Below are 275,516 nucleotides of genomic sequence, written 5' to 3'. Positions count from 1 at the left end.
TCAAGCCAGGCTTACATTCCACTGCTTTTGTTTGCAATGCAAGCATCACATTTTGTGCATCATTTCTATGCCCTCTCTGCATTTTACCCAAGAGAAAATTTTTGCAACCCCCAAATGTCCAGCAGTTTTAAGATCATGACAACCTCAGAGCCTCTTTTTTTCAATATATCTGGTACAACCATTTGATGCCTGTATCTATCACATGCTGATTTCTCCCATCCCCTACACAATATTTCATCTTTAAAGGCCAAGTCTTCCCGCTGTGATCGGAAAGCTTTTACTGTGGTGTTATGAGGGGACGACATCCTAGGGTGGCTGCAATTGCCAGTTGATTTTTCAATCACACACTATCCTGATGTCAAGATCCTCTCGCTGGGAAGTTTTTAGATGCTCTGGGTCCATTCCTGCATTCCCATTGTTCCAGTGGATGAACCAAGAACATGGACACTTCTGCGAATCAGAGGAAGAGAGGAACACCCATCCCCTGATAAATTAAGTCATTGTTCTCCTGCTTGGGGCAGGGTTTGCAATTAGCCTTCCAACAAGGTATCAGCATTACTATGCTTGTGGTCAGGCCTGTGTGTGATTGCAAAATCATAGTACTGCAGCTTTTTCCAACCACCTAGCAGGCTGTCCCTCAGGATTCCTGTCTAAAGAGCTATTGCAGGGAAGCATGGTCTGTCCTGACCACAAACTTCCTCACATGCAGATAGCGATAAACATGTTCTATGGACTTAACCACGGCTAGGAGTTCCTTTTGGGAAGTGCAGTAATTTCTCTCAGGAGAACTTAAACTTTAATAAGATACCACTCGTTCAAGCCCTTCGTTATGTTATTTGAATATTGTCCCCAAACTGTAAGCACTAGCAGCTGTGTCCAATACAAAAGGGACACAGGAATTGTACAAAGGGAAGTGTGGTTGCTAAATGTGAACTGGTCAATCTGATAAATACTGGTATAGAAGGAAACTACAAGGGAAGGGAATGAAGGTGAGCTCCCAGAGTTTGTACTGGATTTGTTCCAGCACTTAAATGGGAAACAGAAGAACAGCTGAGCATCTATAAACTAGCTCATCACCAGTTCACGCTGGAAGGTGTCACTGGTATCTGGGTATGCCCACAACACAGGCCTGCGTAGGACCTCTGCCAGTTCAGGTGAGGTTTCTTCTTTCCTCTCCTCCTTGCTCTTAGCTGTGTCCTGGCCAGTTCAGATTGATGGCTTGTCAAGGGCTTGTACCAGGTCTGGGTAACTCAGTGTTCTCTGGGAGTACGTTCTGCAGCATTGTCAGTGTTGGGCTGCAGTTAAACCTCCTTCCTGTCCCTTCTCCCACCCATTCATTTGGCTTATCATGTTGAATTCATCCAAATAAGCTTCCCAGGAAGATTTTCCCTCAAATAAAATGATGCTTTTGCATCATTTGATCTGGGATAGGCCAGCCTCTCCTCTCTGGGCCTGTGTAGTTTACAAGCGGGATAGCAAACAGTTTTAAATGTCTGGTCTTACCCAAGTCCTCTGTCTGGATCAATTACTCATCCAGGCAGCTTCATTCCACTGTGGCCAGTGACCCTTTGATTTCCTTCTGGAGCTGAATTTTCAGTGCCTTTAGTCCTTGCTGCAACAATCTCCACTATTTTAGGGCAGAACTTCTGTTCTGTGGCAGTCAGATGGGAAGGCCCACTGCAACACACTCCCGCTGGGATGGTAAAACTGATTAATTGAGGTGCCCGCAGATCTGTCTTCTCGCTCTGTAGTCGCTGCTCTAGCGGGGATCTCACCTCAGCCTACAAGTCCCTCTGAGTCCTTTCTGGGAAACCTCCAGCTCTTGTTTCAGCTCTTGTCTTTATTCCTGCTGGCTGTTTCTGATTTCTACAAATACCTCCGTTGTTTGTTCCGTCTTGGTTCAACAGGAATACCAGCTCAGTTACTCTCCTTGGAAACTGGATCCTGCTGCTAACACTTGTGTTGCCCCTATTTGAACCGAGCAGCTAGTCAAAAAGATTTTTTCCACTCTATTGCAAGTTTAGACGTTTCCCTGCTGTTAGATAAAGGAAGGGGACACTAAAAGGAAAAGATTCTATCCTAAAAGGTGCATCTTAAAGAAAATCAATGTTTGTTGGGTAACAGGAAAGCTGGAAATTTTATTTGTGTATTCACAAGAGAGAGTGATTGGAACAAAAGTCAACGTGTATTTTTAGCCTCTCTTGTAAGTGTGTCACCTTTCAAAATCAAAGCATCAGTGCACTAGGGCTGAGGAACTTGGGGCAGGACACATTCTCTCAAGGGAAATGCCATGCCTCAGGTGGATTGGCTGAGACATGCAAGCCAGGGAGTGATGTTACAAGCGCAGGCCTCAGCAGACTTGTCTCCTCCCATCTGCAGATTTACTTCCTCATCTCAGCTCCAGACCCCCAGCCGGCCTCTTCCCTGGTTCTAATCTCCCATCAGACTCTTTACATACCTGTGAAATCAGCTGTATCTACCTGACTGGAAACAATTTAAAAACTGTCCAACCAGACAAAAATATAGACCATGTACAAGGCGGCTTGGGGTTCTTTCATCATTGGGTCTCCCTGGGCTAGAGCATACCTGGTTATGTCCAACGCTTAGACAGCCTTGCAGGAGAGAGTCAGACAGGAACTACTGACCAAACCATAATTGAACTATTAAATAACTTTTAATTCATTTGATTTCTTTTCAAAGTAATTTAAATCTAAGGCAGCTTGAGAGAACTTTTCTCAGTATCCAGTCTCATCTGTTTAATAATTAACATTTATTGGCTATTCTTCTCTGTGGTCTCTGTAATCTAAAGTGGCTCTTTCATTTGGAGAAATTACTGACTCGTGTTCTTGTAGGAAATAGGAACCTGTTTTCTAGGGACGCAGGGAAAGGGTCTTGGCTTTGCCATCGGTTCTCTGGCCTGGCTCCTAAAAGGTCATTGATTTCAATGAGCATTAGGTACCTAACTACCTTTGAGGATCTGAGCCTCTGTGTGAGCACGGCCAAGTCACTTACTGGCTTCCTCTCATCTGTAAAACTGGGATATATCTGTCCTTAGCTGGCTTGTCAGCTCGGAAGCTCTTCAGTACAGGGTCTGTCTCTTTCTCTATGTTTTGCACAATGCCTAGCACAATGGGCGTCTACTGTTACAGCCCCTTGGTGCTACTGTAATATAAATTGATTAATATTAAAGGCACAGAAAATGCTGTGATCTTCCTCAGCAGTGTTACAGAAGGTGGGTAGGTACCAGTGTGAGCAAAAGGGACGTGGAGCAAAGAAGACAGAAGAGGCTACTGTGAGCTAGGCTTTGTCTCCTTCATTTAACCCGCACGAATGTTAGATTCCCAAGCAAATGCATTCTACTACAGCCTGTGAAAGCAGGACAAAGCGCCTGTTAGAGCCCTGTTCAGACCCAAACACCAGCTGAAATGGCTCTGGCAGGGCCACTGCAGAATTAAATGAACTATTTTTCACTTACTTCTCATCACCTTGGTATTCCTAACAGCCTGCTGTATGAGCTGTTCTCATCTCTCTGTGGGATACAATTGACTAACCAGGGTTTGATAGGATGGGGCCTTGGTTGCTAACAGGACCATTTATCGCAGCCATTCTCTCCCCTTGTAGATGTCAACGCCTTCACTGTGGATCAGGATTTGTTTCCTTACAGGGCACAGACAGTGCCTGACTGATGGATGCGCAACTAATGCCCTAACCAATTAAACAGGCTTAGTTATTCATATTCCTCTGTTTCTGTGTCTGTGACAAGCAGACAGCCAATTGATTGGGCAAATTTTGTCTTACCCTGTCCTTCCCTCAGCTTCGTTCTTCCCCTGAGCAGTATCAAATCCCTGCTCTGCCGTACTGGTACAAGCAGAGATGGGAGGTTTCCTCCATGTGCCAAGCTTTCAGTTTCCTATTCATTCTGCCTCCTGCTGCACGACTCCCATCTATAAGACTAATTAAGCTATAGAGCTGGCTCTTCATGTTTTTTCCTTTCCCAGAAACACTGACGAACCAATATTCCTTCCATGCCCACTAGCGAGACAGCGCTGAGATGCCCCTGATAAAAAGGGGAAAAAGAAGCATATATTTCATTCAGTGACTCTTGCACTGGAGAGTTCCCCAAAGTCTGCTATGCAGAATATCGGTTATGCTGTAGCCCCTCGGTCCCCAGCTAACCCTCCCCCCAGCAACAATGCTAGTAAACAAGAACTTGGGGTCCTAAAAAACAAGCTGCTAGCACTTAAGGCTTGTCAACAGGGTGGGCTAATATGCTCTACGGGGTTGTGATTTCTAAAGCAGGCGAATGTGTTGCATGTTAATTGGTCTATGTTGACCCCAGCTGAACCCAGGGAAATGCAGAAAGAAAACAAACTGCACTCCTTGGGGAAAGCTAGATTAGTTTGGGATGCAGTTTGATACAGCATCTAGGGGCTTGAACTGGGAATTACAAGACATGTGTGTCCTGTTCTTGCCTCTGCCACTGACCTACTGTGTGACCTTGGGCAAGTCACTTCACTTCCATGTGCTTCCATGTTCAAGCCCATCTTTTCTCTGTCATTGTTATTTAAATTGCTAGCTCGTCAGGTCAAGGACTCTCTCTTACAATGGTCAGGATCCTGCTAAGACTTACACATGTGCTTACCTTTACACACTGCGAGTAGTCCCGTGGAAGTCCATGGCACTGCTACCTGTGTGTGCAGTACAGCTGGCCAGGACTCTTCCAACAGAATAACTTTCCAAAGGAAAATGCCCTTTTTTCAAAATTAGAAACGTTCACAGGAAAATTTCATTTTTGCAGAAGAATTTCAGTTTTCCATTGGGACTGTGCCATGGCCACCCACCCGAACGCTCCCGTCAATTCCATTTGCTGCTGCCAGGAGAAAGCAATTCTGACAAGAGCCTTCCAGGCAGGCGGTGGGAGAGCCACAGTGGGCCCTGGCTCACACTTGGCTACAGCCTAGTTGTCTGTCCAGTGGGGGGAGGGGGAGAAGACTGGAGGTGGAAAGCCTGGGTGCTCTGACTGACATCCACCAGGGAGGCCTGTGTGCAGGCAGAAAGCAGCACCGACAAGAGCCTTTCAGGAGGGGAGGCGCAGACCTGTCCTTTTGATTTCCCCAATCTGAAGGCACATTACAAAGGTGGGTAACTATTATTAACCTAATCTTCCAGATGGAGAATCTGAGCCCAAGACACATTAAATAATTTCCCCACATGGACACAGCAGGAGTTTGGCAGAGTTGAGCCCTGATCCCGAAAATACTTATGTATGAGCTGAATGGGACTACTCATGCAGTTAAAGCTTGGGGGCTCAGTCTGCCATTTCCCAGTCCTATCCTGTCATAGTATCTTTCCCCACTCTGAACCTTAGAGTCCAAAAGTTGGGGTACCAGCATGAATTCCTCTAAGCTTAATTACCAGCTTAGTACTTGTAGCGCTGCCACCAACCAGGAATTCCAGTGCCTGGTACACTCTGGTCCCCCCAAAACCTTCCCTGGGGACCCCCAAGACCTAGACCCCCTGGATCTTGACACAAGGAAAGTAAACCCCTTTCCTCACCGTTGCCTCTCCTAGGATTTCCCTCCCTGGGTTACCCTGGAAGATTACCGTGATTCAAACTCCTTGAATCTTAAAACAGGGAGGAATGTCCCTTCCCCCCCTACTTCTCCCTCACCCAGAGGCAATACAGATTCAAGCTTCGTGAATCTAAAACAAAGGGATTCTCCCTTTCCCCTCCCTTTCCCTTCCCTGTTAAGTACAGACTCAATTCCCTTGAGCCTCAACAAGGGGAAAAAATCAAACAGGTCTTAAACACAAAACTTTTAATAAAAAGAAAGAGAGTAAAAGTTATCTCTGCAATTTAGATGGTAAAAGTTACAGGGTCTGTCAGCTTATAAAAACTGGAGAAAAAAGCCTCCTCCAGCAGAAATACAATTTAAAATACTTCCAGCCAAATACACATTAAAACTCTACCAGCCAGATACACATTTGCAAATAAAGAAAACCAATTAAAAAGACTATAACTGCTTGTTCTTTAATACTCACTATTCTGAATATATAAGAGACTGTAGCAGAGAGATTGGCAAGAAACCTGGTTGCACGTCTAGTCCCTTCCAGGACCCAGAGAGAACAAAGCAAAACCCAAAAAACACAAACACAGGCTTCCCTCCATCGAGATTTGAAAGTATCTTGTTTCCTGATGGGTCCTCTGGTCAGGTGTTTGGTTCCCTGTTTGTTAACCCTTTACAGGTAAAAGAGACATTAACCCTTAACTGTCTGTTTATGACTGTAATAACTTAGTCCCAGATTTGGACCTTAGCGTCCAAAATATGGGGGTTAGCATGAAAACCTCCAAGCTTAGTTACCAGCTTGGACCTGGTACTTGCTGCCACCACCCAAAAAATTAGAGTGTTTTGGGGCACTCTGGTCCCCCTGAAAAACCTTCCCTGGGGACCCCAAGACCCAAATCCCTTGAGTCTCACAACAAAGGGAAATAATCCTTTTTCCCTTCCCCCCTCCAGGTGCTCCTGGAGAGATACACAGACACAAGCTCTGTGAATCCAAACAGAGTGACTCCCCCTCTCCGTTCCCAGTCCTGGAAACCAAAAGCACTTTCCTCTTCACCCAGAGGGAATGCAAAATCAGGCTAGCAAATCCAACACACACAGATCTCCCCCTGATTTCTTCCTCCCACCAATTCCCTGGTGAGTACAGACTCAATTTCCCTGAAATTTCCCAGTAAAGAAAACTCCAACAGGTCTTAAAAGAAAGCTTTATATAAAAAAGAAAGAAAAAATACATACAAATGGTCTCTCTGTATTAAGGTGACAAAATACAGGGTCAATTGCTTAAAAGAATATTGAATAAACAGCCTTATTCAAAAAGAATACAAATCAAAGCACTCCAGCACTTATATTCATGCAAATACCAAAGAAAAGAAACCATATAACTTACTATCTGATCTCTTTGTCCTTACACTTAGAAACAGAAGAGTAGAAAGCAGAAAACTACTTCTCCAAAGCTCAGAGAAAGCAGGCAGACAGAAAACAAAGACTCAGACACCAACTTCCCTCCACCCAGAGTTGAAAAAATCCGGTTTCCTGATTGGTCCTCTGGTCAGGTGCTTCAGGTGAAAGAGACATTAACCCTTAGCTATCTGTTTATGACAATGACATCTCCTCTATCAGCTAGTGAAAGCTACTTATGCTACCTTGTTAATTAAGTGCTCTGAACTCTGACTGAATAAAATATTCAGCCTTCATTGTGTGCATGGATTGGAGGGTGGCATGAGAGGCAGGCCTGTAGGAATATGTTACTCATTTGAGAAGGCACCACAGAATCTGGTAACATTTCAGAGATCCAATCATAGTGGAAATAGCTTATTAAAATGTTGCATGAGTACAAGGCATAACTTCTGGATGCCCTTCGCTCCCAGACCTTTCATCAAGTACAAAGGTTGTGCTACATTTCTCTCCAATTCTAGAAGAGTTTGCATATTTCTCAGTCCAGCTGTTAGTGTGTCCATATCACAGAAATCACCACCATCACTGGAAATATTAGATGTCTGGTTGGCAAGATCAGCAGGAAGTCCAAAGGCTGAATGGCCCTTGGAGACCAAACTCCGTTCATACTCCTGCTGGTAGTTCCCCCAAGTCAGTACTGACACACAGGTGGGACAGCATGGGGGAATCTTGTGTCATCTCACTCACGGGCTACCTGCTTTGTGGATTGCAAAAATGATTCGCACCAATTGTTGTTATGTTATTTTGCTCTAGATACCTCCCTGCCAGGGCTCTGTCTGCTAAACAACCATTTCACAGGAGCACCCAAACAGCAACAGGATGGGAATTAGGAGCAAGCCTTTCCTGACCAGGGTCAAATCTGAACTGATAACATAGTAATGAAGGGCCCTGCATCCATTAATAATTCTCTGAATTAGCCAATCCCCAAATGATCTATTCTATTTCCAAGGGAGATGTTGCCCATTCACCCTTGCCTCTCTGTGGCTTTGGCCATGCTGCACCAGATGTGCTTAGTCAAGAAATGATAGCGAGCAAGATAAAAATGTATTCTCTTGTCAAGAAACAAATCCTGTATAATAACCTTTTGGAAACTTCCCCTGGGGCCATTTTTTGTGGTCACACTTCTTGTCTCTCTCATTATGTCTCTGTGACCTATATTTATAAAGACAGGTAATCCAGGTTAAAGAGCTATAAGCCATTCAGTGTTTGTGTGATTTAAAACCTAAGAGACAGGTTCTGGGGCTGCTCCTTTTTTCGTCTGACTCACACTTCTCTTTTCAATGCCAATTTGCCAAAGTTCAGGGAAGACAATTTAATTTCCCCCCATGGCCACTCTTTTATTTGTTATAATGTATTTTGGTGGGTACTTTTCCTTCCACCAACCCACTTTTCTTCAGCCAGCTTTTGAGCCTGATCCCTCCCTGCGGTGCACCTGGTGTCCTCATTTACACCTGTGTACAGTGAGCACAAAGTGGATGGGAAGTGTTACCAAACCAGAACTCCACTCATACTGGTGGGAACATTTTACACCCACTTTGCACAGGTGCAAATGACACCACCAGGTACAAGGCAATGGAGAATAAGGTCCTTAGAACCTGAATATCTTGTTGGCTTCGCTGTGTTCTAGGGTAAGATATATGAAGAGATAGCTAGTTAAATCTCATACCATCCCTCTGATGAGCAAAACTATTACACTACAGAGGCTCCTCTAATCACTTAAGTTCTAATTTTCTCTGTTTAGGCCTGGGGTGTCTTTGAAGGGGAGATCTTCATAGAAAAGCCAGTGTGCTCTAAGAAGTTTTGTAAAACTCACTCATTGTGTTTTTCTTTTGGGGTTGGGGCTCAATTAGGGTGACCAGATGTCCCGATTTTATAGGGACAATCCCGATATTTGGGGCTTTTTCTTACATAGGCTTCTATTACCCCCCACCCCTTGTCCCGATTTTTCATACTTGCTATCTGGTCACCCTAGGCTCTATTGCTGCATCAGAAGGGTGTTGGAGGTGTTGATTTTGGATGAGATGTGAAAATGAGGTGATCCGGTTAATCAAAGATTCATCCCTCCTGCAGGCCATAGGATCTCATCTGCTAACTCTTGCATTAAGCTCATAAATTACGGTTAAATGAGAGCATGTCTTTTAGAAGGACATCCAGTATTATTTAAAGGCTCTGCAAGTAATGGAAAAAACAACCACATCCCTAGGTAAGCTGTTCCAGTGGTTAATTATTCTCGCTACTAAACATTTGTGCCTTACTTCCCATATGAATTATTTTAGCTTCAACTGCCAGCTGTTGGATCTTGTTATGCCTGTGTTGCTAGCAACATGATCCCTGAAGTATCAAATGTCCTCTGCCTATGTAGGTACTTTTAGAGCCAGGGCTCTGGTGTCCTAGCCAAATTCCATTTTGGCTACATAAAATATGTCCTGTAGTTTGATTTGGATATAGCGTTCTTCGTCTCCTAACCTAAATAGCTGTGTAGTGTTGCTGTGGGTAGACAGAAATCTGCTGTGTTCCACCCCAGTGATTATTGCATTTTCGTGGTGGGTGAAGCAGCCATTTGTGTGTCTATATAGTTTGTAAGGGTTTCTTTGATCCTTTTGGATGAAAAGAGATACATTAATGTACACGTTCACTGTTGTGCTCAGAAGGAGTGTAGAGTTCTTTCTGTCCACCTGCAGTCCATTCTGTGGTTGGTAGAGCATGTACTGCCAGAGGCTATAGCTTAATTTAGCTCAGCTACAGTGTCTTGTAATTAAGAAAGACCAAATCACCTCTGGTAATGGAAGGTTTTGAGCAGGAATTGATTTTTAGCAATAAGAGACTGTGAGATCCCTGGCCAACAAAATCAGTAATTAAAATGATTCTCTTTGTGCTAATCTCACTGCAATGGGATGTTGACCCCACACGTGCCCTGAAAAGGTTAACCAAGACAAAGGGGGGCTAATTAACCCAACAGGCTGCAGCTGAGAGGAATCAGGTGGCTCAGCAATCCCCTGATTGAATGAGGAAGCCCAGCTGAGGAGGAATGAGCTAGGCTGGGAGTATAAAGGCAGAAAATAGGCAGCAGAAGGGAGCTGCTAGGAAAATTGATAGTTATTTCCTTGGAGAAGGGAGATGTACTTGGCCTGGCAAACTGGGGGGGGGCGCTGCCAGGAAGGTAGGACAGGGCTTGGGGAAAGACAGTAAGGTCTAGAAGGGAACAGACCTTGACTGCTGACTAGAGGGTCCCTGAACTAGAACCCAAAGTAGAGACTGAGCCCAGGTTTCCCTGCAAGCCACTAGGGGAGTGGCATTACAAGGCGGTGAATGGGAAGACTACCCAGGAGTGCTGGTGAGGAAAGACTTTGATATTCCTGAAAGAGAAAATGTGTATAGTGAACTGGTCAGAGGATTGAGTCACGGAGAGGCAGCAGTAGCTTGAAGAGCAGGAGAGGGGCTGCAGACCCGGGGAGAGAGGCAGCGAGACAGCATGGAGCTTCAGGAAGGGGCATCGATCTGGTGCACTATTCCCCAGAAAAGCCAGCAGCGGCCCTGTCCTAGCTGCCACACTAGCTGTAAAAATATCTCTAAAAATGCCAATTCTTTTCTCTAAACGCTTGATTGTTTGCCCACACTGAGTAATTCACTTTTTTTCTTCACACCAAAGATCTCAATAATGGACTTTGTCACTTCTGTATTCTCCTTATTGTTCAATTTGCCCTGTGTAATAGAAAGGAATTTCAATTTTCCACAGAATTTAGCAGCGTTGTCGCCACAGTACGAACACAGCATCATCCCAGCTCTTCTCCCAAGGTATCTTCCTTTAGTGTATTAAAATGGTGAGGTATATGTGTGTGGGGATGTATGTGTGAGAGAGAGACAACCAAATAACTGTTTCTAAAGATTAGGTCTGGCAGATAGTTGGTCGGCATCTAAATAATGCCTGGCCATGCAGTAATTAGTTTTTTAGAGTGGCATTTCCCTCCTTTTCTGATCTTCTATTGTCAAACGTTTCCTTTTGTGTCCTGTATAAGAGCTGCCACGTTGGCCTAATATTCCGCTTATCGAACTCGTCTGCCTTTTTTCAATACTGCACCGCGCAAGTTAATGACTGTCAATAATACATAATCTGGGCTCAACAATGGCCGGTGCTAGCTGATTCAGAATGCATAAACACCTCCCAATAAAGCATCTTAGTGTTGTGCAGCACTACAGCAGGAAAACTTTCATTGTTTGTTTGTTTATATTATTGTAGTACCTAGCATCCTCTGTCATGGACCAGAACCCCACTGTGCTAGGCACTGTGCAAACAGAACAAAAAGATGGTTCCTGCTGCGAGCAGCTTACATTCTAGGTATAAGACAAGAGACAATAAATGGATACAGCTGGACGGGAGAGTGCAAGGAAACAATGCGATAGTATTGTGAGCATGATGGAAAGTGGTCTCTGCATGCCAGCAGCCTTGCTGTTAAGCCTTTTTTAGGTGTCCCAGACTCCCAGCAAAGCAGAGTTTTAAGGAGGTCTTTGATAGGGAACAATGAAGGGGCTTTGGGGATGTTTATGGGAGTTCCTTCCAAAGGGAAACTTGGGAGAAAGTATGATCCCCACCGGTGATCAACTTATTCGAAAGCATGAGGCTTGATTATCCTGGTGATTGTTATTGTATCTAATTTATTCTCAGGGGAATAATAGTACCTTTGGACTGAGGTCTTGTAATGTACTGGCTCTGTATGTGTGAGTGATGGATGCTGCCCTCTGGTGGAAAGCACTTTTAGCTCAAGCAATTCAGATCTCCTTTTGAACCAGAGAGGGTTCTAAAGCCAGCGCCCTGTGCGCGTGAGATTTCTATATAGTAGTAAAGTCTGTCTGCAACACATGGACTCATTCCAGTCTTCAGGCGCCTGGGTGAGCTGCTACGTACTGGTCAGACCTGCACTCTCCAACTCCCATAGGACTACTTGCCTCTCATGATTCTAATCTTTGGCGACTGCAGGGATGTCACTGATTTGATGTCACTGCTGGTGACACTTTATTTGCATCTATGCCTTATCCTCTGTTTAACATGGCTAAACGTACATGGTTAAAATGTGTGAACTGAAGGATGAGATGAACAGAGTAAACAGGAAACAAAGACCAGGGATGTTGGGGATATGTTACCTGACAAGTGGTATGAAGAACTCTAGGGCCTGATTTTCTTTCTTCTCTCTTGCACTGGAAAAACACTACTGATGTTAGTGGAGTTGCTCCTGATTTACATCAACGTAACTGAGGACTTTCTTCACTGCAGTGTTAGCTTGCAGAGTAACTCGAGTGTTGCCCCAACCTGACTCCTCCATCCACACACACATCTCTACCTTGAATTTATGCTCTTAAACTAAAATAGTCCAAATCATCAGGTGATATAGCCGCACTTATTTACACCAGCTGGGGATCTGGCCCAACATGTGCCTAATTCAGCTATTCTGTGAGCAGGTGCAATTTCATAGTCTTCACCACCTACACCAGAAAGTTTGCCCCCACTTATCTGTAATTTGCACTTGGGTTTGTATTTAAACACACTGGTATAACTCTCCACTGAGTCAAGAGGATCAGAATCTGGCCTAAAGCTCCAATACTTGATTCCTTTTGATCCATCAGTGTCTCCGTTCACTTTGGCTTAATTCTAAGGTGTTAAGTCTGGGGAAGCAAAGAAAGGATCTGCCCCAGCTGGAGTCTCAGGAATTCTGGGAGGGCAGCAAGCTCTATAAAGAGCCTCTGTTTCTGCGATATTAAATTCTTGACACTTCTCAGGCTGCCTCTCCTGAGTCATTTTGAAAGCTGATGGGAATTATTGATCCCATTTACACTCCAAGCGTTTTGACTGATTCTGCATTTAAAAACAGGAGTGTCCAGATGCAGAATTAAGGCGCAGCTCTTCCCATGGTCTGATACAAAAATGACCTATGGGTCTGACCTGTATTCTCTGAAAGTGGCTTCATACTTTCATGGGATTGCTGCCCCCTGCTAGGTCACTGGCTTGTAAATTACTGTGCCCCATCCATTAATCTGTAGTCTGCATCCTGTCCTTTCTTGTTCCCTAAACCCTCTTTCCTCCGGCACATGCATCCGTCTTCCTCCCTACTGCCTAACAGAACAAGTGCAGAAAATGTTCTGAAGGCCGGGAGGCAGGTAGCATGCTACACCATGCCAGACTCCTTGCTGGTGAGAGGATGAGCTGCCACTTGTGCTTCTAATTCTGGCAGGATGGTTTCTTCACGGAAGGGCAGGATTTCACCTTATGGTCTAAACTCAGCCCTGAAACAAACAATGTAAATCTGTTTCCAATGGGAATTGCACATGCTTAACCAGGGCTGAGTTTTGTCCTTTGTGTTCTGATCTTGTAGTTGTGCTACTAACTTGCTAGACAAAACAGCACCAGAAAGGTAGCTCAGTGTTCTAATCTACAGTACCATAGGTTGGTGTGTTGACCGGTTTGCTCTGGGTGCTGTCAGTGCAAACTTCCCTGGGAGCTGTGCTCCATAATGAGGCAAGTTTGTGTCATCCACAGGAAGGAAAGAAAAGAAAAGCAGATCTTAATTTCCCTTGTCACCTTCTTTGGTCTCTTCCAAGCCATGTTCTTTCTACCCAGGTGTTGTCTGGAGGGAGGTAGATATTTTTAAAGAAAAATTAATGTGTAAATATTAGTAGTTAAATGGAATTTTGTTTGAACTCTTTTGTTTTTTTTGAAAATGTATATAAGTGCACAGGCTGTTATGTCCAAGTGATCTACTGCGTTGCTTCTTATAACCCTTGATTTGCATCAGTTTGGTACAACAATATCTTGTCTGTTTCATTCCAGCTGATGTCCTGGCATATGCAAAGGATGTCTTCACTGTGTCCTTTACAACTGGGGGAGGGAGGACAACTAAATTGCAGTTTAGAGGGAGAATTTCATGCAGACCTCAAAAGCTTTGGTACCTACAAGTTCAGCTGCTTATCCACCCTCTTGAGTCTGCAGAATGGAGCAGGAAATTGGCATGCATTCTGTCATAAGACATCAGGTCTTCCTGCTTATGGCTGGGCTGATTGTTTGGTGGGAACAGCCTTTCCCTTAATATCCCAGTGCTTCTGATCCACACTTCAATCAGGAAGTGCAAATACATGTCAACCTCGCCCCCATGCCCCCCCCCCCCCCAAAAAAAAAACTACACATACACCACGAGTAAAACACACCTCTCCTCCAAAAAAGAACCAGTTTGTTTTAAAAACTCTAAAGTCTGAGGTTTTGGAGGGAGAAATTCTCATTGTAGCTAAACCAGCTCACCCAACCTTCATTGTTACAGACAGGTAGTCAAGAGTAATTGCATGAGATTAGAAGATAGTCCTTGGGTTCTTCCCCATTTTTGCTACTGACTTGTATAGCTTTGGGCAAATCCACTGAGCTGTTCAAAATTCTCCATTAATGTTGAGTGCCTCTATTTTTCAGTGTTCAACTGGAGAAACATGAGGCCTGATCTTTAGTGGCGCTGAGAACTCCCTATCAGTTGATGGGAATCACGCGTGCTTGTCTCTGAAATTCTGTTCTTTAGTTACCCTGTGCCTCCGTTTCCCCATCAATGAAAAGCAGGGAGGTTGGTCCCCGCAGTGTTCATGCAATATGAACGAAGGTGAAATTGCTATATAAGCAGGACTGGTGCAAGGAAGTTTTGCGGCCTAGGCAAAACTTCCACCTTGTGCCCCCCACCAAGCCCTGCAGCAGCTCCCCGCCCCACTTTCCGCCCTGAGGCACCCCTCCCACGGCAGCTCCCCCTCCCTGGAGCCATGCGGCACCTCCCCACCCCAGCTCACCTCTGCTCCGCCTCCTCCCCGAGGACTCGGCCCCTGCTCTAATTCTCCTCCCAGGCTTGCGGCGCAAAACAGCTGATTGGTACTGCAAGCCTGGGAGGAGGGAGAAGTGGAGCAGCGACTGTGCACTCGAGGAGGAACTCCGTTTAAAAAAAAAAAATTGGGGGCACCACTTTTTGGCGCCCCCAAATCTTGGTGCCTTAGGCAACCACCTAGTTCGCCTTAATGGTAGCACCAACACTGTATATAAGGGCCTAATGTAGTTTTTAGTTTGTACCAGCATGTGTGCTGTGAAATCGAGAGAGCTGGATTTCAAGTACTTCAGAGCTTGAGGGGGTTTAGATTTGGGATTTTTGTTTGACCTATGAGAGAGAGAGAGAGAGAGAGGCACTAGCAGGAAGATCTGCAGATTTGAATTCTGAACCTTCACTTCCTGGAATATCAGAAGGTGTTTGGATCCAGGACTTTCGTTCAACCCGGTAATAAACAAAACCAAAGCAATGGTGAAAAATATTTCACGCTTGTATAGTGCTTTCCATCCATTTATCTCCATGCTGAGAAGTGATATAATTTATCTTTTGGTAACACCACAAGTGAGTGGAAGAGCCAGGAATAGAACCTATGTCTCCAGAGTGCCAATGTGGTATGCAAGAAAGACAGGGAGGGTGAAGTAATAGTTCTTATTGGACCGACGTCTGTATGTGAAAGAGACGAGCTTTTGAGCTACACGGAGTTCTTCAGGTCGGGTGGGTGAAGTCTGTAATACCTTATCCACTGGCACACTTGGAACAAGATTGCTGGTGAACGACCAAATAGCACTTGGTCTGTGCCTGTTCTTCAAAGGCTTTCCCCCTCTTCAGCTGTGAAAGAGCCACACCACCCTCGTCTCTCTAGTAGGTGAAGCAGCCTACCCTGAAGGGTGTTGAAGGCAGCAGAATGAAGATAACTAGGCTGGTGTGATCACTGTGCTGCCTCCATGTGAGCACAAAACAGAGAGCAGCTGTAGGAATGGGAAAGGAGAGATTTCAAGACACTCGATTTTTTGCTGAGGGGGATCTTTTGTTGTGGGAGAACGAGCAAGTGGAAAGGCAGATTTTTTTTTTTCTGTCTAGATTTTTCACACACTCAGTCCAATCCCCCTTGCTCCCCCCCCCACGTACTACGTACTTAGAAGCCTTGTCTACACAAAGAAATCAAACTGTTACTGAAAATGGTGTCTCTTCTCTTCCCCCCTCACCCAGCCAATATTGAAAATGGATGTGTCTAGTCTACACACACTTAAACCACTGTCAGTATTGGTTCAAGACTATGCGTGCTGAAACCTCTTCAACAGTGCAGTTTCCTAGGGTGGACGGAGCTGGAGTTTCATTCATGTAAATCTTTGTCAGTTACACTTCATATTTCTGTTCTGTGGCTGTGCAATAGACACAACTGCTGGCAGGAATTTGATCACACAGCAGCATGCCTGCTGCCATGGGGAATGTGACAGCATTGACAGAGTGTCTCTTTCTGGTGGTGACTCCAGAATCCCCTGAAATACAGTATAAAGCCTAGTATCCAATTTCCCATGCTCTGTAATTCTGTATGTGTGCGTCAGTCAGAACTACTGTGTGTCATTATCTGACGATCTATCACATTAAAACATGGGGGAAGGAAAACCACCGTGGAAGGGAAAAGTAATGCTTTGTAGCCTTTGAAGCACATCTCGTTTAGTCTTGGCCTCTGAAACTTTCATTTAGTCTTGTACCCTCCCAAAAGATTCTGCCCATAGCCCAGCACTTCACTGTACTCGCAACAAGAGACTGAGGTTGGGGCTAGTGCAGGGGTTCTCAACCTTATTCTTTCTGCAGCCTTCCCCCCCCCACCCCCCCGGCCCATGCTGTAAAAACTCCATGGCCCACCTGTGTCACAACTGATTTTCTGCATGCCAAAGAAAAGCCAGGGCTGGCGTTCAGGGGCAGCAAAGAGAGAAATTACTTGGGGGGGGGGGGCATACCACACAGACCCTCATGAAGCTAAGCTGCTCAGGCTTAGGCTTCAGCCCTGTGCAGAGGAGTGTTGGCTTTCTGTCCTGGGCTCCAGTAAGTCCTGCTTGACGGACTCCCTGAAAACTGCTCGCAGCCCCCCAGGGGCATCGGACCCCTGGTTTAGAACCACTGGACTAGTGCAGACAAAGCAGCATATACCTCAACATGTGTTTAAATTGTCAAGTCCAAGCCTAATATTCCCTCTAGGCCAGGGGTGGGCAAACTTTTTGGCCTGAGGGCCACATCAGGGTGGGGAAATTGCATGCAGAGCCACGAACGTAGGGCTGGGGCAGGAGTTGGGGTGTGGGAGAGGGTACAGTGTGCAGGAAGGGGCTCAGGGCAAGGGGTTGGGGTATAGGAATGGTGCAGGGTGTACAAGGGGCTCAGGGCAGCGGGTTGGGGTGTGACAATGGGTTGTGGGGGCTCAAGGTGGGACTTGGGGAGTGACAGGGGGCTGGGGTGCAGGCTCTGGCCCAGTGCTGCTTACCTTGAGTGGCTCCGGGGTGGCAGCAGCACACAGCAGGGCTAAAGCTGGTGCCCTGGCCCTGGCCATGGCCCTGGCCATGTGCCACTCCCAGAAGCAGCTGGCACCACGTCCCTGCAGCCCCTGGGGGCGGGAGGGGCAGGGCAGAGGGCTCCGCGTGCTGCCTTCGCTTGCAAGTACCTCCCCAAAAGTTCCCACTGGCTGAGGTTCCCCATTCCAACCAATGGGAGCTGTGGGAGGTGGTGCCTGCAGGCAAGGGCAGCGCACAGAGCCCTCTGCCCTCTTCCCTTTCCCTCCCTTCCCCTCCCTCAGGAGCTGCAGGGACGTGGTACCAGCTACTTCTGGGAGCAGCGCGAGGCCAGGGCAGGCAGGGAGCCTGCCTTAGTCCCGCTGTGCCATGGGGATAGCAATCCCGCGGGCCAAATCCAAAGCCCTGACATGCCAGATCCGGCCCACTCCGATCTAGGCTTTAATCTTACTAGTTTAGCATGTATGAAAGGAGGGTGTCTGCCTACACTAGCCTTTTCAAATGTTAGTTAGCATATGTTGCCTGACGCCTAGCATCACACCTTTCGTTCTAGTCTGCCCTAGGAGGTTAGGGTTGAAGGAGGGAAGAGTCCAGGCTCTGTAATAGGAAAGTATCTTTTCTCCTCCTTCATGCCCATTATTAAGCAATAGACTTGCCCCCTCCAGGTGTGCTTTTGTCTGACTTCACAGCCTCCACAGGGCTGTGCCCTGTTGGCAGTAGGATGGGAGCCTCCCAAGAAATAATAAGGGTGATGCAGAAAGTACGACTCATCACTCAGAGCAAGCACTATGCCAGGAGTGGGCAAACTCTGGCCTGTCAGGACTTTGGATCTGGCCTGTGGGATTGCCACCCTCGTGGTGCAGGAGGGCTAAGGCAGACTCCCTGCCTGCTTTGGTCTGCACTGCTCCTGGAAGCAGCCAGCACTATGTCCCTGTGGCCCCTGAAGGGGTAGGGTGAGGGCACAGAGGGCTCGATGCACTGCCCTTGCCTGCACCCCCCGCAGCTCCCATTGGCTGGGAATGGGGAACTGCAGCCTATGGGAGCTTTGGGGGAGGTACCTGCAGGCAAGGGCAGTGCGTGCAGGCCTCTCCCCATCCCGAGGCTGCATGGATGTGGTGCCGGCTGTTTCCGGGAGCAGCTTGGGGGTCAGGGCAGGCAGGGAGCCTGTCTTAGCCCTGCTGCTCACCGCTGCCGCCCTGGAGCCACTCAAGGTAAGCGGTGCCAGGCTGGAGCCCACACTCCTCTTGTGCCCTGCACCCCAACCCCCTGCCCTGAGCCCCCTGCTACACATCGCACTCCCTCCCACACCCCTGCCCCAGCCCTACATTCATGGCCCTGCATGCAATTTCCCCACCCAGATGTGGCCCTCAGGCCAAAAAGTTTGCCCACCGCTGCACTATGCTCTTAGCTTTGAGAGACTGGCCCAAAGTTAATGCGAGTCTTTGAGCCAGTAATGAACTGATGTGCCAGTTGCTGTTAAGGGAATGATGCTGTTGGAGTTGCTGTCTTTAGGACAAGACTTAAAACTGAGATATGTGTCCTTATGCTCTTGTGACACTTTGCACACAGCATGTGTTCAGCGATGGAGTTCTGACGAAATGCCAAGTTACATTCTGCTTCCTAAACTTTTCCCTGCAATTTGTTGGACTGAGCACGCTTCGCTTGTAGCCTGAACCCACGGTCTTGTTTATTTTTTGCTGTTAAGCAGTTGCTGCAGTGTAGCACAGAGTGAGTTACTATCCATGCTGGATCTCCCACTAACTTCAATAGGAGAAGGATAAAGCTCCTGGAGACTTGGGATAAGCGCTGTCTAAATCGCTCTACATAAAAGAGATGCTTCAACAGGTCAGGGCTTCGCTGTGCTAATCGCTGTATGAACATCTAGTAAAGGACAGACCCTGCCCCAAAGAGTTCACAATTACGTAATGAGAAATCTAGTGTTTCCCCTCCTCTTCTGGACAGAACCAGATTTGCAATTGTCTTATGTCCTAGCAGCTGTAGGAAATTCTCCTTTTGTGCAAGAGGTAGGCAGGTGTGCTTTTGGGACTCAATCCTGCAAGATGCTGAGGACTCTCGCCCCAATTAGCAAAGCACGGGAGTGGTCCCACTGAAATCAGTGAGACCCCTTGTGCTTAAAGCTAGGCACGTGCTTTGCTGGGTCAGCACCAGAGTCCTTGCAGGAACATGCGCTTGAAGACTGATCAGAATTCTGTCCTTGCTGGTGCTGTGAATTTCCACATGCCAATGCCATGCAGCATAGTGATAAATGGGAAGCCCAAAGGGTATGTCTACCCTGTGGCTGGGAACAAGCCTCCAAGCCCAAGTAACCAGACTTGCACTAGAGGGGCTCAAGCTAATGTACTAAAAATAGCCACATGGACATTCTCCCTTGGGATCTGCAGTGTAAGAGGTTGGGTGGGCTTGAGAGGCCAAGGCAGAACGTCCACATTGCTCTTTCGAGCATACTAGCTGAAACCTCCCTAGTACAAGTCTGTCTTCCCACACTGGTAGGCAGAGGTGGCTCTAGGAATTTTGCCGCCCAAAGCACGGCAGGTAGGCTGCCTTCGGCGGCTTGCCTGCGGGAGGTCCGCCAGTCCCGCAGCTTCACCATACCCGCCACCGAATTGCTGCCGAATCCGCTTGGAGCTTTGGTGCCTGGAGCCATTGCTGCTGGTAGGCACTCTTCCAGCTGCAGTTTAGACACACCCTAAGTGCCTATGTATTTACTAAGTGTTAAGAAGATGCTGCAGTGGTGGTATTTACAAATCAACACCTGTGAAGGAAACCCCACCAGCTCAGCAGCTCATAGATTTCTCTTGTAACCCTTCAAACTTTTTTTTTTCTGTTATACATCAAACCAAACGAACAAAACCTTTTAAGATGTTTTGTTCTTAACCCCTCTCTTTGCACCTCTCCTGTAACTGGGGCCTACAGAGGGACTTGACAATGTGAGAATGAGCTTGCTGCAGTTGCGATTGCATAGAGGCAGAGGTTTGAGACCTCCACGTTTCATGGTGAAAACAACACTTATAAAATTAAACCGCGATTTCACACATCCTGATACTCTGTGAAAATGATTTGATGCCGTGTCTGGGGGACGGGAAGGATCTTGCTGAGATTTAGTTCCTTCTAATCATGTGTAGTGGGTTTTTATTTTATTTTATTTATTTTTTTTAAAGTGTATTCACTGCTCATGAAAGTTGCCAGGAGCCTGATGTCTCGATTCATCTGTGGAACAGGAACCGCAAGGACATGGCAGTGCAGGTTTCCCTGCTGCCCAGCCACTGGGCCGTCCCTTTCAGATGCAGAGGTATTCCTTTTCATGGAATTACTTGAAAAGTGAACAAGAAAAGGTTCAAATGTTGCTGAAATATCTTCACTTTATGCCAAGATCTGCATGCATGCAAACTACTGTGGAAATTGGACTCAGTGCCCCAGAGTATGCTTTGCTCCTTCCACAAAAGACCTGTTCAGTGTCTTGGTTATGCCAAGAGGGATAACCAGGGAAGAATGCTGGGTGTGGATCTGTCTGTGGGTTTCATATTGTGCTCATCAGTGACATCTGAATTGTAGCAAGCTGAGTGGAAGAAGCCTGAGGGACTCTGTGCAGAGCAGGGCAGGCAGAATGCCCCTGGAAGCACTGGGGGTGCACGCTGTGTAGCACTTATAGTTGCTGGAGAAAAATATAATATGCACTTCACGCAGTGCCTTCTGCCAGATGCTAGCAGGTACCTGGGGATGGGTCCTTGGCTTTGCCCCGCAGAGGCTGACTGGCAATGGACGTTGTGGAGAGCTGATGGCTGTTAGCCATTAGTCTCCCGTGCATTTGTGGAGTGACAGTAGCACTTTTCTGCCTGGATCTGCGGGAAAGGAAAGCTAGGCATGGGTAGAGGGAAGGAGGTTCCCTTTACCTTCTTTCTCTCCCAGTGGGAAGATGGCACAAAAAGGGAAAATATAAAACAAAGAGGCAGAAAAATGGATGTATACATAGGGGTCCAACCCTGCATTCAATTCACAAATCAAACTCCTACTGAAATCTTGTATCCTCAGTCAGATGACCACAGGGGCAATGCTGGGTGAATTAAGATGCAGGACTGAGCCCCAAACCAGTTGTGATAATACCCTGACAATATCCTGTTATATTCTGAACAGACCTTATGGAATTAAGATCAACTTTATGGAATTATTGAAAGAGGGTAATACTTCTGGGGTGGGTACATCAGATTAAAAATGTAATTGTGTATGTGGTGATGGCATTATATGTACCGTCTCTCGTAGGGAGCGGGGATGCTAGTGAACTTACTCAAGCCCTTTGAAGTCCCCCGGGAAGAGATGCATACACTAGTTCAAACTGGATTTTCCAGAGACCAACAGACAGACTTTTGTATAAAAGCTTGTGTTTTAAACTGACTCCGGGCCTTCTTCCTGATCCAGGAAATGGACAGGACTCCTGGTCCCTGGAGAGTCCCAGTCCTTAGGGGAGGATTCGAAAGACTTGGCCCGGGGTGGGGGTGGGGCATGGCAATGGGATATGGGAAACAGCACCAATGGGGTCCACACAGCTCCACAGATGTTCCTTGTACCTCACTTAGGGGTGGCTTTGGTGGCGGGGTAGCCAGCCACACAGATAGATGGAGGGTTAAGCAGCCCTCAGGGGGGCTGCACAAAACCCAACCAATGGGAGGAGGGCCTGTAAAGAGTCAATCAGGGCCATATAAGAAGGGCTGCTCAACAGAGCAGGGGCAGTCTCTCCCTGGAGTGCAAGGGAGAAGGACTGGCTGCCTTAGAGAAGTACCTTAGATAAAGCAGTGCTGGGCAGGGTCAATGGAGCAATAGGGAGCTCCAGCATGAGGAATGTCAGACTGAAGCCCCTGATACAAAGAGCTGGGAAGATGCTGAGGCTGCGGGGAAGTGGCTCAGGAAAATGGAGGAGTGGCCACTTGCTATAGGGTCCCTGGGTCAGGGCCCAGAGTAGCAGGTGGGCCCGGGCCCCTCCTCCTCCTTCCTCTACTTGCCACAGAGGGGGTTGGCCAGAATTCAAACTGCAGTTTGCCCCATGAGGTGAGGAGCTATACCAAAGGCTGCAGTAGGCCACAGCAGTAAGTGGATGGACTAGAGATAGCTGGTTCCCCAGAAAGCAGAAAGTGGAGTGGGGCACTGCCGGAAAGCCGTGCCTAGAAGAGGATGCAGGGGAGTGATGCAGGTCTTAGAGGTGGAACAGAAGTGATGGCAGTGAGACACCCCTAGAGGAAGGCACATTGGCAACCAAGACCTAATTCCCAGCACGGCCAGCGGGAGGTGTTGCGGTGCGGAGTCCCGCCCCATTACATAACCAGATGGGCTATTGAGCCTTCAGCCATGAGCACAGGAGGGTTCTGTCCCCTCTGCAAAGACCTCACCAGCAAACGCTGCGTGTTTGTTCAGGCTCAGTGCTCTGTCTAAGAGTGTGCTGGATGGAATAAAACCTCTCTGACCAAGCTTTCCGCTAACCACACAGGTTCTTAAATCCACTGGCATTTAACTGACTTGACTAGGGTTTCCCATCCCTTTCTTTTAAGAACATCAAGTTTCGCATTGCATGGTCATGGTGCTCCCTATATTAAGTTTGTTATTTGCTTTAATTCCAACCCTTGCAAAGGGCATGCAGATCCTGTGGAGATGGCACTTTATGATTGTGTGTGACAATAGTGAATATGTTGGGGGAGGGAAGTACCACTGGATTTTATTTGTAGGGGTCTGATGAGACTGACAGAACTCCCTGATTTTAATCAAATGTATCTTGAACTCTTTTTAGCTTCACCTCAGTATTGCATAGAGGTTTGGGGTTTGTACAAATGAAGAGGGGTTTCCTGAGCTGCCTCTGATTGGAGTATTGCATCGCCCTAGGAGGAAACCCGTCATTTCTGCATCAAGCCCTCCTTGGGTGGTACCTCCATTGGGTTCCCAGGAGCTGAAGGTTTTGAAGATCATGCCCCAAGTTTACATCTGTCAAGACGGTCACAGCAGTGCTTCTTCCTTGGCTCAAGTCACTGCTATAACTTCAGGTTTCAGAGTAGCAGCCGTGTTAGTCTGTATCCGCAAAAAGAACAGAAGTAATTGTGGCACCTTAGAGACTAACAAATTTATTTCAGCATGAGCTTTCGTGAGCTACAGCTCACTTCTTCAGATGCATAGAATGGAACACACAGACAGGAGATATTTATACATACAGAGAACATGAAAACGTGGTAGTAGCCATAGCAACTGTAAGAGACCAATCAATTGAGATGAGCTATCATCAGCAGGAGAAAAAAAAAACTTTAGAAGTGATAATTAAGATGACCCATAGAAGGTGTGAGGAGAACTTAACATAGGGAAATAGATTAAATTAGTGTAATGACCCAACCATTCCCAGTCTCTGTTTAAGCCTGAGTTAATTGTATCTAATTTTGGAGTCTGTTTTTGAAGTTTTTTTGTTGCAAAATTGCCACCTTCAAGTCTGTCACTGAGTGGTTAGAGAGGTTGAAGTGTTCTCCCACTGGTTTTTGAATATTATGATTCCTGATGTCAGATTTGTGTCCATTTATTCTCTTGCATAGAGACTGTCCAGTTTGGCCAATGTACATTGCAGATGGGCATTGCTGGCACATGATGGCACATATCATGTTGGTAGATGTGCAGGTGAAAGAGCCCCTGATGGCGTGGCTGATGTGATTAGGTCCTATGAAGGTGTCACTTGAATAGATATGTGGACAGAGCTGGCATCGGGCTTTGTTGCAAGGATAGGTTCCTGGGTTAGTGTTTATGTTGTATGGTGTGCGGTTGCTGGTGAATATTTGCTTCAGGTTGGAAGGCTGTCTATAAGCGAGGACTGGCCTGTCTCCCAAGATCTGTGAGAGTGAGGGATCACCTTTAAGGACAGGTTGTAGATCTTTGATGATGCGCTGGAGATGTTTTAGTTGGGGGCTGTAGGTGATGGCTAGTGGCGTTCTGTTATTTTCTTTGTTGGGCCTGTCCTGTAGTAGGTGGCTTCTGGGTACTGTAGCTCACGAAAGCTCATGCTGAAATAAATTTGTTAGTCTCTAAGGTGCCACAAGTACTCCTGTTCTTTTTGCTATAACTTCAACACCATGAACCGTATGTCTTATGAAACATACAACACATAGGTGAAAATGGGGAATTTTTCCCTCTGGAGTTTGTGTTCATGACCCTCTGGGAGTTCTAAATTGCTTGTTGTGGACTAGTCACAAAAGTGACATGTGCCCTTTTCAGTGGCAGACTGGTGAGCACTGGGGAGTGGGGAAAACGACCTAGCAGAGCAAATCTGCAAAATGATCTGCTGCCGCACAGCCCCATCTAACATTGAAATAAATACCTGGAAGCCATGCAAGGGTTAAATGTACGTGCCATTGCAGGGGACCCTCCCAATATCTGAACAGGATAGGCTTGTTAACCCAAGGTTTAAGGCAGCTAAGTGAAGTATTTTAGCTGTTCCTAGGTTAACTCCCCTATTGGCTCCAAAGCAGCGCTCCTGTTCAGAGTGTAACAGAGCCCCTCCAAGCCCATTGCTTTTAAGTGACACCTTCCCAGTGAGTGATAGCCAAGCACAAGTACTTGCAAAACAGATTTGAGGGTGTTTGATACAGAATGAGATAAACATTGGTTCTGGAAGTGAGGGCGCAGGAAAGGAAGCAGAGGAGGGAGAAGTGTTTTGGCTGGACAGTCTGAACATGGGGCTGGGTATCTGTTTTTTATTTTGTTCGTTCTTATTCAAAGCATTAACAGAAATGATGTAGCAAAGAATCCTGTGGCACCTTATAGACTAACAGACGTTTTGGAGCATGAGCTTTCGTGGGTGAATACCCACTTCCTCAGATGCAAGAAATGATGTAGCTGTTCTAGATAAATAGATGAGGAAAGGCCACCTAGGGTGTATGTCTCTTTCTTCTCTATAAGGAATTATCCTGCCCAAGAAGTCTTGACTATTCAGAAGATGGGACAATATTGGTGAGATGAATGGATGTAGTTTCTCATTTTATTTAAAGTGGGCAAATTTAGTCACGATACAAAAGTACTCATTGAAGTGATAGACAACAGCTGCTATTTTTTTTAACTCTAGTCGATCCTTTCGCAATTAAAAAAAAAAAAGCACTCTGCGCACCTGCCATGCAACTGTGTCTAGGCCAAATGGTTTGTGTGTAGCAGTCATTGATCTGTTGTATGCAAGTAGTGAATTGCTTGTTCTCAGGGTCATAATCTAAATGCTGCTCTAGGAGAGGCAGGCTATTAGGAGAGGTGACTAAATGGGAGAACACTCTTTAGTGGAGAGCCAATGTTTTATTTAATAAACCACAGTTCACTACCCTTGTTCACTGGAATCAGATCATGCATTCAGAATCACTTATTACAATCTATTTACTTACATTATCATTAGCCTTGCTCTTATCACTCTTTTGCATACGCTGTAAACTATTTGATCCAAAACATTTCACATATAAAAAGGACAGTCTAATCATAGAGAGATGGGAGAGCTAAGAACTAGCCCTCTGTCCTAGGGGCTAGGAGCAGAGCTGATGTACAGCTAATATAAGGGCTGTATGCTGACCAGACATCCTCTTAGGGCTGCTTCTGCTATCCTGAAGGCCATTCGATGCCATCAGAGTGAGAATCAGACCCAATAACAGAGAGTACAGTCCCTTTAAGTACTATGTGAACCCAGACAGTCAAGAAGGTCACATGAATCCTAGGGAAGGCGCTGTGGCCTGGGGAGAGTTTAGGATTGTGGTTTTGTTACTTTTATTACCCTGGAAGGGTAGACTTCTAAGTGTGACTGAAGGACTAAAATATCCGCAATAGGAGAGTAACTCTATGGAGAGACTTTGATTCAGCAAAACACTTAAGAACAGGCTTCAAAACAAAGCATCTGCTTAAATCCCATTGGGACTGTGCTTCATTGCTTTACTGAATCAGGGCTAGAGAGAGGTAAACTACTCCAACAGTAAGAGACAGACTATCTCCCAATGTGGAAAGTGAGGCACGCTTGCAGCCTGACGGCAAGAGGCACGGCACCCATCTAAAAGCCTATATTGTTCTAACTGCATATAATTAAATTAGCATTTTGCCTGTATTGAATGTTCTCTGTTATGTCTACAGGTGCATTATTCACCTCTTTCCCCCTAATTAACTGACCTACTCTTTGTAGGCCCATTTTCTCCACCCCATTGTTAATAAAATGGAATCAGTGTCTCTGGGAGGGAAGCTTAGATTGTATCTAATTGTTCAAGGGAAAGAGGCATGTCTAGCTGTCAGGTTTTGTCCCAGATTTCTAACGTAAGATATCCTGTTGGATAGGAGCTCCTTTGAACAGGTGTCTGCTGAAAAGTATTATGTTGACTTTAAGGGAGCAGTGAAATCTTGTTCCATATTTATCCAGCGTTTGTGATGCCCACACCAGCAAGGCCTATAATTGTTCTACCCCATAATATTCTGTAAGGTCTGGGGCTTCCATTTTGAAATCTCACATGCTTGAAGTTGTGACTACTCACCTGTTTAAAGTTAAGCATGTGCTTAAGAACTGGATTGGGCCATATGGGGATTCCATCCATTTCCTAAATGTGGTTTCCATCCCCATGCCATCCAGCAAGTTTGAAAAATAATTCCATCCAACCCTTTCAAATGCCTTCTCTTGATCGTGTGACAGCAACATGACCTGTGTAGTATTTGCCTGGGACAAATAGATGACATCTGCAAGTGTCAAAAGGTAATCTGCAGTCAACAATAATATTTGGGTCTCTCTTAATTAATAGTTGTAGCAGAATCTAGCCTATTAGCAAGCACCTTGGCAAGTACTTGCTACCTTCATGGAAGCTGGAAGGAGAAATCTAGGATGCTGGAGGGAAGAGTTTTTGGAGTAGGCATCAGGAAACCAGTCTGTGTGCATGTGGCTTCAATGCTAGCTGCTGTTGCAGCACTTCTGTAAATAGTGCTCTTAATGAAAAGCCAGTTTAGTTTTAGAAACATGGAGTCCTCTCAACGTATTGCTCAGCATATGGTACATGAAACAGACAATATCTTGGAATCAGTGTTTAAAAAGAAAATACCTCTGTTAGAGGCATAATCAGTTTTGCCTTGGCTGGGTTTCAAAATCAATGGGAGAAGGTCATATTTCATTGTGCTGTGGTGTGGTGTGTGTGTTTTCATTTATTTATTTATTTGTTGACTTTGAGATAAAAGTCTGGGAAATTATTTAAGAAAATTAAAAGCTTAGGAGTGAGATTCTTTCCTGGATCTTGGTAATATGTACATGAGAACCCATCAGACCCTGGAGACTTCCCTACAGGCTCTTAGTCTATTGTATTATTTTCTTATTGACAATATAAATCTCTTCTACACTGATGGCTCTTTTGAAACCTGCTTTTGGTCCTTAGTGAGAATAGGTAAATGAGTAGTTGCAATATACTATCATAATCTGGTTTTCATGTATCTGGATTTCACTGGAGGCATAAAAACTCACAATTTACATTTTGGGGTTGTAGCTGAGGTATGTTGTTTAGCAATCACTCTAAAATGTCATCAAAGGATTAGTTAAAGGAGTCTTCTCTTCTCCCAGAGAGGTTTTCCTTGCTACCCTCCCTAGTTGGCAACCAATATGTTGGGGAAAATCCTTTTATATGGAAATAAATTAAAAAATAAAATCCTATTCCACCCCATTCCAGTGTGTTGCCTTATCTGCCCTATCTCAGACCAGCTGACAGGCAGTACACTCCAACTCCTTACTCCTGTCATCCCATTCCTAGTGCTCTTTCTGCCCTTTGTTTGCTATAGCAATGTGTGTGCCAATACAGCTCCTAATAATCAAAGCGAAAATGGAAAGTTTGGAACAAATAGAATGTCACTGTCCTAGACACTTTCTCCCCAACAGCCAGCATCTTGTCTTTTCTACTTCCTGTCTCTACCCTCACTTCTATCTGTCACCATATGTGCTCTTTGAAAGACATCTGTTCCATTTACTGGTCCTCTGGGTCGTGACTTGTTGCTGCTTCAACAGAGACCTTCTGCTAGTCCTGTTTCTTTCCTCCTTGAAGCACAATTCCAGCTCCTCTAGGAACTGTTCATGCTCCGCTACTGTACTGTAGTACAGCAATGTCAATTGGATGCCCAGATGGGATTTTATATTGGCCTGGAACAGCATTTCAGGGATCCTGATGAGCTTTCCTTTCATTCTTAATGTAAGTGAAGACCTCTTGGAAACATAACCACACTTTATCCATATGCCTCCAGTGGGAAACTTGGTGCTCCAATGAGTCTCATTGAGGACCTGATCTCACATAAATTTAACTCTCTGCAGGACTGAGACCTAAGTGATTCTTGCCCTCATGGTAGTGCAGTTGTACAGCCTTATCCCTAGGGCAGGACCTGGCAGCTGCCTGTGGAAATATGCTCTGGTTATATACACAGGAGCTCCTTTCTCCTTCACCAAGGGTTCTCTTAGTAGTGTTTCCTTACATTTTTAGGGTTCCCTTTTATATTCCTCTGTTAGCGTGTTCCCACCCTTCTATTATTTTTTCTTTCCTTATTCTCCAGATCATCCATTTTTTAGCTCCAAATCAAGCTCTTTACCTTTCAAGTTCTTATGTATATCAGTTAGTGCATCTGCATATATTTGTTTCTGCCTGCCTTGACTTCAGGCACTCGATTAGCAAGTTCTTCTGTATTTCTCATTAATTCCCCTGAGCAGGTTTGCATCTCAGATCCCATTGATCTTGATTCAGACATTAATTGTCTGTCTGCCTTTGTGGCACCACACTCCTTGTCTTCCCCAATTGTACTTCATTTATGAGGGGCACGTTGGGCCTCCTCGGTGACTTGTACACAAAGGCTGTTTGGAGAGAGAGGCCCTCTTCACAAGCATATGTTTCAGGGTCTCATGTTTTTAAAATGGCATGTGTAAAGTACAGCAGAGTTCCAGTAAAGAGCAGTCCTTTTTGCGCCCCCCCCTTTCATCAGCTGAAGTTTGTCCAATAAAAGATATTCCCTTACCCACCTTGTGTCTCTAACAGCCTGGGGCTGCCATGGCCACTCTGCATGTATCCCCACGCCCTGAGTATTTGGAACAAAGTGAGTTATGAAACTGATCAGACAGAAGAGAGAGAAACGGGTTGAGGTGGGGGAATGGTAGACAAAAGCAGCCTCTCCTCTGGGCTCACTGCAACCCCACTGGTGGGATCTCCAGAGTGAGTGGGGAAGAAGAAGGAAGCAGTACCCTGTCTCTGCCTGTTTTGGGCTCCCAAAAGCTCACAAGTGGATCCTCTATTCGGTCATTTTAATAAACCTTAATACTTAGGCTGGCATCAGAAACTCTGGCATTGGGTACTGTGTAAGTGGCAGCTTTTTTCAGCAGTACATGCATCTGACCTAGCCACAGACATTCATGCCTTTGCCACATCCAGGCTGGGTTACTGCCATGCACTCTAGTTGGGGCTGCCAAGTTACTTGAAGACTACTCTGAAGCTACCATACAACTAATACAAAAGGTGGTCTGTCTGCTTAGTGGAGTAAGTTGATGTGAGCACGTTATTCCTGTGCTTTGTGAACTGCCTGAGTTCCTATGTGCTTCGAAGGGCAATGTAAGGTATCTATAATCTATACAGCCCCTCCTATGGTATGGGACCTAGCTACCTTAAAGACCACCTAGTCCACTGTGCACCATCACAACAGCTAAGATCAGCGGAGGCAGTCTTGTTTTCAGTCCCTAGATATGCCGTCTTGAAGGGTGGATGAAACACATGTTCAATGACGAGTCTCTGACTATGGAATATGCTCCATATAGCTCCCTACCAGACCCTGAGTTTGACTTTTGGTCCAGAAGTTCTCCTGGAGATCACTTGTACAGAGAGTTTTCCTGTGGCAGCTTGGGATAGCACAGAGAAGATGAAGTTTGGGGCATCAATTGTTTAAATTAACATGTTGCTCACTTTTATGTTATGTTCTCAGGGGCCAGTGTGTAGAGCCTTCAAAAATCATTAAATACATGTGACATGAACGCCCCCCCCCCACGGTAGAACTTAGCAATGTAGATATTGACCCCTAAATTAAATGCTAAAAGTGCAGCTCCACTCTGACTAGATACTGATGTTTTCTTCAACAGGTCTGCCCCCCTGTGTGTCATAGCCAGACTTGCTGGCTTTAGTAGTTCAAAGATTTTACTCCTGCTAGCCTTGCAGAGCCAGCCCAGCTCAGAGTGGGGGGACTGCATTCTCTTCTGCCTTCTGAATCATCCACAGAACTCCAGTTACAGGCCAAACCTGTGAATGAGGCTAATGGGGCTGCCCAGCTATCACTGGGATCATTAGCAAACGCCAGTGGGATTGCGCAGGGGACACCAGATACAATTTGCCCTGCAGCACTTTTATTGCTAGTGGTGGTCTGTGTGAAGAGCCCAGTCATGCTCTGAGCCTTGGCTGTGTTTGCAGAGCTAGCTGGTAGAGAAACCAGCATTTTCCTTGTAAACTGAGCTCATTTGCTCTGGAGTCACATTTTTGTTTTGTTTTGCAAAGTCAAACTGCACTTTTAGGGTTCTCCAGCTGAAATCCTACTAATAAATGCCACATTATCCAACCTCTTCGGATGCTGAAATGAAGAGATGCCTGATGAAAGCTGAATGATTAAGAAAAGCAGAGCTATAAGAAACACGTAGATAATGAAACCCAAATCCAGGTGATCCCAGGCCAGGTTTGAACGAAAATGGCTCACTCATCTAACTCCATTGGACACAAGTAACTCTCATTGACTTCTGTTACTTGTGGCCTGTATGGGGACAATAAGGTCTTCCGTTTTGTGCTGAGTGCTGAATGAATGGGAAAGAAGTGAGTAAAAGCAATGCATCTTTGAAACCGCTCTGAGGCAGATAGGGGAGCAACTGGCACCAGAAGAGAAAAGCAAAGGCCTGGGAGCTGGTACATTTCTGTGAGTGTGCTTAATGAGAGAATCCAGTTTAATCCTGCTGCCAGCTTGGCTACTTCAGCCAACGTCTGCTACAACACCTGGGTCATTTTAAGATTTGAGATGGAAATCGCATGAAATTCTTTAAAAAACAAAACAAAACACAGTAGAAGTGCAGGCTTGTATGGGTACAGAGAGAGACGGCGTAGGAAAGGGCCAGTTTCTATCTGGTCCCAGTGATTCTCCCAAACCATGGCGCTAATGGATTTGTGTGTCAGTAGGTGACATTGCCGTTACAGTGCCCTGGCAATGCTTTGGGAAAGCGAGCGTGTGCGTGTGTGTGTGAAAGAGAGAGATATCTTTGACAACACCATTTTCAGCCAAGTCCTAGTTCCAGAATCTCGAACTTGTGATGAAGTTAAAGGAAGGAAGAACTCATCTGGATTTTAAGATCATGGATTGTTTGTTGCATTGGCAGGTAGAAAAAAAGATCTCTTTATATGAAAAACTGAGTGCCAGCCCTGCAGGGCTTGCACACCACATATTACCAGTAAAATCAACGGGAGTTTTGGAGGTGGCTTCAGTTTTTGAGTACGCAAAGAACTGATGAGTGGGTGGGTCCTTGATGTGGAAGCACTGACAGAGAACTGAAGATGGGATCACCCAGGGTCCTGTTAATACTATTACCCCACATTGAGGGTCTGAAAGAGAATATTTTACAAAGGCTTTTGTTTTACCACACACACAATAAAAACAAATGATTATCGGCCTCAGTTGTCATGGTCCAATATGTGTGTGATCCGTCTATGAACATGAAGATAAATGTATGTTAGAAGTAGTCCAGCATTGGTATTCAATTGTCTTCTACTAGGTCTGTCAGGTAACACTAGAAAAATCCCCTGTGCTGAAGTCCAGTATGAAAAAGTGAAATTCAGGTCAGTACTGTGGGAATGTAAACTGCAGTCCAGTGTCTTTAATATACCTGAAACTAACCTACAGTAAGGTACATTTTTCACTGGCAGGTTTGGATATTGCTTGCCTGGGTTGGTACCTACCAAAAACATCTTAAGATTATTGAGAAATAAAATATTTAATGCACTCATGTTGTACTAATTTATTTCTTCCTGACTGAGGGACATGAGTTCATGCACATACAAAATGGGGAAAAAAGAGGGAAATGCCTGGGAGCATTTCTTACATGTATTAGGCACAATTTTGTGTATTGGGTTGTAGAGATGAGGTGAAACAAAACATGTGTGTATATTAAAGAGTTGTCTGTCTTAAATTATTATCAACCATAAATTTGGGTCTTGCTCCCAGGCCTTGTTCCTATCACCAAGCAGTTTGTACTATCACGCCTCAACTCTGGACCAGCTCTCACTGAGAATTAAACAAAAAATAATTGTTTCAAACCACCACAAAAAACCAAAAACAAATAAAAAAAAATTGTGGATTGGAAGAGCTTCTGCACCTGCCGTTAAGGGATGTAGCCTCTTAGCCCCAGGAACTGAAGATATTGGATTAAATCCTGCCCTGAGTTAGTGTGGTAAAATTCCAGAGTAAGTCCTTCAACCCCAATGGAAGTACGAGCATCAGCCCATGAGCCAGCACTAAGGGCAATCTGAGGAAAGGTGTGTTTGAGGAAAGGGTTTGGTCTGGTAAGATGAAGTAGCTGGCACCTAGGGTGACCAGACAGAAAATATGAAAAACTGGGACAGGGGGTGGGAGGTAATAGGAACCTATGTAAGAAAAAGACCCAAAAATTGGAACTGTCCCTATAAAATTGAGACATCTGGTCACCCTACTGGCACCAGAGTAAACCTCATAAGTCAGGCACAAGTCAAGAGGCAGTAGAAACCAGCACCATGAGAAAAATGTTGTGCTGAATACCACCACCATCTCCTGGCTATAGCTAGACCCCTAGAGCTGGTCAAATAGTAAAAACAAAGATCTGTTAACACTTTCCCACAAATAAAAGTGCAGTTTGAGGTGTGTGATGATTTGTGATCAAATGTTTGGACAGTTGCTGCCTAGCTGTAAAAATATTTGAATTCTGAATATTCATTGATCTGAGCAGGAATGGTTATTTGGAAGAAGATTTATACCTGAAGCTCATTATTGGTTGGTCTCTTGTTTAAATATTTGCTGTCCAATCAAGGGAGCTGAAACAATGCCATGTGACATGGTGATGACCTACACACCGTTAAGAGTAAACAGCTCACAGACAACCCAGGAACTAAAAATTATTCATCCAAATTATTACATGGTGAATTAACACATTACAAAATTTAGTCCCCTTTTTGTTAATGAATTCTTCATAAGCTGATCCTGATCTTTTGTTCTCCTCAGACAAACAAGTTTGGATATAATTTGCAGGAAATAATGCTGCCCACTTCTTGTTTACAATGTCACCTGAAAGTGATAATGGGTGTTTGCATGGCACTTTTGTAGCCAGCATCTCAAGATATTTATGTGCCAGATGCACTGAAGATTCATACGTCCCTTCTGCTTCAACCACCATTCCAGAAGACATGCGTCCATGCTAATGACAGGTTCTGCTTGAGAACAATCCAAAGCAGAGCGGACTGATGCATGTTCATTTTCATCATCATGAATCAGATGCCACCAGCAGAAGGTTGATTTTCTTTTTGGTGGTTTGGGTTCTGTAGTTTCTGCATTGGAATGTTGCTCTTTTAAGACATATGAAAGCATTCTCCATGCCTCGTCTCTCTCAGATTTTGGAAGCCACTTCAGATTCTTTAAGCTTGGATCGAGTGCTGTATCTGTCCTTAGAAATCTCATATTGGTACCTTTCTTGCATTTTGTGAAAGTGTTCTTAAAACAGACATGTGCTGGGTCATCATCTGACACTGCTATAACATGAAATATATGGCAGAATATGGGTAAAACAGAACAGGAGACATGCAATTCTCCCCCAAGGCGTTCAGTTACAAATTTAATTAATGCATTATTTTTTTAACAAGCATCATCAGCATGGAAGCCTATCCTCTGGAATGGTGGCCGAAGCATGAAGGGACATACAGGTGTTTAGCATATCTGGCATGTAAATACCTTGCAATGCCAGCTACAAAAGTGCCATGCAAATGCCTGTCCTCACTTCCAGGTGACACTGTAAATAAGAAGCAGTTAGCAGTATCTCCCATGAATGTAAATAGACTTGTTTGTCTTAGCAATTGGCTGAACAGGAAGTAGGACTGAGTGGACTTGTAGGCTCTAAAGTTTCACATTGTTTTTGTTTTTGAATGCAGTTATATAACAAAAAATCTACATTTGTAAGTTACACTTTCACGGTAAAGAGACTACACTTCGGTACTTGTATGAGGTGAATTGAAAAATACTATTTATTTTGTTTATCATTTTTACAGTGCAAATATTTGTAATAAAAATAATATAATGTGAGCACTGTATACTTTGTATTCTGTTTTGCAATAAAATCAATATATTTGAAAATGTAGAAAAACATCCAAAAATATTGAATAAATTTCAATTGGTATTCTATTGCTTAACAGTGCGATTAATTGCAATTAATTTTTTGAAGTTAATTATGTGAGTTAACTGCAATTAATCAACAGCCCTAATAACAAGCAACAATTCACAGGTAGAGTATAATATAACTAATGAAGCCTCACACCACCCCTGTATAAACGGTGGATGATTGTTTGTATGGCAATAGTGCTAAAGGATCGGGGCCCCATTCAGCTAAGAATCATACAAACACATAGTCTCTGTCCCACTGAGTTTACCCTCTTCATGGACAAGTCAGACACAGGGTAGGAAATAGGAGATATTTTTGTCCTTATGTTACAGATGGGGAACTGAGACATGAGAAATGGAGTGAGTAGGCCAAGGACACACACATGGGCACAGTTGGGATCAGAAATCAATACTTGTTGACTCCTGGTTCTGTGTCTTAACCACAAAAGCTGTTCTCCTCCTCCATCATACCTTACTTGGTGTCAGGGCTCAGGATTAATAGCAACACTGGTACCAATTCTGTTCTTACACAATGCAGGAATAGGTGTAATGACTGTCACATGACTGATAATGGCCACCGCCCAGGCACCACGTATCAGAAGAAACTGAATGAAACATGACCATGCACATAGCTGCCTGTGGCTTAGGCAAAGCATTCTAGCCTTCCCTGACATTCATAGATCTCAGGGAGTAATGCCATGCTGCTGGTTTTATGCACAGATATTGTTAATAATCGTTTTCCCTCTGTCAGGCATAAAGAACGGTAGAATGGTGAAAGCCTGATGTTAGCCAATAGTGCGGGGGGAGGCGGGGGCGCTGGCTTTTGTATTACTGGGGGGGCCTATGTTTGTATGTGGGCTACAATCCTGTGCACCTTCTCTGTTGTATGTGTGCCTGGTGTTGTGTAAATGAGAGCTGCTCCCAGATCCCTCTCTCCCTCTTATTGTCAGGTCTGCTCCAGTTACTCAGATGAGCTGCCTTGCCTGTGTCAGGAATGGCCCAGCTTATCTGTTGCACAGGTGGTTGTTACTTGTTCTGGGGTGAACCAGATGGCTAGTTTGTGGTGGGTTTCCTTTCTCGGGATAAACTTGGTGCTTGTCTGATTTTCTAAGGGCAATATTTTCTCTACATGCTTTAATGATAGCCTCTAGCAACCCCCTCTCTCTGCCCCATAGAGGCTACAGGCCACATCTGTACTGCTGACTCTGCAGCAGGGGTTGGGTTATTTGTGGAGAGCAGTGGTGGCTGACTTTGGGAGCTGCGTGTGCTTCACAAGCACTGTACATGTGTGATACTTTGCATTCTCCTTGTTTGGCTAGGCAGCCCTCTGCTATTCATTCATTCTTTCTGTAGGTACCTTTTTTCCTGACTTGCCTCTCCTTCCTTGCCTAGCTTCTCACCTCTCCGCATCCCTTTCCTGTCTTAACTTTCTCCATGTATATATCTGCTGCTCTGACAGGCCTGGGGTCAGAGCAGTGACATGGTTCTGGAACAGATTAAGAATGTTCCCTGTTCTACTTTGTGTTGCTAGTCTGCATAGTCACTTTTGACATGGGCAATTTGCGCTTGTGTAAGTGCTTAAGTCTTCAAACTAAAAGCTACTGCTTCAAAACACAGTACAAGTCGAATGATGAAAGAATATACCAGGGTGATGAGTTTACAACCGAGTAAAGACAGCTTCCCTTTATAAAACAGTACCTCATTCCACAGTAATGCTTGTTACTCTTTTTTTACACTGTAGAGTTTGAGGACTTTGCTCTACAATTCTTCATAATTCTTTCAGAGGTAGCCTATGCCAACAGGTTAATCTTCGGGGAGATACATTCACCCTTCCCTGCTGCGGCTGTGCCTCACAAATATAGAGGCAATTTTAGGCTGTGAAAAACATTGTGTCTGTACATAATTTTGTGTCTTACACAAAATGCAAAGCCATCATTCTGTTCTGTGGTTGTGAAACATGCCTAGCCCAGTCTGCTTTGGCCAAAGTCAAATACCAACATGTGAGGCAGCACATATTTTTAGCCTAAAAATTATTTGCCACCCCTCACGAGTTGTTTGACTTTGGTTAAAAAGATGACTGGGTGGATTCCGCAACCACAAAACAAAGCATGCAGTTTCAAATGACACAAAGCTAGGACTGACTCTGCCTATATAATTTTCTTGGCTATATTTAATCTCTCAGATGTGTTTGGCAGATACTTTAAATTTAAGATTTACAATCAATATCTTTTGATCTGAAGATGAGCTCCTGGTATCCCTCAGTCTTCTGACTGAAATATACAAGGTACAAAGTCAAGTCAATAAACTTAGAGGCTCCAGTGGTGATCTCTGTTCAATCAGCCTGTGTGAAATTAATAAAGCTGGTCTGTCTGTATTTATTTTGGACAGGGTTTGTCTGTGGGTTTATTGTGATTTTTTTTCTTTAAACAATCTGGAAACCTCCCCCGCCCCCAATTCAGAAGAATAAATATGCATGCCTTGTAATTCTGTTGCAGTTCTTGCGCCCAGCTGATAGGGTGACGTGCAGTTTGGAGGCTTGGAGATTGGCTTTTTGATTTGGCTTCTTACTGCAGTTGTGCAAACCTCGTTGTCTCTCAGAAGTCAGGCTCAGCGGCTTGCCTGGTGCTGTGATGCTGGAAAGCCTCAGCTGAGCCCCGATGGTGTGAGAGAGAAGGGGGAAGCCCGGCAGATTCGATTGCAATTGGGGCACAATCCAATTTTTCCTCTTCAATCTCCATTCATCCTCCTCTTCATTCTTCCCCTGCCCACATCTCCCCGCCCCAAACTATATTGCACATCCCAGGAGATCAAGGCTGGTGGATTTATCAACATTCAACCACCCCTCCCTGCCCCCCGCCCCCGATTTCCCGATGTACTTCCCCACTCACCCTGACAGCTGCAAAAGAGAGCAGAGGTTTTTTAGCAAGCGAGGCAAGTTGGACTGACATGCAAAGGAGGACCCCGCGCCCCTCCCCAGTCAGTGATTAACCAGCAGATGCAATGAGCTCTCTTTAAGAACCAGCAGGATCTGTACTGGGGAGCAACCTGCTCCCCCCCGGAAGTCAGAAAGGCAACCAGGAGGGGTAAGTAAGGGGGCTCTATCCCCGCACTGTAGGAAATGCAGGGCGTGTGGTTAAGTTTCCTGCTATGAAGCGGGTCCTGATTTATTGCATGCGAATTCCCACTGAGGTGTAGTGGGGTGGTGCGGGGGACAGGGGTCTCGCTGTAAGAGCATCCAGCAGAGAAGGGGTTTTAACACTGTAAACCCGGACAGATTTGTCACAATCGTGCCGTTTTCCTGCCCCCCTGTCTGTGTGTACACGTACAGCTGGAGATAAGCCGCCTGCTGCAGCTTCGCATCCCGGCGCGAGCAGCCTCTCTCTGCGCTTGGGCCATGCGAAGAAGCGGGGGGCGTTTTGCAAGGCAGGGGAGCTGCTGTTTCCATGCTCCGGGGTGCTCGGATAACGTGGCTCTGTTTCCCTCCCCTCTGTAATAATATGTTTCGGGGACCAGGAGCTTTCCGGGGGAGGGGGGATGGGTCCAATCTACAATAACAACAAGCCGGCGGCAGCTGAGAGGGAAAACGCTCAGCCCGAGGAGCAGTTGCAGACCCAATCCCGGGCTTCAAGGCGAACGTGCGGAGAGCCCGGCAGCTCCTATGCAAAAGCGAGCGGCGGAGGCTGTAGGGCAGAAGAGGCAGTTTCCAGTGTCCCCTCCCCGGGTTGGGGTGGGGAGAGGAGCGGAGCGGGCACGTTAGCCGGAGTAAATGCCTCTAATGCAGTGCTATAAATGTCTTGCTTTTCAGCGCCCGACTCGGGCTAGGGAAGCAATGCGAAGGGGCAGCGGGCAGTTTGCACAGCGGCTGAAATCGGCCAGGTGCAATTTCCCCTAGGACATAAAAAAGCTTGCAACAGCGTCGGTGAATCTCTCTGGCTGCAGGCGAGAGCGTTTTATTTTAGTTTATTCCTGGGAGGCGGGGTGGCACACGAAAAGCCCCCACAAGAATCGGGAGCAGGATTGTTATGATTCCTTCGAAGGGAAAGGAAGCCCTGGAAGCCCCCGGTGTGTCTGCCTGGCTGGCTCTCGGCGTGTGCGATTAATCTCGCACAGCTGTTGTGCTCCATCCACTTGTGCTGAGATCTTGTTTACCTCGGTTTTCAAATATAGCTACTGCGCCATGCTCTTCCCTAAATAGGGCAAGGGCAGTTTACTTTGTAGTAGGAGACAAGCTGGGATTTCTGCTCTTCGGAAGGGGGTTACCCTGCTGCCCTCATGGTTTCTTATGCCTTGATCTCCCTTCCCCAACAGGGAGCGGGGACCAGCCAAATACTGCCAAGCATAGGAAGACATAGGACTTTTTTCTGTACCCTTTTTAACAATGGTTTCTTCCAGCCCCCACAATCCTCTGAACACACACACACAATTTGACCTAAATGTTTAATAATATTATACTCCCCCTCCCTTCCTTTTTTATTTTATTTTTTTCCCCACCAATAAGTCTCCCCCTGGATCTGAAATCAAACACCTGTACATCAAAAAAAGTGACATGCACATTTTTCTCAAGCTGAACTGCAGTGTAGTAATGGGGTTCTTGGCTTGCTTGGGATATCCTGGGGGCTTGTTTTTAGGGTTAACCTCCCCAAATGTACTTAAAAAATTAAGGGGAGGTGGCGTGTGTGTGTGTATCCTATAATGGCCTTTTTGTTGGGAGTGTGAGAAGATACATTTCTATTCACATCATCCTCTCCTGATATCTATTAGGGGAAAGGACAATTTTGCTGAGCCATTTTTGATTCTAAGAGGAGGTCCTAAAAGACAGAGCAATGGGAGACTGTGGGCAACCTCTAGCCAACATCTCCCCATTCAAAAGCTTTCATCTGTTCAGCTCTTGCTGCCTGCTGTTGAAGCCAAGGGAGAGCAGGAGCTAGCTGTAGGGGATCATTACACCTCACAGGCCTTGTAGATAATTTGTAGGCTTGGTGCAATGGGGAAAGGAGAGGCAGCTTTCAAATGTGATGTTAACAATCAGAGCAAGTTTCTAACTTTTCCCCATCTGCAGCTGGTTTACAGGCATTTTATTTGCCTTTCGTGCAATTTTAGTAATGAAGGTAATTCGTGTTTGGTAACTCATGTGCTTGCATGTAAGCTTGGTGGTTGTCTGTGGCAATAATTTTTGTTCCCTGGGTAGAAGTAATGAGTTAGAAGGAGAGAGGGCATAAACCCTCTATTAAAGAATATATGGCTCAGGAAAGAGGAGGTGTTTATCTTATTAGAGCTGTGACATGGGAGCTGGGACTCCTGATTTCTCTTCTCCACTCTGCCACTAACTTGTAGTATGAGCTGGGGCAAGTCCCTCAACCTCCTTTTTTCTTAGTTTACCTATCTGGGTATAATAAATGGGTATAATATCTACTGCATGGAGATGGGAGTTGAGGCTTAGTTACCTGATATTTATAAAGCACTTCTGCTCCTCAGATAAAAGGTGAAATCTATCCAAACAGAAATATCTTAGTCTAATAACCCATAACCCCAATTAACATAGTTTCAAAATCAAAAACACCCAAACATGCTGTCCCAGACTTGGCACCAGCATGCATCACCAAGGGCTTGTGGTTAAGGTGCTGCAGTAGAACTTGGAAGACATGGGTTAACTCCTTGCCTCTGCCATAGGTTTAATGTTGGATCTTGTGCAAGTCACTTAATCTCTCTGCAGCTCAGTTCCCTATCTGCAAAACAGAGATAATGACATTTCCCTACCTCCCATCAAGTTTGCAAGGATAAATTCATTTAAAGCTGGTAAGGTTCTCAGATACTAGGATTAAGGGGGCCACATATCTATCAAGAAATGGGCATGCACAGCAGCACTTGCACTATTCAATATTCAGAATAAATAGCCCACTTATATGTAAAGCGACAACTTAGATTATGACAAGTAGTGGTCCCAATACTCCTATCCAGACTGGATAGTCCATTATGTTTTGGATCATGCAAACACTCTCCACTGTTCCAAACACCAATCTTCAGAATTACGCCACTAGGATATTACACTTGTATTCTAAGTATTGTGGAATCCTTGGGTCATGTGAACAGTATACCATATCCCAGATGCTTTTCTGTTGGTGCACTGAGCATGTGCAAGAGTGTGAGTTGCCCAGTACAATCTGTAGTCAAAATAATAGACTTGACTTGTTGAGGAATGCTATACGTGTCCCTTGCAGACAAGTGAATCGTTTGAAATGCTGCTCCTGAATTTTCTTATCTTTGTATTTCAAAGGTTGTGGAAAAAAACTGTAAGTATATGACAGGGATGGATTTGGCTGAGTATGTTTCTATTTTTTTTTTCTCTGAAACACAGGTATTGAAGCTGGATGGAGATGGTCTGAGAGTCTATGGCAAATCCTACTGCTGGTTAAAAGGTGGTTTGCTAAGGGATTTGACTAGGCCATTGACTTCTCTTGTGTTTTGATTTCCTGTGTATCCATACAATTGGACAGCTTCAGAAAGTCCTGGCTGAATAAGACATTCTCCCTTTCCAAGGATAGGAAGTGTTATAATTGAGTGTGTCAGCACTTTTTAGGGAAACCACATTAAAATGAATTCTTCCTCCATAACAATATTTTAAAACCAAGGTTTATAAATATAAATGGATTATCTGTTGTTCAGTCAAAATACAGCAATCCCCTCCATCCCAAAACATCCTGAATAACCAAGGAGCCTTTTTAAAAACATTTTTGCATGTTTGTACAATCAAAAATGGCTTTGCCTGCCAAATTTAATTTGTTTTTTCAATCAGGTGGTAATATGATCTAATTCTGTATTAAAAATAAATAAAGGAAATTAAATTACACAAAGAGGGGGAGGGGAAATCTCAGATGTTAAAGTGGAAAAACCTCTGAAGCCAGGAAATTCATAGTTGAGATACTCCGGCATCCAATCACCCCTCTGTGTCCAGGTAACTTCACAGTTGTTACTGTTTGTATATCATTTATATTACAGTAACTGCTAGAGGCATTAGCCAGGTTGGGTGCCCATGTTGCTAAGTGCTATACAAACATGTAGTCAATGACAATGTGCATCCTGAAGAGCTTCTGTATTTAATTCTGGATGTTGGGCAGGGGGCGGGGCAGGTGGTTGGAATTTAGTGGCCGGGATCAATGCTCTGAGATCGATCCACCAGCGGTCGGTTTAGTGGGTCTAGTGAAGACCTGCAAATTGACAGCAGATCGTTCTCCAGTCGACCCCTGTACTCTACGTCCGACAAGAAGAGTAAGGTAAGTTGATCGGAGAGTTTCTCCTGTCGACCCCCACGCAGTGTAGACCCCGCGGTAACTTGACCTAAGGTACGTCGACTCCAGCTACGTTATTAAGGGAGGTATTTGACCCTTTAGAGCTTCCTTACAATAGTTTTTGCTAACAAAAAAACCCCTAAACCCACCAACTAGCACTTGCCATACTAATGATAAAGATAGCTTTTTCTAGAGCTTCCATTTTCATTTACTGGCAGGTTATTTTAAGATAGCACAATGATCTCGTTCCATTTGTTACTGTGGCACTAGTACCCTGCCAGGAGGCATAGATCAGCATTCACATCACACTCTCTGTCAGTGCCGGGCCAGGAAAGCCAATGATCCGGCCAGTGGACCAAATTTGGTGATGAACCCTGGTCACGTGCCACCTGAGGCACATTGCGCATGTGCTAAGTGGAGGAGTACCCAGCCTCCTTTCATCTGAGCCACCCAGCTACAAGTACAGGCAGAGACATGGTGGTCAAACAGCAGTTAACAAGATTAATATCTTGTACATCTGAAGGGCTTTTTATCCAGAAAGGTTTTAAAGAGCTTTAAGGCTAGATCCACAAAAGGATTTAGGCTCTATGTCCAACGTTTAGGTGCCACTGAGATCCTCAAAACCCCTAATCAGTTGCCACCTAACACTCTAGGTTCCTAAAATCCCTTGGCATCCGAGTTTCTAACAGTGAGCATGAGTACAGCCACCTCAGTCGTGGCACTTGGGTACCCATCTCGTACCTAAACCCCAGCAGGATCCTCAAACTAGGCAACCCCCAACCCATGAGGCCTGATCCAGTAGGCAGTCTTAGAGTATGCCTAAACCCACACAAAATGGCCTGGCTGTGGTGGGATGAGAGGGTGGAGGCAGTAACAACCTCCTTTAGCCCAGTGGTTAGGGCACTCAACTGAGAGGTGGAAGACCTGCTTTCAGATCTCTGTTCCATGCATGTAGCGAGAGAGAGAGCATTGTAGCCGCGTCTCCCACATCAATGCTCGCTCTCTCTCCTCTGGATGTGTGGAGCAGAGATCTGAATGCGGGTCTTCCACCTCTCAGGTGAGTGCCCTAATTGCTGGGCTGTAGAGCTCACTCCTTGGCCCAATGCATATTTATTTATTTATACACGGTGGAACAGCTTTGGTGGGAAAGATGGAGATCTCATAGTCCAGAATATCGCATAGTCCTGTTACTAAAACACTCACATGAGAACTGAATGGGTTCCAATCCCTGCTCCACATCAGGCAGAGGGGAGAATTGGACCTGGGTCTCCCAAATCCTGGGTGAGTGCTCTAACTCTCTTCCATGCAAAATACTGCCTGACTCAACCCAAGCAAAGATAGATGCCTCCCTCCAGCCCAGATTTAGGTGCCTGACTCCCTGGGTGGTGGGCGGGAGGGCTTTACAACCTACCCCTTTTTCTTGGCATTTCCTACTAGCTAGCTTAGGCAAGTCCCCCACTTGGCATGCTGCCTTTTGTGGATCCCAAACGTCTTAGGCACCTAACTTTCCTAATGCATTGTATAGGGTGTTAGCTGTTGCATTGCCTAAGTCCCTTTTGTGGATCAAGCCCTTGGAAAGAATATACTCTTAGGAATCCCTTCAGTTTCCACATTGATAAGCAGCCACCTCTGGAGCATGACTTGGCAGCTGTTTAACAGCACAAAGCAATGCTCTACAGCTGTTTAGGTAGTAATGTAGAATACTGCTGTGACAGACTGACAATATCTTGTGATATACCGAAGAAACCTTACGGAATTTAGATAAGCTTTACTGAGTTCAGTTTACCCCTGTTGAATTAGGGTTAACACCTTTGGGGTACATTGTATTAAAAACACAGTTGTGTATTTGTTATTGTGTAATTCTGGTACCTTTTCTAGTAGGGAGGGGGGATGCTAATATACTACTTCTGTTCTCAACTGTTTGAAGACATCCCCCGCGGGAAGATATTCATACACCAGAGACATACAAACAAAGACTTCTGGGTTTTCTTCCTGACCCAGCATATGAACAGGGCTCTTGCTCCACAGAGTGCCTTGAATCCTTAGGGGCAGCCAGACAGTGGCGGCTGCTGGCTGAGGGCCTAGCTCTGAAGGTAGCAGCATAGAACTAAGAGTGACAATTGCATACCATACCATGGCATCCTTACTTCTGCGCTGTTGCTGGCAGAGGTGCTGCCTTCAGAAGTGAGTGGTTGGAGAGCGGCGGCTGCTGACTGGGAGCTCAGATCTGAAGGCAGCGCCGCCACCAGCAACAGTGAAGTAAGGGTGGCAATACTGCGACCTCCCTGCAATAACCTTGTGACCCCCCCCACACACACACACTCACTCCATTTTGGGTCAGGACCCGTACAATTACTCCACTATGAAATTTCAGTTTTAAATATCTGAAATAATGAAATGTATGATTTTTAAAATCCTATGACCGTGAAATTAACCAAAATGGACCATGAATTTGGTAGGGCCCTACTGAGACACATGCTAAGAAGTTTGTAGTTTCTTTTATTGTTTTAAATGTTTTTTCTCTGTAATGCTTTTTACCTTAAGAATACAATAGGCTGTAAGTGTGGCAACTTGCATATGTAGCAATTACACTGATATCTGTCTCTGAAGAGAAAACAAGCAGGAGTCCTAAGGTAACCTCTTTGTGCTGGGAATGACACAGTGAAGGCAGGGAACTATCCAACCTGGAAACACCCCAGTCAGAAGGGAGAGAGACTGGTGTCTTCACCCAAGAGAGGCCACAGCCGGGGAACTGAAAGCCAAGAGTGGTGGCCTTACAGACCACTGGGGAGGAGGGAAATCCAGGTGCAGTTGCCCTGAACTGTGACAACTTCATTAAACACAAGCTACAGAGAGAACTTAATGAGACAGATTGTAATAATCTCAGTCGGGAACTTTGGCTATAATGCTGAGATGAACAGCCCCTATTATTACTAAAATTATTATGGGGGGTCTCCTAAAAACCAGAAACCATTAGGTCTTTCCCCTTTTTGGAAAGGAGAGACCCTCCAGTAGCACAGTATCCCATAACATTGTACCAATTCCACACTGGATAAGTATTTATCCAGGGGGAAATGTGCCACCTACTAAATTACCAGCACCACTCCGTAAGCACTCTGTATTTCCATGCTGATCTTCCTTCCATGTTTGAGATCTAATAAAATCACAGTCTGTGGTTGTATGCCTGTGAGGTGAGCAGCAGAAACCACCAATTTGGTCAACTTAATGTATTCTCCGTACATACACACACATCATATATCATTTGAAAGCCTATTATGTCTACTTTAAGATGAGGATCTTTCAAGTGGTACCATAGAAACAGTGATAAACACTTACACCATCAATATGTTAAAATGACTTCTTTGAAATATTTGCATTCATTTGTTAGTTTAATGACTCTGTATTATTTTAAGACATCAAATTGGATTTCTTTGTGACCTCAAAAGAAGCAACAATCTAAAGGGTAAAACAAAATCTAATAATAAATTTGTGCATGTATCATTGAAATGTAATAGCACAGGTGACATTTCTAGTCAATATCATTCTCATCATCTTGTTCACCACTCTGATTTCTGTCGAGAGTGCGTGGGATACCACAGTCTTCATTGCCTTGGCATATACTCAGTTCTATGCAGGGAAGATTGTTCTCACTTCAGACTAAGTTGATTCTCCAGTGATCCCTAAAGGTGTAGGCACAAATACGGTCTTGTAGAAGCTCAAGTGCCATTGGGCTCTTGAAAAATACAGAAAATAGCTCATCATCCCCATTTTTCCATCCATGTTGCTTGCAAAGGTGATCCAATATTTAGTTAAGCTATGTGCGAAGAAATCCAAAGCTTTGTCAAAATGTTCTTTTGGCATGCTCTTCAAAACTGCCCTCACATGGTGGAAGTTTGGCCAGTGACTTGTCCTTTTTGATGGCTAGATTGAGGTTCAAGCAACCCCAGCATCTGTGGGTCATCTTTTCTGTCTCGCTCTGGTCATACAGCACTTCTACCAACTTCCTTTCTGCAGAAATTGTGGCTTCTCCATCCGTCTCTCCCAAATTGGCAAAATCTCTGAAGTGATAAATTCCCTTTGTTTTGACAACATTAAACACACATTTTTTCCCCCCAAAACCAAATAGGGGTGGCTCAGAGTCACATTCTGTTAATGCATGTACAGCAGGAAGTATGTTGCAGAAGTCAGGAGTGAGTGCATCACAAATTGCATGCACAGGTATGAAGCGATACTTGTCAGTTGGGCTGGTTATGGTGCCCATTTCTGTCTACATTTTATCTATGGATTCTATTTTTGGAAAGTTTTGAACAGCAAGGACTAAAACAGCTGTATCAGGAGACCTAATTACTAGGGTTATTTTGACACCCAGAGGCCCAAAAGCTATATTGGCACGTACAGCATGCAGAAGCATCCTTGTTTCCATAGGTGCCTCTCTACTAGGGGAATGCTTGACACCCCCACACTCTGCCCCAGGGTTGCCCCCACTCCACCCCTTCCCCCAAGGCCCCGCCTCTTTCCACCACTCACCCTGAGCACACCCTATCCCCACTTCTCCCCCTCCCTCCCAGTGCCTCCTGCATGCAGGGGAACAGCTGGGAGGGAGGGGGAGGAGTTGATCAGTGGGGCCACCTGTGGGTGGGAGATGCTTGGGGTGGGGGGGAGGAGCTTGGCTGCCAGTGGGTGCTTAGCACTCACTAATTTTTTTCCATGGGTTCTCCGGTCCTGGAACACCCATGGAGTTGGCAACTATGCTTGTGTCCCCTTCCTCTTGAGTACTATACAAGTTTAGGCTTCTTCAACCACCTGTAGTGGTAGTGGGCTTTGCTACTTCACTGTTGGAAAAGCATCCAGCAAGGAGTGTTTTTGTTTTGGGTGTGTGCCTACTCTCAAGAGCAGTTTGGACCATGTATTCACAGAGGAATTTTACACGTGGTGGCTTGTTAAATGCCACATTTGGAAACTTTTTTTCTTGGAGGCACAGGGTGTTCACCAATCATCTGATATTTCTTGCTTTCAACCTTAGATCCTGTTTGGTGTTGTCATTCTGCAGTTTTCAGAGGTACTGTTTGTTTGATTACAGAATTACTTTTGCCAAATTCCTTTAGGACCTTCCTCAAATTCTCAGCAGCCAGTTCATTGAATGTGTGGAGTTTGTCTCCAGCCATCATTTGTATGACAACCATGGCATCTCTGATGTACACTGTGCTTACTGTGTTGCATAGTGTGACCGAGTGCTGGCTAGGAAACCCTGAGCCACACCTCTGTCATGCCAGCTTCAATCAGGAAAGGGGAATTGGAGCTGGCTGAGTAAGCCCAGCCCTAAGTGGCAAATGGAACAGCTGCTGGCCTTGTTAGCCAGGAGCTACATAAAGGTTGGCAGGAAGGAAGCCAGGGGGAGGGGAAAGGGAGTTAAAGGCCACGCTCCCCTGCTGGCTGTAAGCCTGATGCTGTCTGTAGCTACAACAGTGGTGGGCAAACTTTTTGACCTGAGGGCCACATCGGGGTTGCAAAACTGTATGGAGGGCTGGGTAGGGAAGACTGTGCCTCCCCAAACAGCCTGGTCCTTGCCCCCTCCCACTTCCCATCCCCTCACTGCCCCCCTCAGAATACCCAACCCATCCAATCCCTCCTGCTCCTTGTCCCCAGACTGCCCCATCCCAGGACTCCCCCGGACCTCTCACCTTATCCAACCCCCCTTCTCCCTGTCCCCAGACTGCCCCATCCCAGGACTCCCCCGGACCTCTCACCTTATCCAACCCCCCTTCTCCCTGTCCCCAGACTGCCCCATCCCAGGACTCCTCCAGACCTCTCACCTTATCCAACCCCCCTTCTCCCTGTCCCCTGACTGCCCCGACCCCTATCCACACCCCTGCCCCCTGACAGGCCCCCGGGACTCCCATACTCCATCCAACCCCCGGTCCCCTGGCTGCTGGACTGCATGTAATGTGCTCTTCTTGCCTCTGAACTGAAAGGCGTGAACTTTGTCTTCAATACTTCTTGTAAGGCCATTTCTTTCTCTTAGCTTTTGCATATTCATAATATGAAGCTGTGTATTGTAATCTCTAACACTAATCTATGCATAAGGGTTACTGAATTTAAAAATCTAATTGCTAGAATATTTCAAAGGCTAGTATGGCATGCATAGGCAATTACAAATTAAAACCTTCTACCAGGCAGACTACAAACTACGTTATATGTACAAAACCTTTTAAACTGAGACGCATTATACAGTATTAGGAATTCCTGTATATTTATATCTATCCGCTGTGCAAAACTATGGGTATGCAATCTACAGCTGTACAACCTTCTGGGAGAGACTGATCTGGCCCACAACTCTCAACTGAAAATATAGAAAACTGTTATAATCCCTTGAGATACTTTGACAACTAACAGTTGAGAGGGGTAGCCGTGTTAGTCTGGATCTGTAAAAAGCAACAAAGAGTCCTGTGGCACCTTATAGACTAATACCAATACATCTGTTAGTCTATAAGGTGCCACAGGACTCTTTGCATATTCTTAGTTGTCAAAAGCAACAATGTGAAAACATTTCATCTTAGTATTATTTAAAGATGTTGATATTTACCATTTTTGTCATGAGCTAAATAGCTTCATCAGTTCTGGAAAAAAATAGTTCCCCATGCAAAACCCATACAAATCTTTTAATGCATTGTCATCTGGTAGCTTTGACCAATATGACACTTATACAGTGAAATTGCAAAAAAGGACACTTTCTTATTATGAGTACCATTGTTTCCCCTCACCTACAGGCTTATGGCACCAGTTGACAGCTGCACATCATACTTTTAGGTACATTTAGATGAGGTAAGCTTTTGAATGATATATGATTTGGGGGTACATTAAACTCCCAAAATATGTCCCTTTTTGGAGAATTGCCACTTGCCTATGTAGAGTAGATTTATAGGGTATGGGTAAAATGTACCCCGATGCAGCAGATCAGCACAAGGAGTGCTAAATCTTAAAAACAAGGCTGAAGTGGAATGTAAGGGGAACATACTCCTTGTACTGTCCCACTGCAAATGGGGAAGGTACGTTCCCAGACAAATTTAGTCACTGTCCTTAAAATTGTGTTTATAAAAAAAAAATTGAATGGGGGGAAATTTAGAGGATTACTGAAGATTTAAAAGGAACATTGAAAGGGCAAGATATGTTAAGGTAAGGTAAGACTTAAACAAAAACTTCCCCAAACCTCTGAGAAATATTGGAAAGTGTGAAAATGCAGTTAAGGTATCCCAAATAACTTTAACGCTCCCTTCCTATCCTCCCCGTAATCTGCACCCTTGAATATGGGTGAGTTTAAGGCCTCATCTAATCTTGGACACTGAGTTAATGGTGCCAGTGGGAGGTCAGTTTCCTATAGTAGATAGACTTTAAAGTCCTCCTTATGACAACTGCTAAGTTAGTTCTGCGGTAGGTGACTAGCTCAAGGGTGCAAGCAGATTACAAGGGTGCAGGGCAGCTCCTGGATTATTAAGGGCTTCAAAGGTTTGTAGCAAATAACTTCAACATTTTAAATATAATGCCTTCCCCAAAACACACGAAGGGATTGATCTTTGTGAAGGATAGGAGAATAAAACAAATGCAGAGTTTCTAGGCCAAGCCATCTTTGAGATATGATATGCCAAAAAGACTTAGATTTTCCAAAATGGGGTGAAAAAAAAATCACATTTTAATCTTACTGTCATAGGTCTGAAATTCCTTGTCTGACTCACCTCAAATGAGGCTCAACATGAACCTTGTTCATATCTAGTCTCTCCCACACCTTCCAACAGCACGGGATTGCTCCTTACATGTGTATCTCAAGTGCTTCAAATGGTTCACTCTTGACTTGCCCTGTTGCCCACCATAACTCAGTGTGCTTGGTCACCTTGGGTATGTATACACTGCAGTTAAATACCCGGGGCTGGCCTGTGAAGCTGTAAAATTGTGGTGTAGACATTCAGGCTTGGGCTGGAGCCTGAGCTCTGGGACCCTCTCCCCTTGCGAGGACCCAGAGCTTTCAACACCACAATTTTGCAGCCCGAGACCCGCAAACCTGCCAGCTAACACAGGCCAGCTGTAGGTGTTTGGAGGGGAATGTCTACACTGCAGTTAGACTGCTTCAAACCATTCCACTTGCGGTGACCCTGAAGGCTGTGCAGAAGCATCAACTGGTACAACACACAGCGGCGAATATCTGACAGTAGGTAACTGAGGAGAATGTTTCACATTTGTGCTCCGCCCCTCTTACAATTATTGATCTGCTTTAAAGACTTAGGGTCAAGTACCCTGCAGGTGTAAATGTAACACCACTGATTTAAATGGAGTTGTACCCATTTATGCCAGTGGAAAATTTGGCTCCTACTCATAACTCAAATGCTGGCATGTAGGATGAATATCGAGTGACCTCTGGACCTCACCTATTTCTCTTCACACTTGCTGAGAACACCACGATCAACAGGGATGTCACAGCTGTCAGAGTCCAGGACGAAGCACTGTACGGCTGGGAGTTGTGTGTTTTTGGTAGGGGTTGGGGTGTTGGATCGGGGCCTTGCTACCAGGGATCAGGCTGAATTCAAGTCTAGCCATCTTCAGAGCACAATGCAAGTTGTGGCTCTCCGGGCAATGCTCCTCTCTCAAGGAAGGAGGCTGGTGATATTGTGCCCAAAAGGGAAATGTCCAGTGGCCTGTTGATAGTGCTTTTATTTTTACTTTGATAATCTTCATGCAAGAATGATCCTTCAGAAACTTGGGTTCTGACAGACAAGGGCAGAGACTATAGCCCTAGTCAGACAGCACAGATGCTTGTACTAATGCTTGCAGTTGGCACCTGAGTGCTATGGCGATGGGCGCATTAGAAACTGGAAGATGAGTCTTCTTGTTCTCTTGTAAATTACTCTCACTCTCCAGGCATCTTTTTTCCTTGCGTTAAACGTGAAGGATAGTTTCAGGCTCGCTATTTCTCATTATGTTCTCTTTTTTCTATCTTAAATAATCCATCTAGCCAAACCCAACCTGACTGATGCTGCCCTCACTGTGACACTGAGCACACAACATGCTGCATGAAAATCTGGCTTTGTGGGTGAATGCAGTTTGAGCAGTGACCCTCCTAGCATCCCTGCTAAAAATAAAACTCTTCCCTTCTAGCAGTATTGGGGTTGCTTTTAATAGGTAGCCAGTCTCACCGCAGGGCTTAACTTCTGAGAATGCTGGGAGCTGGCTCATCTTTGGGAAGCTGCACTGCGGTAATGAGGGTGAGGATGTTCATCTGCAGCAGGTGCACCTCAGTTGCTCCCTAAAAACTGCCAGATCGCCCAGTTACATGATAGGTAATGTTCTGCATTTCGTAGCCTTTGTGCAGCATACATCTGTGTTTCTCTAACCACCCAGCCTCCTCGATACTCCTTCATCCAGCTCTATCTTCCCAGTTACATAAACCTCATGGTACCCTTGATTGTTGCCTCAACAAGCAACTCAACCTTCTGCCAGCTGCCTCCTCCCTTTAACAGCCTCCACACAGCGTTCCAAATCAGTGCCCCTCTCGGCTGCTGGTTAGCTGTCCCTCTCAAAGGAAAATAGATATTGCTATGCTAGATCACACCAATGGCTGGACACTGTTCAGAACTAGATGCTTCATTATAGGAGCCTTTACATCTTCCTCTAAGCTGCAGTAAAATTCCTATAGCTGCAGATATTTGTTCATAACCCAAGGAAGCTAGTGGTTGGCTTATGTTCTGGAGAGTGGGGGTTGATACATCATATTTGTATTATCCTAGCTAGGGAAACTGTGGATAGTTTTAATATTCAGATACATATTGAACCCTTTTTTGAATCCCACCAAGCTCTTTGTCTTCATTTATATTGTGGCAATGAATTACACAGGCTTTATGCTATTTTGTTTTTAATTCAGCCACTTCCAGGATCCCAGATAAAAAGCCCAGAGCCTACGTGCTTCTCCATTCTGTTTCCCTTGGACAAATCTTGATACCAGTCCCAACTCTCAGCACCTCCATCTACAAATCCTACCTTTTCAGGAGTCCTCCACCTGGATATTATGCTGTAATTTAGGCTTAAAGTGAATTATGAATAAGGCTATGATTTTATCATGAGTATTTTTAGTAAAAATCAGGGACAGGTCACGGGCAAAAAACAAACAAACAAACAAACAAAAACTCACAGAAGCCGTGACCTGTCCCTGACTTTTACTAAAAACATCCCTAACAAAATGGGCTATGTGGCGACCCTTCAGAAAGGTACGCTCCAGCAGCTCTGCCTTGCTATTTTCTGAGCCACCCCATTTGCATGCCCAGTTCAGCAGGTGAAGCCCTGTGTCTGGGGGCACCACAGCTACGAAGAGGGCATGACGTTTGGGGGAGAAGCTGAGCTAGCACAGTCTGTCATTGCCCGTCCACCCAAAAGTCAGGGCCCATCCAAATTTCCACTCCTAGCCACACCACTGCAATGAAGCTAGGGGAGTCTCTGAATTCTTCTTTGAGTAAACCTGGGACAGAGGCTAGACCCACGTCGGGCAGTCCTCGATTCCCCACTGGCCTCGAGGCCTCTGGCTCAACTTGATGGAGTAGCCTGTCCCATTTGGAGCAGGCCTCCCCGAATGTCTGGATGCCCTCCACACTGGAGGCACTGCAGGCGGCCTGGGATATTATGTCCATGCTGGTACCAGGAGCATCGCTGATGTCAGCCCCGTGCTCCAGAGGCAAGTCACTGCTGGGATCTCCACAGTCGCCTTCGGCTCGGTACGGTCTCGGTCGAGGGAACATTCCCGACGCCATTCGCCACCCAGCAACCGTTCAGGGCGATGTCCACATTGATTGCCCTTGGCGCCAACCAAGCTGTCTGGTTGGGTTCTGTCTGACTGAGACTCTCGGCACCACTCTGCCTCAAGGACTGAGGCAGATGTCGCCAAATGTTCTTGTCTCAGAAGGGCTATTGCAGCCAGTCATGGCACAAACGTCTACATCGTTCTCGTTCAGTGTCCTGCTTCAGGACCCCACCACAGCACCACTTCCGCAGCCCTGGGCGTCGATCACCGGTGTCTCGCTGTCGTGGGTCTGCCTTCCGGAGCCGATTGAGGAGCAGCTATTACTGACGGTACTGGTCCTCCACATTAGGATTGTGGTCCCATGGTTGGCATCACTCCTGGTGCCGCCACTCCTCCCGGTCCAGGGACAGCAGCAGGTCGTATGTCAGCCTAGCCTCCCTTCGTAGTTGTCCATCAATGGGTCAGGCCAGCCAGGCCGAACAGCCGGCTCCACTGGTGCTACAGCAGGTGCAGTGGCACTGGGCCCCATGGCTGGCCCAGTGGTACCAATGGGCACTGTGGCCACCGACGCAGTCCCGAGTGGGGGCTTGCTTGGTGGCCAGAGCCTCAGAAGGACCTTTCGCCTCCCTCTGCAGACCTCTGAGGAAGGAGTTAGTGAGATGTACATCCTCAGCACTGTGCCCGGAAACCGACCAGGTGGTGGACTCTCTCGTGCAGGGCACACCCAAAGTACCACGCTGGCCTCCTCACCCTCCCCGGATGAGGTGATTACAGCCCCTTCCTCCTGCAGGAGGACTTTAGGGCCCACCAAGAACTCTTAAAAAGGGTGGCATCAAACCTCCACCTCCAAGCAGAGGATATGGAGGAGCCCTTGGACTCCCTGTTTAATGTGCTGTTTTCTTTGGCACCAGGTAGAGTGGCCTTGCCTCTCCACGAAGGGGTGGCGAAACTTTCAAATGCCCTGTGGCAAACCCTGGCCTCATTGGCCCCCATCTCTAAGAGAGTGGAATGCAAGTATTTTGTACCCACCAAGGGGCATGAATACTTATACACCCACCCTGCTCCTAACTCCCTGGTGGTCGAGTGGGTCAACCACAGGGAATGGCAGGGCCAGCCAGCCTCTACCCCGAAAAATAAAAATTCAAGGAGGCTGGACTCTTTTGGAAGGAAAATGTATTTGTTCTCGAGCTTCCAATTATGGATGGTGAACCACCAGGCTCTCCTGGGCCAGTATGAGTTCAATCAGTTGGGCTCCCTGCCCAAGTTTGAGGACTCCCTCCAGCTGTGTGACAGGAAGGAGTTCAAAGCGATGGTGGAACAGGGTACAGTGGCTGCCAGGGCAACTCTGCAGGCAGCCTCAGATGCAGCGGACTCGGTTGCATGGTCCATGGCCTCTGTGGTGTCCATGAGAAGGTCATCATGGCTCCTGCCCTCTGGGCTGTTCTGCAGGGAGGTCTGCACCTCGCTGGACCTTTCATTTGATGGCAAAGCTCTGTTTGCGGAACAAACGGATACAAAGCTGCATGGCCTGAAAGACTCCCGCACGACTCTCCAGACTTTGGGTCTCCATGTTCTGGCTCCGTCTAAACCCAAGTTCAAGCTGCAGCAGACTCCCACTCAGGCCACCCACCCAAAATATGAGACCACTTATAAGAAGTTGCAGGATTATAAGAGGCACCCACAGAGGCAGTCTCCACCTGCCCCCCAGCCTGGGTCCTCCAAGGGCAAGCAAGTGGGGGGAAAAGACGGTTTTGACGGAATGCCCAGGGGCACCCTGCCAGTTCTCATCAGGGATCCACCCTCAATAAAGCTTCCCTTCCCCAATCAATTGTATGCTTTCCTCCCGGAGTGGTCGTGGCTGACCGAGGACGGATGAGTCCTCAACACCAACTCCCAGGGCTACACCCTCCAGTTTACTTCCTCCACTCCCATCCCTCCTGGGGGACTCCTCGCACGAGGCTCTGCTCGAACAGGAGGTGGGGCGGCTCCTGGGCCTAGGAGTAGTGGAAGCAGTACCCAGGGAGTTCAAGGGCAAGGGGTACTACTCCCCCTATTTCCTTATCCTGAAGGCCAAAGGGGGGCTCAGGCCCATCTTGGACCTGCGAGTCCTGAACCAGTACATGGTGAAGCTCAAGTTCCGCATGGTCTCCCTGGCCTCCATCATCCCCTCCCTGGGGACTGGTACACCGCCCTTGATCTGCAGGACGTGTACTTCCACGTTCATATATTGGAGGGGCAGGAACACTACCAATTTATGGTTCTCCCGTTTGGCCTGTCCACTGCCCCCAGGGTATTCACGAATGTATGTTGGTGGTGGCGGCCTTATCTTCCCCTATCTGGACGACTGGTTGGTCAAGGGCAGCTCCCAGTTGCAGGTGCGGGATCACATGGCGCTCCTTCTCATAGACTCATAGACTCTAGGACTGGAAGGGACCTCAAGAGATCATCGAGTCCAGTCCCCTGCCCTCATGGCAGGACCAAATACTGTCTAGACCATCCCTAATAGACATTTATCTAACCTACTCTTAAATATCTCCAGAGGTGGAGATTCCACAACTTCCCTAGGCAATCTATTCCAGTGTTTAACTACCCTGACAGTTAGGAACTTTTTCCTAATGTCCAATCTAAATCTCCCTTGCTGCAGTTTAAGCCCATTGCTTCTTGTTCTATCATTGGAGGCTAAGGTGAACAAGTTTTCTCCCTCCTCCTGATGACACCCTTTTAGATACCTGAAAACTGCTATCATGTCCCCTCTCAGTCTTCTCTTTTCCAAACTAAACAATCCCAATTCCTTCAGCCTTCCTTCATAGGTCATGTTTTCAAGACCTTTAATCATTCTTGTTGCTCTTCTCTGGACCCTCTCCAATTTCTCCACATCTTTCTTGAAATGCGGTGCCCAGAACTGGACACAATACTCCAGTTGAGGCCTAACCAGCGCAGAGTAAAGCGGAAGAATGACTTCTCGTGTCTTGTTTACAACACACCTGTTAATGCATCCCAGAATCATGTTTGCTTTTTTTGCAACAGTATCACACTGTTGACTCATATTAAGCTTGTGGTCCACTATGACCCCTAGATCTCTTTCTGCCATACTCCTTCCTAGACAGTCTCTTCCTATTCTGTATGTGTGAAACTGATTGTTCCTTCCTAGGTGAAGCACTTTGCATTTATCTTTATTGAACTTCATCCTGTTTACCTCAGACCATTTCTCCAATTTGTCCAGATCATTTTGAATTTTGACCCTGTCCTCCAAAGCAGTTGCAATCCCTCCCAGTTTGGTATCGTCCGCAAACTTAATAAGCGTACTTTCTATGCCAACATCTAAATCGTTGATGAAGATATTGGACAGAACTGGTCCCAAAACAGACCCCTGCAGAACCCCACTTGTTATACCTTTCCAGCAGGATTGGGAGCCATTAACAACTACTCTCTGAGTACGGTTATCCAGCCAGTTATGCACCCACCTTATAGTAACCCCATCTAAATTGTACTTTCCTAGCTTATCTATAAGAATATCATGCAAGACTGTATCAAATGCCTTACTAAAGTCTAGATATATCACATCCACCGCTTCTCCCTTATCCACAAGGCTCGTTATCCTATCAAAGAACGCTATCAGATTAGTTTGACACGATTTGTTCTTTACAAATCCATGCTGGCTATTCCCTATCACCTTACCACCTTCCAAGTGTTTGCAGATGATTTCTTTGATTACCTGCTCCATTATCTTCCCTGGCACAGAAGTTAAACTAACTGGTCTGTAGTTTCCTGGGTTGTTTTTATTTCCCTTTTTATAGATGGGCACTATATTTGCCCCCTTCCAGTCTTCTCGAATCTCCCCCGTTTCCCATGATTTCCCAAAGATAATAGCTAGAGGCTCAGATACCTCTTCTATTAACTCCTTGAGTATTCTAGGATGCATTTCATCAGGCCCTGGTGACTTGCAGGCATCTAACTTTTCTAAGTGATTTTTTACTTGCTCTTTCCTTATTTTCTCTTCTAAACCTACCCTCTTCCCGTAAGCATTCACTATACTAGACATTCCTTCGGACTTCTCAGTGAAGACCGAAACAAAGAAGTCATTAAGCATCTCTGCCATTTCCAAGTCTCCCGTTACTGTTTCCCCCTCCTCATTGAGCAGTGGGCCTACCCTGTCCTTAGTCTTCCCCTTGCTTCTAATGTATTGATAAAAAGTCTTCTTGTTTCCCTTTATTCCCATAGCTAGTTTGAGTTCATTTTGTGCCTTTGCTTTTCTAATCTTGCCTCTGCATTCCTGTGTTATTTGCCTATATTCATCCTTCGTGATCTGACCTAGTTTCCATTTTTTATATGATGCCTTTTTCTTTTGTAGGTCACGCAAGATCTCAAGGGTAAGCCAAGGTGGTCTTTTGCCACATTTTCTATCTTTCCTAACCATTGGAATAACTTGCTTTTGGGCCCTTAATAGCGTCCCTTTGAAAAACTGCCAGATTTCCTCAGTTGTTTTTCCCCTCAGTCTTAATTCCCATGGGACCTTGCCTATCAGCTCTCTGAGCTTACCAAAATCCGCCTTCCTGAAATCCATTGTCTCTATTCTGCTATACTCCCTTCTACCCTTCCTTAGAATTGCAAATTCTATGATTTCATGATCACTTTCACCCAAGCTTCCTTCTACTTTCAAATTCCCAACAAGTTCCTCCCTATTTGTTAAAATCAAGTCTAGAACAGCTTCCCCCCTAGTAGCTTTTTCAACTTTCTGAAATAGAAAGTTGTCTGCAATGCAGTCCAGGAACTTATTGGATAGTCTGTGCCCTGCAGTGTTATTTTCCCAACATATATCTGGATAGTTGAAGTCCCCCATCGCCACCAAATCTTGGGCTTTGGATGATTTTGTTAGTTGTTTGAAAAAAGCCTCATCCACCTCTTCCGCCTGATTAGGTGGCCTGTAGTAGACTCCCAGCACGACATCACCTGTGTTTTTACCCCTTTTAGCCTAACCCAGAGACTCTCCACCCTTCCGTCTCCTATATCCATCTCCACCTCAGTCCAAGTGTGTTCATTTTTAATATATAAGGCAACACCTCCTCCCTTTTTCCCCTGTCTATCCTTCCTGAGCAAACTATACCCATCCACACCAACATTCCAGTCATGTGTATTATCCCACCAAGTTTCCGTAATGCCAATAATGTCATAGTTGTATTTATTTATTAGCACTTCCAGTTCTTCCTGCTTATTACCCATACTTCTTGCATTTGTATAAAGGCATCTAAGATACTGGTTTGATCTTGCCTCCCAGCTTTGCCCTGACCCTCCTTCCTCTCTGCCATTATAGCCCGTGCTCCCTCCTGTTTCCAACCCATCTCCCAGGTCTTGTTCCCCACTTACCTGTGGGCTTTGCTCACCTGTCCCCGTCGAACCTAGTTTAAAGCCCTCCTTACTAGGTTAGCCAGTCTGTCCATGTGCACCACTCTGGGCCTGTTGGTAAACAACACCAAGTCCACATTAGTTCTGGTTCAGTGGATAGAGTTTATTGGGGCAGTCTTGGATGCCTTGTCGGCCAGAGCTTCCCTTCCACTGGACAGATTCGAGACCCTGAAAGGGCTTATTGACACGGTCATAAAGTTTCTGGTGACAACAGCCAGAGCGTGCCTCCAGCTCTTGGGTCACATGGTGGCGTGCAAGTATGTGGTCTGTCATGCCAGACTCAGGATGAGGCCCCACCAGCTCTGGTTGGCCTCAGAGTTCTTCCAGGCCAGGGACAGAATCACCTCCCTATGATGGTGGTGCTCCCGGAGAAACATGCTCCAAGTTCAGGGGCAGGGTCCCGTTGCTGGAGCTGGTGTCCACTACGTCGGACCTGGGATGGGGGGCCTATGTGGGGATCGTTCAGACCCAAGGTCTGTGGTCGTCTCAGGATCCGACCCTCTACATAAACGTCAAGGAGCTCAGGGCAGTACAGCTGGCGTCCATGGCCTTCTGTTCGCACCTGGAGGGCCGGGTGGTCAGGGTCCTCACGCACAACATGGTCTTGATGTTGTACATCAACAGGCAAGGCGGGGTCCGATCCTTCGCTGTGAAGCCCTCAGACTGGGGGATTTTTATATAGCCCACGACATCTGCCTACAGGCCTTCCATCTGCTGTCTCCATGCAGGTTAGCGATAGGCACACCCCAACCCCCGAGTCCTACGAGTGTCCCTCCTGGAGTGCCCAGGCCCTGCTTCACTGAACACTCACAGAACTCTCTGGGTCTCTACTCCCAAAAGCATAGTACACACCAGCTTACTAGTTTCACATCAGAATCACTGCTCTGCTTATTACACAGCATTTAGATGTGTTTATAGTGAAAACAAGAGTGTTTATTATCAAAGAACAGAGATTTAAATGATAGCAAGAATGAATATTGGAAACAAATGGTTATATATATATTAAAACAAAATCATCCCATGCTTCCTAGAGTCTAAACTAACAAGACGTTCCCCTGTTTCCTACAACGTATCTTACCCCACTTCCTTTCCCCAGCATTTTCAACCAGGATAGCTGACACCCTCCTTTCATAAGATCAAGCCTACAGGCAGCCTGTTTTCCTAGATTGAAGGATGCCTGGAGTACCTCCATGCCCCTAGTTATACCCCAGAAGTTCATTGTTTTTACTCATAAACGTGATAACCTCTCCTGTTTTTGTGTTTTCTTGCAGCACTTGCAATCTACTCATTAGCATTTGATTCAATATGCAAATAGACATCTATTGTACAATACGCAACCAGAGAGATAAGTAGCTTCCACTTCCTATCTGGACACATCTGCCTCAATGCACGCAACCTTTGTGTGACCTGCCTTTGACTACTGGGCCTTAGGAACGTAGTTATACGTAACTCCTTACACATTATCTGCCCAGACATTTTGCAATGAATGTAGTGACTAGTGTGAGGCATGCTTTGAGAGACCTTACATGACCCCTTTTGGTGAACTTACGGGAACCGTATGTAGTCCTGTGCCCTCTGTCAGTGAGCATCAACGGGTCCTGGGGTAACGGCAAGGAAGCGTCCAGGCCTTTTGTACTGGGAGATGGGGCTGCTGTTGTGGATGATTGAGGGTTTTCTGTATTTGTCCCGTTCAGTGCAGTCTTCTCTCATGATTCAGCCACTTCACATATCCAAGCAAATCTGGGGCTATTGAATTGAGATCCCCTTGCCCTTGCCAGTATGGAGTGGCATGTGATAGGGAAATTGGCTGGGGTAGGGAAAGGAATGGTAAGGATGGAAGAAGTGTGTGTGTGTGTGTGTGTGTGTGTGTGTGTGTGAGAGAGAGAGAATGAATTATGAAGGGGAGGTGGATGGAGGTTTCCTATTGAGCAATAGATGAAATTAAACGTTGTCAAGACTTAGAGCCTGATCTTCCGCTAATATAACTTGCTGTAACTTTATTGGCCCTAAGAGTCACCCCTATTTCCCATTGCATTCTGCAGCCGAACTTGAGGAGACAGCTAGGCTCTCGTGCCTCTCCAGGCCCGAAAGAGGTTTCTTATTGTATGGCCTCCGCACAAGGAGGCATTTTGGCAGAGGAAGGAGGGGGAAGAGACTGAGTGGTGTTTTTGAATATACTAATAATTCTTTACACCTCTGTAGGAGAGCGAGAACACCATTTTTATGATGGACTTTGTTAGGTGACTTAGAAATACGATATAGAACACCTTGCTCCTGAGGCTCTCCACATGCTTTACAAACATTTTGAGTTAAACTTCACAGCCCCCTGTGAGATAGGTCAGTATTATCCCTGAGTTGCAGATGGAAGAATTGAGGCACAGAAGTTAAGGTGTACATTTTCAAAGTGCAGGGGTGGGTGAGCTAATTTTAGAAACTTGGATCCATAGTTGGGGATGTGAATAGGAGGTCTGATTTTGGAATCCTTTGAAAATCAGGTCTTTTTTTAGGCAGCTGAGTTTGAAATCTTTGGCCTAAGCGACTTACCCAAGGTTTCACAGATTTCCTTTCTTCTGGAGAAGGAGGTAGTAGGATTTCACCAGAAGGCTGAAGTTGCTGGGGGAAATCATGTCAGATAGAGCCTGATTTTCAAAGGTACTTATATACCTATAGATGGATGTAGGCAACTAATGGGAAATTATTTCAATGGCAGGTTAGGTGCTTTTGAAAATTCCGCTAGATGCCTAACTGTATCTTCAGGTTTCTAAAGACCTTTGAAAATCTGGCCTATAGTGCTTCCCTTGGTGAGTTGAGAGACAGATTGAGGTTGTGAATTATCTGGAGGATGAAGGAAGTAATAGTAATGCTGCAAAGGGAAAAGCAGAAGGAAAAACATGTATGGAGATATTTACCCTGGTTGCCAACCATAGTGTAGGTTGTTTGCCCTTGACAAGACAGAGGGACAGCTGACCGGGAAGAAACCAAGGACAGACAATAACCCAGACCTGCAGTCTAAAGACAAACATCAAAAGAAAGAAGCAAGTGATCCTGTCTGATGAGACCCTATTGAAAAACAAATCCTAGCCTATCTATAACACAGCCAAAGAGAACAGAATGGCACTGCTTTTTGCATCCTATGAGAGATGTGACCAAAAAAATAGGAGGGTTGGGGGGGAGGGGAATCAAAGGCCTGAACAATGCTTCCACTTACTGTAATCACTGTAACAGCTGAGCTTCCACTTATTGTAGTCCATGTGATTGCTGCAATTACCGTATGATAAATCTGACTTCAATCTCTAGTAGATAATAGAGCTTATGTTAAGAGAGAGTCTGCAAACAACTAGTACATAAATGAACAAAGAACAGTAAGCAGCCTGGCCTTGTGAAGAATTAATCATGCTCAATTTAAAAAAACCTGAATTGCAAAATTAGCAGCTGAATAAAATTCAGTAGCTGTGACATCTGAACCTCAGTAAAGTACTGTATGCAAAGGGTAATGATAAAGGCTGCGTATTGAGCTTGGAGGTGCTGGTGTGGTGGAGTTTATGGATTGGTGTGAGAAAAACCAGTTTTAACATCTGTTTTAATGATCTGGAAGAGGGGCTAAACCAGCTAATTAAATTTGCAGATAATAGTAAACTAGGCGGTGGAGCTATGTGGATAACTGATCTTTCGGTTTGGTGGCCAAACCGAAAAATAAAGTAATAATAATTGGGGGTTGATCTGAAACCATTTTTTATTTTATTTTATTCATTAATACATTAATTTTGGTATACCGAAAACGTGGAAAAGTCATTTCATGTCAAATGAGATGTTTTCTTTGACCTGAAATGAATCTTTTAATTTTTGAGGGGTTTTCCTCCCTTAAAAATTTAATAAAATTGAATAAAAAGTCATTTGGGTAGAAAAGTTGAAATGTTTCATTTTGAAAATGTCCAAATGAAATGTTTGGACTTCTTCAGAATTTTGGGAGTGTGTTTTGTTTTTTTTTTCTTTCTTGAGGAAACAATTCAGCGAATTTGATACAGATTCACAAAATGTTTCATTTGACCTGGATCTGTATTTTTGGGAGGATGTGAGTGTGTTACAATTCTCAGTTTGAGAGTGTGACTCTCCAGTTTAAGCTGTAGAGACCCATGTTTTTAGCTAGGGCGTTCCCTCATTCAGTCCCTGGCATGTTGGCCAAGATGACAGTCTTCCATCACCCAAGCACCAGAGAAGATAGGCATGCAGTGGGGACAAAAATCTCTTAAATATCAACAATAAAATGAGATTGTCTGGAAAATTGCAGTTCAGTGTGTTTGGGACATCATCATAACCACCAAATCACCACCAAACCCAAATATACAGGACAGAGAGGAGGAGGAAGCAGGAAAGCAATAATGGCAAAATAGACTGTGGGATAACAGTGAATAGCAATTTTGACCTGAGCTTCAGAATGGTATGGCTCCAAAAAAAGCCAACGTATAGGTGACATCATTGTCATGGAACTGGGAAATGATGCTCCCTTTTTGAGGATCTGGTTCTGCACTACTAACATTGAGGGAGATTTGTCGCTGATGTCATAGGGAACAGGATCTGAGATGCTGGGCACTTGAATAATAGTAAGGTTATGACCAATTAGAAATGAGAGATCAAGACAAATGATTAAATGGCCGACTGGGGTAATTTATGAAGGAAAAATGAAAATAGGTGTGGTCTTGCCAAAGGATAACTGTGGAGGAAACAGCTGTTTACAAGTAGATGAAATATGTAAATTTCAAGAAGGGAGGACTGTTGAGTGTACCAAGACATGTATGAGACCTAGTAGCATGAATTTTCTTAATTTCTTCCTAAATATAAGGAAAGGGTCCCAAACCTGTGAGTTAATTAAATCATGTGATAGGGACCCAAGGAAGTAGTGCAAGTTCCATTCCTTGAGTAACTTAAAATTGGACTGGACAAAGTACTTGAAAATACCTTATGTTTAGGGAATGATGATTGAAGAGACTTCTTCCATCTCTGATTTCAGTACTTCAGAAATCCCTGCTAATTGGGCTTAGCCAGAACCTTTGTTAACCATTTCAGTGACTTCTTGTTTAGACAATTCTTAAAGCTCTTCAATTTACAGTAAGACTAAAATGCTATCCTTTTTTGTTGGCAGCAGTAGAATATTTCCAAAGATCAACCTTCTCACTCTTCCATTTCCTGTTTTCAGTCTCTTTCCATCACCCTATTCTTCCTACCATTGAGGTGCCACTTCTCTCTCCCCACAATCCAGGAAAATAGAGCAGTATGAGAAGTGGAATTTCTGTCCTGAGGAAAATTTCACATTTCTGGAGAAAAAAATTGTTTTGAATGGGAATGAAAAGTCAAAATTTGCCATGATGCAGAATTTTTCAAAAAAAATTTTTTTTTGAAGAACCAAAATGGAATTTCCTAGCTGCTCCCTGCCAGCCCAGACAGCTTCTTGGCTACGTGGCCAGTCTGGGGAGGTTGGCAGCTTGTCCACCCATGATTTGGGCTGGCAGGGAGCCAGCCCACCCAGGAAGCTGTCTGCCCAGATAACTGGTGTCGCTAGGCAGATTGCTCGCCAGGCAGCCAGGGAGCTGAGGAAAATGGGGGAAGTGTGGGAGCCTGGCAGGTGGGCAGCAGAGGTGTTGTGGATCTTGGGGTGAGGGTGGGTGCAGGCAATCAGGAAGCCTGGAGAGCCAGGCAGGGTGGTATGAAACCAAGCTGACAAGCCAGCCAGGTTTCATGTTTGCATAGAATGTTTAAGTTCCATAGAATCAGCATTTTCTAATGGAAGATTGTTCTGGTAGAAGACATTTGACATGATCTGCATCTGAAGAAGGGTGATGATCTTCTTGCACCCTACAGAGTGTGTTTCCAACTGGGGCTCATGTCTCTTGTCTGGGTGGAATAGGACTAGGTGGACTTTCAGAGAGCATCAGTTTTTAGCAAGATCCAGAGTAGGGTTTGGTCCAGGAGGCCTGATGATTTATAGATTAAAACAACAAAACTCTGAGTGCAATTACAATATCCACTGTCAATGGTTGTAAAGAGAGAGTGACCGCAACAGATGGGAATGAAGGTTAGGGGAGAGGAAGAGACAAGAGACCAGTTTATAGTGGCTCCAAGTTTTTTGCTGCCGCAAGCAGAAAAATTTTCCCTTGGCCCCCCCCCGCCCCCCCCATTCCAGCCTCTCCCCAAATCCCCGGCTCTGCCTCCTCCCCGGGGCTCACTGCATCTCCCCTCTTACTTCTCCCTCCCTCCCAGGCAAGTCTGGGAGGGATAGGGAGAAGCGGAGCGGTGGCGCGCGCGGGGGAGGAGGTGGAATTGAGCTGGGAGGGAGCAGCTCCTCTGGCCCCCCTCGGGTTACTTCCTGTGGCCCTCCCTTCACCCCCCATTGGTGCAGCTCGACTCTGCTCCCCTGAGCGCACCGCCGCCGCTCTGCTTCTCCCCGCTCCCTCCCAGGCTTGCCGCAAAACAGCTGATTCGCGCAGCAAGCCTGAGAGGGAGGGAGGAGAAGCGGAGCGACGGTGTGCTCGGGGAAGCAGGCAGCAGTGGAGCGGAGGTGAGCTGGGGGGGAGTGGTTCCTCTGCCCCCCCAGGGTTCCTTCCTGCGGCCCTCCCTGCACCCCCCACCACGGCAGCTCACCTCCGCTCAGGGTTGTTCCTTGGAAAGTGCTGCCCCAAGCACATGCCTGGAGCGCTAGTGCCTAGAGGTGGCCCTGGATATGACCCTATCTTCACTGAAGCCAAGACAATGGACTACTCTGATTTACACCACTGAGAATTTGACCCACACAAGTCAAATTCTGGAGTGTTGTAAGGAAGACATGTGAAGTAATTCTTCCTTTCACTCTATGCTGATATGGCCTCAGCTGGAGTATTGTGTCCAGTTCTGGGCGCTACATTTCAGGAAGGATGTGAACAAATTGGAGAGAGTCCAGAGAAGAGGGACAAACATGATTAAAGGTCCAGAAAACATGACCTCTGAGGAAAGATTGAAAAAACTGTGTTTGTTTAGTCTGGAGAAGAGAAGACTGGGGCAACATAACAGTTTTCAAGTACATAAAAGGTTGTTACAAGGAAGAGGGAGCAAAATTGTTCTCCTCAACCTCCTGAAGATAGGACAAGAAGCAATGGACTTAAATTGCAGCAAGAGTGGTTTAGTTGGGACATTAGGAAAAAATTCCTAACTGTCAGGGTGATTAAGCATTGGAATAAATTGCCTAGGGAGGTTGTGGAATCTCCAACATTAGAGATTTTTAAGAACAGGTTGGACAAACACCTGTCAGGGATGATCTAGTTATTACATAGTCCTGCCTCAGTCCGGGGACTGGGCTATATGACCTCTCGAGGTCCCTTCCAGTCCTGCACTTCTAAAATTGAGATGCACTTCTAGAATTCTAAAAAGAATGCACTTGTCCCCTCAATCCTGGCAATTTAGACTGTCAAAGTAGTGTTTGCAGGCACAGTCAGGTACGTAGACATGAAAAAGGCTTCATTTGTGCTTACAAATAACTGTAGGTGCGGTAACAAGGACAAGTGTTTGAGAATCTGACTCCTGTAATGGAGCCTTCCAAACTTGTAACAAAGGCTGGAAATTCATAGCAATCACTTTGTCACCCATATGTGCTATTGTAGTTAAACCACTAAAAATGAACATCAAGCTTTAATTTCCTTAACTCAATAAGTATATTCAACCTGCCTACTCAGCTGTGAGTATTGTAGTTTTCATATTCTAACACCACCTACCATGGCTCAGTGGCAGAGTGGCTTGCCCCATGGGCTGAGAAGCCTGGGGTTAAGTCTACCCTGATTACTGGATAAATCGCACCTGAGAGGAATCTGCCATTCCTGTATGTGTAACCCTTCTGCCCCTCTAGTTGGCAGCAACAAGGGCCGGGTTCAGTATCCAGGGGTTCCGTTTCAGTAACACAATGCATAACCGGCCCGAGCCCCCACCCAGTGACCTGGGACACTCACATACCACACCTCCCTGGGCGCCTCTAGGAGGCAATACTTCCCCTCTCGCAAGCACGGAGTCTGAGTGTAGCAAAATCTTTTTTAATGAAGGAATCAATGCGGCATCCCATTGGAGAAACACCACAAACAGGGTTATAACACAAACCATAAACAAAAACCCACCTCCAAGTACGTTTGGCACTGTCCTTTTTCCGCTTAGGGTTTTAAGTCCAATCACCCCAAAGTCCAACAACCCAAAAGTCTCTGGTCAATGCCACCCCAGAGTTCGAGTGTCTATCTGTAGAGGTCCCTCCCCCCCGCCTGGGTAGAAAGGGGCACCTTACGTGGTCCAGGGCCAACTGCCCTGCCTCTCCGTGGGTTCTGCTTCCGCCTTCTCCACGAACTGCTCCGCTTTACCAGCTGCTCCACTCTGCTCCTCCAGCCGTCCTCAGGAACTGCTCCGCTCCACCAGCTGCTCTGCAAAACTGCTCGGCTCCACTCACTCTGTGGGCCGCTCCACCCGTCCCACAGCTACTCCGCTCTGCCAGCCGCTCTGCTGCCACCAGCTGTCCCGTGATCCGCTCCAGCCGTCCCCGCAACTGCTCCACTCCGCCAGCTGCTCTGTTCCACAGCATATCTTCAGGCTCCCCCACTAGTTAGCACAGTACTCAGTGCTCTCAGCTCAGTCATTTCAGCTTTTTTGTGATTTCAACTCTTAGTGATCTCAGCTCTTAGTGGGGGAGCCCCAGTGCTAGTGCACCATTAGCCCAAAGTGCGTTCAGCTCAGTAACCTGTATTTAGATTCTTGAGGGAATAAAAAGAATCAACTCTGACATTCCACAGTGGAGAGAGGAGGGGGTGCAACTGGTGCTTCTGGCTCCACAAGGAGACTGCACCACCAGGCACAGATACCTGTCCCCAACCTCTCTACTTCACTGGGTTTTGGAACCCATGTCCCATGTCTAGCCAGTACCACCCAACTGAGGGTGAGCAATTTGTCACCAAGCAGTCCCACAGCTTGGCAGTCTGGGATAGGGTGGGCGTGCCTATGCAAATACACTCTCTCACATTCTTTCCACCAGATGTCAGGGTAGACCTTATCCTGACTCTGCTTACATCCTCCCCCCAGCCAAGAATTTGTCGTCCCGACAAATCACATTCCCTACTACACCAACTTATTGGTCCCCTCCAAAAGGCATTAGATAGCCCACTTTAGCTTTCACAAACCTGTGTGCTAAATGTATAGGCTCCTCACTAATCACCCCAGGTGCATCGTAAGTTAACCGTTTCACTGGTCTTATTACCCTGTCTCGCCTATTGAGAATCTCTGTTGCTATGGTAGAGGGGACATCCTCTTGAGTGATGGATGGGGAGGTTTCCTGTGAGTTCCCCTCGGGTACTGGCATAGGCCCCTGCATTTCTAGTTCTAACAGTGGAGGGTCGCAGGTGCTCTGGACATCCTCCATCTGTATGTCACCACTGTCCAATAGTCTGTGTAAGTCATTACACGGGGGTCCCACCAGTGGCTCAGGGATGTCAGGAATGGGCCTAAATACTTCTGCCATAGGGTTTAGGGCGGAAGAGGATGTGCTCTCTTCTGATTCAGCGGATCGAGACTGACATCTTGTCTTCATCCCAGGATACACCATGGTTGTGTCTTCCTCCTCAGACTCACTCTCAGATGTGCTGAGTAGGGGTAGGTTAGCTGCAGGGAGCCGGCTGTCCACGTTGGAAGGCGGCTTTGGCACAGCACCTTTGTTCTGCCCAGTTGCCCGGTTGTGGCCAATCTCATAAGGGCTGCCTACCAATTCCCCCACAGGGAGCAAAAGGTTTCTGTGCACGGTCTTGGTCTGCCCTGTACCCTCTTCAGGTTTGATCTTATAAACCGGCAGGTCTCCTAGCTTTTCCATCACTAGGTAAGGTATTGCCTTCCACCTGTCAGCTATCTTGTGTTTGCCAGCAATACCCAAATTTCGCAGTAGGACTCTGTCCCCTGGCTGGAGCTCTTGCAGACGTACCCTAGCATCATATCGATGTTTGTTGCGGCCTGCATTCTTCTGAGCTGCAGATGTAGCTAAGTGATAAGCATCCCGCAGCTTTTCTCGTAGTCGGGATAGATATTGCTGGTGAGTGTCATAGCTATCTCCATCCTCGGATACACCAAAGCACAGGTCTATGGGTAATCTTGGTTCTCGCCCAAACATTAAGAGATATGGGGTGACTCCCGTAGCGTCGTTCTTTGTGGCGTTGTAGGCGTGCACTAGAAATGCGACATGTTGGCTCCAGGTTGCCTTCTGCTCTGGCCGCAAAGTCCCTAACATATCTAACAGGGTTCGGTTGAACCTCTCTGGCTGCGGATCACCCTGTGGGTGATAAGGCGTTGTCCTTGACTTTTTAATTCCTGCTATCCTCAGCACCTCCTTCAGAAGGTGACTCTCAAAGTCTCGTCCCTGATCCGAGTGTATCCGGGCTGGGAATCCATAAACTGAGAAATATTTTTCCCACAGTACTCGAGCGACGGTAGTGGCCTTCTGATCACGTGTGGGGTATGCCTGCGCATATCGCGTATAATGGTCGGTCACTACTAGAATGTTCCCAATATTCCTCTTGTCCACTTCTAAGGACAAGAAATCAATGCAAACCAGCTCCAGAGGTTTGTTGCTGGTGATGTTCTTCAGATATGCGGCCCTTATGGGCAGAGTTTTCCTTTGAACACGTCGAGCACAGGTATCACATTTTCTGCGAACATCTTCGGCCATCCGAGGCCAATAGAACCTACTACGGATAAGCTCCAGGGTCCTCTCCATCCCTAAATGTCCAAAATCATCATGCAGGGCCCTCATGGCCAGGGCTCTGTACTCTTTTGGCAGCACTAGTTGATTCCGTTGCTTTGTAGAGGGTCTGTGGTCACGCGGTGTAGCACTCCCTGAATCAGTTTGTTTGGTCCATTCTCTCAATAGTAGTTTACCCTCTGGGGTAGGTGGGACAACCTCAGCTGGGCCTCGCCCCTCTCTTTTGGCAAGTAGTGTATCACAAATGTCAATATCTTGCAGCTGGGCTTCCTGCCAGTCAGTCGCATTGAGCATGGGCAAGGGAGATTGGTCCAAAGCAATATAGTTCACTGAAGCAGAAGGCACGCATTCAGGGGGCAGGCCCAAAGCTTCAGCAACACATCCATGAAGGCTCTCAGGGGCCTCTGGCTCTCGGCGACTCACACTGCAGATAGCTCTCACGCCATCCGTGGGTATCACAGCAACGTCAGGTGCCTGCGGACGTCTGGACAAGGCATCTGCATCTACATTGCTCCTCCCTGATCGGTATTGAATGCTGAACTCATAGCTAGCCAAGGCAGCCACCCATCTCTGGCCTGTAGCATCCAATTTAGCACTTGTTAACACATAGGTCAGTGGGTTGTTGTCTGTCCACACCTGGAACTGAGCACCGTACAAGTAGTCTCGAAATTTCTCAGTGATGGCCCATTTCAAGGCCAAGAACTCCAGCTTGTGGATGGGGTAGCGAGTTTCACTGTCAGACAGTCCTCGGCTGGCAAAGGCTACCGGTTTGCGTTTGCCTTCCACTTCCTGATACAGTACTGCTCCCAGACCCTCCAAACTGGCATCAGTATGCAGGATAAACGGTTTGCTTGGGTCAGCAAAGACTAGGATGGGAGCATGAGTTAAGCGAGTAATGATTTCCCGAAAAGCTCTCTCACATCTTTCATCCCACCGCTGCCCAAATGGTTCGAAGGGGCCATAGTGTCTCTGCAAAGGAGTCTTTGGAGGCCTTCGCTTATTCTGGGTCTTAGATTTGTTCTTGTTGGACTGGTATCCCCTGGTAAGATCATTCAGAGGTTTTACAATCGTAGCCTAGTTCTTCACAAATCTGCGGTAGTAGCCACTAAATCCAAGAAACGTCTTGAGTTCTCTGTAGTTAATGGGACGTGGCCAGGTAGTGAGTGCTTCTATTTTATCGGGGTCAGTACTCACACCCTCTTGGGACACGATGTGACCTACATACTTCACTGAGGTTTGGCAGAACATGGCATTTATCAATTGAAAGCTTCAAACCGTATGCCTCCAGCCTATCGAGCACTTTAAGAAGTCTTTCTTCATGTTCCTCCAGGGTTCTTCCAAACACAATCAGGTCATCCAAGTAAACTAACACCTGCAGTAAATTCATGTCTCCCACGACTTTTTCCATAAGACGTTGAAATGTGGCAGGTGCTCCAGAAATCCCTTGGGGCATGCGTTCGAACTGATAAAACCCTAATGGGCAGATGAAGGCTGTCTTCTCCTTATCTTCTTCACCCAGAGGGATCTGGTAGTATCCACTCCGAAGATCCAACACAGAGAACCACTGACTACCCAGCAAACAGTCCAAGGCATCTTGTACTCGAGGCATGGTGTACTGATCAACTGTAGTGCGCCTGTTTAGGGTGCGGTAGTCAATACACATCCGGATTTTTCCACTCTTCTTACGAACAACCACAATGGGTGAGGCATAGGGGCTTCGTGACTCTGTGATGATACCATTCGCGATCAGCTCTTGAAGATGATTGCGCACGTCTTCCATCTCAGAGAGGGCAATCCTCCTAGACCTCTCCCTGAAGGGTCGGGGATCTTGTAGCCTGATATGGTGTTCCACTCCCTTTGCACATCCCACATCCCACTCATGTAGTGAGAACACCTTGGATCTCTCGCAAAGCTTCTTCCTCAGGCGATCCTTCCACTCCTCAGACAGCGGTGAGTCCCCGAAGTCAAACTTCGCAGGATCTATCATTGGAACTTCAGCTTCATACTGGGGTCTCACAACGCTTTCAGGCTCAAAAATGTCTGCAATCTTCTGCCCTGGTTTTACAAACACATCACGGCGTGTTTCATTAGCAACCAGTATCGTCACCTCCTCCTGGGCTTCAGCAGGTAGGGTTATGACTCCGCTGAGAACCAGCACTCCTTCTGGGAGCCCTCCCTTGGTTGGCTGCTCTACCACAGCTAATGTTCCCTTACTGCCTTTTAGGCAGGTACTCCTGACAATCACCTCCTTTTCTGACATGGCAGGCACCACTAAAGGGACCGGGCCCGCATACCTCAGTGCTCCGACTGGCAAATCAGGCATCACTTTTCTCGTGTCCTCAATTTTTCTGTAAGCCTCGGCACAGTGTGTGTGTATCACCAAGGTATTCAGATATTGGTCTCCTGCTTGCTGTCTGCAGTAATCGGCCAGTATCCTAAAGAGGCTGGAGTTGGTCCCTATTAGCACAGACACATCAGAGGCTCCTTTGGGGTCAGGGCATATTAAAGCAGCAGTGTCCACCTCCTGTCTTACCCCAGCAATCTCTTCTGGGAATTCCAGGTGTACTATGACATAGCCCTGATAAGGGTATTCATCCATGCTGAGGCCACACAGACCAATGCCAGTCAGTGGCTGTATGGGCAGGTGCCTAAGCATCTGTTGGTAGAATGACTGAAATATAATAGTCACTTGAGATCCAGTGTCAAGCACGGCTTTACATTCCGCCCCTTCAATCCTCACCATGACCTCTGCTCGAGGCCCTATCAGTCCTGCAGGGATCCCAGCTGGTTGGTCTCTTCTGGGGGAATCTTCAAATCCTCTAGGCCTAGGGGGTCTCCGTCCCCGGACCTTCTGGCAGCTACTGGATCTCTCCCAACTGATCCTCAGCTTTTCATACACTAAAGAGGGGTTCTCTTCCTTATGGCAGTTAGCAGCACTGTGCCCATCCTGACCACACCGGTAGCAAAAGAAGTGTCCTTTCTCCATTCGGCGAGGTGGGACGGTGACTCTAGATACTGACTTCTCTAACATCACAGTCTGAGGCTCCTTATTTCTGGAAGTCTTAGCTCGGTCAATGATGCTTTGCAGCTCAGCTATCCGTTCTGTCAGGACCTGCATTTGTTGGGCAAGTTCCTCTGTGGTGCTCACCATCAGTACACTGGCCATTGGCGGTGGCGTCGTACTGGCTGGTTCCAATGTTTGGGCTTCCCAACACTCGCTGGTTTCCTGCCTTTCTTCTTCTTCCCTGACCTCCTTTATCAGCTGGGAGTAACTTGGGGGATGTTCCTGCCGTTCTCTTAGTCGGAGATGAAGTAGGATTGGGTTCCGATACTGAGTCCCTCTTACAACTTGAGCCAATCTGGTCTGATCCATCTGCTCAGCAGTCACTGCTCCCCTCATAACAGCTCTCTGAAGTAGTCTCTCCAGCCTCTGTATATAGGCTGAAATTTTCTCACCCCTTTGCTGTCGGGAATTAATGAATTTACAGTAACTGTCCTCAGGGCCCTCTACGCTCCCAAAGGTATTATCAAGAGCCTCTAGGCAGTCCTTCACACTGACCTCAGGGTCAGTGAGCTTCAGGGTGCGAATTACATCTAATGCTGGGCCACTAAGGCTCTCTATTAGACATCGTCGCTTTTCTACATCGGGTACGGCCCACTCCCGCAGCATTTCAGTAGTATGCTCCGACCAGAGTTCAAACTCCTCTTCCCCATCAAATAACCTTAACTTACGACAAGAGTTTGACGTAGCATAGGCCAACACAATCTTTTCCAATATATGCCCCAGTGCTTTTGCCCAATCATAGGCTGAGTCTGCCACCCCTGAGCTAGAGGCTGCAGGACTGGGGCCCAACAAACCCGACATATTAGCCATTATACAAACAGTAGTTTCCTCAAAATATAAACATAATTATTTCCCAATACAGTGGAACACTCAACAAGTGCTTGCGAGGGGTACTGACCCAGGGATCCCGGACGAGCCCCCACCCAGTGACCTGGGACACTCACATACCACACCTCCCTGGGCGCCTCTAGGAGGCAATACTTCCCCTCTCGCAAGCACGGAGTCTGAGTGTAGCAAAATCTTTTTTAATAAAGGAAGGAATCAATGCGGCATCCCATTGGAGAAACACCACAAACAGGGTTATAACACAAACCATAAACAAAAACCCACCTCCAAGTACGTTTGGCACTGTCCTTTTTCCGCTTAGGGTTTTAAGTCCAATCACCCCAAAGTCCAACAACCCAAAAGTCTCTGGTCAATGCCACCCCAGAGTTCGAGTGTCTATCTGTAGAGGTCCCTCCCCCCAGCCTGGGTAGAAAGGGGCACCTTACGTGGTCCAGGGCCAACTGCCCTGCCTCTCCGTGGGTTCTGCTTCCGCCTTCTCCACGAACTGCTCCGCTTTACCAGCTGCTCCACTCTGCTCCTCCAGCCGTCCTCAGGAACTGCTCCGCTCCACCAGCTGCTCTGCAAAACTGCTCGGCTCCACTCACTCTGTGGGCCGCTCCACCCGTCCCACAGCTACTCCGCTCTGCCAGCCGCTCTGCTGCCACCAGCTGTCCCGTGATCCGCTCCAGCCGTCCCCGCAACTGCTCCACTCCGCCAGCTGCTCTGTTCCACAGCATATCTTCAGGCTCCCCCACTAGTTAGCACAGTACTCAGTGCTCTCAGCTCAGTCATTTCAGCTTTTTTGTGATTTCAACTCTTAGTGATCTCAGCTCTTAGTGGGGGAGCCCCAGTGCTAGTGCACCATTAGCCCAAAGTGCGTTCAGCTCAGTAACCTGTATTTAGATTCTTGAGGGAATAAAAAGAATCAACTCTGACATTCCACAGTGGAGAGAGGAGGGGGTGCAACTGGTGCTTCTGGCTCCACAAGGAGACTGCACCACCAGGCACAGATACCTGTCCCCAGCCTCTCTACTTCACTGGGTTTTGGAACCCATGTCCCATGTCTAGCCAGTACCACCCAACTGAGGGTGAGCAATTTGTCACCAAGCAGTCCCACAGCTTGGCAGTCTGGGATAGGGTGGGCGTGCCTATGCAAATACACTCTCTCACATTCTTTCCACCAGATGTCAGGGTAGAGCTTATCCTGACTCTGCTTACATATGAAAGGAGCAGGAAGTTGCACTGAAGGAGGGAAGCTCAGGAGATTGCAGCAATGTCTGTAAACACTGTAGGGAGCAAAGTGGCTCCTGCAGGGCCCTGAGTCAATGCGGGGGTAGGGGACTGAAGAAGCAGGAGAGAGTGGGAGAAAGCTCCTCAGGCAGGGAGGCCTGAGGGAGAGTCTGTCTGAGCAGGAGAGAGACTATAAAGATCAAGTAGGATGAAGACTGCAAGTTTGTGTTTTGGATGAATCAAGAGAGCAACATTGGTTTTGAGGCCTAGAAGGCCAGTATGTACCTGAAGACTAACTGAATAGGCCCCTTTTGGGGGCTGTTTGAACCACCTTTGAAGTGTAAGATCTTAAAGGGCCCTCAGGAGGGGAGAACAAAGGCAGGATGCTGTAGAGTGACCTCTGGCTACAAGGGGTGCTTGGGAGGTGGCTGCCCATTTTACACAGGCTTTGAACCTAGGGCATCCATCACCCCCACATAGAGCTGTCCCACTTGAGCCAAGAGAGTAAATCTGTTTGCTGGTGGTAATAGTAAGTTGTTATCCCCTATGTGAAATAGCCCTTAAAAGGGGATGCAAAACACACTTTGTAAGTATAATATAACCAAAAAAATAAATAAATCCAGAAACAATAAATGCATATTGGACCCAAATAATGTTGCTTTTCAGGGGTTAGAGTGACCCTAAATAATTTATAAATCTAAATATAAAGTTTTGTTGTTTCAACACTTAAAACAATATATTTGTGAAGCAATACAATGAGGAGAGTAGCATTTCTGCTATCTCTTCTACTGAGCACTATCAAAAGCATTCTGAAGTATCTGCAAGAGTTAAAATACAGACATGCAGAAGTCTCTAAAGAGAGCACACACACTTTCTTGGCATAGTATGGGTTGTAATGTAAATATTACTCTTCTAAAGGACATGGCTGAGCCCTGCAACCACAGAATCACAGATGTTCCTCTAATTCCTGCATCCTTGTTCTTTAAATATTTATACAGGTCATATAAACCATTCCTCCCTCAGATGTGCAATTCCTATTAATGGATCTTCCCTGTAAGGGGGGAGAGGGTGTGCCTGCATTTTTTCAGGTGGCCTCCTGTGTTGTTGCGGGATGGGCTCACTCCAACTTGACAGTTTTCTTCTCTCCAGTGAGCATCTTACCCATAGCCCACTTTGGAAGCTGCTCTGTTTGTTCCCTGGTTTTATAGGGGCTGGACAATTTCTCCCCACCCCCACATCTTCCTGCTGCTCTCTTGGAAGCTGGACCTGCTCTGGTAGCCAGCAGGATCGTCCGGAATTCTTCCCTCGCCAAGGTCTAAGGGGACCTAATATCAGCGAAGAGTCTAACATTCTCTCTTGGCTTGGGCCATCATGAAGCCTGATGGTGGCCTCCTCCAGCAACCGCTTCTCTTTGTTCCACTGCCGTGCTTTGTGCCCAGGGGGGAGAAAGCCCAGGAAGGCTGTTCTCTCTACCACAGCCTGGAGGAGGATCAGGAAATACTGGGCTGCTGCTGCTCCCTTTTCAGCTTGGAAAGCAATGAACTACAATCCCCTATCATGGGGTGTGGGGGATGGAACGTCAAGTACATGGAATGCAGAGTACATGGACATCACAACACAGAAGAAATGGCTGTGGGTCTGAGTGCCCAGGGGTATTCTGGGAGTGCTTCAGGCTGCATGTGGGCTTGGACTCTGTGCCAGTTCATCCTCTCCGGGTGTGTAAAGTGTCTGAGCATAGAATATACTCCTAACACTTCGCAGCATTTTTCTTGACAAGTATTAGGCCCCAGTTCTCACGTTCACTAAGATCCCTTATAGTACTGGAGCAATGGTAAGGGGTCATAGTGGAAACAAGATTCAGGCCCATGAACATTAAAGAATTGGCCACAGTCATAAAAACAGAACAACCCCTCATGTCATAATTTTTGTGCATGATCTTACTTTTGAAGGAAAGGGAGGTGGTATTAACACACATTCGGGAGGGTTATTTTTGTAGACGACTAAAGGTGTTGCTATATAAAGCCCTGGTTTCTGGCACATTTACTGTGGAACACAAAGCAATGACAAGCAACGGCCACCTACTGTTTCCCGCTGTGACTTTCCTCAGGAGCCAAACTAAGGGGGGATATGGTGGGGGACTAATAATGAAATTTGAAGGTTTTCTTGCTGTAGGTTGCTGATTCAAATACAGCCTAGGAAGGTAGGGAGCAAAATCCATGACATTTCATGGCTGGGTGGCCTATTTGAAATGCGCTGGTAGATCTCAGTCTAGTTCCCAGTAGACCTGTGTCCACCACCACCTTTGTCATTAAGACCTGGTCTATGTTTAAAAAATTGGCACTGGTGCAACAATATGTACTTACTCTGGTCCAACTTTTCTAACCTGGACAAGCCTTAGCTGGCACTCTTGTTGATTGCTCTAGTGGTGAGGCCTAGGATCAAATAGCCTTTGGGTAGAGCTGGTTGAAAATGTATTTTATTTTGAATGAAAAACTTTGGATATTTTGTTTCTTTCTACACTTTTTTTTTGTAGAATTTTGAGGGGTTTGTGGAAAAAATTGAAGATTTGGGGTGTTGAAAATTGAATTATTTAGTTTGTTTTTTGATGAAAATCTGAAAAACTTAAGTAAAACCAGATTTTCTCTGGAAAATTTCTGGTTAGTCAAAAATCCATTTTTTTTTTCATGAGGACAAAAAGATTTGATAACAAATTTGACCGGCTCTGTTACTGAGACCAAACTTACTCCTGCCCTGAAGGGGCGAGAGGTGGGGTAATGTGGCGGAAACTTGCACTGCAGCAGCCTGTACTGTAGCTGTTCTGTTGCTAAACATGGGACTTCAGTCTGGCATCTGTCACCAATGCGAAATTCTGAACATAATTGAAATATCCCAACATGTATGTACAATAGAAAGGGCCTCCTTGCAAATCTGGCATGTGAGTGTGGATTCATATGGATCTGAATGTTCTCAGTTGCTTTGTTTTTTGTGGGGGAGGAGGTGTCACATTCATCTTGCTGTGATTTAGGTTCTAAGCCCAGACAAAACTCCCACTGTGAAGTTCATTGTGATGAGTGAGTAAGGACTCTAGGACGACTCGTTATTTGTAGCTCTCCTGTTCAAGGAGGTAAAGTGAACATGCAGCCTCCTTGTGAAAAGCAATAGTTCGGCGTTGAAAGTGCATTATCTAAGCAGGAGGTGAAGGGCACCACAGTTCCCTGCTGGAGTACATGTTATCTGGGTGTACTAGCTTCAGGAGATTCCTTCTTTCCCCACCCCCAGCTCCATTCAGCAAAGGGCCCTGTAGAGTCCCTTCAAATTTACACTTGCTTTTGTTAGCAGAGCTGTCCCACAGCATGAATGAGAGAGAATGACTTTATCTTTCGTTTGAGTAGAGCAACCTGGCTGTGGCTGTGTTAGCATGTGGAGAGCAACCAGCCCTTTACCTGCTGTCTTCAGGCAGAAAAAGCTGATTTGCTTTTTTTGTTTGGCAGATGCCTGCATGGATCTAGTTAGTGGTTGGCAGTCTTTCACAGGGAAACAAGTGTGAAGCAAGTTAGATAGTGCGGGAGAAAAAGCTCTCATGCAAGTAATTTTTTTACACTCGGGTAGGGCATCTGTGCCAGGAGTATATTTTTCTGGGCATAGCTGCATGAGTTTTGCTACACCAGTGGGAGAAAAAACCTAAGGTAGACAAGCCCTGAGTCTTCTCAAATTTCACTACTGTAATAACAGAAATACCTACTGTTTAGTCCCCCTAGTTAATTTCCTGTCCCAGGTTTAAAGTGACAAGATCTTTGAGGCACTATCCCTGCTATAGTTTGGGCTTTTGTCCAAAAATATTTTCCAAGAACTGGTCTTGAAAACATTTGTTGGTAAGAGTTGTCAGCTACTGCAGAATGGGGAATTTTCCCCCACATTCTCCCCTTACCCCGACCATAATAGCTGAAAACCATTCTAGAGTCTTGATATTGAATGCTAGCCATTGAGCTCATCCATTTATATTGCAGCTTCCGGCTTTCTTTCCTCTATGATTTTTTTTTATTCTGCTCTGTGGTGGACACTTAACCTGGTATCTCTTTCCCTACAGCCGTTGAGTTGTGTGCATGTTATGTCTGATGTTATAAAGGTAAAGGATATCAACAGGGAGATATTAACAATCCGTTGTTACACTGGCATTTGATACTATACAATAAATCAATTCTTAAACAATTACGTGTTCTGAGCAGTGCAGTTAGTGCTATTAACACTTCAGACCCAGATTTTCAAACTACATGTGAAAATCTATGTGTGTAATCATGTAATTTGCAGTACAATCATGGTAATTGCACATGTAAATTAAAGCTCACGTATCAGAGTTACTTTTATGTATAATGTCCACATACTTTTAGCAAGAGAGCTGATCTGTGTGAAAGTGTCCCTCTTACTTAGTGTACTCCCTTATTTTCAGCTGTTCTCAGTGCATTTACAACCTGCATTTCATTGAAAACATGGCTGTTTGGAGAGCAGGGGCGGCTCTAGACGTTTCGCTGCCCCAAGCATGGCGGCATGCCGCGAGGGGTGCTCTGCCAGTCGCTGGTCCCGCGGCTCTGATGGACCTCCTGCAGGCGTGCCTGCGGAGGGTCCGCTGGTCCTGTGGCTTTGGTGGACCTCCTTCCCGCAGGCTTCCCTGCGGATGGTCCGCTGGTCCCGCTGCTCCACCGAAGCTGCGGGACCAGTGGACCCTCCGCAGGCACGCCTGCGGGAGGTCCACCGGAGCCGCGGGACCAGCGGAACCTCCACAGGCATGCTGCCGAAGGCTCCCTGCCTGCCACCCTCCCGGCGACTGGCAGAGTGCCCTCCGTGGCATGCCGCCCCAAGCACGCGCTTGACGTGCTGGGGCCTGGAGCCGCTCCTGTTGGAGAGTCTGGCTCTGCACAGCGTCCATGCAGCTCATCTTTCCTTTTCATTCTGCTATTTAACAATGACTAGGAAAATTCAACTGCTTTGCTGCCTCTAATCCCCAGTTCAGAACCTGAGACAGATTCAGAGGATGAACTCCACCTTATGCTACTGCTGAGAAGTTGCAGTCACAAATCTGTTTTCCATTGTCTTTCTCTGGGGGCCTGGAGAACGATCTCTTATCAGGGATTGAGTTTAAAGGGATACAGTCACAACAGTGACTTTTAGGGGTGGATGAACTGACAGACTTTGGGTATATCTACACTATGAAATTAGGTTGATTTAATATGTCGATTTTTTTTTTTTTAGAAATTGATTTGATACAGTCGATTGTGTGTGTCCCCACTTACAACCATTAAGTTGGCGGCGTGCGTCCACAGTACCAAGGCTAGCATCAGCTTCCGGAGCGTTGCACTGTGGTAGCTATCCCACAGTCCCTGCCGTTTCCGCTGCCCATTGGAATTCTGGGTTGAGCTCCCAATGCCTGATGGGGCAAAAACATTGTTGCGGGTGGTTCTGGGTACATGTCGTCAGGCCCCTCCCCCATGAAAGCAATGGCAAAAAATTGTTTCTCGCCTTTTTTTCCTGGGTTACCCATGCAGACAACATACCATGGCAAGCATAGAGCCCGCTCAGCTCACTATCACCAAACGTCTCCTGGGTGCTGCTGGCAGACGCAGTACTGCAGTGCTATGCAGCAGCAGCTCCTTGCCTTTGCAACTTAGCGAAGACCATTAGCAGCGTATTGTACCGTCTGCTGCTGTCTCCTGGTTCCTATTGGCCGGCCTCGGTGAGGTCAGTCGGGGGCTCTTGGACAGACGTGGGTGCTCCTGGCTGGCCTTGATGAGGTCAGTTGGGGGTGCCTGGACCTAAATGGGAGTGACTCTAGGTCATTCCCTTCCTTAAGTTTCCTCTAATGGAGATTCAGTCCTGCCTGGCATATCAGGCAAGCCTACCAAAGAACCAGAGAGGCAAACGAGTGCTCTGGGTCAGAGCCCCAGACATGCCGCTTCTATGATGAGCTGCATGCCAGTCTAGGGAGTGCCGCTACAACTACCCCACCTCTTTGCTTTCGTTTTCCCCCCACCCCTCCTGGGCTATCTTGGCAGTTATCCCCCCATTTGTGTGATGAATTAATAAAGAATGCATGAATTTGAAACAACAATGACTTTATCGCCTCTACAAGCGGAGATCAAAGCGGGGAGGGGAGGGCGGTTGGCTTACAGGGAAATAGAGTGAACCACCATTCTGCACTTGCTCAGCCTATAGTTGAACTGCTCCTTACTACTGTCCAGGCATCATGAGCCATGGGAGCAAGGGGTAGGCTGGGATAGGTGTGACCGCACGGTGCTGCCAACTGGGAGAGCCGCCTGAGGCAGAAGCCTCCAGCTGGCATGATATTCCAGGCAGGACTGAATCTCCATGAGATGAAACTTAAAGAAGAGAATGACTTGGGCTACGTCTTCACTACCCGCCGTATTGGCGGGTAGCAATCGATTGCTCGAGGATCAATATATCACGTCTCATTTAGACGTGATATATCGATCCCCGAACGCGTTTATATTGATTCTGGAACTCCACCAACCCGGACGGAGTTGCGGAGTCGACATGGTGAGCCGCGGACATCGATCCCGCCCCGTGAGGATGGTGAGTAATTCGATCTTAGATACTTCGACTTCAGCTACATTATTCACGTAGTTGAAGTTGCATATCTCAGATCGATTTTTCCCCCATAGTGTAGACCAGCCCCTGGAGTCATTCCCATTTTTTTCCAGGCGCTACCGACCGACCTCACTGAGGCTAGTCAGGGGGCACCCATGTCTGCCCAGGAGCCCCTGACTGACCTCACCAAGGTTGGCGAGGAACACTTATGGGACGATGATGATGGCTAGCAGTCATATTGTACCGTCTGCCATCCACAGGGCAAGGCAAGGGGATGCTGCTGTGTAGCACTGCAGTACTGCATCAGCTAGCAGCACCCAGGAGAGATACAATGATAGTGAGATGAGTGGGCTCCATGCTTGCCGTGGTATGTTGTTTGCATGGGTAGCTCAGGAAAAAAGGCGAGAAACGATTTTTTGCTGTTGCTTTCACAGGGAGGGGGCTGATGGCATGTAACCAGAACCCCCCGCAACAATGTTTTTGCACCATCAGGCATTGGAAGTGCAACCCAGAATTCCAGTGGGTGGCGGAGACTGTGGGAAAAGTACAGTAAGCCAACCTGTAAGCCATGTCATCAGTTTATAGATTCATAGATTCTAGGGTCAGAAGGGACCAATGTGATCATCTAGTCCGACCCCCTGCACACAGCAGGCCACAGAACCCTACCCATCCACTTCTATAACAAACCCCTAACCTATGCCTGAGTTATTGAAGTCTTCAAATTGTGGTTTGAAGACCTCAAGCTGCAGAGAATCCACCAGCAAGTGACCCATGCCCCACGCTGCAGGGGAAAGCGAAAAACCGCCAGCGCCTCTGCCAATCTGCCCTGGAGGAAAATTCCCTCCCGACCCCAAATATGGCGATCAGCTAAGCCCTGAGCATGTGGGCAAGACTCACCAGCCAGCACTCAGAAAAGAATTCTCTGCAGTAACTCAAATCCCATCCCATCCAACATCCCATCACCAACCACTGGGCATACCTATCTGGCGATAATCAAAGATCAATTGCCAAAATTAGGCTCTCCCATCATACCATCCCTTCCATAAACTTATCAAGCTTAATCTTAAAGTCAGATATGTCTTTTGCCCCCACTACTCCCCTTTGGAAGGCTGTTCCAGAACTTCACTCCTCTAAAGGTTAGAAACCTTCGTCTAATTTCAAGTCTAAACTTCCTAGTGTCCAGTTTATACCCATTCGTTCTTGTGTCTACATTGGTACTAAGCTTAAATAATTCCTCTCCCTCCCTAATATTAATCTCTCTGATATATTTATAAAGAGCAAGCATATCCCCCTTCAGCCTTCTTTTGGCTAGACTAAACAAGCCAAGCTCTTTGAGTCTCCTTTCATATGACAGGTTTTCCATTCCTCGGATCATCCTAGTAGCCCGTCTCTGAACCTGTTCCAGTTTGAATTCATCCTTCTTAAACATGGGAGACCAGAACTACACACAGTATTCCAGGTGGGGTCTCACCAGCTCCTTATATAACAGTACTAACACCTCCTTATCTTTGCTGGAAATACCTCGCCTGATGCATCCTAAAACCGCATTAGCTTTTTTAACGGCCATATCACATTGGCGGCTCATAGTCATCCTGCGATCTACCAATACCCCAAGGTCCTTCTCCTCCTCTGTTGCTTCCAACTGATGCGTTCCCAATCTATATCTAAAGTTCTTATTATTAATCCCTAAATGCATGACCTTGCACTTTTACTATTAAATTTCATCCTATTACTATTACTCCAGTTTACAAGGTCGTCCAGAACTTCCTGTATGATATCCTGGTCCTTCTCCGTGTTAGCAATACCCCTCAGCTTTGTGTCATCCGCGAACTTTATTAGCACATTTCCGCTTTTTATGCCAAGGTCAGTAATAAAAAGGTTAAATAAGATTCGTCCCAGAACCGATCCTTGAGGAACTCCACTAGTAACCTCCTTCCAGCCTGACAGTTCACCTTCAGTACGACCCCTTGTAGTCTCCCCTTTAACCAGTTCCTTATCCACCTTTCAATTCTCATATTGATCCCCATCTTTTCCAATTTGACTAATAATTCCGCATGTGGTACTGTGTCAAATGCCTTACTGAAATCGAGGTAAATTAGGTCTACCGCATTTCCTTTGTCTAAATAGTCTGTCACCTTCTCAAAGAAGGAGATCAGGTTGATTTGACACGATCTACCTTTAGTAAAACCATGTTGTACTTTGTCCCAATTACCATTGACCTCAATATCCTTAACTACTTTCTCCTTCAAATTTTTTTCCAAGACCTTGCATGCTACAGATGTCAAACTAACAGGCCTATAGTTACTCGGATCACTCTTTCTCCCTTTCTTAAGGATAGGAACTACGTTAGCAATTCTCCAGTCGTATGGTACAAACTCTGAGTTTACTGATTGATTAAAAATTCTCGCTAACGGGCTTGCAATTTCATGCGCCAGTTCCTTTAATATTCTCGGATGAAGATTGTCCGGGCCCTCTGATTTTGTCCATTAAGCTGTTCAAGTATGGCTTCTACCTCAGATGTGGTAATATCCACCTCCATATCCCCATTCCCGTTTGTCATCCTTCCATTACCCCCAAGCTCCCCATTAGCCTTATTAAAGACTGAGGCAAAGTACTTATTTAGATATTGGGCCATGCCTAGGTTATCCTTAACCTCCTTTCCATCCTCAGTGTGTAGCAGTCCCACTTCTTCTTTCTTCGTTTTCTTCTTATTTATATGGCTATAGAACTTTTTACTATTAGTTTTAATTCCCTTTGCAAGGTTCAACTCTACTTGGCTTTTAGCCTTTCTCACTTTATCCCTACATGTTCTGACCTCACTAAGATAGCTTTCCTTGCTAATCCCACCCTTCTTCCACTCCTTGTAGGCTTTCTGCTTTTTCTTAATCACCTCTCTGAGATGCTTGCTCATCCAGCTTGGTCTACAACTCCTGCCTATGGTTTTTTCCCCTTTCTTGGGATGCAGGCTTCCGATAGTTTCTGCAGCTGCGACTTAAAGTAATTCCAGGCCTCTTCTGCATTTAGATCCACAAGTTCTTCAGTCCAATCCACTTCCCTAACTAATTTCCTTAATTCTTTAAAGTTAGCCCTTTTGAAATCAAAAACCCTAGTCCCAGATCTATTTTTGTTTATCCTTCCATCTAGTTTGAACTGAATTAGCTCATGATCACTCGAACCAAGGTTGTCCCCTACATCCATTTCTTCTCCTCACTGCTCACCAAAACAAAATCTAAAATGGCATCCTTTCTTGTCGATTCTTCAACTACTTGGTGAAGGAATCCATCAGCTATCACATCCAGAAAAATCTGAGCCCTACTATTCTTGCTAGCACTTGTACTCCAGTCTATATCTGGGAAGTTAAAGTCTCCCATGATCACACATTTCCCATTAGTGTTTACTTCCTTAAAAACATTAAAGAGGTCTCTATCCATATCCAAATCAGATCCCGGCGGTCTGTAGCACACCCCAAGCAGTATCTCAGAGGAGGCTCTAGTAGCTTTCTTTCCCAGTGTGATTTTTGCCCAGACAGACTCTGTCTTGTCCATTCCATCACTTCTTATTTCTTTACAGTTAACCTCCTCATTGAGGTACAATGCTACTCTACCACCTTTGCCTTTATTTCTATCTTTCCTAAACAGCACATAGCCTTCAATACCTGACTCCAGTCATGACTACTATTCCACCACGTTTCCGTTATCCCTATAATATCTGGTTTCACTTCCTGCACCAGTAGCTGTAGTTCCTCCATTTTGTTCCCTAGGCTCCTTGCATTAGTGTACAGACATCTTAATTTTTGCCGTTTGGCTTCACTCACATTCTGTACCCTGTTAGGCACAGACATTCTACCACCACCATCACCTGTTAGTCTGTTATCTACACTACCCTTCCTCCTTATGCCAATTCTTCTGTCCACGGCTGTATCCCCTCTTACTTTGTTTACTTCCCTCTCAAGGTTAAATTCCGGCGTGGAGATCTCCCGAACATCTCCCAACCATCTCCCCCAAATTTCTAGTTTAAAGCTCTCTTAATCAGGTCGGCGAGCCTCCATCTTAGAAGTCTATTTCCCTCCTTGCTCAGGTGAAGTCCATCCCGAGAGAACGGTCTTCTCTCCGTAAATGCTGCCCAATGGCTGTACATCCCAAAGCCCTCCTTATAGCACCACTGCCTGAGCCATCTGTTGATCACCATAATCTTGTCACACCTTTGTCGCCCTTCTCTAGGAACTGGCAGAATCCCACTGAAGATCACCTGAGCCTCGATTTCCTTAAGCGTCTTCCCCAGTCTGGCATAGTCTTCCTTGATACGTTCCAGAGAGTATCTAGCCGTATCATTCGTTCCCACATGAAGGACAATCAACGGATTCTTCCCCACTCCCGCTAGTATCTTTTTCAGCCTCAGGTCCACATCCTGTATCTTAGCACCCGGCATACAGCACACCTTTCTGTTCTCCCGATCAGCTCTAGTCACAGACCTGTCTATTCTTCTCAATAAGGAGTCTCCAATCACGTAGACATGCCTTTTCCTGGTGACAGTGCGCTTCTCCGGTCTATCTCCCGCACCCACCGGCTGCAAGTCCTCTCGATTCCTATTCCCCCTAGCAATCCTCCTGGGGCTCATATTTGGTGTTGCCTCCATTGACTCCTCCCCTCCTCTCGCAGGACTATCAGCTCTTCTCTTTTTTCCTTGCCCTCTCTCCTTCAGCGACCACCTGCTGTGCCCCTTCTTCATTTTCCAACTCTGCAACCCTGTTCCTGAGTTCTATTTCTCCTTCACTGGCCCGTCTTTTCCTCTGCCTGGTTCTCTTAGTCACATGCTTCCACCGTCCACTTTCCTCCCCCAGCAGTCTCTCCTCTGAATTCTTTGGTCCTGCTTCCATCTGCACATCTGAGCTTATCCCTTCAGCCCCCTTGTGTCTGTGCTCCATCATCTGCTCAAACCCCCTTCTGAACTCAACCAGAGTTTCCACCTGCATCTCCAGTCCTCGGATCTTTTCTTCCATCAGCTCTATCAGGCGGCACTTCATGCAGACAAAGCTCTTTTCAGGTGCCCCCTCCAGGATCATGTACATGCCGCAGCTTCCATATCCAGTCATCTTCATTGTGTCTTTCACTGCTGCCTCTGTATCAGTCATGGCCTTCACACCTGACGCCTGGTAGTCAACCCAACACAAGCCCCCAGCAGGCACCAGACCACCACCGTATCCCTTGACTTGCTTGTCGGTTCCTCTGTCTTAGTCTCCCCTGCAACCTCCCCCTGGAAACACAATACAATCTACAAACTACAAACTACACAATACAATCTACAAACTACAAAAACCTGCTCCTCCAACAGAACTCCCACTGGAACTCCCCTGTTTACAGCTCTGTTTGCTGGCTCCTGTGCTGCTGCAGCTGTCTGTGAGAGCAACGGCTGAGAATCGTTTCGGGCCTTTTTTCTGTGCAGACGCCGTACCATGGCAAACATGGAGCCTGTTCAGATTGCCGCAGCAGTTACGAGCACTGTAAACTCCACATGCATTATCCTGCAGTGTATGCAGCTCCAGAACCTGTAAAAGCAGGCGAGGAGATGATGGCAGCGAGGTGACGAGAGAGATGAAGACATAGACACAGACTTCTCTCAAAGCACAGGCCCGAGCAATTTGGCCATCCTGGTGGCAATGAGGCAGGCTCATGCCATGGAACGCCAGTTCTGGGCCTGGGAAACAAGCACAGACTGGTGGGACCGCATAGTGTTGGAGGTCTGGGACGATTCCCAGTGACTGCGAAACTTTTGCATATGGAATGGCACTTTCATGGAACTTTGTGACTTGCTTTTCCCTGCCATGAAGCGCAAGAATACTAAGCCCTCACAGTTCACAAGTGAGTTGCGATAGCCCTCTGGAAGCTTGCAACGCCAGACAGCTACCGGTCAGTCGTGAATCAATTCGGAATGGGCAAATCTAGTGGTGGGGGCTGCTGTGACCCAAGTAGCCAACACAATCAGTGAGCTGCTGCTATCAAGGGTAGTGACTTTGGAAAATGTGCAGGTCATAGTGGATGGCTTTGCTGAAATGGGATTCCCTAACTCTTGGGGGGCGATAGACAGAACGCATATCCCTATCATGGGACCGGACCAAGGCAGCCAGTACATAAACCAAAAGGGGTACTTTTCAGTGGTGCTGCAAGCACTGATGGGTCACAAGGGACGTTTCACCAACATCAACGTGGGATGGCTGGGAAAGATACATGATGCTCACATCATCAGGAACTTTGGTCTGTTTGAACAGCTGGAGAAAGGACTTACTTTCCAGACCAGAAAATAACCACTGAGGATATTGAAATGCCTATAGTTATCCTTGGGGACCCAGCCTACCGCTTAATGCCATGGCTCATGAAGCCATATACATGCACACTGGACAGTTGTCAGGAGCTGTTCAACTATAGGCTGAGCAAGTGCAGAATGGTGGTAGAATGTGCCTTTGGATGTTTAAAAGCGCACTGGCGCAGTTTACTGACTGGATTAGACCTCAGTAAAACCAATATTCCCATCGTTATTACTGCTTGCTGTGTGCTCCACAATATCTGTGAGAGTAAGGGGGAGAGGTTTATGGCATTGTGGGAGATTGGCGCAGCCAGACAGCAGGGCAAGTAGAAGAGCGCAGCAGGGCATGCTGCGCATCAGAGAAGCTTTGAAAACCAGTTTCATGACTGGCCAGGCTATGGCCTGAAAGTTCTGTTTGTTTCTCCTTGATGAAAATTCACCCCCTTGGTTCACTCTACTTTCCTGTAAGCCAATTGCCCTCCCCTTTCCTCCCCCCTTTGATCACCGCTTGCAGAGGCAATAAAGTCATTGCTGTTTCTTAATTTGTCACATAAATGGGGGGATAACTGCCAAGGTAGCCCAGGTAGGGTGGGGGAGGAGGGAAGCACCAGGTGGGATGGTGGAGGAGGGAAGGACAAGGCCACACTGCACTTCAAAACTTATTTATTGAATGCCATCTTTCTGTTGCTTGGGCAGTCCTCTTGGGTGGAGCGGTTGGGTGCCCGGAGGTCCCCTGACTGTGTTCTTGGGCGTCTGGGTGAGGAGGCTATGGAACTTGGGGAGGAGGGCGGTTGGTTACATAGGGGCTGCAGTGGTGGTCTGTGCTCCTGCTGCATGTCCTGCACCTCAACAATACGCCAGAGAATATCAGTTTGATCCTCCAGTAACCTGAGCATTGCTTCCTGCCTCCTTTCATCACGCTGATGCTACCTATCATGATCCCACCACCTTTCCTCTTGCTCCCGCCACCTGTCCTCTTGAGCGTCCCTCCTGTCCTTGAGTTCATTTTGTGCTTTCTTGCACTCTGACATTATCTGCCTCCACACATTCTGCTGGGCTCTTTCAGTGTGGGAGGACTGCATGAGCTCAGAGAATATTTCATCACGAGTGCGCTTATTTCGACTTCTAATCTTCACTAGCCTCTGGGATGGAGATGATGTGGGGAGTGTTGAAACATTTGCAGCTGCAGGAGGAAAAAAAAGGGAGAGTAGTATTTAAAAAGACACATTTTAGAGAACAAGGGGTAGACTCAAGGTGAACCAAGCTGTTAACATTACATAGCACATGTGCTTTCTTTGCAAGGTCACATTTTGCCTCTTATATTGAGGGCCTGCTGGTTTGGTGTGAGAGATCACACACGCAGGGCCAGCCAGCAACAGAATTTGGCTTGCAGGCAGACATGGTAAGCCACAGTCTTTTCGCTTCTTTAATCTGCATAACATCTGGGAATGGTTTCAAACAGCAGCACCCTCATGTCCATGCCAAGCACCCATTGGATTGGCTATTTAGAAGGAGGGGTTGTGGTTTTCAGGTTGATGTGCAGCAAAAACCCAACTCCCCCCTCCCCCCCGCCAGACACACACACCCTATTCTCTGGGATGATCGCTTCACCCCTCCCCCCCAACCATGTGGTGCACAGGGGGGATGATTTCTGTTCAGCCACAGGCAAACAGCCCAGCAGGAACGGCCACCTCTGAATGTTCCCTTAATAAAATTCCCCTATTTCAACCAGGTGACCATGAATGATATCACTCTCCTGAGGATATCACAGAGAAATAAAGAACAGATGTTGCTTGAATGCCAGCAAACACCGGGACCGTACGCTGCCATGCTTTGTTATGCAATGATTTCAGACTACGTGCTCCTGGCCTGGCGTGGTAATGGAGGGCAGAATAAGTCTGCCTTCCCCAGAAACCTTTTGCAAAGACTTTGGTAGTACATCCAGGAGAGCTTCATTGAGATGTCTGTGATGGGTTAGATCACAGAAACCCCCCTGGGAGCTGCCAACTGATGTGCCAAGACTACCTCTGCTCCTCTTTTCCCTGCCAGCTCAGGACTCCAGTACCTGTTTTGCTGAGCCAGACACGCCTGTCTGCTCCAACAAAGCCCCCGAGTCTGAATTACTTGCCCCAAAACTGCAGGTTTACCTGAAAGCACCTCACAGAAGTGTGCTTGTCTTTGGCACTCAGCTGGCCAACTCCCAATGGGCTCTAAACACAAATAAATACGTTTTACCCTGCATAAAGCTTATGCAGGGTAAACTCATAAATTGTTCGCCCTCTATAACACTGATAGAGAGAGATGCACAGTTGTTTGCTCCCCCAGGTATACTCTGAGTTAAGTAATAAGTAAAAAGTGATTTTATTAAATATAGAAAGTAGGATTTAAGTGGTTGTAAGCAGTAACAGACAGAACAAAGTAAGTCACCAAGCAAAATAAAATAAAATGCGCAAATCTATGTCTAATCAAACTGAATATAGATAAGATTCTCACCAGTTCCAGAATGCTCCCTTTTGCAGGCTAATCTCCTTTTAGCCTGGGTCCAGCAATCACTCTTACCCCCTGTAGTTACTGTCCTTTGTTCCAGTTTCGTTCAAGTATCCTTGGGGGTGGAGAGGCTCCCTCCTTAGCCAGCTGAAGACAAAGTGGAGGGGTCTCCCCAGGGTTTAAATAGACTTTCTCTTCTAGGTAGACATACCTTCCTCCCCCTGTGTAGAATCTAGTCACAAAATGGAGATTCGGAATCACATAGGCAAGTCACATGCCCATGCATGACTCAGGACTTGCATGTAGCAGCCATTACCCACATGCTACTTTGAACGTCCTCAAGTAGACTTCTTATGTGGATTGGAGTCTTCCAAGCTCTTTTGTCTGTTAAGTGCTTCCTGATTAAGCACTTAACTTGCACATTCCTTTCCCAAGAAGTGACCAAATGTTCTAACTAAGGCCATGTCTACATCTAAAATTTTGCAGCGCTGGTTGTTACAGCTGTATTAGTACAGCTGTATAGGGCCAGTGCTGCAGAGTGGCCACACTTACAGCAACCAGCGCTGCAAGTGGTGTTAGATGTGGCCACACTGCAGCGCTGTTGGGCGGCTTCAAGGGGGGTTCGGGGAACGCGAGAGCAAACCGGGAAAGGAGACCAGCTTCGCCGCGGTTTGCTCTCGCGTTCCCCGAACCACCCTGCAAACCGCAGGGAAGGAGACCTGCTTGCTCGGGGGTTCGGGGAACGAGAGAGCAAACCGGGAAAGGAGACCAGCTTCGCCGCGGTTTGCTCTCGCGTTCCCCGAACCCCCCTGCAAACCGCAGGGAAGGAGACCTGCTTGCTCGGGGGTTCGGGGAACGCGAGAGCAAACCGGGAAAGGAGACCAGCTTCGCCGCGGTTTGCTCTCGCGTTCCCCGAACCACCCTGCAAACCGCAGGGAAGGAGACCTGCTTGTTCGGGGAACGCGAGAGCAAACCGCGGCGAAGCTGGTCTCCTTTCCCGGTTTGCTCTCGCGTTCCCCGAACCCCCGAGCAAGCAGGTCTCCTTCCCTGCGGTTTTCAGGGTGGTTCGGGGAACGCGAGAGCAAACCGCGGCGAAGCTGGTCTCCTTTCCCGGTTTGCTCTCGCGTTCCCCGAACCACCCTGAAAACCGCAGGGAAGGAGACCTGCTTGCTCGGGGTTTGGGGAACGCGAGAGCAAGCCAGGGAAGGAGACCAGCTTGATTACCAGAGGCTTCCTCAGGTATGCTGGGATACCTGCTTATTCCACGGAGGTCAAGAAAAGCGCTGGTAAGTGTCTATACTTGATTACCAGCGCTGGATCACCAGCGCTGGATCCTTTACACCCGAGACAAAACGGGAGTACGGCCAGCGCTGCAAACAGGGAGTTGCAGCGCTGGTGGTGCCCTGCAGATGTGTACACCTCCTAAGTTGCAGCGCTGTAACTCCCTCACCAGCGCTGCAACTTTCTGATGTAGACAAGCCCTAAGGCTAGTTAGAAATCAAGCAAGTGTACAGCCAACATTCATAACTTTGAACACACAAATGGTACCTGCATATAACTAGGATGAACATAACCAGTAGATCTTTACATAGATATGTTACATGGCATATGTAGCAAAACCCTATTCCAGTAATATCATACATACATCTATAAGCACCCCACATAAAGCCTTATAGGGTGCACTGTCACAATGTCCCTGTAAGATTTACACTGCATCCCCATACATATTAATAGACTTTTCCAGTAGCTGTACTGGTCATGAATGCATCCCAAGTCTTCAGGGCAAATTAATCATTAAACATGCTTGCTTTTAAACCATGTACAATATTTACAAAGGTACACTCACCAGAGGTTCCTTCTCTGCCTTCCAGGTCCAGGAGCCCACCTTGGGTGGGTTGGGAGGGTACTGGCTCCAGGGTGATAAACAGTTCCTGTCTGTTGGGGAAAACGGTTTCTCTGCTTGCTTGCTGTGCACTATCTTCAACCGCCTCCTCCTCCTCATCTTCCTCGTCCCCAAAATCCGCATCCCTGTTGTGTGAGAATCCATTGACAGAGTCCACGCACGGGGCTGGGGTAGTTGTATGGGCACTCCCTAGAGTGGCATACAGCTCATCATAGAAGCAGCATGTCTGGGGCTCTGACTCGGAGTGGCCATTTGCCTCTCTGGTTTTTTGGTAGGCTTGCCTCAGCTCCTTAAGTTTCACGTGGCACTGCTGCGGGTCCCTGTTATAGCCTCTGTCCTTCATGCCCTTGGAGATTTTTTTCAAATGTTTTGGCATTTCATCTTTTAGCATGGATTCATCTCCCCATACAGCGATCAGATCCAGTACCTCCCGTTCAGTCCAAGCTGGAGCTGTTTTGTGATTCTGGGACTCCATGGTCACCTCTGCAGATGAGCTCTGCATGATCACCTGTGCTGATCAGCTTGCCACTCTGGCCAAAAAGGAAGTGAAATTTTCCTGACTACCTGGCCAGTGCATCTGAGTTAAGAGTGCTGTCCAGATTAGTCACAGTGGAGCACTCTGGCATAGCTCCTGGAGGCCAATACTGTCGAATTGTGTCTACACTACCCCAAATTCGACCCAGGAGGGTCAATTTCAGCTCGAATCCCCTCATCAGGGAGAAGTACAGAAATCGATTTTAAGAGCCCTTTAAGTCAACAAAAATGGCTTTGTTGTGTGGACGGTGCAGGGTTAAATCGATCTAATGCTGCTAAATTTGACCTAAACTCGTATTGTAGAGCAGGACTTAGACTGAAGTCCTCTGTCCACAGAACAGAAACACCACCAGTGCAAGCTTCCTCTCACTGTCCTCCTGACATGCCCTAACACTGACCCACAGAAATCATCTCTCTAGGAGAAAGCAGGAGTTCAGATTTCACAAACCATTCAGTCCTTGAGCTTTCTGTTAAGAGTACCACATGTGGCAAAGTACCTTCTTCTCTTCAGCAGGCTCAGTCCTTTTTAGCCTCAGAGACACAGGCTTGGGCGAGGCAAATCCTTATAGGTAGCACAGGGTCTGTCTATTCCTTTCCTCAGTCAGTCCCTTGTGCTTGTTTTCCTTTTCTTCTGGGGAGGGAGTGCAGCCTTCCTTCCTGGAAGGGTTTGGTGTCTTGCTGCACCTAGTCTACTGGCAGCTTCCTTACTTCTCTCTCCTCCTCTCCCTCTCCCCCTCCCCCACCTTCCACACAAGGGAGGGTTTAAAAAGGTCTCAAGCAGTTGGAGCCAGCTGAACCTAATTAGTTCCCTGGCAACCCCTTTTCCAGTTGAACCTTATTTTCCCGTGGTTCTCTCTCCTCAGTGGATAGGGAGAGGCCTTTTAACCCCCTCGGACTAATTACTCCCCACCCCTTGTAGCTGTTTGTCCTGGGTTTACCACACACACAATGGGCCAATTGTGGTTTTGTGCAGTAGGAACTGGTCTGAGACAAACACTCCATGTCACCTGGGCAGCTGTCAGATGGCACCAACTTTTGGTTACTTTCAAACAAGATGGAATGTAAACTAGCCATGATAAAAGATTTTAATAGTCCGCAGGGGCGGCTCCAGGCACCTGCGCACCAAGCATGTGCCTGAGGCAGCAAGCTGCGGGGCTGTGTGTGTGTGCGTGTGTGTGTGTGTGTGTGCGCACGCCGTTGGTTGCTGTGAGGGTGGCAGTCAGGTCTGCCGGTCCCGCGACTTCGACGGCAATTCAGCGGCGGGTACGCCGAAGGCACGGGACCGGCGGACCTCCCACAGGCATGTCACCGAATCCGCATTACCAGCGGACCTCCCGCAGGCGTGCCGCCGAAGGCTGCCTGACTGCTGTGCTTGGGGCGGCAAAATACATAGAGCTGCCTTGATAGTCCATTATCAGTTCCCCAAGCCACCCAGTTCTTCAGAGATCATATTCTTTACAAATGCTCGCCTCTGTTACTTGTCACCCTCTTGATGATTTAAAATTCAATTTTAAATCATTTGGACTCACCATTTATGCAGATTGTTACTCTTTATATCGCTTGAACAGTGATTTCAATGGAGTTATATTGATTTATTCCTGCTGACGATTTGGCCCAATGAGTGTTTGTGCATTCCTGCATAATTTAGAAATGGCAGAAACTGACTCACTGAAATTTCCCAAGTGGCTAGCTCTGATTTAGGCTTATGTTCCAGGGCACTTAGCAAAACAAAGGCCAGTTTCTGATACCCTTACTCATAGCAAGTAGTATCGTATTCTCCAATTAGTCCTATTGAAATCAGTAGGGTTACTCAAGGAGTAATTACTCGGTGTGATTGAGAGGATCAGAATCTGGTCTTAAATAAACACTCTTAAATAATGGAACTGTAATTTTTTGGATTTCCATATGTCTGGTACAAAAGTTTAGAGTTACAGTATTATCTGAGATAATGGAATTGAGAAATACAGATAATCATTATGAGATACTGTAGAGCGGATGTGGTTTTGCACTTCTGTTTCACCATGGAGTTCAAAACAGTAGCTGTGTCAATTTTTTTTACTATGTCAGGATGATGCTACATAGTGAAATCATAGAGTAGTGTTTACTCTTTTTTCTTTTACTTAAACAGCAAAAAGCCAAGGAAAATAAATACTAGGGAGTATTTATGTTACTGTAACAGTGATGAACTGGGAAAGTGTCTGTATTATTTCTTATTAATGTTGTGCATGGCTTGGTTTCCCAGTTCAGTTGTGCATGGCTGAATGCACAGAGTTAAATCAAAGGAGGCTGTAAAGGGGCTCTTAGGGGACCCAGCAGGAAAGGTAAAACAATGACAAGGATCAGAGAGCCTTTCAAGTACCCAGCTTCAAGAGAGTGAATATAGCAATGGCTGGGTCATCAACTGGGGAAGGCAGGGGAGAACATTACCTAGTTAGATCCATCCAAACTAGTGTGTTTTACTTTTCCCAAACTTAGGATCAAGAGAGACCCTGGCTCTGCTCAAGTTCACGTGCTAAAAATAGCAGTGTGGCTGCAGCAACATGGCTGGTGGCTCAGGATAACTACCCAAGTACAAACTTGCCCAAGCCTTTGGATCCCATACACAGACGGCTATTCTGAGCTGTGTTGTGATAATTGGGCCTATACATTTACCCTTATTGTGAACTCAATGTAAAAAGTGAATGAAAGTTCATGAAATGTTATAGGTTATTGTGACAACAAATGTTGATAGGGGAAACGTGCAAAAAGGAAGTCAGATTGAATTAGTCCAAATAAAGGCCCACTGACGTAACTCAGGGACTGCGTGAAAATCATGCCTGGTAAACAAGAGAAGTGTGGGACTGGAAATCAATGAAGGTGTGTTGGAAATTAGCCCTAATTGGTGGACAAAACAATGAGGGGATGGGTTATTCCACCCATCGCTCCCTTTTGGGATCCTCGAAAAGAAACTTTAGGGGGAAAAACTAGCTACCATAATGTTGGCTGACTAAAAGATGAGAGAGGGAAGGAGTGAGTTTCACCATCATGCTGCCACCCCCACGATCTCCTGGGATCCTAGAATCCAGCGTGACCTCCCTGTGCCTTTTTTGTCCTAATCCTGAGAGACATCCTGCCAGATCGGGCCAGAGAGATTGGGACCCAAATGACACTGGCTTCAGCTAAATCCCGAATACCACCTGGGCTTTGAGACTGTCTCTTCCCCCTTTCCTCCCTTATTTCCTATTTCTTCTCTTGCCTAGCTCTCTTCTTTTTCCTTCTGTAGTGTCTGGATTAGTCAGCCAAGACTGCATATTTTGCAAAACTGCTATAAGCTTGTGACAAGAAAGGCAGCTAAATGCACTCTGGGCCAGTGGGAGCCGCGATTGGCCGGACCTGCGGACAGGGCAGGTAAACACACTGGCCCGGCCTGCCAGGGGCTTTCCCTACAGAAGCGACAACTCCTGTTTGAGAAACCCTGCCATATACCAAATCCCAAACCTTGTTTAAAACTGTTTTAATATTGGATAGTTCCAGGGTTTTGTTAAGAACACCTTTGACTCTTTGGGTGCATCTATTCCATCTGTCTTAATACAACAGCTCCCACTCATGCTGCCATGGCCACACAGCTATTTTTAGTGCATCTGCTTGAGCAAAGTTAGTGCATGTCTGTCTGCCCGGGCTGGGAAGCACGCTCCCAGCTACTGTGGAGAGGTGTCCTCAGAGACAGAGGGAGAATGCTGCAAGCAATGTAGTCTTCTCCCAACTCAGAGATGGGGAATAAGCCAGACTCACCTGAACTACTGATAGAGAGACAAAGTGTAGGTAAGGAAATGTGCCTGTAGGTCTCTTTAGTTTAAATTCACTTCTCTAAGCACAACATGCCTTATGGGCACAATAAATCCTGCTTGGTTTTGAAGAAGCTAAATCTGACTCATTGCAAATGTGTACTGACACAGGCTCCTAGAGAAACCCTGGCAAAGTCTAGCCCAGTTGGACCCTGTGAATTAGTCACAGTTGGTACCCAGAGGGCTGTAACTCAGAGACCCAGGCGGACAGTGGTTGGATCAGGAAATTCCACCCCATAAAGAAGTGGAGGCCTGGGCCTGCCATATGAAAGCGATGTACTTGGGGGACTGGTAGAGGGTCTCAGCCAAGGCAGTTTGGCCAGGAACTGTGAGAGTAATATATAAGGATTGCAGTTTACAAGTGAAGGTTTTCTTTGTAACAGAGTATTCTGTTCTATTTGTGACAATGTAATGTTATTTGTATTTGCTTTAATATACAACTGGCCAAATTCTGCTCTCAGAGAAGCACAGGCAACTCAGTGATTTCAATTTGAGTTGCCTAGATGTATCTGAGGGCAAAATTGGATCTTGCATAAGCAACTCAGGTGACTTATGGTTGCAGAGAGAATGTTAACTTTTGTATTTCCTGACTTATGAATGTTTAATATTTATGTTAATGTTTTATTAATATAAGGTTTTAAAAATATAGTAAATGTATCGTGTTGCAAAGCACTTTTGCTCTGGTTCCCAGAGGGCTACGGAGAATGCTGTATTGTGGTTTGAAGACTGTTTAACTTAAAACTGTTATGTTATTGAAAGTGTATTAAGATCTCATCTTGCAGTCCCCATGCAGACAAAATTCCTTTGGATCTCACTGGGGAATTTTGTCTTTTTCAGGATGGCAGGACTGGGTCACTTGTTACACTGTCTTTGAAAATGATTTTGACTTCTGCTTAATGTGAACAGGGCTCATTGCAACAGTTAGTGAAAAAAGGGCAGAAATATGTTGCCGAGCTTGTGTTTTTATTCTGGAACCAGAGGCTAGGTTTGGACATCCAAAAGTGTAAATAGAAGCTACCAACAAAAGAGGTTGCTTTAGAAATCTTATTCAGTTAGTTTGAGGAAGAATCAGTATATTGATCCATTATTAAATATTTTTTTAAAATATTGGTTGGCAAAGTCTCAGAATGGTGTTAATTACAGAAGAAGGTCAGACCACAGAGGGGGAATCTGGGGGTAGCAGTGATTGATTCGAGGGAAGGAAGTGTCATTGCTAATACAGTGTATGTATGATACTCTGACTTACTTAGGCACCTAAGTCACTTTAGAAAATGCAGTGTAGTTGTAGCTGTGTTGGTCTCAGCATATTAAAGAGACGAGGTGGGTAAGGTGATATATTTTATTGGATCAACTTCTGTTGGTGAGAGAGGGCTTGTCTCTCTCACCATCAGAAGTTGGACCGGTAAAAGGTATTACTTCACCCACCTTGTGACTTCTTCTGAAAATGGGATGAGGGATGAACTGCAATAGAAGCCATTAGAGCTACATAAGGTAGATAAATAGAACCATAGGGGGGTATGGCTGGAATGGACCTTGAAAGGGCATCTAGTCCAGCTTCCTGGGCTGAGGTAGGACCAAGTAAATCTGACCATTCCTAGCAGATACTGACACTTCCTATCTCATTAGACAGGGTCCCATTGAGACATCTTGACAAAGCAGCATGGGGAGCGGGCATGGTTACTGCCTGTACTGTGCCTGTTCAATGGATACTTTCATCTCTGAGTCTATCAATCAGGCACCATATACCAGCCACATGTTAAAAAGAGAAACAAAGATAAGGCTTTAGAGAGAGCAAGTTGGGGAGAATCTGTCACTTTTGTATTAATCTGGGTAGCATCAAAGAGGTGTTTATTTCTTTCCATCTTTTTTCCATACTAAGGGGGTGTGATATGGATTTGTGGTTCTGTGCATAATCAGTTCTCTGCTCTCCGCTGAGCTTTGTCAAGGATGTCTTTGTTCATTTGCAGTCTTTGTTCATTCTTTCCTTCCTATTTTGCTTGTCGCTCTAGATTCTTATCTAGATGTTAAAAACATTTTTGTAGATTCAGAGAGATTGTGCCTGCTTTTGGAAAGAAGTGAGTGACACAACAAGATGATGGTGATAAAATAGCCATTTGCAATGCATTTGTTCACTCCAGTAACATTAAAGTGCTGCCTGGAATAGACACAGTGTTCTCTAGCCGCTCGAGGAACTTGTGGTTGGGTTTTAATGCCTTTAAAAATCTGCCCTTGAGTGACTTGGGAATACAAGTCCCATTGAAAATCAGTGGAGATTGAAAGTCCAATGGACATGTGTTTCTAAGACTCTTAGGTGCTTTTGAAAATCCTACTGTTAAGATTGAGATTCCATGTGAAACTGTGTTCAGATTCACAGGGCCCGTAGTAGATAAACTAACCATGTTACCCAAATGCCTCAGAAAGCATACTGTGACTGAAAGAGAACAGCCTGTTTTATGGCAGTGTGTACTGTTTAAACCGAGTTGTTAACAAATAGAAAGTCTACTAGCATATAATGCAATGAGTAGCAAAATACTGTAGGTGGGCCTGGTATGTGATGTACCTAATTCTTGCGCCTGGTTATGTTTCCTGGTTAGTTTAGGGAGGAGGCAATTTTTACTTTATACAGAACTTTAAAATAGATACACACACACCTATCGATCAATCGATTGATTGGAATGTCACTGTGTACTTGAATTTTGCTGCTGTATATGGGTTCATTAGTGTAGCTCTTTCCGGCTCTGGTATTATCAAGCCTTTCAGCAGAGCATTACCAAGTTCTTGTTTTTTGTTTTGTTTTTCTAAATTTTGGTGTGAATTTAGTGGTACTGAAGAGTGGCACACTGATGGCCCTGGAGAGTGGAGTCATCTATGCACAGCTTAGGTACATCATGGCAGTAGTAGTAGTAGTGACAATTGTGTACCACAGTCCCCTGACAACGTCTACCCCCTGACTTAGAGGCACCTCTTCTCGCGGAAGAGAGAATGTTCATCTCAGTGGCCCACTCAGGGGCTGTCTACTGAAATTCTCAACAAGATTGCTAATTGTGGTAGGAGTTTGGTCATGCGAACACCTCACCTAGTTTGCTGGCCTCAGTCCCGCTTACTGATTTCATATATAGGCTACTCAACAGCATTAAATAGTGCGAATTGTGTCCCCACTAATCCCCTGAGCCACTTCATCCCATTTAAGTAAGGGGGGGGAAGGAGACCTGAAGTAGGTAACTTCTTTGTTCCTTGCACCACCCTGATCCAACTCCAGTTTATTTTATTATAAGTTCATCTGACATGGACCTCCATTGAGCTATTGGGAGACTTGTAACTGGGTATTTGGTCCCTAAATTAAACAAATTGTTGGTCAAGAATTGGGTTAAAATAAATAATTTCCCTCTCGGTTACTTGCTTATCAGTTCTTCTGTCTGTTCAGCATCTGACCTTCAAAGATAGCATTGCTCTTTGTGATTTTACATTTGAAGAGTCTCTACTACTGGTGAATACCTTTTTTCTAAGTGTTGGAGAGACAACCCACGTATTTCTACTACAACTCCTCAGCAGTGAGGTATTAAAGTGCGTATATGAGAACATCACATCTTGTTTGCCTCTGTCTCATGCTTCCCCCCATTTCTGTTTTGTTCCTTTCAGATACTTGGCGTTTTCAGAAGACTGTTGCATCTACACAGTGGAAGTCAAATTTTGTGTATGGCGTGGTTAAGGTTGCAGCCTCTCACCTCAGCCTTCCTCCACTTTCTGCTGGTTACCTTTGTGCTGTTTTTGCATGGTTTGCAGGTGGACGCTGGCATAACGGGAGAGTCTCTAAGTACAGCACAAAACAGCTCGTGCTCAGGATCTTCCGATTGCAAAGAGGGTGTTATCTTGCCAATATGGTATCCAGAAAACCCATCCCTCGGAGACAAAATTGCCAGGGTTATTGTTTATTTTGTGGCACTTATCTACATGTTCCTTGGAGTCTCCATCATTGCAGATCGTTTCATGGCATCGATTGAGGTCATTACATCACAAGAAAAAGAGATTACAGTGAAGAAACCAAATGGGGAGACCACCACGACTACCATTCGGGTTTGGAATGAAACTGTTTCCAACCTGACCCTGATGGCTCTAGGTTCTTCTGCTCCTGAGATTCTTCTGTCATTGATAGAGGTATGTGGCCATGGATTCATAGCCGGAGACCTGGGGCCCTCTACCATTGTTGGCAGTGCGGCTTTCAACATGTTTATCATCATAGCTATCTGTGTTTATGTGATCCCAGATGGGGAAACCAGAAAGATAAAACACCTGAGGGTGTTCTTTGTCACATCTGCATGGAGCATCTTTGCTTATATCTGGTTGTACATGATCCTTGCCGTCTTCTCTCCAGGCGTGGTGCAGGTCTGGGAAGGCTTGCTCACTCTGTTCTTCTTCCCTCTTTGTGTCGTCCTGGCTTGGGTGGCAGATAGAAGGCTGCTTTTCTATAAGTACATGCACAAAAAGTATCGTACTGACAAGAACAGAGGCATTATCATTGAAACAGAAGGTGAACACCCTAAGGGAATAGAAATGGATGGCAAGATGATGAACTCCCACTTTCTGGATGGAAATTTAGTAACTATGGATGGGAAAGAGGTGGATGAATCTCGCAAAGAAATGATCCGGATCCTCAAGGATCTGAAGCAAAAGCACCCAGAAAAGGACTTGGATCAGCTGGTAGAAATGGCCAACTACTATGCTTTATCTCACCAGCAAAAGAGCAGAGCCTTTTACCGCATCCAAGCTACCAGAATGATGACTGGAGCTGGCAACATTCTGAAAAAGCATGCGGCTGAACAAGCCAAGAAAAGCACCAGCTTGCATGAGGTGCAGGCAGATGAACCTGAGGAATTCATCTCCAAAGTTTATTTTGATCCTTGCTCCTACCAATGTCTTGAGAACTGTGGCGCTGTCCTCCTGACGGTGGTGCGGAAAGGGGGCGACATGTCCAAGACCCTCTATGTGGACTACAAAACGGAAGATGGCTCTGCCAATGCTGGTGCTGACTACGAGTTCACAGAGGGAACTGTGGTCTTGAAGTCAGGGGAGACCCAGAAGGAGTTCTCTGTGGGGATCATCGATGATGACATCTTTGAGGAAGACGAGCATTTCTTCGTGCGGCTTAGTAACCTCCGTGTGGTTGAGACTGAGGAACCTGCTGAGCTCAACAATTTACCATACCCAAAGGCCATACTGACTTCTCCTTGCGTGGCCACAGTGACTATCTTGGATGATGACCATGCAGGCATCTTCACATTTGAGTGTGATGTGATGCATGTCAGTGAGAGCATTGGTGTGATGGAAGTCAAAGTCCTTAGGACATCAGGTGCTCGAGGTACAGTCATAGTCCCATTTAGGACAGTAGAAGGGACAGCAAAAGGAGGTGGAGAGGATTTTGAAGATGCTTATGGGGAGCTGGAGTTCAAGAATGATGAAACGGTGTAAGTACCCCTTAATTTCTTTTACCTGTACTAGTTAATGTGGTTAACTCCAAGTTTGCCTCCATCACAGGTGAATGCAGACAACAGATAATGAGCTACTTTCTCCAGCTCTCCTTCAATTTCCATACTTACCTCTTCCAGGCAAGAACCCTACAGCAGGATCTAAGAGGGTAAAACCTCTTGTCCCTTTCCTCCGAGGAATTACAAAATGGGGCTTAGAAATCTCATCAGTTAGAAGACCTATAGTCCTCAGAATCATTGACTCAAACCAGTGAATTGAACTTGGAGATGGTACTTAGACATTTTCACAGTCCTTTAATTTTGAGAGTAGCAGGTATGATCATGAGTAGAAGACAAAAGGCATGTTGAGGCCCAGTCTTTCAGACCTTAGTTAAATTAATAGTCCCATTTACTCACTGCCAACATAAATGGCCAGATTTTCAATGGTTGCTAAATAGGGTGGGATTTTCAGAAAGGCTCAGCACTGGCCAAACTCTGCTCCTGTTGACTTCAGGGGGAGCAGAGAGAGAGAGATCGAGAGCAGCTGCGAGCACTTTTGAAAATCCCACCCGGAAGAGCTAAGGGAACATTGAGAACAATGAGAACTGTTGGGAGCTCTGAGCTCTTTTGAAAATCAGGTTCTAGGTGATGTGAGTAATAGCTTCAGGATCAGGCCCTTGGTCACTAAACTGAACCTCTCTTATATAGATATTTCTTCCCTTAATCCCCTCTCCCATCTTTTTTTTTCTTCCCTCAGCAGACAGCAAATTAAGATTTGAATTTCCCCATCCAATAGAAGTGTTAGTTATGAGAAAAGACAGAGGGGAGAGGAAAAAAATCCTCTACATAGGTTTTTAATTGACTCTTGACTATGCTAATTTGGGATATTAAAAGACCTTCTGTAGATTTGGTTTTCAATCAAATCAGTCGCCTCCAGGTAAATATAAGCCACTTAGCTAACAAGGGCTCTTCCCCTCTCTCGAACTACAGATGTACATGGTCTGCCTGTGCTGCTTGTACAACCAGGTGTTTCGTGTGGTAGTTGAATCCACAGGATTGGCAGATAAGCACACCCTGTTGCTGGCTCGTTTAATAAGCAATAATTCCAGTCTGTGTGCCCCTGCAGCCTCTGCCTAGAGCTGCTTGAGCTAGGCAATACTCTACCCCCAGGCCTTTCTTTCCATGGATCTTAGCATAGACATTAGGGAGTGGGCTAAATTTTTGGCTTTTGAGTAGCCTTCTGTGTGATCATCTCTGAGTAAGCTGTTCTTTCCTTTGAGTTTATTTACTAGTGGTTTTCCCCTTAAAAATACTGCAGTATTCTACAGTAATGATCCAAAACGCTGCAACTCAGTGCTTCCCTGCGGCTCCATGACCTAGTGTTTTCATACAAAACAAGACACAAGCACTCCTCCAGCCTAGGGAGGGAAAGGATTGATGGCCTCTAATGGTGTGAACCAGCCCTGTTAATTCAGCTCTTTCATTATGAACAAACATAACTGATGCGAGAGTAGTGAGTAATAAAGACCAGAGACATAACAATGTCTAACTGCTTTAACTACCTTCCATTAACATTAGTGGAGGATGAGGAAAAATTGCTTAGTAGAGGGAGGTGGTTTATGGACATGATGCTAACATTCCCTAATGCTGAGTGGTTAGGTGTCTCTTGTTAAAACCTAATCATTTGAGAAATCAAAAAAAGAATTGTGCTGACTTGCAACTGGCAGCAGAGAAAGGAAATTACTGTACCAAGCTGTCATATATAATACACATGTAGATGCTGGTACACTGAACTACAGAGTAGGGATGCCTGAATTCTGACATCTTCCCATAGTCTGCACCTACCTGTCATGTTTTTTTTTTTAATTCAATTGTTGTCCACAACCCTAGTATTTGATTGCACATGCATGTTCTCCCTTGATAGATGAACAGAAGTTGCTGGTTGGCTGAGATCACTAACAGTAAAAGTAGGCTTGGAAGGATTAGATTTGTGGTAGTAAATGTCAATTTCTTGACACATGATGTTGACGATTTGTGTTTCAATGGTTAACAAGCTTTAACTTTTTTTTTAAATCTCAACATCTATTGTCATTAAATAGTCTGATTGTCCCCCCTCTGCATAATTTCCTGCAACTGTGGAAAATTTATATTGATAACAATAGAAAAAATACTTAAAAATAAGCCTCAACATGAGATGTCAAAATTATGAAAATAGACACATTGAACTGTGCCAAGCCTGAATAAAAGATTGAAGGTGATCAGCTTTGTCCTCAACTTGCTGCTCCAGGGAGAAGGCGGCCATGGGTCACAATGCCAAATTCTGTTAGTACAACTGGTCTGCAGGCTGCACTTTCTGGACAAAGTAGACCAAGGTCTCATCTACTCAGTTAAAATCTGTTGTGCTGGGGGACCCACCTACAACATAGTTTAATTCTAATTATGTGGGGCACAATGATGTTTTAAATGGGTTCTCCAATATGGTAGATGTTACTGGGGTAGTTGGAGCCTAACAGGCTGGATTATTGACAGAACTAATTTAAACACTGTAATATTCCCAACAGCCCCTCCTCTATTACTGACGCTTTTTTAATTTACAAAGTAGGGGAGCATTTTAAGGTCCTGGTCATGCTACTACTAAACTGCTTTAAGCTAAACCATGTTCAGCAGAACCATGTTTGAGCCTGTTCTCCAAGATGGAGTCAAATGCACTAGCACATAGTAAGTGCTGCCAGTTACAACTCTTCTCTCTGACACAGTCAAATCACAGTTCCATTTTTGGAATGTAGGTAGAACACACTCAAACAACACTAGGTTCCCATCTGTGCTTTAAAATGGAATTGTGTTGCGGGACAAATATATTGTAACTGAGCCACTTTACCCTTCAGAACTGATATTAGCTAGTCACGGGTGAACCTCAAAACATCTGATGTTTGAGTTTGAACAAACATCTGTAATTCCAGATGTTTGTTCAGACATTAGACAAATTCTGACCTGCTGTAAGCCACTGAAATCAAAGGAGCTGCACTTGCATACACCATGGCTGCATTTAGCCCTGAGGGAAGACTTGGTACTGAGATTCCTGTTTCCCACTGGCCAGGAAGTGCAGTGAGCACAGCTTTTTGCTGCCATTCTGCAAGCATTTGGCTCAGAGACTCAGCTGGAAATAGCAAGTGCAGAAACATGAATGGTTGTGTCTTTCCTAAAGGGAAAAAATAATTTTGGGCAGATGTTTGGGGTAGAAAGCAGCCAACGTGGAGAATTCAGATCCACGTTTGACCTTTTGTAAAGATCAGCATTGCTCAGATCCCAGGTTTTTGTATGGGCTCATCTCTAGTTTAGGGAGTTGTGTGATTATTTTATCTGAAACGCTTCACTCATCCTAAATGTTAAAGTGCGGTGGAGGTGGGGTGATGTGTTTTATCACCACAAAGTTGTATGAAAACACTGGGTCAATAAATTATTTCCCTTCACACACTATGGATTCACTACCTGATTCCTCACCTTCTCTCGTCACCCCTTCATTCTCTTTGCAGTACCTTTGTTAAAGGGGTCTTTTGCTCATAGGTGGGAAGAGCGAAAACACACACATGCCTCATTTCTGCAAACACTTAGAGTATATGTACACTGCAATAAAACACCCATGGCTGGCGCATGTCAGCTGACTCAGGCTCACAGGGCTTGGACTGTGGGGCTGTTAAATTGCAGGCTCGAGCCGAGGCTCTGGGACCCCATGAGGGGAGAGGGTCCCAGAATCCGGGCTCTAGCCCCAAAATCTACACTGCAATATTATAGCCCCACAGCTTGAATCTCGCGAGCCTGAGTCAGCTGACACAGGCCAGACAAGGGTGTTTTATTGCAGTGTAGACATATCTGTAAGCATGTGCTTAACTTGACTATCATGAGTAGTTCCATTGGGACCACGCAAGGTAGCCAAGTTAAGCATGTGGGTAAGTGTTTGTGGAAGTGGGGTTAAAGAGATTTCCAGGCCCTCTGACTAAGTAGATTGATGTAACTTACAAGCAAAGGAGCTGGAGGAGGGTGAGAGCTTCAATTTAGGCCCTCTTCTGGCTCTTGGTGGGTTAGTTCCTGTTTTAGACTCCATTATATGTTGGCAGAGTGGATGTAAGCAGTTCTAAGGGAGTTTAACTGCATGTAAAAGTGTCTACATTAATGTGAGGGGCTCCAAATTCCACATCACCTCTGTATTGAATAACACTATTTTCTACAAAATTCTTAAAGCCAATGGCTGGAGATGATTCCCCAAATGTTTTCCCTTGTCCCACTTTTTTTGAGGGAATTTCACTTCAATTTAAAAAGATAAAATAAACCATCTCTGCTTTAAAAAAAAAAAAAGTGGATGTCCCCAGGGAATGAGGGATTAAAAATAGCTGAGCTGATGCATAAAATAAAGTGTGAGAGGGAGATGGATCCTGCCACAGGGTCTTGCTTATTGCTTCTGTGATTCTCTCAAGGCTGATATGGTCAAAGTTTCCTTGCCTGTATATTGGGTGGGAGCGGGGAGCAAGCTGACTTCTCTTGAGGTGTGAAACCTCAATAATGCTGTTGTTGTTATCCAGTCCTTTTCGTGTGTGTGTGTGTGTGTGTGTGTGTGTGTGTGTGTGTGTGTGCGCGCACTTAAAACTCTGTACTTTACTATCTAATGAGAAAAGTGAATACTCACGCAAGCTTCAGACTCCTGGTGTTTTAACATTTTAAAAAATAAAATGATACATTTGTTACTTCCAAATGCGAACTTCGAACACAGACACTTCTGAGGGTGTCTTGCCATTTTACATTTTAAACAGCTGAAATGAGAACGGTCATCTCTAATCTAGTGATACTCAGACTGAGGCACGTGAGCCGCAAGTGGCTCTTTAATGTCTCCCTTGCAGCTCTTTGCAGCACGTGGTATTAAAACACTGTGTGAGTTAATGATTAACCAATTGTAATGGATAAAAGAATAATACTTGGTCAGTTCATTTTGCTGTGAGAATAATATAATATAGTAGATGAAACAATGAATTCACACTACTCTGGCTCTTGGGCAATGTTGATCACTAATTTGGCTCACTGAGGTCTGAGTGTCACTGCTCTAATCTGTTAAAAGGATACTGTCAACTATATAAGGCCCAAAACTTAGGTTTTATAAAAGGTTTTAAAAAACAAACAAAAGCCCTAAGAATCAGTGGTAAAGAACAATGGTGTTTTTTAAAATATTTTCGCTTTGCATAATAGTGTTAATTAGTAACGCAGGGAAGGAATCTGTATAATGCAATTCCAGGATCGTCACTCTGAAGCCTAGGATGTCAGAGTCAGTGTGGAGCAAAGGAAACAGCTGGAAGCATGGCTGAGAGCTTTTTGTTCAGCAGATCACTAGGTGTAATCATCACTGGGATTTGTAGTCTGTTGCTATCCAACTCTTAAGTTCTCAGCATTTTGAATTTATGACTTACACCCTGTGCGATGTGCAGGAAGGCAGGTATCTGTGCCATGCCAAGAGTCCTAGACAATTATGATATTAGAGGCAGTTCAGCCAATCACTACCCTTCTTTTACGGCTAATATTTATGCAACAGTTTCCTTTGTTGTGAGAGGGAGACTGCATGGATAGTGGATTACTTGGTCTAATTGCCACCTGCACAAATAAACACAAATCTCCCAGACCTTCTCTCAGACACACATCTCCCAACACAACCCCACTGACACAAATCAACACAACCACCCACATGATAATACAGCCAGCACACACAATAATCCCAAACACAGCACACACCTTTCATTTACCACCAGCGCAAATTCATACAACTCTCTCAGCACTGCACAAATCCACACAACCAGGACACGCAACACCCCCAAGCATCACTCGGGCATTTGGCTTTTTTTATAAATATGGCTACGAATTACACCCATGTGACAGCACAGGCTTTCAGTTACTAGTAATACCTTAATTTATAATTATATTGACTGTGTTCTCAGTGGTGGCAGATGAAAGAGCAAGAAGCAATGATCTCAAGTTGCAGTGGGGGAGGTCTACGTTGGATATTAGGAAAAACTATTTCACTGAGAGGGAGGAGAAGCACTGGAATGGGTTACCTAGGGAGGTGGTGGAATCTCCATCCGTAGAGGTTTTTATGGCCCAGCTTGACAAAGCTTGGCTGGGATGATTTAGTTGGGGTTGGTCCTGCTTTGAGCAGGGGGTTGGACTAGATGACTTCCTGAGGTCTCCTCCAACCCTAATGTTCTATGATTCTAGAGTAATAGATCTGTTTGAGCTTGTCCTCATCACTGGTATGAGAGATGTTTTTGGGATCCACAGTGGTGCATGGTTGGAGATTCATTTTTGTTGGGGACAGGGAGGATTATGTCTCCCCCACCCAGTAGCGTAGCTTTTTGCCACAATTCCAAAGTTTTGTAAGCAATGTTTTATGAATCAGAAAGGGTATTAGGTATCAGTAGAAGCTGTAATGTTAAACTGGTAGCAAATGGCTTGCTAACCCTCTTGGCAAAACAAGCAGCACTGAGATTTTGGATGAAATGTGTGTAGTAACATGTGGCCACTTCTATGGATGGCTTTTATGCAAAGCTTGCAATAAAGGCATAAGTAGCGAAGAGCCTGAAAGGATCTACTTCCTCCTGTTCCTCCATTAATGAAAACATTTCTAGAGACAAACTTATTAAGACTGAGCTCTCGGAAATGTTTATTGCCTGTGGCCTAAACAACACTTCCTTCAATATTTTTGGAGATATGTATTTTTGAAGCACTGAATAAGTGTAGTTACTAAGGAGCAGGGGCTATTTGTAAGATACATGTGACCCATCTCATCCACTTCTCCGCAGAGATTTTTGAGTATGAGTTGCACTGCCACCCAGCTTCTGTGCGTGCGACTGTGGCTGCCCTGTTGAACCACTACACGTGTGGTATGTAAGCTCTGTGGTGCGGGGACTGTGTTCTCGTGGTGTGTGCATCCAGCACTATGTGGCTGGGTAGCACTAAGTGCTGCCACAATACAAATAATAAATTCCCCTTTATTTGGGCTTTGAAAATCATCTCCTTGCCAGCTAAAGCAATTACACAGAATACGGGGGAAAGTTCAGAAGATGGGGCCCAGGGTGGGTGGTGGAAGGAAGTGACCAGCTATTAGCTGTTTGGAAAAGACCATTGTGAAGCTTGATGTAGCCACTTGTGCGTCTTTTCTAGACTTCACTGTTGCAGGAAACAGTGCCTTTTTCAGTTTGACAACCCAGATGAGAATGTTTGATGATCTGGAGATTCAGCAGTTGTCTAGTTGGGAGGCTCTTCCTATGCTGGCTCTTCCTCTTCCATAACTCAAGACCATGATGAGCCAGTTGAGACTTGATGGGCGTCTTCCTGCCCGTTAGATCATTGGTTGTGGGTAGTGGTCATTACCTCCAGTTTTACAACAGTCATTGCAGTTTGGGGTTTTATGCTCCCCATTTTAATTTTAATCACGTGAATTGGAGGTGTGACATGCTCAATATTAATTCAGAGACCTATGTTGGCTAATTGTCAGGTGGGGCAATCTCAAACTAATTGCATAGATTTTTTTCAAGACCCGAAGGAACCATTATGATCTTATCTGAACTGTGCATACCAGGCCGTAGAATCTCCCTCCATAATTCCTGGAGTGGGTTTAATTTGTGGCTGAAGTAGAGCCTCTTTTTCAAATAAAGGTGGAGATATCTGTTAGTGACTCCAAGTGATGGAGAATTTACCATCTCTCTTGGTTAATTTGTTCAAGGGTTAGTTGCTCTCCCTGTTAGAACTCGTACTTCTCCTTTGCACAGCTCTCTCGTTATCTATTATGTACTTCTAGTTTATCCCTTAGGATGACAATATTTCCCAAAGGAAAAATGGGACACAGGATTGGGCTAATCCAAGGCCCCCTCCTTCATGTGGGGCTGGCCGAGCTGCTCTCCCAAACCGCCCTCCTCGCTCAGGGATGCCCCGAGCCACTCTCCTGACCTGCCCCCCCCCCGGGGCTGGCCGAACTGCTCTCCCAAGCCCCCTACCCCATGCAGGGCTGGGGCTGGTGTCGCTGCTTGTCTGAGTCCTGCCTGCCCCCCCCCCCGCTCCCCCGCATGGGGTGGGCATTGCTACATGCCCCCCAGAACATTACTCTGCACCCTATTTTTTTTAGCAAAGGTGGGCATTTGTTCCATTTGCTCTTGCCAACTTGATCAGTTGGCAAGAACAAACAGGACAAATGCCCACTTTTTCCAAAATAAAGTCGGGATGGCCAGGATAGGGCTTAAAAAGGGACTGTCCCAGCCAAAATGGGATGTATGGTCACCCTATTATCCCTCCAATCTCTTCCTCTTACCCTCCCCCATCAGCATGCAAGCTCAGTCCTGCCTTCTCACCCTTCTCCTCTAGTAAAAGAGAGGTGACATCTGATTGGTGCTGATCCCTGGTGCTGTCTCTGACCCTGATTAAGAAGCAGTAGTACCAGCTCTGCTCTCTGGCTCCACCCCCTGGACACTGTGCTCCCACATAATTCTCTTAAAGAAGAGGTTGCCAAGTTTGATCATTTCTGAAAGAGGAAGACGCCAGCACATCTGCTCCCTAGCTTTAGTAAGCCCACTTGCCTGTCCAAATTCCTGCTCACTCCATGCAATACATTTTTTCCCAAGCCTGGATTTAGTGATCTGTGTTGGTGATCTCCCAGCGTATCACTAGTGTGAAAGATGTTATGCCCAGTTCTCACTCTGAAATTCCCTCATGTAGTACTGTTAAGACTGCTCATTCCTACCTTAACTCAAGCTGTGTACATTTATTACATTCCACTGAGATTTCTGGTGAGGATTAGGATGAGATATTGGTGGGGGGTGTCCGAGGAGTGTATAAAATCAGCCAGCAGAAATGTGAGATGGAGACCATCATGTGAACAAGAGAAGCACTGAGCTGACCTTTATCCTCTCATAGTTTTGGTGACAGGCATTGAGTAGAGATACATGCCACCTGTCCATGAGGACAAATGACATCCTGTCTGGGGCTATGATTTGTTGCCCATCAAAAGCATTTGGCTGTATTATGTGACTGCAGCAAACAAGGGGGCGTTTCAAACCCCAGTTTGTCAGTCTTTAGTCAATTTCAAATTAGGGAGGCATAAATGTGGGCCTGATCCTGAGAGAGGTAAACTCTCTCGACTAGCAGTGAAGTCAGTGGGAGTACAAAGTGTGCAGCACCCTGCAGGATCAGGCCTTAGATGGGGAACAGATGAGAATGTTTCACAGGGGCATGTGGATTCATAATTCTAGAGAGAGCAGTGGGAACTTGCCCATGCCAAGAACTGCAGCCCCAAAGTGGATTAATAAAGTTAATCCCAATTCAGGTCAAAAACTAATTTACTGTGGGTTGGGTTCAGTTCAATTCAATCTGATTACCTGAAGTGTCTTAATGAAATGTGAGTGCTAGTGATATAATCCGACCCTGTGAGTTTTGAAAAGTTGGCAGACATGCGCTTTGCACACATGCCTTCAAAGGCTTATTTACAGACTCTGTCCTTTTGTTCTCCCTGCACACACTTCTACGAGGAGGAAGGGAATGTGCTCCTAGATTTGTATTATTTGGTAGTGCCTGTCACTGTCTAGGGCACCTGCACCTGTATTCCCCTCTAGGGTCCAGCAAGGGCACTCACTCACCCTCAGGCTTCCAGCTTCCCAAGCGTGGCCTTTCTTGGCTGGAGACCCACGTCTCTCTCCCTTCTGGCTGGGATATCTCCAGGCTGCACAGTCCCCTCATTTCACTGTGTTGTTCTCAGCAAGAGACTCTCCTTAAACAGGCTGGCTTATGTTCCCTTCAGAGACTAATAACAGAGTAATCACCCACTATTATAAGGTACCACACAATACTTCCTATGCAAGCCCATCATAAGGTAAAAGCACTACAGAGAAAACATATGAAAACCAATAAAACAACCTACACGCATTCTAATAAGCTTACCTAAAAATCACTCCAACCCTAACATGGGCTGTGGCTGGAGCAGTCCTTTAGAACCCCACGAAAGGGATTTCTTTGTGGTTTCAAGTTCATCAAAGCTTCGGCTCAGACCAAGCACACTCATGACATGCTTAGTCTACCCTTTATGCAGTTCAGGGGTCTTTGAGCTGACGTTTTCAGAGCAGGTAATGAGCAGACAATGGTTTTCTCTTCCCAGAGTGTAGCTTCTAAAGGATGGACCTAAAGTGGGTCATTTACATTCCCCTCACCCCTCAGGTATTTCCTAGGAAATCCACTTTATGCGCATTGTTCCAAAAAGTCCTTTGAAGTGTTTCCAATCTTTCTGAATTGCATTAATCCTGTCTTCTGGCTCAAGAAGTTCCATACAAATCCATAACAGAACATAAACATTTGCATTTTTCAGACAGTAGACCCCAAAGGTATTAAACCTAATTCATGAACGTTAAACTTTATTGAATTAACTTAATCTTAATTTCATAACGTTTGTCCAGGATATTGCAAGGTATTTTCAGTCTGTCCCAGTGTCAGGAACTGGCTAGCTTGGGTGATTTGTAATAAGACCTGACATTCAAATTTGATTCTGGATTTCTTGAGATAGCTGTGGATCCCTGGGGAAAGAAACATGGAGTTGAAAGAATTTGATTTGCACAGAGAATCCCCAATAACCCACCTCCTCAACCCATATGATCTGGAGAGACTCTGTGACTCTCCCTAGATAGAAGGAAGGTGAAGAGATGCCAGGAAGATACCATTGTACCAGAAAGAATTCATTATTATATAGCACTGATAATTGGCATAGCCTCAGAACATACAGAAACACATGGCCAATGGCAGGACTGTAGAGAAAGAGAAACACAATGGGCCAAATTCATCCTTTGTTGAGCTCCAGCGAAGTCAACGGTTTTACACCTAGGAAGAACCTGGGCCAGTGATTTATAGGTGTCTAAGAGATGGATCCTGACTCATGTGACCATTCTGAACCCTCCCCCATGGTCTGACTTCTTGGATCTCAGAGCTTATTGCCTGTTTTTTGCAACTGAGGCTCAAATGCAGTCAGACCTGGCTGGCTGTTCTGGATTCTAGACCCCATGGCTGGGTCTGGCTGGAACATGAATTGGAGTTTGGCACTAGGATTTCCTGTTTCCTGCCTTGGTTCATAGGCTTGTTCTCCCTAGACTAAGGGTATGGCGACACTTGAAACTTCAAAGCGCTGCCGCGGCAGCGCTTTGAAGTGCGAGTGTGGTCGCAGCACCAGCGCTGGGAGAGAGCTCTCTCAGCGCTGCACGTACTCCACATCCTGATGGAGTTTAGCTTGCGGCGCTGGGAGCCGCGCTCCCAGTGCTGCGGCACTGTTTACACTGGCGCTTTGCAGCTCTGTATCTTCCAGCACTCAGGGGGGTGTTTTTTTCACACCCCTGAGCGAGAAAGTTGCAGCGCTGTAAAGCGCCAGTGTAGCCAAGGCCCAAGTACCCATTCCTCTTTCCCTCTTGCCAGTTACCGGCTATCTGTACCTACCCCGTCTTGATCTCCTCCATCTCAAGTCATATTGCAGATACTTCACCCTTGCTACATTTTCTCTTTCGTTTGTCTAGTCTTGCATTCAGCTGCCTTGGTCTAGCTGTGTTCCCTGTGTTCCTCGGCCACCTGCTTTGCTTCTGTGCCCAGCTGTTTCCCCGGGAGGCGGGGGGAAGAAGCGAGTAAAGAGAGCAAAATTAAGTCATCCTCTCTCAGGACCGAAAACCTCTGACCACTCACTCCCACAGCTTGTCCCTGCAATCACAAATAATTTCACACTATCCACTCAAGTTGTGACCAAAGTGTTGGCAATAATTTTAACTTCTATAGCTCCTTATGAATGTTAGTGAGTTTAGGATGGGCCATTCCTGGTTACTGAGGGAGCCTGGAGCCTATGCAAGTAAAGGCTGAGGATCCAGCCTCCTGATATCTACCTTACATTGAGTATTTTCTCAATCCAATGAGTGTTAGACATGCAGGAGGAAGCAGCTTTTATCCCCTCTCTCTTTTCCCCTCCCGTCTCCAAGTGCAGTGTCCAAGACAGAAGCTTGCTGTGCTTTCACTTGGGATCCTTTCCAACGAGCCCCTCCCTGGACACTTTATTCAGAGATTTATTTTCTTTGTGCATGTGTGTAAATGTATGTTATGGAAACCAGTCACTGTAGAGCTTATCTTTTTGCCTCTACCTTTTTGCTTTCAATGAGAGAAACAAAAACATTCTCATGCCCATACAAATCATAAAAATGCCTTGCCTTGTATTTGTATTCCCTTTTACCGTATGATAAATATGCAAATATTTAACTTGGAGATTCTGCTAAATTAGTCTGTGCTTTATATGCCTTCCCTCCTGAATTAGAGGATTAGGGTCAATCTGCAAGTCTTTCTCCTCTGCCTCATCTAATTGCTCATGTTGCTCTGACGCTCCCATCTCCTCCTCCGGTAGTCAAGACACACCTGGAGAGCAGTGGCAGAATGCAGTGTACCAGGAATAATTTACTGACCTTACAAGGCCAGTTTTGTACTGAGTAGTTTTCCAAGACTTCAAAATGCATTTTTAAGATGCCCCGTGTCTTTTGGGGCATTAACTTAGAGAGCCTTATGGACTCATATTTTTTCTCCATTGGAGTGTGGGGTGTAGAGCATGAGTCATCTTGCAATTTTTCAAGGATAATGTGCTGTCAGCTGAAAATGGAGTGGATAAAGTTGGGGATGTACTCTTTCCAAACCTACAGACTAACAGAGGATGAAATATCCTGTAAGATATAACTGCTTACCCATGAGCAAACCTCCCTGAATTTGATCAGCTTCGGATTGTTGGGTCAGTGAACAGTGTCTGAATATGTAACAGAGTGGGGTATGTTAGGATCCTAGCTACCTCTGACATTATGGGTGCAGCACCATTGAAGTCAATGCAGTTGTGTGTGTTTGTCTCAGAGGTGACTTTGTACAGGTGCTACATGTGTAAGGAGTTCTGCATCTCATTTCATTCCATGCATATGAGAATTATAAGGCGTCATGTGGCCTGATGGAATGGTGTTAGAAGGGGAAGAGGATGCAGTCAGTGGATCTCAGAACTGAGGGAGGTTTTACTAGGTCATGAGACTTCATGATATGCAGCTGGTGCTGTCTTTCCCCTAAGGAAACTAATACATAGGCTAAGAACCTGCGTATCCCATCTTTTGTGTGGCGCACAGCAGCAGGAAAAGGCATAACAGGTGCAACATTTGCCCCAGTTGACAGCAAGTTGTGCACAACAGTAACGGCTCATGCAAGGAAGAGAACAGAGATTGCTACTTAAATGAACCCCTGGAAGTGCACAATGCCCCAAAGGGGCCAAATAGTGGGGGAAGAGGTGGGGCCATTGTCCTCCCCCTGCCCTGTCGTCTAGGCAAGCTTGGAGAGCTGATTTCCCAGGACCAACAGTGTAAATTGCTTGGAATAACTTATAGATAAGAGAGAGCAAATGGACTCAAAATCTAGTACAAAGAGAGATGACAAAATTTAGGAGTCTAAATACGCATTTAGGAATATAACTTTGGGTAGCCAGGTTTGAACATTCAGGTCCCAGAACATACATTTATATTCAGTTAATCTGCCACAGGATCATTCCCACCACCTCTGGGCCATGACATGGCAACTGTTTAGTAATGTACAGCAGCACTCCATGGTTTTTCAGGATAGGAAGTGCCGGCCAATACCATATCCAGTTGAAGCCACAGGGGAAATATCAGGTAGATGGAATGTAATTACCTAAACTGGAATTTGGCCAAGAGACTGGAATTGATGTCTTGATGTCTTTACCATGGGTGGTTAGGACCTCTGTTCTACAGCTAGCTGAAAGAAGGCCCCTGCAGCAACACTGTTTAACTTCCTGACACCATGCTGGGGAGTCAGATCAGTATTGACTCAGAGAGGAGAGAACCCAGCTCTCCTTTGCCCAACAGGCTGCTCTATTGTACAGACTTTGGGATTGCAAGAGGTGGGGACACAGTGGGGTTCAACTAAAGAAATTGGAACAATAAAACAAAAATCTTCTTAAAAAGACAGAGGCCCTCAAACTATTTTTTTGGTTTGTTTTAACAAACTAGTTCATAAAGTAGCAATACGCTCCTTGGAGGGTACTTCTAAATGAATTAGAGGGTGGCTCTGTTTTGTTCCAGGCAGCGAGAGAACTGCTCAGCTTCCTTTAACCGCTGCCCGGAATGCTTGTGAGACACCCTCTAATTCAATTAGAAGTACCCTCCAGGGAGCATATAATTATATCATATCTGTGAAACGTAATGACAACCCCCTCATATCACATGGTGAGCAACTCTATACTGCTGCCCAGAACCTTTCACCGGTAAGAACTAATCTGCTTAGCACAGATTGAACTTGGCGGTGTACAGCATTTACTCAAATGCTTCTGAAAGGAATCCCTGCCAGCAGAATAAACCAGTTAAAAGCACACATTTACCACACACCAGGGCCTGCACCTCCATCTTCTCAGCCCTCAGTGCCCTCCCTGACCATCTTGGTCATTTGGAGCCTCCCTTGAAAGGCTGGGATTTTAAAGGAGACAGCTGAGCGTCTCTTTAGCCCTTTAGACTATGTTGGATAACTAACCTAAAATCAGTGTGCTGGGTGGATGGGATTTTATAATGGGCAAAATTCCCTTCTTCCCTCCTCTTGGATGGTATGTCATAAAGTTTCTAGACAGGTCATACACTTTGTATGAGAGAGAAGTAATAGCTCTCATCCCCATGGATGTGCAGCTACTTCTGGTGTGAAATGCAGCATCTGTTTAACAAGCACTCAGTGACATAATAAACTCTTCAGGACTGGAACGGAAGGATACTGTAGTGTACTGATGTTTGAATTGGATATCAGAATTTCATTTAGTTAGAACATGATTATCCAGCAGGAAATGTCGGGTGTGTTTGAATCTGAGAGCATGAGCGTGCATTGGCAAACTTGCATCCTCTAGGCCTTATCTGCTCCAGCAAATAATGTTGTTCAAGAAATTAGATGAATGGGTTGCCTGTCAGATCTCATTGGAAGAGGTACCTCGTGTCAGAAGAACTGCCCTCTTCCCAGTGACGGACAACACTGAAGCTGACTGGTAATAAGTTGATTAGACTCATTATTGTGAAAAGCAAAGCAGGGGCGGAGTGAAAGGGGAAGGTGCTCGTTGCCTCCTAAAGAAATCCTCTTGGAAGGAGAGGAATTTCCCCCACAACAGTGGAACTCGATTGGGAAAATGGTCTTACCAACTTCCGACAGCATTGTGGTCAAAATGAGCCTGGATTAAATCATCCCCCTTAGTCTGAATGAGTTTGAAAGATGCATTTGCTCATCTGAATTGCCCCCTTTCTCTCTTTTAACTATGCTGTCTGAAATGCCTGTCTCCAAAGGATCTTTCACTCCAAAGGAATAACGAAACCAATACTTGTCACCAGCTTGTAGTTAATGCTAATGCTTTAACATTACTGGCTGTCAGTCTTAAAACTGTCCTTTACGGCCTCAAATCCCTTAGCTCTGAGTGAGTTGGATGCCTCTCGAATGCTAAATAAAAGTAGCAAGGAAGATAAGGAGCAGCTCTCTGAGAAAAGACTGAGAAAACAAGGCCTGTTCCCACCGGAAGGCAGAGGAACTGATCTGAATCCCTGTGTAAATCTTTTACCGGAAGAACAGTGGGGGCTGAGTCAATTGAGATGGATGGGGAGCAAGTGCGTTTAGGCAAGCTCTTCTCAAGAGATTATTACATGAGGAAGCACTAACTAGCAGGGCCATTGGGTTGAAATGTGTAGCTATTCAAGAGGGATCTTGGGTGTGTTTCTAAGCACGCTGAAGAATGAGGGAAGGGAATCAGGAAAATTGTAATGCAAAAAGACATGGATGAGAGCGACTTGCCTGGAGCCTCTTTGGCCTCTGTTAGTAGGATAGGATAAGGTTAGAAGACAGTTAACACCTTTGATCAGGCATGACCTGAAAGTCGATTGAGGTGCAGGGTCACACCCCACTGGTTTTGGGGAGGGAATCGTATATAATTTGACATGAGCTGGGTTCTGTCTGGAGCCTAGGCAGCCTTCCCATTTCCTGCTGGTGCCTCTGTTCTGATGACAGCCCTCCCCACCAACTCTATGGCAGCTCTCAGACCCCTCTACCCACCTCCTTCTTTTATCCCCCAAACTCTGCCCACACACAGCTCAGTTCAGACAGGAAACTGTGTCCTTCAACCAGCACTGCCCCAGAGCTGTGCATTGTATGAAGAGAAAGGAAGCGAAGGGGTGGCATGAAGGGAGGACACTCCTCCTGTACTCAGCAGTCCCTGTTCACTCCCTCAGCAACCAAACCAAGTCATGCTCTTTTATTTGCTATGACCCAAATGCCACAAGTCCTAAGGATATCTGGATTATCTGGGTTGCAGCAAAATATCCCCAGGAGATTAGTTCCTGTGTGGATGAAGGGTAAGCGCCACTGAACTAGATGCCGTGAGCCCTCAAGTGTCATGTCATTACTAAGGCACATGAGAGTCTTTTGAGTAAAACTATTTGTGAATATTGCAGGCGCTTTCCTTGTTTGTGTGAGGGATTTCCTTTTCAATATACTTTTGCAGCATGTTGCAAGGGTCACTCACATTTGCCCCCACTATATCACGGTGGGTTTACTGTCAACAAAATGACCCCAAAAGTTCAACAAAGCAGCAGCTAGGAGTTTCTGAAAAGCTGCATCAGGCAGCCACTCCCCAAACAGCCCTTTACCAAGTGACTTGTCCATTGGTTGCTCTTACAATTTTTAATTCTAAGAGCAACTGATGCCATCTGAATTTTTCCTTTGTAATTGGACAGTGACAGTCCCAGTGTAGCCTAATTTTCCATACATTATGTGTAGGGAACACCTCGGGAATAGTGAGGGTCTGTTATTTAGTTACCCCAAGCAGTTTCGTGCAATAAAAAATATCTTGTATTTGCACAACACCTTTCATACTGAAGAATCCCAAAGCACTCTACAAATTGTAGAAACGGAACATTTAATTCACCACTCAAATGCAGCTGCCTCTAGGCATCAGCTGTTTAACAGCAAATATCACTTTCGGACAGGAGGTGAAGGAGAATGCCAATTGAAATTTCTGGGGGAATTTAGGAAGGCTGGATGTAAGGCCAGAACTGAAATTTGGACAGAACACAAGGATTAATACTCTGACCCATGCAAGTAATGCAATAAGATCTTTAATGACAGCAGATGAGCGGGACCTCAGTTTTACTTCTCATCTGAAAGATGCCATCTGCGGCAACACAGTGCCCCCTAACGCCACCCTGGAGCACTGTCTCAATCACAACTGACAGTGAAGAGTGACCCCCATTGAATCCCTGGCACCACTGCCTGCAGACTCCTGGGATGTCCTGTATAGTTGCTAAGTAGGTAGAGCCTTTGACAAGTGAGGATTGCAGCTGCCATTGGTACCACTGCAAATACAAACGGGAAGCCGTGTGCTTATTTTCCATTTGGAGTTGCCACAAAGGAGGGGAGCTTGAGAAACCACAAGGTTAAAATTGCAAGAATAAAGGAGTAGCTAGATCTCCTAATCCCCCTCCAGCTGAGTCAGCATGCTAGGAAAGAGCAACTCATTCTCCAGGGAAAGGGCCCAGCCTTGGAATAAGAGGAATGGTGAGCATAAATCCCATGGTGTTTTTAAGGACCCAGATACCTGTTCAGTATTAGGGTGCCTGTACTTGATTGCCTGAGCATATAAACAGTCACCAGTACGATTTGAGGTTAAGGCCTCAGCAGGTGAATGGAGTTTGTGGCTGGTGTTTGGCTGAAAATCATTTCCTCTCTCCAGGAGAATTAACCTCGTAGAGCTGGTATGGCATCTTCTCTGTATGTATAGATATACTCTTCTTATATGTTCCATTCTATGCATCCGATTAAGTGGGCTGTAGCCCACGAAAGCTTATGCTCAAATACATTTGTTAGTCTCTAAGGTGCCACAAGTACTCCTGTTCTTTTTCCAGGAGAATATATTTCCCTGGATCTAAACCCCTGGAGAGTGGGTAAGAATCTGTTCTCCTGGTGGACAGGGTGCAATAAACATTGCTGGGATGCTATATCAGCTTATAGCAGCCAAGTTCAAGCTCTGCTTGTTAGGAGGTCCCCGTAGATCCAAGCTTGTTCATTTGAATCTCTGTATGGCTGCAGCCTGTAGTTCATCCCCATGGTGGCCAATTGGGAGCTCAACAGGTGTCAATAATGTGAGTGGTTTAGAGAGAGAAACAGGGCAGTATGTTGTTTAAAAATCAGACTGAGTCAGGATAGCCAGGATATGGCTAGAGCTAAGATTCAGGGGCTTGAAAATGCCAGCGTGTGTCATCAGCAAAAGCGCAACTGTTGTTGAAATCAAGACTTACCTTTTTACGCAACCTGTGATTAACATCAAAAATTTGTGACAAAGCATCTCCAGGGGTGGCCAATCTAAAACAACCCCAGACGGTCTTCAGTCATTGCAGACACACGGAGCAATGTAAATCCTTCTTGAAGGCAGGGATCTTTTCTAGGCTTAACATTTTAGTATAGCACTGCTACCTCATGCCACCTCTGAGTTCCCACAGTGCACTGGGGCCCGCCCTCTCTGAGCAGATGATGTAGATCTAAATGTCAGTTATTGCTTCAAGGCTGCTTCAGGGATGTGGTTACGTACCAGAGCCCTGCTGTTTAAAGCATTAACCTCTTGCTAACCCCTTTGCGGCTGTGGAGATATTTATCCACCTCTTCTTTCTCTGTTTGCCACAACAGGCATAGCTTTTCCTTCTCTTGCACTGTCTCTCAAACACATGACCGTATGCTGTGTACACCAGAAGGAGGATAATACCATCACTGCGCCCTGCCAGTTATTGTTCTTGCATCTTTTCCTGCAAATATTTTTGTGATGGGAGAGGACCCTCTCTAGGGATGAGAGAGAACTCCAGCCAATATGGCCCATTCAGCCCTTGGGCTTTTTTTGCTCAGGGGACACCTGTGATGGTGGTTTTGTGAGACGTTGACAACTGTCTCTTAGGAACGGTGCTATGACCCCCAACTTATTTTCCAGACGCCACTGAACAGCCTGTCAATGGTAACAACTTTTGGTCACCTGGACTTGCACTAAATTTACCCTGGAAACCTAGAGGGGCAGGCACAATCTCAAAAGGTACTGAATTGGAATTTTTATGCCACCATGTATATTTTGTAAATGATCATGACTCTGAAACAGTGTTTCGGTGCTGCCAGGTCTCATGATTTCACTGCAAGTAACCGATTTTTGGTCCTACTAGAGCCAGTCTTGTAATGATATGAGAGGGTCCAGCTTTCACCCAAATTTCAGCTTTGCCTTTTGAGGAACAGCAGCTGATAGGAGGTAGGCAAAGGTCTCTCCCTTCCCCTCAGATAACAACAGGATTTTTCAAGTAGGGAAGGGGGAGAGGAAGCAGGTGACGTCAACCATTCCCACAAGAGAGGAGGGGAATGATGAGGGAACAAAAAGAGCTGAGCAGCTCAGGGCAACTCTTCTCCTGTCTTCTCCCTCCCCTCCTGTGAAAAATAGGTTGGCCCTCCGCTCCTCCATTGTCCAGTCTCCATCCCTAAAACGCCAGGCCTGTGAATAAGGAAGGGGATGAAAAAGCCCTTGGAGCTGACCTCCTCCCCAGGCCTGGGAAAGGGCAGACGGGAACCCTGTTGCAGCTGTCCCATCAGGCCTATGGGGCAGAACTGATGTGGGGTGTGAGGAGGTGCCTAGTGAATTGCTGGGCTGGGAGATGGGCAGATGTGGGGCTGGGTGTGCGGACACACAATGAATTAACTAGAACGTTGGGCTTTGGGGAGAAAGGTGAGAGCTCTCAGTGAGAGCTGCTTGTAGCTCTGGTCGAAATCACCTCATTGTGTACATTTGGGAGAGCTGGCAACACTATAACTGCCACATACACACTGGGTGTGGGCAGAGGCCAAAGACAGGCCAAAGAACCCCAGTGCAATCTTTGCAAAATCCCATGATTTTTGGGCCTATCTCATTAATTTTTTGGGTTAGACTCATGATTTTTGAACTTGTTATGTTGGCAATTGCTGATTTTTTTTTATTTGTTGAGTTTTGGAAACGAACAGTTAAAGGATCCTGCCACTTTCCCATTGCCTTCTAATTCTTCACTCACTATCACCCTACTTAATTTAAACCTCTCACCCAACTGTAATTTAGACTCGTAGACTCATAGACTTTAAGGTCAGAAGGGACCATTATGATCATCTAGTCTGACCTCCTACACAATGCAGGCCACAGAATCTCACCCACCCACTCCTGTAACAAACCCCTAACCTATGTCTGAGTTGTTGAAGTCCTCAAATTGTGGTTTGAAGACCTCAAGCTGCAGAGAATCCTCCAGCAAGTGACCCGTGCCCCATGCTGCAGAGGAAGGTAAAAAACCTCCAGGGCCTCTGCCCTGGAGGAAAATTCCTTCCTGACCCCAAATATGGTGATCAGTTAAACCCTGAGCATGTGGGCAAGACTCACTAGCCAGCACCCAGGAAAGAATTCTCTATAGTAACTCAGATCCCACCCCATCTAACATCCCATCACAGACCACTGGACATACTTACCTGCTGATAATCAAAGGTCAATTGCCAAATTAATTGCCAAAATTAGGTTATCCCATCATACCATGCCCTCCATAAACTTATCAAGTTTAGTCTTGAAGCCAGATATGTCTTTTGCCCCCACTACTCCCCTTGGAACGTGTTCCAGAACTTCACTCCTCTAATGGTTAGAAACCTTCGTCAAGTCTAAACTTCCTAGTGTCCAGTTTATATCCATTTGTTCTTGTGTCCACATTGGTACTAAGCTTAAATAATTCCTCTCCCGCTCTAATATTTATCCCTCTGATATATTTATAAAGAGCAATCATATCCCCCCTCAACCTTCTTTTGGTTAGGCTAAACAAGCCAAGCTCTTTGAGTCTTCTTTCATAAGACAGGTTTTCCATTCCTCAGATCATCCATTCTCTGTACCTGTTCCAGTTTGAATTCATCCTTCTTAAACGTGGGAGACCAGAATTGCACACATTATTTCAGATGAGGTCTCACCAATGCCTTCTATAATGGTACTAACACCTCCTTCTCTTTGCCGGAAATACCTTGCCTGATGCATCCTAAAACCGCATTAGCTTTTTTAATGGACATATCACATTGGCGGCTCATAGTCATCCTGTGATCAACCAAAACTCCGAGGTCCTTCTCCTCCTTTGTTATTTCCAACTGACATGTCCCCAATTTATAACTGAAATTCTTGTTATTAATCCCTAAATGCATGACTTTTCACTATTAAATTTCATCCTATTACTACTACTCCAGTTTACAAAGTCATCCAGATCTTCCTGTAGGATATCCCGGTCCTTCTCTGTGTTAGCAACACCTCCCAGCTTTGTGTCCTCCGCAAACTTTATTAGCACATTCCCACTTTTTGTGCCAAGGTCAGTAATAAAAAGATTAAATAAGATTGGTCCCAAAACTGATCCCTGAGGAACTCCACTAGTAACTTCCTTCCAGCCTGACAGTTCACCTTTCAGTGCGACCTGTTGTAGTCTCCCCTTTAACCAGTTCCTTATCCACCTTTCAATTTTCATATTGATCCCCATCTTTTCCAATTTAACTAATAATTCCCCATGTGGAACCGTATCAAATGCCTTACTGAAATTGAGGTAAATTAGATGCACTGCATTTCCTTTGACTAAAAAATCTGTTACCTTCTCAAAGAAGATCAGGTTGGTTTGGCACGATCTACCTTTTGTAAAACCATGTTGTATTTTGTCCCAATTACCATTGACCTCAGTGTCCTTAACTACTTTCTCCTTCAATTTTTTTTCCAAGACTTTACATACTACAGATGTCAAACTAACAGGCCTATAGTTACTCGAATCACCTTTTTTCCCTTTCTTAAAAATAGGAGCTATGTTAGCTATTCTCCAGTCATACGGTACAACCCCTGAGTTTACTGATTCATTAAAAATTCTTGCTAATTTGGTCCCTTTCTTTTATTCTGTAATGGAAATATGGTCTCTGATGTACACCGTTCATTTTATATACTATTTATTGAATGTGTAGTAAAGATTCTGAAGGGAATATAGCCCCAGGGGCAGTTATGTCAGAATTGTGCACGTTTTCTCATTGTCGAAAGTGCTGATGGAATCAAGGAATATTTTTTTTGAATGACTGATAGGTTTGATGTTTACGAAGTTTGATTGCAGGAGGTTTTATGTTAGTATTGTGTATTGGAAATGGATCATTGACTGGGGAATGGTATTTTATAATGTGCCAGTAACCTGTTACTTTGATCTTTGCATGTTGTTTGCAATTTTTAAGTGGGTGACATTAAGGTACGTGGGATGATCATGAGCACTGAAGGGTTATATGGCAGTTTGCAATTGGCTGGATCTCTTAATGGTTCCCTCTTTAGTTGTTCAAGAGCTTGATGCACGTCAACCTCTGGAGAGTGCCAGCAGTGGAGGAAGGGCAGCAAAGAAATTCAAAATGATTGTAATCATAATAAATGACAATATATAATGAAAAAAGCCACACTTTCTCAGATCTCAGTAAAATTTGGGTCAAATCTTTGGCAGGGATCATGCAATATCTGAAGTGGATCTCCCAACTTAGTGCTTGGTTGAACCAGGGGCCTGAGCCAAAGCCTATTGACTTCAATGGAAAGACTCCCACAAATACAGCTGGTTGGAAAAATTCCAGTGAAACATTTTTTTTGTCAGTATTTGCTAATTTGTTTTTAAAAAAAAAAGTCCTATGGAGATTGCTCAATTTTGACTAAGGCTTGTTGGATACCTGCTTGATTTCCCGCCAGCTTGCCCGGGCTTCCAGGCGCCGCAGCTCTAGGGCATGGTGAGATGTGTGAGAACTGGGGATACCAGAGTTTCCAGGATCCCTGGCTCTGGGACAGCCCCAAAGCCAGGGCCTTATTTCTTCACAGAGAGGTTTAAATGTTTTGGTTTTCACTCTGAATGAGAACAAAACCAGTCTGGAAATATTGAAATCCTCTGCAAAAAAGAATTACTTTTCTCCACACGGCTGTGCCTATTGACGTTTTTTGGTTCAGACCCAAAAAGAGAGCAGGTGGAATACGTTGTGAGGACACCACTTTTTGTGATCTTTCTTAATAGAATATGAAATCAATTTGAACCATCCGGGGGCTTTAGACCCCCTGAGCTTGATATCGGACACATGTGCTGTCATCTAGTAATTTGGGGAGCACATAAGGAACTAGAGGGAATGTGTACTGAGCAATCAGCTATGTTTAGGGTCCTTTCTTGCACTCAAGTAATTTCAATGACAGCGGTATTAGGGTTATACTCAAAGGGTCTATCTTATTGGCTTTCGTTGCTGGTCCATATGGGGACCAAGAAGCTGTACTCGAAAACTTCTACCTCCTGGCTATATGCTTCAGTAGCAAAAGAGTTAAACATCAGTGATCAGTCCCAGAGATGAGACATGGGAGATTAGATCTGGGTTCCCATTCTGCTGCTGCACCGATAATGGGATCTTATCAGGCTGCCACTTTTACTTTTATTACTGAGGCTTGGGACTGCAGAAACTGAAAGGTAGATATGGGAAGTGACTATTGATTGGCAATCAGAAGAGGCTGAGGCTCTTTCATCAGCTATGTGGAAGTGCAGTGCATGCTAATAGCAATAGGCAAATCCCAGTGGTGCCAGTGTGGGTGCTGGGAATTATTGTGGCTGTACGCTCGGATGCCAGAAGTGATCACACTTGAAATTAGTGCCCTTGGCATTACCACCGTGTAAAATGGGGCCTCATGTGACAGAACCGCCAACTGTCCAATCTAAGGCTGGCAGCAACCAAGTGAGGGATGACAGAGGGCAAGAGACGGTGGAACAGTGTGTGCGGCTGCATTATGTTCCCCTAAATAGCAATTCTCTAATTTGGGGTGCTCTGAACAGTGTTGACTTGTGTGTTTGTGACTAAGCTGGGGACACATCTGTCAGTGAGCTGGGGCTATGCCTGAAGTCTCCAGGTGCTCAAAAGGGGCCACACTGATTTGCCCCAATTCTCTTTTCTTTTCCTCTCTGCCTTCTTTGTGTTCCCTCCCATTTGGACGGCTCCTTCCTCCTGTTGTCCTTAGATACCTCATCATTTCTTGCTTCAGCTGCACGTGTACGCCTCCAGTCTCACTATTGCTTCCTTTGTTTTGGAAGATAAGGCTCACGGGAGGGGGTAGGGTTGCGGAGTGAAGCAAAGAGGGAGTTTCTCTTTCCCATTTATCTCACTGAGGGTACATGATGAAAAGGGGCCAGTGACCAGGGCTTTGGATGCTCTGGGTGGCATGGGCAAAACATGGTGTCAGCACTAGTAGCCAAAGGAAGAGTGAGATTTAACATTCCAGAATTTTAAAAAGGGCAGTTAACCTCGTTAATCAGTAATCAGAAGGAACTTCTTGCTCGATCATTGAAATGCTTACTTAGCAAGGTTTCTTTAAGGGACATGTCATTCTATTACTAATGTATAAATAAGGGGAAAAAGCTTGAGACAGGGGGATTCATTTGGGGGACTCTTCAGGACTGGTCTCTCCCTCTGGATGCATCTTGTGTTCCCTACCGGCAGATGGGCTGCCACTGTGCTACTCGAGAGCCACACTGCACTTTGATAAATATTGAGGGTTGGGGGTGTGTTATTAATCTTGTTGCACACGTGTGAAAGTGCTTGAGACTAGTAAAGTTTAACTTTAAGTGAAAGCACTCTTGTGTTGTCCTGTTTGTGCCAGCCATCTATCGGTCGGACAGCCGTGTCTCCCCTAATTCATTTACTGACACCACTTCACCAAGAGCAAAAGTTACCAAGAGCTTTGGGTTGAAAGAACCCTGGGTAACAGCAGAGCCCAGCAGAGACCTGGTTACATAACTGAGACTGAAACGCACAATCTCTGATGCTTGTTTCCTTTTAAAAATAGCCCCAGATTTTAATTTTTAAACTGAAGTGCTGCTGCAGGAGTGATGTTACCAAGGTGGCACAGTGACTTGGCTCCTTCCATTTGCTATGGCTTACTGATTTTTAAACAATGACTTGTATGAAGAGCCAAAGCAATTCTGAAAAAAAATTGAATCTGGCATGAAAATAGGCTGCCCAGTGATAACGTAATGGTAGAGTTTAAGGCCTCTGTCTTGTATTTGGATTCCCTAGCGCAGACCCCTGCACCCATGCAATGAGGCATTGACTTCAGTGATGCTCCACTCAGACACAGGCATCTCCCTGAGCAGAATTTACAGCAGGATCGGAGGGTAAGTAAAGATGGAACAGATTTTTCTCCATGTACTAAATTGTAGCATATCTGGAATTTTTTAAGTGTACCTGTGTATTTTAGTACACATTGGGGATCTTTTTAATTTTTAAAGGGCACTATCAGGTTATGAATCTAGATGGTGTATTTTTTTACATGAAATGTTTAGACAAATATCCTTACCTGTATTATAAATTACACCTTAGATAATTAACCTTGTGGGGTGGGAGGAGAGCACAGGGTTGGGGGAATCTTGGGGAGAGGAGAAGGCGGGGTGTTTTGGGGAGAGGGAGGAGAAACCAGAGATCAGAAACTTGTGGAGGGGGGCTGCCTGGATAGAGGGAGATGTTAAGAGCTTTATTGGTGGTGGGGGTGTAGAAGGGAATTTATACTGCTGGGATTGTTAGGAGGGCTTTGTGGCACTGTGAGAAGGACCTGTGGTTCCCCTCTTTCTGATGAAGACACCCTACTGAGCACGGCCTACAAGAACTGTTCTTGGGGGAAGTGATGGTTCATTTATCTTTTTCTTGATAATTAAAGATCAATTAAGAGCTGTCCCTAGAGACTGACTTGAGCAGAATCCCCTGTGCTTTCTTCAGGGTGGAGACTTCTTCCGTGGGCGTTTGTCCCTGCTGGAGCAGGGATCCCACTTTTGCTTTAAAGTATGGTTATAGTCAGGAGAGTGCCGGTGTACACATGGATCCCATTTTATCCCACAGTTCTGCTCTCTGGTGCCCTGATCATCTCATGTGGAAAGGAGCCTAGGCAGGGACCTACAAATGCTTGGAGGATCCCCTCATGTAGTTCCTTGTGAATTCTCCCACCAGCAGGTGGGGGTACCCCACTGTCCTATACCCAGAGAAGAAGCGGAGGGTTCACCCATCATAATCTGGCCTTTCCCTGTAATCTCAGTGGTTTCCTCAATATCCACGCAGAAGTTGTCTGCCTCTTGCTTCTGACAAAGTGGGTATTCACCCACGAAAGCTTATGCTCCAATACATCTGTTAGTCTGTAAGGTGCCACAGGACTCTTTGTCGCTTTTTGCAGATCCAGACTAACACGGCTACCCCTCTGATACTTGCCTTTTCCAGGTTTCCCTGGCCTCCTTTATTGTGCTGGTTGCAAAGCTCATTTGGATTGGCAGGTAGGGCTCTACAGTGCAAAGGGGGCTAGGCAATTGTTCACACAGTTTGAAGCTGCGTGAATTTCAGTGTTGATTCTCTGTCAGGTTGGTGTGAGTATGATGCACATTTCTCTCCCATCTCCTCCACCAGCTATACTGAGCTCAGAGACCACGGGCAAGGGGAGGGGGGATACAATACTATGGAGATAGTTGATCTCTCTCCCCCACTCCACACCAATTTCTGAATTGAGAAGGGGAGAGCCATATAAAATCTCCAGTGCATGGTTTGTGTCTGTTCTTCTCTGCCCGCTTTACCAACATGTGTAAGCTTCTACACAAGCTGTACAGCTTCAGCAGAATGAGCTGGAGTCTTTTCTGATATGTGCATCAACAACAGAATTGTCCTGTAATTTCCGATTGCAGAATCTTTATTAGTGGGGATAGGGTAAGAAGCGGAAGGAGGCTTGTTTGACTCTCTCATCCCAGGCTCAGTTTGCTGCGCTGGCAGTTTAAAAAAAAATCTTTTGACTTGTAAACTGAGCATATTTCATACGGAAGCCATTGAGAGAAGACAAATTACAGAGCCCCTCTTCGGACTATAACCACACCTTACAGAGCTAAATCTGTTTTCCTCAAATATTCAAGGCATCCAATTTGCAAAACCAAGCAGTCATTCAAGAGACCACTAGTCTTCTTGGAGTAAAACACTCCTTACTGGTAGCATTTGCAAGGTCGCCCTTGTCCTACTCTTCCTACCCCTCCCCAAACTGACATCCTGGGGACCATCTGCAGTCTATTTCCCCTTGCCAGCGAGTGACAGGAAAGGTGCAATGAAAGGATGAGATGCATTCATGACTCATGGCAGCAGACCCTGCTTGAATTATTGCCTGTTGCGTGGGGAGCAGAGGTTTGCTTTTGAGATGCTGGATCCTAAGTCATCCCTCTTTTGCTTTTAAAGGTGAACAGAATAGCTTTCAAAGAAAGGGAAAGAAATTAACCAATTATTTAGGAGCTCACATCGGCACCAGACAATATTTGTTGTCTTAAAACACACAGATGCGTTTAAAATCAGAATAGAAACATAGTTCCTCCTTTACTTCTTCACTACCAATGCCTGAGTTCAGGTTTCTGCTATCCCCTAGCTATAGCTACCACCTAAATCAATATAAAGAGTAATTGCTACATTCTAGTGCTTTTTGTCTCAAAGCGCATCATTCTATACATAGGGATTCCTTTCCCTGCTCTTGAGATGCATCTTCCTGTGGGGTGAAATCTTACAGCTTTAATACAAGACTCAATTGGGTTGCCAGCTTTGGTTGGATGTATTCCTGGAGGTTTCATCACACAACATAATCTTTAATTAAAGATTCATCTTGAATTCCTGGAGACTCCAGGACAATTCTGGAGGGCTGGCAGCCCTAATACCCAACTATATAGGGAGGAAGTATAGAATATCTTTTTTTCCTCATTGAAATTGCTGAGGAACTTTAAAAAGATGGAGTGTAACTGCTCACATTGGAATTTGGCCAGGACATCCAACTTAACACTCCTACCCATGGAAAAAGTGCTACTGGGGACTTTAATATATGAAGCCAGGATCTTGGTTTTAAGTTTCACTCAGCACCGCTAGAGCCACAGTGCTCCCTAGTGCCATGGTGAGGCATTGATTCGGTACTGAGAGAGAAGAACACCATTTTGCTGAAGTGCCAGCACTGAAGCTTGGAGTACTTCTGTGTTCTGTAGAAGTCACTTATCACAGTCACAAACTGACCTGACCCTGCTTTGATTAGAGTTGGGGCGATCGCAGCCCTAGGGTCTATGTGTGAAGGAATGTAGTTTGCCTGGGGATGGGACTTGTGGGAAATAAAACTGGATGAGTCAGAACATGGGAAAGTAAAGTGGAACAGATGAAACACAGGGGGCCACGTCCTCAGCGCATGTAAATTGGCACAGCCCCTTGACTTCTTTGGGGTACAGTGATTTATGTGAGCTGGGGGGTCTGATTCCCAGTCTTTTATAATATATAATTTGTGCTTATATAACACCTTCTCAGTCCCCTTTACAAACATTTACTTAGCGTCCCAGCACCTCATTTCACAGGTGAGATGAGAACCAGTGGTTTTGTATCTTGCCCAAGATCACACAGCAAGTCTGTGCAGATTGGAATCCAAGTCTCCAGACTGTCAGTTCTTTGCCTTGCTACAAGACCATCCATTCTTCCTTTTAAAGGGCCTGTTTTTTTCACCATAAACTATTTCTTTTCCTTCTAAAACCCCAGCTGTGACAAAGGCATCACATTTGATAACCTGTCTGCCCAGGAAGAAGGCTACTGGGTGACAATGGTACCCTGCTGGCTGCTGTGGGGCTAGGATCTTGAACAGGGAAAGTATGAGTTCCATACTGAATTTCAGAGTCCGATTGTGTAGCATCAGTGATTGGCTGGCTGGAATCACCACCCGTGCAACTAGGAGTCGGTTTTCCACACACGCAAGAGAGAGTCCATTCAGAGCGTGTTGGTGTTTATGGTGGTTTGGGGTGAGCAAGGCTGCTGGAATCTGGCCCTGAATGTTGCCTTGCCTACACTAATGCTGTGGAGGAGATTGTGCCCATTAGGCTGCTGCCTTCTAACCAGAAAATGTGATTTGGGCATCACAGCCCTCCACAATGCCTCATTAACTAATGCTACTTAAAAATCATAAACTAGAGAAGGCAGGATGTTTTGGTTTTATTCACGATCCCTTTACCTCTTGTGATATGAGTTCCAGTTTCATTTAAGACACAAATAAAAGATTTGTACAAAAGAATCCTCATAATCCCTATCTACCAACAGTGCAGTACCCCCCCCCCCATACATGGTGCCAGGTATCTTCACAGGAGATATTCAGGTCTGGAAAAGCAGAGAGTATTGTAGGTGAGGATTAAGGTGCATTGGCAAAGGGTGGGTGGGGTTGCAGGACGGCATAACAGATGTAGTCAATCAATGCACCTCAGCCCTGGCAGGTGTAAGGACCTAGAACTGGAGTGCTAGAACTGTGTCTCAGCTTCCCTGTTCCCTATATCATTTCCCTTTCCCATATCATTTCCCTTCCCCGTTCTATTGTTCTTCTACCCAAGGCTTTACAAATTCAAAAACAGAAGAAATTCCCCTCCTGATTTTATTTTCCCTTCCCTTTTTTCTGCAAGGCGTTGTTACACGTGAGTAGATCTAGGCAGATACATTCAGAGGAATAGAATTCATCTGTCACTATAGTCACGTCCAGTGGGGCTGCTGTTTGTATGGTCTGCCCCTGAAAGCCTGCACAGGCTTTATTAAAGCACAGCCTGGTTAGGAGACACCCCTCCCCCTCCCCATCTTTCTTTTTATTGCTGTAATAAATCCCACACAATCTCTGTACCAGGAGGGGGAAGGGGGAGATTTCCTGTCTAGTGCATTCCAGGGTTTTATTGACTGTCCAAAGTGGCAGTAAATCTGAAGCAGCAGGTGAATCCAGCAGTGGTGAGCAGAGCACGAAGTGTTGTTGCCGTGGCAGGTGAAGATAGATTGGAATTGCTCGCTAGCACCATGAGAGGTTTCAAGGTTTCATTCTATTTTCCTAGTGGCTCTTGCGGAACCAGAAAGTGAGCTATTGTTACCTTAACTTTACCTTTTTTAAAAAAATTTCTGGTTGCTTCCCCCATTCTTTTCAGCACATGCAATGTTTAAATCTCCCTCCCTTATTAGCACTGCATATAAATCACCTGTCACCACAACAACTTTCCACCAGCTGAAGGCATAATTTGTAGGCTTTATCCAAGTACTTTGAGTAATGCTCTGTAGATCTGCCAGCAGGGTGTACTGCAAGAACGGGTCTACTTACGCCTTCCTGAAGCTGAGGGTGGGACACAAGCTTGTCCCACACTGGGCTGGTTTTGCTCCACAGCTCTGCTAGTAGAGGAAACTCTGAGAAAAGAGTGGCTCACATTCTTTGCCCAGCCGAGAGGATGGGTGATAGTCTTATCCAGGATGCAGGTCAGTGTGCCTTTGTAGATCTGCCATCATTCTGGGACCTATGTAAATTCACTGTCTGAAAATCTACACTGAAATCTTCTAAACTGTGCCAGTAAGAGAAGCTAAATGTCTGTGGCTTGTGCCGGGTTTCTAGCCCTTTGCTTAATTTAGGCCAATTAATAAGATTTTCTGTATGGTCCAAACTCCATCTCCAGCCCAAAAGCAGGCATCATTTTCTTTTCTATGTTTGCTTTTAGTCTTACTAGTTTCTCTTCTCCATTTCAAGCTGGTGTTTGCAACAGAACCACTGGCATGACATTTTTATAACCCCTTTCAGACAGAAGGATTTTACAGTGCTTATCAATCTAATCTTCCCAGCTCTAAAATGTAGCAATACAAAAGGTGGAACATAGTGGCTCCTTAACCAGGCCCAGCAATATACAGTCCTTCAGGACAGGAAGTGAAGAAGATTCCTGCATCTGATTAAATTGCGGGGGAGAATTGGCAAGCCGAATGGAATTGCCAACACTGACAGTAGGAATCTTTTTTTTATCAACTTCCATGGGCTTTGTATCATAAGGTTTTATCCTATATCCTCCCCCACTACACTGGTGTTGGTCCTGAATGAGCACCAGCAGCTTCCAATAGTTCACCACCCCAGACACCAGCACTGCCTGACCCAGCATGGGGGATATTGTTTGTTTGTTTCCCTCGTTAGGCACCAACCTGTTTTCTAACTGGGACGTGGCTATGCAGGAGAATAGATTTCCTTCCCAGGCCCCACTGCTGCAGTAATTGCAGTTGTCTGATGCTCTGGGGCAAGAAGACAATGAGAATCCTCTTGGTAAATTTACTGACGGGTGGCTTTCTCCTGAAGGAAGAAGGATGATAGCTTATTAGCTGGGGTGTGTTCTCCACTGCTGACACAAGTGTGGTCTTGTACATCTCTGTATGGCGTGAATATTACTTGGTTTCCCAGCTCATCTAAGAAGTATCTGGACTCCAGCTTCCTATTAAAACAGTGCTGAGATTTGCTCTGTCATGACATGCTACACCCCAGCATAAATATCGTGTGGTCACCTGGGGAAAGGAGCGTATTATGTTACCTTCCTTATCATGGTATTTACAAAGCTCTCAAGATGGTGAGAGACAGCAAATGGGTTAATGTCAACGGTGCTCCCTAGGCCTCTGTGAAAAGGTTCACTGGCTAACATGCCCAGTGATGACCTTGATGGGGACTGACAGGGCATAGTTTCTTTTGGTCATCTCCTCCAGGTTCCCCCTTTGCTAATCACAGAAATGCATGTTGGCTTCTGGTATGAACCGCTAGTTCTGATAGCTTGCACCTCTGTGAGGTCGAGGAAGGTCTTCTGTGGTTCGTTGGTCCTGTTTGGTGGGTTTGGATATGTCAGAGGCAGAGCCAGCTTTACCCTTTTCCTCCTCCTCAGTTGCTTCATAACATACTGTACCACGCTAGTATGGACAGAGGTTGTGCTTCAGTGAGTAGCTAATGCAAACCCTTCCTGAAGTGCAATACCTGCTCTCCCAATTCTCATGTCTCCCTGACCCTGTCCAGTCCCCACAGCTTTGGCCTTGCCCCCAGTCCCTATCCTCTTAGCAACTGCTTGCTCGCTCTGATTCTGTCTCTGTCTGCATCTCACCTATGCTCTTCTATGTGTTTGGAGTTTTTTAAATGAGCTTGGAGTAGGAGTCTCAGGTGTTAGTAGCTTAATTTTTGTCTCCTGGCTTAACTGTGCCCCTGGTCTCTGGGAACTTTTGAAGATGCATTTTGGACACCCAGACCCTTAACCAGGTCCTGGCCCCATCCTCATAGATCCATGCACAGAGTGCCTGGGGCCCTTGGGATATGACCAAACTCCCTTTCTGAAAATCCCCAAGTGCCCCAAATTGCACTGAGTTCCAGTTAGAGCAAGCAACATGCCACTTGTGCCAACACAGGCTTTAGAAAAATTTGGCCAGAATTTCTTAAATCTCACAGCTAGAGAATTTCTTTTATATCCCAAAGTCACCCAAGTCAGGTGGTGAGGTGTGGGGTATCTGTCTGCGGGCTGTGCCGACCCCAAAGCCTAGCTCTGATATTGCAATGCATTAACAATCAGTTGGATCAAGAGACAGTGAACCAGCCTGTGGAAGTTTAAAGAGGGTGTGTGTGTATGCTGCTAGGCAAGGAGTCAGGGGAGAACAGATTTTGTTTTCCAAACTGCATGGGGTCAGATCAGTCCTGGGATCCACACCAGTGATCCAGAGCCACCCTGCAGGAATAGAATTGTGCAAGTGGATGAGAAGGGGAAAATTTATGAATTGATAAAGTGAATGGGTGGCAGGTAACAGAGGCAGGGCAGCGAACCACTGACAGATGGGGCTCTTACTGGGGAGGCCAGGCATGCTATGACTCCTTATTTGGTAAATGCTTCTCCTTCACTGCACAAGCCATTTGCTCTCTTTTGCTGTGAACATTAGGACCAGACATTTCTATGAATAAGAATAGCATCTGCAGTTACATTAGCTAGGATTAAAAATCACCAGGGCTATGAATCCTCAGGCTTCAGGACATGAACTGATCAGCAACTTGAGTCAGGAAGAAATCTGTCCCCTGGGACAGATAACACAGTTAAGTACATTATGGGTAAGTTTACATCTTCCTCTGAGCTATCTAGAATTAGCTACTATCAGAGATAGGCCACATGGGTCATTCGTTCAATGCAGCAAATCTTATGCTATATTTTAATGTTCCTATGTGTCAACCCTCCATTTTCTAGGGCTTAAGACTTCTAGATTATTTTTTCTTTTGGGAAAGCAGTCATAATAGCAGGAGCTGCAAGTTTAGAGGTACACCTCTACCTCAATATAACACTGTCCTCGGGAGCCAAAAAATCTTACCGCATTATAGGTGAAACTGCGTTATATTGAACTTGATTTGATCCACCAGAGCGCGCAGCCCCACCTCCCAGAGCACTGCTTTACCGTGTTATATCTGAATTCGTGTTATATCAGGTCACGTTATATCCAGGTAAAGGTGTAGATTGAATAGTCAAAGTACCTTTTTTCCATACCCTGTTGCAGGTTTCCAGATGATACTGCTAGGAACATTAGGAAATGCCACATTGCATCAGACCAATGGTCCATCTGGTCCAGGATCCTGTCTCCTAGTGACAGCACCAGATGTTTTAGAGGAAGGTGCAAGAGCAGATGTGGGATAATCTGCCCCCTGTGAAAGTCTCATCGTAACCCCTCAGAGTTAGATTAGTGTGTAAGCCTTGAAACATGACGTTTTATATTACTTACGTATTTTTTTAACAAGCATTCAATATTCTGGATATCATTGTTATTCATGTAAATGTCCTTCCCCAGTTTGAATTTTGCTAAGCTTTTTGCTACAATGGCATCCTGTGGCAATGAGTTCTACAGTCTAGTTGTACATTTAATGAAAAAGTATTTCCAGTCATCATTTTAAAATTACCTCCTTACAGTGTCATTCAATGTCCCCTTCTCATGTCCCTTGTGAGAGAGAAAGAGCAGAAGTTCATGATCTACTTTTTCTAAACCAGTCATAATTTTATATACTTTTTACATGGCTTTCCTATTTAACCCCTCTCTAAGTTAAACAATCCCAATCTTTTCAACCTGTCTTCATATGAGAAGTTTCCTATTCCCTTAATGATTCGGGCTTCCCTTCTCTAACCATCTGTATCTGGAGAGCACTGAATCTTTTCTTTTGTTAATACTTTTAACAGTGAATGCAGTGCTGGAGTGACAACACTGCAGATTGAAGTCCTGTGTTTAGCCACAGGACAAGTACAGCTCTGGCAGCAGCAGTGCCCAAAACTGCCCCCGACTCCCACCCCAGTGTGCCTCAGTCTTAACCAGGGATGGGGATGTAGTTCAGTTTCCATGACTCATTCAATCTGTGGTCTTACTCTCTCCCTGCAGACTTCCAGCAAGGGGGGCATTTAGGGCCAGTTGTGCTGTTATTTTTGTGCTGAGGACCCTATTCATTAGAAACTGAATTGGGCTGTCATCCATTAGAGAGCAACATTTGGTCTCTACCACCTTGGGGATGGATTTGAACCAGTAACCTCAAGATGAAAGTGTCTATAATCTCCTAACAATCCTCCACATTATTAAATCCCTAAAAATATTTCTGACTTTATTTAGCCTGTCTCTGCTTTTCAACATTTGCAGTATTTGATGGCTGCATGTAATTTAAAGGACAGAATAGTTCTGACCCTTGTTAGTCCTATAATGGCCATGACAATAGATGCACCAACCAGAAAGAAATATGGGTGTAATGGGACTGCAACTGTTTAACCGCAGAGTTGTAAGCTGTATTTATGGGGAATGGTCTTTACACCTTTCCCCACTTCCTTTGCATACCTGTGCCAGGACGAGGCACAATCTGGCCTTTCTCAAGGTCACATAATAATTCAGTGACAGATTTCCTGACTCCCAACAGTTTTCTGCTCCATCCCCTAGATCCTTTCCTTACCTGCCAGCAGCATGGGTTAACTTATAAAAGGAACAGCATGCAGCATGGTACGTTGGCTGGAAACATCAAGGGGAATTTGATGGAAAAGTGATTTCAGTGCCCTGTGGAAAGTGCATACAGAGCTATATTTGGCCTTTTTAGGTTTCATCTTCAAGGTAGCTTGAAATTCAACCTTTCATTCCAGTCCAAAATATCTCCACTGGCCTGATGAGTTTCCTGCCCTCTTTTTCTCCCATTCCCTCCCCCTCCCCCTGCCATTGCTTTTTGTGTAGAATGGTTTTTCATATGAGACTTCTACTGTGGCTAGCACCCTCAATAAACACTGACGTGTCATGCAGAGCTGAGCTGTCAGGGCTCTGGGATGGGTGTCCCCCTCTTCCCTGTGATGAGCTGTGGCACTACCACCACTGCTTCCCAGGCCTCCACTCAATGCTTTCATTAGCATGTCACTGTGAATGTGTTGGGGACCAGGGAACAGAAACCAGGGGATAGCAGTGTTCCAAGGGGAGGATCCCAATGAGATCCAAACCCCAAATAAATCAATTTTACTCTGTATGAAGCTCATAGAGGGTAAAATCATAAATTGTCCACCCTCTATAACAGTGATAGAGAGAGATGCACAGCTCTTTGCTCCCTCAGGTATTAATCACTTACTCTGGGTTAATTAACAAAAGTGATTTTATTAAGTATAAAAAGTAGGATTTAAGTGGTTTCAAGTAATAACATATAGAACAAAGTAAGTCACCAAGCAAAATAAAGCAAAACCACGCAAGTCTAAGCTCAATACATTAAGACACTGATTACATATAAATCTCACCCTCAGGGTATGTCTACACTACAGGATTATTCCGATTTTACATAAACCGGTTTTGTAAAACAGATTATATAAAGTCGAGTGCACGCAGCCACACTAAGCACATTAATTTGGTGGTGTGCGTCCATGTACTGAGGCTAGCGTCGAATTCTGGAGCATTGCATTGTGGGTAGCTATCCCATAGCTATCCCATAGTTCCCGCAGTCTCCCCTGCCCATTGGAATTCTGGGTTGAGATCCCAATGCATGATGGTGCAAAAACAGTGTCGCAGGTGATTCTGGGTAAATGTCGTTACTCAAACCTTCCTCCATGAAAGCAATGGCAGACAATCATTTCGTGCCCTTTTTCCCTGGATTGCCCTGGCAGATGCCATAGCATGGCAACCATGGAGCCTGTTTTGCCTTTTGTCACTATCACCATATGTGTACTGAATGCTGCTGACAGAGGTGGTACTGCAGTGCTACACAGCAGCATTCATTTGCCTTTGCAAGGTAGCAGAGATGGTTACCATCCCTGTTGCACTGTCTGCCATTGTAAATTGGCGATGAGATGACAGTTATCAATCATTTTGTACCGTTTGCAATTGGAAAGTGGCGATGATGGTTATCAATCATTTTGTACCGTCTGCTGCTGTCATGGATGCTCCTGGCTGGCCTTGCTGAAGTCGGCCGGGGGCGCATGGACAAAAATGAGAATGACTCTTCTTTATGTTTTGTCTAAAAATAGAGTCAGTCCTGCCTAGAATATGGGGCAAGTCTACTAGAGAGCCAGAGAGCACAGCTGCTCTGGGTCAGAGCCCCAGAGATCCCACAGAAATGATGAACTGTATGCCATTCTAGGTGGTGTCCTTGCAACAACTCCACCCATTGCTTCCCTCCTCCCACACCCCTCCTGAGCTACTGTGGCAGTGTCCCCGCCATTTGTGTGATGAAGTAATAAAGAATTCAGGAATAAGAAACACTGACTTTTGAGCGAGATAAAGTGAGGGGGAGGCAGCCTCCAGCTGCTATGATAGTCCAGGCAGGACATTAAAGAGTGTGGGGGAGAGGAATGCAGCCTCCCACTGCTATGATAGTCCAGGGAGTACAGAATCTTTTCTTTAGACATGAAGGGGGCGGGGGGTTGATGGAGCTCAGACTCCAGCTGCTATGATGAGGACAGTTACCCAGCATTTTGTACCATCTGCCAGGAATGACAGGGAGTCATTCCCATTTTTACCCAGGCGCCCCCAGCCAACCTCACCTAGGCCAGCCAGGAGCACTCATGGGATGATGACGAGGATGGCTATCAGTCATTTTGTACTGTACTGTCTGCCACCAGGGAAGGGAGGGGAGAGGATGTTGCTGTTTAGCTCTGCAGGACCCCGTGTACCAGCAGCATCCAGTAGACATATGGTGACATTGAAAAGTGGCGAGAAATGATTTTTTTCCCTTTTCTTTAGTGGGGGAAGGGCGTAAATTGATGATATATTCCCTGAACTACTGGCAACAATGTTTTTGACCCTTCAGCCATTGGGAGCTCAGCCAAGAATGCAAATGCTTTTCGGAGCGTGCAGGAACTGTGGGATAGCTGGAGTCATCAGTCCCGCCCCCCACTCACTCCATGAGCGTCCATTTGATTCTTTGGCTTTCCGTTACGCTTGTCACGCAGCACTGTGCTGAGTCCCTACCATGGCCTCTGTCTATCATAGCCTGGAGGTTTTTTCAAATACTTTGTCATTTCGTCTTGTGTACCAGAGCGCTGATAGAACAGATTTTTCTCCCCATACAGCGATCAGATCCAGTATCTCCCGTATGGTCCATGCTGGAGCTCTTTTTGGTTTTGGGACTGCATCGCCACCCGTGCTGATCAGAGCTCCACGCTGGGCAAACAGGAAATGAAATTCAAAAGTTTGCGGTGCTTTTCCTGTCTACCTAGCCAGTGCATTCGAGTTCAGATCACTTTCCAGAGCGGTCACAGTGGTGCATTGTGGGATATTGCCCAGAGGCCAATACCGTCGATTTGCAGCCACACTAACCCTAATCCAACATGGCAATGCTGATTTCAGCGCTACTCCTCTCATCGGGGAGGAGTACAGAAACCGGTTTAAAGAGCCCTTTATATCGATATAAAGGGCCTTGTTGTGTGGATGAGTGCAGGGTTAAATCGATTTAACGCTGCTAAATTCGGTTTAAACGCATAGTGTAGACCAGGCCTCAGAGATGTTCCAATAAGCTTCTTTCACAGACTAGACTTCTTCCTAGTCTGGGCTCAATCCTTTCCCCAGATACAGTCCTTGGTAGTTCCAACAGACATCTTAGGTGGAAAACAGGGGCTTTCTCATGACTGCCTCCTTTGTTCTCTTCCACCCCCTTTTATAGCTTTGGCACAAGGTGGGAATCTTTTGTCTCTCTGCATCCCCACTCCTCCTTCTAAATGCAAAAATACCAGATTTAAGATGGATTCCAGTATCATGTGACTTGGTCACATGTGACTGTAAAACCTCATTCTTCATTACTCATGGGCTGTCCCACACATACACAGGAAGGCTTGCAGGTAAATAAACTATTTACACCCAATTGTCCTAGTCAGTGGCCACCGTCAAGATTCTAAACCACCATTAGTGGCCCACACTTTGCATAATTACAATAGGACTAGAGTGTTATACTTCATATTTCTAGTTTCAGATTCAAGAATGAAACATTCATAGAAATAGGATGAATATATTCAGTAGGTTATTACCTGTGAAATGATACCTTACAAGAGACCTTTTGCATAAGGTATATTCCAGTTATGTCATATTAACATTCATAAGCATGTTTTCATAAAGTTTATAGAGTGCAACGTCACAGCATGGGCTTAAATTGCAGCAAGGCGGTTTAGGCTGGACATTAGGAAAAGCTTCCTAACTGTCAGGATGGTTAAGCACTGAAATAAATTGCCTAGGGAGGTTGTAGAATCTCCATCACTGGAGATTTTTGAGAGCAGGTTAGACAAACACCTGTCAGGAATAGTCTAGATCAGTGGTTCTCAAACTTTTGTACTGGTGACCCCTTTCACATAGCAAGTCTCTGAGTGCGACCCCCATTATAAATAAAAATCTCTTGTTTATATATTTAACACCATTATAAATGCTGGAGGCAAAGTGGGGTTTGGATGGAGGCTGACAGCTCACGACCTCCATGAAATAACCTTGCAACCCCCTGAGAGGTCCCAACCCCCAATTTGAGAACCCCTGGTCTAGATCAATGGTTCTTAACCTGTTTATCATTGTGGGCAGCAGGTTGAGAACCATAGTGCCCCCCCTTCAAAACCCACCACAGTTTCCTATAACCAGCATTCCCCATTCAGAGACTCCTCCACATGGGGCTGGGTGGCTGGACCCTGCACCACACCCACAGGGCCGGGCAGTTGAGACCTGGACCCTGAGTCCTGCGGCGCAGGCCCCTAAAACATGGGGGTGCTGCAGCACCCCCGCGAACCCCTAGTTCTCAGCACTCCCACCATCTTACTGCTCAGAGCGCTTCCTCTCCCCATAAACCTGCCCAGAGGTCCACTCTCCCATACCCTGCCCCACTGCGGCACTCACCATCCCCCTGCTGGCAGGAGCACTTCAGCAGGCTGCCAGATGCTGTCTCCCCCTCAGCCAGGCCCACCCCCTTTCAGATCAGAGGGGCAAATTTTGAATTGTTTTTAGCACACAGTTGGGCCGCAGCTGTGTGCTAATTGGGCAGCATGCAGGCCGTGGGTTGAGAACCACTGGTCTAGATAATACTTCGTCCTTCCATGAGTGCAAGGGACTGGACTAGATGACCTCTTGAGGTTCCTTCCAGTCCTACGATTCTATGGTTCTGTGCAAGTATTGCCTTCTTCCCTCCCCCACCCCTCTCCCCGCACCATCCCCATTAATTCCTATGGAATAAAGTCACACCTGGATACGACGAGGGAGCTGAAAACTGAATGAGGAATTGTTTTTAAAATCTTACTTAGCAGCAATCACATTGAATGAAATATTTACCTGTGCCCCACACTAGGGCCAGCTGGTACAGTGGGCATTTGAAAGAGGAGAGCTGGAAAACTGGCCAATGTGTGGAGCACAGAGGGCTGGGCATTCAATAAGCAGCAGAGAGCTACAAGGGAACTGCTGAGAAATCAGCTGATTGAGAAGGGAGATAGAATGTTGTGGGCCTTATAGGTTTATAGGCCGAATATTCTTTGTAGCCATGTGATGCCATTGCCTATATTTGATAAGCTCTCCAGGATGTTTGCTAGCTTTTTACATGGACACTGACTTTTTGATATAAGTGGATCCCCTAGATTTAGCCTTTTCATTTTTAGCAAACAATCTCCACAAGTTTATACCATTTCACATGTTCAAATTGTCCTTCTCACCTGTCTGTCTCGCAATAGCCTTGCTAGCTTTAATACTTTGCTTATCTAGGTGTGGTTTATATTCATGTGTTGCCTGAATTGATACAACATGGGTTCTTTGAACAGAATATCAGTCTGATCTGGGTTCTGAAGACAGAAAGGTTATCAAGGGGGCTGATTGGCTCTTGGTGAGAAGAGTTCAATTAACATTTCTAAAGAGCTTGGAGGTAGTCTTGACATTAATCAGTATTTCACATCCAGAAACCTCAGCTCAGACACTGGCTGGATAAGAATGAAGTGAATTTGAGGGCATCTCCTCTTAGTCTCCAAAAGATAGTTGTCCATATTACGTAGACCACCACACCGCTCTGTACAGTTTGCAGTCTGTGGGAACTGGCAAGGGGTGGGTGTTGCAGGGTGGGACAGAAGAATTTCCTACAGGGCTGGGAACAGGAGAGTAATGGATGCTGTAGATCAGGGCTGAAATGCACTTGCAGTCCTGTGTAGGGGAGTCCGGGGTGGAGTAGCAGGGAGGGTTGCACATCAGGGTTGAAGCATTTTGGTAGAGCTGTGAGAGGCTCCACGTAAAACTCTGCTTCATCCGTTCAGGACAACTATCATTGCTGCATCGCTGGCTGGTATCTGCTTATAGCTGCATGTCTCTGCTTCTCAATTCCCTCCTGTGCTGTGGCAGCAGCTCCAAGACTCTTGTGCCTGGAATACAAAGATCTGATAAGCTCTGGTGGCTTGTGGCTGTGCAGCTTCCCAGTCCTCTCCTCTTCCCCCACGCATAGGCCTTCTCTTCCCCCACCCCACACATGCTACAGGCAAATGGAAAAGACCAGTCAGCTAAAAACTGTATTACTGCTGCTGTTTCTGTGCTTCCAAACATGGAATCCCCCCACAACCCAGCCTCCCCCGGCCCTTCCTATAAGTTTCACCTACCCAGAGTCCGGAGCTTGGGATATACAAGTGTTTTGTTCAGGAACAGAGGGTTAGCGTATAAAAATACATTAGTGCATTGATCTACCAGCTGCCTCTCCCCCCTCGCCCCTTGCTGCCTCCAGTCTGATGGCATCATTTTATTTCTGACTGCAGCCTAATTAAGGCAAGATTAGAACTTAAAGTGCTGTGTGCCTGCTGAAAACAGCAACTGGGCTGCAGACTCCCACACAACCCATAGGGATGGGAGACACTTGTGTGCGTGTGCCGGGGGGGAGGGAGGAGGGGAGAGCAACAAGGGGCTCAGACAAGCTTTCTTTAAAATTCCACTCAATGTGAGGTAGTGGACAGCAAGATGGTGCTGCAAGGATGGAGGAATCCAGAGCCTTCAGTCGTCCCCATTTTGCTTGACAACACTCTGTTGTTCTTATCCCGAATGCACCCAGTGATCTGCACATCGGCTGCCCTCTAGTCTTCAGCGTTATGGGGATGGAGGTCAGGGAATAGATGTGAGAATGTGCCCAGAGCTCATTCTGCAGGAGACACAGAAATACAGAGTTGGGTCCCTTTTGAAGGGTACTACCAAGAGTTTATACTAAGGGGTGTGTGTGTGTGTGTGTGTGTGTGTGTGTGTGTGTGTGTGTGTGTGTGTGTGTGTGTGTGTGTGTGTGTGTGTGTGTGTGTGTGTGTGTAAGAAAATTAAATTGGGGTGGGATTTGTACCACCTCGGTTTATGGATTTCACCCCTTCATGGAGGGTAAGGGCAGTTGCTTCCCTAACATCTTCCCTTAGACCCTCTATAGATCCTTCTGCAGCCATGTTCTGTAGGGTGTCGTCTTACTGAGCCTTTGTAACTGACTGATAGATATTTGCCTGAAACACCCCACCTTGCTGGCAGGTATCAATCCTGCTGGGAAAGAGTTAGGTGGGGTCTGTTGTTTCGCTGAGGAGATGCCCAGTTAATCCATTGGGGTATAAAGGAGATGAGAGTGGCTGGATAGGGCAGAGAGGTCTAGAGTTTGTGTTCTGCAACCCTGAAATAGGAAATAGGAGCAGCCAGGCCTGGGGAGAATGCTTGATCTGAACTTTGTTATTAAACTGTTACTTTCTTTGTTAATAAACCCAGTCCCAGGGAGAGGGTGAGTTTTGACTCACTATACGAGCTTTGTTTGAGAGCAAGTTGAGAGATGCTCCTGCACACACTCTCCTGCCCTATTCCCATGGAATTACTGTGGTTGGGCCCCAAACTGGACAATGTACAAATCAACACACCCTAGGGAACAATCCTGCACTAGTCCCCTGTGGAGACCCTTGATGATACATTACAAACAAGAGAAAGATGGAGGAAACTGTAGGTCTACTACTTAATGGGGAAGGATAGCTAATAATGGACAGCACCAAGAAATCTGAGGTGTTAAATGCCCATTTTACTTCAGTCTGCACTAAAAACATTAATTCGAACGGATGCTAAACACAATTAACAACAAGGTACACAAGCCAGGATAGGAAAAGAACAGGTTAAGACTATTTAAATAAGCTAGATGTATTCAAATTGGCAGGGCCTGATGAAACTCACTGAAGTATATGGAAGGATCTGGTTCATAGAATCATAGACTTTAAAGTCAGAAGGGATCATTATGATCATCTAGTCTGACCTCCTGCACAATGCAGGCCACAGAATCTCACCTACCCACTCCTGTATCAAACCTGTGTCTGAGCCACTGAAGTCCTCAAATCATGGTTTAAAGACTTCAAGGTGCAGAGAACCTTCCAGCAAGCTGAAGTGGCCTCGGAACCATTAGCAATTGTCTTTGAGATCTCATGGAAGACGGATGGGCTCTTAAAGGAGGGGAGAAAGGTACTATATTTGCCCATCTTTAAAAAAGGGAACAAAGAGAATCCTGGGAATTATACACCAGTTAGTCAAACTTTGATATTTGGAAATATACTGGAGAAAATTATTAAACAATACTCGAGCTTTAGTAGGCTAGGCACTCACTCTTCCACAGCTCATCACCCCCTAGCTTTAGGCAGGTTAAGGTCTATCCTACAGGAAAGAGGATTCTATCCCCAGCAGATGACTCTGGTGGGGGGATCTCTGCCAGCACCCACATCAGCAAAGCCATAATGAGCCATTCAGAGTCCTTTGTTGGTAAGGTGTTGGCAGGGGTGCCCCAGAGCAGCAGATTTCAGAGGTAACCACTGATTATGATGAATGAGGCAATTCACACTTCTCAGAGCTAGTGTTTCAGATTGTGTGCAGTCTTGGGATGGTATTGCATTGGTTACATTTGGTTCACATTTTCTAGGCTGTCTTTACATCCAGAAGAACTAGAAATGTAATCTTTCATAAATGAAAGCAGAGATTCCAAAATCATCATGTGACTCGAGGAGCCAGAGCCCTAGGCATGTGCCTATTGTGCCTGTGCCTCAATCTAGCTCTGACTCACTATGACATCAGACAGATCCAGATTCTGTGAGATATCAGTGATAGTTTTCATCTGGCAAATATAATGACAGGGAAACCAGCTGGAGTGGAATCCTGTAGAGAGATTATATTGATCTCCTGGCAAACAGGTTAGTGGGGAAAAGAGTCAAGGTGCCCATTGACATTCCCAGAGACCAAAATCCTTTTAGCTACAAAGCTGATACAGCAAAGGCAGAAAAAATATCAGCTTGTCCGCACTTCCCGATTAATGTGACTCAATGCAGACCTCATGGGACCATCTGTAGGGAAAAGAGGGGAGTTCTATGATCAGTTAAATCCCTGACCTCTTTGCTGATTCTTTCAGCAATGGGGCAGGCTATTTGTTTCCTTTGTAATATTCTTTCAGGTTAGAGAAGAGAGAGGGCTTCAATATAGTGAGTCCAAAGGAAACTGTTTAATTTTGCCTAGCACAGCATAAGACCTTAATGTTGCCCTCTTAACTCTTGGATTCCCTGTGGTTGCATGGGGTCTCCATAAATCCCAAAGCTGAATTAAGCTGTCATGGAACGCAATTCAGATGCCTATGCATTGGGTGGCCTGCTTCCTGGACTTTGCTCGCTTGTTTGGGACTGAGATGCAAAAGATTGCTGGCCACACCCATGTCAGTGGCACAGGATCCTGATGTAGCATGTATGTACAACAGCTGGAAGTGGTTTGGGAAACCTCCTTTCAGTAGTGGAATCTGTATTTCCTCTCTCTCTTCCAATTTACACTCAAATGCAATGCGATGACTTTAAATCAGTCATCTAGTGGAATAGAATCATAGGACTGAAAGGGACCTCGAGAGGTCATCTAGTCCAGTACCCTGCACTCATGGCAGGACTAAGTATTATCTAGACCATCTCTGACAGGTGTTTGTTCTAAGCTGCTCTTAAAAAGCTCCAATGATGGAGATTCCACAACTTCCTTAGGCATTTTATTCCAGTGCTTAACCACCTGGACAGGATGTTTTTCTTAATCCTAATGTTTTCCCACCTAAACCACCCTTGCTGCAATTTAAGTCCATTGCTTCTTGTCCTATCCTCAGAGGTTAAGGAGAACAATTTTACTTTCTCTTTCTTGTAACAACCTTTTCTGTACTTGAAAACTGTTATCATGTTCCCCCAGTCTTCTCTTCTCCAAACTAAACAAACCCACTTTTTTCAATCTCCATAAATCTGCATAGGTCATGTTTTCTAGACCTTTAGTCATTTTTGTTGCTCTTCTCTGAACTTTCTCCAATTTGTCCAACTTTTTCCTGAAATATGGCACCCAGAACTGGACACACTACTGTAGTTAAGTCCTAATCAGCATGGAGTAGAGTGAAAGAATTAAGTCTCATGTCTTGCTTACAACACTCCTGCTGATACATCCCAGGTTGATGTTTCTTTTTTTTGCAACAGCAATACACTATTCACTCATATCTAGCTTATGATCCACTATGACCCCAAGATCCCTTTCTGCAGTACTCCTTCCTAGGCAGTCATTTCTCATTTTGTATGTGTGCAACTGATTGTTCCTTCCTAAGTAGAGTACTTTGCATTTGTCCTTACTGAATTTCATCCTATTTACTTCAGACCATTTCTCCCGCTTGTCCAGATCATTTTGAAATTTAATCCTGTCCTGCAAAGCACTTGCAACCCCTCCAAGCTTGGTATCATCCGCAAACTTTATAAGTGTTCTCTGTATGCCATTATCTACATCACTGATGAAATTAAGCATAGGGGCTGTCTGTATTCCCTGATGTCATTACATGCCCCTTCTGGGCAATGCGGACCCCCTCAGAGATGACACAGCTCATGTTTTGCAAAGAGCCCTCATTATTGTGGTTCAAGGAGGGCAGGACTTCCATCTGCTGGATGCCAGATTAGAGCTGTACATCAGGCTCCTGATGGGGAGTTGGGGACATATGATCTTCCAGGAGTGAAAAAATAGTCAAGTAGGAAAGATGTGATGAGGAGGAATTGCCATTCAAAAAGATTTTCTGAGGCTGCTGAGCTAGCCTGAATGTTCTTTGTAGAGTCACAGAGGGTCAGAGGAGACTCGCTTTCTGAAGCAGCTTCACCTCCCACTTCCCGCTGCATGACTGAAGAGAAATTCATTAATGTTTGTGTGGGGCTCAGATGCTATGGTCATGAGAACTGTGTAAGTGGGTGGATAACTGGGGTAATAGCTTAGTCAGCTTTCACCCTACAGATCTTCAAAGATCTAAATGCTAGGGCTCCTGTGTGTAATTTATGTTGAAAATGCTACTGGATTTAATAAAATAATCTGCAAGTTTCAGCTCTCATTGACCCATTACAAATTATTGGTCTGCTCCCACTCCCAGTGAAGTTAATGGGAGTATTGGCATTGATTTTAGTGGGAGATGTATTGGACTCTGAGTCTGGTGGCCTAATCTTAAGAGTTTCTGGTAGATTCTTATCCATGTCCCAAAACCGCTGTACACTCTGGCACAATTTGGAGAGTGCTCAGCTGAGGGTGTTGTAACTCAAGACTGAGGTGCATTGGCCTGACTGAGGACTGGAATAGCAGGGAGAACTGAGGGTCAGGATTGAGGGGCTTTGGCAGAACTGAGTATGAGAAGATTGTCAAGAGCCTTCCCCCACTCTCTGCCCAGGTGTGGTCAGTGCAATTAAAATAACTGCCAAATCTTCCTGAATTACATAATTGTATAACTTTGGTAATGTTTTCCCTCAATATCTATGCAATATATCTGTGTTAGTCAAAGATTAAACTTGATGGACAATGACTGTGGAAAAATTACACATTGGATACTTTAAGAAAGAACAATCCTTTATTATTGCAACAGTCTAGATTTTCCAACCCTCTTAGCAACAGAGCATTTGTAGAGTTGTGTTTCACAAGGTTCCTTGTCGCTGGAGTTCTTCACTCCTGTTTCCCCATCTGCAGAGCATCAAAGAAAACAACTTTTGAATTGTTCCGCTATTAGCCAGATGCTTTCATTCCAAAAGCTGAATCCTTTCAGCCAGAAGGCTTTGTTTTATTTTTCACAGAACTATTTCTTTTAACATCCTGAATCCTTCAGAGTGGAGTTGCCACCAATATGGGTTTTACCTGGACAGTCCAGTTTTTGGCTTCTGTGTCCAGGTGCCATAGGGTTGCCAGGTGCCTGATTTTCAGGGACCTGGCATCCCTAAATGGCACCCAAACCAAAAGTCCAGTTACCACAGGGTGGAAGAAGGCACTGGGTCATTAATCTGCTGCAACTCCTGCTCAGCTGGGGCCGTCTCCTACCTGAAGGCAGGCTCCTTGAGATGATCCAGTGAGCAACCAGGGGAGCAGGGAGAGGAGAGAGTAATGGGGGCAGGGTCTTGGTGGAAGAGGCAGGGCGGGGCCTTGGGGGAAGAGGCGGGGCAGGGGCGGAGCCTCAGGTCTCCTGTTATCAGCAATCAGAAAGGTGGCAACCCCTTCTCAGTGTGATGAAGGAAGCAGTGGCTGATGTCTCTAGTTTAGCCTTTCAAGCAGAGCCGTCCTCCTTGCCTCCTCAGACCCGCTCATTCCACCTGAGTTCTGCCTTTCCATACCTCTGGCTTGTTCAGTGTCCCACCGCCCCCCTTCTTGCGCCGGAGTTTACTATAGAAACAGCAGCCTATGTTTTCTGGTCTGAAAGTATGGTGTGTTCCCTTTGGTCACAATTCCAATAACTTTGCAGGTGTGCTGATGGGGGTTGTAGTGGTGAGACCAGAATAATACTCTTCTTGGCATTTCCCTGACTACACTGAGATGTCTGGGTACAATCCCCTCTATTTCCCCAGCTACATGTAGGGCACATAACAAGAGGGGTCTGGGCTACAGTCCCTTCTTTCACTGTGGGAGAAGAAAGAGGTATCTTTGAACTCTTCTGATCTCTGGGTGCTTGGGGGTCCCTTTTTTTCCTAGTCACTTTTCTTCTCAAGTTTATTTTAACGAATACTTAGTTCTGAACCTGCCATTAAAGCTAATGCTATAGGCCTAGTGATGTTATTGTAGGTTTCTAGGACCAAATTCTGCCCTCGCTTGCATGAGTGTGAAGGCAGAATTTGGTCTAAGCTGTATATATTTGCAGGTTAATGGGAGAGAGCTGTCCTTGAACATTAGATGCTTTAGGTTGTTCCAGCCAGAGGCGAAGAAAACTCAAAAGAAAAACAAAGGACAGCTGTAGGGGTTTCTTTTTCCCTTTCCAACACACTCTAAGTCAGCTCTTGGCTTTGTAGTGAGAAGCCCTTATAGACACTTTGACAATAACCCCTCCTCCTCCAACCCAACCATCAAGCCCTCTTTCAGCAAGTGACTGCAGATGACCCTGTTTGGCTTGGCATGGATGAATCACCATGTGCGTATGTCAAGCTGAAAGAAACAACCGCCCCTTCCCCCCCACTGCTCTCTGCTGCCAAAGAGTCTTTAGAAACATTCCTCTCTTGCCAGTGTGCTCGTAGGTCTTCCTCTTGGAGTCCTTGCTTGATATTATCTTTCTCCAGTGCAGCTGTGGCTCCCACCCTAACTGTAGAGTGTCTGGGTGAAAACAAAGGTTCCATTTTTTTAATAAAGGAAATAATATTTTACATGTACATGAAGATGCAAGTGCTCAATGATTTGAGTGCTGGCAGTATAGGCAAACGGAAGGAGACTGGTTAACTCAGGGAATTAGTAAAGACTTTTCCCCTTGCTGTGGCTAGGTTGTTTGTGGGTGAACATAATGAACCTCTGATAATAGTCCAATGGCTTGTATGAAACAATTTGGTAGCTCTCAGTCCCATTCTTCCTGGGCACATATTCACGTCTCAAAAACCACTGGCATAACTGACACTGGCCCAACCAAGAAGCCAGGGATTGAATGGGTGTGAAAACCGGTCTTCCCTTTCACCTGGGTGGGGGGAGGGGTTGGTCCTTGCAGACGAGCATAGGGACTCACTGGCAGAGCAGAGGATGAGCAATTCACACTCAGTGATATGCTGCCACAATTTTAACGTGAGCCTGAGCCTCCCTCAGAAATGTTCTGCCTTGGCTGGTGAAATGTGTGATGTTCTTTGGAGAAAATACCCTCTGTCCCTGCTTTATTCCCACCCCCCCCCCCCGAGAATAACAAATCATCAATTCCACACTCCCGCCAAGCCCATCAAAAAATTCTATCAGTCCTCCCACCTCCTCTCCTTTATTCATTTCCCGGCCCTATGTCCCACAATAGTCAATCCTTCCCCCTCCACTACTTTGAGTTTAGGGTTGCCAACTTTCTACTCACACAAAACCGAACTCCCTTGCCCTGCCCATCATCTGAGGCCCCACTCATGCCCCTCCCCTTATCTGAGGCCCCGCCTCAGCTCACTCCATTCCTGCCCCTCTATCACTTGCTCTCCCCACTCTCACTCACTCGCTCATTTTCACCGGGCTAGCTCGGGGGGCTGGGGTGTGGGAGGAGGTGTGGGCTCTGGCTGGGGGTGCGGGCTCCGGAGTGGGACCAGAATTGAGGAGTGTGGGAGGGGGCTTCAGGCTGAGGCAGTGGGTTGGGATGCGAGAGAGGGTGAGGGCTCCAGATGGAGGGTGTGCGCTGTGGGGTGGGGCCAAGGATGAGGGGTTTGGGGTGCAGGAAGAGGCTCCAGGTTGGGAGGTGGAGCCAAGGGGTTCAGAATATGGGTGGGGGCTCCGCGCTGAGGCAGGGGGTACAGGCTCTGGGCTGGGGATGCGGGTTCCAGGGTGGGGCCAGAAATGAGGGGTTCAGGGTGCAGGAGGGGGCTCCGGACTGGGGCAGGGGGTTGCAGTGCAGGGAGGCTGGGGGCTCTGGCTGGGGGTGCGGGCTCTGATATGGGGTCAGGGAGGAGGGATTTGGGGTGAAGGTATGTACTCCGGGCTGGTACCGAGGGGTTTGGAGTGTGGGAGGGGGCTCTGGGCTAGGGCATGGGGTTGGGGTGTGGTGGGGGTGTGAGGGCTGTGGCTGGGGTGCAGAGTCTGGGGTGGGGAACCTTTTCTTCTGTCACAGACCATTAACCCACAGAAAAAAATCAGTCGTGGGCCATTCAGCTGCCCCGGGAGACACAGAGGCTCAGGGCTTCCCCCGCAGCAGGATGAGCTGGTGCAGTGGCTCCAGCCCCACGGGAAGGAGAAGGTGTGGACGCTCAGGGCTTCCTCCACAGTGGGACGAGCCGGTGCAGTAAAACAGCTCTCTGCACCATCCCGAAACTTACCTGCCCCCTTCCCACCATGATCACACCACCCTACACTGAGCTTTGGGTTTAGGGAGAGGGTCAGTGAGACACTTGTATGTTGTACAGCTCACACGTCACTGACTCAGTTTACATTGAACATCTGTTGAGATGCAGGGCAGAAGGGAAGTGTTTAGGTTTCCCACTCGCTCATCACCAGACTTCTGCTGCAGAAATGGAGATTGTTGCTTTGAACTTGAAGCTGTCTGTTTATACTGGATTATGTTTTTCCAGGCTTTTTTTTCACAGCGAAAAGCACTAGGAAGTTACTTTCTTTTAAAATATGAGGAGGAAGATTCTCCATGGGGCCCAAAAGCATGATTTATGTGAGTTCCCCCTCAGCTCCTATCTCAGATCATCTGTGGTGGCACTGCCTCCCACGCCCCCGTTCAGCTAACGTTAAAGTCACAGAAATGACTACAGAAAAGCTAGAAACTAGTGTTGGCTAGTAGAGCAGGGAATGGAAGCCAGGACTCCTGGGCTTTCTTACCACCTTTTCAGTGGGTTGCCAAGTGTCTTTAGGTAGGACATTTAACTTTTCTGTGCCTCAGTTTCCCCATGTGTTAAATGGGAATAAATCCCACCTCATGGAGCTGTTGTAAAGCTTAATTAACATTTAGAAAGTGCTTTGAGATCCTTTCATGCAAGATGCTATTTAAATGCATGTCATTATTAATTAATACAAGACTGCTTTAAAAAAAATAAGATAAAATGGCAGTGCTCTCTTTTTTTTTTATTTGTCAGCAGTGTTACCTTATTTAGTTTGAGCATGGCCGCTGCTTTCGAAACATCCTTCAGGATCCCAGAATTATGATGTTTTCATTTTCACATTCCACGCACAGGCTAACACTTCACAGATGCTATGTCTTCCCGAACACATTTCAGGACATTCTAACCTGCCTCAAACCTGGCCTGCAGGACCATATCTCTGTCCAAAACTGGGCTTGTCCCTTGAAAATCAGGGACGAGTGTTAGAAATCCTACATCACGAGGGTTGCCTTAGTGCTGCGATTTGTCCTACAGTCAGAGTGCGTGTGAGAGGGTGCAGTGAATGGGAAAACACATGTGTGGGTATGTGTTTGAGATTCCTGCTTATGATACCCAGAATGTAGGACAAGCTGACTGCATGTGTCCAAGCCCTGAGGGGGCTGTAGTATGTAATATAACTCCAACGAACCTCAGATGCTCAGGATGAGCGTTGCCCAACTGTGGAAAAGATGTAATGCGCTGAGTAAATGCAATCAAATTGTCAGTTAGTGGCTGGCCCTCTGAAGATGAAGGCCCTTCCTACAATTGATAGCTAATACGGATTCTCATTTAGCCCAAGAAGCAACGCCTGCTGATTCTGGAGCCTAGGGTCTTGGGTTCTGCATCACATGATTGCATGACACACTGTATTGTCTCTTTCACATATGTGCTTGTGGGCATTAGAGAGGAAGGCTGGGGTGTGTGGAGAAGATCAAAGGAAGACTCCAAGTCTTTTTCCTATCCTAAAGTACACATTTACAGTGCTTGAGGAGGGATTGTACTATCAGGGTCACATTCTGAAAGTGTAGGCATGATCAGAAGGGTGAGCTCCAGAAGGAGGAAGCTAACGAGAGACTTGGCAAGAAGTTTTTTTCCCCCAGTCATTCAGGCACCAGGGGCTTGGATAAGCTTGGGATAAGCACTGAAACTGTTAGACCAGAATTCTTAAACCTGTAGCTATTGTTGCTGACTTGCTAGCCCAGATCTTCAGAGAGAACCCCAATTTGTGCAGCATGTGACAATGTTCGCAACATAGTGACACTGCACTGCGACATACTGACCAATAGATATCATAACTAGGGATGATGGAACTAAAACCCCAAAGCCAGACGTCCCTGAGTTTTGGGCACATGTAGATCTGGAACTGAGCATCATGGCTGATCTCTCATGCTGTAGTAGTGAACCAGAACTCGGGATCCAGACTCCTTTGAGCTTTGGATAAGTTTGGACCTAGATCTAAAATTTGCACTTCTGGCCTATCTTTGCAAAGCTACAATGTCCTGATGACGACGTCCTAGAGGACAAACTGTTCAAAGTGGCAACCCTCTTCTGTCAGCTTCCTAGGCAGGAAAGAGGTGGCCAAGGGGATTAAGGAGGTTTATTATTTCTGCTTCTGTTATAAAGCAAACCCAGGATGCTGCACGTCAAAATAGAAACATTTGTGTGGGAGGTTTGGTTTAGCTATTTGTGATCTGATTTTTTTTTTAAATTAGGGGGAGAGAGGGGAAAAAACCTGAATACATACAGCAATTTATTGACCAGGTATCCTCGCTGAGAGGTGGTGGAGTGAATTCCCTGCATAGCTGAAGCCCTTGCAGTTCACAGCCTTCTTTCACCTCTTCCTTTGTCTGGACTCCTGGGCCAGGTGACATTACAGCAAGGCTTTTTCTTCTTTTTTTCCCCATCCTTCCTTTTTATGTTAATTGGATGTTCTCCAGAGGTGAGATAGAATTACTTCTCTGTGCCCCTCCAGAGCATGTGCCAGACCTTTCCTTCTAGCCTGGCTCTGAGACTGCTGGGAAAACAGTCTCTGTCTGTTAGGTCTTGGTCATTTCCCATCTTTCCCAGCAGGGACACTGCAGGGATTGCTGACTGAACTATAATTATACCATAATTACAACCAAGGCAGGGGAACCTAGTTACAACCTGTTTGTCTCCTGATTTAGTTACAGCTTGCTTCCAGTGTGTAATCTGTAAGGAACCTTCAAGGTTTTTTGTAACCAGGGGTGGTTCCAGGCACCAGCACACCAAGCGCGTGTCTGGGGCAGCAAGCCACGGGGGGCGGCCTGCCGATCGCTGAGAGGGCGGCAAACAGGGAGCCTTCGGTGGCATGCCTGGGGGAGGTCCACCGGTCCCACGGTTTCAGCGGCAGGTACGCCGAAGGCGTGGGACCGGCGGATGTCCTGCAGGCGCGCCACCAAATCCGCGTTACCAACAGGCCTCCCGCAGGCATGCCGCCAAAAGCCTGACTGCCGTGCCTGGGGTGGCAAAATATATAGAGCCACCCCTGTTCGTAACTGGGCTACAACCCTGGATATATCCCAGGGTTTAGAATGGTTACGGCACAGAGTCACTTTCTCATTGACAGACAAAGTGAAACCATGCTGCAATCAAGCTCTTGATCTGATTGTAACTGTCAAGGCTGATTCCCCTGAGTGCATAAGGTGGGGGCCCAGAAGGACTCTAAAAATTAATACTGGCCACTCCAGGCTGGTATTAAACTCCCAAGGTTACAGCTTTTATCTGACCTTAGATTGGTAGATGCTGCCACCACCCAAGTGCAGAATCCCTTTGAGAGCCCAGGAAGGCGCACTTGATAATTCCTTCCTGTGGGGTACCCTCAAGCCCTTTCACCCCGCCCCTCCAGGGAAGAGCTGAGAAAGGGGAAGGAAATCAGTTGTTGCCACCAGCTAATCAAACAACGTGTGCACAAACCTTTTAGGACACAGAAATTCACTCCTGTTCTTAAAAAAGTTAAATTTTATTAGAAAGAAAAAAAAGAAAAATACATCTGGAAACTCAGGCTACTGCTAGATTTTAAAAGAGTAACTACAAGGATTATGCATCAAGATAGCTCTCTTGATGTTCCACTTAAAGGTTACAAGCAAAACAAAAGCCCTTGGTGGTAGCACAGAAGAGTTCATAAGCCATAAAGAAATAAAAATAAATAAACCTATTCGCGTCTTCCTAGATATTTCCTGATCTATTTACATATTTGAGGTTTCAAATGAGTAGTTTCTAGGTACGATACGGAGGATTTTTCATACTTGGCCCCAAGCTTCTTACAGCATAACTGCTGCCCTGTCTGCCTCTCCCCGGGAGAACAACAACAGACTGACAAAAGGGGAGTTGTTTTTCAATTTTAAAAAGTTCTAGCCTTCCCATTGGCTCTTTTGGCCAGATGCCCACTCACTTCCTTTTACCTATGCATAGCAGTGAGACTTTTTAACCCTTTACAGGTAGAGCAATTAAAGAACAGCTAAGAAGAGGGGTTTTATAGCTACTGGCTGACTGGGTGTCCATAAAAAGGAGCTACCCCCCGCCCTTCATTTATCATAGTAACTGAAGCATATTTGAGCCCTTGCCAACTCCCCTCTACCCCCATCGCTGCATGGCTGCAAACTGGCCAGGACTGGGCCCCTGGGCTCTCCCTAGCAATGGTGTTCCTCCTCTGTTCTGCAGTCTGTCTATTTGCTCAGGTCTCAGAACAGGCAGACACAGTTTGTTGAGAACTAGAGTGACCAGACAGCAAATGTGAATAATTGGGACAGGGGGTGGGGGATAATAGGAGCCTACATAAGAAAAAGACCTAAAAGTCGGGACTGTCCCTATAAAATCGGGACATCTGGTCACCCTAGTTGACAACAGAGCAGCGCTGAGCTCCCTGATGCCCTGTTCAAGCCTCTGTTGCTTAGGCCATCAGGCTCACCCATCCCTGAAAGGGGCCTGCCCCTTACCTGAAAGCAGAAACTCTTGACCTATCTGCCTTCTCCTTCCCTTCTTCTCCGCACCCAGGTCTCTTGGGACAGTATGAGAATGAGAGTAAAGATTCTGCTGCTGCGTATGCTTCACCTTCTTGCTGAGGAGCAATATATTGCACCCATAAATGCAAAATATGATTACTGGAAGTGGGTATAATATAGGTTTGCATGTAATCTAGCAGAGGTGCTAGCATAGGCGTACGTGAGATCTCATGTCTTCTGGTAGGGATGTTGTTAAGTGTATGTATAATTATTATTAAGCTGCATTAGTGTACATTACTGTGTACACCTACACATTTATTATTTCTGTTGTAGGAATACAGAACCTGTTATTACAAAGTATGCACCAGAGGGGTTTGTGGGCATACGTGTAGATGATTGCATTTCTGAGCTGCCAAAGGTGTGCACACACACACTTCTGGGAGGCTGCATATGTCCATAGTGTGCACATCTTGCACTCTCCTCTGGTCACGCTTCTCTTAGGTAAACTTGTAGGAATTTTTTGGATGTCATCTTAGCCGTTGATACTGAGCTGGACTGAAACTATCCTGTGGCACCTAGTCATCCTACCACAGCATCAGCTTCTATGTAGAAATTAGGCACTTGAATCTTCCACTGGAGAATACAAGTAACTCCTGTTGTAGTTACTCTTCTCCTGCGTTTCGCTCATCTTATTCCTCCCTTTAGCCTTGCAGTTTAATATGTGGTTTAGTATTTAGTGGGAGAGATTGTGTAATGAATTCACCTAGCAGCAGTTACCAAAGAGAATCACAAGAGCAGATTAAATGCCATGCCACTGACAGATTGGATTTCAGGAGTAAGAGCCCAATACTTCATGGTATTGGGAGGCCTATATTGATTGCTATCATACAAAGTGAGGCTCCAGAAGTCAATCAAAGATTTAAACTCAGTCTCTATCTTATTTTAATGTGAGTCAAATTTTGGGGGCAGGAAGTTCAGGTGGGGCATGGGAAGTGCAGGCCAACATCAGTAGTGGGGATAGAGTTTAAATTCTCCCTTTTCAAAAAGTACAGGCCTCTACACATGAAGTAAGAGAATCTTCATTAGAAGTCAGCAGTATATGGCCAATGACACACATCTGAGCAGTTGTGAGTCTATCTAATAGAGGCCACATTATTACAATTCATACTAGCTGGTACTTTACTTCAGAAAATAGGAAGACTTTCTGGCCATCTTGCTGACATTAAGGCAACATTCTGTGATCTTAGTAACATCAGCTTGAAAGGAGGCTTTGGCTGTGGCCAAAGACATGGGACACACTCATAGCAAAAGAAGGTAACAAGGTTGTGGGCCATACAGGTGAAGCTCAAAGGGTATGATTCAGATAAGTATCCAGAACGCAGGTGTTTATCTGAATTCATTCAAACCTCCTTATGTGCAATAAAACTGAGCTGGGAATCTTACTAGAAGAGGCCAAGTATTTCCAGTCCTTCGCGGTTCAGGTGTCTATAATGTACTATGAAAACAATCGTTGTCGTCTTAGGCAACCTCTCTTCTCAGCCTCTCTGTGTCCAGCCCTGGATGAAATCTGGAAGTGCAGAGACAAGTGAAACATTAAAAAGTTAATGAAATTCTTACCAAATTTAAAAAAATGGGGTTCAGTTCAGGAAGATACAGACAAAGGTTCGTGGAGAAGGTTTTTTTAAATAATAGCGCTCCATACCTCTCTAGCATCTATCAAGAACCTCAAAGCATATTACAAACATTAATGAATTAAATCTCACAGCCACTCTGTGAGCCAGAGAGGTATTATTTCCATTTCACAAATTGGGAAACCGAGGTACAGAGAGGTTAAGAGACTGACCCATCATCAGACAAGTAGTCAGTAGCAGAGCCAGAAGTAGACCTGCAGTGTCCTTCATAATATAGGAGAGATCGCAATCATCCCTCTAGTGAACACAAAGGCGATTCTGTACTGAGAATGCAAGGTGCCTGTGAACATTAACTCCCCATTGTTACACAATTGACTGAGGGTCACAACTTGTGTTACACAGAGGGTATAAATCCTGGCCCAATGAAGCAATCCTAAATGGATTGTTGACTACACTACAAAACCTGCCTGATTCTGAGCCCCTTGCTCTAATCACTAAATACTTCCTTAACCAAACTGGGTTGCCCCATCCCTAGTTGTCAAGCTGCAAATGAAGAAGTTCCAAGTGAGTGTGGGAGTATTTCCATGCTACAGAGGTTGTCAGGGCTGCTGACTCACTGTACCTGCTAGAGGCAATGTGCTGTGATACTTAATATGGAGCGGGAGGGAGAATGAACATTGAAAACATTGGCTGAGAGAGAAGGTCACCCAATGCCTCAAGTAACCAAATCAAAGTATCCGGAATTTTCACTTCTGTCACTTCCCCTAATGGAAAAACACCTGCTCCTTATATATGACACCTAAATGGGGCACATTCTAAGCTGACTTGACTTCATTCATCTGTATGATATAAAACTAAATGTATCACAATGCTGATTCCAAAATCACTTATAACCATTAGCTTGTTTGATTCCATACACCGAAAGCTAGCTGAAATCACATCAGCCCAGTCTGGTACGTGTTTAGCTACATTTCAGGTGTATGTAAACTATAATCAAGTATTTGGTTGTTTGCTACATGTGGGGTGAAACCCTTCATCTCAAGTAAGAACTTCACAAACTCTCACCCCACCCTCAAGCAGAACCTTTTGAGGAGGTTCCAAAATCTTTTATTTTAATGTTTGTTTTCAGTTTCTCTCCACACTGCCTCTGCACTTTCAGTTGGGACCAAAAATGCCAACGTACCATTACACAGTCTGTGCAGGAGAGAGAGCTTTCTCAGGGCTGATCTGGATTGGGGAACGACCTCCCCCAGGAACTAAGGACCATCAGAAGCCCTCATGGCCTTCCACTCCAAGGGCAAGGGGCATTTCTTCAGCCTGCCTTCTCTAACATAAACAGAGAACAGGCAAATACAATGAAAAATCAAAACCCTACCAAAGCAAAATATTACAGGCTAACAGATGTTAGTCACGTTGCTTAATGAACTACTAGAAGATGCTCAGATATTCAGTGTGGAGGGCAGTGTAAGAACCTGAATAGGGCAGAACAGACAAAGCTGTTCACATAGAATTTCTGTCCCTGAGCCAAAGCGTTATTACAGAAACACTGCAAAGAGACCCTGTTCTCACAAGAATTTCACTCCAGTTTTTCCAAACGAGGGGATTTTGAACAGCACATCAGTTAGATGCCTAACACCAACTGAAAGTTAATGAGACTTGGACACCTAATTCCTCTTTTGTGCCTTTGAAAATCCACCTTTGAAGACTTTTGGGGGCTTAGCTGAATTGAGTCTCCAAAGATTTTGACATTCCCCCATTATCAGTCTCAAAGATATTCAAATTGCTTTTTCACTTTTGGATTCCTCTCCTCTTGCAATCTCTTATTCCTGATCCTGCCCCTTCCCTGAGGCAGCTACAATATAGTGCTTAATGAAAATGAAGTATTAGGACAATATTAAGGAGAATTTGAAAGTTGGCTCCTATCAATGGGCTGGGTATGGCTGCTTGGTTATGACTCTGTGCTTCATCTTGTGTCTGGTTACTTTACTACCCCTCTGTGTAGGACTTTAGGATCACTTCCAAATCTTTTCTCAGTGTTTGCAGCTCTTACAGGTCTAATCTGTTCATTGCACTTCGCAATTTAGTTCTGTCTTCCATTGTACACCTCCCATTTTAGTTTTGTCCACAAATTTGATTATGGCTGAAGATACAGGAAAAAAAACAAAACTACTCATCAAAGAGAACCATGAAACAGCCATGCATGGTGCAAATACAAGCGTCAGTGTTCCTTAGCTTAGTTGGTCAAAAAAGTCTCAGGAAACCTGAAAGTATCAGACTAAGCTACAGAAGAAAGCAAGATGTGTCACTGCTTGAAAACTGGCAGATTCTTCCCCATCGTGACAGAAGTAGCTCTGTGAACCACATGGAATGACTCTGAAGGCCAGCAGTATGCCACAGACCAAAATTTAAGAGCCACTGCCTGCCATATGGGTTTTTAATAACACAGTCTTCATACTCTTTAAATCACTGAATTATTTAGCATCCTTTTACCACTCAGTATTGGCCATTCCAGTTGAGGATCTCAGGAGAGTAGGACTTGAGTTCACTCTGAAAGGTTTTTTTTTAATCTTCATAATGAGCAGTCCGTATTTTCCTTTTAGGAGGAGGGATTCAAAGTCACCCCACTTAACCTGCTAATAAAACTCCAGTTGCTAGTTTAATCAGTCTGAGAACAGCTGATCATCTATCTCCTTTTCCCTGTGGGACAGTTATTGAATCAGGTTGGAAGGGGAGGAGGCAAGAACAAGGCCTGCCACATCATGTGCTTACCAAAGAGGGCCTATTTCAGTATCCCATTGGTACATAAGGTGAAAGGACTCAGTGGGTCATTAGAATATAGGAGGAAGAAGGAACAATTGTAGGGGGTGAGCCTAAAATGGAACCAGGCTCTGAAGAGAAGGAGATGGGGTTGGTTAAGTTCATAGAGCCTTGTGTAAGAATCTCACTTGGTGCTTAGAGACATTACTCATGTCATCTGCCTGATTCTTGCAGCTCTTTGAATGACACTCAAGGACAGCATCAGATTCCACTTGCTGTGCTTGCATTAGTCAATTCACAGCAGACTAGGCATACATGTCAATGCTAGGCTGCCTCCTGTACAGGTACCATCTTACTGAGTGCTCATGATAAGGAATGTGAAGGGAGCTCTGGTATTCCAAGGTGAAGAGCTACTCTCCATTGCATCTGTCTCTTTCCTACCTTCAGGCTATTCACTCCTCCCAGAGGGGTGCGAGTAAAGGGCCTATCTACCTCAGAAGATGGTTCCTTTTTATATTGCACTGACTTGATTCTCACACACATCATGGGGGTAGTGGAGGGAAGGTTGTTGGGTGCTGAGATTTTGAGGGTGGAGGAAACCTAGGGGATGGAATTTTTTTTTTCATGTATTTAATCAAATATCATTAGCCCTTTGGAGTATTTATAATTTAGCACAGAATGTAGCCTATTGCTGGCTGTTTTTACTGATTCTGACATGAAGGAATTGGGGATTTTCATTCTGGTCATTAGCAGACATATGCACCCACACCACAAAACCAGCAACCATCCGGTTTGGCAAAACTGCCAGTCACTGTTCAGGAGATGTTCCCACAGGAATAGCAGCAGTGTGGCAGGACTGAAGTGCGTTGGCAGGACTGGGGATAGGAGTTGGGTCCCAGGACTAGAATAATAGCGACATGTTGCAGATCAAGAATGCAGTGCATTGACGAGGCCTGTGCTTTCTGCAGCTTCTGACTGGCTCTGATGAGCTCTGTTTCCCTGTTTTGCTCATTGGTATGAAAGTATGCCAGCCCAGCACCCTGTATTGGCTTACCCAGAATACTGAGTCTGCTTATGTATGTTTACTCACGTCCTTGTGGGCACAAAATCCCCATGGCACTAGGTCTCTTCCCTTTGCTTTTTTCCTTCCCAGAATATTTCTGCTGATCAGTAAGCAGTGGTGTCCAGCTTGTGGCCTTGAGTCTCTGGAGTCGGGGAACAGTGTTAAGAAGAAAATTGGTATTTGATTATGAATTGAAAATGTGCTTCCTGAGCAGCACCTTGTGATTTTTCAATGACAGCCCAATTATGATTTTTAATATTCGTATTTATTTATTTATTTATTTGTATTGCTGCAGAGCCTAGGAACTCTAGTCGTGGACCAGGACCCTGTTGTGCCAGGCGCTGTACAAATACAGAGCAAAAAGATAATCACTGCCCCAAAGAGCTTGCAGTCTAAGGGTACGTCTACACTACGGGATTATTCCGATTTTACATAAACCGGTTTTATAAAACAGACTGTATAAAGTCGAGTGCACGCGGCCACACTGAGCACATTAATTCGGCGGTGTGCGTCCATGGTCCGAGGCTAGCGTCGATTTCCGGAGCGTTGCACTGTGGGTAGCTATTCTGTAGCTATCCCATAGTTCCGGCAGTCTCCCCTGCCCCTTAGAATTCTGGGTTGAGAGCCCAGAGGCTGATGGTGCAAAAATCATTGTTGCGGGTGGTTCTGGGTAAATGTCGTCAGTTATTCCTTCCTCTGGGAAAGCAACGGCAGACAATCATTTCGTGCCCTTTTTCCCTGGATTGCCCTGGCAGACGCCATAGCACGGCAACCATGGAGCCCGTTCAGCATTTTTTTTTTACAGTCACCGTATGTGTACTGGATGCCGCAGACAGAGGCGATACTCCAGCGCTACACAGCAGCATTCATTTGCTTTTGCATGATAGCAGAGACGGTTATCAGTCGTTCTGTACCGTCTGCTGCCTGTGTAAATTGGCAATGAGATGACGGTTATCTGTCCTTCTGTGCTGTCTGCTGCTATCATGGGTGCCCCTGGCTGAGATTGGCCAGGGGCGCAAAGGCAAAACTGGGAATGACTCCCCGAGTCAATCCCTCCTTTATGGTTTCTAAAAATAGAGTCAGTCCTGCCTAGAATATGGGGCAAGTGTACTAGAGAACCAGTGTATCAAAGAGCACAGCTGCTCCGTGTCAGGTCCCGCAGAAATGATGAGCTACATGCCATTCACGGGGGGTGCCTCTGCAACAACCCCACCTGTTGCTTCCCTCCTCCCTCAACCTTCCTGGGCTACCGTGGCAGTGTCCCCCCCAATAGGTGTCATGAAGTTATAAAGAATGCAGGAATAAAAAACAATGACTTGTTAGTGAGATAAAATGAGGGGGAGGAGCCTCCCGGTGCTATGACAGTCCAGGCAGGACATTAAGTGGTGTGGGGAAGAGGAGCCCAGCATGTTGCTGCTATGATAGTCCAGGCAGGACAGAATCTTTTCTTTACACAGGAAAGGGAGGGGGCTGATGGAGCTCAGCCCCCAGTTGCTATGATGAGGATGGTTACCAGCCGTTCTGTACCATCTACTGGGAATGACTGAGAATCATTCCTATTTTCACCGAGGCGCCCCCGACCAGCCTCAGCTGAAGCCAGCCAGGAGCACTCACGAGTTGATAAGAAGGATGGTTACCAGTCCTATTGCACCGTCTGCCACTGGGCAGGGGAGAGGAGTGGATACTGCTCTTCACTGCTGCAGCATCGCGTCTACCAGCAGCATTCAGTAGACATAGGGTGACATTGAAAGAAGTCAAGAAACTATTTCTTTCCCTTTTCTTTCACGTGGGGTGGGGGGAGTAAATTGACGATTTATTCCCTGAACCACGCCGGACAATGCGTTTGAACCTACAGGCATTGGGAGCTCAGCCAAGAATGCAAATACTTTTCAGAGACTGCTGGGGACTGTGGGACAGCTGGAGTTCTCAGTAGCCCCTCCCTCCCTCCATGAGCGTCCATTTGAGTCTCTGGCTTCCCGTTACGCTTGTCACGCAGCACTGTGTAGCCTGGACATTTTTTTTTCAAACACTTTGGCATTTCGTCTTCTGTAACGGAGCTTTGATAGAACAGATTTGTTTCCCCATACAGCAATCAGATCCAGTATCTCCCGTACGGTCCATGCTGGAGCTCTTTTTGAATTTGGGACTGCATTGCCACCCATGTTGATCAGAGCTCCACGCTGGGCAAACAGGAAATGAAAATCAAAATTTCGCGGGGCTTTTCCTGTTTACCTGTCCACTGCATCCGAGTTCAGATTGCTGTCCAGAGCGGTCACAGTGCTGCACTGTGGGATACAGCCCGGAGGCCAATACCGTCGATTTGCAGCCACACTAACCCTAATCCGATATGGTAATACTGATTTTAGCGCTACTCCTCTCGTCGGGGAGGAGTACAGAAATCGGTTTAAAGAGCCCTTTATATCGATATAAAGGGCCTTGTAGTGTGGACGGGTGCAGCGTTAAATCGGTTTAACTCTGCTAAAATCGGTTTAAACGTGTAGTGTAGACCAAGCCTAAGTAGTAACAAGAGATGACAGAGGGACACAGGTGGAGGATGTACAAGGAAATTGTGAGGCAGCATTGGTCAATATGATGAGACTCTCCCACCTTTCAGGGTTCCAGAGCCCAGGCTTCAGGCTGAGCCCAGAAGTCTACACAGCAATGGAACATCCCCTCAGCCTGAGCCCCACGAGCCTGAGTCTGCTGATACTGGCCAGTCACAGGTGTCTACATATCGTCAGAGGCTGCTGTTCCTTCCCTTCTGCAGCTACTCAACAGTTCCCATGCTGGCCAGCTGCTGCATCACAGGGCAGGAAGATGAGAGAAGTTCTGATTTTGTCTCTTGCCTGTTTCCCTACTGGGCTGTGGGAAATCCAGGGAGAACAGGATAGCAACTCAGGGTCTGCCTCTTCTAGAGCCTAAGGGGTGCTTAGCAATGGATGGCTCCCCTCCCCAACATTGGCACTCAGGAAGGGTGAGTGGAGAAGATGCTGAGAACCAAGCACAAAATATGGATCCCTGATTTTCTGCCATAGCCCAGGTTAAAGCAGGCTGGAGCTGCTATAAGTTGTGCCAGCTGGCAACCATCCCCTAGGGACCATATGCCAGCTGGGGATAGCTGGAATGCAGTGTACTCCAGCCAGTTCCCCTCTTCCAGGGGTACAGCAGAGGTGGCACTGTAGCCAATTATGCACAAGGAAGTCTGCAGCAGGGAACTTGTAGGTGGTTTCTGCTCCTTGCTTACAAAGGGGTTGGAACAGGGCAGAGAATCTGATCCAGTGCATTCATTGTAGTCCCTTCACCTCCTTGAAATAATATGTTTGGCCCTCAGGCTGATAAGGTTGGACATCACTGCTGTAAAGTCTCTCCAGGCACAAGAAATAGTTTGCAGTCCACTGTCTGTAGGAGCTATGGCCAAGACTCTCAAACATGGGTGCCTAGAGTTGTGCACATAAATGTCTTGATTTTCAGAAGTCAATAGGAGCTGCAGGTGCTCAGCACTCTGGGGAAAAAATATCAAGCCACTATTTAAGTTCCTAACTTAGGCACCCAAGTTTGTAAATGTTGGCTCTGTGTGTCCATATGTGTATCTCTGCACGTATATTGATCTGTCTCAAGAATGAAATTAAAAAGAAGTGGCAGGCTGGTAGAGACCTATACAAATGTCAGCCATTCAGAAGAGTGCTGTCTCTGCTGTAACATTTGAAATACCACATGTGATATGGGAGAGGCGTGGGGAGCTAGAGAGAGATGGTATCAGATAGAGTAGTAAATTGAGACCCACAGCCTGCAATAGACCCTGGCAACCTGTTACTCCAGGAACGATAGCAGAGGAGAAAGTGGATTGACCTTGCTGCAAACAAAAATTAATTTTAAAGGCTGAGAACGTCTGCAGACATATCTATTTGAACAGTGCCATATCTGAGATTTTTCCATTTAGGGATCACAGTTTTACAAGGTGGGGTTCTTTCATTATTGCATGCTCAGCCTCTTCAGAATTAATCATCTGAAAGGTTTTTCTTTGTTTTAACATGGAGGAAAGGTGCATTTAGATTACTAGGATTAATGCTCTAGCCATAGACCCTCCTGATTTAAAATCCTCATTCAGTCTCCAAACAGATCTTTGCTCCTTACCTAATGGAGACTTCTATACGCCACAAAGCTGTCTCCTAGGGTGGCAATATTGGCAGTCTCTTCCTTGGAAAGATGCAGGGTTCAGATGACAGAATATTTCTTGCAGGCCAGAAATGAATGGCATTGCTGAAGGGGAGAGCTGAAGATGGTTCTAGCTGAGATGTAGCCAGTCAGGATTGAGGTGCATTAGCGGAGCTGTGTGGTGACGTGAGGGCTGGGACAGCAGTGTGTGATTCAGGCCAGGAGACATTGTTGACCAGTCTGTGGTGGAAGCTTGCTCTGTGTCTTGCTCTATGAAATGCAGCACAGTTTCTTTTAAATAAAGTGCAGCAATTTTGTCATTTATAATAATCTTTCACCTTCTGCTCCCTTCATCAACTGCTGCAGCAGCAGCCCATTAGGAGGATGTAAGTGTGCTCAGATACTTTGTAGATGATACACCAGACTCCCTGGTTAATTAAAAAGTCCAACCACCTCTCTCCACTTTCTGGTGTGCTGTGTTTTCTTCAAGCTTAAAAGAACAAAGCAAATACAAAGCAAAACCTTAAGACTCCCTACAGACTGCTTTCTACTTTGGGTCCCCAGCCCACTGCTTTTTTGGTAGTTTTTAATAACAGTAAATTATAAAGATAAAAACATAAACAGTCCCCAAACATAGCAGATTCTCCAGAGTAGAGGCCTTGCTTTGAACTCACCGTCTACACTGAGGGAAGCCCTGCAAGTTTTATATTTCCAAACTGGCAGATTAAGAATGCCCACTGCCAGACAAACTCAGTATGGAAGGGGCAGGAGGGCAGGATTCGGAGCTGCTTGGTGAGACACTAAGCTGTCAGAACTATCTGCCTCGCTGGAAGGAAAGAGAGAGAACCTGTCTGGCTGAACCCTCTTGAAAAAGCTTCTAGAGCTGCAGATATTCCCCTTCTAGATGGTTCTCTTATTTGTTTGTATTTTGAAGCACCATTTTTAGCGAGGCTGCAAAAGCCACCAAACAAAAGTTTGGAGGTTTGAGACTATTTATCCGGTGTGCTGGTTTTCATGTGCCCTCTACTCCCACTCTTGAACGTATAGCATGTAGCTCCACATAGAAGCCTCTGTAATGGCATTTGCGTAATACGGCTCCAGTTCTTACTGCATAATCAGTATTTTGTCATTTCCAAACAGACTAGATATTTCCTATGGTCCTGGAGGAGTCATCTAGTCTCTTGCTCCTTTAAAGTGTATGGAAAACTAAGTATTCCCTACAAGAACTAGAAGCCACCCTTGCTCTTAGTATTAAGTAAAATCCTGAGGTGGTTTTTTAGCTTGGTCCTTTCCTCAAAGTCTCTTTGTTTTCGATAAGGACTGATAGATACTCAGTTAGGACCTCAGAATTTGGCCCATTATTATTTGGTTCCTTCCTCCCCCTTCAAATACTTGTACATCATTTGCTTATCGCGTTTTCTCCCACCCCATGTATCATTGTTTATCCAAGTTATATGTAATGTGTGTTGCATGGTACCTTAATTCTGTAACTATAGAAGTTATTATCTCATTGCCTATGAAAATAGAAAAAGATGGAGTCCTTGTGGGCTGGGCTAGGGAACAAGAATAGAAATACATTATGGCAATAGATACTTTAACTTGCACCTGTTCTGACTGGTCTCAAGACAGAACTGCTTGAAAGCTACTGAGAAGGGTGCTAGTTCCTAGAATCCGGTGCAGCTGCCTATTTGTTCTCTATCACTTCTTGTGATACCTTCTATGTGTTAAAGGAATTAAGTTATTTATGGGCCTGTCAGTGGTTCCCATCACTGCAATATCTGAGTACCTCGCAAATATTAATGAATTTAGACTCTGCACACTGCTTTGAGGCAGAGCAGGAGGAAAGTGAGGTACATAGAGGGGAAGTCTGTGGTAGAGCCAGAATGAGAACCTGGGTCTGATGACTTCTAGTGCTGTGCTTCCTCCCATTAGAAAATCTAAGTTAAAGAACCCCAAGTGGGTGCTTTGGGAGTACACACTCCGCATATTCAGTCTTTGTTTCATGTACTGCATGCTGGGTAATAACATGAGGTCTCCAAGTTTCTAAAACTTAACTGTTTACAGAAATACGGTAGTTGCAGCTAGCATTCAGGCCAGGCGCATACAGTCTGAGGCCTGGTCTACATTAAAAATTCACACCCCTGAGCACCATAGCTATGCTGGCCTAACTCCTGGTGTTGATGTGGCTAAGTTGATTAAAAAAAAATGCTTCCATCAATCTAGCTACCACCAGTCGTGGAGGTGGATTACCTACAGTGCTGGAAAAATTCCTTCAGTTGCTGTAGGAAGTGTCTACACTATAGCTACAGTCCTGTAGCTGTGCTGCAGTAGTGCCTGTAGTATAGACATGGTCTAACTTCCTGGTGCCTTCTCCAAATGTTTGCCTTCTGCAACCTGTGCTCCTCCCTACAAATTCCGGGCAGGTTGCTACAGTCTTTACATCTTTCCTGAAATGCTTTGGGAACCCTCATGATTGGGAATTTTGGGAATTATAAGTGCCCAGATTTCCTCATTCCATACTCTGGTTTGTATGCTCCCAGTTGGCTCGATGCAGGCTATCCTGATTCTCTAAGATCCTACTATGTGAGCCTCCAGTGAAAGGGATAGCCATCCAGCGTGTTTGGCTGGCTGTCTAGATGCACAACCTCAGTGTTTATATATTTATTTTAGTACTAAGTATGATGATGCATTTGGGCTTGGAATCATATAATTGTACAGTATAAGATGGTACACAGACTTATTTCAAGTCAAAGTTATTTTTAATGGAATTGCCAAAAGGAGAAGAGAAAAATCTCCACTAAATTTAACCTTAGTATTTCAGACTAAAATTTCCTGGGCAAACATTAGTATATGAAACTGACCGAATATGTTGTCACCTTGCCATAAAGAAGATATTTGCTAACCTAATGGGGGAGTCAGTGGGCCAGCTTTATAGAATCATAGTGGTAACATGCAGTGGTCCTGGAGTAGTAATTCAGACATTCTGGGCACTGGGAGTTTGAAGCTATTGGTGAATAATAATGGTGAGCAGGGCCGGCTTTAGGAAGTGTGAGGCCCAGTTTGAACAGTTTCGACGAGGATCCCAGCAGAGATGACTTAAAAAAAAATGTAAAAGAACACATGGGGCTTGTACTCACCGGGCTGTGCTCCGAGTCTTCAGCGGCGGGTCCTTCCCTCACTCCAGGTCTTTGGCGGCAGGTCCTTCAATGCTGCCGAAGTGCCGCTGAAGACCCAGAGCAAGCAAAGGACCCGCCGCCGAAGACCCGGAGTGCGTGAAGGAGCCATCGCTGAAGTGCTGCTGAAGACCCGGAGCGCCGCCAGGTGAGTAAAAATTAAAAAGGCGCCTCTAGGCAGGGAAGGGATTCTCACTGGGCGCGGGGCCCGATTCAGGGGAATTGGTGGAATAGGCCTAAAGCCGGCCCTCATGGTGAGGCTGCAGCAGATGAGAAGTAAGATCCCGTTGAACTTTTCACAAGCATAGCAGAGTTAGCCAATTGTAGTGGCCAAATTCCTGCATAGATAAATATAGGTTTTGTCCCTAAATTCCCCCAACAGTGTCAGTGCCTCACTTTGTGGCTTCACTTGTGGTGTAGTGCTGCTGTGTGCTGTTAAATAGATGTTACACTTCACTCCAGAAGTGGATGCATTTCAGTTGTAGTTGAAGTGATTGTTTCATATGTAGCTTGTAAAGTGTGCTGGGTTATGTTGCATAGGCTGTTTGGAGTACAGTGTGGTGGCCTAAGCTGAAGAGAAGTAGCTGATGGAAATTGTCTCATAGTTTAGGCTAAACTAACATATCTAAGGGTAAACTGTCTTGATAGGAAGGGTTTTCACGCCAACAGGAAATGTCCCATTAAAATAAAGTGGATCTCTCTGTAAATTAGTACGTGCCATTGAGCAGACCTCTCACACCAGAAGGGCATCCAATTGCGAGTGCAATAGCTAGGAGAAATATGAAGCCGAGTGTTTTTTGCATCCTGAAACATGAGAGGGTGTGGTTTGAGAACAGGGCTCAATGCCTGGCTCTGCCAGTGAGTTGTTACGCAAGTAACTTAGGTCAACATTTTAGGGCTTCAGTCTTGGGGTTCTCAATTGAGACATCCTCTGTTGGATTTTCAGTGGCTCCAGTTACCCACAGTTCTCACTGATCTCAACTGGCCTTAAATCACTCTGTGCTTCCATGTTCTCCATCTGTGAAATAGAAATGGTAATAGTGACCTACCTGCCAGGGCTATTTGAGGCTTAATTAATTGATGTTTGTTGAGCACTTTTAGGTTCTTGGATGGGAAGTGCTGTGCAAGTACTTGGTTTTATATTATCCCACAAATACAATAAGAAGTAACCCCCATGCTGTGTCTCAGATTGCTTCTGTACATTAATATCTAGCACATGCTTACTTCGTGCAACCCATTCCAAAATGGGAATTTGGCTGGGACATCTGAGTTAATGCCCTTGCTCTTGTAAAAAGTGCCGTGGGATGTTTAATGAGAACAAGCAGTCGCTGCATCAATTCTGAATCTCTTCTGAAATCCAGCACCTCCAGAAGCAAAATGCCCCCTCATGTCATGCTGAAGCATTGGCTTGTTTTTACTTTCAGGGAAGGGCACCACCTGTCAAATCTCCAGTCCCACTTCCTGTAGTGACCTTAATTTGCCTTGGAGAGCTCCCATCTCAATACTGACCAGGTCTGACACTGCTTAGCTTGTGAGTTCTGACAACTGCTTACTTTTATTGGAAGAGATTTTTATAATATTGGCACACTGAAACCAGCTCCCTGATTTATCCTTGTTTTAACCATTTTTGTGTGTGACTGAGTTTAATTAAGATTGACTAGTAAATATTTATCCTTATGCTGAAAAAAGACCAAGGTTTGCCTTTTAACGAAACCTGCACAGTTTGGGTATTTAGCTGCAGCTGGCTGGATAGATGAAAAAGTATATTAAAAAAATCCCAACACAAGTTTTCTGCTGCGCATTTTTTGTGCAAATCCCTCTTTGGCCAAGGGCCATCCCGCCTTTGCTTCCCACAAACAAACTCTCCCTCCCCCTTTTGTGGCAAAGTGAAGCTCGTTACCATGGAAGCCTCATTAAATTTGCATCTTGCTCAGCCTGGGCTGCATCACGGCAGCAAGTTGTATTTTTGGCCTGTGGTGGTTACATAATGAGAGAGGGAGAACAGGGAGGTTCCAGCGGGAATGTTGCCTTTATGTAGCCCTCTGTGGCTGACACTTGGCTACCTCTGTTGAACTGGAAGCCTGTGGAACTCCGGCAGCAGAGAGATCCATAGCTGTCCCCATCACATGTCACCAGCTGGGTTATTGTGAGTCTCCATGCTTTTCCTTTCCATGAGCTCAGCCAGCCTGGCAGTAGATGTCACTTAATCCAGGAGAGATGATTGACGACTACCAGCCTGTGTTGCATGCCAGAACTTTGAAGCATTGTATTGCTAGAGCGAGGCCAAGCCTGGAGTATCAGGTCTTGTCTTTCAGAAGGGGAGAGCATAGGACCATGAGTGCCTCCCACATGAGTGATTTCTCATTGCCCCATCCGTCTCTTTCAGAGATTTCAATTTCTGGGACAGGAGATGGGGAAGCAAGGGGAAGTGAATTCTCATGCATTGATGTGCTTCAACCTGTGTGCTGCTTTCACCCACCACATTTCCTCACGGTTGGCTGATATTGTAGCAGTGCCCATCTGGCAATGCTGGGTGTGCCATTCAGTTGTGAACATGAACCTCCTGAATGCCATGCCTGGAGGTCCCGGGGCTTGAGCCTGTGCAGTGTCTCCAGGAGAGCAGCACAGAAGGTACAGCTCAAGGGAGAGTTGGGCAGAAAAGGTGACTTTATGCCCACCTATGTGCCTTCCAAGTTCTAGGCTGCCCCAGGGATAGTTCTTGGAAGAACTTAGAGCAGCCATCAGCCCATCCAAGGCTGCCTGTAGGTTGCTCTGCAGCAGACTCTGTGACACCATGTGCTACTGGCCTGCTCCCACTCCCAACCTTGCCCTGACACACACCCTGTGCTGGAACTTGCAGATGGGGCAGCGTAAGTCCACTTATGGTGGATCAAGGGAATTCTCCCAGGCCAGTTCCAGCTGCTGTGTGGTCCATATACGTTTCCAGAAGTGAATATAGGGGCTAGAGAGAGAATTTTTTTCTTTAAGGCAAGTTTGATATTTTCTATGGTGGAGCTGTGCTGCATATGCCCATGAGATCAAAACAGCACCAGTTTCAAACAAGCGCCCTTTGCGATTAAAAAATAATCCAACCTCATGATTCAGAACATAAGATGACCAGCTGGGAAGTCAGGAAGGAATTCCTCCCAGCCGCAGTACTGTGACGAGCTTTGGCAAACACAGCCCTGCAGAGTTATCCAGACACATTGTGGGGCATTTTGACTTCATTTGAAGTACCTGGCCTTGGCCACGCTCAGAAGAAGGAGCTTATACTACATAGTGTAAGGAATAGGGTGACAAACGCTATGGGCCAAATTAATTTCTGCTGTAATTCCACTGAGTTTAGTTGCCTGGAGTTATTCCATTGGCACCAGGGATGAATTTCAGCCTTGGTACCTGCTTTAAGGACAAAAGGCATTGAAGGATCTAAAGCGTGTGCCTGTTGTGAAAAGAGAAGGTACAAGAGCAGTGAGGGATGTTTGTGAATTGTCACTCAGTGATTCTAGATCAAATTTGTTCTGCTTACAAATAGAAAGATGGTGTTTAATATCTGCCAGCCCTTCAAACATGGCCTGGGTCCGAATGTCAAGATGGGCGCTTTCCTTCTCCTCACCAGTGATAAAGATTCTGCAGGCCAAATTCTATCCCTAGTTACACCTGTGCAATACATTAGCCTTCAGTGGGACTGTACATGTGTCTCTGCGGGCCTCGTGTAAGCCTGCAGGAGTTTTATTACTTGTGTTGATGTGTGAGAAGGAACTAACTCAGCTTGACTCTAAACCAATAACTCTTTCCTTTAGTAAAAGCCATCTCTGTGTTCGTAAACTGAAAAAATCTGATCTGCAGTCACTAGGATACAATAAACACAGAACCCCAGGATGCCATTCTTTACAGTTAGCATGTCAGACCAGAGCCACATTTTAAGCTGCTTGAGGTATTAGAGACATTTGAATGTTGTTGTTTTCTAAGGGGATGATTATATCATTAGCTGTTGTTTCAGAGCAGGGATCGGCAACCTTTCAGAAGTGGTGTGCCGAGTCTTCACTTATTCACGTTATTCACTCTAATTTAAGGTTTCCCGTGCCAGTAATACATTTTAGCGTTTTTAGAAGGTCTCTTTCTATAAGTCTGTAATATAGAACTAAACTATTGTTTTATGTAAAGTAAATAAAGTTTTTAAAATTTTTAAGAAGCATCATTTAAAATTAAATTAAAATGCAGAGCCCCCCGGATGGGTGGCCAGGACCCGGCAGTGTGAGTGCCACTGAAAATCAGCTCGCATGCCACCTTTGGTACACATGCCATAGTTTGCCTACCCCTGTTTCAGAGACACAATCCTCTCATCTCCAGTCTTGGTATTATTTGTAATTTTCTAGTGTATGCTAGAAATGTAGTGGCTCCCGTGCTCCAAATGTCCCTGAGAGAGCCAAACTTCGCAGCTGCAGCCTATCTGTGCAGTAGGCCAAATGAGAATTCTAGGTCCAAACTTTGGATTTGTGTCCTTTCCAGGTTCAATCTTTGCAGTGCAGGTCTGTCTCAGCATTAGAGCGGTGTGAAATCCAGAGGTTTCGGTTTGCAGGAGGTCACAGGATCCTCCTCGTGTTTGCAGTCTTTGTGGGGGTTGCAGCTCATCCCCAGTTTTGGTTTGAATTTTGCATACAAAGACACTCTGTGAAACTATGCCCAAAGCAGCCGATCTGCCCTAGTTTTGCATCAGAACTACACAAATATGCAAGTCTTACAATTTTCTTCTCAAGCTATGCAACTCAGCTCAGATTCTCTCAGGAGCATCTGTACTCCTTTCACTGAGTCTGGGCCAAGTCCCAGCTTTGGAACAAAAACCAAAAGCTAGAAAACTTCTTCAAGTTTTGGACTATGTTTTAAACAGCTCTAGTCTATGCTTGATGGGGCAATTGTGGCCTAGTGGATTGAGTATGGGGCTGGGAATCGGAAGATTTAGAGCTCTGTTCATCATTTCCCTACAGCCTCTGTACACCAGCTGGGCAGGGTTGCAGGACAGAAATAGGCTTCTACACGCAGGCACAGAGCCAGCCCTGCACTGCTGCTACAGCAGCTCCAGATGCAACGGATGTTCCAGTGTAGGCTGGAAACGGGGTGGGTGGAGGATGGAGGGGACAAATAGGAGGTTGTGTGGCTGGGGCGTTCATTTGCCCTGCTGTTTTGTGCCAAGCAAATTCCTGTGTGGCCAGCTGACCATAGGGTCGGTCAAACTGGTCCTCCAGCTGCTGTGTAAGGGAGGTCCAAGAAGCCTCCCCCTATCCCTAACCTGATGCATGTGCAGGGATGAATCTGACCGTTGAATTTTATTCCTGACTGACACTGACACTAGATGGAACATTATGCATGTCAATTATACCCTCTGTGCCTCAGTTTCCCAATCTGAAAACAGGAATAACATCACATTTTAGAAAGTGATTTGAGATCCTCAGGTGAAAAGCACTATTGAAATGCAAAAATAACGAAAGATCAAAATCAGTTGCTTTTTTTAAAGGTACAGAACATGTATTTTTTAGCATTAGTTATGGTCATATGTCTTTTCAAGATGGCTAAACAAATAGCTGGGGGGACAGACGGGCAGAAGGGATGGGAGACAGAAAGAATCAGAAAAACAGAGCAGCCAGGTGATAAACAAAGACAGACAGACACTCTGGTAAACAGACAGACAGAGCGGAAGGTTCCCATTCATGACAGTCTTCCCAATGTACGTATAGCACAATTTCCATGGAAGAGCTGTGACGCTCACTTGAGGGCACATGTGAACCGAACTGGAAGAGAGCTGAGGCTGGAATAGGGAGGGAGCGAAGCTCAAGCGCCAATGCCATTTCAACCTAATTACACTCAAGCTGGACAGAAAAGCCAGTTCAGAGTTTGCACAGAGGAAACACATACAATCCTCCTCCAGTCTGACACCACTGTTTTCCTGCACTCGGACAGATCTCAGTTCTTGCCTCCCTTGGGATGTTCCATAGCTCTGGGATCTTGATTCATAAGGAACCCTCTAAGTCAAAGTAGGGGAAAGCACTCTTAGAACGGTCAAGGGTTTTTATTCTTAACGTACACGGGCAGGGCAGGGCTTGGGAGCCGATAAAGCCAGAGCTATTTAGAGCAGCAATCCTGTGCTGACATTAAGGGGATCCGTTGTCAAAGTGTGGCATGAGGTTTTAGCCTGTGTTGCTCTCCCTAAAGCCAATGAGAGCCATGTAACTAAAACCTAGTGGGTTGTTTGATGAAGCTGGGGTGAATGGTGCTTCAGTCACATATTGTCATGTTTTATTCCAAGAAGGTGTCTGACTTCCAAAGTGCTCCTACCAGGAGGTTAGGGATACAAGGCGTTCATCTTTAGAGGCCTGTGCCTCTGTGGCTTAGTTCTTTCTGTACTCATGTACGCCAGTGCATGGTGAACATAAAACACTCCCATTCGGACTGGGCAGCATTTTACACTCGCCCTGCACTGGTGTAAGCAGTTGCAGAAGGGACAGAGCAACAGTGAATGGGGCCCTGTGTGAGCAGCTTGAATTCAGCAGAGGTCAGTAGTTAGCACAAGCGTTTGTTATCTGCTGGCTGTTTGCTGACCTATGTGAAATGAATTGGAGATATCAGTCCAGCTCCTAATGGAACAGCATCTATTTAGAAAATAGTCATCTGTCCACACCACAAATGCAGAGTAATTAAAAGATTCTCCTGAGTTGTAGGATGGTTGTGTGCCTTACAGGTGAAAGAAATAGTGGGGGAAGGGACTCATGTGACTGTGTCTTGTTACTATGTACTAGTTTAATAACGAAACACTATCTGTCTTGCTTCTGGATGGGGCAAACCCATGCACACACAGCCCTCCTGTTCGCTGTGTACTAACTCTCACCCTCCCCCACTCCCTCGCCCCCTTTTGGCGGTCTTAGCCAAAGACAAGGACTGAATGGTCCTTGGAGACTGAACTCCCATCTCTCCTTCAGTGGCAGCTAATGTATAGCTCCTATTATTTGTTACTTCCCATAAGCTTTGACATGCCGTGAAATCAGAATGGGGGGTGGGGGAGAATGACACTGGGGGTAGAGTGACAAGATTTGTGAATTTAAAAGCTGTGACACCTTCCTTACAATTGTCCAGGGGGTGAGGGAGTTGAATTGAGAGGGTCTTGACAGCCTGAAAGGGGGAATCGGATGGAGTCACATATTTGGATGGGTATAGAGTAAGTGGCTAGAGAGGGTGGGAGAGGACAGGTATGGGCATTTGTCACCAGGTAGTGAGGAATGACGATGACTGGATCTGGTGCAAGTGTTACTGGGGAGTGATGGGTATGGATGTAGTCAATAAGGTCAGTAAGGGTTGAAATGGGCATGGACTGAGAATACATTTCAGCCAGAGAGGGAGAGGTTGTGGATGGGATTGAGTCTGGGGCACAGAATGGGGCTCATTTCTTTCTCTCCTTTTCCCCAACCTTCCTCCCTCCCCCGGTCATTCAGTCTCCCATTTTTAAGCACCTCATTACCCATTATGGTTTTCATCTGTCTCTCTGCCGGCCTTTTGAAGCTGCTCATGCTACTTCATGCAGCAGGAGGTGCAACTTCAAAAGACTAATGGAAGGAGCAGGCTGTAAACTGGGGCCCAGGGCCAGAACTGAGGTAGCTAGACTCTGAATCACCACTAAGGTAGGGCAAGGAGCAGGCGCCAGCAAGGAGTGGCAGTAGGAAAGGATGAAAGAGGAAGAGGAGATGAGGAGCAGGGGTAGGAGTGTGTGGGGGGGAGGTGTTGGTGGAAGGAGTCCCCAGTTTCTAACTGCCAGAGCCACAGGCTCTCTCTGAGAATCTGGCTGGACTCCTGCCTCAGACGCCACCAGCAGGAGCAATCAGGGCCGCCCAGAGGATTCAGGAGGCCTGAGGTCTTCAGTGGCGGAGGGCCCCCGCCATCGAATTGCCGCCGAAGACCCGGCACTTCGACGGCAGGTCCCGGGGCGGAAGGACCCCCCACCGCAGGTCTTTGGGGCACTTCAGCGGCGGGTCCCAGAGCAGATCCACCGCCGAAGACCTGGAGCAGAAGAAGTTCTGGGGGCTTGGGCCCCGTGAGAGTTTTCCGGGGCCCCCAGAGTGAGTGAAGGACTCCGCTCCAGGGCCCCTGAAAAACTCTCATGGGGGCCCCTGCTGGGCCCAGGGCAAATTGCCCCATTTGCCCCCCCCTCCTTTCCCCCCAGGCAGCCCTGGGAGCAATTCTGCAAATGGAATTTAACTGACAGTTATGTTGCTGATACCTAAGACAGAATAGACTCCTGTAGCTATATTGGCTCTGTAGGGCTAATGGGAGCAAAACCATGTATGAGCTAGTATGACTCAGAGAAGACCAAGGAGAAGTTCTGTTGAGTAAGAAGGGCCTGTTTATACATACTTACTTTTCTGACTGTAACTGCATTTTAAAAGCTGTGTCCCTTCTGCCAATCAAGGACCCTGGGATGATTTGAGGCTAAATGTGACTTGGATTGATCAGAAACGTGGGTTGCCAAAAATACTCTCTAGGGAGAGAGAATTCCACATGTGAAGGCAGGAATGGGAGGAAGAGGTATAAAGAAAAATTACAAGAGCAAGATAGGAGGAGGCTTCTTGGGGAAAAATATGTTTTGGTGGATGAGAGTGGTGGTTCACTGGATCTGTTTAATTCTCCATAGTAGAGCCCAGATGAGCATGCTGGTTTTGGTATGCAGTCTTTGCTCCCTTTTGTATGTCCTTTGGAGGATGGCACTCGAAACAATGAAGGGTAGAGACAGTGTGTTATGTACAGTAGGCATGGTGGAGCTCCGAACAGAACTGGGAGGAGTTGTGACACAGCAGCTCCCACATTACACTGGCTGGCACCTGAACTTCTGCTTTGTTTTTTCTAGTTCTGACTTCCTTTCTGCTAACAGGAAGCTGTTCTAAAGCTGTCTCAGCCAGGACAGGAGCCAGTTAGGAGAATCAGAAACCATTACAGGAGGCCATCTTTTCTCACTAATTTCTTTTTCCTGTTTTCCATCCAAGTTAATACCCACAGGACCAGTTCAAATCTGAGTCCCTGCCAAGAAGGTACTTCATTTGGATCATGGCCATACAGAAGCCCTGTGCTGACTCAGTCTGTGCTTGATCTTATGAGAAATTATTCTCCTGAGATTTTCAGAAGACTTTTCCCCTTTAGCCCTGTTTCCCATTCCTCAAGCCCTTGGCTGATTGGAGGTGGATAATATGGAGTCTTCTTCCTTAAGAACTTCATAAAGTAATTTCCACTTCCTTTCTTCCTGGCTGAACAGCCGAAACAGAGTCAATATGAGCTTGCAATGCAATATGAAGGTAATATTAGCCAATATGATTTAGGGCTGAATGCATAGAAACATCTGGGCCGTGCAGAGAGGTAATCGGTAATCTCTCTCTCATGCTACTGTGTCTGGCATTCTGAGTTTATTTCTGGGCACCTCAATAACAGAAATGTTTACAACAACTGAAGGGATTTCAAAGAACAACAATCAAATGACAAAGAGGCTGAAAAGACTAATTTATGTGGAAAGATGAAAATAAGTAATGCATAGTTTGGCTGAGCAGCAACTAGGGATGCCAGACAGATAGCCCTCTACAAAGGTGTGAAGGGTGTAAACATCGAGGAGAGGAAGGGATATTTTAGGGTGGTCCAGGGTGGCAGTAGTAGGAGTAATGAGATAGCCTAAATACTCTATCAGGAAATTCTTCCTGGCAGTGAGTTCTGTTAGACTGTAGAATAGTCTTGCAATGGAAGTGGCAGAAGCCCTATTGTTTGGGTCACTTAAAAGTAGTCTAGACAAAGCATTGAACAATGCACTCTAGAACAGGGGTCCCAAACTTTTTTCCCTGAGGCACCGTGGGCCACTATTAACACTTCTTGAGGAAAAATATTAATTTTAATTATTACATACATATAAACTATATCACCGTAAATAAACAATGTGCATGTTTCCTTTTCATTTTAATGTAAACAATTGCAATGATAGAAATCTCTAGCAATATGCACTCAAAGAAATGCTTCAGGATCTTTGAAACCAAACAATTTTAGTAAAACTACACTTTAAAAAAAATGTTGAAAGCAAAATGTGGTGTTCAGATAGAGAAAACACAACGTATAAAACTGAACAATAAGCAACACAACAATGTTAACAAAATTGTTAAACATGTTGTTATTGATTTTAAAACAAAATAGTTATCCAACTTTGAACTCTCTATGGTGGTTTCTATTTTATTAGTGTAAAATCTAAATTTCTGTGTTGTGTAAGTAAAGACCCAACTTTACTTTTTGCTAATTAGTAAAGAATCAAATATTGTAAATAAAAATATAAAATAACAGTTATAATATAACACATATTTTCTTACCACTTTCTGTATTTTTTTGGCTGGCTTATTTTGTGTAGCTGTAGATGGTCTGGGACTTTCATTATTTTCTCCACCAGTGCACCCTTCTCATTTCTGAAAAATAAATCAATCCATGTAGGATTGAAATACTGCTTGCCGTTTTTTACAGTTGTAAATGGTGGACTGTGTGTGTTGCTAGGTTACCTTGCAGTGCAACGCACTGTTGTACTCGCGAGAATTAAACTTGACATATTGCACCTTGGTTTTTAAATAAATAAGTAAATTATTTTCCCCTATACTCTTACTCTGTCCAACATATACACCTCAAAACATGACATTTATATAGTTTTTATTTGATTACACAATTCACATTGAGTTAAAAATTTACTAAGAGCTTGACTGGAGAATGCAGTTGCGCCGGGAGACCACCCAGAAGCACATTGTGGCCCACCTTTGGGCTGTGGCCCACCCTTTGGGAACCCCTGCTCTAGGGAACAAGCCAGCAGTGGCAAAGGGGGTGAACTAGGTGACCAAATGGGTCTTTTCCATCTCCAGCCTCTCTGATTCTATCATTCAAAGGAAGTAAAAACCTCCAGGGCTAGAGACTATTGTGAAGATCATGGCTCTCCTCATTCTTAACCTTCCTCTCTCCCTTCATCCTCGACCTCATGTCCTCACCAACATCTCCATAGCAACACTGTGTTGCTAAAGAATAGAGAAGACATCTAAATATAGCTTCCAAATCTCCATGCCTACAGCTAAAAGCACTAGACTGCTAATGCAAGACAGTAGAGAATGCACAACGGACAGGAGCTGAGAATGATTCAGTGGGATTGCCAGGCGGGGCCCTGAAGTCATTTCCAGTCTAATGCCTGCTTGATATGCATGCAGGGCACCCAAAAGCATTTTGAGGCAGTTCACTCCTCCATCTAAATTCCTGGGGATTTCCAGTCATTCAGCCTACTGGATTTCTGGGTACATGTTTTACAGAAAACAAAACCACCTCCAGTGCTTCATCAGGCTATCAAAATCCATTATGGGTTTTGACATCGCAGCTTCTTGCAATAATACATAAAACGTAAGTGGAACAGGAGAAATTAGAGGTTATGAAAGTCCTAAACAAGGAATCAGGGTTGATGTCTTTTTCCTTTTTTCTTATATTCTGAACGGGCTAAGGGCAATTCCAGTGTGGTTGTTTTTTAAAACTGGACCTTTATAAAAGAAAACAATGTTTGTGCAATGATGCAAACATTCTGGAGAGACTGGTATAGAGCCTTTCACTTCCTGGCCACTCGGTCAAACTAAACTCTGGTAGGTATTGACAAAATTTTGTTTGTTTTGTGAGCTCTGTAAAATGAGTCAATAGTCTCGGTCTAATTCTGAGGTGTCAGGTACTCGCATTGGGAACTAGCTGCAAACTCAACAGAGAGCTCAAAGTATGAATGAGCCATGAAGACCAAACTTCCTTCTCACTCCTAGAAGTGGCCCCTACTGGTCATTGTTGAAGCAAGTTGATGGCTCAGTGTAAAAAAACCCTGCACTGCAGCTGTCCATGCTGTCATCTGTCCTATGCGTAAATACAAGACTTCAGTCTCCAGAGCTGATGGGCTGGAACTTTCACAAACATTTAAATGGATTTTTGAATGGGGAGTTTCAGCAAAGTTTACACACAGGACTGGAAAGGTTCATAGTGACAACTGGATTTAAAAAAAGAGAGCCAGGGAAAAAATGTTGAAAGTGGCTAGTATAATACCAGCCAGCTTACATGTCCCCTCTCAGCCAATCAGAATGAAGGATTCTGCTGAAGGAGAGGGATATCAAGAAGAATTGTTCTGCTCTCTTTTGCAGAAGTTTTTAAGCCTAATCACTGTGTCTTTCATGGTAAAGAATCATCAGTATTAGACAGTTTTATCATGTTTGAAAAATTGAAATATAGAGTGCTTTGGAAAAATATTTATTTGGCAGAACCTGGGTAATTCTACTAAGCTCATAGAGCATTTTCTTGTGCTTTCCCATCATGTCCTTTGTAGCCCTGCCAAGCTCTCTGTGTTGAGTGGGTGACAGCTGCCATTTAATAGCTTGGCTGCTGACTCGTGTAGTTGACATGTGGGGGTATGCTGCATCTCTAGTGTTGTCCTAAGTACTATATGGGCGACTGAAGGTTACCTTTAAAAATTCTCAGGAAGACTAAAAGGAGTTAAAAGGCTCACCTGCCTGTCTAGTAACATAAGGGGTCTGATTTTTCTTTGCCAGTCACTTTCTATAGTCATTTACATATTTGCAAAGTGTGCGTGAAATGATACTGTGCTGAATTGGTGAGGATTCACCCTCACTTTGCCCAGGTGTAAATGTTAGTCCAGGGTGCAAGGGCCCACATGTAGGCTGCCTCCCAAATTAACATGAGAGTATGCAATCTCTTCACAGAGTGCACCAGAACTGGGAATATGAAGCTGACTATAAATGGAAAGTGAAACTGACCAGTTTAGTTTCACAGTCCAAACTGAGTGAAGGGCAAAAGTTTAACAGATACTGTCTGTGGTGAAAAATAAATTAAGATCATTACAGCTCTTTTACTGTTACTATTCTAAGGGATGATAACACAAGGATAAATCTTTTTAAAAAAAAATATGGCTTTGGTCTTGACTGTGTCCCTTTTTAATTACCAAATGCCAACTGCTAAAGCATTTCCCCATAGTTCTAATTGAAACACAGGCCATTTACTAATTAGCCAAGATTACAAGGGGAATACACACAAGCAAATTGCTTTTTCTGTCAATATTTCTTTCTTCCTCCTACTGAGACCTGGTACAATATGAGCAATCTCTTCCCGCCCAACCAGGTTAGATGGCAAGGTTCTCTACTCCCTAAGGCAGGGAGCCACGCACAGATCAGAGGGGTGGAGGGGCAACATAGGATTACAAGCAGGGCTGCCTGTTTTCAACCCATGACGCAGCAGCCTTGTGCAGGGCTGGCTTTAGGAAGCGCGGGGCCCAATTTGAACAGTTTCAATGGGGCCCCGACAGGAATGACAAAAAAAAAACAACACGTGGGGCTTGTACTCACTGGGCGGTGCTCTGTTCTTCGGTGGCACTTCGGCGGCAGATCCTTCACTCACTTCAGGTCTTCGGTGGCACTGAAGGACCCGTCGTCGAAGTGCTGCTGAAGACCTGGGGTGCCGCCGGGTGAGTAAAAATTAAAAAGGCGCCTCTAGCCAGGGAAGGGATTCTCACTGGGCGCGGGGCCTGATTCGGGGAATTGGGGGAATAGGCCTAAAGCCGGCCCTGGCCTTGTGTGAGGGCAGTGTACAATGGGAAAGTAGGCAACTTCCTCAGCATATATCAGAGCGGTAGCCATGTTAGTCTGGATCTGTAAAAGCAGCAAAGAATCCTGTGGCACCTTATAGACTAACAGACGTATTGGAGCATGAGCTTTCGTGGGTGAATACCCACTTCATTGGATGCATCCGACGAAGTGCGTATTCATCAGCATATACCGTCTCACTCTGTATAACCATCTGCTTCAGAGAGACTGATGCATGAGCTTCTCTGACCCCCACTCAGTGTAAGGAGAGGGGGCAGATTCTGTGTGGTGTGGTGCAGCCCAGGAGAAGGTTGGTGAAAAGCTACCTTTACACTTCCCAGATTCTGGGTTTCTCCGGGTTTCACCTGCACTGCCGAATGCTCTGGCCAATTCCCCAAGAGCCTCCCCGCCTTCCCCCCCCCACCCCGCTTCTCTATGTTGTTGCTTACAAAGGGGCAGCAATGTAGGGTGCCTATGCCTCTCCTGCTCTAGGGACTCTTTCACCTCCTTGAAGACCCCCTTTATGCATCCAAAATGGCATAAAGGGGTGTTAGTGTGGGAGAGAATGTGCCCCAGATGTAAGCGGGGGAATGGTCCGCTGTTGTGGGGAACTTTCCTGGCTTATGCACTACCCCTGTGAAGTGGGCTGGTGAAAGGATCTGCGTCCTTGCTCCCACTTCCTTTACCCAGAGACCTCCCTGCTCTCAAGGCCTCCCCTTCCACTCTCCTATCTGGCAGAGTCCTCGCAGCCCCAACAAGGCTAGGCCCAGGATTCCTGGGGAGCTCGACCCCCAACCCTGCTGTGGTCACCTAGGACAAGAGCTAGGGTGTCCCCCCTCTGGGGTACTCTCTCTGCACTGGGCACCTCCCTGACCACAGATCATTTCATACAATTTAAAGCAAATACAAATTGTTTAATTAACAATTAATTAAAAAAATAATAAGGAAAAATGGGAAAGGTTAAAGGAAAACACATCACCTTGCTCTGTGGCAGGGAACATTACAAACAGTGTCTGTGGACATCAGGGCACTTCATAGTCTGTCCCCAGTCCCCTTCTCAGGCCCTGGCTGTGCTGCAGAGATGCTGCGGGTTGGACACTTGCAATGGTGGTGGCCACACACCTCTGGGCTTTGGGTGGTGGGACCTTTCTTCCCAGTGTCAGCCCCCCGTCGGGTTAAGAGCCCCCTCCCAGTCTGGCCTGCAAGGACCCTTGGCTGGGGGTGTCTTTCTGCTCTGGGCCCTTTGCCCAAGGTCCCCCCTTGGCTGGCCCCAGTTGCTCACCACACCTGGCTCTGTGGCTGAAGCTCTGCTCCCAGCACAGGATCTACTCTCCCTGGGCTCTGTGGCTGGCTCTGTGGCTGCAGCTCTGCTCCCAGCACTGGATCTGCTCTCTCTGGGCTGTGTCTCTGGCTCTGTGGCTGCAGCTCTGCTCCCAGCACTGGATCTGCTCTCCCTGAGCTGTCTCTGGCCCCGCTGGATCTGGCACAGCTCTGCTCCCCAGCTCAGCTTGGGCCCTTGCTTTCCCCTTAGTTCGGCCCCACTCTGTCTGACCCAGGCAATTCCAGCTCACATGGAGGACAGGGCCCCCATGGCCTCCTGACTCCTTGATTAGCCTGCCTGCCCTGTCAATCAGGCTCAGAGGCTGAGGCTGACCTGGAGCATTGGCCTCTCCCCAGTCTCTTAGTGCTAGCCAACCAAAACACCCAGGGCCGGCTCTAGGCACCAGCGCTTCAAGCATGTGCTTGGGGTGACACTTTCCAAGGAGCGGCACTCCGGCTTCTTTTTTTTTTTTGCTTGGGGCGCAAAAAGCCAGGAGCCGGCCCTGAGCAGAGATGAGCTGCAGCAGTGGAGGGTGTGGGGAGGGCCACAGGAAGTAACCCTGGGGAGGCAGAGGAACCGCTCCCCACCCAGCTCACCTCTGCTCCACTGCCACCTACTCCCCGGAGCACACCGCCGCTCTGCTTCTCCCCCCTCCCTCTCAGGCTTGCCGCGCGAATCAGCTGTTTTGTGGCAAGCCTGGGAGGGAGAGGGGAGAAGCAGAGCAGCGCAGCACTCTCAGGGGAGCAGGTGGAGCAGAGGTGAGCTGCGGCGAGGGGGGGCGCGGGGAGAGCCGCAGGAAGTAACCCTGGGGGGGCCAGAGGAACCGCTTCCCCCCAAGCTCACCTCCGCCTCCCCCTCGCGAGTGTGCCACCTTTTCACTTCTCCCCCCTCCCTCCCAAGCAAGCCTGAGAGGGAGGGATAGGAGGGGAAATGGGGCATGCCGGGAGGAGGAGGCAGGCCCGGGGATTTGGGGGAAGGGGTTGGAATGAGGTGGGGAAGGGGTGGAGTTGGGGCGGGGCTAGGGGGTGCGGGAATTTTTTTTTTGCTTGGGGCAGCAAAAAACTTGGAGCCGGCCCTGAAAACACCCTCACTGAATGTTAGTAAGGGGGCAACAGTCCCCTTACATAGAGATACTCAGAGCTCCTTTTAAAGCAGGGGCCAGGGTGACAAACCAGTAGGAAAAGACGGTTACTCACCTTTGTAACTGTTGTTCTTCGAGATGTGTTGCTCATATCCATTCCAGTTAGGTGTACGCGCCGCGCGTGCACATTCGTCGGAAAACTTTTACCCTAGCAACTCAGTGGGCCGGCAGGTCGCCCCCTAGAGTGGCGCCACCATGGCGCTCGATATATACCTCTGCCGGCCCACCCGCTCCTCAGTTCCTTCTTGCCGGCTACTCCGACAGTGGGGAAGGAGGGCGGGTGTGGAATGGATATGAGCAACACATCTCGAAGAACAACAGTTACAAAGGTGAGTAACCGTCTTTTCTTCTTCGAGTGATTGCTCATATCCATTCCAGTTAGGTGAATCCCAAGCCTTACGTAGGCGGTGGGGTCGGAGTGAAATGCGGCAGAATGAAAACTGCCGAGTCAGAGGCCACAGCCTCTCTTGACTGTTGAACCAGGGCATACTGCGAAGCAAAGGTATGGACCGAGGACCAATGGAGCTTCGCGACAGATCTCGTGGGTAGGTACACGAGCCAGCAAGGCGGCAGACGAAGCCTGAGCCCTGGTAGAATGCATGGTGATGTGGCTTGGTGAAATATGAGCCAAATCATAACAAGTGGGGATGTCCGCCATCACCCAAGATGAGATCCTCTGAGAGGAAAACAAGCAAGCCCTTCCTTTGGCCCGCTACCGCGACAGAGCCGGGGCACCTTAGGAGATGGGTCTGTCAGCACAATATAAATGCGAGCCCTCCACAGATGCCCAAGGAGTGCAATGGTTATGCCCATTGCGTTGAGTTGTGGGTAACGTGAAAGGCCGAAACCCCTTAGGGAGGAGACGTAACAGCTACGAGGAAAGTTGTCGTGCAGGACAGGCATAGCAGAGGGCCAGTCGTGAACGGCTCGACTGAGGGAGACATAAGTCTGGTTAAAACGAGGCTGAGCTCCCAGGTCGGGGCTGGGCGGTGCACCCGAGGGTGCGAGCGCTCCAAGCCCTTGAGGGACCTCGAACCCATAGATCGTGAGAACAGGGAACGGCCACCTTAGCCTGCTGGGAGGTAGAGAGGCTGCTAAGTGTATCCTCAGCAATGATACCGTCAGGCCCTGCCGCTGAAGGCCAGAGGCAGGCCAAATAGAGGGGATCGAGACCTCAGCAGGAGCAAGATCGAGCGTATTGCAGCCGTAGAAGAAACACTTCCACCTGGCCCTGACCGTTGACCAGGTGGAAGGCTGCCCGTCACCCCGACTCAGGTACGCAGCAGCCACACCGTGAGGTAAACCAGCTGCAGGACCGAGCGACAAAGCCCGTTGTCGCCCTGAGTGATGAGGTCTGGGTGGGGTGGAAGGGTAATTAGGTCTGTTACTGACAGGCCGAGCAACATGGTAAATCAGTGCTGCCTGGACCACTCTGGAGTGATCATGACGATGCACGCTCTGCCCCTGCGGAGCTTGAGCAGGACCTAGCGGACCAGTGGGAACAGTGGGAAGGCATAATGCAATTGGCCTCTCCACGGCATCAGGAATGCGTCCAAGATCGATCCTGCGGAGAGACCTCGGAAGGAGCAGAACATCTGACATTTCCTGCTCTCGCAGTGAGCGAACAGGTCTGTGTGAGGAAACATCTCAACTTCCGGAAAGCCGAACGCCTCACATGGGGCAGAGTGATCGCTCTTAAGACCAGAAAGACTTGCTGAGGCAAAGCGTTAAGACGTTCCGAACGCCTGGGAGAAAGGACGTCGCCAGCTCCATCGAATGGGCCATGCAAAAGACCCGGAAATGGATGGCCTCCTGACAAAAAAGGGGGGGGGGCAATGTCCCTCCCCGGATACTCATGAAGCACATGGCCGTTGTGTTGGCCGTAAACACCGAGATACAACGGCCTCGCAGCTGCCGCCGGAACCCCTGGCACGCCAGGCGGACTACTCTCATTTTTGGGGCATTGATGTGGAATGCCAGCTCCCAAGAAGACCAAAGGCCTTAAGCCCGGGGGTGACCATGAGCACTCGAGCAGAGAGATGACGCGTCCGTCGTCCGGGCAGTGAGGGCTGGGGCGGATGAAACCGCATCCCTGCCCACATCAGGGAGGGAGGTAGCCACCACTCTAGGGAGTCTATGGTGTTCGAGGGAACGGTGACCACCATGACCATTGGCTCCCTGTCCGGGCGGTACGCCGAGGTGGGCCGGACTTGGCGAGGACGGAGGCGGAACGTGGCGTGTTTGGATACAAACTTGCGGGCAACCATGGACCCAGGAGACTGAGACAAGAACAAGTCGAGGTCGTTGGGAAAGCCCTTCGACCTCCTATGATTGTTGCCATCGCCTAAAACCGCAGGTGTGATAAGCAGGCTCCAGCTGGGTAGGAGACCAGGATAGCCCCTTGGAAGCCCAACCTCTGCGTGGGAACCAGAGTGGATTGCTCTATAGGAACCATCAGGCCTTGGCCTGTGAATAAGACCGTGACGATGTCCACGCACTGAGCGGTTTGTGTCTCAGAGTCTCCTCGGATAAGCGAATCGATGGTAGGCGGCGACTATGGCCGTAAGCCAGGAGAGTGACCGTTGGCTATAAAGCGGAGGTACCTCCTGTGCGGAGGGAAGATGGCGTCACGAAAGTACGCGTCCCTCATATCCAGGGCGGCATAGTAGCCCCCAGGAGGTAAGGATGGAATAATGGTTCCCAGGGATACCATGCAGAACTTCAACCTCATTCTAAACCGGTTGAGTCCGTGCAGGACCAGGAAGGTCTGACCTGTGCCCGCGTGGGGGACTAGGGCATAACGGGAGTAAAACCCCTCGCCCCTTTCGCCCGCCGAAGGGGGACAGGGCTGGAGCAAATTAAAGGTGATACACTGTCCCCAGGTACACCTTGGAAGGTTCGTCTCCGGTCCCAGTGGTAATTACGAGGGACCTTGACCTTGGCTCTTTAGGGGGCCTGACGTTCGTCCGCGACCACCTTGGCCTTGCCGTTAGCCAAAGTTCTGCCTCTGGCTAGGCACAGAGTATGGCGGCTGGGGCCAGAAAGGCCTGCGTTTAATCGCCGGCGTATGCATGCTTAGAGAGCGCATTAGGAGCCCATTGACCACCAGGCTTCGCAGCCTGGGGCTGTCCCTGCCACGACGAGGCCTTTACCAACAAAGGGTAAATCCTGAATGGCAAACTGCAGCTCCCGTCGGAGGTTTGAAACCTGAAGCCATGCACCTCATGGCGACGCCCAAGGCCAGAGTCCTGGCCGCAGTGTCTGCTGCGTCCAACGAGGCCTGGAGGGACGCTCCGGGAACCTCCTTTCCTCTGTCCTCCGAGACGGCAGCGGACTCCTGGCGGGAGGTCTGAAGGAAAAACTCCTTCACCCCGGTGCTATAAGTATTGCAGCTAAGCAAGGCTTGTTGCTTTGCTACCTAGAACTGTAGGGCCTCTGCAGAGTACCCTGGCGGCCAAGCAAGCCCATGCGCCAAGCCTCTTTCGGCATTGGGGCGGGCGCCCGCTGGCCATCATGTCAGGATCATGGTCCCGAGCATAGAATCTGCGCATATGGAATGACACAGATGCGTGTGCGGACTGCCACGGAGGTACTAAAGAAGGCACAGGCAGAGTCTCTGACTCACTCGGACCTTGCCCAACTCGGCACCGGGGACCGGCACCGGGAGGCGTACCGGTACCTGGAACGAGATCCAGACCCGCAACCAGAACGGTGCCGGGAGGTCAACCGAGATCTCGAGGCTCGGGGAGAGACTACAGGAGTCAAGGTATCCGCCGCGGCGCCGGGAGTCGGAACGGTGCCGACAGCGGGTCGGCGAACGGAATACCGGGCGGTGCAGCGAGTGTGACCAGTACCGATGAGGAAACAGCATCGGGACTGCCGATGGTGCCGGGCGTGTCGACAGAACCTGGAGTGCCTGCGGGACCGTAATCATGAACGGTGCCGCTCTGCTGTGCTGACAGAGGACGGTCACCTGAAGAGACTGTATCAGGCAGCATCGACTCTGTCATGGCAATGAAATTCCTCGCCGTCGGTAACGTCTCCGGCGTGGAGGGAACAGCAGGCTCAACCACAGCGCATAGTGGGGAGCTGTCAGGCATCGGATTCGACGGCCCTTGTGGGACCGGGGTTGACGGTACCGAGGTTCGGTGCCGGGCGATCCGAGTTAGATAAGCTGGCTGGCTGCGGTGCCGTCGGCACGGAAGCAGCAGGAGCAATAAGCTCAACCACGGCGCGTGCCGGGGAGCCGACAGGCACCGGATTCGATAGCCCTTGTGGGACCGGAATCGACGGTGCCGACATTGTCGGTGCCTCAGAGGCGTCGGTGCTGGGCAATCCGACCGAGACTAGCCCTCTGGCTGCGATGCAGGTTGCACGGAAGCAGGAGCAGGGCTCTCAACCACGGCGCGTGCCGGGGAGCCCTCAGGCCCTGGATCCTAACGGCCCTCGTGGGACCGGGACCGACGGTGCCGACGTCATCGGTGCCGCAGCAGACGTCGGTGCCTGGCGATTCGACTCAGAGGAGCCCTCTGGCTGCGGTGCCGTTGGCACGGAAGCAGCATGAGCAGTAACTCAACCACGGCGCGTGCCGGGGAGCCGTCAGGCACCGGATCCTAACGGCCCTCGTAGGACCGGGATCGGCGGTGCCGACGTCATCGGTGCCGCAGCAGGCGTCGGTGCCGGGCAATCTGACTCAGACGAGCTCTCTGGCTGCGGTGCCGCTGGCACGGAAGCAGCAGGAGCAGTAGCTCAACCACGGCGCGTGCCGGGGAGCCGTCAGGCACCGGATTCTACGGCCCTTACGGGACCGGGATTGACGGTGCCGACGTCGTCGATGCCTCAGCAGGTGTCGGTGCCGGGCGATCCGACCTAGACGGGCTCACTGGCTGCAGTGCCGCTGGCACGGAAGCAGCAGGAGCAGTAGCTCAACCACGGCGCGTGCCGGGGAGCCGTCAGGCACCGGATTCTACGGCCCTTACGGGACCGGGATCGACGGTGCCGACGTCGTCGATGCCTCCGCAGGTGTTGGTGCCGGGCGATCCGACCTAGACGGGCTCACTGGCTGCAGTGCCGCTGGCACGGAAGCAGCAGGAGCAGGAGCTCAACCACGGCACGTGCCGGGGAGCCGTCAGGCACCGGATTCCACGGCCCTCGTGGGACCGGGATCGACGGTGCCGACGTCATCGGTGCCGGGTGATCCGTCTTAGATGAGCTCTCTGGCTGCGGTGCCGTTGGCACGGAAGCAGCAGGAGCAGTAAGCTCTACCACGGCGCGTGCCGGGGAGCTGCCAGGCACCGGATTCCGTGGCCCTGGGGGACTGGAAACGACGGTGTCGACGTCATCGGTGCCTCTGCAGGTGTCGGTGCCAGGTAATCCAACTTAGACGAGCTCCCTGGCTGCGATGCAGATGGCACGGAAGCAGCAGGAGCAGGGGGTCTCAACCACGGCGCGTGCCGGGGAGCCATCAGACACCAGCAGGAATCGTAGGCTCTCTCGACCTCGGAAGAAGGGAGCGGTGCCGAGCCGATATCGGTGCCGGCGACGGCCGGTGCCGAAAGGCCTTGGTAGTATCGGCGGGGTCCGGTGCCAAGGAGGCGCTACTGCCCGCCGCTTGATCATCGCTCGGCGCCCCAGGTGGAGGGGTAAGTGAAAATCCCACACCGTTTTGTTCTCGGTTTAAAAGCCTTGCAAATGGGGCACTTAGCTGTCAAGTGTGATTCCCTGAGGCACTTGAAACAGGAGTCGTGTGGATCTCCCTTCGGCCGCGGCTTCTGGCACGCCGGCCCATTCGAAAAACCGGTGAGCCCCGCATGGGCTCCGGGACCGGGTTCATGGAAGGGGCTACTTCCCGAACCCCGCTAACTAAACTAACCATGTTAGCAAAGAAAACGTATAACTATACAAATATATAAATAAAAGGGTTATAACTGCGTAACTATATACGAGAAATACGAGTAGCTAGGGAAGTGGAGGTCAGCTAAGCCGCGCTCCACTGTTCCAACGACCGACACGGGCGGTAAGAAGGAACTGAGGAGCAGGCGGGCCGGCAGAGGTATATATCGAGCGCCATGGTGGCGCCACTCTAGGGGGCGACCTGCCGGCCCACTGAGTTGCTAGGGTAAAAGTTTTCCGACGAATGTGCACGCGCGGCGCGTACACCTAACTGGAATGGATATGAGCAATCACTCGAAGAAGAACAATAGTGACTACAGCAGATGGCACATGCTGGATGCGCGGGGGAAATGGGCACTGCACTAGAAATAAACTCTGCGCTCAGTGACAAATCCTCTTTAACTCCCTAGTAGGAAGCAGAAAGAGCCCACTGCATGTCCTTCATCATGGCTCAGATGTGCTCTATTCCTTTTCCTCACTGCAGTTGTAATAATACTTTGTGCTTCCATAGCAACTTTCATCCAAGGATCTCAAAATGCTTTGCTAATAGTATCTGGGTCTCACAGCTCCTTTGGCAAGGCAATAAGCAGAGATGGGAATATAATAAATAGAGGTATCCTGACTCCCATTCCTGTGCTTTAGCTACTGGACCATGCTTCCTCTCCTATGCAAGGCATACTACAGTAGGGCCCAATGAAAAGGGCTGTAGATGAAGGGTACTGAGGTAATATGATGCAGGACAAGAGCCAACAAATAGGGAGAAGCCAAGGTTTGAAAGCCCTTAAGATGAGGACAAGGAGCTTGAACATGGTATAATGGAAAATGAGGAATGAGTGGAGGGATTCAAATAGAATGGAGACATAGAGTGATGGTAAGAAAGATGATCTTAGCAGCTGAGTTTTGTTTGGACAAGAGAAGCTGATGTGGGCTCCAGGGAGGCCAGAGGGGCTGTTACAGCAATCAAGATGGGAGAAGATGAGGACCTGGGCAGAGGGAAAAGGTTGAATTTTGGAAATGCTACAGAGGCTGAAGGGGCAGAATTTGGACACAGCCTGAATATGTGAATCAAGGGAAGAGTCAAAGATAACACCCAATAACAGGCCTGAGTGACCGGAGGACGGTATTGTCAAGAGTGACAGAATGGTGGGAGCAGAGAGGATTTGGAAGGGAAGATAAGCAGGGACCATGGAGGCAGGAACCAATGGATGCAGCATGTGCCTTGCTATTCCAGAGCTGCCGGGGACCAGTTCAGCCCTTAGCGTAGGCTGCGGCTGCCTTTTGTTGAACCCTGTAGGCCTATGGCAGCTGAGGAATAGCCAGCAGCATGCCTGTAATTAGAAGCAAACAAGCCAGTAGTGAGAGGTGTCAAGGGAGAAGGGTTGAGAATGGACAAGGGGAATGCAATGGGATGGTTTGGCACATGGGAGTATGGTTGAGTGGAAATGTATACAATATAATTCCAGTTATCTGAATTCCTTTTATCCAAAAATCCTAATTATCTGAATCTATAGCACGCCCCCAGGTAGCCCTATGTTAGTTAAGATAAACGTCCGTTTATCCAAACACCCAGTTATCCCAAAGTTTCAGATGACCACCCCCCGCCCCCCCCGGCCATTCAGATAAATGGGAGTATATTGTATTCGGAGTTGGATGAGCTTGGGGCAAGTCATCTGGAAGGTGGGTGGGTGGGAATAGATGTGGGGCATTGTTAACTACTGGGTGGGAGTAGAAGGGAAGTGAATTTGAGACAAATGACACGTGAAGGTGAGAAGAGAATGAGAATAGGGTACCTATCACAGGGTGAGTGAGCGAGTATGAATTTTGGGCATGCATCATGGCTAGAAGTAGAAATTCTTTGCTAGCTCAGGTGGTAGAAGCTCTGGTCTTAGAGCAGGAGGACTGAGCTCTATCTGCAGTGCCCTACTAAAGTTTGGAAAGCCATAGTATGATAACCACCTAGATGCCAAGGGAGCTACTTAGAAAACATGGTGATGGCACTACATTCCTGGGATTGTGTTGTGTTACTTGATGCCTAAGGATGAAAAACTCCAGTGATGATGACTTGTTATTAAAGATTCCATGGTACTTTTCAGAAGGTGAGGGGTGTTACCCCTGGTGCCCTGGCCTCATTCCATACTGAGTAATTGCATTCTCCCTACCTGCTGAAATGCCCCCCCCCAGTCACCATTTCAATTAGATGCATTGTTCTTCACTTCCTGACTTACACAATTTTGTTGAGCTCAGTTTTATTTCCCATCCAAAAATCACACAGACGCATCCTCTTAGCCTCCACAGCAATAATTCCTACAAATGAGAGTCTCAGCAGAGACACAGATACTCAGTATTTTCTAGCACATTAATCAAATAACCATCCAGTTGTTTCCTTATGTGTTTGAAGCGGAGGCACTGTCAAATAAAATGATTTTATAGATTACTCTCTCCATTTGTCAGATGGAGAATTTAGCAACGTCGTGAACATAAAGTCTTTTAGGAGAAGATCAATGTCTATTCATTTCATCTTCTGTTGCTTACTCCAGAAAGTCTCAAGCAATGTTAAGTTGCTCCTAAGTGGAGCTTGCCCTCCCTTTGGAGTTCTGAAACCAGTGATTATTATTAAGCATATATTTAAAGTAGGAGTGTCTAAACAGTGCCTTCTAAGAGCTACATTGGCAAGTGCCAGAGCCCAATTTATGTTCGATAAAATAGAGGAGGTAGCAGATGCCCTTATTGTCCATGTGGATGTGGGACCCATGACAACTACAGATTCCAGCTTGCCATGCTGCATCCTGAGCCGATCGGTGTGGATTGAACTTCCCTACAAAAAGCTGCCCCAGATTTGAAATTACAGATTGAACAATCTGCATGTGTGGCTTTTAGAGAAGAGATTTGTCTATACTGTATATTTAAAAGATTAAAACTCTTTTAGGGGTAAAAAGGCTACCTGGCTAGAAAAGCTCCCCATGTCTAAGCTGAAATGCTGCAGCAGCCATGCCCTTTCAAATTCTGCATGGGCATGCGGCCTCTCTTCCCTCAGTCATTCAAGGGCAGGCTGCTTGGCAGTGGAGTGCTTGGAATCTTACCTGAAGCTTCTTGTAAATGTGAAACGTATTGGGTCAGCTGTGATCTGGGCTGGAAATCTCACAAGAACAAGGGATCTCTGGGGAGATTGACGATGCTTCCTGTCGGGGCAGAAATAGCTCTGTCACTCTTTTTTTGGTACTTGTGCCCCCAGGCCCAGTCTGAACCCAGGCAGGAGTGGTTAACTAAACTTTTCTAGCCTAAAAACATGCAGAGCCTAATTGAGACTGAGAGGAACTCCACTGAAGACTGAATTAAAAAGCTGCTTACACCATGTCTGATTTTGGCCCTTGAAGATTCAAGTTCATTTGAGTCTGTGTGAAGGTTTGTGTGGGTTCTCGGTTTTGAAGACCAGTTCATCAGTCCCTGATGCCTGTCATGGTATTTAAAGGAGGCTTTTGATTGCTAGGACAGACTTTTGGATAGCTGTTGTCATTCTCAGCTGCCCAGCTCTCAGAGGTACATCTTGTCCATAACAGAGCAGTCACATAGAGGGAGAAAGGACAGGAAGTATCTCCTTCCTGTCACCTAGTGCAGCTGAATCAAAGGTTTGTGAGAGAAAGCTGCCCAGTTGATCCAGGTGCTCTTCAACTCTCATTCTTTCCGTGAAGGTGAATGCATTGTTGGGCCTGTTACAATGAAAACCCCCGTGTGCCTCAGGCTGCCTCGATTAATTTCAAGAGACTGTCACAGTATTCTCACAGCAAATGTTCCTGAGCCTCCCTCTCTTGCTTGCTCTCTTCCTGTCAGTGTCCTCTTGTCACACCTCTCACATGAACATGAAGTTTTCCCAGAGTGGTGTTATGCTCCAGTCTCTCTCCCCATCCCTCTTCCTGGTTCTCCATGCTCTACTAGAAAGTAGCTGTCAGGCCAGCTGCAGCTAACATGCATGTGACAATATTGCAATATGCATTTTGGCCTTAAGAAAATTAACCAGAGCACAGTGTGTGTCTACAGTTCAATTTGCTTTCATTGAGTTTGAAAGGTACCCCGGAAATGGAAGTTTTTCGTAGTTACAGAATATATAGCCTGGGTAGTGGCAGTGCAACACTGCCCTGCCAATGCAATTCAACCCAGACCTGGGATAATCACCCTCCTAGAGTGAGAAATCATTTCAGCCTCTGTATAGTCAACCTTTCTGCTGAAGTAGTCAGAAAGGGTTCCAGTTTACCCACAAGGAAGCAGACTGATGCATTTCATGTAGCTGCTGAGCAGCCGTCAGATAGTAATAGCTTTGTGAGTACTAAGATGAAATATTATATAATACATAACCTATCCCCAAAGCCATCCTTTCCCCTGAACATTGACCCTCCCTGCATTTTCAAAGAAGCTGCCCCTGAAAACCTATCATTCTTATCCCTTATGTTCTGCTTCACTCCCCTCTTCCTTGGACATCAAGTAACAAGATTGTAAAAACATTCTTGGACCCCGAGCAATACTTGAAGAAGATAGGTTGGCTCAGTGAGAGTAATCCACTAGCCCTGCACCTTCTGAGACCTCCAGAGTGGGTCACAAGTGAAATCATTATGGGGATAGGGGTATGTCTCAGCTGAGTCTCCAGGGGCAGATTCAGCTTTGATGTAAGTGGATTAACTGAAGTTAATTGAGTTGTATCTGCTTACACCATGAGGTGAATTTGGCCAAATCTATGTATGTCACAAAATTACTGTACTATGCAAAGTAATGTGTCTGTGCTCTGCTGTGCTACTCGCTCCTCTAATCTGAAAGGTTTTGGTCTTTTCATTTTTCTCCAGTACATCCATTCAGGTGGAATAGGTATACACGAGTCTCTTGCTATAAGGCACAAGGTAAAACATTTCCATCTGATTTCATGTCTGTGGTAAGAGGTAGGCACCACTGTGTGTGCTTTGCCCTGATGTCTTTTCACTCTCTCGCCAGAAATCAACTGATGATTTGCTTTCTTTATTGAGATACCAAAACGGTGCCAGTCTTGGCTTCACCTTTGCCTTTTACTGGGTGGGCACAGACAGGGTGTGCCCTGTGGTTAATAGCAAGGCCTTCAGCCTATCAGCCACATACAGTCAGATTCTTGTGTGACTCACCCAGTCTCCTGGAGACTTTAGGGATATGAATGGCCTGACAGAGAGGAAGCACTCTAATGTCCAAGCTCTCCAAGTCATGTTTGGAGTGTAAGTGTCATATCAAAGCCTTGAGAATAGGAATCAGTTTTCCTTGGGATAATAACACTGCCCTTAGTCTTTTGTTTAAGAGCCAGGAGAAAGGGTTTCTTTTCTCAGAACAGCTTGTAGCAAAGGGGAAACCATCATTCTGCTGGATTTGTTACAAAATTCAAAGCTCTTGAAAAAAGGCAGTTTGAAGCTTGAGGGTTCAGTAACAATCCAATCTGTAGCCAAGTTGAGTTGATCTAGGAATTCAGAGGATTTGCTCTCTTGGTTACGTTGCTTCAGAGATTTTACTGACTTTCCTGAAGCCAATTGTTGCCTCGGAGTTAAATTTTAATGTTGGGAAAAACTTGAAAATCTGTCTTCAAGATCAATCAAAGCGTTCTTCATACTTTCACTTGGCATTTTTACTTCATTATATTTCTTTTTTAGCCAAGTTTTTTTTCTTCCTCACAGCCAGCTTCAGTCTCAGTGAAGTCCTAATGATTGCTACATTGCTAATATCACAATCATTTCCATAAGAGCTCATACATTAGAGTATCAATATTTTATATGCATCCTGGAGATCTAATCCTCTATCCAGAGAACAGGTTCAGCCCAGATAGCAACAGTCTAACCTTTCCACACACCCTGCCTCATGCCCTGTGTGTCTCAGCCCAGGCACAGAAGGACACACCATTAGGAAGAAGAAGTTGCTTAGTTTCCATGGTCTGTTGAATTCTGGGTGCTCTTTTTAAGCCGTCCAACATGGGTGTGGGTTGTGATTTTGTCATACATCTCCACCAGATTGATTTCGTGTGGGCCATTGAACAGATGTCAAATGGTGGTAACTTTTGATCACTGCTGATCTTGGCTGGATTTGAATGAGCAACATTAAAGATGATTATTTCCCTGCAGGATGACTCAGAAGCAGAAGCTGGGTTATGAGGGAAATGGTTGTTATTTGCAAACATATAACCTATATCATGTTCAGCTTGCCTGCTTGCATATTTCTGTGTGCAGGGACCATTTCAGCAGCTCTGATCCAATTTGAACTAGCGCAGTGTCATTCAAGGTGCTTTTTTTCCTGTAGATGCTAGTCAAGAATAGGGGGTCATCATAGTTTGGGTTTTCATTTAAAAACCAAAAGATGCAATCCCCTTACAGCATGTGACTCAATAAATTTGTAGTATGCAAACCAGCTAAAATCAGCTGTATTATATGACTGACTGAGTTCCCTCTGATGCTGTACTACCACTCTCAGAGAGCGAGCTATAGGAAAGGACAGCAGCAGAAGCAAGACAGGGCTTGGGAGAGTGGGAACAGAGAGAGAAAGAGAGCAGCCTGCAACAGGGATACCATACCAGTTAGTCTTCAATAATTAGAAAACAGGAACGCACATAAGCACAAGGTAAAAAATGATGACCAGGGCAGGCAATGCCAGGGACCCTGACTCTGCAGCCACAAAGTTACTCCTGTCTAGTGAAAGGAGTAAAGCCTAGGACGGGATCATGTAGCTAAGGGCCTCATTAGCTTGCTGGGGATTGCACTTAGAGTTTCATCCATTTCTTAAGACACAATTGTTCTCTGCCCACATCCTATCCCTTTATTGCCTTGTGCACTGCTGAGTAAAGGAGCCAGCATACAAGAGACTTGAGATTATAACCATTCATGCTGGTGAACTGCATGTAACCTATAACCTTGTTTGTACCCATTCTTAGCCTACACTCACACTTGAGCCAGAATGCATCATGGAATCACAGGGTTAGAAGGGACCGCAAGGGTCATCTAGTTTAACCCCTTGCCAAGATGCAGGATTTGTTGTGTCTAAACCATCCAAAACAGATGGCTATCCAGCCTCCTTTTGAAAACCTCCAGCGAAGGAGCTTCCATAACCGCCCTATACAGTCTGTTCCATTATCCTGCTGTTCATACAGTTAGGGCGTTTTTCCTGAGATTTAATCTAAATCTCCTGTGCTGTAGTTTGAACCCATTGCCTCTTCTCCCGCCTTCTGTGGCAAGAGAGAACAACTTTTTAAGGCAGCCTTTCAAGTATTTGAAGACCGCTAACATGTCTCCCCTCAATCTTCTCTTTTCCAAACTAAACATACCCCGTTCCTTCAGCCTTTGCTCAGTTTACTTGCATTCTGTCCCTTTGATCATCTTTGTCACTTGCCTCTGGATCCTTTCCAGTTTCATTACATCCTTTCTATACATTGGTGACCAAAACTGGAGACAGTACTCCAGATGATATATAAACAGTGTCAAGTAGAGTGGTACTGTAATTTCCCTTGACTTGAATGCTGTGCCTCTGTTAATGCAACCTAAAATTGCATTTGCTTTTTTGCAACAGCATCATTCTTGCAGCTCCTGTGTATATGTATGTGTTTGTCTGCACACATTAGTGTGAGTGTGTGCACACACACATACACACTCATCATATGGCTAATAATTACAAGAATGTAAAGGCTACAAAAAGAAGCACCCCAAACCATGAAATGCTAAACTAATGTTTTCTGTATGGAATTCTATAGGTGGTGGGTTTTGGTGGATATTTTTTACAGAAAATCTATAAAGAAATCCCTTCCTCTGGAATTATATGATAGACAGTAATAGAACACTCTGTACTTTACAAAATATGCACTCAGTAAGTCATTGTTTCATTGAGGGCATAATTTTGAATATTCAGTTTGCAGAGGAAGAGATCATATAAAATCAGGCATTCCACAAACGCCCTCAAGAGATCATATTCCACACACACTTTCTCATTAAATGAGAATTTCTCCTTGACTTACATATTCATGCACAGTATCAGTGGAACACTGAGAGGCTGTTCGTAAAACCTGTTCTCATATAACAAAAACAAAACAAAACTGTGTGTTCATGAAGTGTGTTTTCAACACTCTGAGAACTTGGACAAATCCAAATGGATTTGTATTGTGCCCCAGAAAGATACATCAGTGAAGTAGAGACTATGTCCTTCACACATTTCAGGCTTCTAACCCACTGAAGCACTGGAGCTGTTCAAAATGCGGTTACAGAAATTGTTGTAAAATGACAAAATTGTTCTTTTTTCAACTCTCTTTATATTTGAGCTATTTTGCTCAATTTTTTTTAAAAAATATTCTCTCATGGGCTGTCATAAACAGATAGCTAAGGGTTAATGTTCTTTTACCCGTAAAGGGGTAACACCAGTAACCTGAAACACCTGACCAGAGGACCAATCAGGAAACAAGACTTTTTCAAATCTGGGTGGAGGGAAGTTTGTGTGTAAGTTCTTTGTTCTTTGTCTTGGGTCTGACTCTCTCGACTATGAGAGTGATTTTTCTGTCTCCAGCTTTCTAATCTTCTGTTTCCAAGTTGTAAGTACAAAGATAGTAAGACAATAAGGTTTATATTGTTTTCTTTTGTATTTACATGTGTATAGTTGCTGGAATGTGTTAAATTGTATTCATTTTTGATAAGGCTTCTTTATTCATTTTTTTATTTTAAGCAAATGACCCTGTATTTGTCACCTTAATACAGAGAGACCATTTTTATGTCCTTTTCTTTCTTTTTTATATAAAGCCTTCTTTTTAAGACTTCTTGGAGTTTTTCTTTAGTGAGGACTCCAGGGAATTGAGTCTGCAGCTCACCAGGGAATTGGTGGGAGGAAGAAGTCAGGGGGAAAATCTCTCTGTGTTAGATTTACTAAGCCTGACTTTGCATACCCTCTGGCTGAAGGGGGAAGTACTTGTATTTCCAGGACTGGAAACTGGGAGGGTGGAGTCCCTCTGTTTAGATTCACAGAGATTGCTCTGTGTATCTCTCCAGGAACCCAGGGAGGGAACACCTGGAGGGGGAAGGGAAATGGTTTATTCCCCTTTGTTGTGAGACTCAAGGAATTTGGGTCTTGGGGTCCCCAGGAAAGGTTGTTGGGGGGACCAGAGTGCCCCAAAACACTCTAAATTTTTGGGTGGTGGCAGCTTTACCAGGTCCAAGCCGGTAACTAAGCTTGGAGGTTTTCATGCTAACACCCATATTTTGGACACTAAGGTCCAGATCTGGGAAAAATGTTATGACATGGTGGCATAGCGGTGTGGATAGATAGATAGAATCCAGAAGCCAGTAGGAATATTATATTTTTCTTTTCTCTGCTAGGGGCTTTTTAGCAGAGAGGGTTTGGTTTTAAAAGGAACTAGAGAGAATTTTTTTTTCTGCTCTCTCTTGCAGTTTTTGGCTTGCATATTAAGCAAGGAACCATTAAGGAACCCTTAGCTATCTGTTTATGACATGGGCTGAGGAAGAAAACCTGGACAATTTCAGCTTTTAAAAGTAAAAATTCATAAAAGTTGTAAGTTAAGTGAAAAAGTCCCACTGAAATGGTAACACTCAGGTTGTGTTAACTACCCATCCATCTACACACTGTGGATGGGATTTTCAAAACCTGTCAGAGTTAGCCCAACACTGGTCACTTCTGAAAATACCAAAAGAGAGAAAAAGATCATCCAGACAGATCAGATGTAGATATAATCAGAAACAGAAAACTGAAAAAACATTTGTGAAGTGTCATGGGTTCGGTCAACATTCATTTAAAAAAACCCACCAGTCAACCTGTATAGGCCCTATGTGCTGCTAAGAGTTTCCAAAGAAGCATAGAAGGTATGCAACAAAATTATTGTGAAGAAGTCTCAGCACAGTACTCAGGTTTTCATCAGAGACACATTGTTGAATCCTATGTCCTTCAAGCCGCATTGGTGAAGACTGAAAATGTCCAGACAAGGGAGATGAGACTGTCTAGCATTAATACACAATTTCTGTACAGCAATTGATGGCAAAAAATCAGGATTATTTAACCTAGCAAGGAGAAAGATTACAAGTGATTCCTCTTGCAAATTTGTAATGATGAAAGACAGTGAAAGCTCATCAGTCTCTATTTTTACTCCTATTCTATAATATGAAATCAATGGATGACTAAGAGGGCTAGATCAAACTGAGAGCCAGTAAAAGGAACTGCTTTCCATGGTGTTATCGGACTGTAGAACCTATTAGGTGGTAGGCCATTGAGTCAAATGCTGCGACTGGACATTTGTAGGAGGACTGCATAGTCTTATGATGCTTACTAATAGCTGTAGGTATGCAAGCTAAAGTAATGAAGTTAATCAAACCTCATGCTTCATAGTGTAAAATGGTCACTTGCAGGTGTCCAGAAGGAGCCCTCCCCCAATGTTACAGCATTGTAGAACTGGCAAATGTTCTTTTTTCTATATTACTCTTAAGTGAGGCACTTTTCTGAGTTGTTACCCAACAGGCATGGCTCAGTACTTACGGTATTAATCCTGGTCTGGCTTTTGGCGAGGTGATATCATGGGAACCTTTTGGTTTACTCTATGACATAGCCAGGTCTTTGATGACAGCACTAAGCACTTTGGCCAGGGCATTAGCAGGGTGGTTTGAGTTGCAGCGGCACTTGAGTGCAGGAGTGAATGCTTGTCTTTCTGAAGCACTCTTGAATTTTAAGATGCTGACGTAAATGTCGTGTCTGGTACTTGTGGTAAGTTGGCTGTGTACAGTTTTGATCTATATGCAACCAGGACATTAAGACATTAGCAGAGAGCTGCAAGACCTCAGAGATAGTGGATTGAGCCTCTCATTTTTTTCTTTCATAGAACCATTGGGATTTCCTGAATATTTATGAATTTGTGGTTTACTTACTGAGTTAGAACCTGATCTTCCAGATAATCAGGTCAACATACTCAAGTCCCATCGAAGTCAATGAGAGTTCTGTTGAGGAAGAAATACCTGCATAGTATTTAGAGATAACTAAGTGGTAGCTCCCTAGAAAACGCTGATAACTGACCAGTGACACCAGCTCATTTTCTCATAACAGGAAAGTAAATAATTCCTGTCATCTTGGCTGAGGAATGAAGAAGCATTGGTCCATACCACTGATGAATATTTCCAAAGCCAGCTGACTTTGTTGGTGGAATATATGTTTGGCGCGTAAGCCACTGTCTCTGTTTTATCTCAAGGTTATTATTACTATTACTGAGTGCTGACATTGTGCTTGCACTGGACATATGTAGGTGATTCAGTCCTTGCCCTGAGGAGTTACAATCGAGAGCAGTATGATAATACTTTCCAGTTTTCTAACACTTTCTATCCAAGGGACTGAATGCACATGCAGACATTAATGGAGGAAACTTCCCAACATTCCTGTAAGTGAGGTGTTAACAACATCATTTTACACATGGGGAAACAAAGGCACCTCCCGAGGCCAAGGTTCTGGCTGCTGAGTCGGCCGCGTCAAGGGAGGCCTGTAGAGAGGTCCTGGCCACCTTCTTACCCTCCTCCAGGAACGCATTAAATTCCGGGCTTGAGTCCTGGGGTAGGAGCTCGGAGAACTTGCCCACCTCTGCCCATATATTGTAGTTATACCGGCCCAACAGGGCCTGTTGGTTGGCCACACGGAGTTGCAAGGCCCCAGCTGAGTACACTTTGCGACCCATGAGGTCCATCCACCTAGCCTCCTTGGATTTGGGGGCCGGTGCCTGCTGGCCATGCCGTTCCCTGTCATTGACAGACTGAACAACTAGGGAGGAGGGAGGAGGGTGGACATAGAGGTACTCGTACCACCGAGAGGGTACCATGTACTTTCTTTCCACTCCTTTAGCCATCGGTGGAATGGAGGCTGGAGATTGCCAAAGGTTATCGGCGGTGGACTGAATAGTCTTGATGAATGGGAGGGCTACTCGGGTAGGCGCGTCCGCAGAGAGGATGCTCACTACTGGGTCCTCAACCTCTGGGACCTCCTCCACAGGTAGGTTGATGTTAAGGGCCACTCTGCGGAGGAGGTCCTGGTGGGCCCTGAGGTCTATCGGTGGGGGCCCTGACGCTGAAGACCCAGCCACGGCCTCATCTGGTGAGGAGGATGAGGAGGATACTCTGGGGATGAGGGCATCCTATGTGGTCCCCTGCTCCTGGACCGGTTCCTGCTCCAGTTGACCCGGGGAGTCTGGTGGCAGTTGTTTTTCCGACTCAACCGCGGGGGGGCGGGAAACCGTGGCCTCCGGTACCCGATGTTCTGAGGTGGCAGAACGGGTCTGGGGCAGGGGGCCACCCTGGGTCTGATGGTATGCCCAGGGTGTCCAAAAACCCCACTGTTGAGACCCCACTTCCTGCGGGCGGGGGTCCTGGAACACTCCCAGCGGTACTTCGGGATCCTGGTCCCGGTCGTAGTAGCTACCCGCCTGGGAGGACGCCGACGTGCCTCTGGACGGCCATGGTGGAGCAGCGAAAGTTGGAGCCGAGGTTCCAACAGACCTTACACCTCTGGGTTGTGGTGACCGGCGTCGGTATTGGTGACGGTGCCGAGAGCAAGACCGGGACCTGCGACCGGCTCGGTGCCGGGAGGTCGACCGAGATCTCGAGTCTCTCAGTCTCGACCTGCTTCTGGAGGTGCGGTACCTGCCGCGGTGCCGTGAGCTGGAGCGGTACCGCAAGTACCGGGTTGACGCTCGAGACGTCGACCGGTGCCGGGAGCCTGACCGGTGCCGGGAGCGTGAGCGGTACCGAGGTGATCGGTGCCGGAAGCCTGAACAGTGCCTAGGTGAATGCTGGTGTTGGGAGTTTGACCGGTGCCGCGACCGAGATCGCCTTCGAGAGTGTGAGCGACGTCTCGATGTAAAGCGTCCGCGGGACCGCGATCTGGAGCGGTGCTGGTCTGCTACGCTGACCGACGCTGGTCTGGTCAGGGCCGGTTTGCCCATTGAATGCAGTACCCGCACCGGCGGTGCCGGGGGTAAGGGCGGTGGCGCATCGATGATCGCAATCAGATCCTTCGCTGCGGCAAACGTCTCCGGGGTAGATGGCGAAGCAGGCTCTACCACGGTGGGCACTGGGGAGCCGCCAGGTGCCGGACTCGACGGCCCTCGTGGGGTCGGAGTCAACGGTGCTGGCTTAGACGGTGCTGCGGCAGGCATCGGTGCTGGGTGGTCCGTCTTTGGCTCAGGCTCTGGCTGCGATGTGGATGTTGGCGGGATGATTTGTGCCTTCGCCGTCTTCGACCTCGGGGAGAGGGAGCAGCTTGGAGCCGGTCTCGGCGCCGGCAGAGGCCGGTGCCATGAGTCCTTGGAGGCAGCGCTCGGTGCTGTGGCGGTGCCCTTGCTTACCAGCTGGCTTGTGCTCGGTGCCGAGGGTGGAGGTGTCAGGGCCGCTTCCATAAGGAGCTGTCTTAATCTAATGTCTCGCTCCTTCTTGGTTCTCGGCTTGAAAGACTTGCAAATCGAGCACTTAGCCGATAAGTGTGACTCCCCGAGGCACTTTAAGCAGGAGTCATGGGGGTCTCCAACCGGCATAGGCTTCTGACAAGCCGAGCACTGCTTGAAACCCGATGAGCCGGGCATGAGCTCCGGCTCCAGGTGCGGGGAAGGGGGTGATCCCCGATCCCCTCAAACTATAACTAATAACTACACTATTAACACTAACTAACTAACTGACTATCTAACTATATATATATATATATATATATATATATATATATATATATATATATATATATATATATATATATATATATATATATATATATATACACACAACAATTAACTACAACTACGGTATAACACGATAAGGAGAAAATGAGCTGCTAGGGAGTGTGGAGGTCAGCGAGGCGGCACTCCACAGTTCCAACGACCGAAACGGGCGGTAAGAAGGAACTGAAGGGTGGCCGGGTTGGCTGGGATATATATTGGGCGCCATAGCGGCGCCACTCCAGAGGGCGCCCAGCCGACCCGCCAGGGTTGCTAGGGTAAAAGTTTCTCCGACGAACGTGCACGCGGCGCGCGCACACACCTAACTGGAATGGATATGAGCAATCACTCGAAGAAGAACCCATGATTTCCAGTCCTGTGATTTAACTGCACGGGTTCTCCTTCTTTTCTGCACACAGACACAACAGGTTAGACACATTCAATATACCACGTGATAGTCCAAAATTGAAGAGGTGTCAGAATATTGCAGCGATCATTGTAGGAGGACTGTGCAGAAGAAGTCTGTGCAGAGGAGGGAATTGTTTGGAGGTCAAGTCATTCACAGGCTCAGGACCCATCGTGATGAATTAGCTAGTTGGCTTGCTCTTCAGGGAGAGCTGACCTATGGCTAGAGAAATGTAGGGCATTTGCTGCAAATTTCTTATTTCAGAAATGTTAGGTGGAGACAGTTCCAGAATTTAATTGTAACTGCTGTTCACGGAGCTTGCCTACTGAGGGCTTTCAGTGTCTCTGCAGTGTTTGGAAGCCCTGAAGTGTATACATACACATATTTATAATGTATAAACACATGTGAGCATAGATAATATAAATATAATATATGAATGTCAATGCACACACGAACTGCTTTGCATTAAAAAGTGTGAGAAATTGCACCAGAGTCTGAAAGCATGAGCTCCTTTTACAGTGAGAAAGAAGGGATGTGATTTTATATAGCCCTTACTACCAATCAACAAGAAAAAAAGCAAAGTGCAGGTATAATTTACACCCTGAGGCAATCGAGAGCAACACTAAGTGAAAGCAAAACAACCCAACTGGCTAAGCCTTCAAGGCATGCAGAGGCTGAATTGCTCTGTGTGTGTGTGTGTGTGTGTGTGTGTGTGTGTGTGTGTGTGTGTGTGTGTGTGTGTGTGAGAGAGAGAGAGAGAGAGAGAGAGAGAGACTAGGAGCTAATCCTTCATCTTTATTCAGTGAAGATGCTCATGGAATTCACAAGCGTTTTGCCTGTGTGTCAGAATTTGCCCCAGAGTTAGTCTGCCCAACATACCTTGTGGGAGCCTACAGAGGAGGATTGTCCAGTAGAACTCTGATTAGCCAGATTAATCTACTGTATGCTTAGATTGAGGTGATCTGGGATTAAGTTGCAGTATATTCCTATGTGTACAGGGGGCTGATTTGTTCACTCCTTTTATGGTTTCCTTGTTGGAAGGATGTTTTAGGCCAAATTTTCAGACCTATGAGCAAAAGTTGTGCCAGTGAAGTAAGTGTGTGTGTGTGTGTGTGTGTGTGTGTGTACACACCCACTGAGTAACTGTGTGAGCAAAGTGTGCACTTGTGTGTGTAAATCAGGTGCAAGGCTGAAAGATTAGTTGTCTTGCAGTTACCCACTTTGTTCTGCCAGTATAAATACACAGGAAGGGGAAGTAAATTTCTCTCCAGGGCCACTTTGAGCCTATTCAGTGGGTGAGTAAACTTTGACTGTCTCTAATTTTCCTCTTTGGTTTCTTTTACCCTCTCCCACCCTTGCTTTCCTATCCCCTCCTCCTCCTTATGACACTTATTATTTTTCAATCCACAGCAAAACAGTTCACATCAAGGTAACTGATGATGAGGAGTATGAGAAAAACAAGACTTTCTTCATTGAGCTGATGAGCCCACGCATGGTGGATATGAGTTTACAGAAAGGTGTAGTACTGGTCCTCCAGACTAATGTTAACATTCTTCTTTCCTCTTCTCTTTCTTCTCCTGCCTTCTTTTCTCCTCTGTTTTTTTTTCCTTTTTCTATGATTTCTTTTTGTTTTTCCAACCGCTCTGTCCTTAACACTGCTGTGCACGCACAAACTTGTCACATGGTACCTATGGGGTTTTAGCTGGATGCAGGGGGGCCTTGGGAAGGGGACAAGATAGAGAGACTGTGTGTGTGTGTGTGTGTGTGTGTAAAAGCAAGAGATTAGGATACCATCTCAAAATTGCTGAAATGGCTTGTGGTGGGGTTTTCTACTTCTCCCGTTGGCTGGAAGGATTGGACCTCCACATGCCCACCTGTGCAGCTTCATTGGCAAAACATCTACAGGAAACATACCCAGACTCCTAGAGGAGCTGTCAGCCTGCCTCACACCCATACTAATAAAAATACAAGAGTCAAATCCCCCATGAAAGCAGCACATTAGTTCTCAGAAGTATTTGGCAAAATCTTTTAGCTTTATCACAGACTGACTCAAGGACCAACTGCCATCAGGATAAGGAAAGGGAAGAAAATCAACACCCTGTCTTTGATATTTTTTTTTGAGAGAGAGAAAGAGAAAGATCAAGGCAGCCTTATGCATTGACGTGGTATCAGACATAGTGTTGTGAGCTTGCCAGGGTGAAGAAGGAGCAATGCCAGTCTAGTCTGCAGGGTATTTTAATTTAGGGGACTAGATGTCCCGATTTTATAGAGACAGTCTCGATTTTTGGGTCTTTATTATATATAGACTCCTGTTACACACACACACACGTCCCAATTTCTGGTCACCCTGTTTTAATTCCAGCCGCCCCAGCCCTCTGGGGTATTCTAATACATGTTTTTCTTCCCAAGAGGTGGCAAAGACCTACAGTACTTCTGTGCCCAGGTAAAGCCGAATCTCTCAGTCACTGACCATCCACTTCATGGAGAATAGGCTGCCTGGCCTCACTGGGTATGTCTACACCCAGGGATAAAAAACCTACAGCTGGCCCAGGTTCACTGACTGAGGTTCTTGGACTCAGGCTCTGGGGCTCGAAAATTGCTGTGTAGATGTTCAGGCTCAGGCTGGAGCCCAGTTCTAGGACCCTGCAAGGGTTGGAGGGTCCCAGGCTTGGGCTTGGTAGCAACACAACAATTTTTAGCCCCGCAGCTCATGCCCCAAGAGCCCAGCCTCAGCTGACCCAGGGCAGCCATGGCCATGCTGCAAGGCTTTCATCCCCATGTAGACCTACTCAGTAGGCTAGTGAGTAAAGTTTATTAAACAGTTAGAAAATAACTAGAAACAAGAAACTAAAATATTTGTTGTTTTTAAATAAAAAGGGGGAGGTAAAAAAAAACACCCAGTCCCCTCAAAACCAAATGAGAGCTCCCCCCCTGAATGGACAGCCACCAGCCTCACCCACATCCATGCGTGTATGAATGTATGTATGGATCTCTCTCTCTCCTGCTCCCACTTCCACATCCAACGTCTTATCGGTTATGAGAGGGTGGGAAAAGCAATTGGTCCCTCAACTAAAATGTGTTTGATATCTTTGTGGCTGTTTTGCCCTTGGTTATTTCTGATTGGTCAATGCTCAGTCAGCTGATGAGATATTATTACCATGTGACACTAAACTAAATGTGCTGCAGAAATCACCTCCCACTAACCATCAGCGAGGTCCAACCCTCCCCTCCCCCTTCGCTCCCTTGCCAACCCCCATCTTCCTCCTTTAATACTTTCCCACTCACCCTAAGAGCAACTACTACCGATGCGCCATATCCAACAAACAAAACTCTGCCCAAGGCAGCAGCAGGAATGGACTGCATGTGAGAAACGTGTGGTGCTGCTGCGTCCGCTCCAACCAGCCAACCCACTGTACATGGCTGTCTTTCTTGTTGTCCCTACAGGAAGACCGTAAGGGTTAAAATAGTAGATGAGGAGGAATACGAAAGGCAGGAGACTTTCTTCATTGCCCTTGGTGAACCGAAATGGATGGAACGAGGAATATCAGGTGTGAGATCCTTTTTGAAAACAAACCAAAAGAAACCAAACCCCAAATCCAAAAAAGTAACCCTTTCTTCTCCCTCGCACCCACCTTTTTTTCTCCTCCTCCCCTGTTAGATGAATCAACTTTTATTCTTTTCCTTCCTGTATTCTCGCTCTCACCCTGTTTCGGTGTCATCTCTGCCTTTTAGAGCCTAGCTTATTTCTGATCCTCCTTTTGTGCAATGCTTGGGCCTCAGGCCTTATTAATATCATCAGTTTTGATTGGTTTTATTTTGTTTTGGTGACATCTTTGCTGCTACCCCTTCTCCCCCCTAATGCCGATACTGAAGGGAGTGAAAAAGAACTGAAAAGAATGTAGTGCATGGCTGTTTCTTCAACTCCCCTCTTCAATACTGAATGTCCCAGAGTCCTTCCCTCGTTTGTCCCCAGTCCCTTATGGTGCAGCATTGAATATTGTTGTTGGGTTCCTCTGAATCTTTGCTCACAGCCTGTCCTGTACAGCAGGGGAATCACAGTCACAGTGTTTTGGTTTTACAGTAATAATACTTTGCACTTCTCTAGCATTTTTCATCCAAGAATCTCCAAGCACTTCACAAATATTCAGTCATGGAGCCTCACAACACTTCTGTGAGGTAGGTATGAAGCCTTATTTCCCAGTTTATATGCCTATAAAACGGGGCACAAGGAGATTAAATGACTTGGCCAAAATCACACAGCAAGTGAGTGGGAGAGCTGGAAAAGAACCTAGACTCTGAGTTTCCAGTTTTAACTGCTATACCGTACTTAAAAATACCTGTATCTGTCAGTTTGATGGAACCATCCCAGTCCCATGTGTGCAGTCTGTCTGCATTGCCAAATCACCATACAGTTAAGCACAAGTTTACTAGGGCCTTAAAAGCAAGGGCTGCCAAAAGTTAGTACAAAGGTGATTGGCAGGGCAGCACAGGGGAAGCTTGCACAGTGTCTGTCAGCATCCAGATGTTTTGTATAGCCCCTTGCTTCTGTGTAGTACTCCCTGGGATGAGAAACATCTGTCTGGTGCTTGGACATAACATGATTCTTCCCTTGTTGAAATTCCTTTTGTTTCTTATCCCACTCACGCAACAACTTCCTCTAACCAGGGCACCACCCACCTGTTAACAAATCTCCAAATTAATTTAAATCAGACGTTGTTTAAACCGCTGTGCTGTTATGTCATGACAAAGACCATGTTTCTTCTCTCATTTACTCCAATGTAAATTGAATGTAACTCCATTAAGGACAATGGGGTTAGATGGCGTAAAACAGGTACAAGTGAGGGCAGTGTCAGACCCAGAGGTCTGCTGGACAAATCCTAAAAGGCAGCTGCCTGCCTCTGTCACAGCATAGGAGCACCTATCATCAGCCTCCATTTACCAGCAGGACGTGAGATACAATAGAAGAGGAGGGTGCACTTTTTATTTGTCCATTTGTGAGGATTATCTGCAAATTTCAAAAAAACATGTCCACAGAAGAGGGGGAGATACACACATCTCATTAGCCTCATTAGGGTATAGCCAATGCAAGGCCTCAGCACTTAAAAAGAGAGTTTCAATGTATTTTTACACTGTCACCATCTTAATCCTATGACATTTCAAAAGATTCCATGTACTGTAGAGAGCTCCCACAAGAGGGCACCATTCTGTTGGCTGTGATGAAGAATTAGATTGCACATAATGGATATAGATGCACCAAGCATTGATGTAATGCAAAGTCCCCTACTGACATGTGACAAGGTCAACACAGACACATGCACCTGTGAGGCAGACATGCAGAATCATGCAGAGACACATATATGCACGCCTGCACACATACACGCCCCAATCATGGCTAGAACTCCATTGTGCTGGGCACTATACAAACAGAGAATAAAAAGATGGACCCTGTCCCCAAGGAGGTTAAGTATAGGACAAGACACAACACAGGGATACCGACAGACCAGGGAATACGAGGAAACCGTGAGCCAGTATTGGTCAGCATGATAGGCTACACCCTCCCTGCCTAACTGTTGTCAAGAAAAATGAGAGTCTTGAGGAATTTGAAAGAGGATAATGAACTAGTTATGCTGATGTTTACAGGGAGCTTCTCCGAAGTCTGAGGGACAGCATTGGCAAAAGCACAGGATATCCTTCTTTGCAAATGTAACCAGTGGATGATACAGCCTGGCGTCAGGGGCTGGTTGGAGATGGGAGTCGTCATCTCAATAGATAGGGTGCGGATAGGCCATGAAGGGTTTGAAAGCACCCACATACTTATGAAAATACGCAAACATAAACACACATATGTGCGTGCAGATACACACCGCCACAAAGAGAAGCACACAGACATGTGCATGTACATGCTAACACATTCAGGCATGCACATTTTTGCAAATGTGCACATACATACAGGCATATGCACACATACGGAGAGAAAATGCAATGGTGATGGGTGTAATATAAAACCTGGATAGGCAGATGTGGGGATGCGCAAACCTAACCACATATATGTGGGCACATGCTGGCATATGCAAATATGTAGATGCTCCATGCAGTTACACATCCAAACATGTGCTTACGGAGACCACCTCAAAGATGTGCATGCACACACACGAACATGCATGTAGATACCATTAATATTAAAGTCAGTCAGTATAACAATCACTATTGTCATCACGTAGCCTAGGCCTTAATGACTCACAAGGCCACTGAGAGAAACAGATTCAGCCACTCTTGGCAGGCCCAGGTAAAGTTGTTTTCGATGAGGAGTTTCTGTTTGTATATTCTGCTGGCATATTTGTACCTAGCACACAGGATGTGGTTTTCTTCAGTGTGTGCCCTTGTGGTTGGTGCCCTCCATTTAGCTCTGTTGCATGCAGGCTGGTCCCAGCATGCTGTCAGACTATGTCACACTTCTAGATTGTCCTTCAAAGTGCCTTCTGAGCATTACTTCTGGCCTCTGTGTGAACGCGAGCATGTCCCTTGACTTAGCAGACTAGAAAGTAATCTTTTAGATAATTGCCAGTCAGACTCTCTAGTGCCAGAACCAGCACATTTCAGTTGTGCTTTCATGATCCTAGCTTCAATGCCAGTGTTTTGGGCTCACCCAGATGCCTTGTTATCCGGCCAGTTAATCTTAAGAATTAAGTAATAGGCAGCACTAATGAAATGCATCCAATGGCTAAGGTGGTTTCAATACATTGTCCACATTTCATAGCCAGAAAGCAGACGATAGAGTATCAGTTGGCACATAGGTGCATAAGACAAGCATTTACATGCTTAAGTGAAGACCCCAGGGCAGGATTTGGATATCTTAATTTGGATCTCGATCTTGGTTTGATGCCTTGTGCCACTGAAATTCCAAACTCTGTCGTTGAGCAAGCCCAAGTTGCTGCTAGCTATATGAATTCAGCAATTTACCATAGACCCATAACTGAAGGGATGTTACCCAAGACAACGATACAGGACACAATGTTCAGCAGAGTATAGTCAATCTAGACTTTTGGCTAAACTCTCCTACATACATACCAATAGACAGCACCAGTGAAGAATATATATCTATATACTATTGACTAGAGCTAAGGCTTATGCTGAAGAAGTCTTGGCCCATTGATTGGGATCCCGACTCATACTGGAATATGTACCTTTGCAGGCTCACGCTCAGAGCTTGGTATCTATATTACAATCTTTGTGAGGCACTGAGGCACAGACTCATGAAATCTATCCCATCCCTCATCCCACACATGCTTTTTGCTCCTTTCTCTTGTTGCACTAATGCCAGAGAGCAGGCCCAGCTCCCATCAGTTTACCTGTATCTATCACAATACTATTGTGAGACTGTAGAAGGCATCTGTCTATCCACCTGCCCATCTCCTATTCTCTACCCACCCCATCCCCAAAAATAAACTAACATGGGGAATGGCCACTGTGGCTGCAGCTACTTTAACTCACTCTGTACTTTGATGGAGCTCTTCTGGCAAGTACCAGTGTTCAGCTGGAACTGTAGGGACTTAAGAATTGCAATGCCAGGTCAGACTGGTCATCCAGCTAGGCCAGGAACCTGTTGCCAAGAATGCCCAGTATGAGGGCTGGTTGAAACTTTTTTTTTTAAGCAGAAAAACTGGTTTTTGACTAAATGAAATTGTTCATGGAAAATGTCTGATTTCCTTGGAATTTTATTTATCATATTTATTATTTCATTGGAAACCCCAGAACCCTGAAGGAGGACATTTTTGGGGTTTCAGTTGAAAATTTTCCAGTTTTATGATGAAAATCCATGGAAAGAGAGACATTTTCTGGCCAGCTCTAGCCTGTACTAGATATCTCAGAGGCAGGTGCAAAGATTTGTGTCATGGATGACTATGGAACATCCTTCCCCTAGCTGGTGGATGTTTTCATTATCCATATAAATATCTAATACAGCTTTTTCCACTAAATAATTTTGTGTCACCTGCAACGTTTGCCCCTTCTCTGCTCAGTCCCTTTTCCTGATCATTAGTAAATATATTAAACGGCCTCAGTACTGGTATGGAACCTTGTGGCACCTAATGGTTAACCTTTTTGCCCTGACGGAAATAGACTGATTATTCCTATTCTTTGTTTCCTGTCCCTTAGGCAGTTTCTGATCCATGATAAACTTTATTTTGCACCCCAGAGCTACTTAGTTTCTTGAATAACCTCTTGTGAGGGACTTTTTCAAAGACTTTCTGAAAGTCCAAATAATTATATCATGTAACTCTCCTTTCTCAACTATTTTGTCAATATGCTCAGGGAATTCAAATAGATTAGAACAGATTTAGTGTTGGTATCTTGCCAACGTCTGATAGCAGTTCAGTAGGGGCATATCAACATGCAAGGGGTACCAATAAAAGTAACCCTCACTTCAGTTTGGTAGCGTTGAAGTGGATAAGCAGAAAACTAATAGGAAACGTGAATTTCCTGCCCAGCAAGTAAGGCCAGGGAGGGTGGTGGGGAGCAGGGATGTTGATTCTCTCCATTCTGCCACCTGCCCCCAAGATTTCCTGCTCTTGTCTCCCTCTTCTTTACCAAGAAGCTAACTAATGGATTCTCATGGCTGCATCTGTTCCTCTTATTTGCAGTGACAGGGACCAAATCCCTGTCAACTGAGCATAGCAGGACTTAGAAGCCTCCCAGCATGTGAGCCACCTGCCTGGCCAGCCTTCTGTCAGTACCTTTCGAGTGTCTCTCTTCATTAAAAGGTGACATTTTTGGTTTCATTGTTACTCTCCTGGTGGTTCAGGTGTCACAATAGCTCACAATTCAGACCTAGGTATTTTGCTACTCAGAGCCCTGCAGTGCCAGAGAGGTCCAGGCTGTCTGTATTCTGGTCACACATCAGCCTTGACAATTTTTGTGCACTCCAGAATTACAGGAGCAGAGCTTGGTTTCCTTTTTCTGGGAGCCAATCCCCACCTTTTGCTTAATCTGTGGTTAACCCCAGAGTGCTACGCAGAGAACAGCGTTGGAGCTGTGAACAACTGCAGATGAGATACCACTTTAGATGATTCTATTTGATGTTGCATAAGCATGAGGATCATGCTTGGAAAATTACAATTCATGCGGGTAATTGAGAGCCCTACTTGGGACAATTCACTTCACAGCAGATTGGCGAAAGATTTAACTTCAGGGATAGTGGGTGAATGCTGATTTTGGACTATTCCACTTTACAGAGGGGTGAGAATCCTTCATGGAAACTTCATGAAGAGTTGATTCCTGCACGATATGTTTTCACAGCAATTTGAAACTCAGAATCCCTCTTAGGAGATTCTTCTTCATGGGCAGTGGTTTTGGAACCATATTCCACCTTTCCTGGTGTAACTCACACAGCTTCTGGGTATGGTGTTCTGTCCCATCTAGTGGCACCAAGACCACTTAGAGAGAGAGATTAATGAATTTGCTCTACAGCCTTAGCTAACAGCCAGTTGGCTTTTAGCTCATGCAGTAGAGGCTCATGCACTAAGCTCCAGAGGCCCCAGCTTCATTCCTGCCCGCCGATGACCAGGGTCTGTTGGTGTTGCACTAGCAAGTAGCAGGTGGGATGACGTGTCTCTTGCAGGGATCCGTTTAACAGTAGATAGGCCAAGCATGGAAGACTTCACTTCACAGAGGGAACTTGTGGCCGAGAGTCATCGTTGGAAGGTTCTGTTTCATGACCAGTGGATGGGAATAGCTCTAGGAAATTTAAATTTCTTTTTCCAAACTGTCCTCTGTACCCCATCAAAAATTTACCTTGTGGGATTATAATTTCGCCCTGCAATATACTGACCAAATTTGTTGCGGCAAGTCTTCCAATGAAGGGAGTGGATCTGATTTTTCTCCCTTTAAGTCAGGGAGTTTTGCTATTGACTTTAGTGGGAGCCGAATTAGGCCTAATGCAGTAACATTTCTGACTTGTTTAACTTGCTCAAGAACATGTTTAGTTCTTTATGCTGCTTTAAGGAAAGGGCACACTCCTGCTTCCAGTTTCATAGACACCTTCGTATGGAAAATCATTAACCCACAGGCACACAGAGAGCTCACTACTACTGAAGTTCAGCCTCTTAAAGTTCCTCTGTCTTCTCAAGAGTTACAGTAGATTGCACAGAGATGCTAGCTTCTAGCAATTTGATGTGTTTTGTCACTGAGCTCCTTTCAGGTCCGGTATGATCCTGACAGTGCTGCTCTCACTTCTTGTTGCTGCCAGTGACTATTATTGTTGTGCAAACCTGAGTCTCATCAAGACTCCATTGCTGCTTCCCTCCTTGCATCACTTTTCCTCTATGGACATCCTGCATCTAACCGTCCAAGGGTACCCTTTCTCTTTAGAGGCTCTCCAGGAATAGAAATTAGAAAACATTTAGGCCATGTCTACATGAGCTCTTATGTGGGCAAAACTTCCGTTGCTCAGGGGTGTGAAAAAACACCTCCCTGAGCGACATAAATTTTGCTGGCTTAAGCGTTTGTGTGCACAGTGCTATGTCTCCCGCCGACACAACTACGGCCGCTCATTGAGTTGGTTTTATTATGTCAACGGGAGAGCTCTCTGCCAGTGGCATAATGCGGCTACACAAGCGCTCTTACAGCAGCGCAGCTGTGCCACCATAAGTTAAAAGTGTAGACATGGCCTTATGTTAGGGCTGGCCACACTACACTATACATTGGAGCAGCTGCATCGCTGTAGCATGGATGGTGAAAACACTCTGTGCCGATGGGAGAGCGCTCTCCTGTAGGCATAATTACTCCACTTCCATGAGAGGCAGAAGCTACATTGCGCTGGTGTGGACAGTGCTTAAGTCACTGTAACTTGTATTGCTCGTTGGGGTGTCTTTTTCACACCCTTGAGCAACATAAGTTAGATTGACTGAAGCGGTCGTGTAGACCTGCCCTTAATATTGTTTACAGAATAAAATGTAGGGCCAATTCTATGGTGAAGTAAGCAGTGATGAAAATGACATGGTGGGTTGGAAATGGATGCAATACACATTTTGCACAATGCCAGATTGGTATAAATTACATTATTAGTTCTACCCATTTTCTGATCTACTCTCATCCTGGGCCAGAGTCACTCTGGGAGCAACCTTCATTGATCTCAGTGGAGTTACACCAAGGAGAATGTTGGCTAATGATGTGTCACCTGCACAGTAGCATTTGGCCCATGAGCTTCATATTATATAAAAACCACAAACATTATAGATATTAGATACTGGCCTGGGCTGCGAAGTTCAGATACCAGTTACCAGATCCTAGAAAAAAGCAAGTGTTCAGACCTGGGACTTTGGTTCAGCCTATTATACAAACAAGCCAACAAAACCAGCTCAGGGGGTCTGGGATCCAGGGTTTTGATTTAGACCCAGGCCAAATATAGCATCATGCAACAGCGAAATGAAGGCAAGTTCAGTAAATAGGAAAGCAAAGCTGCCCTGGAAAAGGATTTGTATCAGAAAAGTTGTTCTTGCATATCTCGGACATGACACCATGCTCGTCTGCACTCCAGCCAGACTCTCCTTCAACTGATTGGATTCTCACTGGCCGTTACCTCTCTGCCTGGAAGCAAACCAAGCAAACATCAAAGACAATTTACCCTGGATTTGTTGTGATGATTTTATAGTTGCCAAGTGCCCCTTTTGGAATCTTAGGTTACTCTGGAGTTCCAAGCCTTAAAGGACCAGCTCCTTCTTGTTTCTGATACAGTGTTTGGTACTTTGCAAGTGATCATGTGAAACATTTCGTACTAACAGAGTAGTTCTTGCAGCTTAATTAGCGGTATATGCAGAGGCCGGACATAAATAAGAAGGAAAACATTGTGTGTTAAATTCATCCCTAGGGTATTCTACTGGAGCTCTGGAGATTATACTAGGGATTAGTTATTTTAGCTTTATACACCTTCTATCTACTCCTTCATTTTATAACTGAAAATGGAATCCCCTGCCCTGCCTTCTCTGTCACAATCTGGAAAAGGATATATTGAAGACATAGATTCATGTCTCCTGGGAATTCAGCAGGAAGCAAAATTAATGCTACCTGCTTTGTCTGCCGTATCATGTGTTCATCTCATCTCACATCCTGCAATGTTTAGGCAAGGGATACATGGGATTGCTATTATAGTGTAAAAGCCGAGTCTTTTAGTGGCTTCCTATAGTAACATGCTTGTCAGGCACCTAAAATACCCTAGACACTAATAACAATGACACACTCCAGGAGTGAGGTGCATTGGCTTGACTGTGTCATGACCAGTGACCGGAAGAGCAGAGGGCACTGCAAATCAGAAATGAGGTGCACTAGCAGAGGTGTGTGAGAGCCCCAGATCAAAAAGCAGAGGGATGCTTCAGATGAGCATTGGTGTGTATTTGCAGAGGGGCAGAGGGATCCAGGACTGAACTGGCAGGGGATGTTACAGGTCAGGACTAAAGTACATTAGCTGGTCCATGTGCAAGAAGGAAGCTACTGTCTGTGAAATCATGTTCTTGCTTCTGTGAACTATATTCACTCAGAAAGATAAAGCAATCCCGTGGCTTCCTGTTCTGTATTCTTGATGTTCCATTCATTGTTTTAGAGGCTTCTTCAAATATTCATGTATCATATCATATCATAACTGAAAAAGAGAAAAACACTTCTTTTGCAGGCTCAAAAGCAAATGAAAAGTATAAACTCAAATCCCAGAGCACCAGAATATGATAATAGCTTTATGAAACATGAAAACTGGCAATGTTTTTATAATCATTGTCGCTTAGGGGCGAGTAATATTTCACTATTAGATTAATTTTGAACACTGACTCTACACACCAAAATAATGTTTCTACTTGTGTGAAGAAATTGAATTACATTTGTCAGTGCTGTGCAGAGGTCCAGAACTGTACCAGAGCAGGGGTGCTGCGGTTGGCATTGAAGTGCATTCAACTGAAGCTGTGTGGAGACTCAAGGTTAGAAATGAACAGAGTGTTGTAGGTCAAGGTTGAGGAATAGTGCCAAGGCTGTGTGGCGGTCTCAATCCAGAAAGCAGGAGGTGCTGCGTATCAAAATGGAGATGAGTTTGCAGAGCTCAGGCCCCTGTTGTTACCTGGGGTTTCTGTACCCAAAGCTCTTGGTAACTTTTGCTCTTGGTGAGGTGGTCGCAGGAAATAAATCAATGGTGACGAGGCCGTCTGACTGATAGGTGGCTGGCATAAACAGCACAGTACAAGAGCGCTTTCACTTAAAGCTTTACTTTATTTAGTCTCCAGTACTTACACACGTCCGCAACTGATTAGTAAAACACCCCCAAAAATCCCAAATTCATATTTACCAGGGATCTTGACGAGGTCTCGAGTAGATAACGGCAAATGTCCAGTGTCCAGCCTTCCATCTGCAGGGGAACTTGAGCGGTGGCCAAGCCTCCTAGTGTCCAAGTTGCTCAAGTGTCTGAGCTGAGATTTCTTCCTCTTTTTATACCCAGTTTGTTAGTATTGCATAGTTTGTTCATCAAAAACAGCTGCTGAGCAGAAGCTAAGTGAAGTGTGGAGATTTCCAGCCTATAGTTTCTATTAGTTAACCAGCTGTATAGCAATAGTTAACAGTTGGCAGACTTTCCATCTTGCAAAACTGCATGCTTTGGAAAAACAGCTCAAGTCAGGAGGGCACAGGGTCATGTTTACTCCTCAAGGTCACTCACTTTCCCCTCCCCCCCGGTCTGATAGTTGTGCTAAGGTCAGAAAGGCCTCCTTTTAGCTGCTTTCAGCAATAAGCATAACAACTGGTTTTCCAGCTGCTGGCAATGGTTTAATCATGTTCCTGGGCTCTGGACTACTAAAAATCTGCTCGTACTCTGTGTTTCCCCACAGTTCTGCAGCCGTGAAATCTGTCACAGCATCCACTCTTGTTAGGGAATGAGAATCCAGAATCTAACCATTCGTTTTAAGAACATTTGAAGTAATTGGAACTGGATCTGTTCATAGCAGTTAAGGTTCAAGCCCTATATTTCTAATTCTTAAGGTTTCAGAGAAAACTTCCAAACATGAACCAGCTTTCAGCAACCTAATCAAGCCCACTTGAAACTGCAAACATCCTGAAATAGTAGCTCTAAAATATGTCGGTGTCTCCTATTAATCTCAATTGGAAGTTAGCTCTGAAACATAACAATAACAAAGTACATGTGGATATTGACATCCAGCTATTATGCATGCCCCACAATCCCAAACAACCTCCCAGCGTGCCAGAGATGCAAACTGTGCCCTACATAATTTCCTAAACCTCTGACACCTTTTACAATCTGCAATTACTATCTGCAGACATGCAGTGATTTTTGCAGCCGTGTTGGTCCCAGGATATTAGAGAGACAAGGTGAGTGAGGTAATATTTTTTGTTAGACCAATTTCTAAACAATCTCTTCCATCTTGCATTTAGCTTTGATGCGCAGAGTACATCTCCCAGACCTGAAGGAAGAGCTCTGTGTGGCTCAAAATTTTTTTGTCTGTCTCTGTTGGTCCAATAAAAGATATAACCTCACCCACCTTGTCTCTTGAATATGTGCAGATACACATTGTTAATACCAAAAAATCTGTGGCACACTGAAAATTTCAGAGTAGTGTAAAATAAATTGAATTTAATATTAAGCCAATAACACCAGGGTTACTGTACCAATTTTATTATTAATGTTCATATTTAATTCAGTTAAAATCTCCATTTCTGAATGTTCCTGAAGCTACTGCACAATTTCTAGTCCACCTCCTTGAAATGTCATAGGAACTAGGAGGTCTTGCAGTAGAAGTTAGGTCCAGTTTGCCAGTTTACATGGAGTTTTGCCAGAACTGTATATAGGCCCCAGGACTGGAACAGACAGAGGAGTTGCATTTTAGGAGTGAGTTGGAATGTAAGAGCTATAGGGTAAAGACCTCAAACTTCATATCTACACCATACCTGGCTTTGGCTAGTCGTATCAGTTTTTCCCTTTCCTGAGTGAATTCTCAAAAATATTTAATCATTCAAATAGTTATTTGGGGGCCTCAGGTAATCATTCTCCTTTTAGGATCTAGTGAGAATAGACTCTGAAAACCCATAGAAGGCTTTAAATGTAGAGTCGTGAGTCTACTCAGACTCCTTTCACTGCTGACCTTCTGACACATCTGCTGTGCTGCTGACATTCCATGGGTGTTCCTTTGAAATCAGTGCAGTATTAGGACATACCTCATACATTACACCACACACCAGGTGTCTAGTACATTTAGGAGAACCGCAGATGCATTCTTACCTACTGTGTTCTGCTGGAATGGCCCTGCTATTTTCAGTAGAAGCACATCAGAGAACACAAACACTTATAGACACAAAAGGACAATGCCAGACCCCAGGCTGACTGTGTGATCATGTATAGTGCCACTGATGTTTTCATGTTAGCACCAAATCATATGGCTGATACTTCCTTTTCAGACACCACTGAAACTTGAATCAAAAAAATGTGCTTGGGAGTATTGTCTAGTAGTAGTAGTAAGGGACTGAGACTCAAAACTCATGGTTCTTTTTCCCAGCTTTGAAAATCAACCCACAATTTAGCTGGGTAAGTTCAAATGTTCACCGTAACCTTTCTTTGCCTCCGTTTCGCCATCTGTAAAATGGAGATGCTAATACTGATTAGTTGTCTGTACAGTGTTGTGAGATTCTTGAACTGAAAAAGCTATAGTAATAGGTAATGAGAGCATTATCATTATTTAACCAAATCTTCATATCATCACAATCCAATCTTGAGAGGCCAGTTGGACGGTTTTCTGTTTGAATGATGGGTGGAGGGCAAACTTCAGTGATGGAACGAGGGCTCAGTTCCTATTCAAAGGAGGTTTGCTATTTTCAGCCAGTATAAAGCATTTTATCAAGATCTTGGTAAGATTAGTTTGGAGCTGATTTGTTTGAGTATTGGCCACAGTTTTCTAGGGATAAAACCTAGAAGGGATCCAGTTGAATCTTTCTTTGTGACAACTATGGAGACTAAGGAGATAGGGGAGGTGAAGGTGGTGTCAGGTAATCACAATCAGTGACAACAGGAGGACCATACTGAGCATTTTTGGAACGGGGGAGACTATTCTCTCCTTTCTTATCGCCTCGTCCTACACTCTAGTATTTCAGCCTGTACTAATCTTGCAGGACCAAATAACTGCATTTGCAGTGCATGGTTGGAATGCAGTAGCATCCTTGTGTGGTGGGGTAGACCGTGCGGCACATGTCAGTGCAATAGCATCATGCGTAGGTGCAACTGGAAGCCAAGAGACCTGTGAAGACTCAACATGGTGGCTCATTGTGACATCTACAGCCCATCTGGGACTCTAAATCTCCGTGAGCTAAGCTTGTGGGGCACAGGATGCATCTGCGAAAATCAGAACTTCCCTATGAATTGTTGGGGATGATGCCTAGCAGCGTTACCCTTATCTCCATTGGTCCTAGGGTCAGTGCCCATTTTATAAACACTCTTTGCCCTGGCCAAGTTCTTCTCAGTGAACCCCTCACCGCCGCTACTGCCTGCACTCACATCTGATATACAAGAGAAGATCTGTCAGTGCATCAGTGTATCAAGGCCTTCCTGTTTTTGGCAAGCCCTCTCCACGTCTACATAGTGTGCCTCAAGCAGGGACACTTCCAACTCATTTTTGGACAGTTTGGCTCATCTCAGACCCTGATATCAGGAGTGACAATCCCCACACGCTTTTCCTGTCCCTTACCCACTATCCCATCCCAAGTCCCATCCTTCTGCCTTGGCTCATGGGGGAGGGGGAATACTTCTGAACACAGAGCCCTTGGGACGCACTTGTTCTCTCCAGCCTCATTCTCATCCTGCTGCTACTGGGCATGCTCACAAATCTGCACCAAGCATGCGGCTACAGAGAGCTCACACGCTGCACTAAGCCAACTTCATCACTCATTTAAAACTGTCATCTGCAAATAGCCTTTGTGCCATCTCCAAATGGGAAATTAACTCTCTTCCTGTTTTCTTCTTTCCTTCTTTTGTTTTTTGTTTCATACAGCGCTGCTACTCACTCAAGGTAAGACTGCTTTCACTCCTTTGCTCTATCGGTGTGGCTTTGATTTCATTCTCTTCTTCAATCAGAGACTTTTGTGCTCATGCTCATTGTATCACAGTTACTAGGCTGTGTACCCAAGGAGCAGATACATTAAGCATGCACCAGTTATTGACACATGAGGTCAAAAGTCAAATCCAAGGTTTTTTTGGCCACAAATCTAGGGGAAGTGACCTTTCCAATAACATACAGTTGAACCTACAACTCCTGATAGTTTAGGACATGGGACACCTCACTTCCCAGTCCCAATCACACACCTTCCTTTCTGCATCTATAGTGCTTACTTACAATAAAACAGAGTGGGCCCAAGTGTGGTATTACCCCCAGAATTCACAGTGGAAGGCAGCCGAAAGAAAACTCCTGGAAGTTTGGGTATAAGGTTGGTCATAAGTGCCTCCTAGAGAACAACTGATGTGCCACCAAGAAGAGAGTGCAGTGTAGACCTCCCCAATACCAAAAGGAGGGAAAATCAGGACACTATGCCCTGCCTTGCTAAGCTCACATTGTAGTATGAGTTATTCCTTCTGTATTTTTGTTATCCCTCCAGTTCCAGGTTTGATCATGGTTGAGTTTGCACTAAAGAAATATTTGGCACAAGAAGCAGGCACTCGAAGGCACAGAGAAGGGCTTGTATTTTTGTGTTTTCAATAGAGTTGGACAAAAAAAATTCTGGAAATTATGAGTCCTGAACTGGACTACAACTATCAGGAAGTGTCACTGCTTGCAACTGACAGATGCTGAACTGCTGTGACAGAAGCAGCTCTGCAGAACACCTGGAAGTGCTCTGCAAGCCACCAGTGATCTACAGACCACAGCCTGAGAAGCCTTTGTTCTAGGAAGAGTTTAAGGTGAACCATTCATACATGTTCATCATGCCCAAGTTATGGTGGCATTTGGATCAAAGACCATATCCAAGACTTCATTGCAAATCAAGAGGAAAATATCTTTATGCTACCACCTTCAATTCCTAATACTCTAAGGCAGTTGTCCATAGAGCAGGGCTGACTCTTGGTTTTTTGCCGCCCCAAGCAAAACAAAACAAAACAAACAAACAACAACAACAAAAAATGGAGTGCCGCCACCAAAGAAGAAAAAAAAAAGGCTGGAGTGCCGCCGCTGAAGCAAAGGTGCCGCCCCAAAGGGCCGGAATGCCGCCCCTTGAGAAGTGCCGCCCCAAGCACGTGCTTGGGACACTGGTGCCTAGAGCCGTCCCTGCCATAGAGTATGTCCAGAATCCCAAACGGGGCTAATTAGGACATGGCTAATGACAGCAAAGGTCACAGAATCCCCAAAGTTCAGTTCAGGATACTTATGAAAAGCTTTTCTCTTATGAATTTTGTCAGTTCTTCAACTTCAGCAGGATGGGAAATGAGTCAAGTGCAACCTTTCTCACAGCAATTTTGTTGCTTTAATTCACTAGCCACTTAATTTGATCAGAACCTCTGGAACCAAATAATTTGTATTAATATAATTTCCACTCTGTGATCAAATTTGATTGCATTTGGCAGGTATTACTGGATAATTTGTCACCATCTATGGAAAGTTGCTGTTCAGTTAATAAAAAAGGGCCAAATTTCTGACCTGGAGGAAGTGGAAGGGTCCTGAGGATAGGGTACCCTGTTCCCCCTCAGTCACACTGGCTTTCGCCAGGCTGTCTAGAATGCTATGTTTATCTAATGTCAGATCTGTTGTGTGCAGCGCATTATTTCTGTGCAGAGCTGGACTGACATCACTTGTACCTTGTACGTGTTTAAAACTACAAATACCAAGATAGAAAATATCCAGACCAATATCAATAATACCCACACCCCCACATAGCAGAAACACACATTAGAGCACCACTCAGTACCAATCACGGCTAATAAGGAGAGATGGATGTGACATTTTCACTTAGTCTGTGTCATGTTAGATTTAGAAAAGGCAAGCATTCAGGAGTGTCTGTAAAAATTACATTACAGAGTGTCTGTAAAAACTACATTGGAGCTTGTCATCTACCCCACCCCCGGCTTTTCATGTTACCTTTTCCTACCAAGCTCCTCATCTCCCAGCAGCTGCCCCACTGACCTGTCTTAGAGCCGGTGGGTTTGTCTATACTGTAATTAAACACCTGTAGCTGGCCCTTGTTAGCTGGCTCAGGCTCAGGAGGCTTGGGCTGTGGGGCCATAAAATTGCAGTGTAGATGTTCAGGCTCTGGGACCCCACGAGAGAGGAAGGGCCCAGAACCCAGGCGCCAGCCCAAGCCCGAATGTCTACACCACAATTTTACCACCCCGCAAGCCCAAGTCAGCTGACGTGGACCAGCCATGGGTGCTTAATTGCAGTATAAGAGTACCGGAGTGACCTAATGGCTCTGTCACTTGGCCTCCTTTTGGACTCCCCCTAGATGTCTCACATTTCTCCTGGCGATTCTTGTTTCTCTTGTGTGTGTATTTCATGTCTTCCGCCCACCATTGTTTGCTCTCCAGAAACCCAGCAGCTTTTAGGGTCAGGGCATCTGTAGCTCTGTCTCTTCACTCTGTCTCCAGCACAGAGCACTGATGTCAGGCTTATGCCTACTGCTTGCCCCTTGGCTGGCTTGTGACTAACGAGGAGGAAAGCTCAAGTGGTTAGATATTCACTTCTGTCTGTATACACACTAGAACTCTGGATACGTATCAGAGACACAGATGGCCCAAACTGAGACCCCCCAGGTCCAAGCAGCCCCTGATTTTGGAGAAGTTCATATCTTTGCAGTTAGCCTCTATGTGTTTGCAGCATGGGGGTGTGCTGAAATCACACAACAAGGAGCTGCCTCGCAAGATTTCCAATAATTTTGGTTTGAAAATCTCATGAGAACAACTTTGTGGGGCATTATTGGACTGCTGCTCCCAAGCCTGAAAGTAAAGAACCACGTGAAAAATTGAAAATATTTTTGTTTTAAATGAGTTTGAGTTTGGATGAACTTCACATTTGAACGTGTGCCCGTGCTTATTTGATCCAAACTCATTCTGCAATCCATACTTGTGACTCAATGAACTTTGAAAAGAACTGTTTTAGGATGCACCTGATGGCTGCTAGATTAAAGTATCTGATTCTGACTGCATGAAATGAATGTGTTGGGCTGGCCTAGGACCACAATTTAAGTTTTTAGAGATAAGGTTTTATCAAACCTCAGACCAACACAGATGTTTCTGTAAAATTTTAAAAATTCCACTGCTCATATTTTGTTTTCATTTAAACATTCCTTGCAGTGTTTGCAATGGAAACAGTACAGCACAGTTAGTGTGTGAGATTTTGAAACTGAAACTGAATATAAGCAAATGTGAAACTGACATATTTTCATTGTACAACATAAGAGAAATGCACAAGGCAAGCAGCATAAATAATGAAAAGTAAGTGAGATGTTTAAAATCATCTCAGGTGTCAGCACACTTTTAACATGTTGATTTTTAAATATACGATTAATATTTCAATGGCATTGTTCATCCAAAGACCTCAAGTGTAAATTGAACCACAAAAACCTCCTGTGAGGTGGATGAATATTAGCCCCATCCCCATAGATGGAGAAACAGAGGCCAATGTGATTTCCCCATAATCACCCAGCGAGTTAACAGCAGGGACAGAAATAGGACCTGGAACCCTTTGCTTTAACCACAAAACCATGTTTTCTCTACTTAAAGTAGCAATTTTTGCAACACGCTCATTTTCATCACTTTGGGGAATTCATTGTTCTTATTGGTCTTATTCTTATTGTTGTTAGTACTGGGAAATGACTACGCTGCATAATGTTAATATGGAGAAATAGTGATGGTATTTGATAAATTTACTAGTTATTCCTATAGGAATGTCTGACCGTCCTCTTCATCATCTCACATCTCAGTCACGGCAACATCCTCGTCTCTGGCTTTGACAAAGGCAATATTGCCCCTCTCGTACCCATTGAGAATGCTTCTGCAAAGATCATTTTCCTATCCCATCACTTTGTCCATGTTGCTCCTCTTTTGCATCCCTCCACTGGGTTCCCCTTCTGTACCCCCATCAAACATAAACTACTTGTTGTTACTTTCCAGGCCCTTCATGACCAATCCCCACTTGACCTATCATCTCTGATTCACTATCAAAAGATCCACTCCTGCCTCCAGCCAGCCCATCATACCAGCCTCCAACACCCACTGGTTAACTTTTCTTTGTGCTTTCTCTTGGGCTGCCCCCCGCCCGGTGCTTGGGAGGAGTTCCCCATACACATCTGCAAAGCTACCTCATTATCCACCTTCAGAACCCTCCATAAAACTCTCCTTGTAAGTCTTCGGGCCTGTCTCTTTCTCAGTGTTCGGACAGCGGTGAGCCCAGTGAAGCCCTCACTTCAGCCTGTGGCCTCCAGCACATCTGCAGTACAAAGACATAAGCCCTGCTGTGCCCTGTACAGAGACCAGTGGAGCCACAGCCCAGCAGCTAATCTGTGAAGTTAGGTGGAGGATTGTGTCCCCTCACCCTCCAGCATAGCTACATTAACCTGTGCTCCTGGGCCAAAGGAAGGGCCCATGCCCGGGACACAAACAGCAAAAGGAAAAGCTTCTTGGCAGTTCTGTTAAAGAGCTACGCTTGCTAGAAGGAAGTGAATGCTGCTGGGACATGAGATGGAGGAGACTCTCTTGCATGCGCAGGCTGATGCTGACCCAGCCAGGTTCTCTCAGGTTTCCCCTATAGGTGACAAGCATTTTAGAGAGCAGGTTGGGGAAGGGCAGCTCTGAGTCTCCTGCTGGCATCTCCTGCAGCGTCACTTTATTCCTTGACACTAGCTGGTGCACAGCTAAGTGGGATACGCGTTGTGTTTCACGCTGGCAACCGATACACAGAAAGCCTTAGAGTGCTGTCCTGCAGGACTGAGATTACCACGCTCTGTTTGGTATCATCTCTTTGTCTTTGCACGACAGCTGCTCTGCCTCTTCCTCACCCCTAGTTTGAGCTTTCAGTGCACCCCACCTCCTTCCTACCCAGGGATGATGTTGAGAAGCAATGGCAGGGACAGCTGGGTCACATTGTGAGGGTAGGTCAGGCAGGTGAGGGTGTTCCCAGCCAAAAAGAGACAAAATGTCTTGAACTGCTGTTTCTAAGACTGGTCATTTGCATTTATCTCACAGCAGCTGGAAATCTTCCTTCTTCCCCAGTTAGCATCCCCAACCCCTGAAATCCCTGTGAATTCGTCAACTCCCAGGCGATGCCCAGCTGATTAGCAAGGGGTCAACATCATGAATGTAGCCCAGCTTCATCCAGTCTCTTTCCCCTGTGGGGGGTCTCCACACATTTTGGAGAACATGTTTTTATTCTAAATTAGTGTTATTGGGGCATCGGATTGGTAGGCACCTGAGGATCAATGAGTCCTGTCCCCTGCTATTACAGGCAGCCCCATTTTCACAGATGTCTCTGTCCTTCCCAGTTCTGGCTGGTACTAGAAGTGCCCAGAAGGGATGTGTTCCCAGTATTTCCAGCCTCAAATGCTGCAGTTTCACACTCAGCATGCTTGACACTGCCATGGTGCTGTCCATGGACTGATCTCAAAGCACTTTCCAAATATCAGTGACTTAACCCACATGATGCCTATGTTGGTAGACAAGTGCTATTTCCATGGTGCGGGTGGGGAAACTGAGGGCTGGAGCATTAAAGTGACAGATCGAGTCAGTGGCAGAGCCAGAAAGAGAAGGCCTCAGAGAGCCGACTCCCTGCAACACGGTTCCGCCTTCCTCCACAGAGAGAGCCTGACATTTCCAGACTGGTTTAGCAGACTGAATAATTCTGCATAGGCTTTGGGGTGTTTAGTGAAACTCTTTGTAACTTACTATTACAAAGCATTTTGTCCTGTGGTAAGGCCCTGTGGGCAGATTGTGACCCTGAATCAGGAAACAGTCTATCCGTAAGTCTGCGTTGCTATTCACGTGAGCTGTCATCACTAAAACTGACTGCCTGGGAATTGTTCGCATCCCCGTCACTTCCACCTGTTAGATCTTGTCTTACAGACTCTGAGCTCTTTGGGGCAAGGATTGTCGTATGTTCGTACAGCACCTAGCACAACGGGGCCTAACCTGGTTGAGACCTATATGTGCTCCCACAGTCTGCATGTTAAATAATAGGAATAATGTTCGCATTCACTTATGTTCAGACTAGAAGGAGTTAGGAGGAAGCCATTCATCCAGCCTTACCCATCTCTAAGAGACAGAGGAGGGAACCTAGGAAGAACTGCCAGGCTCCTTTTCTTGCCTGGTGTCTCCCGACCTTATCAGGCTAATTGGAGTTGACAGCAAGGAGTCCAGGGTGCAATCCACATTGAAAGCTGAGTGTTGAGGCTGATACAAACAGAAATCAGGACTGGTTAATAATTAAGCTGCTCTTTGGCAGCATTCACTTTGACAGATTTGACTTGCCAAATTAAAAATGGTCTTTCTTTAAAAAAACTATCATAGCCCTTGTTATTTTTTTGCTGAGGAGGGGAGGGGAGAGTTTCATGCGCTCAGATGCACTCAGATGTAGAGAGGCACATGAAGGTAGGAATATTTGACCATATCCCTCCTCCTGAAGACCTCTCAAATTTATCCAGTGAGCCCTTGGACACTGCACCTGGACATACACCCCCTGCAGGGAATACTCCTCTGGGTTCAAGGACCTGTATTTTAGGTCAACCCAGACTTAAATTTAACTTTGGTATTTCCTGCCAATATAGCACATACTGCTTTGAACAAAGGACAGGGAGCCAGAACAACTGGGATATATGCCCAGCTCTACTGTTTATTTGCTCTTTGACCTTGAGAAATTCTCCACCTTGCTCAGATCCCACATCTGTAATGTAGGGATAATAATAGTTCTCTGCCTCACAGTGAAGATACAGGTTGGGAGGCTTCATCAGAGAATCACTGAGATGAGAGAGAAGGGATTGTCTTCACTACTGGGGTAATTCGACCTAAGTTACGCTACTCCAGCTATGTGAATAATGTAGCTGGAATCGACGTAGCATAGGTCGACTTACCCCAGTGTCTTCTCTGTGCTGCGTTGACAGGAGATGCTCTCCAGTTGACTTCCTTTACTCTTCTCAAAAAGCTGGAGTACCGGGGTCAACTGGAGAGCGCTCTGCCATCATTTTAGCGGGTCGTCACTAGACCCGCTAAATCGACCCCTGCTGCATCGATTGCAGCAGCATCGATCTCACCATAGAGGAGACAACTCCTGAGAAGGTGAGATGTGTGTTGGTTAAAACTTTTATGTGTATATTAAGGACATTGGGCAAGATGGCCTCTTATCCATGGACAAATGGCATATTCATACCACTGGATGTTGACACGGCATTTGAGACTTCTAATCTGTGCCAATCACTTAGCTTGGGTGAACAGGTATCTCTGAGATTACACCAATCTTTCTTCTCAAACTGAAAACTCAAGAATCAGGATAAGCAACTACTCTCTGCCCTCATCTGTAGAGTCCGAAAAGTTTCAGTCTTCTCCTTCATCTGATTTGGCATGAAGGGTACATGAAGCTGCAGGAAGAGATCATGTAATAGCACAGTCTCAGGTGACAGCTATATGCAGATGATGCCTAGCTCTACATTTCTTTAATATCCAACACTATCAGCACCATCTCCCAGCTACCATAGAGTCATCAGCCCCTGGATGAAGAATAGTTGGCTGAAACTCAGCATGGAGAAGATGGAGGTCCTGGTGATGGCTAGCAGGAAGCACAGTAGAAGTGTCTTGCACTCATCGAGAAAGACCAGGCCTTTTTGGCCTCTTCTCTGCTTCTAGATGCCTAAGTGGTTGCAACTTATAACAATGCCCTCTTCCATCTACAGGTGGCCCACGCACTCAGCAACACAGTCCACTGAGCACACAACACCCAGCGCTCCACTGTGTGCATTGCCTCTTGTGGAACACAGAATCAAAATCAAGGTTTTTCGTCCTGATTTCCAAAGCCCTTCAGGGGACTGGCCAAGGTTACCTGAGGATGTGGCTCTCTCCACATGACCATGACTGCCATTAACAGCAGAACAATACAACTGTGAGCCACAAGGGTGAGACACATGAGTGTAGGAGACAGAATGTCCTTCCCAGCTGCCCATCAATTATGGATCTCACAGCAGAATGATCATGGCCCTCATCACCCACAGAACAAATCACAAAACTCGCTTAATTCACTTAGGTTTTCCACAATGAATAAAACAAACAAATAGGAGGGAGAATGAAAAAGCAAAGCAATAATGTGTTTTAAAAAATCTGAGACTTGAAGGTGGCACAGCTACCATGGTGATGAGCATGCTATAACTCTTGGATTTAGTGCCTAGAAATGTTGTTTTTTCTGTCTTGCTACCAGACAGTGAATTGGTCGTGTAGGTGGCACCCACAGAGTATGTTTGAGTGTCATTTACAGACATACGAAGAGTATGATACCATTCAGCTGACACATGTGGCTCATACTGTCAACACTGTAGATATAAAGTGTCCAGACATGATTGCCACTTAAATTAGCATGGAGAACTGGTGGCAATACAGAGGCATAGTTAAGATTGTTTGGGGTACTCCAGCTCTGCACTTTCAGTACTTTGGGGATTTTTTGAAGTTTAAACTTAACTTAGAATTTCACTGGCTTTCTAATGTTTGGTTGGTTTTTTAAATACATATTTGAGGCTTTCTTTTTCCCTTCACTTATTGAGACATATTGTGAATCATCTAGGAATTTCCTTTGATGCTTTCATTTCCAAACATTTTCTACTAATTGTTCTGTGACACGGGCCTCTTAATTTCCTAAAAACAAAATGTGCACAGGACATGTAGCAAAGGGCCAAAAGGCGGGGCAATGTCCTCTGGTGCTGCCACTCTGACCTAATTGCACTCCTGCCTCTGCCACTCTGTGCCCTTGGATCCTCTCCCATCACATGGTAACCTGTCTTGTGCTCATTGCCTCCCAGCTCCTTCTCTCGGAGCTCCACTGTGCCTTGTTACTGCTAGTTTTTTGCCGGTTGCTGCAGCCTCTGTTGCTCTGTGCAGTTTACCAACTTATTCCCATCAGCTGAAAAGAGGATTGCCAATTGTAGAGCTTGAGAGGTCTGCTGCGACATTTTGAAGTACATTATTGATTTCAAAAGATGGATGTATTTGTGTCTGCTTTTACGATGGATTAATGTAGTATCAACTGCCTTAGGATTTCTTGTGTATTTCATAAACTCTGCAGGCCTTGTAAGGTTTATAACATTTTCAGTCAATCTGGCAGGGTTTGTGAGTCCAGGCAAGGTTTATAAAAAGAGTCCATGCTGAGTTTATAATCCCTATATGACTTCTTGTGAGGAATAGGAGATCTACTGGAATCTGTACAGGATTCATAAACCTCAGTGTCTCTGACATTACCTGGGGTGTTTATAAACTGTACAAGAATCCCTGAGTAATTTGCGCCTCAGTGCTTGGCCAGAGCAAGACTCCTCTGTGTTGTATCTTCCCACTTCTTAGAGCCCTCCCACTCAGGCTCAGAAAGTCAGCAGTCTGAAATTTGTGTGGTCAAAGTTGCCACTTGCAAGGACTCTTGAGTGACATCCTGACGTCCCTTGTTGATGAGATGACGCTTGTCGGTGGGGATGACGCTGGTGTCAGCCGCACCCTTTTGTCAATCTCCAGATCTGCTTGTTTGAGGGTGGTTGGTTGATTGGTTGTTTTATGAAATTCCTTGCAACTTGTCAAATAATAACGGTGGGATGTGTCCATTAGTCAGATGTGTCCATCAGCCTCCAAAGTCTGGAGAAGGCTCTCAGCTCCAGCCTGCAGATCAGAAGGATGCAGCTCATTAGCAGCAGGAGACATAGGAGTGTGCCCTCCAGCAGCCCCAACGTCATCGGGAGACTCCTGTTGACTTGCACTAGTAGTCATCTCCGCAGCCAGGGCACCACAGGGAGAATCTTACACTAGCTGTCAGCAGGAGAAGCAGCAGTACCCATTTCAGCAGCCTGATGAGCAGAAGGTGGTTGATGCTGCTGACCTAACCACAGGGAACAGCAGCAGTAGTATCCACCTGGTAGCAGCACTGGTACCTGTTGGCCAGAAGCAGCAGTGTCCACCTCATGAGGAGCTCAGGGACTCAGAGCAGGCACAGCCTCTGTGCTAGCATTCAGATAATCATTTCTGGCCTCTTACACTGGATGCCAATTCTGGTTGGCCTCCTTTGACTGTTCAATCACTTGCTGCTGGTACATCTCCAGCTGCCTATGCCTCTATCCCTCCTGCTTTGCTGTTGCTGTTCCTGCAGCATGTCTTGGCCCCTCTGCTGGTTTCACCCATCCTTCTGCAGGTTCATGCTCTCTCCTATACAGGGCACATATCCACTCACCAAGAGCAGCTTTTCCACAGCAAACCACATCATGGGCTTGTGCTATCCTAAGTTCAAATGCTGAAGTAGCAACAAGGAACCTACCATCACCACCTTGCTGCTTCAGCTAGTTCCCTGACTCTGCCTTAGTCACTGGCCCAGCTACTTGCTGGCTCTCCGTTCAGTCTGTCAATGGCAGTGGGCTTGATGGGTGTCCTGTCAGCAGCCATTCAGTGTCGTACTGTCAGGTGACCACATGGCTGCAGGAGCTTATAAATAAGCCTGTGGAATTCGTAGAGGTGGTTTCCCATGGGACTTGATCCTGAGAGCCTAGCCACACTGCAGACAGCTCCTGAAGATAGAACATGTGCCAAGTGCCTGCAGGCAAGGGACTGTTGTTATTCAAGCATCTCCATGCCTCTCCCCAGTTTTCCCTTTTCCGCATCATGCCAGTATTGTATTATTTATATTTGAAAAAGTCAGTGATTTTTCTTCAAGTGCTTGTTTGTGTCCATTCCAATCAGGTGTGCACGCGCACATGGGCACAGGAGCCAGAAGATTTTTCCCATATCAGTGTCCATCCTGTTGGTCTTGGCGCCCCCTGGAGTCACACCTTCATGGTGCTCAATAATAGAGCCTTGCCAACCCGCCAGCCCCTCAGTTCCTTCTTACCGCCAGTGACGGTTAGCTGGAACGTCCCATAGTCCTTGCTTAGCAGGTGTCTTTATCTTCATTATTGTACATAGTTCTTAATCAGTTAGTATAGGATAATAGTTTTAGTTAGTTTAGAGTTAGTTGGGGTTCTCCCCTCCTTCTGACTCCCTGGAACTGGGGTATGCCACAGTCCCTAGGGTTTAAAACCTTTAAGGTCTGCGCTAAGTGCATGCCAAAGAGTGACCCCCATGCTTTTTGTTTAAGGTGCCTAGGGGAAGGTCACCAAAAGGACCACTGTAGGATCTGCTGCGAATTCCTTCCCAGAACGATTTAAAAAAGGGAAGAGTGGCTTAAGGTTCTCCTAATGGAGGCAGCTCTTTGCCCCCTCTCAGACCCAGGGTCAGGGGACCCCACACCCAGCACATCCTCGGCACAGAGCACATTGGCACCATCATCTTGGGAACCGATGCCAAGAAAGGTCTCCTCCCGAGATGCTCGGTACCTGCACGGCTCCACCCGCGGCCAATCGGTGTCTAGGCACCAGTTTCAGTGCCTTAGAAGAAGAAGAAGCCGAAGAGGGAGCATTCTCCCCTGGGCAAATCTAAGGAGCAGGCAGCTGCCGCTCCCCTTGACACTAAAGGCATTTGAGGTGGCTCAAAACTTGCTGCGCCTCACTCTGCTGTTCTCACCCCCTAGGACAGAGGAGACTCCGGCCCCGTCAGCACCACCACGGCAGGTGCAGTCAAGAGGGAAGCCAACAATGATGTCCTGGCACTCCCCTTTTCCACAGCACTCCCAACATCAACACCTCCAGAGAGAGAACCCAGTCGGTCCCTGAGTGCCCAACATTCAGTGCCCCAAAGCACAGCTCCTCTGTGGTCTTTCTTTTTGGAGACCTCAGAGTCAGAATCAGACTCCTACTGCTCCGATAAGAGCAGAAGCAGGAGGTCCAGGTGACGGCAGGAGAGATGGGCTTACCCGGTGCCATGGCCACTGCAGTGGCAGAACCCCTTGCAGTGGCCCTTCTGGACTCCTGGGGCCTTTCACCAGAGGCAGGGAAGGAGTCAAGGGTCCCACTCAGCAGCAACTTCGATGGCTTCAGCCACCTTTATCCCACCAACTGAACAGCCGGCCACTGAACCACCGCCACCGGTGTCGACACCATCAGCTGCAGCACCATTGCTGGCACCAACTTCGGCAGCAGCTGCAGCTTCGCTGCCGACATTGGCTTAGGTGCCAGCATAGGCGGCGCCGCTGTTATGAGCACTGGCCTTAACAGCAGCTCCTGCACCAGCAGTGGCACTGATAGCAGCCCCGGCCCCAACGGCAGCTCCAGCACCGACACTGCCACCAGTGGCAGCTCCGATGCTGACATTGGCACTGAGTTCAGTGTCAATAGCCCCAGCTCTAAGTATGGCACCATCCGCATCAGCACCTGCCCGGGATCTCCAAGAGTCATGGGATCCCTTGGGCGCCGATGGCAGGGAACAGCCACTGTTCTTTGTGGTTTCTTCCTAGTCATTGCCGGACAAGGTGCTGGCTGGCACCGCCATAGCCCTGGCGCTCGATGACAATCAGGTGTTGCAGCTGTTGCTGTGCCGGGTTGCCCAGAGTCTGGGCATCAAGGCAGAGGAGGTAGTAGAGGACTCTGATCCCATGGTGGATATCCTCATGCCCTCTGGACCTTCCCATATTGCCCTGCCGCCCATAAAAACAATTGCAGACACCAGCAAAACCTTGTGGCAGACCCTAGCCTCATTCCCACTCACTGCCAAGTGCAATGAACGGCAATATTTTGTGCCCTCTAAACTTTATGAACATCTTTATTCCGACCCGCAACCTGATTCCCTTGTTGTGGATGCTGCTTATCAGCATGAGCAGCAAGGTTTCCAAGGCCCCTCCCCCAAAAACAGAGAGGCTAAAAAACTTGACCTTTTTGGGAGGAAAGTCTATTCCAGGGGTGGATTGCAGCTCCAAATTTCCAACCAACAAGCCATTGTCAGCCAGTACTCTTTTATAATACCTCGGCACAATGGCAAAATTTGCGGAACTGCGCCCCCTAGACTCCCGTGCTGAGTTTTCAGCCTTGGTTGAGGAGGGCAAGCTAATCTCCTGAGCTTCCCTCCAGTCTGTGCTGGACTGTACTGATGCAGCCACGACAGTCATGTCATGGGGGTGGCCATGAGAAGGGGCTCTTGGTCTCTGGTCTCCTGTACGAGGTCCAGCAGACCATACAGGACCTCCCCTTTGAGAGTGTGACTCTGTTTTTGGAGAAGACAGATAAAAGGCTACACAGCCGAAAAGACTCTAGGGACACCTTCAAATCCTTGGGCCTACACACTCCTGCCATGCAGCTGAAGCCTTTCAGTCCTCAGCCTCTTCTGTGGTTCTGCCAACAGAACCGACAGGATGTTTCCAGGAGGAGGAATAGGAGCAGCAGAAAAAGGCCGCACCTGTCCTCAGGACAGGGCTCTGGCCAACCCAAACCATCTTCCAGCCCCAAACCAACCTTTTGAAGGTGCGGTTGAGGACGGCACACCAGAACAAGAACTGGATCTGCTCTGCCTTACCTTTTTGTCCCGACTGTCCCCTTTCTACCAGGCATGATCCCATATCACTTCAGACCACTGGGTGCTCCACATAGTAGAGAGGGGATACTCCATCAAATTCTGTGCCCTCCCACCCTTCCCTGTCCCTCTTCAGGGACCCCTCTCACGAGCAACTCCTTATACAGGAGGAGCACTCACTCCTTTTGCTAGGAACAGTGGAAGAAGTTCCTCAGGAGCAGAAGGGCAAGAGTTTCTATCCTTGGTATTTACTAATTCTGAAAGCCAAAGGTGGGCACAGGCCCATCCTAGACCTGTGAGAACTCAACAAGTTCGTGAAGAAGCTCAAGTTTCGCATGGTCTCTTTGGTTTCCATCATCCCTTCATTGGATCCAGGAGACTGGTATGCCACCCTCTACTTGAAGGACGCGTACTTTCACATAGCAATAACGCTGTCCCACAGAAAATACCTCAGGTTTGTGTTGAACAACACCCACTACCAGTTCACAGTCCTCCCCTTCAGCCTGTCAGCGGCTCCTTGAGTGTTCACCAAGTGCATGGCAGTCGTGGCTGCGTTCCTGCGCAGATGGCAGGTACAGGTGTTCCTGCACCTCGATGACTGGCTCATCAAGGGCCACTCCAGGTCTCAAGTGGAGACACAAGTCAACTTCATAAGATTGACGTTCAATGAACTGGGTCTTCTTCTGAATGAGGGGAAATCAATGCTGTTCCTGGTTCAGATAATAGAGTTTATAGGGGCAGTACTTGACTCGACACAAGCCAGGGCATACCTCCCAGAAGCAACGTTTCAGTCCCTGGGTGACATCATACGAGGTCTCAGGCAGTTCCCCACCACCACAGCAAGGAATTGCTGAAACTTCTAGGACACACGGCAGCCCGTACCTGCGTGGTGCGACATGCCAGACTTCAGTTGTGGCCAGTGTTGGTGTATCAGCCAGCCTGGGACAATTTGGACAGGGTCATGACCCTGCCCCGCCAGGTTCTCGACTCCCTCCCCTTCTCCAGCCCTCAGCTGTCTCTCTCCCTAGTGACGGATGCATCCTCACTGGATTGGGCTCCATTGCAGACGTGTTCCTCCTCCCATGGGGAGGCCATCTCCTCTACGTGTTTCCTCCTATCCCTCTTGTTCACAAGATGCTTGTCAAGATATGGAGGGAACAAGCTTCAGTGATATTGATAGCTCCAGCATCCGAACCTCGAGTTGCTGCACCTCTCAGCATGGAAGCTCCGTGACTGAACCCTATGGAGCTCTCCTGCTCTGTCTCAGTTAGACAAGTCCTCCTGGGCAGTAGAAAACTCTCCAACAGGGCTACCTACCTTGCTAGGGGGAAGAGATTTTCAGTCTGGTCCACACAGCATCATTGATCCACGACGCTCACCTCTGTGCCACTTATCTTCTCTATCTCAAGCAGCAGGGGCTGTCCATGTCGTCAATAAGGGTTCACTTGGCCACTATCTCTGCCTTTCATCCAGGTGGAGAGGGCCGCTCGGTCTTCACTAACCCTATGGTCAGCCGTTTCCTTAAAGGTCTCAACAGACTATACGCTCATGTCCAGCAGCCTGTCCCGGCTTGGGACCTCAGTCTAGTCCTTTCCAGACTCATGGGATCGCCCATTGAACCTTGGCAACATGCTGTCTGCTCTCTCTCTCATACAAGGTGTCGTTTCTGGTAGCGATAACCTCAGCCAGGAGGGATTCTGAGCTCAAGACCCTGACATCAGAGCCCCCTTACACTGTGTTCCATAAGGACAAAGTCCAGCTCAGACTTCACCCAGCTTTCCTCCCGAAGGTTGTCTCCCAGTTTCACACCAACCAGGACATCTGCCTCCCAGTGTTCTATCCTAAGCAGCACTCGAGCAGCAGGGAGCAGAGGCTTCACCCACTGGATGTCCGCAGAGCACTAGCCTTCTACATTGAGAGAATAAAACCATTCTGAAAGTCTGTCCAGTTATTCATGGCAGTGGTGGACAGAATGAAAGGTCTTCCTGTCTCTTCTCAACAGATTTCATCATGGATCACGTCCTGCATCTGTGAGTGCTACAACCTGGCAGGGGTGCCTGCTCCTCCGATCACTGCGCAGTCCACCAGGGCTCAGACCTCTTCAGTGGTGTTCCTGGTGCAGGTTCCCACCCAGGAAATCTGCAGAGCAGCGACATGGTCCTCCATACACACTTTCACCATGCACTAGGAAATCACCCAGCAGGCAAGGGATGATGCAGTCTTTGGAAGAGCTGTGCTACAATGAGTAGATAGCTCCGACACTACCTCCTGGACTTGGGCTTGTGAGTCACCTGATTGGAATGGACATGAACAAGCACTCTTAGAAGAAAAAAGGATTACTCACCTTCTCTTAACTGTTGTTCTTCGATATGTGTTGTTCAAGTCCATACCAATACCCACCCTCCTACCCCTTTGTCAGAGTAGCCAGCAAGAGGAAACTGAGGGGGTGGCAGGATGGCAGGGGTTTATATTGAGCGCCATAAAGATGCGACTCCAGGAGGCGCCCAGACCATCTTGATGGAGGCTGCTATGGGAAAAATCTTCCGGCTACCGTGCACATGCACACACATGCTTGGAATGGACACAAACAACACACCTCGAAGAACAACAGTTATGAGAAGGTGCGTAACCGTTTTTTCACGAGGCTCTCCTACTCTATCCAGGCCTCCTTACACCCTTGCTCCCAAACACGTGAAGCCAGTATGTAGAGATTGGCCAGGAAAACATTTCCATCTTGAATATGTACGTATGCACATGAATCCCAAAAGTCACATGAAAGGAAGTTTCATCCCAAACAGCCATGTGAACAAAAGCCTATGACATGGAAGTCAGTGGGATAGCTAACAACCATGGCCAGGTCCAATCACAATGCAGAATTTGAAGATAAATTCATGAATAATCATCCCCACCTCCATCCTAGTGCCAGTCTCCACTTTCATTTTGTTATCCCAGCAAGCTGTGGGGTGGGGTGGGATGGAAACCGTAGTTAGCACCATGGACAGCATCCACATCAATAGGTTGGTTGATTCTGCATCATTACCATGGACAATATCACATGGGGAGCCTTCAGGGTATCATCCAGGACCAGAGACAACACCACAAGGGGATGTCTTAGTGGATTGCTCCTCACAGGCAGCACCACATGGGGCACCTTGTTTCCCACCTTCAGAAGCTTGGGGATGCTTTTTTCTCCATCAAGGATTAATCATCCAGTTTTATATGAAAAGAAAGCCCTCTTGGTCCCTGACCTATTTTTTCCTGTACATTTTCCAGTGATAGGAATCCCCCAGGAAATGCACAATGTGACGTAAGCGTAATTACAGTGCAGAATGAAAGAATTAAGAGTGTGTGTGCATGCCCCTGTGAATATGTATCTGAGTGAGAGTTAAAGCAAGCCCTGAATGGAATAGACTGCTCAAAGCAATTTTTGAATCAAAGGGGAATAAAAAGATTCCATCTCTTGTTCAATTCAAACTAGAAAACGTGTCTGCACATTAACATTTTCTTAAAAGGGCTCTTGTGCTAAAGCGTAACAAGAATTGGTGCTTCAATCCCACTAAAGCTGTGGTTGCTTAAGCAGGGGAAGGAATGGGGGAGGGGTGCATGTCAGACTAATAAAGGAATTCAAGACAGGGTAAAGGACCATTTTTATTTTTTTAAACAATTAGTTATGTCCCTTGTTATATACTGGCCTTTTCTCCCTGAGATCTTTTGTGTTTTCAGTGAAATCTTGGCTTTTGCTCCTCAAAAACATGGGTGTTTCTATTAAAAATCTTAATAGAAACAATGTATTTGCAGGCTGCCAGTGAAAATGAGGGCAGCCCTGCAGGAGCACACCCTTTCCCAGTCAAGACATTTCTGGACTTGTGCTGCCAGTTCTCACTACCTTCCAACTCTAGGTGATGTCCCCCTCGGGGAAGGTAGGCCCCATTGCTATCTCCCACTGCTGTGAAATAACCTGGACACGTCACCCCCTCGACATTCTGTAAATGGCAATGAATTGTTCTGGCAAGCCAGAAGTGAGAGCGGGGACAGTTATGGGCCTGTTAACTGCTTCTTCCCTCTCCAGACTGACTGAGACCTTGTGGCCAGCAGCATATTCTTCACTCATTCCTCCTACAGAACTCCCATTGCCATCACTAGTTGTACCATGTGGATGAAGAGGGCAGAATATGCCCACATGTTCACAGTTTTACTAAAATCAGGTTTAGGGGTGCTCAGTACTGTAATAATAGGGATACCTAACCTAGCACTTTTCATCACTAGTGTCTTAGGGCTTGATCCTGTTCCCATTAAAGGCTATGGGAAAACTCACATTAGCTCTAATGGCAAAGGATCAAACCCTTAATGCACAAGTCTTTCACTTCTGGAGGCCTGGGTTGAAGCCCAGCATATGCCGCAAGGGCAATCAGCTTGATGTGCTCAGTCTAGGTTTACAGTAGAGAAGCCCAGGGTAGGAATAGCTGAGGGTGCTGCAGATCCAGAGTGAGGCACATGGGCAGTAGAGGGGAAAGAAGGACTGGAATATTCAGGGTGAGGGGGTAGGTAAGGACTGAAGTGCATTAGCATTACAGGGGATGCTTTCCCCAGTATATGCCTGGCTCGAGCTGGTGGGATAGGTTCCTCATTTTCAGGAGAAGTATAATTCATTGAAGATACAAGAAGCAGCTCTTTAAAAATGTCCCACCATGTCACCTAATGTCCCACCATTAACTCTCATGAGGTTCATTGTGAACTAAGCAAAATGTCAGAGGTGTGTATTTGTGCCCAAGGCATTTCACAGCATCTACCAAGCACCCCTGCCTTGTGCTCAGCTTCAGCTGAGTGTTGATGCTGTTTTCACAGAAGTGGCAGAGAGGAAGCTGACCATCGAAGAGGAGGAAGCCAAGAGGATTGCAGAGATGGGGAAGCCAGTGTTGGGCGAGCATCCCAAACTAGAGGTCATCATTGAGGAGTCCTATGAATTCAAGGTCAGTGCTGGGTACCGGGGCTCTTCATGAGGAGATAATAGTGTCACTGGAGAGGAAACAGCTGGAGGGAAGGGATATAGGTAGAGGCTTGAACAGAGAGGACAGCCATGAGAGAGAGAGGGAGTGGCCAAGGGGAAGAGAGAGAATGAGAGCGTGCCTGAAGAAAGAGGCCTAGCAGAGAGAGATTAAGGGAGAACCCGGAGGAAAGAGACACGAGGGAGCAGCCTCAGGAGAGATGAAGGGAAGGTGTATGAGCACCTTGTGGAGAGAGCAGGTAAGTTACCCCATTGACAGAGGAGGAGCAAGTGTCCTGAGATGATGGGGGACAAAGCAACCCCTATGGAGAGAGCACGTGAGGTGGAAATGCCTGGGGAGAGGAAGGATGGATGAGGGGCAGGGAGAAGCCTGAGGAGAATCTACACTGCACAAAGAGAAGGGCAGCTGCTTGGTTCTAGCCACCAGCCCCATCTTTAGGGGCTTCATCTTCCTGGCAGGGGGAGTGTCTGTTCCAGCCCCTGTGGAAGGGTGAGAGTGCTCCTCTCAGCACAGTGCTGAGTACCGTGTTCTCTCAGAACAGCACGTGGTGTCAAAGCTGGTTTAACTGCTGTGCATTTTTGTCCCATTGACAGAGTACCGTGGACAAGCTGATTAAGAAGACAAACCTGGCTTTGGTTGTAGGGACACATTCCTGGAGGGACCAGTTCATGGAAGCCATTACTGTTAGTGCAGGTGAGGGGACCTGAGGGTGCCCAGCTACAACAAGGTCACCAACCCTAAGGGAATGTACTAGCAAGACTTGGGTCTCTGAGCGCCTGTGTAAGCCAGCCTGAAACTGCCTCTGCTTCCTCAGTGGTGTTCAGCTCTAGTAACTCCATGTACTGCAAACATGCATGGATCATGGGTATCAGCTAAACCACGTGCATGAGATAGCAGGGATAGAAACCAGGAGCTTCAATTCTAAAAGCATAGGCCTCCCGCACCTAAGGGCTGGTCTACATAAAGATATAGTGCATGGCAAGCCACATCCAGGGCAGGAATGGATAGCGCACCCAGTCACTACGTGGACCTTGCTACTGCACACTACAAGTTCCATAGTGTACTTTGACCTACTGCTCAAAACACAGTCACTGGCTCAGAGAATGACACTGCAGCCTGGTGGTGACGGCACCCACCTAGGCAGTGGGCAATCCAGATGCCAGCCCTGCTCCAATGCCTGTTTGTTTAGACACAGTGAAACAGCTTCAACAGGAGAGATTGGGAGAGACCCTACCCCCTACCCCAAGACTATCCCATCTCTCAGATTAGAGCACCTTCCTGAGAGGTGGGAGACCTCCCTTTAAATCCTTTCTCCCCATCTGGCAAAGGAGGGAATTGAACCAGGTCTCCCACATACCAGGTAAGTGTTCTAACCACTGGGCTAATATTCCTAAGATGGGCAATGCTATCTCTTCTTCCTCTGGCTGTTTTGTGTGAAGTGAGGGAAGCGCCTGGCTCGTTCTCCCAGCTGTGGATCTCAAACAGAGCTAGGTGCCTCCCTGTATCCTAGATTTAGGAACCAAACTCTGTGAAGGGGCAGGGCTTAGGACAGTGTTTCCCAAACAGTGGGTTTCAGGGCTGGCATGGAGGGAAACCCCAGTGAAGTCGGAGAGCAAGCCTGCCTTGCGCTCACCTTACAGAGGTACGGTGATTCACAGTGATTTTCTAGACCCCCCCCCACCAAAAAAAAAAGTGGTGAACTGTGACACTCAGCATTGCAACACCTGTGGATTCAGGCCTTAGTGCCCAGTTCCAGGAGGTCCTCAGCACTCTCATTGCAATTCAGGGTGCTCAGTAATTTGCAGGATTAGGTCCCTAGTTTGCAGATTCCAGGAACGCATTGCAAACAACAGAGACTAATACAGTGAAACACAAACTAAAACCCCTTAATGAACCAACAGCTGGTGGCCATGTCCCTTTCAAGCTGGCATCAGGGGAGTGACAGGATAGTGTGTGGTGCAAGGTCAGAGTGCAGCTTGGCCATTTGGTGCCTTGGAGTCCTCTTGGAAAGGGGTGAATTCCCAGCCAGCTATGGGGATGCGTTCCTGCACAGGCAGTTAGTGAGCCCCAAAGGCAACTTGTGATTCATGCATCTGAGAATGATGAGAAATAAAGGGGGGTGGGGAAGAAGGTACAGAGATGTCTGGGTTTCTTCTTGCCACTTCTTTCTATGCAGACATTCTCAGCCTCTCTCTCTCTATCCCTCACCCCCACCCATTTTCTCTCCTTCCCTCCTCCTATCTTTATTCTCTTTCTCCATCCCTGATAGAAAGACGGGATTGCTGCTCCACCCTGTGCCTCAGACTGTCTGCCCTTAAGAACTCAGAAGCTTGGTTAAAGCCCTTGCTCAGTATTTCCTGCCAAGCATACATTAGGGTGCTCAACCTCTGGGGCACCAGCTACTAGAGTCAGTGCTCACACCATGGCAGAATGGTGCTGCACCCAGCCGAAAACAGATTCATATGAGTCCAATCCAATGTTGTTAGTGCTTTTGTCATTGATTTTATTCTGGGAAGGAGAACAGTAGTATGGGAAATCCTTATACAATAGGCATTTTATTCCATCCACACTTCAATGAGCAAAGCCAGCCTTTGACTCTACAAAGGAATTGTCACAGAGGGTATTCACCCTAACACATTTATCCCTTTGGACATTTCAAGACACACATTCTCAAGTGCAGCATAAGGGTTAACAAAGCAGTCAGGCATCTGCAGAGATGCTAGTGCAGCTCCCTATAAACAGTGCACAGAGTGCCAGCTCTGTCATGTACTGCTTTTACGCAGTAGGTGCAGGGCTGCTACTAGCAGACCAGACTTCTATACCAGACAGGCTACAGGGCTTCCATCATGGAGAGAGACAAGAAATGTGTTCCCTTTAGGATACTTTAATGCACTGCCAGGTATTACTGTTACCAGCTCAGGCAAGATGTGTTAAACATGGTGCCATCTAGTGGCGGAACGTTATAAGATAGTTTAGCATTCCATCACATCTCTCCCTTTATGGTTTACATTAATACCATTTATAAAATGTACGGTATCTTTTAGTATTTATCGGTCTGTTAAGTGTCTCTGAATCATACTGATTTTTTAATTACACAACCCAGATGCATAACAACTTGGTCATCGGGCTGCTCATTAGCTGCAACGACCTGTCTCTGGTCAGTTTGGAATCTTGGCATCTTCTTGTTGTTCTGCATGCACCATCTGTAGGGTTTGCTCTGTCGATTGGTCCTTCTGAGGCACAAACTGTAGATGTTGACAGTTTCTGTTGAACTCTCCATTCTCAGTCTCAATCACATATCATCTGGGTGATTAATTCTTTTTCTTTAGGACAGCTGCAGTTCTTAATCCTTCTTCCCCATCCAGTTTGACACAAACACAGTCACCAGGTTCTAGACTTGGCAGTTCTCTAACTGAGAGTCATCTGTTGTAAAAGTGTTCATAAGTTCTTTTAGCCTTTTTATCCAATTGTCTGCTCTCTTTGTGTCTGGCCACTTTTTGGAGATAGATTCTTTTCTGAAGTTGGAACAGTAGTTCTGAGTTGTCTTCCCATCAGGAGTTGTGCTGGACTGTATCCACTAGCTTCTATGGATGTTGATGTGTATCTCAGAAGAGCAAGGAATGGATCTTCCTCCTGTAGGATTTTCTTAGTTGTCTGTACAGCTCTCTCAGCTTCGACATTTGCTTGTGGTTAATGTGGGTTGCTAGTAATATGAAAAATCATATTTTGTTTGGAAAAACAAATTCTGCTACAGTGAATTGTAGCCTCTTGTCCACCACTGGTCTGTTCTGACATACCAAAATGAGCAAAAATGCATTTGTTTCTCGATAATACTGAGACATGTTATGTCTTTCAAGTACATTCTTTCTATATACCTGGAAAAACAGTCCATTATAACCACATAATGATATCTTCTGAATTCACATAAATCTGCAGCTAGTCTCTTCTAAGGTCTGTCTGGCAGAGGTATTGTTATTAAAGGGATTTTTTTTGTGTGTGGTGTATTGGTCTGTGAGATCTGCAATGTTCACGTGCAGATACTTTATTCTTTATGCCCTTGCTGATGCCTGGCCACTACTCAGACTGGTTGGCCTGTTCACAGCATTTAGTTAGCCCTTGATGTCCTTTCTGGATGAAGTTTAAGATTTCTCCTCTCATTGCACTTGGAATTATGATGCAACCACCTTTAATTATGAGTCCATTTGTCCATGCACCAAAAAGTAGTCTCTTGTCACTTCCTTAGTGTCCTTTAGATACTTTGACCAGTTAGTCCTCATGTAACTTCGAGCTTCTTGAAGTTGTGTGTCTGTTGAGGTTGTTTTTTGTAGCAGGTATAGTCTGGTTTCTGACTCTGGTCAGTATGTGTCCATAGCATCCATGAATGCCTGTACATCATCTTCAAAAACATAGGTAATTGAGTGTGATGCTGGGCTTCATGACAGAGCGTCCATGTAATGGGGTTCACTCACCACTCTGGTGCCTCCTGCTGGTTGTCATGGGAATTAGCTCTGCATGGTAGTGTGCCCTCTACGGGTGGTGTCTCACCACTGTCACTCCTGCTTTAGGACCTACATCTCTCCAAGGACTGTGGCGTCTACTTCAGTGACACAGTCCTCCAGCTGAGCTACACTATGTGCTCCCCACTTCTAGGAGACCTGCAGGCCGCTGTTCAGCCACTTCACTTAATGACAACTGCAGCAAATTCTCTGGCCACTTCCTTGTGGCCCTAGCATCCTCTTGCCCTTGCCTCAGGGCCTCAGCCTGCAAACCCCAGCAGCCAGCCAGGAGCTGTCTCTAACTCCCCCAGTCCCTGCTCGCAGCACTGCTCTGTCCAGGGTGCTGGCAGTTCTCTCAGCCCTCCAGAGAGACAGTCCCTCCTCCAGGGGCTCCCAGCAGAGAACTGCCTTCCTCTGCTCTGCAGCTCCCTTTTTATATGGGCCTGCTTGGCCCTGATTGGCTGCTCCCTTCAGCCCTTCTCTGATTGGCTGCCTCCAGCACAGCCTCCCTAGGGCTGCTTTTAACCCCTTTTCTCCCAGTGAGGGGCAGCCACCCCATCACAGCCTGCTACTACCAGATTTTTCCGCAAGAACATATTTAGCAATTGGGTTACGAATCCTGCAAGGTGTTCATACAGTATATGATTCAGCATTGTCTCATAGGGTTATTTGTACTGCATCTCCTTTCAAAAGTCCGATCTCACCAAACACGTTGTCAAATTCTTCCACCTTTCACTCTAAGCACATCATGGCTGCCGCGTTGCTGCTGGGAAGTCTGCTGGTCTTTTATCTTTTGATAACATATACTCTGAATGCAAATCTTTTGTTTTTGTAAGTTGTTTCTATGGTGAATTGGCCCATGCTGTTAGAATACCAGCAGGGCTAGTCAGAGCTGTATCAGGTGATTTCAGATCTGGGTGTTTTGAAGGTAAATATATGTACCTTCTGATATGACCATCATATCTCCTCCTGAGTCAGTTTTCAGGGCAATATCTTTCCGTTAACATTCAGTCTTGCTCTCCAAATGGCCTCTGTGTCATCACATTGATCGATCCCAGAAATAATGGCTCTTGGCTATCTGTAGCAGTCAGTTCCCTGACTGTCTTACTATGGCAAACAGCTGCAAGATGTCCATATTTTTTGCATTGATTATATCTTGCATTTTTGGAGGGCCACACATCTGTTGGGCTATGGATATTTCCACATCTTGAGTGTTTAGTCTGAAAGGTTTTGTAGTTAGTCTGGATCTTGTCCAATATTGCCTCTTTTAGAAGTCATGCTGTGTCTCTTTACTGCCTTATTTCCAGTTTGAAATTGTCTGGCTTCAGCATCCAGCCATTGGTTCCTGTTATGCCTTTCTCTGCTAGACTAAAGAGCCCTTTAGTACTTGGTATTTTCTCCCCATTATGGTAGTTATACACTGTAATGAAGTCAAAAGAAGCAGCCCAGGCCTAAGAAGGAATGGTTTTGATCCATTGACCTCTGGCTTATGGGCCTGCCATGCTTCCTCTATGTAGAAGAGCTTAGTTCCTAGTGCAATCACATGGTTCCTTAAAAAACAGGCAGCAGTCCTTAAACCCAGGAACCAACTACGGTTCAAATCCTCTCCTTGGGGCAATTCTGAGACTGCCTACACTAAACACACATTACTGGTTGGACAGCTTTTGGAAGTTTTGTCTTGAGTGCCAATAGCATTGTATGGAGAAATGGTGGCAACTTTTGTAGTTACAGTTGAGTGGTGCTTAATCTACTTACGTTTGGTCACCGGAGCTTAGCGCTCCCTTGCTTCAGAGTAAGTGGATATGCGGTCCTCAGCATTTGGCCCAGTCACAGTTATTAGATTTGTATGAGTAGCTTTATTATGAGTAACAATGAAGATACCATAACAATAGGAAGAGACTGAACATAGGAAGCATCATGTTGGAATAGCCTAATTGTCCGCCTAGTTTGGCATCTTGTGTCAGGAACTGGCCTGCGTCAGATTTTTCAGAACATATAAACCCCCCTATATAATGCACATAGATATGTTATTCTGTAGAATGAATGGAAAACTTCCTGACCTCTGCTGGTGATCAGACCGTGCCCAGAAAGATGGGGATTAAGAGCCCTTGTAATTTTACCCAGCCTTCTTGCAGATATTATTCTCAGTTTATCAGTTTCTACTTTTTTTGTCGATATTATTTAGCTTTGTGCCTCTGTAATGCCAATCAACAGTGAGTTCCACAGACTAATTATGTGATGCATAAGAAAGTATTTACTTTTATTACTGTAAAATGTGTTGCCTTTCAATTTCAAGTGCTCACTTATGCTTGTCATCTGAGAGGGTAAATAGGAATGCCTATCTGGCCTTCACTATTTTCATGATGCTGTCTGCATTGCTATGGTGATAAATATGGTCAAATCCTCTGTGTACCGGTACAAGAACAACATTAAGGACATTAAGAGATGATTCTGTGATTGCTGATCCACTTTCAAATACCTTGATGCCATTTCAAGGCAATCCCGATATTATCCTCAGCATCTTCCCTACCTCCCTCAATAAACACAGGAAAGCAGAGAATAGGTGAAGCTGGCAGAGGAGTTTATTTGCTCCAAATAAACAAGCACTAAGGAAAACTTGTGTGTACTTAAATGTTCTAGTATACAGAGAGATAGCCAGCAGTCAACTGCTGCTAAAATTTCAAAAGCCACATCTGGATTGGCATCTCCTAGCATGCCAATGTCCCAGGAACAGCCCCTCAGATGCTCCTGCTGTGCTGCTGAACCTATAGTTCCTATCATTCCATTGATAGCATCAGAATGTTAACTGGCGGGGGGTAACACTGCAGGCATGGTGGAGAACAGCTGGAGAGGGGAAAGCTGGTTACACACTCTCTTATGCAGCAAATATTCAAGATCAGGAACATTAGCAGGCAAATCATTGGTTGCCCGTCACCTCCTGGGCAGCAGGTCCTTTGCTGCTGAGTTCTTAAGGCTGTCACAGAGAGCCCAGTGTCAACAGCTCATTCCTTCCCCTCAGGCAGTAGTTAGTGTTCTCCCCTGATCCCTCACTGATTGAATCCTAGCTGTGGCCTAGATGATACTGTTAAAGGTAATACCACTGTTTCCTGGTTTGACCTCTTCTTTTTGAAATCCATTCAGACAGCAGCCAGGCTTCCATCCCCATTGGCCAAATATGCGATTTAAGTTCTTGTCTGTGTGATTTTAGTGAATTTTTGCTGTTGCAATAAGGATCAATAGAACATAATCCATGTGACTTCAGCTTATAAAATGCTGCAGTGTTTGGAAACCTGGGATTTCACAGAGCCCACTAGTGATCTGCTTTCTTGTCTTGCATTGCTTGCAGCGGGTGATGAAGATGAGGATGAGTCTGGTGAGGAGCGCCTGCCATCCTGCTTTGACTACGTCATGCACTTCCTGACCGTCTTCTGGAAGGTGCTCTTTGCTTGCGTGCCACCCACAGAGTACTGCAATGGCTGGGCCTGTTTCGTGGTGTCCATCATGATAATTGGCATGCTCACTGCTGTCATTGGGGACCTCGCTTCCCACTTCGGCTGCACCATTGGCCTCAAGGACTCGGTGACTGCTGTTGTCTTTGTGGCCTTTGGCACCTCAGTACCAGGTGAGGAGGCCAAGGGCAAAAGTGTGGTAATAGGAGAAAATAATGGCTAGCACCTCTATCCTAGCCCATTGGTCAGGAGCAGCAAATCCGAGAGGGGCTCAGCCCCTCCATCCCACAATCCTTTGCGTGGGTAACTTTGGTGTTTCAGGAACCACTAGTTCTTGCGATGCTGTATGGGATGTGAAATCTGATTGGGAACTGGGGCTCAGGGAGGAATGAGAGTAGACTCACGCCCCTTTACCCGGGCAAAAGCTGGCTGACCCCCTGGGGTTTAGGGTGCACTGGGTGAGAATCTCTGAGAACTGTGGTTTATTTATAGGTTTTTGGATTCTGTCTGGTTTTGGAGGGGTTGCGGGGGGGCATGTGTTTTGAGGGGGTTTGTACGGGTGAATGATAGGGGACTTGACAGTGACTGTACCGTAAACCAATATCCTCTGCTCATAGCCACTGACCAGACACAGGGGGACAGCTGCACCCTTGCTGTGCCAACAGGGACTTAGACATCATGTGTTTGTACAGAACCTACTATAACAGGGTCCTGGTCCATGACTGGGGCTCTAGGAGCGCTAGCAATACACATAATTGGTAGTAATAATAATACTGATGACGACCAATGGGGACTGTCCTTCTCCATTGCCACTGGCAGTGGTGTCTCTACAGCTATGTCTACACTGCCATGGGAGGTAGGATTGCACCTTGGGTAGGCATACCCACACTAGCTTAATTCTAGCTGCTGTGGCTAAAAATAGCAGTGCAGCCATGGCAATATGCACCCCAGCATGGACTAGCAGTGCGAGTACGAACCAGGAAGGCTTGTACAGCCTGTGCTGAAGCCCACACAGCCATGTCTTCACAGCTAGTTTTAGCCATGCTAGGCAGAATAATGCCAGCCTGGCTGTTCCTGCACCGGCTGCAGTCACACTCCGATTGCAGTGTAGTCAGCCCCTGAATTAGCTTCAGTTCTGAGAGGCTACTGCTAGGCAAAGCTGCCAAAACAAGTGGCAGCAAACGGCCACTGGGGACAGAGTTGAGCCCTGTTTATATCTAGTCAAATAATCTACTATAGTTCTAGAGCACCAATTCCACTCAGAAATAAGTCCACCTCTTCATGTCCCCATCCCCATTATGGGTGTATGTTCATGAAAGTGCTATCCACTAGCCCCCCTCAATCCAATACATACACAGGTCTCCTATCTAGCAGCAACTTATTATGCTATCTTGGGCTCAGCTGGAATACTGCCTCGTTCGTGGGCAGTATTTACAGTGCCAGCCTCCAGCACTTACTCCTGCTAGTGGCTGGAAGAGGAGCCATAAGCACCCTTCTGGCTGGAAGGTTGAGTGCCACAGCCTGTGTTACCAGCAAAAATGAGTTGGGCACAGTACACTGGGTGCAAAGAGCAAAATGAAGGCCAGGACAGGCCTATAAAAGTCTGGCAACCTGGTGCACCAGTCTAAGGAGAAGGTGCTAAAATGGCATGAGACCATTAAGAGGACTCACTACCAGGGCCATTCTCAAACTGCTTCTCTGCAACTACAGAGATCTGGCCTCTGTCCCCCTCAGAAAAGGGTGTCCTTATTTCAATTCAGCTTCAGCGATCCATGCCTGCTCTCCTGCCTTAAAAACCGCCAGGGCCCCCAGCTTTGGGCAGCACCATTTCATTATTATTGTTAATTCACATCTCTCCCTTCTAGACACTTTTGCCAGCAAAGCAGCCGCCATCCAGGATGTGTATGCTGATGCTGCCATCGGCAACGTCACGGGCAGCAATGCCGTCAACGTCTTCTTGGGCATCGGACTGGCATGGTCCGTGGCTGCCATCTACTGGGCTTCCCAGGGACAAGAGTTCCATGTGTCAGCGGGCACGCTGGCCTTTTCCGTCACGCTTTTCACCATCTTTGCTTTTGTCTGCATCAGTGTCCTGCTGTACCGGAGACGGCCTCACCTCGGAGGGGAACTAGGAGGCCCCAAGGGGTGCAGACTTGCCACAACTTTGCTCTTTGCGAGCCTGTGGCTCCTGTACATTCTTTTTGCCACGCTGGAGGCCTATTGTTATATCAAAGGGTTCTAAGCCGCGGAGAGATGATGAAGTTGGGGGGGAAGGATCCCCCTCCTCTGTTACCTCATTGGACACCAGTCCTCCAAGTGTTGTTAAACCAGAAGTGACAGCTGTCTGATTCCACAGTTGCCCAGATAGGAGGACAACTGGGCTGCAAGAAGGGCAAAATTATCATGAAACAAAAGCAAGTTAAAAAATACAAAATGAATTTAAGGTATTTAAATAAATCAAACAAAATAAACCCAGTCACTGACCCCAGTCAGTGATATTGAGACTCTTCAGCCACCTTCAAAGATCACATTTTCTTTATTTTATAGTTTTCTTTTTTCTCTCCTCCATTATGAAATGATGTCATGTATTTCTAAATAGTTTGAGAATTACAGAAATAAGTTGGATCAAGGTTTTGCGGGGGAGGGGAGGAAACATTGCTTTAAGTTTTTTTCTTCCTTTAAATAGACAAAAAAAAATGTTAAAAATCAAAACCAAAAGCTTCAAGCTGCCATCAGTGCTGGAGTTGAACCATGCATTTTTTTGAAGCCACAAAAACAATGTCATAGTCGAATGACTCGCTGTTATCTGTTTCTCCCTTTAAGTATATCATGAGACTGATGTATTTCAAATGCAAATACAAACACACACGCAGGAAAATACAATGTTGAAAGCTGGAGCATAGAGCAACCCACGCACCAGCCTGGGATTTAAAAAAAAAAAAAAAAAAGACCTCTAACATAATATGTATCCTGTATATTTTGAGTATGGCATCTCTTTGTGAAAAAAACCTTAAAACCTGTGGTACTGCAGGGAGAGGAATATATGTTCATTTAGAAAAGGTAAAGAAATGAACAGATACACAGACATAACCTGCAATGTGGAAAACAGGGAGCTAGGGAAACCAGGGCACGTCCCTTAGGATCATAATGGTATTGTGTTTGATTTGTGGGAGGGCAGCAGGGTGTTCCTTTTTGCTTTAAAGTGAAGGTGAATTCATGTAAATAATTTGCTGTTCTCACGTTTTGGTGCATACAAGAAACTTTGAGGCATAACATGCCACTCAAAGGTTTCTAAGCATCATCTTAAAGGGTTTACTTTGTCCTTAAAAACACACATGCTTACCAAAGGGAAAAGGATCATGATGCCTCTTCATAACGCCTCTCTTGGCATCAGGGCCAGTTGATTTCCCTACATCTTTAAGGCCAAGTATGTCCTAATGGATGATGACCCACACCTAGTTACTGTAATTCACTGGGTTCAGATATGCTGAGCGAAGATGACACCAGTCTCTTTTTCGGGGGAAAAACCAAAACCAAATCAAAACCATATGACAGTATTTTTCCAGTGCAAGGGTCATTTCCCATTTTGATTTGTATCACGTCTGCCAATTTGCTCCTTTAACACCCTGTTATTACAAGGATCAGTGCTCCATTCGTGGGCTTTGCTAGGTTGAGAGGTACAGTATGGTCTTAAAAACTGCCACAGATCTTAGGACTTCTGTGTCATCTTAAGTACATTTTAGAAAAGCACCCTTTTAATTTTAAGTGCATTTTTTTAAAGAAAAAATGAAAAGGGGGAATACAAGCAAGATCTTGTATCATGAATTATATCAACAGCTGCAAATTGAAATGTTGGGTTGGGTAAAAAAAAAAAGCTATACTTATATCTATATAAACATATTATCTATATACAGATTTCTTAAGTGCAAGAACTGGAAGAGGGCATTGCAGCTTCATTCTTTTTAAAGTGTTTTTAAGATGAAGATGTTTTCTTCTGTCAAAAACTTAGGTACTGTAAAGGGAAGTGTCTTCTTCATAAATTTCACACTCATTAAACAAACCTGGAGCATTAGTGTAAACTAGGAAATGGAAAGAGGCCCTTCTCTACCTGTCTTTTCATAAGAGTGAGCCAATGCGCTGATAATGCCTTAAAGGCCGGGCAAAAGCACACAGAGGGAAAATAGAGATGGGACTGAGAATTGTGTTATTTTGTTATGGAAAAGAAGATGAAAAATGATCTCAGATGTACGGAAGAGCATGAAAATTATCCTTAATTGACAAATGAAATATTTATTTTCGTACAGATGTGTATCAAGTATATATAAAAAGTGTGAGGGGGAAAGAAAGATTCTTCTCTCTGATATGATACGAGCAGTGGGCACTTTGTCTGTTGAAACTAGCAGTGGGCGAACAATAAAAGGTGTGAATCCAATAAGCACCCAAGTTTTCTGAATGCTTATCCTCACTTTATCAGAGCTTTTTGGGTCTGCAACATCAGGCAAGAAAACTTATGAGAAAAGGTTGCCTACTGAGATTTTCAGTACATCTTGCTTCCAGAATGCCAAGAAATACAAGATCAGCTTTTGTTAACTTATTTCAACATTGCAACTCTCATCCTGGCTCTGACCCTGCAAGCAGAAGTGCAAGAAATTAAAAACAAAGGTTTGAAGAAAAAAAAAACTTAGTTTGAATTTGGGGCAGAGGTTCAAATGGGTTCTTATTTTATCCAGACCGGTTCTCCCATTCCTAGTTGAAACCTGGCTTGGGTATTTGAAATGCAGTTATGTTGCTTGTGCTGTATCAAACACATGCTTTTCATCTGCTTCTTTATTAAGATCACTTTGTCGGGGGGTGAGGGAGGGTTAGCGGGAGGAGTGAGGACTACGCTAGTGCCAATCTCATAGTTACTTTGCTGCCCTTACATACACAGAAAAACTGCTCCAGGCCAATAACATCTGGGGAGTGTTTCTTTCTTTTCTTTTCTTTTTTACATCATTAAAAAAATACAAGAAAATAAAAACAAAATCTTTGTTGCCTTTTTGTTTTGTTTTGTTTTTGTTCTGGAAATTTGCATGGAAGCATTTGTACTTTTCCTCCTCTCCCCCCCCCGCGCCTTCCTTTCCCCCTTTCTCCCCCGTTTGTCTCAATTAGATTTTGCAGGAATAAGCCGCCTAAAGTTGCATCATGGATGTTTTGTACACCGGAGACCTCACTTCTTCATTAGTTAAAGCTCGCTGGTTTCATTGCCATTTTTTCTGCCAGCTTCATGTCTCAGTCTGGAAGAAAAGCCGCTTTCCTCTTTCTGTTGCCTTGTTGCTTTTTAAATCACACTCTACAGTTCCTTACCCATTCATACAAGTTCCTTCTTTTCTCCTTCCCTGATTGCTGGATGAGACGGCTCCTCTGTTGCAGGTTGTATGGGGCTGCAGCGTTCATATGGGCATCAGGAAGAAGTGTGTGGGGAATCAAAACAGCTAGTCTGCTCCTACTGATTATCGATGACTCAGGAACACATTCTGAGCAGATCTGAAAGTTAAAGGAGTGGGTTCCAAATAATCGGGTGCGATTTTTTTTTCCTCTTGGAGGTACTGCAGGAAAACTGGTAAATCCCTCTTACCTGTAAGGACCCCAAAAGCATTTGAATTTCTTCATACAGCTGCTGAAACTATGCCTACTGCCAGAATGGATTTTGATTGGAGAAGCAGGCTTGCTTGGTTTGACAGATGAATAAATACTAAGACCAGTGATAATATTTTTAATGCCAAGTAGATCAAAGTGCTTTGCAAAGCAACAGCTAGAGATTAAAATGGCATCACGCAATTGGGCTGACCAAGATTTCAAGCCTCAAAAAGAGGCCTCAATGCTATGCAAGAGTGTCCCAGTGCGGTGACAGGGATTTCACAGAAACCATCAGCACTCCCATTGACCCCTGAATAAGTGTAAGAAACTTGGCCTAGTCAGGTTCAATTTAGCCTTATTTTGAAAACAATTTTGTAACTAGGCTTTACTTTCCCCTATCCATAGGGGAGCTAGTGTGTCACTGCAATAGCACCCCCCTGCCCAGCAGAGTGTTGCACCAGAGTTTGCCTGATATGGCGGGGCAGTCAGGGCCTCCTGCCCGAGTCTCTATGGTAGCCCTTGTCTGGGCTGTGAAAGTGTTAGCCTCAGTCCTCATGGGTTGTGTGGGTTTTCTCCTTATACTTGGCTGGTGTCAGCTGGTCCTGATGCTTGGGAGTCTCAAAATCCCTAAGTCTCCCAGCGGAACCCAGGCACGTCCACGCCACTGGATTTCAGCTCAGGGCCCTTAAACCAGGCAAAATCAAGGCTCAATAACGCCTGTTATGTCCTGAGCGCTAACCTCCCTCCCTTGGTTTCTGTAGGCAGCTCCAGCCTGTAGGGTCAGGCATCCTTTCACCACGTGGCTTCTCAGCTGCTTGCTGGCTGGAGTTTCTTCTCCTGCCGGTTTGCTCCTTTGGCAGTCCTCCCATCCTTCTGCTGCCCTGTTCTTTTATTCTCCTAGCTACTGTGAGGCTGCCAATCAGCTTTGACTGGCAGTGCTGACATGAGCCTGTTGGTTGTCAGGCTAGGATGAGGTGTATACACTCATGATACCATATAAACCCAAATGAACACTATGGTCATTTTACCATAGACAGTAGTGGATTAATTCAGTGCCCGAAGCACATGTCATTTGCATGCTCGCTACGTGCTATTTTGCTGCAAAACACATACGGCAGGGTTTTTCCCAGTCATTGTCTCTTTTTTGATCCTCTGCACAGGAAGATTTTTCAAATAAAAGGCAATGCCCAGGATTTTTCTAGAGCAGACCCGGCAGCTCAGAAAGTCGGTCTGCTTCCTGATTGGTCCTTGCCTGCATCTGCACGTGATTGGGCCCTTGCAGCTACTAGATTTTTTCCCACTGAGGCCCAGGCTCCCAGCTCTGGGGTGGGGGAGGGGGAGGAGAGCCCTGCCGAGAGGTGTCGACATGACTGATGGCTGTTGCTGTGTCTCAGGTCTGCACCAACTACTCTGGTACTCTGATGGAGTGACACTGCCCCCCCCCCCCATCTCAACAGTGAGGCCCCAGGTACACATGCCAGCATCCCACAGGTATCCCTCTCACACAGCCCAGGTACCTCCTCGTAGTACATACGCCCACCTCCAGTACCCACCCAGGTGCCCCTCCCCGTGCCCACACACATAGCTGGCAACCCTCGCAGTACACATAACCACTGCCACAACCTCCAGGTAACCTGCCCAGTATGTGTATATGCGCGCACACACACACACACACGTAATCCTCTCTCCTCACATGCCCGCCTCCAGTAGCCTGCCAGGTAACCGCCCCCCCCCCACCCCGCCATTACATATAGACCCCTTCCAGCCCCAGCCAGATATGCCTCCCAGTACACAAAGCCAACGATACCCTCTCAGTACACACACCCTTCCAGCACCCCCTCAAGTACACCTCTCAGGGTGTGTGCGCGTACACACTGACACAGAGCACCTCTCCCAGTACACATTATCCCTTCTTCAAAAGCCTCCCCCCCGCCCCCCGGTACCACCCCACACCCATTACACAAACATCCTCCAGTACCTCGCCTAGTACATAGAGCTGCCAGCCAGGATCACCCAGCTACCCCTCACAGTACACATAAACCTCCCCCCAGGCAACCCTCTCAGTGTGGGCGCGCGCACAGCGCCCCCCCCCCCCCAGTACCCCTTCCTTTACATACAGACTCCTCCGAGGCCCACCTAGGTACCCCTTCCCGTACACAAACACCCCACTATCATCCCCTAAATACTCCTCACAGTACACAGTCATCTCTTCCAGCACGTATGTATGTGCGTGCGTGCATGCGTGTGCGCGCAAAACTTCCCTGCAGTATTCCTGCCACCACAATACTCCTCACAGTACATACATACAAAGCCCTCCACACACACACCAGTACATATCCACCACCACCACCACCACCCTTCACAGTATCTACATCGCTACCCCAGTGTAATGTGACCCATTACAACACGAATGCAGAACTAATGTGGTAAAGCAGTGCTCCCGGGGGGGGGGGGGGGGCGCAGTACATGCCAGCGGATCAAAGCGAGTTCACTATAATGCAGTTTCACCTCTAACGCAGTAAGTTTTTTTTGGCTCCCAAGCACAGCATTGTATTGGGGTAGAGGTTTGTGCGCACGCACGCACGCACACCATGAACCCTGCCAGGACACTGCCCCCTGCCCCCATCACCCCCAACCAATTACACACACCAACATGCCCCAGTTAGTTAACCCCCCCCCCACACACACACAACCTAGCCTCTTCCAGCGCCCTCCCCACCCTGCTCCCACTCCCAATATAGCCCTCTGTAGGGAGTAATAGGAGCCTATATAAGAAAAAGCCCCAAACAAGCACTCCTTCCAGCACCACCAAGTACCCCATCCAATATACATACACTCCTCCAGCAACCCCCCCGGATGCTCCTCTCAGTTACACAGACCCCATCCAACACCACCAGGCACCCCTCCCACAACCCATATACCACTGCTAGCATTCCTCGTGCACATGCGCACACACACAAAAAAAACTCTTCTATCACCCTGCCCATTATGAAAACATTCCCCGCCCCAAGCATCCGCCAGTTACCCCTCCCAGTACACAAACACCCCTTACCAAAACACCCTCGCAAATACCTATCCTAGTGCACAACCCTCCCATACCCGGGACATATACACCCTTTCCAGAACCACCCCATGTTCGCCTCCCAGTGAGCACACAACCCTCCTGCATCCCCAGTACACAAACATGCCTTCCAGCACCTCCCCCCGACACACACACACACACACACACACACACACACACACACTCTCTCTCTCTCTCTCCCCCCCCCCAGGGTAGGGTGACCAGACAGCAAATGTGACTAATCGGGACAGGGGTAATAGGAGCCTGTATACGAAAAAGACCCAAACATTGGGACTGTCCCTATAAAATCAGGACATCTTGTCACCCTAGCCACACCCCTTTCAGCTCCCACCAGGTACATCTCCCAGTACCAACCCTCTCATCCTCCAACACACACAACGCAGTACAAAAACACCCCTCTAACATCCGCCCCCCCCAATGTAATCCTCACTGTACATGTACACACCACCCAGCACACACTAGGCAGCCCTCACAGTGTACATATGGCATACCAACAGACCCCGGCTGTCAGCAGGTAGGATTGAACCTTGGCGGAGTGGGGAGCCTCTGGAGCTTAGTGCATGAGCGGCTAGCACCTGAGCTAAAAGCAAGGCTATAGCGCAAAGTCGTGCGCTGAGATATGTCTGATAATTATGTTCTTTACTGTAGTTTCAAGCAATTTGCGTGGTAGTGAAATGAGGCTTATTGGCCTGTAATTGCCGGGATCACCTCTGGAGCCTTTTTTTAAAAAAATTGTGTTACATTAGCTATCCTTCAGTCATCTAGTACAGAAGGTGATTTAAATGATAGGTTACATACGACACTTAGTAGCGCTGAGTTTTTCTGCTCTTTTCAGAGCCTGGATGTAGTAAAACAAAGTCCCTCAAAGAGGTCTAGCTGTGCTTAGAGTCACTCATACCAAGAATTTTAAAATAATACATAAAGGTGAATCTTTGACAAAAGGTCCCTTTTCCTGAGCAAACTAGAAAAGTCCCCCGCATAGCACCAACCATTTTGAAAAAACCTCTTCTAAAACGGTTCCAAATTTAAACATGGATTTACTAACTGTGGGTATGTCTACACTTGAAATTTTTATTGTTTTAAATGTTATTCTGTACTCTTCCCTCCACCATCTCGCTTTTTGCATCTTAACTGTGCAATGTCCTATCTTATGATCAATGTACATGAGGGTAATGATTACACCATTAGTACATATTAACAATCCACTGACAGGAATTCCTTTAAAGCATTAATAATTTAAACTCATTTAATTGGAATAAGTTGACAGATTTTTCCAACAAGATTTTTTGTTTGTACATGAAAATCTTCAAGTTCTCTAATAAAGAAATCTAGTGTAGTGTTCATAGATTGTGTATGGAGATTCAGTTAGGACTTTAGAAGATCAGAATATATTGTTGTGACATACCAGGGTACAATCCAGACTAATAAGCAGCTATGTCACACCTGCCTTGCAACCTTGGGTGCCTTAGGATGCCTTGCTGAAGGAGTTCCCACTCACAAACAGCCTTCCAGTATGCAAGCCACACTCTGAGTGTATGTGTGGTAGCTGCGGCCTGCCAGCCACAATTGGATTATACCCTGGCTCTCAACACCCTAGGTTATACTGCAGGATGACCCCAACACACACACAGTCTTAGATTCTCCTCCTTCTCTGCCCCAAAATGTGTGTGCCCTGTACTGCCCAGCCTTCTCCTGGACAATACAAATTATATAAAGTCTGTTATTTCTTTATTAGAAATAATATGCACATAACTTGCCACCTCAAGTAGACTTTCCCAGGCACTTCAATTTAAACACAGTGGATTAGATAAAAAGTTTATTAACTACAAAGAGATAGATTTTAAATGAGTACAAGTAATAAGGCATAAAGTCGGAAATGGTTACAAGAAAAATAAAGATAAAATGCAACTAGCGGCTAATTTAACAAACTGTTATATTCAAAGCAAAGTTTTCTCACCATATGCTTTCAGCTGTCTTGTGGACCAAACTTCTTAGGTCAGGACCCCTTCTCACAGAATCTAAATAACACTTCTTTTGTCACTTCAACTGCTGTGAATGTGCTGGGCATGGGGGAGAGAGAGGTGCCCCTTGGGGTCAGGGCCGGCTCTAGGTTTAAAAAGAGGGCTGGAATGCCGCCCCTTGAAAAGGAACGCCCCAAGCACATGCTTGGAACGCTGGTGCCTAGACCCAGCCCTGCTGGGGGTGTTTGTCCTTACTTTTTATAATTTCCGCCCCCGTCCCTTGAAAAACATTTTCAGTTGGGTACCAGGAGACAAAGTCTATGGGGAGGGATGTTCCCTGCTGCTTTTTCCTCACCTATTTGAGCTTCCTTTGTCTCCCCTCTTGCTTGATGAGTGTTTTACTGCTTTAAATGCAAATTAAGCATAGCTCACATTCCTTTGTTTGAGACAGACCTGTTTGCCAACCTCGGGTTGGAACCTGAGTTAATAACACCATATAGTGGACTCTCATAACTGTTGCATACAATGTTGCAACACACATTTTATCAAGACAATAATGACCAGCAAATTATGAGTTTTCAAATGATACCTCACAAGGCATTCGTTGTACAGAGATTATTACAATAGTGTGTAGGGTGTGGACACAGCGGTACAATCTGTCACAATCATTTATTACAGATTCAGCTCAGGAACTCAGAGTCTGGGGTCATTGCTCAGGGGGCTGTCAGAACTGTTCGCACTTCCCCCTAATGTATTTATTCAGCTAAGCTAGATACAGTCCTTAAAGGGACAAACTCAAATCTCTCCTTTTCCAATTAAAGAACTTATTCAGCTTAAATCAAAACTACATCTGTCACTCTATATACACTTAAGCTTGGCCTGTTACAGCTTTAACTATTCCCAATTAGTCTCTGAGGTTTTCTATGCAGGCTGGTGATCTGCGTGACAACAGTACTGTCTCTGCTTCAGTTGGTCCAGCCGTCTGCTGTTCTGTCACATGCTCCACTTCCCTTTCTGTTTCACTCACTGAAGTTTCCTCTTTAGCCTCCCTCTCTTCTGGCACATATTGCTGATGTCTTCTGTTTCAGCACTAACTGGTTGCCCATCAATCAATACTTGAAATTTCCTGCAAACATGCACCAAAGCTGAACTTTCCTTCTCAATTTGTGCGTATTGACACAGTTTTAGTGAGTGCTCTGGAAGCATATACCACTGGTCTCCAGTGTTCATCACACTTTTGCAGTAAAGTTGCCCCCTATGCTTTCCTTTGAGGCATCTGTGGATACTTAGTCTGTTTCTTGCAATCATCAGATCGAGGGATAGGAGTCTTAATTAGCTTCTCAAGTTTTCAAATTCCATGTCTAGATTGGCATCCCACGGCCATTGATTAGTTTTGTGCAAGAGTGCTCTAAGGCTGCTGATTTTAGCATCCCAATTACGTACATACTTTCCCACAAACTTGACCACCTCTAAGAATCTTTGCACTCCTTTGTCTACTGGAGATTACGTTTTTAATTGCCTGAACTCTGTTAGATCTATTTGGACTCCATGTTCTGTGAGACTCTCTCTCAGGTGTGTGATATCTCGAACATGAAATTTACATTTCTGCTTGTTTCATTTTTAATCCTACTGCCCTAGCCCTTTCCAGTGCTCTCTGTAACCTGTGGGCATATTCTTCCCCATATTAGAATATCATATTCTTTATCTTCAAATATTTGTTGCACTGTTTGCTGAAATGTCTCTGGTGCAGATCTTAAATCAAATTGCAATCTGCAAAAGCAGTGTCTTTCATATGGTGTATTCAAAGTACATAAATACATGCTACTGTCATCTAAGGGGATTTGCCAAAATCCTGCTGATGCATCCTACCTGGGAAAATATTTAGCACCAGCCATTTCTCCAAAACTCGCTTCCCTAGGGGGCATGTGCTCTTTTAAGTTCTCTAGGGTCTAAGCGCATAGTAAGGGTTCTGTTTTTCTTTTCTACAATTACTAAGGAATGAACCTATTCTGTAGGTTCTTCTACTTTCTTGATGATCTCTAGTGCCACTAATCAATCTAGTTCCTCTGAGTTTTTTTCCTCAGGGCTAGAGGAACACTCCTAAGGGAACATACGATGGGACAATTGGGCTCTGCCAATTCAATTTGCTATTCTGTTGGCAGTTTTTCTATGCCCTTAAAGACATCCTGAAACTGCTCCTCAATACCTGAGTTCCCTTACCCCTCTAATGAGTATCGTATTTGTACTAGCCCTAGAACTTGACATGTTCTCAACCCCAGTACAGGTATTTTGTTTTTCTGGCACAATTACACATTTTTTCAGTCTTATTTTTCAGCTTTCCCTCTAGTTCATGCGTCCAGAGTAGGAATGAGCTCTCCTCTGTAAACCCTTGACTTCAGTGGTCTATTGTCAATGTACTCACTTTTTTTCTTTAAGCCCTATAAAACATATTGTTACCACATTTGCTTGAGCACCAGTGTCTACTCTGAAAGTCACAAAAGTTCCAATCATTTGGTGCAGTGACTTCATTCAAAGCTCCTAAAGAAAACTTTTCTTCTGTGCTGCCAGCACTATCCTTCTCCCGGCGCACAGCATGCATACATTGTTTCTTTTTTGTGCATCTGCTGTTCCTGCTTGCACAGTCTTGCAAAAGGATTGAATTTGTTTTACTTGTTGCCACATTGTCCAAAGGCAGGAGATTGCTGAGGTCTGTGTTTGCTTCCACCAATTGTGCAATGTTGTCCTCAATAATCTCCTTTCTTGCAGGTTTGTACATTTCTGCTCTGCCTTTGGGCCTTTCAATTCCGTCCATCAAAGCAGTGTTTTGTTTTCCCTCCAAAAGTAGTCTTACTGTCTCATCCAGGTTCAAATCTGGATCTTCCAATCATAGGTGCCGGCTCTGTGGGTGCTCCTGGGTTGGAGCACCCACAGGAAAAAAATGGTGGGTGCTCAGCACCCACCAGCAGACCCTATAACAGAACCTCCTTCTCCCCACAGTGTCTCCTGCCTGCCGTCAGGCCCCACCAATCAGCACCTCTCTCTCCTTCCCAGTGCCTATTGCATGCCCTGGATCAGCTGTTTTGCAGCATCAGGAGGCACTGGTGGGGGGGAGCGAGGGCGCAGCATGCTCAGGGGAGAGGGAGGAACTGGGTAGGGAAGGGGTGGGGAAGAGGTGAGGCAGAGGTGGAACAGGGATGGGAAGAAGCAAGGTGGGGGTGGGGCCCTGAGGGAAGGGGTGATGTGGGGCAGGCCCTGGACAGAGCCAGTGGGAAGCACCCCCCAACAGATTAGAAACTTGGCGCCCATGCTTCCAATGGTCTTTTTCTAATCTTTGGGTCTTAAATAGCCATCTCTATCTGATCTCTGGTTACTGACTCTGTGAGCTGTCCTTAATTACACGTTTGGCTCAACAGTTTGAAGAATTTATATTGGATGTCAAATGACTCTCCTCCTCTCTGAGTTCTCATGTGACATCTGTGTCTTTCAAAAGTTTAATTTCTCTTGGGCGTGCAGTAGTCTTCAGGCTTGTGAAGTACCATCTGATAGCATGCTTGCATTGCCTGACTTAAGTGCACACAATTATAAACATCTAGCACTTCGGGCCACACAATATTCTTAAAAAGAGTTCCTTTCTGCTTATCTTCTTTTTCAACAAAGCTGCTTACTGGCATATACAGGCTGAACCTCAGATGAATCTTCTTCCTGGTGGTGTCACTAAGCACAAATCTAGGTAGCTCAGGAGGGTGGACAATCATGAGTGTTGATGAAGCCCTCCTGCTCAGGCCTCAATGAACCATTGACCATTGTTCCTCCATGTTAAACACTTTGTGTAACCTAGTGTAACCTAATGTACTAATAGCTGCAAAAATGTAGTGTTAACAGTTAGTTTTCGGTTGTAACAGCCAGTTCTCTGCTGTAATACATTGAAGCTAGGCTAAAGCACGCTCAAGGCCATTTTAAGATACTGTATACATGTCTCAGCAGCGGAGATGGGGGAGGAAGGGGGAAGACACATGATTGAGTGAGAAAAGATACTGCAGCTGGATGGGAAAGGAGGGAGGAGTGAGAGATCAGCTAGTCAGCAAGAAAAAGTTTTGTAGTAAACAACTGGGATATAAAAGGAAGAAACTGCTTGTTTTAGGGGTGCAGGATTTGAGATTGTTATTTCTCCTTTGCACCTTATTTGAGCTCAAATAAACTTGGTTGTTTGCTTCTCCACGCTGGTGTGTTCATTGGCGCGCACTCTGGGCAACGGACCCCACTGTTGCTTGCCTCAGGCACCCTGTGCCGGCAACATTCCCGTTACCTGCTGCGCTGGCAGATAGCTTCAACTCTGGTGGAATTACTCTCTTCTCCAAGCACTCTTCTCCATAAATATGTAATAAGACATGCGACATGTGAATCCACTCCTGCTACCATGTAGTGTTTGTGGGTTCTGCGTAAAGGGGATTCAGGCAGGATTTTAGGAAGATCAGAATATGTTGTTTATTACAGATTCAGCCCAGCCATTCAGTCTGGTGTTACTTCCTGAGCAGCTATATCAGAACTGCTGGCAGCTCCCCCTCATGTATCTGTTCAGCTAAGCTGAGTACAGTCCTGAAAAGGGTCAGACCTTCTCACCTATTGTGAGAAGTGAGCAAACCAGGGCTGCAGGCACAGTCACTTGTAAGAATGAGGCCCATAGTAACTGTATTTTTGCATATAAACCCCCTAAACCCAGAACATTATATAATGGGATTTGCCTGGTAATGGGGCTTAAAGATCACTCTTACTACTGAGAACACTATAGTAAGTACAGTAGCACCACGGTAGTTAAGATTTCATCTAGTCAACTGTTTAAAGGTCAACCTTTCTAAGTCCTCTACAATCAACGTGAACAGTTTGAATTCTTTGAAATATGGTATGCAGCAGGAGGGTGCAGGGTAAGGTTAGAGACCCAAATCTGGAGTCATTTGAGCCAGGGGTTCTGGAGATACAAGCTTTGTAAAAATAACCATTTGCAAAAATTTTCCAGTTTGGAGGAAGCAGGGGTTGTACAAAGCTAGAGATCAAATGACTGATGTGAACTGGGTCAAAATGGTCTCAACTGGTTATGTTTATCCAAGGTAGTACATGGCACCCATTAAATCTTTATAGAATTAGAGAACATCAGGTTTGGAAGGGACCTCAGGTGGTCATCTAGTCCAACTCCCTGCTCAAAGCAGGACCAATCCCCAATTAAATTATTTCAGCCAAGGCTTTGTCAAGCCTGACCTTAAAAACCTCTAAGGAAGGAGATTCCACCACCTTCCTAGGTAACCCATTCCAGTGCTTCACCACCTTCCTAGGGAAAAAGTTTTTCCTAAGATCCAACCTAAAACTCCCCCTCTGCAACTTGAGACCATTACTCCTTGTTCTGTCATCTGCTACCACTAAGAACAGTCTAGATCCATCCTCTTTGAAACCCCTTTTCAGGTAGCTGAAAGTAGCTATCAAATTCCCCCTCATTCTTCTCTTCTGCAGACTAAATAATCCCAGTTCCCTCAGCCTCTCCTCATAAGTCATGTGCTCCAGCCCCCTAATCATTTTTGTTGCCTTCTCCTGGACTTTTTCCAATTTTTCCACATCCTTCTTGTAGTGTGGGGCCCAAAACTGGACAGAGTACTCTAGATGAGGCCTCACCAATGCCGAATAGAAGGGAATGATCACGTCCCTCGATCTGCTGGCAATGCCCCTATTTATACAGCCCAAAATACCGTTAGCCTTCTTGACAACAAGGGCTCACTGACTCATATCCAGCTTCTCGTCCACTGTAAACCCCTAGGTCCTTTTCCGCAGAACTGCTGCCTAGCCATACTGAGAGTGTGTCCATTTTTACACTGCGCATACACCAATACAAATAGCTAAAGGGTTTCCATTCTTGTCATTTTATATGCATTAAAGCTTGCCCTGTGGAAGTGCTCTAAAATCTGTACAGTTAACCAGATTGCTGTGAAATCTGGTGTGCCTCATGGGGATGTGGGGTAGTGTTCGTGATTCAAATTTGGCATCATTTGACCAAAGGCTTCCTGGGTTATAGGTGCCCTAAACAAACCACTTTCCTTCTGCCGCCCTGTATGGTTAAACTAAGAAGTACTAATGACTGGATGAATCACAGATCTCTTTGAGAGTGATGGGTGTGAAGTCACCCTTCAATTAACCTAACTAAAGATAAATTTATCACAACCCCTAAGACAAAAGGCATTTTAGATTAAGTGGCTGGAGGTTGCTACAATTTGTGAGTCATGGGTGGCAATTTCATTTTGATGGGGATGTAATCAAAATATGTGGGAGTGGGACATTAGATGCATGAATGCTTCTTGGGAAGAGAGGCATATTAGAGGGCGAAGGAGTGGGGGAATAGGGATCGGGGGATTGGGGCTGCAGTGAGGTGGGATGGGATGGTAAAGGAAGAAAGAGATTGGGTGGTAAGGTGAGGGAGGCATGGCACCCTTGAGTTCTGCCAGCTCACCCCAACCCCTTGCACACCAGCCCACTGCACTCTCCAGCTCTGCCAGTGAATCCCAACAATCCTGCATGACAATCTGCAGCTCGGCCAGTGCACTCAAACGCCCCCTACAACTCCACAACTCTGCCAGTGACCAGTGGTTCTCAACCATCCTGCACCTGAACACTATGCCACTGTAACATGACTGTTCTTCGCGTCAGGAACTGGAGGTGACTGATTACAGGAATGGGAGGTAACTGCAATAGAAACATTTGTAGACCAGGGCCTGAAAGCTTTGGGGAGATTGGTTCCCTGCTTGCAATGGGGAAGGGATAGGTTGGGGGTGTGCAGTGAATGGGTCAGGGGCATAGCTGGAGAGATGTCCTGAAGCAGGGCTGGTAAGGCACAGTTGATGGGTTTGGAGGGGTGGGCGAGGCATGCTGGCTCAGGGCTAGTCTACACTGGCAGCACTTTAATACAGCTTGTATAGTCATGGCAGCTCTCCCAGTGCTCTTAAAAAATAATCAAAATAAAAATAAAGCCTCCATGAGAGGCGTGGCTCCCAGCACTGGTGCACTGTCTACATGGGTGCTTTACAATGCTGAAACTTGCTGTGCTCGGGGGCGGGGGAGGGAGAGGTGTTCCACACCCCAGAGCGAAAGAGTTGCAGTGCTGTAAAATTGTCAGTGTAGACAAGCCCTAAGTACACTATTTGCAGGACAAGACAAGTACAACTGCCTAAATGACTGCTAACTCTGAACAACATCATTATAGTCTCCTGTTTGTTTTTTTTAAAGCAGCAAAGAATCCTGTGGCACCTTATAGACTAACAGCATGAGCTTTCGTGGGTGAATACCCACTTCGTCGGATGCATCACAGGACTCTTTGCTGCTTTTACAGATCCAGACTAACAGGGCTACCCCTCTGATACTTGTTTTTTTTTTAAATCCTACAAAATTAAATTGCAAGAAACTACATTAACACAGAGTTAAGGTTGCTTGGTGGTCTGTCGTCCCCTTGGAGAACACTGAGTTGAGCAAAACACCAACTTCTGAAAACCAGGAAATGCAGAGTTAAAGTGGCCCAGGCACCCTTAACTCTGTCCTCTTTCAGAAGTGCCCCAATATGCCCTGTTAACACACATACCTTTACTCTGCCAACCCCATCATTGCTGAAATGTACAAGCTCTTCCCTTCCTTTTACAGACCATTCACGCTCACCCACGGGATTCCAGCCAATACTATTAAAGAACTAAAAGGGACTGGGAAGGAAAATTGCCCATGTCACCCTCCCTCTATCCTCTCTGAGCAGGGCCTCGATATGCACACAGGCCCTTGGCACTATAAGATTCAGGAGGTTCCAGAACCTGGCAAACACTCACATTCAGAGCCAACTCCCCAGAAAGCATTCTACATATGTACAGCTTAAGAACCACTTCCCAGCCTTTTTCAGCTCCCATACACTTACATGATACCATCTCAACCTACACTCCCACTTAACCATTGGAATCCTCTGAGAGTCCATCTCACTGCTGACAATATCCTTGGTAATAAAAGCCCTATGCCCTGCTATCAGCATAGCCTCCACAATTCCGAACTGAAATAACATATGCTGCTTCCTGAACATGCATCTCTTCCTTTTCCTCCCACACAAGAGGGGAAAACATAGATCTCCTCACATCACAGGCACAGCTGTCACACACCTCAAAGGAATCTACAGATCTACCATTCAGTACAGCTACACCTAACACTGATCACACTCACGCTACCTGAAGTACAGGCAGATAGTAAACGCTCAGACTACTCTCATATCCCAGCTCACTACAGATAAAATACCCTTTGTAATAACCCTCTGGGCCTCTTTATTATGTGATGTACACAATTCTGCATACTGGATCCTGAAGGTACACATGCAGCTCTTCTCTTTGCTCACACACACTGGAGGATGCAAAACAGAGTTCATCATATAATCACAGCTGTCACACATCTCAATGCAACCCACATGTCCTCATATTGCAAACATACCTTTACCAAGCAGGCCCAGCTATTGCCTCCACCATTTAGTGTAGATACACCTACTACCCTGATTGCACCTGGAGTGTATCCAAATAATTCCTATTGGCTACTGTCAACTCCAGGGGAACACAGGGGAGGTGGTATAGACAACCTACTAGAGTGAGCTGGAATCCTGTGGGTGAATGGGCTGTAAAAGGAGGTGAAGAGCTTGTACATTTCAGCAGCTGTGGCGCTGGCAGAGTAAAGGTACATATACTAATAGGGTGTACTAGGCCCTTGCTGACAGAGGGAAATGCTGTGCACGTCCTGGTTTGCAGAAGTTTTGCTCAACTCAACATGCTGCAAGGGGACAACATACCACCAAGCAACCTGACCTCAGTGTTAACCTAGTTTTTTGCTGCCGGCTCTGTATATACTTGTGCTATAATACACTGTATATCCAAATTCTTCAAATCCCAAGGCTTTTCTGAACTAAAGCTAGCCACAGCCTATTGGCACAGACAGCTTAACCCCCTTTAAAATGAAAATGTTCTTTAAAATAATTCATTCAAAAGAAGAAAATAAGAAAACATCACAGCTTACAAAACAGGTGACACAGGCCTGCTAGGAATGTTGCTAGTGGAGCCAGGCAAAGTTAAGGTTCCATGAACAGCTTAGCTGTGCATAACCATGCAGTCCAGCGCCTGTTAGGTGGAATATAATTTTTGGACGTCTACATTTTGAGGGTTTTTTTTTTAAATTAAAGGAAATGTTGTTGTAAGGTATTTTCCAAAGTAATTTGTGAGACTTCTGCTCATCCATCTCTCTTGTTTAACACAGGCTTTTGCAGTTTGTCCGTGGTTTTTGTCTGTTTGTTTTTTGCACTTGGGAATTGATTACAGGGCCTAGGCTTTGAGAGGCCAAGAGGTCAATGATGTAATTTTATTATTTATTTCAAAATTCAGAAAAATTAAATTTGAATGAAAGGGCTCCTGAAAATGTCACTGCTGGGAAGAGTACTGTAAGTGGCCTATTTTTATTCCTGTTTGCTTTGCAGACCCACAGCAGCCCTGACAGACAGAGCTGGATTCTAGTCTGATTCTTGGAGCATCAGCTAAACTGTCAACTAAATTTGGACTTTGGCAGTCGTAATTACAGGTAGTGATGTCAGAGGCAGAAATAACACAGCTGCACTTTCAGATCCAGGGGGGAGTTTCTAGAGCTGACATTTAGAAAATTCATCCTTTCCACTGATAAATTGAGCATATTTGCTTTAGATTCATTGAAAGATTGCTCCCCACGATGTCCACTTTGTAGTTACTTTTCTGTCTATAACTAGAGAGAGACTGAGTGGGCTTGCAACTAGACTGAAAGAAAAATACATTTGTCATTACATAATATTGGCACATGAGCACGTCAGGTTCTGCAGATTTACATTACATATATTTTTTAATATAAGTTGCTAACCCTAGTTGTGAGTAAAATCTTCCCGTGATCCTTCTTCAGGGCTGTCTAAGGCTGCAGAGATAGAATCAGTAGCTTTATGATAGTGTGAAAGTAGAATGAATTACATTGTGAAAATAGAAAGGATTAAAGAAATGCTGTCTGTACCTTTAAAAAAAACTGTTGGAATGCTGCAATCCAGGTGTCAGGAATACAGACATTCACATAGAACAATTGCACCATTTAAGGGCAATTGGTGAAGTATTAGCCTCAGATCCATAAAGAGTCAGTAAGAAAGTAGGATATGCATGCTGTGCCCCAGGTAAATTTTACAGTTTTGCTTTCTTTGTTCCTTTGTCTGATTCCCGCTCTTTTATCTGTATAAATAAGACTGTTTTGGCCTTGCATGGCCGCTCACATATTCTAAATGTTATTGGCAGAGCGCTATGCTAATAAAACAGAGTGGTCTGACAAATTGTGAGTCCTGATTCTAACTTTGACAATTTGGAGGTTCCACCGAGATGGCAAACGTCTTCACTGGGGCTGTGTGATTCCTGACTGTTTTTGTGGGATGACCGTGGCAGCCGGCACCTGGGCATTTGGCCCAAGCGGTCCCCCACTAGAGCGGAAAGGCGCACAGCCACAGTGAGGTCTACGCCATCGAACCTGTTGGTTCCCACTCTGTTCTGGTAGGGATCCCGGGATCTGACATCAGGAATCTGGTCAGGTAATTATTTCTGTGTTTTGTCCGGACTGAGGACTGTCCTGTCTCTGTGTCTATCTGTCCTCTTGTGGAGTGTTTGAGTCTGGGTGCCGTCTCTGTCTGGGGATCGGCCGACCAAGGGGTTCCTGTCCCCGCGGTCTGAGTGAGTGAAATCTGCACAATTGCAGCCGCACCACACCTTGGGTAAAACCCTTAGTGTGAAAGCAAGGGCAATTGAGGCAGTAGCCTGTGGGCTCCTTTTATGTGTTGCAGCAGGCATCGCTCTGACGAACCTGAATTTCCTTCTTGTGTGATTGGTGTGTGAAAGTCCTCCTGTACTGGTAACCAGACGTCTAAGTCGGGACAGTTCCCTAAATGAACGCCGGCTCATTTTATGTATTTAGGATGGGTCCAGACTCCTGTAAAAAGGGTCAAGACTCCTGTAAATTTCTGGGAAAATGGTCTAGGCTAACTCAGGGGGATCCCAAAACTCAGTGGCCACTGTTAAAATCTTGGAACAAAGACTGAGTGGACGTCTTAAAGGACAAACTCGGCCAACCTAAAACTAAATTGGCTAAAGGAGAGGTTAATTGTTTCATGCAGTGGTGGGAAGAGGCAAATCATAGGTGGACAAAATCAAAACTGGCCTCTCTCACTTATTCAAATAATAAGTTAAAAGCTTTATTAAAAGCCTCCTCTCCCACCACTAGACCGAGCGCTCCCCTTTACCCCGTTCTCCAAACCCCGGATCGATCCAAACTCCTTCATACTCCCATCTCATTGTAAAAAGGACAAAAAGTCCCTTGTTCTGTTCCCCTTTGTTGTCTGCCTCAGAAACTGATTCTTTATAGTGTCCCACTACCAATTCAGCAAGGTTGGGGGCGGGGTGGGGGCTCCTCAACTAGCCCCCACCCTTCCTGGTCCCTTTCCTTGAACATTTCTTTCAAAATTGTGAAATGACCACAATATCATTCACAAACGGTTCATTAAAAAAAGCAGCATCGGCCCAGACAAGCAGGCAAGCAACAGAAAAGAAACAGGTTAAAAGCCCTAAGAAAATAGTGTCAGGAGTAAAAAAAAAGTAGTAAGTGCAGGCATGAACCCCTGGAACAATACTTAAAAGGGTGAAATCTAAGGTAATAAAGGTGTCATTTTAAAACATAAACAAGTGATTTAAAAAAAAAGAGTAAAAAGTTAACTATAAAGGCTGGAAAGAATTAAGCAGTTAAACTTTGTGAAAAATGTTAAAAAGGACCATGTTAAAGAGAGAAAATTCTTGGTTTCTTTGCAGACATTCTGAAGGGAAAATGGGCCCTTTTCCAGAAAAGTGCCTGTAAATAATCCTTATATATATACAGCTATGCAAAAACAAAGCAGTGTACAAAAAAATGTTAAGGAAAAGAAAATGTGTATGTATCTATTTGTCTGTGTATGTAAAGTTCTAAGAATCTAAACCAACACATCTGGTTTGTAAAACTACTGTTTTGTAGGTGTAAAATAAATTGATTTTGTTTTTGTTTTTAATGCCACTAAAAATTCATTTGACTCTTTGATTCAAAGTTGCAAAACTAACAGACCTTTTTGCAAGACACAGGTAATTAGTGTTGTTTGGCTTTGGAATTTAGCATTTAACCCTTAAGGGGTAACTTAATTCTTTACAAAAATTAAAATGTTTTTAAATAAAGACCAAGTCATGGCTGCAATAGGGCAGTCAAAATCAGGAGAATAGGTAGAGATTCTGGAGTCTTTTTTGTTTGTTTGGTTTGTTTTTTTTGTAACAATAGCAGATAAAAGCTGTAATGACAGAATAAAAAGTTAACAGTGACCCTCTGAAGCAACAGCAGAGGTGAGGTGCACAAAACAAATTAAAAACACTGAGCCTTAAAATGACTATGTGTAATCAGACTGTCACTTTAATAAAAGTACATAAAAACTCTGTAAAAACAAAACAAAGTTATACCTTATGTAAAAATTAATATGGCTAATGTTTTTGAAAAGTTATAGTATAGAAAGAATGTGCATTTTCCGTAGAACATGTGCAGCGTATATTGTAAAAAGGAATGTAAAAAAAAAATGCAAATAAAACATGCTGCTAAATTAAAATCCTATTTGGGCTCCAAAAAAAGCCACAATAGGCTGTGTTTTCTTTTTCAGATCCCTGTGTGTTAAAACAGAGTCTCTAAGCTCTGCTGATGGCTTTAAATCCAAAAGCCTAGCCTGTGTTAATGCAAATTACCTAACTAATAAAAAAAGGTAAAAACTGCCAGCACAAATAAAGCTGCAAATAATGAACATACCTGGTCAGCAAACAAACTGCCTACATAAAAGGCATGGTACAACAAAATACCTTTAATAAATTTGATGCTAATGTTACTGTTAATATTAAACATTAAAATAACTTTAATGTTAGTAAGTACCCCTGTAACAACTTGTAGTGTGTATGATTTTTAAAAAAATCCTTTAAAGTAATATGGTAATAATGCTTCTCAGCTATTACCTGTAAATAAACTTAAAGCTTAACACAGCAGGGAAAACATTACAAACTTGGTCTGCTATATAAAAGGCAAAACTTAAGGTACACCACCTCATAAATTTAATAACTAAACAGTAAAATAATTTTTGCATAACCCTTAAAATGTAAAAGCCATTAAAACCTGGCCTGCCTAAAAAAAAAAAAAAAAAAAAAACCACACAGGAAAATATGGGGGTAATTCCTCTGTTTTGCCTGCAGTCAGAAAGGGTATTTGTAAAAAAATAAAATCTTTAAGCAATAATCAATGCCACCCCAAAAGGGGTAGAAAACTGTTCTTTTTCTCTTTCAGATAATCCAAAGTACTGTATAATAAACTATGTGTATGTGTTAATTCTTGAAAAAAAGTGTTTAAAAAGTGCTAGCAACCCACCAGAAGACAAATGTAAATGTAATGTAAGTACTGTGTTTACCAATAATCACATTTACTATTTGCCACAACAACAACAACAAAAAAGTCTCCGCTTACTGTAAGCACTAATTTAGCTAAGTTCTCTATCAACCTTGGCATTAAATGGCAAACAGTTACCAATCATCTGTTAAAAGGTAAAAAGGTAACATGGCTCCTAAAAAAATAAAAACAAAAATGTAAAAAACTAAACTATTCATATTATACACGCAAATGGGGACATGTTAAAAATTGCCACTGCAGAAAAGCATAACAGCTTACCATTGGTATAACATTTTCTGAATGGTCTCCCACAACTACTGGCATACTAATATTACTACCCTAATTGTTTTTGGTTTTACATTGTATGTGTTTAATTAAAATGTTTAAAATGTGCTGGTGAATAAAACAAATGTATGTAAAGCTAAAGCCACAGGCCCAAATCACCTCCCAGTATTTTCTATTACGTGGACTAAATAAAAAGTAACACTGGCGATTAATAATCATAGGCCATGTCTACATCTAAAATTTTGCAGCGCTGGTTGTTACAGCTGTATTAGTACAGCTGTATAGGGCCAGCGCTGCAGAGTGGCCACATTTACAGCAAACAGCGCTGCAAGTGGTGTTAGATGTGGCCACACTGCAGCGCTGTTGGGCGGCTTCAAGGGAGGTTCGGGGAACGCGAGAGCAAACCGCGGCGAAGCTGGTCTCCTTTCCCGGTTTGCTCTCTCGTTCCCCGAACCCCCGAACAAGCAGGTCTCCTTCCCTGCGGTTTGCTGGGTGGTTCGGGGAACGCGAGAGCAAACCCGGGAAAGGAGACCAGCTTCGCCGCGGTTTGCTCTCGCGTTCCCCGAACAAGCAGGTCTCCTTCCCTGCGGTTTGCAGGGTGGTTCCGGGAAACGCGAGAGCAAACCGCGGCGAAGCTGGTCTCCTTTCCCGGTTTGCTCTCTCGTTCCCCGAACCCCCGAACAAGCAGGTCTCCTTCCCTGCGGTTTGCTGGGTGGTTCGGGGAACGCGAGAGCAAACCCGGGAAAGGAGACCAGCTTCGCCGCGGTTTGCTCTCGCGTTCCCCGAACAAGCAGGTCTCCTTCCCTGCGGTTTGCAGGGTGGTTCCGGGAAACGCGAGAGCAAACCGCGGCGAAGCTGGTCTCCTTTCCCGGTTTGCTCTCGCGTTCCCGGAACCACCCAGCAAACCTCAGGGAAGGAGACCTGCTTGTTCGGGGAACGCGAGAGCAAACCGCGGTGAAGCTGGTCTCCTTTCCCGGTTTGCTCTCGCGTTCCCGGAACCACCCAGCAAACCTCAGGGAAGGAGACCTGCTTGCTCGGGGTTCGGGGAACGCGAGAGCAAACCGCGGCGAAGCTGGTCTCCTTTCCCGGTTTGCTCTCGCGTTCCCGGAACCACCCAGCAAACCTCAGGGAAGGAGACCTGCTTGCTCGCGGTTCGGGGAACGCGAGAGCAAACCGCGGCGAAGCTGGTCTCCTTTCCCGGTTTGCTCTCGCGTTCCCGGAACCACCCTGCAAACCGCAGGGAAGGAGACCTGCTTGCTCGGGGGTTCGGGGAACGAGAGAGCAAACCGGGAAAGGAGACCAGCTTGATTACCAGAGACTTCCTCAGGTATGCTGGGATACCTGCTTATTCCACGGAGGTCAAGAAAAGCGCTGGTAAGTGTCTATATTTGATTACCAGCGCTGGATCACCAGCGCTGGATCCTCTACACCCGAGACAAAACGGGAGTACGGCCAGCGCTGCAAACAGGGAGTTGCAGCGCTGGTGGTGCCCTGCAGATGTGTACACCTCCTAAGTTGCAGCGCTGTAACTCCCTCACCAGCGCTGCAACTTTCTGATGTAGACAAGCCCTTAGTGTCAAAAGGGGGATATGTAGAAGCAGGATTTTATAATATCCCATAAGAATTAAAATATAATTTGATTTCATCCTGCTAGTCACTATTTTTAAATAGCAGAAAGAAATGACCCCCTGGGACTATAGAATTCTGTTTTCCCATATGCATTACAAATTGGGCCCTCTCTAACTCTTTGTTTTAAGATTTAGGTAGTAAGAGACAGGATTCTCTATTGTGTCTGTGTTAAGTAAATTAGAGAAACATTGAAGGCCTGGGTCTCAATGTAAATTGTCTTAGTTATCAATTGTAAAACTTAGCAAGGTTTAATTTGCAATGCTTTTTTTGTTCTATATAAAATACTACTGTTTGTATTCTCAAATCTATTTGTGTGAATGAGGAATGTATGCATCAGGAAAAGATAAGGTGTGAAGGCCATTGTTACAGCCAGAGTCAAGGGACGGCTGTTAAACTGTCTGGCATCTCAGAGTGGATACATGCTTCGCAGTGTAAGAATGCACAGACCCCAGTGAACCAATCACCACCTCAGGACCACGCAGAGTCAATTTTTTTGACTCCAGAAGAAGACGTAGAGGAACAGCCTGCAATACCTTACAATCTACGCTCTCGTAAGGGTTGCCAGAAGCAGATGACTACATAAAGCAAGGCCCAAGAAGAAGCAGTAGTGAGCCGAGCGCCTGCTGCCTGGTGGACATAAAACTGTAAGTGCAGTTCCCTCAGTTGAGGTTGTCAGAACCAGAAGGGCCTTGCCTCCAACATGCAGCTCTGGTAGCGCCTGTTCCTCGGCTGCTGGTATCTTAAGGTCTGGGGTGCACACAATAACAATTCTTTTATCCAGCAGCAAGTGTGAATAGCTCAGACCCTTATTATTTCTAAATGCTGGGTCTGCAGCCACATCCCAGCCCACTCTCAAACTGGTGTTCCTGTCCTGGCTATCCCACTCAATTCCCCAGACCTCACTGGAGGACCTTGTCTGTTTAACACAATATGGAACAGTAATAACACCTGGGAAGAGGCTATTGGCAGTTCCTTTACCCCACTTGGGGGAGCAATACACCAGGCAAAAAGGCTCCTAAGTAGTTAAATAATGGCAAATAAAACCAGAGAAAGTTTAAGAGCCCTGGCCAAGGAAACAGAGGCGATCGGACAGGTGGCCCTCCAGAACCGTCAGGCATTGGACATAGTGCTCGCGGCCAAAGGAGGGACCTGTGCTCTCACTGGAAAACAATGTTGTATGTTTATACAATACCAATAAGGTAATAGATCGCTATAGCCACTTAGAACAAATCGCATATCTTCCTCATGAAGAGCGAAGTTCTTTATGAAAGTGGCTAAGTAACCTGTTCAATTTCTCTGGCATAGGAAACTGGTTGTTTCAGGAAGCCCTAACTATCCTGTTTGAAATCTTAGTGATTTTTGTATGCTTTCAGTTAATCTGTTGTATCCAAAATTGTGTCACCCAGATGGCTGCCCCAAAACTGAGTGCTAATATAATAATTTTGAATATCACTGATAAACAAAAAAGATAAGAAACGGTTAATTTGTGGAACCCAGTAATTGTTGGTCATGGCGTGCGCTTGACCAAAAGGAGGGATTGTGAAAGTAGAATGA

The 275,516-nt window shown here is 46.0% G+C and overlaps 1 protein-coding gene across 4 annotated transcripts; it reads left to right on the top strand.

Annotated features, from left to right (window-relative positions):
- The first annotated feature begins 37,380 nt into the window (after positions 1-37,380).
- SLC8A3 (solute carrier family 8 member A3) lies at positions 37,381-251,634 on the top strand. Of its 4 annotated transcripts, none has more exons than XM_050953467.1 (8): positions 37,381-37,862; positions 99,393-101,215; positions 207,746-207,849; positions 221,323-221,340; positions 239,754-239,878; positions 240,508-240,607; positions 247,757-248,032; positions 249,725-251,634. In XM_050953467.1, the coding sequence occupies exons 2-8, from the start codon at positions 99,450-99,452 to the stop codon at positions 250,099-250,101; spliced, it is 2,766 nt and encodes a 921-aa protein (XP_050809424.1). In that variant the 5' UTR covers positions 37,381-37,862; positions 99,393-99,449; the 3' UTR covers positions 250,102-251,634. The 4 variants fall into 4 exon arrangements, with proteins under 4 accessions (XP_050809424.1, XP_050809423.1, XP_050809427.1 ...); XM_050953466.1 differs by lacking the exon at positions 207,746-207,849 and adding an exon at positions 205,712-205,818; XM_050953470.1 differs by lacking the exon at positions 221,323-221,340.
- Positions 251,635-275,516: the final 23,882 nt, after the last annotated feature.

This window comes from Gopherus flavomarginatus, chromosome 5 (genome assembly GCF_025201925.1).
Source record: "Gopherus flavomarginatus isolate rGopFla2 chromosome 5, rGopFla2.mat.asm, whole genome shotgun sequence".
NCBI classification, from domain to species: domain Eukaryota; kingdom Metazoa; phylum Chordata; order Testudines; family Testudinidae; genus Gopherus; species Gopherus flavomarginatus.
The sequence above is the reverse complement of the archived record's forward strand: the minus strand, read 5'-3'. Positions and strand labels throughout refer to the sequence as shown.

What these genes read in the sequence shown, in the direction of transcription:
- SLC8A3 (XM_050953466.1), top strand. Translation starts at nt 99,450, where the DNA reads ATGGCGTGGTTAAGGTTGCAGCCTCTCACCTCAGCCTTCCTCCACTTT. An exon ending in TTCAAGAATGATGAAACGGT is followed by an intron (nt 101,216 to 205,711) that starts GTAAGTACCCCT and finishes TTCAATCCACAG; the next exon opens with CAAAACAGTTCACATCAAGG. An exon ending in AGCCATTACTGTTAGTGCAG is followed by an intron (nt 240,608 to 247,756) that starts GTGAGGGGACCT and finishes CATTGCTTGCAG; the next exon opens with CGGGTGATGAAGATGAGGAT.